The following is a 288,358-nucleotide window of genomic DNA, read 5'->3' as shown; positions in this document are numbered from 1 at the left end:
CAAAGCAATGGATCCGATTATGTCCTAGGGTCCTGTCTGCTTCAATCTTCTTCTCTGGGGACATCCATCTATGGAAAGAGTGGAGGTAGTTGCTCAGCTGGTGTCAGACCGCCCTTGTTTGTGCCGGGCGACCTACACTATTGGGATGGCCTCAGGGACTTTGGAGGGTTCTCCTAATTTGTACGGTTTGGGACAATGGAATGGGGAGAATTCCCAGGGATTGGGTAGGCGCAGTACTAATGTGTGACTCCAGGGGACCCAGCCTGGAGGGTGTGTGGCCCAGAACTTTGAGGACAGAAGTCTAAAAACACAAACTCAGCTTAGGTTTGGGGATGTAGGTATGGCAGACCCAATCGACAAACCATGAGAAGAACTCTTCAGGATATGAAGAAACAGTGAGTCTGAGGCTTTTGCTCAAGCTTTTGTCTCGGGATTTTGTATCAGCGATGGCCGATGAATGTCGGGGAGACCTCATGGGCCATGGACGAATCTTCCTCTCTGTGGATTTAGCCCGATCCCAATTGCTTTTCGTCAATCTGTGGGATGGGAGGGCTCCTTTCAGGTTTGTTACCTCAGGTGTCCCACCAAAAGAGGAGTTCCAAAGCAGCGCCCTAGGGACGAGTGAAGGGACAAAGCGAACTATGGTTAAAAATTGGGGCCAGGGGCATGGCAGGCCCCATATGCGGGCTCAGGGTCAAGCCACTGAGAGGCCTTACTTGAGGACTGGGCTCAGGCTGAGGGTCTCAATGTGTGTTTGTGACCAATGTGGCCCGCGAGCATGGGCGGGGCCTCATGGGCCACACTGGTTTCAACTACACGGAACGTTGGACAACATGGCAACCACAAGGTTTCTTGCCATGGGGATGGAGATCTGATTTCTGCATCATTTGCAACCCTGGGCATTGGTTTGAGATAAGTTATAGGATCTGAAGCCTGAAAATCGAGGTTGAGAAGAGATGACGACCTAAGGCCATGGCGGGTCCGATGTGCTCAGAGTGAGGCCAGCTGTCTGGTGGGGCCAGGAGGTCCAGGCTCAGGTTGTGTCTGCAAGGGCATCAGTGCCCAGGTCAGCCTATATATTTGGGGTACAGCCAAGTGGCGTGCAGGTTGATCCTCATTTGGGGTTTCTGGGTAGCCCCAGAGGGCAATGTTTTTCTTCTGGAGGGCAGGCAGAGCGTTGCATTGTAGTTCTGGATTGCCAAACTGGAGGGCTTGTGGGCCCGTAGTCTGAGGACGGAAGTCTGAGAACACAAGCTAGGCTTAGGTTTCTGGGTGAGGACATGGCAGGCACAATCTACAGACCTGACTCGTGATCCCGTGGATCTGAAGTCAGGGCGAGGATCAGACGATCGCTCAGGTTGTGGTTCTGTCCCTGATGGACACTTCATGAAGGGGGGGGGGATCACGAGGCCATGGGGGTTTTCCCACGATGGGAGTTGTGAGAAGCTCCAAACTGCAAAGATTCTTGCAGGACAATTGAGACCTGTTTGTTGGCTCCAGGCCAACGATAAAGAGCAGGGTTCTAAGGATGGATGGCTGGGTAGCCCACCTCGCATTCCAATTGTCTCCTAGCAACAAGACATGTTAGATCTGCTGGATCTGGGGGAGCAACCGAGGAGGCTGAGTTGAAATGGACTCTCCTGTGGATGGGTCCTAAAGTGTTTTTGTGTCTATGGAGACCTTGGAATGAAGCGGTGGCACTGGGGCCCTGAAGGGTTCTCCTAAACAGAAGCTTTGACAAAGCACCAAAGTGCAAGTTTCCCATGTGTAGAGGAGATTGGTTCTGATGGGTGAGTCAAGAAACAGCCATATTCTGGTATTGAAATCCAGGCCTCTGAGGAGAGATGCCTGGAAACCAAAGCAATATATCCGATTAGTGCCTAGGGGTCTCTTCGTTTCTTTTTGCCTCTGCGGACACCAGTCTACGGGTCTGGGTGCAAGTAGGCCCTCAGATGGGCTCAGATTGCCCCTGTTTGTTCTGGGAAGCCACCACTATTGAGATGGCCTCAGGGACTTTGGAGGTTTATCCTCTTAGGAGGGTTGTGCCCATTGGAATGGGCACACAGAAATCCCTTGGAGAGGGCAAGTACAGTCCTCAGGTTTGGCTCCAGGGTCCTGAGCCTGTACGGTGTGTAGGCCAGGGCTGTTTGGACCGTTGTCTGAAAACACAAACTCGGCTTATGTTTCGGGTCAAAGGTATGGCAGGACTGATCTACAGACCATGAGGAGAACTCTTCGGGATATGGAAAAAGGGCGAGTGTGAGTCTCTTGTTCCAGTTTTTGTCTCTGGATATCGTGTCACCCATGTTCATGAAATTTCCGGGTGACTTCATGGAAAATGGACGAGTCTTACTCTCTGGAGGTGTGGCCCCGTCCAAAGAGTTTGGGGTCCTTCTGTGGGATGGAATAAGTCTGTTTTGTTGTTGTTGTTGTTTTGTTTTGTTTTGTTTTGTTTTTTAACCTCAGGTGTCCCACCAAATGAGGGGACTCCAGAGTAGAGCCCTGGGGAGGGGCGACTGCACAACCAGAAATCTGGTTAAATATTGGGGCCTAGGGACATGTCAAGCCCATTAGGACATCTAATGGTCCAGTCACTAAGAGGACTTACTAGAGGACAGGACTCACGCTGAGGGTTACAAGGCATGTTTATGCCCTCGTTGCACTCAAGAATGGGCGGGGACTCAGGGTGAATGCTGGTTTCTCCTACACTGAACGTTGGACAAAATGCCAACCACAAGGTTTCTTGCCATAGGTAGCAGGAGTTCTGATTTCTGCATCACACTCACCCCTGGGCAGGGATTGGAGATAAGGTCTAGGTTCTGAAGCCTGAAAACTGAGGTCGGGAAGAGATGATGACCTAAGGCCATGGCGGGTCTGATGTGCTCAGTGTGCGGTCAGCTCTCTGGGTGTTGGTCAGGAGGACCGGGCTCAGGTTGTGTCAGAAAGTGGTTTAGTGCCCTGGTTAGACTATATAATTGGGGTACATTCGTGTGCCGTGTAGGTTGATCCTCATTTAAGCTGCATGGGCAGCTCATTAGGCAATTTTATTTTTTTTTTCTAGAGGGCAGGTAGAGTGCTGCATTGTGGGTCCGGAATTACCAAACTTGAGGGTTTTGGGGTCAGGAGGGTGAGGACGGAAGTCTGAGAACACAAGCTAGATTTGGGTTTCAGGGCGAGGGCACGGCAGGTACCCACTTCACATCAGAACCAGGATGTCATGCATCTGAAGTCAGGGCGAGGATCAGACGTTGGCTCAGGTTGGAGTTTCTGTGCATGACGGCCCCTTCATGAAGGGAGCGGAATCTCGAGGCCATGGAGGTATTCCCACGTTGGGAGTTGTGGGATGCCCCCTTCAAGGATTCCTTCTGCGGGACAATTGAGACCTGTTGGAGAGGTCCAGGACATCCCATAAGGAATGACTCTAGTGCACCGTTCGAGGATGGATGCCTGGACGTGCGCTCGCATTCCAATTGTCTCCTAGCAACAAGGCAGTTTAGATCTGATGGCTCTGCGGGAGAAACCTGGGTGGCTGAGTTGAAATGGACTTTCCTGAGGATGGGTCCTAATGTTTGTTTGTGTACATGAGGGCCTTGAAATGAGGCCGTGGCACCGGGACCCTGAAGTATTCTCCTAAGCTTTTGACATAGCTCCCATGCACAAGTTTCTTGTGGAGACGAGAATTTTTCTGATGGGTGCTTCAGGAAAACCCCTATGGTCGAATTGGAATCCAGGCTTTTGAGGAGACATGCCTGTGAACCAAAGCAATGGATCCGATTATGTCCTAGGGTCCTGTCTGCTTCAATCTTCTTCTCTGGGGACATCCATCTATGGAAAGAGTGGAGGTAGTTGCTCAGCTGGTGTCAGACCGCCCTTGTTTGTGCCGGGCGACCTACACTATTGGGATGGCCTCAGGGACTTTGGAGGGTTCTCCTAATTTGTACGGTTTGGGACAATGGAATGGGGAGAATTCCCAGGGATTGGGTAGGCGCAGTACTAATGTGTGACTCCAGGGGACCCAGCCTGGAGGGTGTGTGGCCCAGAACTTTGAGGACAGAAGTCTAAAAACACAAACTCAGCTTAGGTTTGGGGATGTAGGTATGGCAGACCCAATCGACAAACCATGAGAAGAACTCTTCAGGATATGAAGAAACAGTGAGTCTGAGGCTTTTGCTCAAGCTTTTGTCTCGGGATTTTGTATCAGCGATGGCCGATGAATGTCGGGGAGACCTCATGGGCCATGGACGAATCTTCCTCTCTGTGGATTTAGCCCGATCCCAATTGCTTTTCGTCAATCTGTGGGATGGGAGGGCTCCTTTCAGGTTTGTTACCTCAGGTGTCCCACCAAAAGAGGAGTTCCAAAGCAGCGCCCTAGGGACGAGTGAAGGGACAAAGCGAACTATGGTTAAAAATTGGGGCCAGGGGCATGGCAGGCCCCATATGCGGGCTCAGGGTCAAGCCACTGAGAGGCCTTACTTGAGGACTGGGCTCAGGCTGAGGGTCTCAATGTGTGTTTGTGACCAATGTGGCCCGCGAGCATGGGCGGGGCCTCATGGGCCACACTGGTTTCAACTACACGGAACGTTGGACAACATGGCAACCACAAGGTTTCTTGCCATGGGGATGGAGATCTGATTTCTGCATCATTTGCAACCCTGGGCATTGGTTTGAGATAAGTTATAGGATCTGAAGCCTGAAAATCGAGGTTGAGAAGAGATGACGACCTAAGGCCATGGCGGGTCCGATGTGCTCAGAGTGAGGCCAGCTGTCTGGTGGGGCCAGGAGGTCCAGGCTCAGGTTGTGTCTGCAAGGGCATCAGTGCCCAGGTCAGCCTATATATTTGGGGTACAGCCAAGTGGCGTGCAGGTTGATCCTCATTTGGGGTTTCTGGGTAGCCCCAGAGGGCAATGTTTTTCTTCTGGAGGGCAGGCAGAGCGTTGCATTGTAGTTCTGGATTGCCAAACTGGAGGGCTTGTGGGCCCGTAGTCTGAGGACGGAAGTCTGAGAACACAAGCTAGGCTTAGGTTTCTGGGTGAGGACATGGCAGGCACAATCTACAGACCTGACTCGAGATCCCGTGTATCTGAAGTCAGGGCGAGGATCAGACGATCGCTCAGGTTTAGGTTCTGTCCCTGATGGACCCTTCATGAAGGGGGGGTGGGGATCACGAGTCCATGGGGGTTTTCCCACGATGGGAGTTGTGAGAAGCTCCAAACTGCAAAGATTCCTGCAGGACAATTGAGACCTGTTGGTTGGCTCCAGGCCAACGATAAAGAGCAGGGTTCTAAGGATGGATGGCTGGGTAGCCCACCTCGCATTCCAATTGTCTCCTAGCAACAAGACATGTTAGATCTGCTGGATCTGGGGGAGCAACCGAGGAGGCTGAGTTGAAATGGACTCTCCTGTGGATGGGTCCTAAAGTGTTTTTGTGTCTATGGAGACCTTGGAATGAAGCGGTGGCACTGGGGCCCTGAAGGGTTCTCCTAAACAGAAGCTTTGACAAAGCACCAAAGTGCAAGTTTCCCATGTGTAGAGGAGATTGGTTCTGATGGGTGAGTCAAGAAACAGCCATATTCTGGTATTGAAATCCAGGCCTCTGAGGAGAGATGCCTGGAAACCAAAGCAATATATCCGATTAGTGCCTAGGGGTCTCTTCGTTCCTTTTTGCCTCTGCGGACACCAGTCTACGGGTCTGAGTGCAAGTAGGCCCTCAGATGGGCTCAGATTGCCCCTGTTTGTTCTGGGAAGCCACCACTATTGAGATGGCCTCAGGGACTTTGGAGGTTTATCATCTTAGGAGGGTTGTGCCCATTGGAATGGGCACACAGAAATCCCTTGGAGAGGGCAAGTACAGTCCTCAGGTTTGGCTCCAGGGTCCTGAGCCTGTACGGTGTGTAGGCCAGGGCTGTTTGGACCGTTGTCTGAAAACACAAACTCGGCTTATGTTTCGGGTCAAAGGTATGGCAGGACTGATCTACAGACCATGAGGAGAACTCTTCGGGATATGGAAAAAGGGCGAGTGTGAGTCTCTTGTTCCAGTTTTTGTCTCTGGATATCGTGTCACCCATGTTCATGAAATTTCCGGGTGACTTCATGGAAAATGGACGAGTCTTACTCTCTGGAGGTGTGGCCCCGTCCAAAGAGTTTGGGGTGCTTCTGTGGGATGGAATAAGTCTGTTTTGTTGTTGTTGTTGTTTTGTTTTGTTTTGTTTTGTTTTTTAACCTCAGGTGTCCCACCAAATGAGGGACTCCAGAGTAGAGCCCTGGGGAGGGGCGACTGCACAACCAGAAATCTGGTTAAATATTGGGGCCTAGGGACATGTCAAGCCCATTAGGACATCTAATGGTCCAGTCACTAAGAGGACTTACTAGAGGACAGGACTCACGCTGAGGGTTACAAGGCATGTTTATGCCCTCGTTGCACTCAAGAATGGGCGGGGACTCAGGGTGAATGCTGGTTTCTCCTACACTGAACGTTGGACAACATGCCAACCACAAGGTTTCTTGCCATAGGTAGGAGGAGTTCTGATTTCTGCATCACACTCACCCCTGGGCAGGGATTGGAGATAAGGTCTAGGTTCTGAAACCTGAAAACTGAGGTCGGGAAGAGATGATGACCTAAGGCCATGACGGGTCTGATGTGCTCAGTGTGCGGTCAGCTCTCTGGGTGTTGGTCAGGAGGACCGGGCTCAGGTTGTATCAGAAAGTGGTTTAGTGCCCAGGTTAGACTATATAATTGGGGTACATTCGAGTGCCGTGTAGGTTGATCCTCATTTCAGCTGCCTGGGCAGCTCATTAGGCAATTTTTTTTTTTTTCTAGAGGGCAGGTAGAGTGCTGCATTGTGGGTCCGGAATTACCAAACTTGAGGGTTTTGGGGTCAGGAGGGTGAGGACGGAAGTCTGAGAACACAAGCTAGATTTGGGTTTCAGGGCGACGGCACGGCAGGTACCCACTTCACATCAGAACCAAGATGTCATGCATCTGAAGTCAGGGCGAGGATCAGACGTTGGCTCAGGTTGGAGTTTCTGTGCATGACGGCCCCTTCATGAAGGGAGCGGAATCTCGAGGCCATGGAGGTATTCCCACGTTGGGAGTTGTGGGATGCCCCCTTCAAGGATTCCTTCTGCGGGACAATTGAGACCTGTTGGAGAGGTCCAGGACATCCCATAAGGAATGACTCCAGTGCACCGTTCGAGGATGGATGCCTGGACGTGCGCTCGCATTCCAATTGTCTCCTAGCAACAAGGCAGTTTAGATCTGATGGCTCTGCGGGAGAAACCTGGGTGGCTGAGTTGAAATGGACTTTCCTGAGGATGGGTCCTAATGTTTGTTTGTGTACATGAGGGCCTTGAAATGAGGCCGTGGCACCGGGACCCTGAAGTATTCTCCTAAGCTTTTGACATAGCTCCCATGCACAAGTTTCTTGTGGAGACGAGAATTTTTCTGATGGGTGCTTCAGGAAAACCCCTATGGTCGTATTGGAATCCAGGCTTTTGAGGAGACATGCCTGTGAACCAAAGCAATGGATCCGATTATGTCCTAGGGTCCTGTCTGGTTCAATCTTCTTCTCTGGGGACATCCATCTATGGAAAGAGTGGAGGTAGTTGCTCAGCTGGTGTCAGACCGCCCTTGTTTGTGCCGGGCGACCTACACTATTGGGATGGCCTCAGGGACTTTGGAGGGTTCTCCTAATTTGTACGGTTTGGGACAATGGAATGGGGAGAATTCCCAGGGATTGGGTAGGCGCAGTACTAATGTGTGACTCCAGGGGACCCAGCCTGGAGGGTGTGTGGCCCAGGACTTTGAGGACAGAAGTCTAAAAACACAAACTCAGCTTAGGTTTGGGGATGTAGGTATGGCAGACCCAATCGACAAACCATGAGAAGAACTCTTCAGGATATGAAGAAACAGCGAGTCTGAGGCTTTTGCTCAAGCTTTTGTCTCGGGATTTTGTATCAGCGATGGCCGATGAATGTCGGGGAGACCTCATGGGCCATGGACGAATCTTCCTCTCTGTGGATTTAGCCCGATCCCAATTGCTTTTCGTCAATCTGTGGGATGGGAGGGCTCCTTTCAGGTTTGTTACCTCAGGTGTCCCACCAAAAGAGGAGTTCCAAAGCAGCGCCCTAGGGACGAGTGAAGGGACAAAGCGAACTATGGTTAAAAATTGGGGCCAGGGGCATGGCAGGCCCCATATGCGGGCTCAGGGTCAAGCCACTGAGAGGCCTTACTTGAGGACTGGGCTCAGGCTGAGGGTCTCAATGTGTGTTTGTGACCAATGTGGCCCGCGAGCATGGGCGGGGCCTCATGGGCCACACTGGTTTCAACTACACGGAACGTTGGACAACATGGCAACCACAAGGTTTCTTGCCATGGGGATGGAGATCTGATTTCTGCATCATTTGCAACCCTGGGCATTGGTTTGAGATAAGTTATAGGATCTGAAGCCTGAAAATCGAGGTTGAGAAGAGATGACGACCTAAGGCCATGGCGGGTCCGATGTGCTCAGAGTGAGGCCAGCTGTCTGGTGGGGCCAGGAGGTCCAGGCTCAGGTTGTGTCTGCAAGGGCATCAGTGCCCAGGTCAGCCTATATATTTGGGGTACAGCCAAGTGGCGTGCAGGTTGATCCTCATTTGGGGTTTCTGGGTAGCCCCAGAGGGCAATGTTTTTCTTCTGGAGGGCAGGCAGAGCGTTGCATTGTAGTTCTGGATTGCCAAACTGGAGGGCTTGTGGGCCCGTAGTCTGAGGACGGAAGTCTGAGAACACAAGCTAGGCTTAGGTTTCTGGGTGAGGACATGGCAGGCACAATCTACAGACCTGACTCGAGATCCCGTGTATCTGAAGTCAGGGCGAGGATCAGACGATCGCTCAGGTTTTGGTTCTGTCCCTGATGGACACTTCATGAAGGGGGGGTGGGGATGACGAGTCCATGGGGGTTTTCCCACGATGGGAAATGTGAGAAGCTCCAAACTGCAAAGATTCCTGCAGGACAATTGAGACCTGTTGGTTGGCTCCAGGCCAACGATAAAGAGCAGGGTTCTAAGGATGGATGGCTGGGTAGCCCACCTCGCATTCCAATTGTCTCCTAGCAACAAGACATGTTAGATCTGCTGGATCTGGGGGAGCAACCGAGGAGGCTGAGTTGAAATGGACTCTACTGTGGATGGGTCCTAAAGTGTTTTTGTGTCTATGGAGACCTTGGAATGAAGCGGTGGCACTGGGGCCCTGAAGGGTTCTCCTAAACAGAAGCTTTGACAAAGCACCAAAGTGCAAGTTTCCCATGTGTAGAGGAGATTGGTTCTGATGGGTGAGTCAAGAAACAGCCATATTCTGGTATTGAAATCCAGGCCTCTGAGGAGAGATGCCTGGAATCCAAAGCAATATATCCGATTAGTGCCTAGGGGTCTCTTCGTTCCTTTTTGCCTCTGCGGACACCAGTCTACGGGTCTGAGTGCAAGTAGGCCCTCAGATGGGCTCAGATTGCCCCTGTTTGTTCTGGGAAGCCACCACTATTGAGATGGCCTCAGGGACTTTGGAGGTTTATCATCTTAGGAGGGTTGTGCCCATTGGAATGGGCACACAGAAATCCCTTGGAGAGGGCAAGTACAGTCCTCAGGTTTGGCTCCAGGGTCCTGAGCCTGTACGGTGTGTAGGCCAGGGCTGTTTGGACCGTTGTCTGAAAACACAAACTCGGCTTATGTTTCGGGTCAAAGGTATGGCAGGACTGATCTACAGACCATGAGGAGAACTCTTCGGGATATGGAAAAAGGGCGAGTGTGAGTCTCTTGTTCCAGTTTTTGTCTCTGGATATCGTGTCACCCATGTTCATGAAATTTCCGGGTGACTTCATGGAAAATGGACGAGTCTTACTCTCTGGAGGTGTGGCCCCGTCCAAAGAGTTTGGGGTGCTTCTGTGGGATGGAATAAGTCTGTTTTGTTGTTGTTGTTGTTTTGTTTTGTTTTGTTTTGTTTTTTAACCTCAGGTGTCCCACCAAATGAGGGACTCCAGAGTAGAGCCCTGGGGAGGGGCGACTGCACAACCAGAAATCTGGTTAAATATTGGGGCCTAGGGACATGTCAAGCCCATTAGGACATCTAATGGTCCAGTCACTAAGAGGACTTACTAGAGGACAGGACTCACGCTGAGGGTTACAAGGCATGTTTATGCCCTCGTTGCACTCAAGAATGGGCGGGGACTCAGGGTGAATGCTGGTTTCTCCTACACTGAACGTTGGACAACATGCCAACCACAAGGTTTCTTGCCATAGGTAGGAGGAGTTCTGATTTCTGCATCACACTCACCCCTGGGCAGGGATTGGAGATAAGGTCTAGGTTCTGAAGCCTGAAAACTGAGGTCGGGAAGAGATGATGACCTAAGGCCATGACGGGTCTGATGTGCTCAGTGTGCGGTCAGCTCTCTGGGTGTTGGTCAGGAGGACCGGGCTCAGGTTGTATCAGAAAGTGGTTTAGTGCCCAGGTTAGACTATATAATTGGGGTACATTCGAGTGCCGTGTAGGTTGATCCTCATTTAAGCTGCCTGGGCAGCTCATTAGGCAATTTTTTTTTTTTTTTTTCTAGAGGGCAGGTAGAGTGCTGCATTGTGGGTCCGGAATTACCAAACTTGAGGGTTTTGGGGTCAGGAGGGTGAGGACGGAAGTCTGAGAACACAAGCTAGATTTGGGTTTCAGGGCGACGGCACGGCAGGTACCCACTTCACATCAGAACCAAGATGTCATGCATCTGAAGTCAGGGCGAGGATCAGACGTTGGCTCAGGTTGGAGTTTCTGTGCATGACGGCCCCTTCATGAAGGGAGCGGAATCTCGAGGCCATGGAGGTATTCCCACGTTGGGAGTTGTGGGATGCCCCCTTCAAGGATTCCTTCTGCGGGACAATTGAGACCTGTTGGAGAGGTCCAGGACATCCCATAAGGAATGACTCCAGTGCACCGTTCGAGGATGGATGCCTGGACGTGCGCTCGCATTCCAATTGTCTCCTAGCAACAAGGCAGTTTAGATCTGATGGCTCTGCGGGAGAAACCTGGGTGGCTGAGTTGAAATGGACTTTCCTGAGGATGGGTCCTAATGTTTGTTTGTGTACATGAGGGCCTTGAAATGAGGCCGTGGCACCGGGACCCTGAAGTATTCTCCTAAGCTTTTGACATAGCTCCCATGCACAAGTTTCTTGTGGAGACGAGAATTTTTCTGATGGGTGCTTCAGGAAAACCCCTATGGTCGTATTGGAATCCAGGCTTTTGAGGAGACATGCCTGTGAACCAAAGCAATGGATCCGATTATGTCCTAGGGTCCTGTCTGGTTCAATCTTCTTCTCTGGGGACATCCATCTATGGAAAGAGTGGAGGTAGTTGCTCAGCTGGTGTCAGACCGCCCTTGTTTGTGCCGGGCGACCTACACTATTGGGATGGCCTCAGGGACTTTGGAGGGTTCTCCTAATTTGTACGGTTTGGGACAATGGAATGGGGAGAATTCCCAGGGATTGGGTAGGCGCAGTACTAATGTCTGACTCCAGGGGATCCAGCCTGGAGGGTGTGTGGCCCAGGACTTTGAGGACAGAAGTCTAAAAACACAAACTCAGCTTAGGTTTGGGGATGTAGGTATGGCAGACCCAATCGAAAAACCATGAGAAGAACTCTTCAGGATATGAAGAAACAGCGAGTCTGAGGCTTTTGCTCAAGCTTTTGTCTCGGGATTTTGTATCAGCGATGGCCGATGAATGTCGGGGAGACCTCATGGGCCATGGACGAATCTTCCTCTCTGTGGATTTAGCCCGATCCCAATTGCTTTTCGTCAATCTGTGGGATGGGAGGGCTCCTTTCAGGTTTGTTACCTCAGGTGACCCACCAAAAGAGGAGTTCCAAAGCAGAGCCCTAGGGACGAGTGAAGGGACAAAGCGAACTATGGTTAAAAATTGGGGCCAGGGGCATGGCAGGCCCCATATGCGGGCTCAGGGTCAAGCCACTGAGAGGCCTTACTTGAGGACTGGGCTCAGGCTGAGGGTCTCAATGTGTGTTTGTGACCAATGTGGCCCGCGAGCATGGGCGGGGCCTCATGGGCCACACTGGTTTCAACTACACGGAACGTTGGACAACATGGCAACCACAAGGTTTCTTGCCATGGGGATGGAGATCTGATTTCTGCATCATTTGCAACCCTGGGCATTGGTTTGAGATAAGTTATAGGATCTGAAGCCTGAAAATCGAGGTTGAGAAGAGATGACGACCTAAGGCCATGGCGGGTCCGATGTGCTCAGAGTGAGGCCAGCTGTCTGGTGGGGCCAGGAGGTCCAGGCTCAGGTTGTGTCTGCAAGGGCATCAGTGCCCAGGTCAGCCTATATATTTGGGGTACAGCCAAGTGGCGTGCAGGTTGATCCTCATTTGGGGTTTCTGGGTAGCCCCAGAGGGCAATGTTTTTCTTCTGGAGGGCAGGCAGAGCGTTGCATTGTAGTTCTGGATTGCCAAACTGGAGGGCTTGTGGGCCCGTAGTCTGAGGACGGAAGTCTGAGAACACAAGCTAGGCTTAGGTTTCTGGGTGAGGACATGGCAGGCACAATCTACAGACCTGACTCGTGATCCCGTGGATCTGAAGTCAGGGCGAGGATCAGACGATCGCTCAGGTTGTGGTTCTGTCCCTGATGGACACTTCATGAAGGGGGGGGGGATCACGAGGCCATGGGGGTTTTCCCACGATGGGAGTTGTGAGAAGCTCCAAACTGCAAAGATTCTTGCAGGACAATTGAGACCTGTTTGTTGGCTCCAGGCCAACGATAAAGAGCAGGGTTCTAAGGATGGATGGCTGGGTAGCCCACCTCGCATTCCAATTGTCTCCTAGCAACAAGACATGTTAGATCTGCTGGATCTGGGGGAGCAACCGAGGAGGCTGAGTTGAAATGGACTCTCCTGTGGATGGGTCCTAAAGTGTTTTTGTGTCTATGGAGACCTTGGAATGAAGCGGTGGCACTGGGGCCCTGAAGGGTTCTCCTAAACAGAAGCTTTGACAAAGCACCAAAGTGCAAGTTTCCCATGTGTAGAGGAGATTGGTTCTGATGGGTGAGTCAAGAAACAGCCATATTCTGGTATTGAAATCCAGGCCTCTGAGGAGAGATGCCTGGAAACCAAAGCAATATATCCGATTAGTGCCTAGGGGTCTCTTCGTTCCTTTTTGCTCTGCGGACACCAGTCTACGGGTCTGAGTGCAAGTAGGCCCTCAGATGGGCTCAGATTGCCCCTGTTTGTTCTGGGAAGCCACCACTATTGAGATGGCCTCAGGGACTTTGGAGGTTTATCCTCTTAGGAGGGTTGTGCCCATTGGAATGGGCACACAGAAATCCCTTGGAGAGGGCAAGTACAGTCCTCAGGTTTGGCTCCAGGGTCCTGAGCCTGTACGGTGTGTAGGCCAGGGCTGTTTGGACCGTTGTCTGAAAACACAAACTCGGCTTATGTTTCGGGTCAAAGGTATGGCAGGACTGATCTACAGACCATGAGGAGAACTCTTCGGGATATGGAAAAAGGGCGAGTGTGAGTCTCTTGTTCCAGTTTTTGTCTCTGGATATCGTGTCACCCATGTTCATGAAATTTCCGGGTGACTTCATGGAAAATGGACGAGTCTTACTCTCTGGAGGTGTGGCCCCGTCCAAAGAGTTTGGGGTGCTTCTGTGGGATGGAATAAGTCTGTTTTGTTGTTGTTGTTGTTTTGTTTTGTTTTGTTTTGTTTTTTAACCTCAGGTGTCCCACCAAATGAGGGACTCCAGAGTAGAGCCCTGGGGAGGGGCGACTGCACAACCAGAAATCTGGTTAAATATTGGGGCCTAGGGACATGTCAAGCCCATTAGGACATCTAATGGTCCAGTCACTAAGAGGACTTACTAGAGGACAGGACTCACGCTGAGGTTTACAAGGCATGTTTATGCCCTCGTTGCACTCAAGAATGGGCGGGGACTCAGGGTGAATGCTGGTTTCTCCTACACTGAACGTTGGACAACATGCCAACCACAAGGTTTCTTGCCATAGGTAGGAGGAGTTCTGATTTCTGCATGACACTCACCCCTGGGCAGGGATTGGAGATAAGGTCTAGGTTCTGAAGCCTGAAAACTGAGGTCGGGAAGAGATGATGACCTAAGGCCATGACGGGTCTGATGTGCTCAGTGTGCGGTCAGCTCTCTGGGTGTTGGTCAGGAGGACCGGGCTCAGGTTGTATCAGAAAGTGGTTTAGTGCCCAGGTTAGACTATATAATTGGGGTACATTCGAGTGCCGTGTAGGTTGATCCTCATTTCAGCTGCCTGGGCAGCTCATTAGGCAATTTTTTTTTTTTTTTTTCTAGAGGGCAGGTAGAGTGCTGCATTGTGGGTCCGGAATTACCAAACTTGAGGGTTTTGGGGTCAGGAGGGTGAGGACGGAAGTCTGAGAACACAAGCTAGATTTGGGTTTCAGGGCGACGGCACGGCAGGTACCCACTTCACATCAGAACCAAGATGTCATGCATCTGAAGTCAGGGCGAGGATCAGACGTTGGCTCAGGTTGGAGTTTCTGTGCATGACGGCCCCTTCATGAAGGGAGCGGAATCTCGAGGCCATGGAGCTATTCCCACGTTGGGAGTTGTGGGATGCCCCCTTCAAGGATTCCTTCTGCGGGACAATTGAGACCTGTTGGAGAGGTCCAGGACATCCCATAAGGAATGACTCCAGTGCACCGTTCGAGGATGGATGCCTGGACGTGCGCTCGCATTCCAATTGTCTCCTAGCAACAAGGCAGTTTAGATCTGATGGCTCTGCGGGAGAAACCTGGGTGGCTGAGTTGAAATGGACTTTCCTGAGGATGGGTCCTAATGTTTGTTTGTGTACATGAGGGCCTTGAAATGAGGCCGTGGCACGGGGACCCTGAAGTATTCTCCTAAGCTTTTGACATAGCTCCCATGCACAAGTTTCTTGTGGAGACGAGAATTTTTCTGATGGGTGCTTCAGGAAAACCCCTATGGTCGTATTGGAATCCAGGCTTTTGAGGAGACATGCCTGTGAACCAAAGCAATGGATCCGATTATGTCCTAGGGTCCTGTCTGGTTCAATCTTCTTCTCTGGGGACATCCATCTATGGAAAGAGTGGAGGTAGTTGCTCAGCTGGTGTCAGACCGCCCTTGTTTGTGCCGGGCGACCTACACTATTGGGATGGCCTCAGGGACTTTGGAGGGTTCTCCTAATTTGTTCGGTTTGGGACAATGGAATGGGGAGAATTCCCAGGGATTGGGTAGGCGCAGTACTAATGTCTGACTCCAGGGGATCCAGCCTGGAGGGTGTGTGGCCCAGGACTTTGAGGACAGAAGTCTAAAAACACAAACTCAGCTTAGGTTTGGGGATGTAGGTATGGCAGACCCAATCGAAAAACCATGAGAAGAACTCTTCAGGATATGAAGAAACAGCGAGTCTGAGGCTTTTGCTCAAGCTTTTGTCTCGGGATTTTGTATCAGCGATGGCCGATGAATGTCGGGGAGACCTCATGGGCCATGGACGAATCTTCCTCTCTGTGGATTTAGCCCGATCCCAATTGCTTTTCGTCAATCTGTGGGATGGGAGGGCTCCTTTCAGGTTTGTTACCTCAGGTGACCCACCAAAAGAGGAGTTCCAAAGCAGAGCCCTAGGGACGAGTGAAGGGACAAAGCGAACTATGGTTAAAAATTGGGGCCAGGGGCATGGCAGGCCCCATATGCGGGCTCAGGGTCAAGCCACTGAGAGGCCTTACTTGAGGACTGGGCTCAGGCTGAGGGTCTCAATGTGTGTTTGTGACCAATGTGGCCCGCGAGCATGGGCGGGGCCTCATGGGCCACACTGGTTTCAACTACACGGAACGTTGGACAACATGGCAACCACAAGGTTTCTTGCCATGGGGATGGAGATCTGATTTCTGCATCATTTGCAACCCTGGGCATTGGTTTGAGATAAGTTATAGGATCTGAAGCCTGAAAATCGAGGTTGAGAAGAGATGACGACCTAAGGCCATGGCGGGTCCGATGTGCTCAGAGTGAGGCCAGCTGTCTGGTGGGGCCAGGAGGTCCAGGCTCAGGTTGTGTCTGCAAGGGCATCAGTGCCCAGGTCAGCCTATATATTTGGGGTACAGCCAAGTGGCGTGCAGGTTGATCCTCATTTGGGGTTTCTGGGTAGCCCCAGAGGGCAATGTTTTTCTTCTGGAGGGCAGGCAGAGCGTTGCATTGTAGTTCTGGATTGCCAAACTGGAGGGCTTGTGGGCCCGTAGTCTGAGGACGGAAGTCTGAGAACACAAGCTAGGCTTAGGTTTCTGGGTGAGGACATGGCAGGCACAATCTACAGACCTGACTCGAGATCCCGTGGATCTGAAGTCAGGGCGAGGATCAGACGATCGCTCAGGTTGTGGTTCTGTCCCTGATGGACACTTCATGAAGGGGGGGGGGGATCACGAGGCCATGGGGGTTTTCCCACGATGGGAGTTGTGAGAAGCTCCAAACTGCAAAGATTCTTGCAGGACAATTGAGACCTGTTGGTTGGCTCCAGGCCAACGATAAAGAGCAGGGTTCTAAGGATGGATGGCTGGGTAGCCCACCTCGCATTCCAATTGTCTCCTAGCAACAAGACATGTTAGATCTGCTGGATCTGGGGGAGCAACCGAGGAGGCTGAGTTGAAATGGACTCTCCTGTGGATGGGTCCTAAAGTGTTTTTGTGTCTATGGAGACCTTGGAATGAAGCGGTGGCACTGGGGCCCTGAAGGGTTCTCCTAAACAGAAGCTTTGACAAAGCACCAAAGTGCAAGTTTCCCATGTGTAGAGGAGATTGGTTCTGATGGGTGAGTCAAGAAACAGCCATATTCTGGTATTGAAATCCAGGCCTCTGAGGAGAGATGCCTGGAAACCAAAGCAATATATCCGATTAGTGCCTAGGGGTCTCTTCGTTCCTTTTTGCCTCTGCGGACACCAGTCTACGGGTCTGAGTGCAAGTAGGCCCTCAGATGGGCTCAGATTGCCCCTGTTTGTTCTGGGAAGCCACCACTATTGAGATGGCCTCAGGGACTTTGGAGGTTTATCATCTTAGGAGGGTTGTGCCCATTGGAATGGGCACACAGAAATCCCTTGGAGAGGGCAAGTACAGTCCTCAGGTTTGGCTCCAGGGTCCTGAGCCTGTACGGTGTGTAGGCCAGGGCTGTTTGGACCGTTGTCTGAAAACACAAACTCGGCTTATGTTTCGGGTCAAAGGTATGGCAGGACTGATCTACAGACCATGAGGAGAACTCTTCGGGATATGGAAAAAGGGCGAGTGTGAGTCTCTTGTTCCAGTTTTTGTCTCTGGATATCGTGTCACCCATGTTCATGAAATTTCCGGGTGACTTCATGGAAAATGGACGAGTCTTACTCTCTGGAGGTGTGGCCCCGTCCAAAGAGTTTGGGGTCCTTCTGTGGGATGGAATAAGTCTGTTTTGTTGTTGTTGTTGTTTTGTTTTGTTTTGTTTTTTAACCTCAGGTGTCCCACCAAATGAGGGACTCCAGAGTAGAGCCCTGGGGAGGGGCGACTGCACAACCAGAAATCTGGTTAAATATTGGGGCCTAGGGACATGTCAAGCCCATTAGGACATCTAATGGTCCAGTCACTAAGAGGACTTACTAGAGGACAGGACTCACGCTGAGGGTTACAAGGCATGTTTATGCCCTCGTTGCACTCAAGAATGGGCGGGGACTCAGGGTGAATGCTGGTTTCTCCTACACTGAACGTTGGACAACATGCCAACCACAAGGTTTCTTGCCATAGGTAGGAGGAGTTCTGATTTCTGCATCACACTCACCCCTGGGCAGGGATTGGAGATAAGGTCTAGGTTCTGAAGCCTGAAAACTGAGGTCGGGAAGAGATGATGACCTAAGGCCATGGCAGGTCTGATGTGCTCAGTGTGCGGTCAGCTCTCTGGGTGTTGGTCAGGAGGTCCGGGCTCAGGTTGTGTCAGAAAGTGGTTTAGTGCCCAGCTTAGACTATATAATTGGGGTACATTCGAGTGCCGTGTAGGTTGATCCTCATTTGAGCTGCCTGGGCAGCTCATTAGGCAATTTTTTTTTTTTTCTAGAGGGCAGGCAGAGTCCTGCATTGTGGGTCCGGAATTACCAAACGTGAGGGTTTTGGGGCCAGGAGTGTGAGGACGGAAGTCTGAGAACACAAGCTAGATTTGGGTTTCAGGGCGAGGGCACGGCAGGTACCCACTTCACATCAGAACCAAGATGTCATGCATCTGAAGTCAGGGCGAGGATCAGACGTTGGCTCAGGTTGGAGTTTCTGTGCATGACGGCCCCTTCATGAAGGGAGTGGAATCTCGAGGCCATGGAGCTATTCCCACGTTGGGAGTTGTGGGATGCCCCCTTCAAGGATTCCTTCTGCGGGACAATTGAGACCTGTTGGAGAGGTCCAGGACATCCCATAAGGAATGACTCCAGTGCACCGTTCGAGGATGGATGCCTGGACGTGCGCTCGCATTCCAATTGTCTCCTAGCAACAAGGCAGTTTAGATCTGATGGCTCTGCGGGAGAAACCTGGGTGGCTGAGTTGAAATGGACTTTCCAGAGGATGGGTCCTAATGTTTGTTTGTGTACATGAGGGCCTTGAAATGAGGCCGTGGCACCGGGACCCTGAAGTATTCTCCTAAGCTTTTGACATAGCTCCCATGCACAAGTTTCTTGTGGAGACGAGAATTTTTCTGATGGGTGCTTCAGGAAAACCCCTATGGTCGTATTGGAATCCAGGCTTTTGAGGAGACATGCCTGTGAACCAAAGCAATGGATCCGATTATGTCCTAGGGTCCTGTCTGGTTCAATCTTCTTCTCTGGGGACATCCATCTATGGAAAGAGTGGAGGTAGTTGCTCAGCTGGTGTCAGACCGCCCTTGTTTGTGCCGGGCGACCTACACTATTGGGATGGCCTCAGGGACTTTGGAGGGTTCTCCTAATTTGTACGGTTTGGGACAATGGAATGGGGAGAATTCCCAGGGATTGGGTAGGCGCAGTACTAATGTGTGACTCCAGGGGATCCAGCCTGGAGGGTGTGTGGCCCAGGACTTTGAGGACAGAAGTCTAAAAACACAAACTCAGCTTAGGTTTGGGGATGTAGGTATGGCAGACCCAATCGACAAACCATGAGAAGAACTCTTCAGGATATGAAGAAACAGCGAGTCTGAGGCTTTTGCTCAAGCTTTTGTCTCGGGATTTTGTATCAGCGATGGCCGATGAATGTCGGGGAGACCTCATGGGCCATGGACGAATCTTCCTCTCTGTGGATTTAGCCCGATCCCAATTGCTTTTCGTCAATCTGTGGGATGGGAAGGCTCCTTTCAGGTTTGTTACCTCAGGTGACCCACCAAAAGAGGAGTTCCAAAGCAGAGCCCTAGGGACGAGTGAAGGGACAAAGCGAACTATGGTTAAAAATTGGGGCCAGGGGCATGGCAGGCCCCATATGCGGGCTCAGGGTCAAGCCACTGAGAGGCCTTACTTGAGGACTGGGCTCAGGCTGAGGGTCTCAATGTGTGTTTGTGACCAATGTGGCCCGCGAGCATGGGCGGGGCCTCATGGGCCACACTGGTTTCAACTACACGGAACGTTGGACAACATGGCAACCACAAGGTTTCTTGCCATGGGGATGGAGATCTGATTTCTGCATCATTTGCAACCCTGGGCATTGGTTTGAGATAAGTTATAGGATCTGAAGCCTTAAAATCGAGGTTGAGAAGAGATGACGACCTAAGGCCATGGCGGGTCCGATGTGCTCAGAGTGAGGCCAGCTGTCTGGTGGGGCCAGGAGGTCCAGGCTCAGGTTGTGTCTGCAAGGGCATCAGTGCCCAGGTCAGCCTATATATTTGGGGTACAGCCAAGTGGCGTGCAGGTTGATCCTCATTTGGGGTTTCTGGGTAGCCCCAGAGGGCAATGTTTTTCTTCTGGAGGGCAGGCAGAGCATTGCATTGTAGTTCTGGATTGCCAAACTGGAGGGCTTGTGGGCCCGTAGTCTGAGGACGGAAGTCTGAGAACACAAGCTAGGCTTAGGTTTCTGGGTGAGGACATGGCAGGCACAATCTACAGACCTGACTCGAGATCCCGTGGATCTGAAGTCAGGGCGAGGATCAGACGATCGCTCAGGTTGTGGTTCTGTCCCTGATGGACACTTCATGAAGGGGGGGGGGGATCACGAGGCCATGGGGGTTTTCCCACGATGGGAGTTGTGAGAAGCTCCAAACTGCAAAGATTCTTGCAGGACAATTGAGACCTGTTGGTTGGCTCCAGGCCAACGATAAAGAGCAGGGTTCTAAGGATGGATGGCTGGGTAGCCCACCTCGCATTCCAATTGTCTCCTAGCAACAAGACATGTTAGATCTGCTGGATCTGGGGGAGCAACCGAGGAGGCTGAGTTGAAATGGACTCTCCTGTGGATGGGTCCTAAAGTGTTTTTGTGTCTATGGAGACCTTGGAATGAAGCGGTGGCACTGGGGCCCTGAAGGGTTCTCCTAAACAGAAGCTTTGACAAAGCACCAAAGTGCAAGTTTCCCATGTGTAGAGGAGATTGGTTCTGATGGGTGAGTCAAGAAACAGCCATATTCTGGTATTGAAATCCAGGCCTCTGAGGAGAGATGCCTGGAAACCAAAGCAATATATCCGATTAGTGCCTAGGGGTCTCTTCGTTCCTTTTTGCCTCTGCGGACACCAGTCTACGGGTCTGGGTGCAAGTAGGCCCTCAGATGGGCTCAGATTGCCCCTGTTTGTTCTGGGAAGCCACCACTATTGAGATGGCCTCAGGGACTTTGGAGGTTTATCCTCTTAGGAGGGTTGTGCCCATTGGAATGGGCACACAGAAATCCCTTGGAGAGGGCAAGTACAGTCCTCAGGTTTGGCTCCAGGGTCCTGAGCCTGTACGGTGTGTAGGCCAGGGCTGTTTGGACCGTTGTCTGAAAACACAAACTCGGCTTATGTTTCGGGTCAAAGGTATGGCAGGACTGATCTACAGACCATGAGGAGAACTCTTCGGGATATGGAAAAAGGGCGAGTGTGAGTCTCTTGTTCCAGTTTTTGTCTCTGGATATCGTGTCACCCATGTTCATGAAATTTCCGGGTGACTTCATGGAAAATGGACGAGTCTTACTCTCTGGAGGTGTGGCCCCGTCCAAAGAGTTTGGGGTCCTTCTGTGGGATGGAATAAGTCTGTTTTGTTGTTGTTGTTGTTTTGTTTTGTTTTGTTTTGTTTTTTAACCTCAGGTGTCCCACCAAATGAGGGACTCCAGAGTAGAGCCCTGGGGAGGGGCGACTGCACAACCAGAAATCTGGTTAAATATTGGGGCCTAGGGACATGTCAAGCCCATTAGGACATCTAATGGTCCAGTCACTAAGAGGACTTACTAGAGGACAGGACTGACGCTGAGGGTTACAAGGCATGTTTATGCCATCGTTGCACTCAAGAATGGGCGGGGACTCAGGGTGAATGCTGGTTTCTCCTACACTGAACGTTGGACAACATGCCAACCACAAGGTTTCTTGCCATAGGTAGGAGGAGTTCTGATTTCTGCATCACACTCACCCCTGGGCAGGGATTGGAGATAAGGTCTAGGTTCTGAAGCCTGAAAACTGAGGTCGGGAAGAGATGATGACCTAAGGCCATGGCGGGTCTGATGTGCTCAGTGTGCGGTCAGCTCTCTGGGTGTTGGTCAGGAGGTCCGGGCTCAGGTTGTGTCAGAAAGTGGTTTAGTGCCCAGGTCAGACTATATAATTGGGGTACATTCGAGTGCCGTGTAGGTTGATCCTCATTTAAGCTGCCTGGGCAGCTCATTATGCAATTTTTTTTTTTTTTTCTAGAGGGCAGGCAGAGTCCTGCATTGTGGGTCCGGAATTACCAAACTTGAGGGTTTTGGGGCCAGGAGTGTGAGGACGGAAGTCTGAGAACACAAGCTAGATTTGGGTTTCAGGGCGAGGGCACAGCAGGTACCCACTTCACATCAGAACCAAGATGTCATGCATCTGAAGTCAGGGCAGGATCAGACGTTGGCTCAGGTTGGAGTTTCTGTGCATGACGGCCCCTTCATGAAGGGAGCGGAATCTCGAGGCCATGGAGGTATTCCCACGTTGGGAGTTGTGGGATGCCCCCTTCAAGGATTCCTTCTGCGGGACAATTGAGACCTGTTGGAGAGGTCCAGGACATCCCATAAGGAATGACTCCAGTTCACCGTTCGAGGATGGATGCCTGGACGTGCGCTCGCATTCCAATTGTCTCCTAGCAACAAGGCAGTTTAGATCTGATGGCTCTGCGGGAGAAACCTGGGTGGCTGAGTTGAAATGGACTTTCCTGAGGATGGGTCCTAATGTTTGTTTGTGTACATGAGGGCCTTGAAATGAGGCCGTGGCACCGGGACCCTGAAGTATTCTCCTAAGATTTTGACATAGCTCCCATGCACAAGTTTCTTGTGGAGACGAGAATTTTTCTGATGGGTGCTTCAGAAAAACCCCTATGGTCGTATTGGAATCCAGGCTTTTGAGGAGACATGCCTGTGAACCAAAGCAATGGATCCGATTATGTCCTAGGGTCCTGTCTGGTTCAATCTTCTTCTCTGGGGACATCCATCTATGGAATGAGTGGAGGTAGTTGCTCAGCTGGTGTCAGACCGCCCTTGTTTGTGCCGGGCGACCTACACTATTGGGATGGCCTCAGGGACTTTGGAGGGTTCTCCTAATTTGTACGGTTTGGGACAATGGAATGGGGAGAATTCCCAGGGATTGGGTAGGCGCAGTACTAATGTGTGACTCCAGGGGACCCAGCCTGGAGGGTGTGTGGCCCAGGACTTTGAGGACAGAAGTCTAAAAACACAAACACAGCTTAGGTTTGGGGATGTAGGTATGGCAGACCCAATCGACAAACCATGAGAAGAACTCTTCAGGATATGAAGAAACAGCGAGTCTGAGGCTTTTGCTCAAGCTTTTGTCTCGGGATTTTGTATCAGCGATGGCCGATGAATGTCGGGGAGACCTCATGGGCCATGGACGAATCTTCCTCTCTGTGGATTTAGCCCGATCCCAATTGCTTTTCGTCAATCTGTGGGATGGGAGGGCTCCTTTCAGGTTTGTTACCTCAGGTGTCCCACCAAAAGAGGAGTTCCAAAGCAGCGCCCTAGGGACGAGTGAAGGGACAAAGCGAACTATGGTTAAAAATTGGGGCCAGGGGCATGGCAGGCCCCATATGCGGGCTCAGGGTCAAGCCACTGAGAGGCCTTACTTGAGGACTGGGCTCAGGCTGAGGGTCTCAATGTGTGTTTGTGACCAATGTGGCCCGCGAGCATTGGCGGGGCCTCATGGGCCACACTGGTTTCAACTACACGGAACGTTGGACAACATGGCAACCACAAGGTTTCTTGCCATGGGGATGGAGATCTGATTTCTGCATCATTTGCAACCCTGGGCATTGGTTTGAGATAAGTTATAGGATCTGAAGCCTGAAAATCGAGGTTGAGAAGAGATGACGACCTAAGGCCATGGCGGCTCCGATGTGCTCAGAGTGAGGCCAGCTGTCTGGTGGGGCCAGGAGGTCCAGGCTCAGGTTGTGTCTGCAAGGGCATCAGTGCCCAGGTCAGCCTATATATTTGGGGTACAGCCAAGTGGCGTGCAGGTTGATCCTCATTGGGGGTTTCTGGGTAGCCCCAGAGGGCAATGTTTTTCTTCTGGAGGGCAGGCAGAGTGTTGCATTGTAGTTCTGGATTGCCAAACTGGAGGGCTTGTGGGCCCGTAGTCTGAGGACGGAAGTCTGAGAACACAAGCTAGGCTTAGGTTTCTGGGTGAGGACATGGCAGGCACAATCTACAGACCTGACTCGAGATCCCGTGGATCTGAAGTCAGGGCGAGGATCAGACGATCGCTCAGGTTGTGGGTCTGTCCCTGATGGACACTTCATGAAGGGGGGGGGGGATCACGAGGCCATGGGGGTTTTCCCACGATGGGAGTTGTGAGAAGCTCCAAACTGCAAAGATTCTTGCAGGACAATTGAGACCTGTTTGTTGGCTCCAGGCCAACGATAAAGAGCAGGGTTCTAAGGATGGATGGCTGGGTAGCCCACCTCGCATTCCAATTGTCTCCTAGCAACAAGACATGTTAGATCTGCTGGATCTGGGGGAGCAACCGAGGAGGCTGAGTTGAAATGGACTCTCCTGTGGATGGGTCCTAAAGTGTTTTTGTGTCTATGGAGACCTTGGAATGAAGCGGTGGCACTGGGGCCCTGAAGGGTTCTCCTAAACAGAAGCTTTGACAAAGCACCAAAGTGCAAGTTTCCCATGTGTAGAGGAGATTGGTTCTGATGGGTGAGTCAAGAAACAGCCATATTCTGGTATTGAAATCCAGGCCTCTGAGGAGAGATGCCTGGAAACCAAAGCAATATATCCGATTAGTGCCTAGGGGTCTCTTCGTTCCTTTTTGCCTCTGCGGACACCAGTCTACGGGTCTGAGTGCAAGTAGGCCCTCAGATGGGCTCAGATTGCCCCTGTTTGTTCTGGGAAGCCACCACTATTGAGATGGCCTCAGGGACTTTGGAGGTTTATCATCTTAGGAGGGTTGTGCCCATTGGAATGGGCACACAGAAATCCCTTGGAGAGGGCAAGTACAGTCCTCAGGTTTGGCTCCAGGGTCCTGAGCCTGTACGGTGTGTAGGCCAGGGCTGTTTGGACCGTTGTCTGAAAACACAAACTCGGCTTATGTTTCGGGTCAAAGGTATGGCAGGACTGATCTACAGACCATGAGGAGAACTCTTCGGGATATGGAAAAAGGGCGAGTGTGAGTCTCTTGTTCCAGTTTTTGTCTCTGGATATCGTGTCACCCATGTTCATGAAATTTCCGGGTGACTTCATGGAAAATGGACGAGTCTTACTCTCTGGAGGTGTGGCCCCGTCCAAAGAGTTTGGGGTCCTTCTGTGGGATGGAATAAGTCTGTTTTGTTGTTGTTGTTGTTTTGTTTTGTTTTGTTTTTTAACCTCAGGTGTCCCACCAAATGAGGGACTCCAGAGTAGAGCCCTGGGGAGGGGCGACTGCACAACCAGAAATCTGGTTAAATATTGGGGCCTAGGGACATGTCAAGCCCATTAGGACATCTAATGGTCCAGTCACTAAGAGGACTTACTAGAGGACAGGACTCACGCTGAGGGTTACAAGGCATGTTTATGCCCTCGTTGCACTCAAGAATGGGCGGGGACTCAGGGTGAATGCTGGTTTCTCCTACACTGAACGTTGGACAACATGCCAACCACAAGGTTTCTTGCCATAGGTAGGAGGAGTTCTGATTTCTGCATCACACTCACCCCTGGGCAGGGATTGGAGATAAGGTCTAGGTTCTGAAGCCTGAAAACTGAGGTCGGGAAGAGATGATGACCTAAGGCCATGACGGGTCTGATGTGCTCAGTGTGCGGTCAGCTCTCTGGGTGTTGGTCAGGAGGACCGGGCTCAGGTTGTATCAGAAAGTGGTTTAGTGCCCAGGTTAGACTATATAATTGGGGTACATTCGAGTGCCGTGTAGGTTGATCCTCATTTAAGCTGCCTGGGCAGCTCATTAGGCAATTTTTTTTTTTTTTTTTCTAGAGGGCAGGTAGAGTGCTGCATTGTGGGTCCGGAATTACCAAACTTGAGGGTTTTGGGGTCAGGAGGGTGAGGACGGAAGTCTGAGAACACAAGCTAGATTTGGGTTTCAGGGCGACGGCACGGCAGGTACCCACTTCACATCAGAACCAAGATGTCATGCATCTGAAGTCAGGGCGAGGATCAGACGTTGGCTCAGGTTGGAGTTTCTGTGCATGACGGCCCCTTCATGAAGGGAGCGGAATCTCGAGGCCATGGAGGTATTCCCACGTTGGGAGTTGTGGGATGCCCCCTTCAAGGATTCCTTCTGCGGGACAATTGAGACCTGTTGGAGAGGTCCAGGACATCCCATAAGGAATGACTCCAGTGCACCGTTCGAGGATGGATGCCTGGACGTGCGCTCGCATTCCAATTGTCTCCTAGCAACAAGGCAGTTTAGATCTGATGGCTCTGCGGGAGAAACCTGGGTGGCTGAGTTGAAATGGACTTTCCTGAGGATGGGTCCTAATGTTTGTTTGTGTACATGAGGGCCTTGAAATGAGGCCGTGGCACCGGGACCCTGAAGTATTCTCCTAAGCTTTTGACATAGCTCCCATGCACAAGTTTCTTGTGGAGACGAGAATTTTTCTGATGGGTGCTTCAGAAAAACCCCTATGGTCGTATTGGAATCCAGGCTTTTGAGGAGACATGCCTGTGAACCAAAGCAATGGATCCGATTATCTCCTAGGGTCCTGTCTGGTTCAATCTTCTTCTCTGGGGACATCCATCTATGGAATGAGTGGAGGTAGTTGCTCAGCTGGTGTCAGACCGCCCTTGTTTGTGCCGGGCGACCTACACTATTGGGATGGCCTCAGGGACTTTGGAGGGTTCTCCTAATTTGTACGGTTTGGGACAATGGAATGGGGAGAATTCCCAGGGATTGGGTAGGCGCAGTACTAATGTGTGACTCCAGGGGACCCAGCCTGGAGGGTGTGTGGCCCAGGACTTTGAGGACAGAAGTCTAAAAACACAAACACAGCTTAGGTTTGGGGATGTAGGTATGGCAGACCCAATCGACAAACCATGAGAAGAACTCTTCAGGATATGAAGAAACAGCGAGTCTGAGGCTTTTGCTCAAGCTTTTGTCTCGGGATTTTGTATCAGCGATGGCCGATGAATGTCGGGGAGACCTCATGGGCCATGGACGAATCTTCCTCTCTGTGGATTTAGCCCGATCCCAATTGCTTTTCGTCAATCTGTGGGATGGGAGGGCTCCTTTCAGGTTTGTTACCTCAGGTGTCCCACCAAAAGAGGAGTTCCAAAGCAGCGCCCTAGGGACGAGTGAAGGGACAAAGCGAACTATGGTTAAAAATTGGGGCCAGGGGCATGGCAGGCCCCATATGCGGGCTCAGGGTCAAGCCACTGAGAGGCCTTACTTGAGGACTGGGCTCAGGCTGAGGGTCTCAATGTGTGTTTGTGACCAATGTGGCCCGCGAGCATTGGCGGGGCCTCATGGGCCACACTGGTTTCAACTACACGGAACGTTGGACAACATGGCAACCACAAGGTTTCTTGCCATGGGGATGGAGATCTGATTTCTGCATCATTTGCAACCCTGGGCATTGGTTTGAGATAAGTTATAGGATCTGAAGCCTGAAAATCGAGGTTGAGAAGAGATGACGACCTAAGGCCATGGCGGGTCCGATGTGCTCAGAGTGAGGCCAGCTGTCTGGTGGGGCCAGGAGGTCCAGGCTCAGGTTGTGTCTGCAAGGGCATCAGTGCCCAGGTCAGCCTATATATTTGGGGTACAGCCAAGTGGCGTGCAGGTTGATCCTCATTGGGGGTTTCTGGGTAGCCCCAGAGGGCAATGTTTTTCTTCTGGAGGGCAGGCAGAGTGTTGCATTGTAGTTCTGGATTGCCAAACTGGAGGGCTTGTGGGCCCGTAGTCTGAGGACGGAAGTCTGAGAACACAAGCTAGGCTTAGGTTTCTGGGTGAGGACATGGCAGGCACAATCTACAGACCTGACTCGAGATCCCGTGGATCTGAAGTCAGGGCGAGGATCAGACGATCGCTCAGGTTGTGGGTCTGTCCCTGATGGACACTTCATGAAGGGGGGGGGGGATCACGAGGCCATGGGGGTTTTCCCACGATGGGAGTTGTGAGAAGCTCCAAACTGCAAAGATTCTTGCAGGACAATTGAGACCTGTTTGTTGGCTCCAGGCCAACGATAAAGAGCAGGGTTCTAAGGATGGATGGCTGGGTAGCCCACCTCGCATTCCAATTGTCTCCTAGCAACAAGACATGTTAGATCTGCTGGATCTGGGGGAGCAACCGAGGAGGCTGAGTTGAAATGGACTCTCCTGTGGATGGGTCCTAAAGTGTTTTTGTGTCTATGGAGACCTTGGAATGAAGCGGTGGCACTGGGGCCCTGAAGGGTTCTCCTAAACAGAAGCTTTGACAAAGCACCAAAGTGCAAGTTTCCCATGTGTAGAGGAGATTGGTTCTGATGGGTGAGTCAAGAAACAGCCATATTCTGGTATTGAAATCCAGGCCTCTGAGGAGAGATGCCTGGAAACCAAAGCAATATATCCGATTAGTGCCTAGGGGTCTCTTCGTTCCTTTTTGCCTCTGCGGACACCAGTCTACGGGTCTGAGTGCAAGTAGGCCCTCAGATGGGCTCAGATTGCCCCTGTTTGTTCTGGGAAGCCACCACTATTGAGATGGCCTCAGGGACTTTGGAGGTTTATCATCTTAGGAGGGTTGTGCCCATTGGAATGGGCACACAGAAATCCCTTGGAGAGGGCAAGTACAGTCCTCAGGTTTGGCTCCAGGGTCCTGAGCCTGTACGGTGTGTAGGCCAGGGCTGTTTGGACCGTTGTCTGAAAACACAAACTCGGCTTATGTTTCGGGTCAAAGGTATGGCAGGACTGATCTACAGACCATGAGGAGAACTCTTCGGGATATGGAAAAAGGGCGAGTGTGAGTCTCTTGTTCCAGTTTTTGTCTCTGGATATCGTGTCACCCATGTTCATGAAATTTCCGGGTGACTTCATGGAAAATGGACGAGTCTTACTCTCTGGAGGTGTGGCCCCGTCCAAAGAGTTTGGGGTCCTTCTGTGGGATGGAATAAGTCTGTTTTGTTGTTGTTGTTGTTTTGTTTTGTTTTGTTTTTTAACCTCAGGTGTCCCACCAAATGAGGGACTCCAGAGTAGAGCCCTGGGGAGGGGCGACTGCACAACCAGAAATCTGGTTAAATATTGGGGCCTAGGGACATGTCAAGCCCATTAGGACATCTAATGGTCCAGTCACTAAGAGGACTTACTAGAGGACAGGACTCACGCTGAGGGTTACAAGGCATGTTTATGCCCTCGTTGCACTCAAGAATGGGCGGGGACTCAGGGTGAATGCTGGTTTCTCCTACACTGAACGTTGGACAACATGCCAACCACAAGGTTTCTTGCCATAGGTAGGAGGAGTTCTGATTTCTGCATCACACTCACCCCTGGGCAGGGATTGGAGATAAGGTCTAGGTTCTGAAGCCTGAAAACTGAGGTCGGGAAGAGATGATGACCTAAGGCCATGACGGGTCTGATGTGCTCAGTGTGCGGTCAGCTCTCTGGGTGTTGGTCAGGAGGACCGGGCTCAGGTTGTATCAGAAAGTGGTTTAGTGCCCAGGTTAGACTATATAATTGGGGTACATTCGAGTGCCGTGTAGGTTGATCCTCATTTAAGCTGCCTGGGCAGCTCATTAGGCAATTTTTTTTTTTTTTTTTCTAGAGGGCAGGTAGAGTGCTGCATTGTGGGTCCGGAATTACCAAACTTGAGGGTTTTGGGGTCAGGAGGGTGAGGACGGAAGTCTGAGAACACAAGCTAGATTTGGGTTTCAGGGCGACGGCACGGCAGGTACCCACTTCACATCAGAACCAAGATGTCATGCATCTGAAGTCAGGGCGAGGATCAGACGTTGGCTCAGGTTGGAGTTTCTGTGCATGACGGCCCCTTCATGAAGGGAGCGGAATCTCGAGGCCATGGAGGTATTCCCACGTTGGGAGTTGTGGGATGCCCCCTTCAAGGATTCCTTCTGCGGGACAATTGAGACCTGTTGGAGAGGTCCAGGACATCCCATAAGGAATGACTCCAGTGCACCGTTCGAGGATGGATGCCTGGACGTGCGCTCGCATTCCAATTGTCTCCTAGCAACAAGGCAGTTTAGATCTGATGGCTCTGCGGGAGAAACCTGGGTGGCTGAGTTGAAATGGACTTTCCTGAGGATGGGTCCTAATGTTTGTTTGTGTACATGAGGGCCTTGAAATGAGGCCGTGGCACCGGGACCCTGAAGTATTCTCCTAAGCTTTTGACATAGCTCCCATGCACAAGTTTCTTGTGGAGACGAGAATTTTTCTGATGGGTGCTTCAGAAAAACCCCTATGGTCGTATTGGAATCCAGGCTTTTGAGGAGACATGCCTGTGAACCAAAGCAATGGATCCGATTATCTCCTAGGGTCCTGTCTGGTTCAATCTTCTTCTCTGGGGACATCCATCTATGGAATGAGTGGAGGTAGTTGCTCAGCTGGTGTCAGACCGCCCTTGTTTGTGCCGGGCGACCTACACTATTGGGATGGCCTCAGGGACTTTGGAGGGTTCTCCTAATTTGTACGGTTTGGGACAATGGAATGGGGAGAATTCCCAGGGATTGGGTAGGCGCAGTACTAATGTGTGACTCCAGGGGACCCAGCCTGGAGGGTGTGTGGCCCAGGACTTTGAGGACAGAAGTCTAAAAACACAAACACAGCTTAGGTTTGGGGATGTAGGTATGGCAGACCCAATCGACAAACCATGAGAAGAACTCTTCAGGATATGAAGAAACAGCGAGTCTGAGGCTTTTGCTCAAGCTTTTGTCTCGGGATTTTGTATCAGCGATGGCCGATGAATGTCGGGGAGACCTCATGGGCCATGGACGAATCTTCCTCTCTGTGGATTTAGCCCGATCCCAATTGCTTTTCGTCAATCTGTGGGATGGGAGGGCTCCTTTCAGGTTTGTTACCTCAGGTGTCCCACCAAAAGAGGAGTTCCAAAGCAGCGCCCTAGGGACGAGTGAAGGGACAAAGCGAACTATGGTTAAAAATTGGGGCCAGGGGCATGGCAGGCCCCATATGCGGGCTCAGGGTCAAGCCACTGAGAGGCCTTACTTGAGGACTGGGCTCAGGCTGAGGGTCTCAATGTGTGTTTGTGACCAATGTGACCCGCAAGCATGGGCGGGGCCTCATGGGCCACACTGCTTTCAACTACACGGAACGTTGGACAACATGGCAACCACAAGGTTTCTTGCCATGGGGATGGAGATCTGATTTCTGCATCATTTGCAACCCTGGGCATTGGTTTGAGATAAGTTATAGGATCTGAAGCCTGAAAATCGAGGTTGAGAAGAGATGACGACCTAAGGCCATGGCGGGTCCGATGTGCTCAGAGTGAGGCCAGCTGTCTGGTGGGGCCAGGAGGTCCAGGCTCAGGTTGTGTCTGCAAGGGCATCAGTGCCCAGGTCAGCCTATATATTTGGGGTACAGCCAAGTGGCGTGCAGGTTGATCCTCATTTGGGGTTTCTGGGTAGCCCCAGAGGGCAATGTTTTTCTTCTGGAAGGCAGGCAGAGCGTTGCATTGTAGTTCTGGATTGCCAAACTGGAGGGCTTGTGGGCCCGTAGTCTGAGGACGGAAGTCTGAGAACACAAGCTAGGCTTAGGTTTCTGGGTGAGGACATGGCAGGCACAATCTACAGACCTGACTCGAGATCCCGTGGATCTGAAGTCAGGGCGAGGATCAGACGATCGCTCAGGTTGTGGTTCTGTCCCTGATGGACACTTCATGAAGGGGGGGGGGGAATCACGAGGCCATGGGGGTTTTCCCACAATGGGAGTTGTGAGAAGCTCCAAACTGCAAAGATTCTTGCAGGACAATTGAGGCCTGTTGGTTGGCTCCAGGCCAATGATAAAGAGCAGGGTTCTAAGGATGGATGGCTGGGTAGCCCACCTCGCATTCCAATTGTCTCCTGGCAACAAGACATGTTAGATCTGCTGGATCTGGGGGAGCAACCGAGGAGGCTGAGTTGAAATGGACTCTCCTGTGGATGGGTCCTAAAGTGTTTTTGTGTCTATGGAGACCTTGGAATGAAGAGGTGGCACTGGGGCCCTGAAGGGTTCTCCTAAACAGAAGCTTTGACAAAGCACCAAAGTGCAAGTTTCCCATGTTTAGAGGAGATTGGTTCTGATGGGTGAGTCAAGAAACAGCCATATTCTGGTATTGAAATCCAGGCCTCTGAGGAGAGATGCCTGGAAACCAAAGCAATATATCCGATTAGTGCCTGGGGTCTCTTCGTTCCTTTTTGCCTCTGCGGACACCAGTCTACGGGTCTGAGTGCAAGTAGGCCCTCAGATGGGCTCAGATTGCCCCTGTTTGTTCTGGGAAGCCACCACTATTGAGATGGCCTCAGGGACTTTGGAGGTTTATCCTCTTAGGAGGGTTGTGCCCATTGGAATGGGCACACAGAAATCCCTTGGAGAGGGCAAGTACAGTCCTCAGGTTTGGCTCCAGGGTCCTGAGCCTGTACGGTGTGTAGGCCAGGGCTGTTTGGACCGTTGTCTGAAAACACAAACTCGGCTTATGTTTCGGGTCAAAGGTATGGCAGGACTGATCTACAGACCATGAGGAGAACTCTTCGGGATATGGAAAAAGGGCGAGTGTGAGTCTCTTGTTCCAGTTTTTGTCTCTGGATATCGTGTCACCCATGTTCATGAAATTTCCGGGTGACTTCATGGAAAATGGACGAGTCTTACTCTCTGGAGGTGTGGCCCCGTCCAAAGAGTTTGGGGTGCTTCTGTGGGATGGAATAAGTATGTTTTGTTGTTGTTGTTGTTTTGTTTTGTTTTGTTTTTTAACCTCAGGTGTCCCACCAAATGAGGGACTCCAGAGTAGAGCCCTGGGGAGGGGCGCCTGCACAACCAGAAATCTGGTTAAATATTGGGGCCTAGGGACATGTCAAGCCCATTAGGACATCTAATGGTCCAGTCACTAAGAGGACTTACTAGAGGACAGGACTCACGCTGAGGGTTACAAGGCATGTTTATGCCCTCGTTGCACTCAAGAATGGGCGGGGACTCAGGGTGAATGCTGGTTTCTCCTACACTGAACGTTGGACAACATGCCAACCACAAGGTTTCTTGCCATAGGTAGGAGGAGTTCTGATTTCTGCATCACAATCACCCCTGGGCAGGGATTGGAGATAAGGTCTAGGTTCTGAAGCCTGAAAACTGAGGTCGGGAAGAGATGATGACCTAAGGCCATGGCGGGTCTGATGTGCTCAGTGTGCGGTCAGCTCTCTGGGTGTTGGTCAGGAGGTCCGGGCTCAGGTTGTGTCAGAAAGTGGTTTAGTGCCCAGGTTAGACTATATAATTGGGGTACATTCGAGTGCCGTGTAGGTTGATCCTCATTTGAGCTGCCTGGGCAGCTCATTAGGCAATTTTTTTTTTTTTCTAGAGGGCAGGCAGAGTGCTGCATTGTGGGTCCGGAATTACCAAACTTGAGGGTTTTGGGGCCAGGAGTGTGAGGACGGAAGTCTGAGAACACAAGCTAGATTTGGGTTTCAGGGCGAGGGCACGGCAGGTACCCACTTCACATCAGAACCAAGATGTCATGCATCTGAAGTCAGGGCGAGGATCAGACGTTGGCTCAGGTTGGAGTTTCTGTGCATGACGGCCCCTTCATGAAGGGAGCGGAATCTCGAGGCCATGGAGGTATTCCCACGTTGGGAGTTGTGGGATGCCCCCTTCAAGGATTCCTTCTGCGGGACAATTGAGACCTGTTGGAGAGGTCCAGGACATCCCATAAGGAATGACTCCAGTTCACCGTTCGAGGATGGATGCCTGGACGTGGGCTCGCATTCCAATTGTCTCCTAGCAACAAGGCAGTTTAGATCTGATGGCTCTGCGGGAGAAACCTGGGTGGCTGAGTTGAAATGGACTTTCCTGAGGATGGGTCCTAATGTTTGTTTGTGTACATGAGGGCCTTGAAATGAGGCCGTGGCACCGGGACCCTGAAGTATTCTCCTAAGCTTTTGACATAGCTCCCATGCACAAGTTTCTTGTGGAGACGAGAATTTTTCTGATGGGTGCTTCAGAAAAACCCCTATGGTCGTATTTGAATCCAGGCTTTTGAGGAGACATGCCTGTGAACCAAAGCAATGGATCCGATTATCTCCTAGGGTCCTGTCTGGTTCAATCTTCTTCTCTGGGGACATCCATCTATGGAATGAGTGGAGGTAGTTGCTCAGCTGGTGTCAGACCGCCCTTGTTTGTGCCGGCCGACCTACACTATTGGGATGGCCTCAGGGACTTTGGAGGGTTCTCCTAATATGTACGGTTTGGGACAATGGAATGGGGAGAATTCCCAGGGATTGGGTAGGCGCAGTACTAATGTGTGACTCCAGGGGACCCAGCCTGGAGGGTGTGTGGCCCAGGACTTTGAGGACAGAAGTCTAAAAACACAAACTCAGCTTAGGTTTGGGGATGTAGGTATGGCAGACCCAATCGACAAACCATGAGAAGAACTCTTCAGGATATGAAGAAACAGCGAGTCTGAGGCTTTTGCTCAAGCTTTTGTCTCGGGATTTTGTATCAGCGATGGCCGATGAATGTCGGGGAGACCTCATGGGCCATGGACGAATCTTCCTCTCTGTGGATTTAGCCCGATCCCAATTGCTTTTCGTCAATCTGTGGGATGGGAGGGCTCCTTTCAGGTTTGTTACCTCAGGTGTCCCACCAAAAGAGGAGTTCCAAAGCAGCGCCCTAGGGACGAGTGAAGGGACAAAGCGAACTATGGTTAAAAATTGGGGCCAGGGGCATGGCAGGCCCCATATGCGGGCTCAGGGTCAAGCCACTGAGAGGCCTTACTTGAGGACTGGGCTCAGGCTGAGGGTCTCAATGTGTGTTTGTGACCAATGTGGCCCGCGAGCATGGGCGGGGCCTCATGGGCCACACTGGTTTCAACTACACGGAACGTTGGACAACATGGCAACCACAAGGTTTCTTGCCATGGGGATGGAGATCTGATTTCTGCATCATTTGCAACCCTGGGCATTGGTTTGAGATAAGTTATAGGATCTGAAGCCTGAAAATCGAGGTTGAGAAGAGATGACGACCTAAGGCCATGGCGGGTCCGATGTGCTCAGAGTGAGGCCAGCTGTCTGGTGGGGCCAGGAGGTCCAGGCTCAGGTTGTGTCTGCAAGGGCATCAGTGCCCAGGTCAGCCTATATATTTGGGGTACAGCCAAGTGGCGTGCAGGTTGATCCTCATTTGGGGTTTCTGGGTAGCCCCAGAGGGCAATGTTTTTCTTCTGGATGGCAGGCAGAGCGTTGCATTGTAGTTCTGGATTGCCAAACTGGAGGGCTTGTGGGCCCGTAGTCTGAGGACGGAAGTCTGAGAACACAAGCTAGGCTTAGGTTTCTGGGTGAGGACATGGCAGGCACAATCTACAGACCTGACTCGTGATCCCGTGGATCTGAAGTCAGGGCGAGGATCAGACGATCGCTCAGGTTGTGGTTCTGTCCCTGATGGACACTTCATGAAGGGGGGGGGGGATCACGAGGCCATGGGGGTTTTCCCACGATGGGAGTTGTGAGAAGCTCCAAACTGCAAAGATTCTTGCAGGACAATTGAGACCTGTTTGTTGGCTCCAGGCCAACGATAAAGAGCAGGGTTCTAAGGATGGATGGCTGGGTAGCCCACCTCGCATTCCAATTGTCTCCTAGCAACAAGACATGTTAGATCTGCTGGATCTGGGGGAGCAACCGAGGAGGCTGAGTTGAAATGGACTCTCCTGTGGATGGGTCCTAAAGTGTTTTTGTGTCTATGGAGACCTTGGAATGAAGCGGTGGCACTGGGGCCCTGAAGGGTTCTCCTAAACAGAAGCTTTGACAAAGCACCAAAGTGCAAGTTTCCCATGTGTAGAGGAGATTGGTTCTGATGGGTGAGTCAAGAAACAGCCATATTCTGGTATTGAAATCCAGGCCTCTGAGGAGAGATGCCTGGAAACCAAAGCAATATATCCGATTAGTGCCTAGGGGTCTCTTCGTTCCTTTTTGCCTCTGCGGACACCAGTCTACGGGTCTGGGTGCAAGTAGGCCCTCAGATGGGCTCAGATTGCCCCTGTTTGTTCTGGGAAGCCACGACTATTGAGATGGCCTCAGGGACTTTGGAGGTTTATCCTCTTAGGAGGGTTGTGCCCATTGGAATGGGCACACAGAAATCCCTTGGAGAGGGCAAGTACAGTCCTCAGGTTTGGCTCCAGGGTCCTGAGCCTGTACGTTGTGTAGGCCAGGGCTGTTTGGACCGTTGTCTGAAAACACAAACACGGCTTATGTTTCGGGTCAAAGGTATGGCAGGACTGATCTACAGACCATGAGGAGAACTCTTCGGGATATGGAAAAAGGGCGAGTGTGAGTCTCTTGTTCCAGTTTTTGTCTCTGGATATCGTGTCACCCATGTTCATGAAATTTCCGGGTGACTTCATGGAAAATGGACGAGTCTTACTCTCTGGAGGTGTGGCCCCGTCCAAAGAGTTTGGGGTCCTTCTGTGGGATGGAATAAGTCTGTTTTGTTGTTGTTGTTGTTTTGTTTTGTTTTGTTTTGTTTTTTAACCTCAGGTGTCCCACCAAATGAGGGACTCCAGAGTAGAGCCCTGGGGAGGGGCGACTGCACAACCAGAAATCTGGTTAAATATTGGGGCCTAGGGACATGTCAAGCCCATTAGGACATCTAATGGTCCAGTCACTAAGAGGACTTACTAGAGGACAGGACTCACGCTGAGGGTTACAAGGCATGTTTATGCCCTCGTTGCACTCAAGAATGGGCGGGGACTCAGGGTGAATGCTGGTTTCTCCTACACTGAACGTTGGACAACATGCCAACCACAAGGTTTCTTGCCATAGGTAGGAGGAGTTCTGATTTCTGCATCACACTCACCCCTGGGCAGGGATTGGAGATAAGGTCTAGGTTCTGAAGCCTGAAAACTGAGGTCGGGAAGAGATGATGACCTAAGGCCATGGCGGGTCTGATGTGCTCAGTGTGCGGTCAGCTCTCTGGGTGTTGGTCAGGAGGACCGGGCTCAGGTTGTGTCAGAAAGTGGTTTAGTGCCCAGGTTAGACTATATAATTGGGGTACATTCGAGTGCCGTGTAGGTTGATCCTCATTTAAGCTGCCTGGGCAGCTCATTAGGCAATTTTTTTTTTTTCTAGAGGGCAGGCAGAGTGCTGCATTGTGGGTCCGGAATTACCAAACTTGAGGGTTTTGGGGCCAGGAGTGTGAGGACGGAAGTCTGAGAACACAAGCTAGATTTGGGTTTCAGGGCGAGGGCACGGCAGGTACCCACTTCACATCAGAACCAAGATGTCATGCATCTGAAGTCAGGGCGAGGATCAGACGTTGGCTCAGGTTGGAGTTTCTGTGCATGACGGCCCCTTCATGAAGGGAGCGGAATCTCGAGGCCATGGAGGTATTCCCACGTTGGGAGTTGTGGGATGCCCCCTTCAAGGATTCCTTCTGCGGGACAATTGAGGCCTGTTGGAGAGGTCCAGGACATCCCATAAGGAATGACTCCAGTGCACCGTTCGAGGATGAATGCCTGGACGTGCGCTCGCATTCCAATTGTCTCCTAGCAACAAGGCAGTTTAGATCTGATGGCTCTGCGGGAGAAACCTGGGTGGCTGAGTTGAAATGGACTTTCCTGAGGATGGGTCCTAATGTTTGTTTGTGTACATGAGGGCCTTGAAATGAGGCCGTGGCACCGGGACCCTGAAGTATTCTCCTAAGCTTTTGACATAGCTCCCATGCACAAGTTTCTTGTGGAGACGAGAATTTTTCTGATGGGTGCTTCAGGAAAACCCCTATGGTCGTATTGGAATCCAGGCTTTTGAGGAGACATGCCTGTGAACCAAAGCAATGGATCCGATTATCTCCTAGGGTCCTGTCTGGTTCAATCTTCTTCTCTGGGGACATCCATCTATGGAATGAGTGGAGGTAGTTGCTCAGCTGGTGTCAGACCGCCCTTGTTTGTGCCGGGCGACCTACACTATTGGGATGGCCTCAGGGACTTTGGAGGGTTCTCCTAATTTGTACGGTTTGGGACAATGGAATGGGGAGAATTCCCAGGGATTGGGTAGGCGCAGTACTAATGTGTGACTCCAGGGGACCCAGCCTGGAGGGTGTGTGGCCCAGGACTTTGAGGACAGAAGTCTAAAAACACAAACTCAGCTTAGGTTTGGGGATGTAGGTATGGCAGACCCAATCGACAAACCATGAGAAGAACTCTTCAGGATATGAAGAAACAGCGAGTCTGAGGCTTTTGCTCAAGCTTTTGTCTCGGGATTTTGTATCAGCGATGGCCGATGAATGTCGGGGAGACCTCATGGGCCATGGACGAATCTTCCTCTCTGTGGATTTAGCCCGATCCCAATTTCTTTTCGTCAATCTGTGGGATGGGAGGGCTCCTTTCAGGTTTGTTACCTCAGGTGTCCCACCAAAAGAGGAGTTCCAAAGCAGCGCCCTAGGGACGAGTGAAGGGACAAAGCAAACTATGGTTAAAAATTGGGGCCAGGGGCATGGCAGGCCCCATATGCGGGCTCAGGGTCAAGCCACTGAGAGGCCTTACTTGAGGACTGGGCTCAGGCTGAGGGTCTCAATGTGTGTTTGTGACCAATGTGGCCCGCGAGCATGGGTGGGGCCTCATGGGCCACACTGGTTTCAACTACACGGAACGTTGGACAACATGGCAACCACAAGGTTTCTTGCCATGGGGATGGAGATCTGATTTCTGCATCATTTGCAACCCTGGGCATTGGTTTGAGATAAGTTATAGGATCTGAAGCCTGAAAATCGAGGTTGAGAAGAGATGACGACCTAAGGCCATGGCGGGTGCGATGTGCTCAGAGTGAGGCCAGCTGTCTGGTGGGGCCAGGATTTCCAGGCTCAGGTTGTGTCTGCAAGGGCATCAGTGCCCAGGTCAGCCTATATATTTGGGGTACAGCCAAGTGGCGTGCAGGTTGATCCTCATTTGGGGTTTCTGGGTAGCCCCAGAGGGCAATGTTTTTCTTCTGGAGGGCAGGCAGAGCGTTGCATTGTAGTTCTGGATTGCCAAACTGGAGGGCTTGTGGGCCCGTAGTCTGAGGACGGAAGTCTGAGAACACAAGCTAGGCTTAGGTTTCTGGGTGAGGACATGGCAGGCACAATCTACAGACCTGACTCGTGATCCCGTGGATCTGAAGTCAGGGCGAGGATCAGACGATCGCTCAGGTTGTGGTTCTGTCCCTGATGGACACTTCATGAAGGGGGGGGGGGGATCACGAGGCCATGGGGGTTTTCCCACGATGGGAGTTGTGAGAAGCTCCAAACTGCAAAGATTCTTGCAGGACAATTGAGACCTGTTTGTTGGCTCCAGGCCAACGATAAAGAGCAGGGTTCTAAGGATGGATGGCTGGGTAGCCCACCTCACATTCCAATTGTCTCCTAGCAACAAGACATGTTAGATCTGCTGGATCTGGGGGAGCAACCGAGGAGGCTGAGTTGAAATGGACTCTCCTGTGGATGGGTCCTAAAGTGTTTTTGTGTCTATGGAGACCTTGGAATGAAGCGGTGGCACTGGGGCCCTGAAGGGTTCTCCTAAACAGAAGCTTTGACAAAGCACCAAAGTGCAAGTTTCCCATGTGTAGAGGAGATTGGTTCTGATGGGTGAGTCAAGAAACAGCCATATTCTGGTATTGAAATCCAGGCCTCTGAGGAGAGATGCCTGGAAACCAAAGCAATATATCCGATTAGTGCCTAGGGGTCTCTTCGTTCCTTTTTGCCTCTGCGGACACCAGTCTACGGGTCTGGGTGCAAGTAGGCCCTCAGATGGGCTCAGATTGCCCCTGTTTGTTCTGGGAAGCCACGACTATTGAGATGGCCTCAGGGACTTTGGAGGTTTATCCTCTTAGGAGGGTTGTGCCCATTGGAATGGGCACACAGAAATCCCTTGGAGAGGGCAAGTACAGTCCTCAGGTTTGGCTCCAGGGTCCTGAGCCTGTACGTTGTGTAGGCCAGGGCTGTTTGGACCGTTGTCTGAAAACACAAACACGGCTTATGTTTCGGGTCAAAGGTATGGCAGGACTGATCTACAGACCATGAGGAGAACTCTTCGGGATATGGAAAAAGGGCGAGTGTGAGTCTCTTGTTCCAGTTTTTGTCTCTGGATATCGTGTCACCCATGTTCATGAAATTTCCGGGTGACTTCATGGAAAATGGACGAGTCTTACTCTCTGGAGGTGTGGCCCCGTCCAAAGAGTTTGGGGTCCTTCTGTGGGATGGAATAAGTCTGTTTTGTTGTTGTTGTTGTTTTGTTTTGTTTTGTTTTGTTTTTTAACCTCAGGTGTCCCACCAAATGAGGGACTCCAGAGTAGAGCCCTGGGGAGGGGCGACTGCACAACCAGAAATCTGGTTAAATATTGGGGCCTAGGGACATGTCAAGCCCATTAGGACATCTAATGGTCCAGTCACTAAGAGGACTTACTAGAGGACAGGACTCACGCTGAGGGTTACAAGGCATGTTTATGCCCTCGTTGCACTCAAGAATGGGCGGGGACTCAGGGTGAATGCTGGTTTCTCCTACACTGAACGTTGGACAACATGCCAACCACAAGGTTTCTTGCCATAGGTAGGAGGAGTTCTGATTTCTGCATCACACTCACCCCTGGGCAGGGATTGGAGATAAGGTCTAGGTTCTGAAGCCTGAAAACTGAGGTCGGGAAGAGATGATGACCTAAGGCCATGGCGGGTCTGATGTGCTCAGTGTGCGGTCAGCTCTCTGGGTGTTGGTCAGGAGGACCGGGCTCAGGTTGTGTCAGAAAGTGGTTTAGTGCCCAGGTTAGACTATATAATTGGGGTACATTCGAGTGCCGTGTAGGTTGATCCTCATTTAAGCTGCCTGGGCAGCTCATTAGGCAATTTTTTTTTTTTCTAGAGGGCAGGCAGAGTGCTGCATTGTGGGTCCGGAATTACCAAACTTGAGGGTTTTGGGGCCAGGAGTGTGAGGACGGAAGTCTGAGAACACAAGCTAGATTTGGGTTTCAGGGCGAGGGCACGGCAGGTACCCACTTCACATCAGAACCAAGATGTCATGCATCTGAAGTCAGGGCGAGGATCAGACGTTGGCTCAGGTTGGAGTTTCTGTGCATGACGGCCCCTTCATGAAGGGAGCGGAATCTCGAGGCCATGGAGGTATTCCCACGTTGGGAGTTGTGGGATGCCCCCTTCAAGGATTCCTTCTGCGGGACAATTGAGGCCTGTTGGAGAGGTCCAGGACATCCCATAAGGAATGACTCCAGTGCACCGTTCGAGGATGAATGCCTGGACGTGCGCTCGCATTCCAATTGTCTCCTAGCAACAAGGCAGTTTAGATCTGATGGCTCTGCGGGAGAAACCTGGGTGGCTGAGTTGAAATGGACTTTCCTGAGGATGGGTCCTAATGTTTGTTTGTGTACATGAGGGCCTTGAAATGAGGCCGTGGCACCGGGACCCTGAAGTATTCTCCTAAGCTTTTGACATAGCTCCCATGCACAAGTTTCTTGTGGAGACGAGAATTTTTCTGATGGGTGCTTCAGGAAAACCCCTATGGTCGTATTGGAATCCAGGCTTTTGAGGAGACATGCCTGTGAACCAAAGCAATGGATCCGATTATCTCCTAGGGTCCTGTCTGGTTCAATCTTCTTCTCTGGGGACATCCATCTATGGAATGAGTGGAGGTAGTTGCTCAGCTGGTGTCAGACCGCCCTTGTTTGTGCCGGGCGACCTACACTATTGGGATGGCCTCAGGGACTTTGGAGGGTTCTCCTAATTTGTACGGTTTGGGACAATGGAATGGGGAGAATTTCCAGGGATTGGGTAGGCGCAGTACTAATGTGTGACTCCAGGGGACCCAGCCTGGAGGGTGTGTGGCCCAGGACTTTGAGGACAGAAGTCTAAAAACACAAACTCAGCTTAGGTTTGGGGATGTAGGTATGGCAGACCCAATCGACAAACCATGAGAAGAACTCTTCAGGATATGAAGAAACAGCGAGTCTGAGGCTTTTGCTCAAGCTTTTGTCTCGGGATTTTGTATCAGCGATGGCCGATGAATGTCGGGGAGACCTCATGGGCCATGGACGAATCTTCCTCTCTGTGGATTTAGCCCGATCCCAATTTCTTTTCGTCAATCTGTGGGATGGGAGGGCTCCTTTCAGGTTTGTTACCTCAGGTGTCCCACCAAAAGAGGAGTTCCAAAGCAGCGCCCTAGGGACGAGTGAAGGGACAAAGCAAACTATGGTTAAAAATTGGGGCCAGGGGCATGGCAGGCCCCATATGCGGGCTCAGGGTCAAGCCACTGAGAGGCCTTACTTGAGGACTGGGCTCAGGCTGAGGGTCTCAATGTGTGTTTGTGACCAATGTGGCCCGCGAGCATGGGTGGGGCCTCATGGGCCACACTGGTTTCAACTACACGGAACGTTGGACAACATGGCAACCACAAGGTTTCTTGCCATGGGGATGGAGATCTGATTTCTGCATCATTTGCAACCCTGGGCATTGGTTTGAGATAAGTTATAGGATCTGAAGCCTGAAAATCGAGGTTGAGAAGAGATGACGACCTAAGGCCATGGCGGGTGCGATGTGCTCAGAGTGAGGCCAGCTGTCTGGTGGGGCCAGGATTTCCAGGCTCACGTTGTGTCTGCAAGGGCATCAGTGCCCAGGTCAGCCTATATATTTGGGGTACAGCCAAGTGGCGTGCAGGTTGATCCTCATTTGGGGTTTCTGGGTAGCCCCAGAGGGCAATGTTTTTCTTCTGGAGGGCAGGCAGAGCGTTGCATTGTAGTTCTGGATTGCCAAACTGGAGGGCTTGTGGGCCCGTAGTCTGAGGACGGAAGTCTGAGAACACAAGCTAGGCTTAGGTTTCTGGGTGAGGACATGGCAGGCACAATCTACAGACCTGACTCGAGATCCCGTGGATCTGAAGTCAGGGCGAGGATCAGACGATCGCTCAGGTTGTGGTTCTGTCCCTGATGGACACTTCATGAAGGGGGGGGGGGAATCACGAGGCCATGGGGGTTTTCCCACGATGGGAGTTGTGAGAAGCTCCAAACTGCAAAAATTCTTGCAGGACAATTGAGGCCTGTTGGTTGGCTCCAGGCCAACGATAAAGAGCAGGGTTCTAAGGATGGATGGCTGGGTAGCCCACCTCGCATTCCAATTGTCTCCTGGCAACAAGACATGTTAGATCTGCTGGATCTTGGGGAGCAACCGAGGAGGCTGAGTTGAAATGGACTCTCCTGTGGATGGGTCCTAAAGTGTTTTTGTGCCTATGGAGACCTTGGAATGAAGAGGTGGCACTGGGGCCCTGAAGGGTTCTCCTAAACAGAAGCTTTGACAAAGCACCAAAGTGCAAGTTTCCCATGTGTAGAGGAGATTGGTTCTGATGGGTGAGTCAAGAAACAGCCATATTCTGGTATTGAAATCCAGGCCTCTGAGGAGAGATGCCTGGAAACCAAAGCAATATATCCGATTAGTGCCTAGGGGTCTCTTCGTTCCTTTTTGCCTCTGCGGACACCAGTCTACGGGTCTGAGTGCAAGTAGGCCCTCAGATGGGCTCAGATTGCCCCTGTTTGTTCTGGGAAGCCACCACTATTGAGATGGCCTCAGGGACTTTGGAGGTTTATCCTCTTAGGAGGGTTGTGCCCATTGGAATGGGCACACAGAAATCCCTTGGAGAGGGCAAGTACAGTCCTCAGGTTTGGCTCCAGGGTCCTGAGCCTGTACGGTGTGTAGGCCAGGGCTGTTTGGACCGTTGTCTGAAAACACAAACTCGGCTTATGTTTCGGGTCAAAGGTATGGCAGGACTGATCTACAGACCATGAGGAGAACTCTTCGGGATATGGAAAAAGGGCGAGTGTGAGTCTCTTGTTCCAGTTTTTGTCTCTGGATATCGTGTCACCCATGTTCATGAAATTTCCGGGTGACTTCATGGAAAATGGACGAGTCTTACTCTCTGGAGGTGTGGCCCCGTCCAAAGAGTTTGGGGTCCTTCTGTGGGATGGAATAAGTCTGTTTTGTTGTTGTTGTTGTTTTGTTTTGTTTTGTTTTTTAACCTCAGGTGTCCCACCAAATGAGGGACTCCAGAGTAGAGCCCTGGGGAGGGGCGACTGCACAACCAGAAATCTGGTTAAATATTGGGGCCTAGGGACATGTCAAGCCCATTAGGACATCTAATGGTCCAGTCACTAAGAGGACTTACTAGAGCACAGGACTCACGCTGAGGGTTACAATGCATGTTTATGCCCTCGTTGCACTCAAGAATGGGCGGGGACTCAGGGTGAATGCTGGTTTCTCCTACACTGAACGTTGGACAACATGCCAACCACAAGGTTTCTTGCCATAGGTAGGAGGAGTTCTGATTTCTGCATCACACTCACCCCTGGGCAGGGATTGGAGATAAGGTCTAGGTTCTGAAGCCTGAAAACTGAGGTCGGGAAGAGATGATGACCTAAGGCCATGGCGGGTCTGATGTGCTCAGTGTGCGGTCAGCTCTCTGGGTGTTGGTCAGGAGGTCCGGGCTCAGGTTGTGTCAGAAAGTGGTTTAGTGCCCAGCTTAGACTATATAATTGGGGTACATTCGAGTGCCGTGTAGGTTGATCCTCATTTGAGCTGCCTGGGCAGCTCATTAGGCAATTTTTTTTTTTTTTCTAGAGGGCAGGCAGAGTGCTGCATTGTGGGTCCGGAATTACCAAACTTGAGGGTTTTGGGGCCAGGAGTGTGAGGACGGAAGTCTGAGAACACAAGCTAGATTTGGGTTTCAGGGCGAGGGCACGGCAGGTACCCACTTCACATCAGAACCAAGATGTCATGCATCTGAAGTCAGGGCGAGGATCAGACGTTGGCTCAGGTTGGAGTTTCTGTGCATGACGGCCCCTTCATGAAGGGAGCGGAATCTCGAGGCCATGGAGGTATTCCCACGTTGGGAGTTGTGGGATGCCCCCTTCAAGGATTCCTTCTGCGGGACAATTGAGACCTGTTGGAGAGGTCCAGGACATCCCATAAGGAATGACTCCAGTTCACCGTTCGAGGATGGATGCCTGGACGTGCGCTCGCATTCCAATTGTCTCCTAGCAACAAGGCAGTTTAGATCTGATGGCTCTGCGGGAGAAACCTGGGTGGCTGATTTGAAATGGACTTTCCTGAGGATGGGTCCTAATGTTTGTTTGTGTACATGAGGGCCTTGAAATGAGGCCGTGGCACCGGGACCCTGAAGTATTCTCCTAAGCTTTTGACATAGCTCCCATGCACAAGTTTCTTGTGGAGACGAGAATTTTTCTGATGGGTGCTTCAGGAAAACCCCTATGGTCGTATTGGAATCCAGGCTTTTGAGGAGACATGCCTGCAAACCAAAGCAATGGATCCGATTATCTCCTAGGGTCCTGTCTGGTTCAATCTTCTTCTCTGGGGACATCCATCTATGGAATGAGTGGTGGTAGTTGCTCAGCTGGTGTCAGACCGCCCTTGTTTGTGCCGGGCGACCTACACTATTGGGATGGCCTCAGGGACTTTGGAGGGTTCTCCTAATTTGTACGGTTTGGGACAATGGAATGGGGAGAATTCCCAGGGATTGGGTAGGCGCAGTACTAATGTGTGACTCCAGGGGACCCAGCCTGGAGGGTGTGTGGCCCAGGACTTTGAGGACAGAAGTCTAAAAACACAAACTCAGCTTAGGTTTGGGGATGTAGGTATGGCAGACCCAATCGACAAACCATGAGAAGAACTCTTCAGGATATGAAGAAACACCGAGTCTGAGGCTTTTGCTCAAGCTTTTGTCTCGGGATTTTGTATCAGCGATGGCCGATGAATGTCGGGGAGACCTCATGGGCCATGGACGAATCTTCCTCTCTGTGGATTTAGCCCGATCCCAATTGCTTTTCGTCAATCTGTGGGATGGGAGGGCTCCTTTCAGGTTTGTTACCTCAGGTGTCCCACCAAAAGAGGAGTTCCAAAGCAGCGCCCTAGGGACGAGGGAAGGGACAAAGCGAACTATGGTTAAAAATTGGGGCCAGGGGCATGGCAGGCCCCATATGCGGGCTCAGGGTCAAGCCACTGAGAGGCCTTACTTGAGGACTGGGCTCAGGCTGAGGGTCTCAATGTGTGTTTGTGACCAATGTGGCCCGCGAGCATGGGCGGGGCCTCATGGGCCACACTGGTTTCAACTACACGGAACGTTGGACAACATGGCAACCACAAGGTTTCTTGCCATGGGGATGGAGATCTGATTTCTGCATCATTTGCAACCCTGGGCATTGGTTTGAGATAAGTTATAGGATCTGAAGCCTGAAAATCGAGGTTGAGAAGAGATGACGACCTAAGGCCATGGCGGGTCCGATGTGCTCAGAGTGAGGCCAGCTGTCTGGTGGGGCCAGGAGGTCCAGGCTCAGGTTGTGTCTGCAAGGGCATCAGTGCCCAGGTCAGCCTATATATTTGGGGTACAGCCAAGTGGCGTGCAGGTTGATCCTCATTTGGGGTTTCTGGGTAGCCCCAGAGGGCAATGTTTTTCTTCTGGATGGCAGGCAGAGCGTTGCATTGTAGTTCTGGATTGCCAAACTGGAGGGCTTGTGGGCCCGTAGTCTGAGGACGGAAGTCTGAGAACACAAGCTAGGCTTAGGTTTCTGGGTGAGGACATGGCAGGCACAATCTACAGACCTGACTCGTGATCCCGTGGATCTGAAGTCAGGGCGAGGATCAGACGATCGCTCAGGTTGTGGTTCTGTCCCTGATGGACACTTCATGAAGGGGGGGGGGGATCACGAGGCCATGGGGGTTTTCCCACGATGGGAGTTGTGAGAAGCTCCAAACTGCAAAGATTCTTGCAGGACAATTGAGACCTGTTTGTTGGCTCCAGGCCAACGATAAAGAGCAGGGTTCTAAGGATGGATGGCTGGGTAGCCCACCTCGCATTCCAATTGTCTCCTAGCAACAAGACATGTTAGATCTGCTGGATCTGGGGGAGCAACCGAGGAGGCTGAGTTGAAATGGACTCTCCTGTGGATGGGTCCTAAAGTGTTTTTGTGTCTATGGAGACCTTGGAATGAAGCGGTGGCACTGGGGCCCTGAAGGGTTCTCCTAAACAGAAGCTTTGACAAAGCACCAAAGTGCAAGTTTCCCATGTGTAGAGGAGATTGGTTCTGATGGGTGAGTCAAGAAACAGCCATATTCTGGTATTGAAATCCAGGCCTCTGAGGAGAGATGCCTGGAAACCAAAGCAATATATCCGATTAGTGCCTAGGGGTCTCTTCGTTCCTTTTTGCCTCTGCGGACACCAGTCTACGGGTCTGAGTGCAAGTAGGCCCTCAGATGGGCTCAGATTGCCCCTGTTTGTTCTGGGAAGCCACCACTATTGAGATGGCCTCAGGGACTTTGGAGGTTTATCCTCTTAGGAGGGTTGTGCCCATTGGAATGGGCACACAGAAATCCCTTGGAGAGGGCAAGTACAGTCCTCAGGTTTGGCTCCAGGGTCCTGAGCCTGTACGGTGTGTAGGCCAGGGCTGTTTGGACCGTTGTCTGAAAACACAAACTCGGCTTATGTTTCGGGTCAAAGGTATGGCAGGACTGATCTACAGACCATGAGGAGAACTCTTCGGGATATGGAAAAAGGGCGAGTGTGAGTCTCTTGTTCCAGTTTTTGTCTCTGGATATCGTGTCACCCATGTTCATGAAATTTCCGGGTGACTTCATGGAAAATGGACGAGTCTTACTCTCTGGAGGTGTGGCCCCGTCCAAAGAGTTTGGGGTCCTTCTGTGGGATGGAATAAGTCTGTTTTGTTGTTGTTGTTGTTTTGTTTTGTTTTGTTTTTTAACCTCAGGTGTCCCACCAAATGAGGGACTCCAGAGTAGAGCCCTGGGGAGGGGCGACTGCACAACCAGAAATCTGGTTAAATATTGGGGCCTAGGGACATGTCAAGCCCATTAGGACATCTAATGGTCCAGTCACTAAGAGGACTTACTAGAGGACAGGACTCACGCTGAGGGTTACAAGGCATGTTTATGCCCTCGTTGCACTCAAGAATGGGCGGGGACTCAGGGTGAATGCTGGTTTCTCCTACACTGAACGTTGGACAACATGCCAACCACAAGGTTTCTTGCCATAGGTAGGAGGAGTTCTGATTTCTGCATCACACTCACCCCTGGGCAGGGATTGGAGATAAGGTCTAGGTTCTGAAGCCTGAAAACTGAGGTCGGGAAGAGATGATGACCTAAGGCCATGGCGGGTCTGATGTGCTCAGTGTGCGGTCAGCTCTCTGGGTGTTGGTCAGGAGGTCCGGGCTCAGGTTGTGTCAGAAAGTGGTTTAGTGCCCAGCTTAGACTATATAATTGGGGTACATTCGAGTGCCGTGTAGGTTGATCCTCATTTAAGCTGCCTGGGCAGCTCATTAGGCAATTTTTTTTTTTTTTCTAGAGGGCAGGCAGAGTGCTGCATTGTGGGTCCGGAATTACCAAACTTGAGGGTTTTGGGGCCAGGAGTGTGAGGACGGAAGTCTGAGAACACAAGCTAGATTTGGGTTTCAGGGCGAGGGCACGGCAGGTACCCACTTCACATCAGAACCAAGATGTCATGCATCTGAAGTCAGGGCGAGGATCAGACGTTGGCTCAGGTTGGAGTTTCTGTGCATGACGGCCCCTTCATGAAGGGAGCGGAATCTCGAGGCCATGGAGGTATTCCCACGTTGGGAGTTGTGGGATGCCCCCTTCAAGGATTCCTTCTGCGGGACAATTGAGACCTGTTGGAGAGGTCCAGGACATCCCATAAGGAATGACTCTAGTGCACAGTTCGAGCATGGATGCCTGGACGTGCGCTCGCATTCCAATTGTCTCCTAGCAACAAGGCAGTTTAGATCTGATGGCTCTGCGGGAGAAACCTGGGTGGCTGATTTGAAATGGACTTTCCTGAGGATGGGTCCTAATGTTTGTTTGTGTACATGAGGGCCTTGAAATGAGGCCGTGGCACCGGGACCCTGAAGTATTCTCCTAAGCTTTTGACATAGCTCCCATGCACAAGTTTCTTGTGGAGACGAGAATTTTTCTGATGGGTGCTTCAGGAAAACCCCTATGGTCGTATTGGAATCCAGGCTTTTGAGGAGACATGCCTGTGAACCAAAGCAATGGATCCGATTATCTCCTAGGGTCCTGTCTGGTTCAATCTTCTTCTCTGGGGACATCCATCTATGGAATGAGTGGAGGTAGTTGCTCAGCTGGTGTCAGACCGCCCTTGTTTGTGCCGGGCGACCTACACTATTGGGATGGCCTCAGGGACTTTGGAGGGTTCTCCTAATTTGTACGGTTTGGGACAATGGAATGGGGAGAATTCCCAGGGATTGGGTAGGCGCAGTACTAATGTGTGACTCCAGGGGACCCAGCCTGGAGGGTGTGTGGCCCAGGACTTTGAGGACAGAAGTCTAAAAACACAAACTCAGCTTAGGTTTGGGGATGTAGGTATGGCAGACCCAATCGACAAACCATGAGAAGAACTCTTCAGGATATGAAGAAACAGCGAGTCTGAGGCTTTTGCTCAAGCTTTTGTCTCGGGATTTTGTATCAGCGATGGCCGATGAATGTCGGGGAGACCTCATGGGCCATGGACGAATCTTCCTCTCTGTGGATTTAGCCCGATCCCAATTGCTTTTCGTCAATCTGTGGGATGGGAGGGCTCCTTTCAGGTTTGTTACCTCAGGTGTCCCACCAAAAGAGGAGTTCCAAAGCAGAGCCCTAGGGACGAGTGAAGGGACAAAGCGAACTATGGTTAAAAATTGGGGCCAGGGGCATGGCAGGCCCCATATGCGGGCTCAGGGTCAAGCCACTGAGAGGCCTTACTTGAGGACTGGGCTCAGGCTGAGGGTATCAATGTGTGTTTGTGACCAATGTGGCCCGCGAGCATGGGCGGGGCCTCATGGGCCACACTGGTTTCAACTACACGGAACGTTGGACAACATGGCAACCACAAGGTTTCTTGCCATGGGGATGGAGATCTGATTTCTGCATCATTTGCAACCCTGGGCATTGGTTTGAGATAAGTTATAGGATCTGAAGCCTGAAAATCGAGGTTGAGAAGAGATGACGACCTAAGGCCATGGCGGGTCCGATGTGCTCAGAGTGAGGCCAGCTGTCTGGTGGGGCCAGGAGGTCCAGGCTCAGGTTGTGTCTGCAAGGGCATCAGTGCCCAGGTCAGCCTATATATTTGGGGTACAGCCAAGTGGCGTGCAGGTTGATCCTCATTTGGGGTTTCTGGGTAGCCCCAGAGGGCAATGTTTTTCTTCTGGAGGGCAGGCAGAGCGTTGCATTGTAGTTCTGGATTGCCAAACTGGAGGGCTTGTGGGCCCGTAGTCTGAGGACGGAAGTCTGAGAACACAAGCTAGGCTTAGGTTTCTGGGTGAGGACATGGCAGGCACAATCTACAGACCTGACTCGAGATCCCGTGGATCTGAAGTCAGGGCGAGGATCAGACGATCGCTCAGGTTGTGGTTCTGTCCCTGATGGACACTTCATGAAGGGGGGGGGGGATCACGAGGCCATGGGGGTTTTCCCACGATGGGAGTTGTGAGAAGCTCCAAACTGCAAAGATTCTTGCAGGACAATTGAGACCTGTTGGTTGGCTCCAGGCCAACGATAAAGAGCAGGGTTCTAAGGATGGATGGCTGGGTAGCCCACCTCGCATTCCAATTGTCTCCTAGCAACAAGACATGTTAGATCTGCTGGATCTGGGGGAGCAAACGAGGAGGCTGAGTTGAAATGGACTCTCCTGTGGATGGGTCCTAAAGTGTTTTTGTGTCTATGGAGACCTTGGAATGAAGCGGTGGCACTGGGGCCCTGAAGGGTTCTCCTAAACAGAAGCTTTGACAAAGCACCAAAGTGCAAGTTTCCCATGTGTAGAGGAGATTGGTTCTGATGGGTGAGTCAAGAAACAGCCATATTCTGGTATTGAAATCCAGGCCTCTGAGGAGAGATGCCTGGAAACCAAAGCAATATATCCGATTAGTGCCTAGGGGTCTCTTCGTTCCTTTTTGCCTCTGCGGACACCAGTCTACGGGTCTGAGTGCAAGTAGGCCCTCAGATGGGCTCAGATTGCCCCTGTTTGTTCTGGGAAGCCACCACTATTGAGATGGCCTCAGGGACTTTGGAGGTTTATCCTCTTAGGAGGGTTGTGCCCATTGGAATGGGCACACAGAAATCCCTTGGAGAGGGCAAGTACAGTCCTCAGGTTTGGCTCCAGGGTCCTGAGCCTGTACGGTGTGTAGGCCAGGGCTGTTTGGACCGTTGTCTGAAAACACAAACTCGGCTTATGTTTCAGGTCAAAGGTATGGCAGGACTGATCTACAGACCATGAGGAGAACTCTTCGGGATATGGAAAAAGGGCAAGTGTGAGTCTCTTGTTCCAGTTTTTGTCTCTGGATATCGTGTCACCCATGTTCATGAAATTTCCGGGTGACTTCATGGAAAATGGACGAGTCTTACTCTCTGGAGGTGTGGCCCCGTCCAAAGAGTTTGGGGTCCTTCTGTGGGATGGAATAAGTCTGTTTTGTTGTTGTTGTTGTTTTGTTTTGTTTTGTTTTTTAACCTCAGGTGTCCCACCAAATGAGGGACTCCAGAGTAGAGCCCTGGGGAGGGGCGACTGCACAACCAGAAATCTGGTTAAATATTGGGGCCTAGGGACATGTCAAGCCCATTAGGACATCTAATGGTCCAGTCACTAAGAGGACTTACTAGAGGACAGGACTCACGCTGAGGGTTACAAGGCATGTTTATGCCCTCGTTGCACTCAAGAATGGGCGGGGACTCAGGGTGAATGCTGGTTTCTCCTACACTGAACGTTGGACAATATGCCAACCACAAGGTTTCTTGCCATAGGTAGGAGGAGTTCTGATTTCTGCATCACACTCACCCCTGGGCAGGGATTGGAGATAAGGTCTAGGTTCTGAAGCCTGAAAACTGAGGTCGGGAAGAGATGATGACCTAAGGCCATGGCGGGTCTGATGTGCTCAGTGTGCGGTCAGCTCTCTGGGTGTTGGTCAGGAGGTCCGGGCTCAGGTTGTGTCAGAAAGTGGTTTAGTGCCCAGGTTAGACTATATAATTGGGGTACATTCGAGTGCCGTGTAGGTTGATCCTCATTTAAGCTGCCTGGGCAGCTCATTAGGCAATTTTTTTTTTTCTAGAGGGCAGGTAGAGTGCTGCATTGTGGGTCCGGAATTACCAAACTTGAGGGTTTTGGGGCCAGGAGTGTGAGGACGGAAGTCTGAGAACACAAGCTAGATTTGGGTCTCAGGGCGAGGGCTCGGCAGGTACCTCCTTCACATCAGAACAAAGATGTCATGCATCTGAAGTCAGGGCGAGGATCAGACTTTGGCTCAGGATGGAGTTTCTATGCATGACGGTCCCTTCATGAAGGGAGCGGAATCTCGAGGCCATGGAGGTTTTCCCACGTTGGGATTTGTGGGATGCCCCCTTCAAGGATTCCTTCTGCGGACAATTGAGACCTGTAGGACAGATCCAGGACATCCCATATGGAATGACCCCAGGGCACCTTTCGAGGATGGATGCCTGGGACACGAGCCTCGCATTCCCATTGTCTCATAGCAACAAGGCAGTTTATATCTGATGGCTCTGCGGGAGAAACCTGGGTGGCTGAGTTAAAATGGACTTTTCTGAGGATGGGCCCTAATGTGTGTTTGTGTCCATGAGGGCCTTGGAATGAGGCGGTGGCACCGGGACCCAGAAGTATTCTCCTAAGCTTTGGACATGGCTTCCATGCACAAGTTTCTTGTGGAGACGAGATTTGTTCTGATGGGTGCTTCAGGAAAACCCTTATGGTAGTATTGGAATCCAGGTTTTTGAGGAGACATGCCTGCAAACCAAAGCAATGGATATGATTATGGCCTGGGTCCTGTCTGGTTCAATCTTCGTCTCTGGGGACATCCATCTATGGAATGAGTGGAGGTAGTTGCTCAGCTGGTGTCAGACCGCCCTTGTTTGTGCCGGGCGACCTACACTATTGGGATGGCCTCAGGGACTTTGGAGGGTTCTCCTAATTTGTACGGTTTGGGACAATGGAATGGGCAGAATTCCCATGGATAGGGTAGGCGGTTCCTAATTTGTGACTCCAGGGGACCCAGCCTGGATAGTGTGTGGCCCATGACTTTGAGGACAGAAGTCTTAAAACACAAACTCAACTTCGGTTTGGGGATGTAGGTATGGCAGACCCTATCGACAAACCATGAGAATAACTCTTCAGGATATGAAGAAGCAGCGAGTCTGAGGCGCTTGCTCATGCTTTTGTCTCTGGATTTTGTGTCAGCGATGGCCTCGGAATGTCGGGGAGACCTCATGGGCCATGGACGAATCTTCCACTCCTTGGATTTGGCCCGATTCCAATTGTTTTTCGTCAATCTGTCGGATGGGAGGACTCCTTTCAGGTTTGTTACCTCAGGTGTCCCACCAAAAGAGGAATTCCAAAGCAGAGCCCTAGGGAAGAGTGAAGGGACAAAGCGAACTATCGTTAAAAATTGGGGCCAGGGGCATGGCAGGCCCCATATGCGGGCTCAGGGTCCAGCCAATGAGAGGCCTTACTTGAGGACTGGGCTCAGGCTGAGGGTCACAATGTGTGTTTGTGACCAATGTGGCCCGCGAGAATGGGCGGGGCCTCATGGGCCACACTGGTCAACTACACTGAACGTTGGACAACATGGCAACCACAAGGTTTCTTGCCATGGGGTTGGAGTTCTGATTTCTGCATCATTTTCAACCATGGTCAGTGTTTTGAGCTAAGTTATAGGAACTGAAGCCTGAAAATCGAGGTTGAGAAGAGATGCAGACCTAAGGCCATGGCGGGTCCGATGTGCTCAGAGTGCGGCCAGCTGTCTGGGTGGGGCCAGGAGGTCCAGGCTCAGGTTGTGTCTGCAAGGGCATCAGTGCCCAGGTCAGCCTATATATTTGGGGTACAGCCAAGTGGCGTGCAGGTTGATCCTCATTTGGGGTTTCTGGGTAGCCCCAAAGGGCAATGTTTTTCTTCTGGAGGGCAGGCAGAGTGTTGCATTATAGTTCTGGATTGCCAAACTGGAGGGATTGAGGGCCCGTAGTCTGAGGAAGGAAGTCTGAGAACACAGGCTAGGCTCCGGTTTCTGGGTGAGGACATGGCAGGCATAATCTACAGACCTGACTCGAGATCTCGTGGATCTGAAGTCAGGGCGAGGATCAGACGATCGCTCACGTTGGAGTTTCTGTCCCTGATGGCCCCTTCATGAAGGGGGGGGATCACGAGGACGTTGGAGTTTTCCCACGATGGGAGTTGTGAGAAGCTCCAAACTGCCAAGATTCTTCTGTAGGACAATTGAGACCTGTTGGTTGGCTCCAGGCCAACGATTCTGAGCAGGTTTCTAAGGATGGATGCCTGGGTAGCCACCTCGCATTCCAATTGTCTCCTAGAAACAAGACAATGTAAATCTGCTGGATCTGGGGGAGCAACCGCAGAGGCTGAGTTGAAATGGACTCTCCTGTGGATGGGTCCTAATTTGTTTTTGTGTCTATGAAGACCTTGGACTGAAGGGGTGGCACTGGAGCTCTGAAGGGTTCTTCTAAACAGAAGCTTTGACCAAGCTCCAGCGTGCCAGTTTCCCATGTGTAGAAGAGATTTGTTCTGAAGGGTGAGTCAGGCAACAGCCATATGCTGGTATTGAAATGCAGGCCTCTCAGAGGAGATGCCCAGAAACCAAAGCAATGGATCCGATTTGTGGCTAGGGGCCTCTCTGTTCCTTTTTACCTCTGGGGATATCTGTCTACGTGTCTGAGTGCAGTAGGTGCTCAGAAGAGATCAGATGGCACCTGTTTGTCCTGGGAAGCCACTAATATTGGCTTATGCAAATTAAAACAGAACTTGTGTGAAATTAAAAACAGAACTTCCCTATGACCCTTCAATTGCACTCCTGTGTATTTCCCGAAAGATACAGGTGGAGTGAAAAGAAGGGCCATCTCTACCCCAAAGTTTATAGCAGCAATGGCCATGGTCGTCAAACTGTGGAAAGAACCAAGATGCCTTTCAATGGACGAATGGATCAGGAAGATGTGGTCCATATACTCTATGGGGTATTATGCCTCCATCAGAAAGGATGAATACCCAACTTTTGGAGCAACAGGGATGGGACTGGAAGAGATTCTCCTTAGTGAAATAAGTCAAGTAGAGAGAGTCAATGATCATATGGTTTCAATTATTTGTGAAGCATAACAAATAGCATGGAAGACATGGGAAGATAGAAGGGAGAAAGAGTTGGGGGAAATTGGAAGGAGAGGTGAACTATTAGAGACTATGGACTCTGAAAAACCATCTGAGTGTTTGGAAGGGGCAGGGGGTGGGAGGTCGGGGTACCAGGTGGTGAGTATTACAGAGGGCATGGATTGCATGGAGCACTGGGTGTGGTGCAAAATAATGGGTACTGTTATGCTGGAAATAAATAAAAAATAAATTTAAAAAAAAAAAAAGAAAAAGAAAATTGGGAGCATCACTTTGCCAAATTTCAAAGGTAACTACAAAGCTGTTATCACCAAGACAGAATGGTACTGGTATAAAAACAGACACATAGACATGTGGTATAGAGTAGAGAGCTCATATATTGACCATCAACTCTATGGTCAAATAATCTTCAACAAAGCGGTAAAATATACAGTGGAAAAAATTCAGTCTCTTCAATAAATGGTGCTGGGAAAATAGGGCCAGCTCTGTGTAGATGAATGAAACTCGACCCTTCTCTTCCACCATACACAGAGAAATTCGAAATGGATAAAAGAGCTCAACATTGTGGGGAGGGGACAAGATGGCAGGCAAGTAGGAGGAGGCGACTTTTCAACCTGTTCCCTAAAGTTAGCTGATTACCAACCAAAGAACTACAATCACCCATGAAATCAGCCTGAGGTCAGAATTATACACGTCTGGATCTCTATAATGGCAGAAGACGCCGGTGGGCAGGTAAATTGCGGTGGGAAATGCAGACTGATATTGGAAGATAAACAAAAGGGGGAGGGAGCCACCAGAGGCGACTGGTTCGAAATTAATACCCCCAATATGAGCGAGAGTGCCCTGAGTCTGGGGACCAGCATTAACTGGAGACTGTTGAAAGCACTCCAAAAGTGCAAAGTATCATGGTGGGGGGAAACTGTAGGAATTTGGGGCGGCGAGGGACAGGGGCTTAAGTCCCCGGTCCCAGGACAGCCTCCCCTGGCACTGAGCCAGATGGAGTGCGGTTGAGAAACCAGGTCTTGGCACCTGAGCCACCATCATGCCAGATTGCCTGGGGTCTGGCTCCTGGGAGGGGCCAGGAGTCACATCATAGGACAGAATGCTCGAGCCCTGCTACGGAGCCTGAGATGCACGCACCCCACATCCTCCCCTGAGAGATGTACACAAAAGCCCAGCTGGCGCTCTTTGACCCGCGCCATTGTTTCAGAGCCTAAGACGTGCGCACCAAACTCTCCTGTGAGAGAGGTGCGTGAAGGGCCAGGCTGGTGCTCTCGGACCTGCGCCCCTTCTCAGAGCCTGAGACATGTGCAGGACCCACAGCCCTCCTGAGAGAGTCCTGCACAAGCCTGGCGCTCTTAGACCCAGAAAGACCAGGCACTCCCAGCCCCGGCCAGTGGGAAAATCTCAGTGTGCGATCGCTGCTTGGAACCTCTCTGGAGGTCTGGAGCTGTCCAGACAGCCACCACTGCCATGGTTTGTGGTACAAGCAGAAGATCCTGCGTCTCCAGGGACCGTGACTCAAAACCTGCTCTGCAGGCGGCCAAGGGGGATCTCATCTGGGCTCTGCAGCCAGACTGAGGCTTCTCTCTGAGAGGGAGGTTAGGGTGCATTCTGTTTTCCTCTAAAACTGCAAAAACCATCAAAAGTGGTCAGGGCGAGAGGGAAAAAAAAAAAAGTGAACAAACATAAAAACCTCCAGAGAACAAAAGTCTGAAAAAAAAAAAAAAAAAACGGTTTCCTCAGAGCCCACCCCCTTGAGGGGGACTGGAGGACTTAACGCAGGGAACACCATTGACTGAAAACCCACGTGGCAGGCCCCTCCCCCAGAAAACCAACTAGGAAAGATGTTCACCATCGACCATCAACAGGAAAATCCAAATAAAATATCTCCATGAGATATTAACTCACACTATCAGATTGGCTAACAGCACCAGCACAAGAAAACAGATGTTGGGAGGATGTGGATAAAAGGCGACCCTCCTGCACTGTTGGGGAATGCAAGCTGCTGAACCCACTGTAGAAAAGAGTATGACTGTTCCTCAAAGCGTTAAATATAGAACTACATTATGATCCAGCAATCACACTACCGTGTGTTTACCCAATGAACATGAGAACAATAACTCAAAAGGATACATGTGCCCCTATGTTTTTTGCAACATTATTTACAGTATTACAATATGGAGGCAATCCAAGGATCTCTTGATAAATGAGATGATACATGCACACACACACACAGTGGGAAATTACTCAACCATAAAAAAATGAAATCTTGCCATTTGCAGACCCTTGGATGGAGCTAGAGAGTACTGACCTAAGTGAAATCCATCAGTCGGAGAAAGACAAATGCCTTGTGATGTCATTCTTACATGGAATTAAAGAAACGAACATACATAAATAAAGGAAAAAGAAGATACAAAGCAAAATGCTGAATCTGTGGTTACCATAGTGGAAGTGGATGGAGTGATGAGTGAAATGGATGATGGGGACTAAGAGTACACTTTTCTTGATGACAGCTGAGTATACATAGAATCACTGAATCACTACATTGTACACCTGAAACTAATATACCACTGTATGTTAACTCTACCTGAATTAAAATAAACAATAAAAAAGTTTTTCTTTCAGTAAACTATTTGAAAAATCTTTTGCTGTGCAATGTTCATAAGACATACTTGTGAGAGTATAACTGTACAATAATTATACACTCTATGCTTGGAATTCAAATTTCACTGAATTCTTATACTTTTCCTGTTAACTGTAACAGGGTGAGAACCTATGCTTTCAAGAGTGTAAGTAGAGATGGATGTCACTTCACTGTCCAGAAAGCTATTATTGTTTCTGTTTTCATGTGAGATTGTCATACAGTATGAGACAAATTTCAGAGCAGGTTTGTTATGCATCCTGGATCTCTAATTCAGTGGTCATTACCTAGATCTGTTTGGATGGTAAGTTCCTATGGATGGGCTTGCTTCCAAGCACATACCTGGAAGACAAATGTGGGTGGGCTGGGTGTGGGACAGGAAGAGTACCAAGTACATAAAAGGGTTGGATCCCTCCCCTGATCTAGGAATGGCCATGGGAGTGGGTATGGGAGGCAGAAGCAACAGGAAACCGCTAAGGTCACCAGCTGAAAGCAGGGTGTCTGGGTCAAGTGATCTTGAGATGCAGGGCTTGAAGTCTGTTCTGAGCTACCTCTGGGTGGAAAAGGAGGAAGGAAAAAGAAGGAGAAATTGTCTGCACCTGGCCCATACCAGCTTCCCACCACTACTGGTACACATCAGTCTACACAGCTGACACCGCCTGGGGTAAAGATGGGCTGTCAGAGGGACAGATGGCTCCAGGGCTCAGGGACATGCTGAGGGAGATGGGAACGAAGGCAGCCTCTCCCAGGTCATCCCCTCCATGAGCAGGCAGACCTCCAGGACTGCTAAAAACCCACTGGCAGTTTTTTTAAAGATTTTATTTATTTATTTGGCAGACAGAAATCACAAGTAGGCAGATAGGCAGGAAGAGAGAGATAGGAGGAAGGAGGCTCCACACTGAGCTTGGAGCCTAATGCAGGGTTTGAGCCAAGGACCCTGGCTTCAACCCACTGAGCCACCCAGGTGCCTCCCCACTGGCAGTTTTGAAAGACATGCCATAAATGAACTAAGGCATTGAAAAATATAAAACAATATTCGTTTTTAAGTTCAGAGCTGTCAGCTCATGAAGTGAGAAGATATTCCCTGAGGAATACTGAGGGAAGGGCAGGTCAGGTTGCAAAGAGAGATGTGAATTTCTTGATTGGGGACCTCTAGCCCCCTTCCAGGACAAGGTATTGTCCTCACTTCACAGAGGAACCATAAAAGTTAGGGTTAGGGTTAAAGTTAGGGTTAGGGAAGCCTTCAAACAAGAGATACATTCTCATTCATTCCCCCACAGAGGCCAGACCCATCCCTGGGCTCCCCAGCCTCCCGAAAATTTGGAGGAAGATGAACGGCTACTACCCACCCCTCAACTCTGCTCCTGGAAAGCTCCCCTTCACCAGGGCCCCCGGGTGTTCCGCATCGTCTTGACGCATATTCCAGGCGGCCGGGACATTCCCCAAGCAAGAAAGGGCCCTCAGCCACGGGTAACAGGGTGGTCCCCAGGGCTGCCCAATGCTGGCCAATTCTCACGATCGTTCTGCCCAACTCAGTATTGATTTGGCCGGTAAAAGCCTGGCGAACTCGCTTCGGGTGCCGACAAAGGGCCCTCAGCATGGAGGACATAGCATCCACAGGGCTGCCCAATGCCGGCCTATTCTGATGAGCATTCTGCTCAAATAGATAACAATATGGGCAAAATGCTTGTGAGAATTGGCGGCCCTATTGGCTAACTCACTTTGGGCGCACCAGTTCTACAGGGTTGATCCTAACCCTCAACTAAGGCTTCCGTGTGGGTCACCACAGTGTCGGCATATAGGTGCTGCCCTGCCCCTACCACCTAACCCTAACCCTAGTTTGGGTGTTCAAGCTTCCATCCCCAGAGCCTGGCTCCCTAGACTTTGAGACTAGGGACCCCATATTCCCAACACAGGACTCTGGCTGCCACCCATGAGGAAACTGGACCCCATGGCCCTGTGCAAAACCCTCCTGGCTAGAGAAACTTCCATGCCTCTTAAAGACACCCACAACTTAAAAGGACCCACACACCACAATCCTGGAGCCTGATGGGCCACCAGAAAAATGCCCTCTACTCAGCCATCTGGAGATCCTGGGTCTGCACTGGCATATCCGGCCTGCCATTCTCCAAGGACCAAACCCTAACCCTACATCAGTGTTCAGGCTCTGGAGCCCAGAGGTCTAAAACCCAATCCCTCCCATCGATGGGAGGATCAGATTTATGGCCTTAATCAGACTCTTAGTCAGGAGGAGACCATTTCATTTTGTGCTCTCTAACACCCTCAGAGCCCTAGAACTCGGCATGCTCCCCTGAGGCCATTTCTTCCATCTTTGATCCTCCAGACCAAAGACTGAAGAGCCTCCTGATGCCCGCCCTCAACTATGCCCTTGGATGTGTCGATACCTGTGCTGGCAGATCCGACCTGCCTTGTCTCTAAGACATAACAATAACCCTATCCCTAAGCCAAACCCTAATACTAACACTAGCCCAGGTTGTGTGTTCCACTGTCAATCCTCTGATACCTGGTCCCCAAAGCCCCGAGATGGGGGACCCCTGAGCTGCACACCATCATTGCACCTGATCCCAGGAGGACACACTGCCATTTGGAAATGTACTGAACCCACGGAGCAGAAGAAACCTGCATGCCTTCTTGAGGCCATCCCCACTTCTGGCGGCCCCAAGGACAAGGAACCGAGTCTCACGGTCCTGTAGACATGCGCCCCCAACTCAGGCATTGAGCTGGGTCACCACAGCACTGGCAGGTAGGGGATGACATGCCTCTATGACTTAACCCTAAGCTTCCTTTGCGTATTCTGGCTTCCCACGCCCAGAGGTCTGGCTCCCTACCCCTCCAGACTGGGGACCCCATATTCCCAATGCAGGATCTGGCTGCCAACCCCGAGGAAACTGGACCCCATGGCCCTGTGCAGTACCTCCTGTGCTGGAGAAAACTCCAGGCCCCTAAAAGATTCCCACCTTCCGAGGACCCTCACACCACAATCCCAGAGCCTGATGGACAGCCAGACCAATGCCCTCAACTCTGCCCTCCAGAGAGCCTAAGTCTGCACTGGCACATCAGGCCTGCTGTTCTCCCAGGACCAAACCCTAACCCTAGGTTGGGTGCTAAGGACCAGGACCCCGAGACATGACACCCAATCCCTTCCATGGATGGGAGCATCAGACTGATACCCATATTCAGAGTCTCAGACAGAAGGAGACGATTTCATTTGGTGCTCTCTAACACCCTCAGAGCCCTAGAAACCAGCATGCTCCCCTGATGCCATTCCCGCCATTATTGCCCCTCCAAGCGAAAAACCCATGGCCTGAGGAGCCTCATGGGTCCCGTCCTCAACTCAGTGCTTGTGTGAGCCTATATCTGTGTTTCCAGATCCGACATGCCTTGTCCCTAAGACATAGTCCTAACCCTAAGCCTAACTGTAACCCTAATCCCTAACTCTAACCTTAATCTTAAACCCTAACCCCACCCTATCCCTAACTCTGACTCTAAACCTAACCTTTTTCCCTAAGACATAACCCTAATTCTTGTCCCTAAGACATAACAATAACCCTAACCCCTAACCCTAACCCTATCCCTAACCTATATCCCTAACTCTAACCCTCCAGACAGGGGATTCAACATCCACACCAGGAGACTCTGCCTGCCCTCCAGAAAGAAAGATGCATGAGCACCTACACACACTCGCATCATCTGCAGCACCCCGGACATAATGCCGGATTCTGCCACAAGCCAGATGCATGTCCACTAAGCCCCGAGGGAGCCCACCTCAATACCAGCATATCAGAGCTTCCATGCCACTAGTCCTTAACCCTAACCCTAGGTTGTATGTACAGGCTTCTGTAGCCTTAGGTCTAGCCCCCAAACTGGCCAGATTGGAGATGCCTGAGACTCACTCTGGCAGTCTGCCAGCTGCCTATGTTGTTATGGAGCCATTTGTAGCTAGTCAGACCTCAGAGCAGGGAATAACTTCGTGTCCCCTAAGGCAAGCCTCGGCATCTGAGCCCCTCCTGAACAAAAACCCAGATTCACACGAGCCACCTATTACCCGCCCTCAACTCAGCCCTCCATGGAGCCCGCCTCCGCACTGGCAGATCAGACCTGGCATGCCCCTGGGCCATAACCCTAACCTTAGTTTGGGTTTTCAGGCTTCCATTCTGAGATTCCAGGCAACAAACCCCCTGGATTAAGGAACCTTGACATACACCCTAGGACTCCGCTCGCCATACAGTAGAAACCTATGCCATTTGGAGATGTGCTGAACCGTCAGAGGGGGAGAAACCTACCCCTATAATGACACTCCCACCATCTGTGGCCCCCCGGTCGTAAAATCGGATTCTGCTGAGCTGCTGGACACACGCCCTCAACTCAGCCCTGAGGGGACCCCAACTCAACATCAGCAGATTGGGTCACCATGTCCCTAGGCCCTTACTATTACCCCTGTTTGGGTTTTCAGGCTTCCATCCCCAAATCCCCTAGATTAAGGACTACTGAGCGACACCACAGGACTCCACCTCCCACACGGGAGGAAACCTTGTGGTTTGGAGCTGCACCGAACCTTCAGACCAGGAGAAACCTGTAAACCCCCCTAACGCCATCCCTACCATGAGTCACCCCCATGGCCATAAAACCGGATTCTGCTGTGATACCATATCTCTGCCCTCAACTCAGCCCTTAGAGGAGCCCACATCAGCACCAGCACATTGGGCCTGCCATGTCCTTAGCCCTTAACCCTAACCCTAGGTAGGGTGTACAGGCTTTCATGCTCAGATGCCTGTCCCCCAAGCCCACCAGATTGGCCACTTCTGAGATTCATGCCGGTATAGATTAAGGATGCCTCAGTGACACCCCAGGATTGCGTCCGCCACACAGGAGGAAACCATGCCATTTGGAGCTCTGCAGAACCCTCAGGGTGGGAGAAAATTCCATGCAACCCTGAGTTCACCCCCAGAGCACAAAGTTGGAGTCTGACATGCCCCCTGATACCCACCCTGAAGTCATCCCACCAGGGAGCTCATCTCAGCAACAGCAGATTGAGCATGCCATGCCCCTAGGACCTTAGCATAACTCTAGTTTCTGAATTCAGGCTTCCTGAATACATGCTCCCCCCAAGAGGCCTGGTCCCTAAACTCCCCAGATTCAGGACCCCTCTGTAACAAGCCAGAATCCTGACTGCCATGCAGGGGGAAGCCATGTCATTTGGAGCTCCACAGTTCCCTCAGAGAGGGAGAAACCAGCATGCCCCTCTAAAGCCACCCCCACCATCAGCCATCCCTCTGGCCAGAAACCCTGACTCTTCTACGTTGCAGGACACATAGCCTCAATTCAATCCCGAGGGTATCCCACCTCAGTGTCAGCAGATCAGGCCTGCCATGCCCCAAGGCCATGACCCTAACTCTTGGTTGCATTTTCAGGCTTCCTTCCCCAGAGGCCTGTCCCCTAAGCCCTCTAGATTAGTAACCTTGGACCCACACTGTAGGAGTTCACCTGCCACCCAGCAGGAAACTAGTCCCTTTGGATCTGTGCAGAACCCTCAGAGCCAGAGAAACCTGCATGCCCCCATCAGGACCCCTGCATGTTCTGCAGCCCCCTTGCTACAAACCCAAAGCCTGATGCACCACCCGACCCCCATCATCAACTCAGCTCCTTGGGGAACTCACCTCAGCACCAACAGTTCGGGCCCACCATTCCACTAGCTCAGCTCTCCTCAAAGACCCCGGTCAGCTCTAGGCAGACCTGGAACTCCCCTGTCTGCGGCAAAGCTCTGGGATCCCCCCTCTTCCTTCTCAATTTACACTGTCCCAGGCATTCATGAGAAAGGGGAAAGATACCTCCTGAAGGCTTAATACCTCCTTTCCTCTTCTGCCATATTTTTCTCCAATTACCTTTGTACCTGGGCAGACTGGAAGGAACATATCTATGGAACATGAACATGCTCTGACATCTGAATCTTCCTGGAAGCTTTTTGAGGGCTCCTTATGCAAACAGAAACTAGTGTATCATACAACAGTGTGTTGGAAAGTGATCATTGACAAAACAGTAGAGCAAAAATCCCTCCATTTTTACCTCACTCCTCATGAAGTAGAACATGGTGTTCTTCATTCCTTCCTTGACTTCCATTCCAATTTGTTTCCTTGCAGTGTTCATTCCTTTGCTTCAAGGGTAGGATTTTGTGATTCCCCACCTGCATAGAACACCCAGAGCTCATCACAGCAAGTACTCTCCCTAATAGTTGTCACCCATTTAACCCTTCCACCCACACTCCTGTCCTCTAGCAACGATCAGTTTGTGCTCTAAGTTTGAGTGTGTTTCTTCATTGGCCTTCTCCCCTCACTATGTTCATCTGTTTTCATTCTGAAAATCTACAGAATCCAAGTTACAGGCTATTGGTCTTTTCTTACTGATTTTACTTAGCTAAATCCACTGTAGATCCATCCACATCCTTACAGATGATAAGATTTCATCCTTTTTGAAACTTGCTCTTATTCCATTAAGAAGATGTGGGAGACAATGTTTGTAGCAGCAATGGCCATGGTCGCCTAACTGTGGAAAGAACCAAGATGCCCTTCAACAGACGAATGGATAAGGAAGATGTGGTCCATATACACTATGGAGTATTATGCCTCCATCAGAAAGGATGAATACCCAACTTTTGTAGCAGCATGGACGGGACGGGAAGAGATTATGCTGAATGAAGTAAGTCAGGTAGAGAGAGTCAACTATCATAAGGTTTCACTTATTTGTGGATCATAACAAATAGCATGGAGGACAAGGAGAGTTAGAGAGGAGAAGGGAGTTGGGGGAAATTGGAAGGGGAGGTGAACCATGAGAGACTATGGACTCTGAAAAACAATCTGAGGGTTTTGAAGGGGCGGGGTGGGAGTTTGTGGGAACCAGGTGGTGGGTATTGGAGAGGGCACGGATTGCATGGAGCAATGGGTGTGGTGCAAAAACAATAAATACTGTTATTCTATAAAAAATTAATTAATTAAAAAAAGAAGAAGATGATGTGGGTGAATGAATACACACACACACATACACACACACACATATATATATATAATCACTCATCATTGAATGGACATTTGGACTCCCTCCATTGTTTTACTATGGTTGATAATGTGCTGTGGTTGATAATGTTACGATCGTTGATAATGCTGCTGTAAATATCACGGTGCTTGTACCACACAGAATGTACATTTTTGTGCCCTTTAAGCAAATACCTAGGAGGACAATTGCTGGATCCTAGTGTTGTTCTGTTCTTAGGTTTTGGAGGACACACCATTTTCTTTTCCAGAGTGGCTGCAACAACCCACATGCCCACCAACAGTGTAGGAGCGTTCCATTTTAGGGTGTTTTTTTAAAGATTTTATTTATTTATTTGACAGAGAGATCAGAAGTAGGCAGAGAAGCAGGCAGAGAGAGAGAGCGTGAAGCAGGCTCCCTGCTGAGCAGAGAGATTATGGCAGGGTTCCATCAGAGGAACCTAGGATCATGACCTGATCCAAAGGGAGGTGCTTAACCCACTGAGCCACCCAGGTGCTACTGAGGGTTCCACTTTAAGCAGAACATTCCCTGCCAGCCATTTCCTATGGAGGAAATGTAAAACCTGAGGGATAACCTGACTCACTGAGCATCAGGCAAGCAGCCACAGAAATTCACCCCAGGGTTCCTGATGCCAAGTCCCTTGAAACCACCAGAATGCCTTTATCCAGGGAAATTCCCAGACACTCTCCTTCACCACCCACAGAACCCACCAACTGCACAGAAAATAGAGAATGCCCAACCATATATAGCTGTTTGAGTGAACGTAGGAAGACAAGCATCCCTTTTAAATTGTCCAAGGCTCCTTGGAATCATTTTGAATTTTCCCTCAGCCCTCATTGGAACTCTTTGGATGCAAAGACCAATCCATTAGGATACATCACCTTGGACAAAGGAGAAGCCATCATCCAAGTCTCTATCTGACCCAAACATCCACCTCACTCTAGATGCCGGCCACAGCCTAGGCCCAGTGGAATAAACACTGCTAGATGAAGGAATACTTTCTATATTCAAAACGCACACCAGTCAATCTCATCTTCCCTTTCGAATCCAAGGGATTACCTAGGAAAGATATGGTCCAAATCCCTTTGTAATCCAGAAATAAACAGAGAAAATGATATCCCTGCCAGATGTTCCCTGCAGAGAAACTCGGGAACTCTAGCACCCACACTAGATTGCTTACAGCTGGTCCAGTGTGCCAATTGTGAACTCCACCAGAGACAAGAGAAAAGCCCAGGAGGTTTGGGGTGAAAGAGAAGTTTTACCTCCTGTCCTGGCATGGATGTGACATTGTGCCCCACCGGCCTGCTGTTTTGTCTGAATGCTGACGTCCTGGGACAAGCTGCATGTCTAACTCAGATGCTGATTTTCAAAGTTCAGGTCTTGTGGAGCCAGAGTGAAGAAGGGTTGTCAGGTGTGGATAAGCAGGCGTCTCCCACCTAGTCTTCACACCTGCTCCAATTCCTGGGAGAAGGAGAGACATATGCTTATTTCTTAAGTGGTCATCCACTTCCTTCTCAAGCCGACCAATGCCCTTATCCTTTTTAAAGAAACAAACATACTCTTCCAAACAAACATTCAACTCCTCAGTTCCAAATGCACCATGAGTCAGGTTTGGTTTCCCCCGGCTCCAGAGCCCAGTTGAGAGGACCCTCCTGAGCCATCCTGACAGCAGACTACCAGCAAACCTGGGGAAACAGGGCACAATGCTGAGTGGGGGCCCGGCTCCAGTGTTTCTTATGACCACTCTTAAGCCTGGAGAAACAGAGACTATACAGCTCACCACTCCGTCCTGCAGAAACAATCTGTAGTTCCTCAGGATTCAGGGTCTCTCACCCAGCACCTCCCCACTGCCCTCAGAGCCAGCAGGCAGCACTGACTCTTCTTCAGGTGGGTTTCCCATGGCAGCTCACCACAGCCTCCAGTGGTCGCAAGCAGCATTGCCACCCCTACCGTGCTCTCTCACACCACAGCTCACCCACCACCTCCAGTGGCATGAACTGGCACTGTTGGGCTTTCCACAGACTCCTAAAGCAGCCCCCAAACCCTCCACAGGTGTAAAACCACACTGGCACTGTCCCTCCAGATTGGGGTCCTCTGGGCCACACCCCAGATGTCCACCTGCCACCCAGGAGGAAACTGTACCATTCGAAGCTGAGCAAAACCCTCAGAATGGAACAAACCCACATGACTCCCTAAGGACACCCCCAACTTCGATGGTCCCCGCAGTCACAAACTCATTCTGATGTGCTTCCTGACCCCCATGTTTGACTCAGCCCCTGGGGATCCAGCCTCAGCACCAGGAGGTAGGGTCAGAATACCCTTAAGCCCTAACCCAAACCCTAGGTTGTGTTTTCAGGCTTCCATGCCCAGAGACATGGCCAAAAATCCCTCCAGATTGGGAACCCCTGAGCCACAACCAAGGACTCCGCCTACCATCCATGTTCTCCTGGGTGCCCTTAGGAGCTACCCAGAAACCTCAGACCAGGAGAAGCCCACATGCCTTCCGGAGGCCGCCATCACCTCTGATGGCCCACATGGAAACAAAACCCAGAGATTAACATACTACTTGACCCCCATCCTTGACTCAGCCCATGGGAGATCCCGCCTCAGCACTGACAGTTTGGGCCTGCCATGGCCCTAGGCCCTAACCCTAATCGTACGTTGGCTTTTCAGGCTTCTGTCCCCAGAGACCTGTCCCCCAATCTCTCCAGATTGGGGTCCCCAGGGCCACACCCCAGGAGTTCGCCTGCCACTCAGGAGGAAACCACACCCATGCAGAACCCCCAGAACAGAACAAACCCGCATGATTCCCTCAGACCACCCCCACCTACAGCAGCCCACCCGGGCACAAAACCAAGCCCCTGATGCACTACTGGACCCCTGTCCTCAACTCAACCCCCTGGGGATCTGCTTCAATATGGGCATATTGGACCTGTCATACTCCTAGGCCCTAATAGTAACCCTAGGGTAGTTTCTCAGGCTTCTGTCCCCATAGAACTAGCCACCAATCCCTCCAGATTATGGACCCCTGAGCCACAGCCCAGGACTCCGCCTGCCACCCAGGAGGAAACCGTGCTGCTTGGAGCTGTGCAAAACCCTCAGAGTGGGAGAAACCTGCATACCCTCCTTGAGACCCACCCCCACTTTTGGCTCCCCACCAGACCACAAACATGCAGACTGGTGCTCAGCTGGATCCCCCTCCCTCAACTCTGCCTGTGGGGCCCTCTCCCTTCCTGGGGGCCCTCAGGGGAGCCGCATGGGCCCGACCCATGTTCCCGGATGGCCACGTCAACAACGAGTGAGAAAGAGCTCTAGATTGCATATGCCAGCATGGCCTGAATCACTGCCCAATGCTGGCCAATTCTCACAGCTTTCTGCCCAAATCGATATCAATTTGGGCAGAAAAACATCAGATTTAGCCAGAAAAACCCAGCGAACTTGCATTTATCTGCATGGGCTGTCAGGTCCACTGCCTGAGCCTGGCCTGGGGCCCCAATATTTGCAATCCAAGCCCTGCAAAAAAGCCCTCTGTGAGGCAGGTGCACGTGATGCCAACCACTCCTGCTCCCTTTGAGGTGCGGGCCCTGGCACTGGCAGATCACACCTGCGATGCCCCTAGGCCCTTGCCCTAAACCTAGATTGGGTTTTCAGGTTTCCATCTCCAGTGGCCAGTAGCCTGAGTCCTCCACACCAGGGGCCCCAGAGCCACACTGCAGGAGTACACCTGCCCCCAGGAGGAAACCGAGTCGTTAGGAGCTGTGGGAGTGGGAGAAGGTGAGAAACCTGCATGCCCTCCCAGTCCACCCCCACCCTTGACTCACCACTGGGCTGCAAAAACGGAGGCTGAGTAGCTATTCAGGCTTCTGTCCCCAGAGACCTGGCCCATGAGCCCTCCAGATTGCAGACCCCTGAGCCACACCCCAAGACTCTGCCTGCCACCCAGGAGGAAACTGTACCTTTTGGAGCCTCCCAAAACCCTCAGAGCGGGAGAAATCTTCATGTCCCCCCAAGGCCACCCCAACCTTCGGCGCCCAGCTGAGCCACAAACATGGAGTCTGATGCTCAGCCAGAACCCCTGCCTCAACTCTGTCCACAGAAAACCCTCTATGTGGGGGCCCTCGAGGGAGTCTCATGGTCCTGGCCCATGTTTCCAAGATGTCCACTATAAGCACCTAGTGAGAAATTGCTCTAGACTGCGGGTGCCAGTGTGGCCTGAATTGCCACCCAACAACAACCATTTCCCATGATCTCTCTGCCAAATTGATATCGACTTGAACAGAAAGCTTGTGAGAATTGGCTGGAAAACCCCCAGCAAACTTGCTGCCAGTGACTTGGAGCCAGAGGGCAACCGCCTGGGCCTGGCATGGGGTCTGGAGTAGTGCAACCCGAACCCCGCAAGAAAGCCATCTACGAGCCAGGTGCACATATGCCCAACCCTTCTGGCTACTCAGTCCCCTGGTGTGCTCACCCTGGTGCTGGCAGATCAGGCCTGCCATGCCCCCAGACCCTCAACCTAATGCTCAATTGGGTTTTCAGGCTTCCATCCCCAGGGGCCTGTCCCCTGAGCCTTCCAGATTAGGGATACCAAAAACACACCCCAAGAGACCGCCTGCCACCCAGAAGGACAGCCGGGCCTTTTGGAGCTGTGCAGAACACTCAGACAGGGAGAAACCTGCATTCCAACCTGAGGAAAGACCCACCTGTGGCAGCCCCCTGGCCACAAAACCCGGCGCCTGAAATACCGCCTAACCACCATCCTCAATTCACCCTCTAGAGAGTCTCACCATAGCTTGGTTTTTCAGGCTTCTGTTCCCAGAGACCTGGGCCCCCATGCCCTCCAGATTCCGGACCCCTGAACCACACCCCAGGACTCCACTGCCACCCAGGATAAAACTGCTGTTCAGAGCTGCCCAAAACCCTCAGAGTGAGAGAAAACCTGCATGCCCTTCTAAGGCCACGCACATCCATTGCCCCAACAGGCCACAAACAAAGAGGGTGATGCTCAGCCTTACCCCTCCCTCAACTCTGCTCCTGGGATGCTCCCCTGGTGGGGCTACTCGGTGGAGCCACGTGGGACCAGCTCGTGTTCCCGCATGGCTGTGAAATGCACCTAGTGAGAAAGTGCTCTAGACCAAGCCACACGTGCAGCCCATAAAGCCGCCCATGCTGGCCAATTCTCATAAGCTTTATGCCCAAATCAATATCAATTTGGGCAGAAAAATTGTCATAATTGTCAGGAAAATGCCAAGAGACCTTGTTTGGGCAACTAGGCTGTGGCCTAGGCCTGGGCCAGAGTCCCAATTGGTTGCAGACCAAACCCTGAGAAAAAGCTCTCTGCAAGGCAGGTGCATGTGGGTCAACCGCTCCTGCTACTCAGCCCCCTGGGATGCCCACGGTGGCACTGGCAGATCAGATCTGTCATGCCCTTAGGCCCTGGACCCATAGCTTAGTTTGGTTTTCAGACTTTCATCCCCAGGAGCCTGTCCCCTGAGCCCTCAAGATTGGAGACCCCAGAGCCACATCCCAGGAGTACACCTGCCATCCAGGAAGAAACCATGCCATTAATAGCTGTGCAAAACCCTCAGAGCAGGAGATACCTGCATTTCCCCCTGAAACCACCCTCACCATCAGCATCCCAATGGGCAACAAACACAGAGGGTGACACTCAGCCAGACACCCTCCCTCAGCTCTACCCCTGGAAAGCTCCGGTGCACGGGGGCCCTCAGGGGAACCGGGTGGGCCTGACCCATGTTCCTGGATGGCCGAGACACCCACCTAGCTAGAAAGAGCTGTAGAGTGGGTGCCACCATGGCCCAACTCGCTGCCCAACCACAATATCAACTTGGGCAGAAAGCTTATAAGAATTGGACACAAAAAACCCAGGAGCTCGCTTCTGGTGTCATGGGCCCACAGAGCTGTGCCTGGGCCTGGTCCAGGGTCCCGAATGTCGCAGCCTGAACCCTGAGAGATAGCCCCCTTCGAGCCCGGCATATGGGTGGCCAATCCCTCCTGCTAGTCACTTCTCTGGGGTGCCTACCCTGGCGCTGGCAGTTCGGGCCTGCCAGGCCCCTAAGCCCTCGTACTAACCCTCAGTTTGCTTTTGACACTTCCATCTCTAGGGGCCTGTCCCCCAAGCCCTCAAGATGGGGGATATCTGAGCCACACTGCAGAAGTCTACCTGGCACCCAGGAAGAAACCATGCTATTCAGAGTTGCTCAAAACCCTCAGACTGGGGTAAAACCACATGCTTCCCTGAGTCTACCCCTACATCTGGGGACCCCTCAGTCACAAAACCCAGAGCTTGACAGAACGCTGGTCACCCATCCTTGATTCAGCCAATTGGGGTTCCTGCCTCAGTGCCAAAAGATCGGGCCTGTCATGCTCCTAGGCCCTAACCCTAACCCTCGTTTGGCTTTTTAGGCTTCCATCCCCAGAGACCTGGCCCCCAAGCCCCCCAGATTGGGAAGTACTGAGCCACAACCCAGGGCTCCTCCTGCCACCGAGGAGGAAACTGTGCTATTCAGAGCTGCACAAAACCCACAGAGCAGAAGAAACCTGAATGACTCCCTGAGGCCACCCCAACATTCATTGCCCCACGGGGCCACAAACATGGAGGCTGATGTTCAGCAAGACACCCTGACTCAGCAAAGCCCCCAGAAAGCTCCACTTGATGAGGGCCCTTGGGGGAGCCACGTGGGCCCAGCCAGTGCTCCCGGATGGCCAGGACACTCACCTAGGGAGAAACTGCCCTAGACCATGGGCGCCAGCACAGCCCAAATCGCCACCCAACACTGGACAACTCTCATAAGCTTTCTACTCAGATCAATATTGATTTAGGCAGAAAACCCATGAGAATTGTTCAGAAAAACCCCAGTGAACTATCCGGCAGCGCCGCAGGCCACTGCCTGTGCCTGCCCTTGAATCCCGAGTGGTCGTGACACAAACCCTGTGATATAGCCCTCTATGAGCCAGGGCCATGCACAGCCTACTACTCCTGTTATTCAGTCCTGTGGGGTGCCTGCCCCAGGGCTGTTGGATTGGGCCTGCCAGGGCCCCAGGCCCTCACCTTAAGCCTCCTTTGGATTTTTAGGCTTCGGACCCTGGGATCTCTCCCCTGAGCACTCCAGATTGGGGGCCCCGGAGCCACACTGTAGGAGTCCACCTGACACCCTGAAGGATACCGTGGCCTTCAGAGCTGTGCAGAACCCTCAGACTGGGAGAAACTTGCATGCACCCCTGAGGCCACCCTTAGCTTTGGTGGCCCGCCCCATCCATAAAATCTGGAGTCTGACACGCCGCGTTACCCTCATCCTCAACACACACCCCCCTCTGGGGATCCCGACTCAGAGTTGGCTGATCAGGCCTGTCATTCTCCTAGGCCCTAACGGTAACCATAAGGTGAGCTCTCAGGCTTCTGTCCCCTAGAACTGACCCCCAATCCCTCCAGATTAAGGACCCCTGAGCCACACCCCAGGCCTCCGCCTGCCACCAGGAGGAAACCATGCAATTACAACCTGACCAAAAGCCTCAGAGAAGGAGAAACCTGCATGCCCCACCCACGAGGCCATCCCCCACTTTCAGCACTCGAGTGGGTCACAAACATGGTGGCTGACCCTCTGCCGGACCCCTTCCCTCAAGCTAGACTCTGACTCCCTGCCTGACCCTTTTCTTTGTTTCAGCCCCCCAGTGATCCCGCCTCAGTGCCAGAAGATTGGGCCTGCCATTCCCCCTGGCCCTAACCCTAACCCTAGTTTGCGTTTTCATGCTTCCAACCAAAAATTCCTGGCCCCGACGCCCCACAGATTAAGGACACCTGAGTGACACCTCAGGACTGCACCAACCACGCGGAAGGAAGCCATGCCATTGTAGCTTCGCATTACCCTCAGACAAGGAGAAACCTGCATGTCACCCTGAGGCTATCCCAGCTTCTACAGCCCCTGGACACAAACCCAGGCTCTGTCATGCTGCCTGATGCCCGCCCCCAAGTCAGCCCAGCTGACTTGAGAGCCTACCTCCTCATCAGATCATCAGGCCTTCCATGCCACAGGGCCCTAAACCGAACCCTAGGTATGGTGTATAGGTTTCCATGCCCAGAGGCCTGGCCCCTCGGCCCACCAGATTGGGGACCCTTGAGACTCAACCCGAGGACTCCACCAGCTGCCCAGAGAAAAACGTGTCCCTTTGGAGTTGTCCAGAACCCTCAGAGCAGGAGAAACCTGCATGTCGCCCGAGGCACCCTCAGCTTCTGCGGCACCCCTGGACACAAACCCAGAGTCTGACATGTCACCTGATGCCCACCATCAACTCAGCCCACCATGGAGCCTGCCTCAACACTGGCAGATCAGATTTGCCATACCCCTAGGCCCTAAACCTAACTCTATGTTGCATTTTCAGGCTTCCGTTCCCAGGGGTCTTTCCCCCAAGACCTCTAGATTGGGAGCCCTGGAGCTACACTGTAGGTGTCTGCTTGCCACCCAGCAGGAAACCAGTCTGTTTGGAGCTGTGCAGAACCCTCAGAGCTGGAGAAACCTGCATGCCCACATGAGAACTCCCCCACATTGTGCAGCTCCCTAGTTACAAACCCGGAGCCTGATGTACGGCCTGACCCCCATCATCGATTCAGCCCCTCGGGGAACTCACCTCAGCACCAGCAGTTCTGGCCTGCCATGCTAATAGCTTGTCTCTCCTCGGTAAACCCGTCAGCTCTAGGCATAGTTAGAATTCCCCTGTCTGCGGCAAAGCTCAGGGATCCCCCATCCTTCTTCTTAATTTACACTCGTCCAGGCATTCATGAGAAAGGGGAAGGCTACCTCCTGAATGCTTAACACCTCCTTACCTCTTCTGCCATATTTGTTTCCATTTACCTTTGTACCTGGGCAGACTGGAAGGGACATATCAATGGATCATGGATATGCTCTGACATCTGAATCTTCCTGCAAGCTTTCTGAGGGTTCCTTATGCAAACAGAAACTAGTGTATTGTACCATACCATGTTTGGAAATGATCATTAGTAGAACAGGACAGCGATAACCCCTCCATTTTTGCCCCACTCCTCATGAAGTAGAACATGGTCTTCTTCTTTCCTTCCTTGACTTCCATTCCAATTCGTTTCCATGCACTGTTCATTCTTTTGCCTCAGAAGTTCGGATTTTGTGATTTCTCACCTGCATAGAACACCCAGAGCTCATCACAACAAGTACTCTCCCTAATAGCCGTCACCCATTTAACCCTTCCTGCCAACACCCCTGCCCTCTAGCAACCCTCAGTTTGTGCTCTAAGGCTGATACTGCTCCCTCATTGTCCTATCTTTCTCCCCTCACTATGTTCATCTGTTTTCTTTCTGAAATTCCATAGGAGTCAAATCATAGGCCATTGTTCTTTTCTTACTGGTTTTGCTTACTTTAATCCACGCTAGATCCTTCCACATTCTTGCTGATGGCAAGATTTCATTATTTTTGAGGCTAGGTCCTATGCTATTGGATAGATAGATAGATAGATAGATAGATCAATCTCTCACATCTTCTTTCTCCATTCATCAGAAAATGGACAGAGGGACTCCCTCCTTTGTTTTCCTATTGTTGATAATACTGCTATAAACATCATGGTGCTTGTACCCCATTGAATGTGCACTTTTGTGTCCTTTGGATAAATACTTAGGAGTACAATTTCTAGGTCCTAGTGTTGTTCAGATTTTAGCTTTTGGAGAAAACTCCATATTCTTTTCCAAAGAGGCTGCAAAAATCTGCATGCCCACTGACAGTGCGGGAGGGTTCTGCTTTAAGCAGAACGTTACCTTCCTGCAATTCCCTAGGAGGGAATGAAAAACCTGTGGGGTAACCTGACTCAGCAAGTATCAGGCAAGCAGCCCCAGATATTCACCCCAGGGTTCCTGATGCCAAGCCCCTTGAAGCCACCAGGATGCCTCTATCTGGGGGAATTCCCAAAGATTCTCCTTCTGACTTCACCACCCATGAACTGCAGAGAAAATACAGCTGTCCAAGTATCTATTTAGTAAAACTAGAAGGTCATGTTTCCCTTTTAAATCATCCGAGCCTCCTTGGAATCATTTTGAATGTGCCCTCTGCCCTCACTGGAACTCTTTGGATGGAAAGATGAATCCATAAGTTTACATCACCTTTGACAAAGGAAAAGACATCATACAAGTCACTATCTGACCTCAAACAGCCACATAACTCTAGATACCTGCCATTCCCCCACCGTGTAGGCCCAATGGGATAAACACTGTTAGATGAAGGAACACATTCTATGTTCAAAACAAACACCAAGTCAATCTCATCTGTGATTCACGAACTGGCACGAGTCTCCTAATCCAGCTCACAACGCCTCACAGGTCTCAAGCCACAATGGCACTGTCCCTCCAGACTGGGGGCCCCTGAGACAGACCACAGAACTGCACTTCTGCACTTGCCACCCAGGATGAGACTGTGACTTTTGGAGATGTGCAAAACCTTCAGAGCAGGAAAAAACTGTATGCCTCCTGAGGTGACCACCACAATCAGAGCCTGCAGAGGCCAAAAAACCAGTGCCTGGTGTTCACTCTGACCCCCATACTCAATTCTGCCCTCATCAGTGTGAGTTCTCAGGGACCTGTGCAGGCCCAGCCCATGGTCACGGGTGGCTGCTACGTGAACCTAGCGACAAAGCAATCCAGACGTTAGGAGCACACGTGACCAAAATCACTCCACAATGCCGGCCAATTCCCACAAAAATTCTGCCCAAATCAATATCGATTTGGGAAGAAATCTCATGTGAAATGGCCAGAAACCTCCTTTGAAATTGCATCCAGAGGTGGGAGCCCTCAGAGAAGCTGCCTGGATCTGGACCATTTTCCTGAGGGTTCGCAGCCCAAACCATGCCAGAAAGAGCTCTAAACTCCAGAGGCACACATGCTCGGAGTTGCCCCAGAATGCTGGCAGTCCTGGCCTCTACTCAGTCCCCTGGGAGGCCAGCCTCAGCACTGGCAGAATGGGTGTGCATGCCCCTAGGACCTAAACCTAGGCCTAGGTTGGGGGTTCAGGCTTACATTCCCAGAGACCTGGTCCCCAAGCCCTCCAGATTGGAAACCCCAGAGCTGCACCCCAGGACTCCACTGCCACAAAGCAGGAAACATTACTGTTTAGAGCTGCAGAAAACCCCTCAGATGGGGAGAAACCTTCATACCCTCCTGAGGCCACCCCCACCTTCAGCACCCAAAGGAACCACAAACATGAAGCCTCATTCTCAGCCCGAGACCCTCCCACAACTCTACCTCCGGAAATCTCCCATCAGCTGGGGACCGCAGGGGAGCCCCGTGGGACCAGTCCAAGTTCCTGGATGGTCATAATGAGCATCTAGGAAAAAAGCACTCTAAACAATGGGTGTGAGTGCATCCCAAATTGCCTCCCAATGCCGGCCAATTCTCATGAGCTTCTCGCTCATGATAATTATCCAGAAAATCCCCCACTGAAATGGCTTTTGGCAGCACGGACATGCAGGGCGGCCACCTGGGCCTGGCCCATGATCTCAAGTGGTCACGGTCCAAACCCCATGAGAAAGCAGTTTAAAATCCTGGTGCATATATGGCCATACCCTCACTCTACTCATACCCCTGGAGTGCCAGTCCCAGCGATTTCAGATCAGGCCTGCCATGCCCCAGACCCTAAACCTAACACTAGGTTGGGTTTTCAGGCTTCCATCTACAGATTGAGGACTCCAGAGCCACACCCCAGGATCCACCTGCTACCCAGATGGAAACTGTGACATTAGAGCTGTGCCCAACCCTCAGAGCAGAAGAAATCTCCATGCCTCCCTGAGGCCACGCCCACTTTCGGTGGCACCCATGGTCACCAACCCAGAGACTGAGGCCCTGCATGATGCCTTCCCTCAACTCAGCCCACCAGAGAGCCCGCCTCAGCACCAGTAGATCTGGCCTGCCATGCCCTTAGGCCCTAACCCTAACGTAGTTTGGGTTTTCAGGATTCCACCCTCAAGGCCTGGATCCAAAGCCCCCCAGATTAAGAACCCCAATTAACACCCCAGAATTCAGTCCACAATGTGGATGCAAACCAGACGATTTCGAGCTGTGCCAAACTCTCAGAGTGGGAGAAACCTGCACTCCCTCGTAAAGCCAGCACCAACTTCGGTGGCCCCCCGGCCACAAAAACGGACTCTGATGCAATGAATGACAAATCCTCAACTTGGCCCTGAGCAGATCATGCCTCAGAAATGGCAGATCAGGCCTGCCATGCCCCGAGGCCCTAAGCCTAAACCTAGGTGAGGTGCACAGGTTATCATTCTCAGAGACCTGGACCACAACCCAGACAGACGGGGGACCCCTGAGACTCACACCAGGATTATGCCTCCCACTGAGGGCACAACTCTGCTGCTTGGAGCTGCACAGAACCCTCAGAATGGGAGATACCTCTATGAACCCATGAGGCCACCCCAGGTTCTGTGGAACCCCTTGACACAAACCTGGAATCTGATGCACCTCCAGACATGTGCCCTCAACTCAGCCCACCAGAGAACCTGCCATGGTCCTAGGCCCTAACCCTAATCCTAGTTTGGGTTTTCTGGCTTCCATCCCAAAAGACCTGGCCCCCAAACCAGCCTCATTAAGGACCCCTGAGTGTTATCCCAGAATTCAGCCTCCCATGTCCTAGGAAGATGTGCCATATGAAGCTTCACAGAAACCTCAGAGAGGGAGAAACCCGCATATCCCACTAAAGTGACCCCCCACACACACCATCTGCAGCCCCCCTGGCCACAAACCCGGATTCTGAGGCACCGCCTGACATATGCCCTCAACTCAGCCCCAAGGGGATCGTGTCTCAGTGCTGACAGATCGGGCCTGCCATGTCCCTAGGTCCTAATCCTAATCCTAGGTGGGGTGTACAGGCTTCTGCACCCAGAGGCCTGGTCCTTAAGTCCAGATTAAGGATGCCTGATACTCATGCTGGGACTCTGCCTGCCACGCAGGGCACAGCTGTGCTGTTTGGAGCTGCGCTGAACCCTCAGAGCTGGAGAAACTTCCATGGAGCCCTGAAGTCACTCCCAGGTTATGTGAATGCCTGGACACAAACCCAGAGTGTAACGTACTGTCTGACTCAAATTCAAGTCAGCGCACCAGGGCACCTGCCTCAGCACTGGCATATAAGGTCTGCCATGCCCCTAGGCCTTAAACCTATCCCTAATTTGGGTTTTCAGGCTTCCATCCCAAGAGGCCTGACCCCAAGCCCCCAATATTAAAGACCCCTGGTGACACCCCAGGACTCTGCCCACCATGCAGGAGGAAACCATGCTGTTTGGAGCTGTGCCAAATCCTCAGAGCGGGAGAAACCTGCATGCCCCACCTGAGGCCATCCCCACCTTCTGCACACCATTGGCAACAAATGCGGGGGCTGACACTCAGCCTGACACCCAGGAGGAAACCGTGCCAATTGAAGCTGAGTAGAACCCTCAGAGTGGGAGAAACTGCATGTTCCCCTGAGCACACCCTCCTCCACTGTGGTCAGCTGTCCCCTGACCACAAACCTGGACCCTGTCATGCCACCAGACCCCTGCCCTCAATTCAGCCCCCTGGGATCCCTCCTCAGTGCCAGCAAATTAGGTCTTCCATGCTCCTGGCCCTAAACTTAACGCTAGGTTGGGTTTTCAGTCTTCCTCCCCAGAGGCTGGGCCCCCATTTCCTCCATATTTGGACCCCTGATCCCCAAACCAGGACTCCGTCTGCCACCCAGGAGGAAACTGTTCTGTTTGGAGCTGCACAGAACCCTCAGAATGGGAGAAACCTGAACAGCCCATGAAGCAACCTCCACCATCGGCCACCCCTCAGGCACAAACCCAGAGTGTAATGCACCACTTGACCATGAGCCTCAACTCATTGCCCTAGGCATCCCGCCTCAGCACCAGCAGATCAGGCCAGCCATGCCCCTGTGCTCTATCCCTAGCCCTAGGCTATACTTTCAGTCTTCTGTCCTCTGAGGATCCACACCAAAGCCCCACTGATGGGTTACACCTGAACTATACCAGAATATTTCGTGGCCCCGTGAGACTATCCCACTCTCAGCAACCCCCTATTCACTACCTGGATCCTAACACTCACACTGACCTACGTCCTCAACTCTGCTCCCCAGGTCGCTCCTCTCAGGGTGGCAGTTTGAGCCTGACATGTCCTGAGCATTCCATTCCTAGGGGCCTGGCCCCCTGCCCCAGGCACTGGGGTCACCTTAGCCATACAACAGGACTCAGCCTAACACACAGGAGGAAAGTGTGCCATGTAGACTTCTAGAAATATTCAAATCAGGAGAAAATGCCTGCCCATCTGAGCCCATCCCAGCAAACCACCACTTTCAGTGGCCTCTAGGCTAAAAACCCTGTGCCTGACCTGAACGGGAACACTCATCTTTCATTTCTTAATTCCACACACACTGCCAGCTCTTTGGCCCTGCAATGCCCCTTGACCCTAACTCTATCCCTATGTTGGGCTCTCAGGTAACTGTCTCTTAAGGGAGGGCTCCAAAGCCCCAGGATTTGGGGATGGCTGAGCAATACCAGAGGACTCAGCCTCCCACCCAGAAGGAAATCTTTCCATAATGGACTCCAATAAGTATAGAGGTCAGTAGAAATATGAAGGCCCATCTCTTTCCATCCCACTGAACTCCCACTTTCAATGGCTCATGGATTGAAACCCTGAGCCGCACACTCACCTTAACCCATGCCCTCAACTCAGCCCTCCAGGACACTCACCACATGGTTGGCAGTTCGGACCTTCCATGCTCCTATGTCCTAACCATAACCCTAGTTGGAGTTCTGAGAGCACCATCTGTAGAGGCCTGGCTCCCAAGCACCGGGTATTGGGAACACTTGAACAACACCAGAGGATCAGCCTGCCACACAAAAGGAAATTCCCTTTTTCACTCCAGACTGGATTCAGAGCATGAGAAATCTGAATGCAAACCTGAGACAATGTCAGTGAACCTACACTTTCATGCACACTCTGAACACAATCCCTGAGCTTCATATACACCCTAAAACTCCATTTTAACTCAGACCTTGTGAAGATCTCCACAGTTCTGGATGATTGTATCTTCCAGGCTTCAGGGCCTTAACCCAATGTAAGGTCTAGATATAGGTGAAAATATGAACAGACATTTCTCCAATGACGACACACATGTGACCAACAGATATATGCATAAATGTTCCACATCACATGGCTTCTGGGAAACGCAAATCTAAACCACATTAAGGTGTCCTATCACACAAGGAAGAACGTCTAAAATTAACAAGACATGAAACCACAAGTGTTGGTGATGATACAGAAAATGGGGAAGCTTCCTACACTCCTGGTGGGAATGCATACTGTTACATCCGGTCTGGAAAACAGTACAGGGTTTCTTCAAGAAGTTAAAAGTAAAGTTACCCTAAAACACAGCAATTGCACCACAGGGCTTTTACTACAAAAATAGAGATGTAATGAAAAGAACTGACACCTGCACCCCAGTGTTCATTGCAACAATATCCACTATACCTAAACTATGGAAAGAACCCAGATACCTTTGGACAGAGGGATGGATAAAGAAGATGTGGTTTATATATTCAATGGAATATTACTCAGCCATCAGAAAGGATGATTATTTATCATCACATCAACCTGGATGGGTGTGGAAGATATTATGCTGAGTAAAATACGGCAATGAAAGAAGCACAACTCTCATATGGTTTCACTCATTTGTCAAATATCAGAAATAGGGCAGAGAACCATAGAAAAAGGAAAGGGAAACAGAATGAGAAGTCATCAGAGATGGGAAAAAAACATAATAGTAACTAACTGTAGTAACAAACTGAGGGTTGCTGGATGGGGGCAGGGGGTACCTGGGTGATGGGCACTAAGGTGGGCACATGATGCAATGAGCACTTGGTGTTATACACATCTGATATATTATTTAACACTACATCTGAACCTAATGATGTATTATAAGTTGGCTAATTGAATTTAAATTTTTTAAAAAATGAAAGAACTCAAAGAAACTACCTTAAAAATTTCTATGAAATCACAAAAGATACTGAAGCACCAACACAATGTTATGATTGAAAACAAAGCTTGAGGCGTCACAATTCCATATTTCAAATTATAGTACAAAGCTTCAGGCATCCTAACAGTATGGGACTGGTGCAGAAATATACACAGTGACCAAGGGAACAGAATAGAAGCTCAGACATAAACCCACAATCACGTGCCCAAGTAGTCATCTGAAAAACAGGCAAAAGTATTAAAAGGGAAAAGAACAGGCTCTACAACAAATGGTTTTGGGAAAACTGGACCGCTATGCACAAAAAGAATGAAATTAATCTGGTTTATTACACCAGATGGACAAATTAACTCAAAACAGGTTCAATACTTCAATGTGAGACCTGAAATCATAAAAATCCTACAAGAGGGCACAGAAAGCAACTTCTCTGCCATGAACCATACATTTTCTAGGCATGCCTCCTAAGGAAAAGGAAGCAAAAGCAAAAATAAACTACTGGAACTACATCAATATGAAAGCTTACCACACAGCAGAAGAACAATGAAAATGTAATAAATAGAAGACAGCCTACTTAATGGGAGAAGATGTTTGCGAATACCATATGCAATAATGGGGTAGTGTCAAAATATGTAGAATTGATACAACGCAACGCCCAAAATACAAATAATCCAGTTAAAAAAATAGAAGACATGAATAGACATTTCTCCAAAGAAGAAATACAGATGTCAACAGTCACATGAAAATATGTTCACCATCACCCATCAACAGGAAAATCCAAATGAAAAGTTCCATGAGATACTACCTCACACTATCAGAATGGCTGACAGCACCAGCAGAAGAAAACAGATGTTGGGAAGATGTGGATAAAAGGGGACCCTCTTACATTGTTGGTGAGAATGCAAGCTGCTGCAGCCACTTTAGAAAACAGTATGACTGTTCCTCAAAACGTTAAATATAGAACTTCATTGTAATCCAGCAATCACGCTACCGGGTGTTTACCCGAAGAATATGAGAACAATAACTCAAAAGGATACATGAGCCCCTATATTTCTTGCAACATTATTTACAATATTACAATATGGAAGCAATCCAAGTATTTCTTGATAATTTGATTAATGAGATGATATATGTACACACACACACACACACACACACACACACAGTGGGAAATTACTCAGCCATAAAAAGAATGAGATCTTGCCATTTGCAGACGCATGGATGGAGCTAGAGATACTGTCATAAGTGAAACCCATCAGTTGGAGCAAGACAAATGCCTTTCAATGTCACTCTTACATGGAATTTAAGAAACGAAAATACATAAATAAAGGAGAAAGAAGATACAAAGCAAAATACCGACTCTGTGGTTACCAGAGTGGAAGTGGATGGAGGGATGAGTGAAATGGATGACGGGGACTAAGAGTACACTTTTCTTGATATCCGTTGAGTAATACATAGAATCACTGAATCACTACATTGTACACCTGAAACTAATATACCACTGTATGTTAACTCTACCTGAATTAAAATAAACAATAAAAAAGTTTTTTCCTTTCAGTAAACTATTTGGATGTAAACTTTTGATATGCAATGTTCAAAAGACTTACTTGTGAGAGTATTTACTGTACAATAATTATTCACTCTATGCTTGGAATTCAAATTTCACTGAATTCTTATACTTCTCCTGTTAATGGTAGCCCACAGGAGCCACGGTCCCTTTCCATCCAGGGTCAGCACCTATGCTTTCAAGAGTGTAAGTAGAGACGGATGTCACTTCACTGTCCAGAAAGCTATTATTGTTTCTGTTTTCGTGTGAGATTGTCATAGAGTATGGGACAGCTTCCAGAGCAGGTTTGATATGCACCCTGGATCTCTAATTCAGTGGTCATTACCTGGTTCTGTTGGCTGATAAGTTCCTGTTGATGGGCTTGCTTCCAAGCACATACCTGGAAGACAAATGTGGGTGGGCTGGGTGTGGGACAGGAGGAAGACCAAGTACAGTCAAGGGTTGGATCCCTCCCCTGATCTAGGAATGGCCATGGGAGTGGGTATGGGAGGCAGAAGCGACAGGAAACCACTAAGGTCACCAGCTGAAAGCAGGGAGCCTGGGTCATGGGATCTTGAGATATAGGCCTTGAAGACTGTTCTGAGCTACCTCTGTGTGGGAAGGGAAGAAGGAAAAAGAAGGAGAAATTGTCTGCACCTGGCCCATGCCAGCTTCCCACCACTACTAATATACATCAGTCTACGCAGCTGACCCAACCTGGGCTCAAGATGGGCTGTCTTGGGTCCCTCAACCCTCAGTGGGACAGATGGCTCCAGGGATCAGGGACATGCTGAGGAAGATGGGAAGGAAGGCTGTCACTCCCAGGTCATCCCCTCCTTGAGCAGGCAGACCTCCAGGACTGCTAAAAACCCACTGGCAGTTTTGAAAGTCATGCCATGGATGAACTAAGGCATTGAGGAATATAAAACGATATTCGTTTTTAAGTTCAGAGCTTTCAGCTCATGAAGTGAGAAGACCTTCCCTGAGGAAGACTGAGGGGAGGGGAGGTCAGGCTGAAAAGAGAAATGTGGCTTTCTTGACTGGGGACCTGCAACCCCCTTCCAGGGCAAGGTATCGTCCTCACCTCACAGAGGATCCATGGAAGTGTCCCATCAAGGGACTGACTGAGCTGCCTCTTGAGAAGGTACCCTGGCATCAGGTTACACAGGGCAGAGGAGAGGGCCAGATGGAGGGAGGGCAATGCCCTGGAGGCCATGGGGCAAAAGCAGAGGCTCATGTCCATAAAGATGATGAAAAATAGGAGGCAGCAGCATCAGAGCTGGCACAGTGCTCACAGCTACAGTGACTGGATGCATTCTGTGCCAGGTATGGTTGACTTCAGTGGGCTCCAAACTAGTCTTGACCACAACCCTAGGAAGTGTGCACCACTACCGACCTCCTTTCCCCATGCTGCTGCTAAGAATCATGGTCACAGACCCTGGTCTATTTTTATGGAAACGGAGTGCTCCCCGGGCACACTGCCCCTCTGGTGGTGGTCCAGTGCAACCCTTGTGCTTGACCAGATATTGCTGTCTACCTGTATCCACACAACTCAACAGACAGGAGGGTGTCCCTGAGTTCCACAGGACCTTATGAGACAGATTAACAGACCCCACTACCCCACCCACCACCAACACCCAGTGGGTCACTCAGGACCTCGGCTATTGTCATGGAGCTCACCATGATGTGTTTCTATCACTTTCAAAGACAGTTCTGTTCCCGTACAATACCATACATCCAAGCTGCTGACCTGGGGCCATGCCATGAACCCACATGGCACCTTTCTATTAGAGAAGGTCAACCCTGCACCTCATAGAAAATATTCCTAATTGGGGCGCCTGGGTGGCTCAGTGGGTTAAACCTCTGCCTTCATCTCAGGTCATGATCTCAGGAGCCTGGGATCGAGCCCCACATTGGGCTCTCTGCTCAGCAGGGGGCCTGCTTCCCCTTCTCTCTCTACCTGCCTCTCTGCCTACTTGTGATCTCTCTCTCTGTCAAAAAAATGGATGAAATCTTATAAAAAAAAAAGAAAAGAAAATGTTTCTAATGAAGTGAAAATCCATCAGGAATAAGGTGTAAACAGTGGTACACTGCCTTCATGGTAGTCATTAATTCTAACAAGGGTTGACCACTCCCCACCATCTCGCAAAACATTCTGTAAGGTTTTATAGGCGAGATAAACACGCCAGGCAAAGTGGGTGCAAGGCAAGATTTATTAAAGGCACTCTCCTGCGAAGTTTCAGGGCTCAAGAGAAGGGGAGCCAGGAAAGTTGCTCTGGGAGGAGGTGGGCACCCTCAGTAGAGGTTCCTTGACTCTGGAAAGGGAGAGGGGGAAGTCACACTGGGAGGGAGTTGGTGGGGGTCTTTTATCGGTTTCCTGCATATGTATCAGGTTACCTATGGAGATGTGACCTGCGCATACATCCTTTTGGTGGGAGAGTCAAGGGTGAAGGAAAAGGGGGGGCTGGAAGACGGCGGGATCCGGCAGCAGTCACTTCCATTGTTCCTCCTGCACTCCTGGAGCCCCTGAAGCCGGTGGTCATTTCTATTGTTCCTCCTGCACTCCCGGAGCCTGCCAACCCAACATTCCGACCTTTTTGGTGTAATGGGGGCAGCGACTCAGATCTGGCTACCTCCTGCTGGTAAAGGGGCGACATCATAGGGTCCTTTGTATGTGGATAGGCAGGTATAGGGATCCAGGAGGAGTTGGTTGACAGTGACCCTGGAAACCTCACGTATGCGTTCCTGAATGAAGCAAAGAACACAGGGGGTGATAAGTCCTAATAGGCGGAAGAGAATAATGGGACTTAGGATTGGAAGGAGGCAGGTCGTTAAGGGGGAGAACCACCATTGAGAGGGTTTTATTACAGGGTGATGCTGGCCACCAAGGGAGTCGCAGATTTTTGTCAGGGCACTGATATTGGTTTCAACTACACTGGATTCGTTGATATAATAGCAGCATTCTTCATTGAGGAATAAACAGGTTCCTCCCTTGTCTGCAGGGAGTAGGTCCAGGGCTCGCTGGTTCTGTAGGGCTACCTGGGCCACTGAAATAATCTGTCATTGTAGAGATGCAAAGGACTCAGCTGAGACTTCCATGGCTGTTCAGAGCTGTTCAGATAAATCTCAGGTAGCACCTGTGGAGTGAGCTATTGCCCCGGTGCCCAGCCAGGTGGCCACTAGGGAAGACACCAAGGAGAACCCCATAACAAGAGGAAGAAACACAGCCCTTTTTTGTCACAGGAGGGGGGTGGAGAGGATGGCCATTTCCGCTTGGGCTGGCACCCTCCAGACTGGTAATCTGTGGTGACCAGCTGACTAGACCGTGTGGTGCCCAAGTTTCCACTAGGAAGAAGTACCACCTGAATTCAGGGTCACCTGAGGGACAGCTATGGGGGGTGTAGAAGGAGGAGTGTGAGAAGAAGTGGTGCGGGAAATTTGCAACCACGTGGGCCCCAGGGTTTGGGAAGTCCAGCCATCCTGTTGTAGGGCTGGTTTTAGAGAGGAGATGTGTACCCATGGGTGGTGTCCTAGGAATTTTGCCCCTGTGGGAGTTGTAAGAATAACAGTATGGGGGCCAGTCCACCTGGGCTGTAAGGACTTTGGGTGAAGTTCTCCTAGGAGAACTTGGTCCCCAGCATTTAGGGCCTGGGGGAAGTCTCCACTCGGGCTGTCAGGGGCGAGGATGGTTGAACCTGCATGAGCCCATAGGAGTGCTTGTAAGAGGGTCTGATAGGGCAGATAGGATAGGAGGGGTGGAGAAGAGGCAGGCATGTTGTGATTGAGTAGAAAGGGCCTGCTGTACAGGAGCTCAAAGGGACTGAGACCTGATGGGTGGCTAGGGGAGGCCCTAAGGCAGGTGAGTGCTAGTGAGAAAAGGGTTGGCCAAGACAGTCAGGTTTCAAGAGTGCGTTTGGTGATTTGTTCCTTGAGGAGGCCATTGGCCCTCTTGACCTTACCCGACGATTGGGGATGGTAGGGGTTATGGAGTTTCCAGGTGATGTTGAGGCTCTCAGAGATCTGTTGTGTGATGCTGGAGATGAAGGCCGGTCCGTTGTCTGATTGTACGGTTCGAGGGAGTCCAAACCTCGGAATGATGTGCTTAATGAGAACAGCGGCAACCACCTCTGCTGTTTCCCTAGTGGTGGGGAATGCCTCGATCCAGCCTGTGAAGGTGTCCACAAGAGTTAGTAGATATCTAAAGGTTTTGTGTCGAGGCATGTGATTGAAGTCAAGTTGCCAGACCTTGCCTGGCTGATGTCCTTGGAGCTGGTGGGTGGGTCCTGGTCTGAGGAGGCCGCCCTGGGCATTGACCACAGGACAGGTTCTACAGGCCTTGTGTCCCTCCTTAATAGTCTTTTGGAGGAGGGGGTGGTGAAAGAGAGGTTGGAGAAGTTGGTATAGGGCCTTTGGACTGGTGTGGAGAGACTGGTGAATGTCAGTAAAGAGGGTGTGGATTAGGCTGTTTGGGAGGGCAATTTTGTCCTGGACAAAATACCATCCCTTGTCATCCAACCTGCCACCTAATGTTATAGGGGCCCGAGTCTCCTCATCAGTGTACAGGGACTGTGAAGAGTGTTGAGAAACAGGAGAGGGGCTAGAGAGGTGTTTAAGGCCATCTGTAAGGCAACAGAGTCAGCCTTGTTGTTCCCCAAAGAGATGGGGTCTTTGGAGTCCTGACGGCCATGGCAGTGGACAATAGCCACCTCAGTAGGGTACTTGAGAGCGTCAAGGAGTTTGGCAATAAGAGGCCCTTTGACGATGGGGGTTCCCTTGGTTGTGAGAAATCCCCTTTCTCGCCAGAGGACAGAGTGAGTGTGGGTAATAAGGAGAGCATATTTGGAGTCAGTATAAAGAGTGACCCGTTGGCCCTCAGATAAGTGAAGGGCCTTGGTAAGAGCCAGGAGTTCTGCCTTTTGAGAAGTAGTCCCAATGGGAAGGGGGGTTGCTTATAGGACTGCATCCAGGGTGACCACTGCATAGGTCACACATCGCCGTCCATATGGAGCTATGAGGGAGCTCACATCCATGAACAGAGTGCGATCAGGTTCAGTCATCGGCTTGTCCCAAAGTCCTGGATGGGAGGGAGAGAGTTCTTCCAGGTGTTGAGCACAGGAGTGGAGAGGAGTGGGGGTAGATGAAGGTGTCGGCAAGAGAGGGGTGGGATTTAGGCGAAGGGAGACAGAGTGTGACCTGGGGATTTTCTATGAACAGCAGGTGGTAGACTTGGAGATGGGAAGGAGTGATCTGTGCCAAGTATTTTTGGCTGATTCAGTCCATCAGTCTATGGGGGGAGAAGACCATGATGGGCTGTCCTAAGGTACGTTTGAGGGCCTCCTTTGTCAGAGAAGTGGCTGCCGCTAGGGCCTTGAGGCAGGGCTGCCATCCCTGGACAATGACATCTAGTTCCTTGGAGAGTTAATGCGAATAAGGAGACCCTGCTGCCAAAGGCGGTCACTGATGAACTTGAGTCCTCACTGGTGGGTTGCTACTACAGGTCTGGAAATGTCCCATATCTGTGGGTCTACAGAGGGGAGACAGTCTGGGATAGAGGACGAGTCATAGGGAAGTAGAGGAAGGATGAGGTGAACAGAAGTCAAGGGAGAGGGAAAGAGACAAATGGTGGCCTGAAGTTTGTGGAGAATGTCCCTGCCTAGTAAGGGAACAGGGAAGTAAGGGATAATGAGGAAGAAGTGTGAGAAGGGGAACCCATACAGGCTGCAGGTAAGGGGTTGGCTGGCCTTTGGAGTGGAGGAAGTACCATCAATTCGCATAACTGCAACTGAGGAGGGATGAGTAGGAGCTGAGTACAAAGGCAGGACAGCATGTGCCATGTCCAATAGAAAGGAAAGGGACTTACCCACTACCTGGAGCATGACCCTGGGCTCGGCATGGGTGAGAGGGGTGTCCGATACTGGGCTCCATCAGTCATCCAATAGGAGAAGTTGGAAGACAGAACTTACCGTCTCAGAGTCTCCCCCACGTGGAGGCGCCGCAATACCCTGAGGCTGGGGCAGTCCAATTTCCAGTGGCCCATCATGCGGCATTGAGGGCACGGCCTAGTAGGCGTTTTTGGATTGGGGCATTGACGGGCCCAGTATCCCTTGGCTCCACACGTGAAACAGGCCCCCAGGAGGGACGCAGTTAGGTGCTCCCTTCTGTTGACCCCCAGAACCTGCCGGCCTTAGAGCTGCTACCAGGGCTTGGGTCCGCAGTTGGACCTTCGGTTGGAGTCTGGCTTGGTGCTTAAGTTCTGCCTCCTCTTGGGAGTTAAAGACTTTAAATGCCATTTTCACCAGATCAAAAATGGGAGTTTGAGGGTCCTCCTCCACTTTCTTTAATTTTTGCCGAATGTCGGCGGCTGACTGAGAAATAAAGTGAGTAGCTAAAACAGTCGCCCCTGCTGGAGAGGCCAGGTCTAGGTAAGTGTATTGAGTCAGCGCCTCAGTAAGTTGGTTAAGAAACATGGCCGGGTTTTCCTTGGGTTCCTGAATGATTTCCCTTCACAAACCTTCTACAACTTTCCTTTGCATTCAGGTTTTGTCTCAAAAAGCCATCTCACTTAGGACAAAATTATCTCCTTTCACTTTCAATAAAATATACTCTCATTCCTTAAATCTTTCTCATATATCTTCTACTTTCCTACATACAGAGTTGCTTCCTTTATTTAGCAGAATTTTGTACTCTTAGAAACACCTTTAGTTATTAACCTCTAGTCAGTTATTAATCATGAACGGCTAGAACAGAATTCTTTAGATGCCAATTTATGAATCAGTTAAGCACAAACCATGCTTACTAACAGATTTAAATATTCTTATTTTCTTTGCTGTAACAAGTCAAAAGCACAAAGCTATGTTCAGTAATAAATGACTTGGAATTTTATCCCTTTGGAAAAGACCTAAATATCCAACAGATTTAATCCCATTTGTCATCCAAGCAAAACATAAACCTTCAGGTTACCAAAGACTTTGAAAGCTATCTCAGCAATCACCCATTAAAACTTTGAGACAGACAATTAACCATCCATTTAGTCATTTCTTTGGTAACAGATATTAACAAATAACAAGAGCTTCAGTAAACTGATTAAAGTTTCATATTTACTGTGGATAAATTTGTCAGGAGTTCGGATAGGAGTGGGGAGAGGGACGGGTAAACAAGGGCGCTGGTTCAGAAATCCTGAACTTAAGGGACCTTGGCCCATCTGCCTTGGTGTCTATTGAGGTTATTTAGGTCCATGAAAATCTGATAATTATACGTGACTTCTGGAGACCATTGGGACTGACTGTCTAATCAGTATTGTGGCCAAGCTACAGTATAGTAACGTCATTTTTGCAGGTCCTGGTCCAGTTCCAGGGTTTTAAGATTGTCCATCAGGCCTAAAACACCCCCGGGATGTTTTAGGGTTGAATTTAGATTGGGAGGTCCCCAAGACTCCTTGTCAGACAACCCGATGGCAGGAGGAAGGCATCCCCTCATCCACCACTGGGTTGCAGAAAAACTGTGTCAAATACCCTAGAGGTTAGGATGTCTCCCAGCTTCTCAGAGTCACGGAGGTCACCTGGTGACCAGTGGGGTCCGCCCTGACGTGGGCGCGATTAGGGCAGGGCTTTCCAGACAGAGGCGCGGAATCCGGGGAAACTCACCATGGCTTCAGAAGTGGCGTTGGGAAAGGCAGGTCCAGGTCTGGCTAGGGAGAGGAGAGAGCCTCCTCACCAGGGTGGGAGGCTCTCAAAACCCTCCGGGGTTTTGGGCTCCAAATGTAAGGTTTTATAGGCGAGATAAACACGCCAGGCGAAGTGGGTGCAAGGCAAGATTTATTAAAGGCACTCTCCTGCAAAGTTTCAGGACTCAAGAGAAGGGGAACCAGGAAAGTTGCTCCGGGAGGAGGTGGGTACTCTCTGTCAAGGTTCCTTGACTCCGGAAAGAGAGTAGGGGAAGTCACACTGGGAGGGAGTTGGCAGGGGTCTTTCATCTGTTTCCCTCATAGGTATCAGGTTACCTATGGGGACATGACCTGGGCATACATCCTTTTGGCGGGAGAGTCAAGGGTGAAGGAAACTGGGGGTGGAGGCTGGAAGACGGCGGGACCCGGCGGCGGTCATTTCCATTGTTACTCCTGCACTCCTGGAACTTGCCAATCCAACACCTTCCACTGTATGGAGCTAATTCTCTGCCCTCAGAAAAAAAGCCCAGTAAACAAAAATTTATCCTGAATGTTACCCTCACTTTCTGATTCAAATATTGTTCAACCACAATGATATGAAACTAGAAATCAATCACAAGAAGAAAATGCGAGAGTCAAATTTATGTAGAGATTTAACAACATGGTAATAAACTACCAACAGTCAAATAAGAAATCAAGAAATTTTAAAAGTACCTCGAGACAAAAAGAAAAACCTACAAAAATGTAAGGGATACAGCAAAATTAGTTCTAAGGGGGAAGTTCACAGAAATTGGTCGCCGTCAGTCCACAAGATAGCTCTCCTACAAACATTGTAATTTTACATGATAAAGAAGTATTAAAAAAAAAGGAAATCCCCAAATCAGTAGGAATAAGGAAATAACAAAACGGAATGTGAAAATGAATAATGATGACTAAAAAGACAAAAGATCAATGAAAATAAGAATTGCCTTTGTTGGAAAGATAAACAAAACTAAGAAACCCTTAGCTAGAGTCACCAAGATGGAGAGAGGTCTCAAATACAATCAGGAAAGAAAGATGATTAATTCCTGTCTCACACCAAAATCCTAGAGAACACTGGCAGCAACCTCTTCGATTTCCAAAACAGCAACTACTTTCAAGACAAGTCTCTAAAGACAAGGGAAACAGAAGCAAAAATAAACTTTCAGTACTTCATCAAGATGAAAAGCTTGGAAACAATCAGCAAACTAAATGGCAACCTGTAAAATGGGAGTAGATACTTGCAAATGCTATTACAGTTAAAGGTCTGGTATCCAAGATTTACACAATATTTCTCAAACTCAACACCCAAAAAACAAAGAGTCCACTCAAGAAATGGTCAGAAGACCTAAAAAGACACACCCAAAAAACAAAGAGTCCACTCAAGAAATGGTCAGAAGACCTAAAAAGACACTTCTCCACAAAGACATACAGATGACTAACAGACACATGAAATCATTCTCCACATGACTTGCCATCCGGGAAATAAATATCAAAACCACAATGAGACACCACCTTACACCTGTTAGAATGGCAAAAATTAAAAGACAGGGAACAACAAATGTTGATGAGGATGTGAAACATATTACACAACATTTCCCTCTTACACTGTTGGTTGGAAAGCAAGCTGGTACACTCACTCTGAAAAACAGCATGGAGTTTCCTCAAGACATTAAAAATAAAGCTACCCTATGACCCACCAATTGCACTCCTGGGTATCTACCATATGGATTTGGTAAAATGAAGAGGCACATGCACCCCAGTTTTCCTAGCATCAATGTCCACAATAGCCAAACTGTGGAAGGAGCAGAGATGTCCTTCAACAGATTAATGTATAAAGAAGATGTGGTTCAGGGGCCCCTGGGTGACTCAGTGTGTTAAGCCTCTGCCTGTGGCTCAGGTCAAGATCTCAGGTTCCTGGGATCGAGCATGCATAGGGCTTTCTACACAGTGGGGAGCTGCTTCCCCTGCTATCCCTGCCTGCCTCTCTGCCTATTTGTGATAGTTGTCTCTCTCTCTCTGTGTCAAATAAATAAACAAAATCCTTTAAAAAAAGAAGAAGAATATGTGGTTCATATATACAATGGAATATAACTCAGCCATCAGAAATGATGAATACTTACCACTTGCATTGACATGGCTGGAACTTGAGGAGATTATGCTAAGTGAAATACGTCAAGCAGAGAAAGACAGTTATCATATGGTTTCACTCATATGTGGAATATAAGGAACAACACAGAGGATCATAGGGACAGGGTGGGAAACCGGAATTGGAAGATAGTTGAGAAGGAGAAAAAACATATTAGACTCTTGACTCTGGGAAACAAATTGAGCAGCACAAGCAGGCTGCCCAGATTTGGCCTCAGTCTTGCACATCAGGACTCAAGCACAACTAGAGCATCATGGAGAATGGAGTACTGTGTGGCCTTGGAATCTAATAGCAGGATCTGAGATTTCAGTTCCAAATGAAAACTGGCCTCTTCCACACAGCACAGGAAAGTGGAGGATTTCTCAGGGGTGTGGCTCTGGAAGAAGTGCTTCTGATGGTTGAATTAATAGACACCATGTAGAGAATACCTGCTGTGCCTCATCTGAGGAAGCAAGGGGCACCTGGGCAAGAATCAATAAGGTTGCCTGTGGGTGGCTTCCCACCAACCGCCCTGCTGAGACAAGAGCATGAGAACCGAAGAGAAAATAACTTTCGTGGTACATCTGCAGTAGTAGGGCTGACCAGGTAGTAGAGCCCTATCCCTGGAGCAGTATGGCCTTCCCTCAAGAGTAATGGTCCACCACCATGGCCTCACCATCTCCCAGCTCTCTGATCTGACAATGCATTCCGGCTCAGACCTGCTCACACGATGAGTCCTAAGATCCAGAGACTGCTTTCCGCCCAAGCTCAATGCTACTCACAGAGAAGAAAACTCCAGCCTCAGAAATGTATTCATCATTAGCTCTGGAATTCCCTTAGTTTGTCTACACTGGCCCACCCAGGTGTCTCTTCCAAATCATTCCTCAAGTGCCCTAGGGTTCCAAGCCACTTTCAAGCTCCCCTTAGGAAGGCAGTAACTGGTCCGAGTAGGAAGACCAGCCAAGTGACTCTACATGCTGGAAACTTGGACATCATCTTCCCAGAACACCAACACCTCCAAGTCCAAGATTCAAACCTTTCCTCACTGTGCACTGAGGACCATGTCAGCATGAACACTATTTTTTCAAATCTCTTATATCCCATTCCTTCAAATCAGAAACCAGGCTCCAGTCACCACTTCCTTTTCCCTCAGAGAAGTAAGGAAAATGATATAATAAAACACTACATGTGTTGGGCACCTGGGTGTCTCAGTGGGTTAAGCCTCTGCCTTCAGATTAGGTCATGATCTCAGCATCCTGGGGTTGAGCCCCGTATCAGACTCTGCTCAGCAGGGAACCTGCTTCCTCCTCTCTGTGCCTGCTGCTCTGCCTACTTGTGATGTCTCTCCCTCTGTGTCAAATAAAATCTTTAAACACACACACACACACACGCACACACACACACACACACACACGCAAGATGGTGGAGAAGCAGCTGGTTAAGACAACATCAGGTAGCAGGAGATGGGCTACATAGCTGGTCAAAGCATTGTGAACACCTACAAACCCAACAGGAGATTAAATAGAAGAAGAGAAACAATTCTAGAAACAGAGAATCAACCACTTTCTGAAAGGTTGGACCAGCAGAGAAGTGAATCCAAAGTGACAGCAAGATAGACTTGTGGTGGGAGGAGCCAGCTCCTGGCAAGTGGCAGAACAACAGAGCACAAAATCAGGACATTTAAAAGTCTGTTCCACTGAGGGACATTGCTCCAGAGGCTAAACTGGGATGAAGTCCATGCGGGGTCTGCTTGGCCCCAGAAGGATCGGTCACAGATCCTTCTGGTCACAGGAGGATCCGGGGTGTCTGATTATGAAAGAGCTCGCAGGTATTAGAGTGGGGAAGCCGGCTACAGAGACAGAGCAGAGAAGTGAGCTCTCAACTCGGGGTTACGTTGAACCGGGCACAGGCTGGGTGAGTTCCAAGTGTGGCTGGAGACCAGGGAGACGGGAGTAATTGAGCACTTTTCTCTGAGGGCGCACTGAGGAGTGGGGCCCCAAGCTCTCGTCTACTCTGGGCTGCAGAGACTGGGAGGCCGGCATTTTCATTCCCGTCCTCCAGAACTCTAAAGAAAGTGTTCAGGGAAGAAAAGCTCCCGAAGATTACTTAGTCTACCCCTGCTAAAAGCGGTGTAATTCCACCTCCGGCAAGGCACTTGAGAATCACTACAAGAGGCCCCTCCCTCGGCAGATCAACAAGAAATCCAGCCAAGACCAAATTCATTTACCAAGGATAACAGCAAAATTCCAGAGGAGGAGAAAGCAAAGCATAGAATTCATGGCTTTTCCCCCATGATTCTTTAGTCTTGCAGTTAATGATTTTTTTTTTAATTTTCTTTTTTCTCTTCTGCAATTGTTTTTTAACTTTTACCCTTTCTTCTTTTAATGTTAACTAGTTTATCTTAACAATGCCTTTCATTGAAAAATAATCTTTTTTAACCTTCATTATTATAGTCATATTTTATCCTTCATTGTATCTAACATTATTTTTGTATACACATGGGGTTTTTTGTTCTAAAAAAATTTGGTGTACAATTTCTTCTAATAGATCAAAATACACTCTAAATCTATCTTGGGCTTTTTCTCGTCTCCAGCCCAAGCAAATTCTCCCCACTTTCTTTTTCTTTTTTCTCCCAACCAACTTACTTTATCAACTCCTTTTTTTAGAAAATTTTTTTCATCTTTATAGCTATATTCCATCCCTTCATTGTGTTTACCATTAAATATGTTCTTCATTCTTTAAGATTTTGGGAGGTAGTTTCTTCTAAGAGACCAAAATACTCCCAAAATTAAGTAATTAAGTGGGTGACCCTGTTCTAGTCACCAGTCTAATATATATTATATATATATATCTCCCTTCCACGATTTGGGGTCTCTTCTTATTTAGTTAAAGCACATTTTCCTGGGGTCTTTGCCACCCTTTGCCACCCTTCTTGAGATCAACCATCTCAAGAAGTGATTGAGACTTTCCTTATCTGGAGAAAATGACAAGGCAGAAAAACTCATCACAAAAAAAAGAACAAGGGCAGTACTAAAGGCTGGGGAACTAATCAATACAGATATTGGTAATATGTCTGATCTAGAGTTCAGAATGACAACTTTCAAGGTTCTAGCTGTGCTCGAAAAAGGCATGGAAGATATTAGAGAAACCCTCTCTGGAGAGATAAAAGTCCTTTCTGGAGAAATGACATAACTAAAATCTAACCAAGTTGAAAACAAAAAAGCTATTAAGGAAGTGCAATCAAAAATTGAGGCTCTTACTGCTAGGATAAATGAGGCAGAAGAAAAAATAGTGATATAGTAGACCAACTGACAGAGAAAAAAGAAGCTGAGCAAAAGAGAGACAAACAAATACTGGACCATGAGCAGAGAATTTGTGAGTTAAGTGACACCATAAGATGAAATTATTAGAATAATTGGGATTCCAGAAGAAGAAGAAAGAGAGAGGGGAGCAGAAAGTATATTAGGGGGAATTATTATAGAGAATTTCCCTAATATGGCAAAGGGAACAAGCATCAAGAGATTCCCCCCTCAAAATCAATAAGAATAGGTCCACACCCTGTCACCTAATAGTAAAATTTACAAATCTTAGCAACAAAGAGAAAATCCTGAAAGCCGCCCAGGAAAAGAAGTCTGTAACATACAATGGTAAAAATATTAGATTGGCAGTGGACTTACCCACAGAGACCAGGCAGGCCAGAAAGAACTTCAAAGCACTAAACGAGAAAAACATGCAGCCACGAATACTATATCCAGCTAGGCTATCATTGAAAATAGAAGGAAAGATAAAAATCTTCCAGGTCAAACAAAAACTGAATATGCTAAGAATTTGCAAACACCTAATCAGCTGTGCGGGATATATTGAAAGGGGTCCTCTAATCAAAGAGAGAACCTAAAAGTACTAGATCAGAAAGGATCAGAGACAATACACAGGAACAGTCACCTTACAGGCAATACAATGGCACAAAATTCTTATCTCTCAATAGTTAACCTGAATCTAAATGGGCTAAATGCCCCAATCAAAAGACACAGGGTATCAGAATGGATAAAAAAACAAAACCCATCAATATGCTGTCTACAAGAAACTCAATTTAGACCCAAAGACATCTCCAGATTTAAAATGAGGAGGTGGAAAACAATTTACCATGCTAATGAACATCAGAAGAAAGCTGGGGTGGCAATCCTTATAGGATATCAATTAGATTTTAAGCCAAAGACTATAATAAGAGACGAGGAAGGACACTATGTCATACTCAAAGGGTCTGTCCAACAAGAAGATCTAGCAATTCTAAATATCTATGCCCCTAACTTGGGAACAGCCAACTACATAAACCAATTAATAGTAACAAAATCAAAGAAACAAATTGACAATGATACAATAATAGTAGGGGACGTTAACACCCCCCTCACTGAAATGGAAAGATCTTCCAGCAAAAGATCAACAAGGAAATAAAAGCCTTAAATGACACACTGGACCAAATGGAAATAACAGATCTCTTCAGAACATTTCATCCCAAAGCAACAGAATACACATTCTTCTTTAGCACACATGGAACAGTCTCCAGAATGGATCAATCCTGGGTCATAAATCATGTCTCGACTAGTATCAAAAGATTGGGATCGGGGCGGCTGGGTGGCTCAGTGGGCTAAGGCCTCTGCCTTCGGCTCAGGTCATGATCCCAGAGTCCTGGGATCGAAACACTCATCAGGCTCTCTGCTCAGTGGGGAGCCTGCTTCCTCCTCTCTCTCTGCCTGCCTCTCTGCCTACTTGTGATCTCTGTCTGTCAAATAAATAAATAAATAAACTTAAAAAAATTGGGATTATTCCCTGCATATTCTCAGACCACAATGCTCTGAAGCTAGAACTCAATCACAAGAGGAAATTTGGAAAGAACACAAATACATGGAGACTAAACAGCATCCTTCTAAGGAATGAATGGGCCAACCAGGAAATTAAAGAAGAATTGAAAAAATTCATGGAAACAAATGATAATGAAAACACAACAGTTCAAAATCTGTGGGACACAGCAAGGAAGTCCTGAGAGGAAAATATATAGTGATATACGCCTTTCTCAAGAAACAAGAAAGGTCTGAAATACAGAAAATAACCCTACACCTAAAGGAGCTGGAGAAAGAACAACAAAGGAAGCCTAAACCCAGCTTTTCTGCTAAGGTCCGGAACACATCAGCGATGTCCATAATCACCACTGCTATTCAACATAGTACTAGAAGTCCTAGCCTCAGCAATCAGACAACAAAAAGAAATTAAAGGCATCCAAATCAACAAAGAAGACAAACTATTACTCTTTGCAGATATATGACACTCTGTGTGGAAAATGCAAAAGGCTCCACTCCAAAAATGCTAGAACTTGTACAGGAGTTCTGTAAAGTGTCAGGATATAAAATCAATGCACAGAGATCAGTTGTATTTCTTTACAACAACAGCAAGACAGAAGAAAGAGAAACTAAGAAGTCAATCCCATTTACAATTGCACCCCAAACCGTAAAATACCTAGGAATAAACCTAACCAAAGAGGCAAAGAATCTATACTCAGAAAACTATAAAGTACTCATGAATGAAATTAAGGAAGACACAAAGGAATGGAAAAATGTTCTATGCTCCTGGATTGGAAGAACAATTATTTTGAAAATGTCTATTATACCTAAAGCAATCTGCACATTTAATGCCATGCTTACCAAATCCCATCCATTTCTTCAAAGAAATGGAAGAAATAATACTAAAATTTATATGGAACCAGAAAAGACCTCGAATAGCCAAAGGAATATTGAAAACGAAAGCCAAAGTTGGTGGCATCACCATTCCGGACTTCAAGCTCTATTACAAAGCTGTCATCATCAAGACAGTATGGTACTGACACAAAAACAGACATACAGATCAAAGGAATAGAAGAGAGAGCCCAGAAGTAGACTTCCGCTCTATAGTCAACTAATCTTCAACAAAGCAGGAAAGAATGTCCAATGGAAAAAAAGACAGCCTCTTCAACAAATGGTGTTGGGAAAATTGGACAGTCACAAGTAGAAAAATGAAATTGGACCATTTCCTTGCACCACACATGAAAATAGACTCAAAATGGATGAAGGACCGCAAGGTAAGAAAGGAATCCATCAAAGTCCTTGAGGAGAACACAGGCAAAAACCTCTTCAACCTCAGCTGCAGAAACTTCTTCCTAGGAACATCACCAAAGGCAAGGGAACCAAGGGCAAAGATGAACTATAGGGATTTCATCAAGTGAAAAAGCTTTATCACAGCAAAAGAAACAGTTAACAAAACCAAAAGACAACTGACAGAATGGGAGAAGATATTTGCGAACCGCATGTGAAATAAAAGGCTAGTATCCAAAATCTATAAAGAGCTTAGCAAACTCAACACCCAAAGAACAAATAATCCAATCAAGAAATGGGCAGAGGACATGAACAGACATTTCTGCAATAAAGCCATCCAGATGGCCAACGGACACATGAAGAAATGCTCCAAATCACTCGGCATCAGGGAATTACAAATCAAAACCACAATGAGATTCCACCTCACACCAGTCAGAATGGCTAAAATCAACAAGCCAGGAAGTGACATATGCTGGCAAGGATGCAAAGAAAGGGGAACCCTCCTACACTGTTGGTGTGATGCAAGCTGGTGCAACGACTCTGGAAAACATCATGGAATTTCCTCAAAAAGTTGAAAATAGAACTGCCCTATGACCCAACTTTTGCACTACAGGGTATTCACTATAAAGATACAAGTCTAGTGATCCAAATGGGCATGTGCACCCGAATGTTTTTAGCAGCAATGTCCACAATAGCCAAACTATGGAAATAACCTAGATGCCCATCAACAGATGAATGGATAAAGAAGATGTGGCACACACACACACACACACACACACACACACACACACACACTGGAATAATATGCAGCCATTAAAAGAAATGAAATCTTGCCATTTGTGACAACATGGATGGAACTAGAGAGTATTATGCTTAGTGAAATAAGTGAATCAGAGAAAGACAGCTATCATATGATATCCCTGACATGAGGAAGTGGAGATGCAACGTGGGGGTGCTTCGGTGTTAGGAAAATAATAAATGTAACATGATGGGATCGGGAGGGAGACAAACCATAAGTGACTCTTAATCTCACAAAATAAACAGGGTTTCTAGGGGGTGTCAGGAGATGGTGGTGGGGTTATGGACATCAGAGAGGGTATGTGGTATGGTGAGTGCTGTGAAGTGTGTAAACGTGGTGATTCCCAGATCTGTACCCCTTGGGCTAAACTTACCTTTTATGTTTATATAAAAATTTTTAAACATTTAAAAAAATTAAAAAATAAAACAAAATAAATAAAAAATCCACACATACACTACACTTGCAGAGCACACTTCGATCAAAATATAATTCCTTGGCCTTTCTCATATGGGCAGCCCTAAGCTACTCTTACTAATGAGAGATAACACAAGTTTAGTCATTATAAATAAATATATATATATATATATATATATATATATATATATATATATAGCCTTTTGTTTTTCCTTTTGACATTTGTATCTTGAAGACAGTGCCTACATTGCTTCCTTAAAATAACAATAATAATAATTCCATGGTCACATAAAAGTCTGGATCTTGGTAACCAGACAACATGGTTCTGGTTCAGATAAGGATGAAGACACAACCTCTTCCCAGGGAGCAAAGCCCACACCCTCAGGGATCCTGACATGTCTCATGGGTGATGAGTTCCTTTGCTCCATGGAATTGTCTGAGTGCAAAGGATATAGGCACCCTTCAGGGTTCATTCTGTTTTCTTCATAAATTCCCCAGTTCAAGTCAATAGTGATTCACTGGGTCAGGTTTCAGAGACCAGGATGGTCCACCAGGTGAGCAGCAACCCCTATCTTCCCCACCCACTGTCAAGGAAGGCTAACAGGGGCTTATGTTCCAGTGGGAGCATAATGAGCCACCCCCCAAGCTCCTAAACAACCTACACTCCTCCTCTGTTTCTCCCCCTCACAAAGGGCACAGCACCCTGTTACAGCTCTGAGTCTGAGCTTTAATTTAAAAAAAAAAATTCCTATCAGAAAGTGGTTCACAGAAGAGAAAAACATGAGTCCCCATGAAGGGTTTTTTAATTCCTCAAAAGATTGTTTTCCCATTGTTTAATTTAAACAGGAAATAAAAACACACAGATCACCCCTTCCACTAGCAGGTATGATTCACTGTGGTGAATTAAAAAGCAGGAAATAAGAATAATAGCCATTCTGATGACCCGCCATTTCCATAATCAAAGTTTGTTTTTTTAAGATTTTATTTATTTTTCAGAGAGAGAGAGGAGCGAGAGTGAGCACAAGTAGACAGAGAGGCAGGCAGAGGCAGAGGGAGAAGCAGGCTCCCTGCTGAGAAAGGATCCCGATGTGGAACTCGATCCCAGGATGCTGGAATCATGACCTGAGCCGAAGGCAGCTGCTTAACGAACTGAGCCACCCAGGCGTCCCTTCCATAATCAAAGTTTTGAAACTTCACTGACATGCAAAGAAAGGAGCACAAACCAACATCTCATCCTGGCAGCACAGAGCAGTCAGAATTGGAGTGACAGGGACAGACAATGAGGTTGTGTGTGTTGGGTGAGGCTGGTGGCACAGAAGAAGGTGTTCTGCCAGTTCTCCGCCTGTGGCTCACTTGTCCTCATCCAGGAAACTGCTCACAGCTCTGACCTGTCACAACCGTCACACGGGAGACACACCACCCCCTGGAGCCAGTCCTGCCCACAACCTCTTGCAGAATGCACTCAGCTCTACTCTGGGACCCCTGTCAGCTCTACTCAGACCTGGAATTCCCCTGTCTGCCAGAAAGCTCCAGGATTCCTTCTCCTTCTTCCAAAATTACACTGGCCCAAGGCTTTCATGAGAAATGCAGAATGCTACGTAATGAATGGTTAACACCTACTTTTGCCTTCTGTCATATTTCTCTCCCCTTACCTCCTACCTGGGAAATGGTCACTAACCTACCAATGGAACCTGAATGTGCTCTGTGATCTGACACTTTCATTATAGCCTTCTGAGGACTCCTTGTGCAATAAAATACCATATCTCATGACAGGAGGGTTTAAAACTATTTCTGTAAAGATTTTATTTATTTATTTAAACAGAGATCACAAGCAGGCAGAGAGAGAGAGAAAGGGAAGCAGGCTCTGATGTGGGGCTCAATTCCAGGACCCTGAGATCATGATCTGATCTCTACAGAAGGCAGAGGCTTTAACCCACTGAGCCACCCAGGCATCCTGTCGGGGGCAAGGATTAAAACTATTATTTACAGAACAATACAGCCAAATCATCTGATTTTAATTTGCTCTTCAATATACATTACAGTTTCTGTGTAAAAAGCCTTTCCATAGATATTACCTGCCAGCAGATTCATAAGGAGGAAACAGAAACTCTGTGGTATAACCTGACTCACCTAAGGTCAGGGAAGCAGTTGCAGAACTCACCCCAGGGCTCCTGAAACCAAGCTCCTTGGAGCCAACAGCATGCATCTATCCATAAGAATTTCCAAAGTCTCTCCTTCTGACTCTACCATCAAAGAAACTGCAGAAAAAATACAGCACGGCAAAGTATCTAGATGATGCATTTAGTTAAATTAGAAAACCAAGGTCAACTTTTAAACAGTAAATGGCTACCTTGAATAACTTTGAATTTTCCCTATACGTTAATTATAACTCTTCTGATGAAAAGACTGATAAATTAGGAAACATCACCTTTGACAAATGACAAGACATCATCCAAGTCTGTATCTGATGACAAAAAGCCACCCAACTCTAGATGTTGGCCACCTAACTATACCCTAGGCCCAATGGTATAAACCTTGTTAGATAAGGGATGAAATTGTATGTTAAAAACACACAAAGAGCTGGGGCGCCTGGGTGGCTCAGTGTGTTAAAGGCTCTGCCTTTGGCTCAGGTCATGATCCCAGGGTCCTGGGATTGAGCCCCGCATGGGGCTCTCTGCTCTGCGGGGAGCCTGCTAACTCCTCTCTCTCTCTCTGCCTGCCTCTCTGCCTACTTGTGATCTCTGTCTGTCAAATAAATAAATAAAATCTTTAAACACACACACACACACGCACAAGGGGTAAATCTTATCACTCCTTTCCAATAAGTGATTTCCTCAGAAACAGATGTTCAGATGATATTTTGTAAGCAAAAAATCAACAGATAAAAGGGTATTCCCTGAAATGGTCTACCTGCAGGGAAAGTGAGTAACTCTTGAACCAAATCCAGAATGCTGACAATGACTTAAGTTTTACTTTGTGGCTCAACTAGAGGAAAGAGAAAAGTTCAGGAGATTTTGAGTTAATGAGAAGTTTTACCTCTACTCCTGACATGGATGTGACATTGCGCCCACTGTATCTGCTGCTTTCTCTGAACATAAATGTCCTGTGACAAGTTGCATCACTGACCCAGATGCTGGTGTTCAAAACTTCAGGTTTTCTGGAGCCAGAGCAGAGAAATGCTGTCAGGTGGGCACAAATAGGCATCTGCAATCTATGGCCTGCACATCTGTTTCAGTTCCTGGGAGAAGGGGAAACACACACTTGTTTCTTTTTTTTTAAGATTTTATTTATTTATTTGACAGAGAGATTACAAGCAGTCCGGGAGGCAGACAAAGAGAGAAGAGGAAGCAGGCTCCCTGCTAATCAGAGAGCCCAATTTGAGGCTCGATCCCAGGACCGTGGGATCACAACCTCAGCGGAAGTCAGAAGCTTAACCCACTGAGCCACCCAGGTGCCCCACACACATTTTTTCCTTAAGTAGTAATTATGTTCATCAAAAGTAGACTGATGACTCTGTCTTTGTTGGAAAAGTGAGATTACTCTTCCAAATGAACACCTCAACTCACCTGTTCCTTGTGCAACTTGAGTGGGGTCTGGTTTACTCCAGCTTCCAGGCCCCCAACTGGAGGATTCTCCTGCAGGATCCAGCAGCCTATGACCACCAACCCCAGGGCACGAGGCACAGTGTTGAAGATGGGGTACTACTCTAAGGTTTGTTGCCACCACACCTGTGCCTGGGAGAACAGGGACTTGGAGGACTCTCCTGCACAATCCTGACAGCCTATCGCCACCATCCATGAGGGACACAGGGCACAATGATAAAATGGGTGGATGCCTCTGGGGCTGTTACCACCACACCTGTGCCTGGGGCCAGTGAAAGGAACTTGGAGGACCCACCTGCATGATCCTGACAGGACATTACCATCATCTCCTAGGGACGCAGGGAACAATGCTGAAGTTGGGGGGTGCCTCTGAGGTTGGTGCTGCCACACTTGTGCCTGAACAGGGGGACCCTGCTGAACTGGAGGTGCTGCTCAAGGTCCATTACCTGCACTGTGTCAGAGACCGGGGTGCAACTCAATGACGTGGGGACTGTGTGCCATCCTTACATCCACTTTTCCTGGAGAACACTGGGAAACCTGAAATGTCCACAACTCACCCCACAAAACCTGGAGTGAGTGGGCACCCTAGAGTTCAGGGATCTTGGGGATACGGCCAATTAACGGATATATGGCAGAAGAGACTTTCAAGGGAAAAAGGAGAACTCATTTGAGCTCCCAGGATTAGCTCATTCCATGCCCCCTTCCCATATCCCAACCTCCCACGTGGGGCTTAACCTACCCCCCAGGTCCCTACCCTGGTCCACAGTGTCTATTCACACACGAGGGTACCCCCACAGGTCAATCTTGCCTTCTCCTACCTCACTGCTGCATCCTGGGCAGCTGGGGGCCTACCCACAGAAAGGTAGTTTCACCCCCACAGGATGATTGGTAAGGGAGGGTGGTGCCCCAAGCCCATTGGTTGCTGTGACTGCCTGCATCCAGCCACTGGAACTTATACTGGTGCCTTCCTGTATATGCAGGTGGTCCTAGAGTCCCTTCCCACGTGTACAGCTGACTAGGACACACAGGCATGGGAGGAGTTTGGAGCAGGGCCCCCTCACACAGGGCCCATTCCCCACATCCCTCTAGCTGCAGACCACCCTCAGAGCCTTGCCCCTTCCATTCATGCACCAACACTACCTGAGGAGCTGTGCCTGGCTCCTGAACAGGTCAGCTGTTCTCAGACCTTCTGAGGCTTGGGCTTCAGGAAATGCAATGGTTTCCGACATTTCCAAGACAATTTTAAGACCCAAATAGTAATGCTCCAAGTGGGAAGAACTCTCACCCCTAGAGTGGGCAGTACTTCTTAGACCTTCAATGCACCCTCTAGGATGAGCCATTTGTGCTGCAATATATATACATGTGCTTGCTTCTGCAGGGAAGCTCCAGGATGAATGAGAACAACCGCCCTTCTGTGCTGTTGGAGTTGTAAACCAGGAATACTCTTCACTTAAAAATAAAACATATTGCTATTATTCACACTAAATGACAAACCCTTTTAAACATTTTAGAGAGAAAGGAAGACAGTTTTATTCAAACCCAAGTCAAGACAGCTGCCTGGGAGACACAATCTTCACAAAAAAGGGAGAGCCCATGGCACCTGGGTGGCTCAGCTTTTAGGTGTCTGCCTTCAGCTCAGGTCATGATCCCAGGGTCCTGGAATCAAGCCCTGCATTGTGCTCCACATCAGGCTCCCTGCTCAGTGGTAACCTGATTCTCCCTCTCCCTTGGCTTGTGTGCACTCTCTCTCTCTCTCTCTCTTAAATAAATAAATAAAATCTTAAAGAAAAGGAGGACTCCAGGGAAGGGGCATTTGGGGAAAATTTCTATATTCTGTTTTGTTTGTACACATCATCATGAGGAAGAACATTCCAGAACTTTTTCATATGTTTTCAGTTTGTGCAAATCAGTATGACTTTAATCTTATGGGAGCAGGAGAGGTTCTTCTGTTTTTTCTTATCTTTATGTTTGCAATGGCAGTCTTTGGTGATCTTTTTCTGCTCAAAGCAGATGTGAAACATGTGCTTAGGACAGAAATAGGGCCTATGCACTGAGGTTTTTCCCCATCATTTTGAGCTTGGTAAAATGTTAAGGGATAGCTTCCCTGGGAGCCCAGGATCTGGCCCCTTGGATGGTCAAAGATAAAAATTCCCTTTATCATTCTTTTTTTTTTTTTTAAAGATTTTTATTTATTTATTTGACAGAGAGAAATCACAAGTAGGCAGAGAGGCAGGTAGAGAGAGAGAGGAGGAAGCAGGCTCCCTGCTGAGCAGAGAGCCCGATGCGGGACTCGATCCCAGGACCCTGAGATCATGACCTGAGCCGAAGGCAGCGGCTTAACCACTGAGCCACCCAGGCGCCCTCCCTTTATCATTCTAAGTACTTCTGAAGGGAAGTACTTGAGACAAAAGCATCTTTAACAATAGTACCAAGAAATCAAAATGATGTCTACAGAAGTTTACCTGTTCCATGGTCAACACAGATAACAGAAATGTTCACAGACGCTGGGCTCCTACCCTTCTCCTGCCCAAATCTCTGAAGCACACAGATAATTTGAAGTCAGAATTTTAAGCTGTCTGGTACCATTCCCTTGTACTATAGAACAAAACAGCATAGCTCATTGTCACAACACTAGTATTAACATGAAGTGTCCCTGAAGTTGGGTACAATGTCTATGTTCTTTCCTTGCAGATTTTGACTAATGTAAGTCATAGTCATACCATATAAACACTATGGTGGTTGGTAATAAGTAACCGTAGGTAAAGGAATAGTTCAGCAATGTTTACAAGCATTGTCTCCCTTTGTAGAAGAGGGTGAGCTGAGTGTTTTTAAATACTATCTCTGATCTGTCTTATAGAACATTCTGAACATACCAGAGTGTTAATTAATTTTAAAAAGGTAATTTCAGTTACTTTAATATCAGAAAAGTATTATAATGTCTGTATTCTTAAAGATCTTTGAGTATCTTACTGGAGGTCCTCCACTGAGATAATTATCTTAATGATCATGATGGGCAGACGTTAAAAGCCAGATGGATCTGTTCCAGTTGGCCACGAAAGAAAACCCTGAGACTTGAGATGTTTTCAGATTATGAAGACCACAGGGATAGGAGGGAAATAGTACCCTGTATGGAATAACAAGGGATTTTGAATCAGTTTGGGGATGCCATTTAGGTTTCTGACACTAAAATTCACTCTTACTGGAGTCATCTCTAAGCCCCTATCTAACCACCTAGAAAATGTGCCTACTAAAATACCTACATCACAGTTTAGAAGTTTATGAGGGACAATTCCACAAAGAGCCACTGTTATGGCTCTCAAGAGCAGGTGCTCAGGAAGCCCTGATTACTATTTGGGTTTCTTTCTTTCTTTCTTTCTTTTTTCTTTCTTTCCTTCTTTTTTCAGAAAAAGAAGACATGTTGAAATCATATTTCTAATAGATGACTCAAGATGATTTTCAAATCTTAAGAAGGTCAAGAAGCTGCTATTTATTTCACTCAGAAATCATGTTGTTGGACTGGTGAGAACAATACAATAGCGCCATCATCAATAGGGGTGTGAAGCTTCCCATCTCCATATGACCATGCGGTCCCCACTAGCTCAGGGCCACCAGAAAGGGCATCTTGGGAGGGGGGCACAGGCCAAGGCTGCCAGGTATGGCTGAAGCAGGAAGAACTCTGACTTAAGGCTCAAATCCTGCCTACCTTATTTATACTGCTCTTCAGAGATAGAGTGTCATTGTGAGCTCTGATGTAAGAATGGTTGAGAATCTCCATTGTGATTCCCTCTCTGACCCTTAGGATCTGTAGTAAAGTCACATTTAATTTTTTTTAATTTTACTTTTTGAGTGTTCCAAGATTCATTGTTTATGCACCATACCTAGTGCTCCATGTAATACATGCCCTCCTTAATACCCACTACCAGGCTCACCCATCCCCCCACTCCCTTCCCCTCCAAAACCCTAAGTTTATTTCTCAGAGTCCACAGTCTCTCATGGTTCATCTCCCCGTCCGATTTATCCCAATTCACATTTCCTTTCCTTCTCCGAATGTCCTCCGTGATATTCCTTATGTTACACAAGTAAGTGAAACCATATGATAATTGACTTTCTCTGCTTGACTTATTTCACTCAGCTTAATCTCCTCCTGTCCCATCTATGTTAATATAAAAGTTGGGTATTCAGAGGGACAAGATGGCAGGGAAGTAAGAGGAGGCGCCTTTTCAGCCCTTACACCAAAGTGAGCTGATTACCCACCAAAGAACTCCGATCACCCATGAAATCAGCCTGAGATCAGAATTATACACGTTGGATCTCTACTGGGGCAGAAGGCACCAGTGGGCAAGTAAAGCAGAGTGGGAATGGCGACTGATATCGGAAGATAAACAAAAGGGGGAGGGAGCCACCAAAGGTGATTGGTTGGAAAGTAATACCCCAATACGAGCAAGAGTGCCCTGCTTCTGGGGACCAGCATTAACTTGGAGACTGGTTGAAAGCACTCCAAAAGAGCAAGGGATCGTGGGGGGAAATTGTGGGAATCGGGGCAGCTAGGGACAGGGGCTTAAGTCCCAAGTCCCAGGAGAGCCTCCCTGATCACCATGACAGCATGGGACTGGCATAAAAACAGACCCATAAACCAGTGGAACACAGTAGACAGCTCAGATATGGACCATCAATTCCATGGCCAAATAATCTTCAAGAAAGCAGGAAAAAATATACAGTGGAAAAAAGACAGTCTCTTCAATAAATGTTGCAGGGGAAACTAGGCAGCTCTATTTAGAAGAATGAAAATCGACCAGCCTCTTACACCATACACAAAGATAAACTCATAATGGATATGTGAGACAGGAATCCATCAGAATCCTAGAGGAGAACATAGGCAGCATCTCTTCAATATCAGCCGCAGTGACTTCTTTCAAGACATGCCTCCAAACCAAAGGAAAAGAAAAAGCCAAAATAAACTTTGGGAACTCACCAAAATCAAAAGATTCTGCACTGCATAGGAAACAATAAAGAAAGAAACGTGGCAACTCATGGAATAAGATAAGATATTGGCAAATGACAGGACAGACAAAGGTTGATATCAAGGATCTATGAAGAACTCCTCAAACTCAACACAAACAAAACAGATAATCATATCAAAAAATGGGCAGAACACTTGAAAAGACACTTCTTCAATGAAGACATAAAAATGGCTACCAGACACCTGAAAAAATGTCCGTCATCACTAGGTATCAGGGAGATTCAAATGAAAACCACATTAAGATGTCACTTTACACCAGTTGGAATGGCCTAAATTAGCAAGACGGGAAACAACATGTGTTGGAGAGGATGTGGAGAAAGGGGAATCCTCTTACACTGTAGGTGGGAATGCCAGTTGGTGCAGTCTCTTTGGAGAACAGTGTAGAGATTCCTCCAATGGTAAAAGATCCCAGCCTTTGCTTTGAAATCAGGAACATGACAAGGACACCCACTCTCACAACCCTTGTTCAACATAGGCTGTGAAGTTCGGCAACAGCAATCAGACAACAAAGAGAAATAAAAGGTATCCAAGTTGGCAACGAAGAAATCAAACTTTCTCTCCTCAAGCATGACATAATCGTTATGGAAATCCCAAAAGACCCCGCCCCCAATCTATCAGACCTCAAATAGCAATTCAAGAATGTGGCAGGATACAAAATCATGATACAGAAATCAGTGGCTTTCTTCTACATTATCAATGAAAATACAGAAAGGGAAATTAGAGAATCAATGCCATTTACTACAGCACCCGAACCATAAGATACCTGGGAATAAACCAAACCAAAGAGGTAAAGGATTTATACTCGAGGAACTAGAGAACACTCATGACAGAAGTGCAAGAAAACCAATGAGACGGAAAACCATTGATTTCTCATGGATCAGAAGAATAAACATTCTTAAAATGTGTATACTGCTTAGAGCAATTGATCCATTTAATGCCATTGCAATAAAAATTCCACCGATATCTTTCAAAGAGATGGACCAAGCACACGCCTAAAATTTGTGGGGAATAGAAGCGACCCCGTATTGCTAAGAATTGCTGAAAAGAGAAACAAAACGGGAGCACCACGTTGCCTGATTTAAAGGGTTACTATGAAGCTGTGATCACCAAGACAGCATGGGACTGGCATAAAAACAGACCCCTAAACTAGTGGAACACAATAGAGAGCTCAGATATGGACTATCAACTCTATGGACAAATAATCTTCAAGAAAGCAGGAAAAAATATACATTGGGAAAAAGGCAGTCTCTTCAATAAATGGTGCAGGGAATTGGGCAGCTCTATGTAGAAGAATGAAACTCGACCATCCTCTTACACTATACACAAAGAGGAAATCATAATGGATAAAAAGATTCCTGTCTAAGGTGAGACAGGAATCCATCAGAATCCTAGAGGAGAACATAGGCAGTAATCTTTTGATATCAACCACAGCGAATTCTTTCAAGATATGTCTTCAAAGGCAAATGAAACAAAAGCCAAAATAAACTTCGGGGACTTCGTCAAAATCAGATATTTACAAATGACAGTACAGACAACAGGTTGGTATACAGGATCTATGAAAAACTCCTCAAAATAAACACACACAAAACAGATAATTATATCAAAAAAATAGGCAGAAGTTATGAACAGATACTTCTCCAATGAAGACATACAAATGGCTATCAGACACTTGAAAAAAAATGTTCATCGTCACTAGGCATCAGTGAGATTTAACTTAAGATCATATTAAGATGTCACTTTACACCAGTTAGAATGGCCTAAATTAGCAAGACGAGAAACAATATGTGTTAGAGAGGATGTGGAGAAAGGGGAATCCTCTTATACTGTGGGTGGGAATGCAAGGGGTGCAGCCTCCTTAGAGAACGGTGTGGAGATTCCTCAAGAAATTAAAAATGGAACTTCCCTATAATCCTGCAATTACACTCCTAGGTATTTAACCCAAAGATACAGATGGTGTGAAAAGAAGAGCCATCTAACCCAAATTTATAGCAGAAATGGCCACGCTTGCCAAACTGTGGGAAGAACCAAGATGCCCTTAGAAGAATGGATAAGGAAGATGTGGTCCATATACACTATGAAGGACTATGCTTCCATTCAGAAAGGATGAATACCCAACTTTTGCAGCAACCTGGACGGGACTGGAAGAGATTCTGCTGAGTGAAATAAATCCATCAGAGAGAGTCAACTATCATAGGGTTTCACTTATGTGTGGAGTATAACAAATAGCATGGAGGACAAGGGGAGATGGAGAGGAGAAGGGAGTGGAGGGAAATTGGAAGGGGAGGGGAACCATGAGAGACTATGGACTCTGAAAAAGAATCTAAGAGGGCATTGAAAGAGCAGGGGTGGGAGGTTGGGGAAATACTTGGTGGGTAATAGAGAGGGGATGGATTGCATGCAGCACTGGGTGTGGTGCTAAAACAATGAATATGGTTAAACTGAAAAGAAATTGGGAAAAAAGTATATGAAATAAGCTAAGCAACCTAGGTGAAATGGATGCATTCCTAGAAAACTGTTAAATCCCAAAATTGAACAAGGAAGAAATGTTCAACCCGAATAGACCGTTATCCAGTAACGGGTTTAAACAGTGATCAAAAGCCTACCAAAAGACAAGACCCCAGGTCCTGACGGATGCCCTAGCGAATTGCACGAAACTTTAAAAAAAGAACTAACACCTCTTCTCCTGAAGCTCTTTCCAAAATTTGAAATAGAAGGAATACTTCCAGACAGTTTTTTTGAAGCCAGCGTTACCCTGATCCACACACCAGGCAAAGTCCTCATCAAGAAGGAGAATTTCAAACCAATATAATTGATGAATATGGATGCTACTATTCTCAGCAAGATCCTAGCTAATAGAATCCAACAGTACATTAAAAAGATTATCTGCCATGATCGGGTGAGATCTATGCCTAGGTTGCAAGGGTGGTTCAACATTTGCAAATCAATGTCATAGAACAAATTAATAAGAGAGGTGAGGGAACCACATGGTCCTCTCAATTGATGACGAAAAAGCATTTGGCAGCATCCGTTCCTGAGTAAAACGCTTCGAAGTATAGGGATAGAGGAAATATTTGTCAACCTCTTAAAATGTTTATATGAAAAATTCACAGTAAATATCCTCCTCAATGGGTAAAAGCTGACAGCCTTCCCTTTGAGATCAGGAACATGAGAAGGATGCCCACTCTCACCACTCTTGTTCAACATATTATTTCAAGTCCTCACATCAGCAAACAGACAATAAAAAGAAATAAAATGTATCCAAATTGGCAATGAAGTCAATCTCTCTCTTCACATTTGATATACTTTATACGGAATACCCAAAAGTCTCCACCCCCAAACTAATAGAACGCATTCAGCAATCCAATGATGTGGCAGGATACAAAATCATGCTACAGGACTCATTGGCTTTCTTACATTACCAATGAAAATACAGAAAGGGAAATTAGAGAATTGATTCCGTTAACTACAACACCCAAACAATAACATACCTGGGAATAAACAAAACCAAAGAGGTAAATGATCTGTAAGTGAGGAACTATCCAACACTCATGAAAGAAATTGAAGAAAACAAAAATGACAGAAGCCCATTTCATGCTTATGGATCAGAAGCATAAACATTGCTAATAGGTCTAGACATTTAATGTTAAGGGACTGCCTAGAGCAATTGATCCTTTTAATGCCATTCCAAAAAAAAAAAAATTCCACCGGTATGTTTTAAAGTGCTGGAGCCAACACAAGCCTAAAATTTGTGTAGAATCAGAGAGACACTGTATTGCTAAGGAAATGACGAAAAGAAAAACAAAACTGGGAGCATCACGTTGTCTGATTTCCAGTGTTATACAAAGCTCTGATCAACAATACAGCATGGGACTCACATAAAAACAGAACCATAGACCAGTGGAACTGAGTAGAGAGCTCAGATATGGCCAATAAACTCTACAGTCAAATAATCTTCAACAAAGTAGGAAAAATATACAGTGGAATAAAGGCAGTCTCTTCAATAAATGGTGCTGGGAAAATTGGGACAGCTATGTGTAGATGAATGAAACTCGACCAATCTCTTACACCAAACACAGAGAACTCGAAATAGATAAAAGACCTAAACTTGAGGTAGGAATCCATGAGAATCATAGAGGGGAACATAGGCAGTAACCTCTTCAACACTGGCCACAACAACTTCTTTCAAGATATGTCTCCAAAAACAAAGCGAAGAAAAGCAAAGGTGAATTTTTGGGACTTCATCAATTCAAAAGCTTCTGCACAGCAAAGGAAAGAGTCAACAAAACACAGATGCAATCCAGGGAATGGGAGAAGATATTTGCAAATGATAGTACAGACAACATGCTGATATCCAGGATCTATAAAGAACTCCTCAAACTCAACACACACAAAGCAGACAATCATATAAAAACATGGGCAGAATATAGGAACAGACATTTCTCCAATGAAGACATACAAATGGCTATCAGACTTATGAAAAAATGTTCATCATCACTAGCCCTCATGGAGACTCAAATTAAAACACATTGAGATAGCACCTGACACCAGTTAGAACGGCCCAAATCAGCAAGATAGGAATCAACATGTGTTGGAGAGGATGTGGAGAAAGGGGAACCCGTATCTCAACTCTGCTCCAAGAATGCTCCTCTGCACTGGTGCCCCCATGTGGGTCACGTCATTTGTCACATTTTCCAGGTGTCCGTGACAAGTCTCAAGCAAGTAAGGACCCAGGGTAACGGGGAGCAGGGTGAACCCCAAGGCTGCCCAACGCCGGCCAATTCTCAGGAGCGTTCTGCCCAACCAATCCCGGTTTGGGCAGAACGCTCCTGAGAATAGGCCGGAAAATGCCCGGCGAATTTGCTTCGGGTGCCGCACATCTGAAGGGCCCCCCCCCCCCACAGCCTGGCCCAGCATCGCGAGGGCTCCCGCCCGAACACGGTCAGGAAGCCCTCTGCGAGGCAGACTGTGTTGAGGCCGACTACTCCTGCTTCATGGCCTGCAGGGGTCCCCTTCCTGGCGCTGTCCCATGGGGCCGGGCCCAGCACCAAGCCCGTGCTCGAACCATCACCTGCATCCCCAATCTTCTGCTTCCAGGGTCCTATCCATCGTGGCCTCCATATCGGGAACCCTGTGTCCCGCAGCCACGCATCTCCCTACCACACCGGCGCCAACGGTGCCTTACAGCACTTCGGACAACCCTCGGAGCGAGATAACCTGCCTGCCCACAATGAGGTCAGCTCCATCCTTGGGCGCCCCATCAGCCCGAAAAGACGGAGGCGAACGCCAGGCCGCCACCTGTCCTTCAAATTTGCTCTGGGAACGCTCCCCTGCACCAGGGCCCCCGGGTGGGCCACGTCATTTCCACGGTTTTTCCTGGCGGCCGCCCCATGCAACGGGCGAGAAAGGGCCCTGGGCCATGGAGAGCAGGGTGGTCCGCAGGGCCGCCCAATGCCGGCCAATTCTCATGAGTGTTCTGCCCAGACCAATCCCGGTTTGGGCAGAACTCTCGGGAGAATTGGTCGGACAACACCCAGCGAACTCGCTTCGGGTGTAGCATGTCTGCAGCCTTCCCCCACCGGCCCTGGCCTGGCATCGCGAGCACTCGCGCCGGAAACCCGCCAGGAAGCCCTCCGTGAGGCAGGATGTGGCGAGGCCGACGCCTGCTGATCCTCGGCCTGCGGTGGTTCCATCCCTGGTGCTGTCCCATGGGGCCGGGCGTGGCACGAAGCCCGGACTCCAACCCTCGCCTGCTTCCCGAGCCTTCCGCTTCTGGTGTCCTACCTTCGTGGCCTCAGTATGGGAAACCCTGAGTCCCGCGGCCACTCATCTCCCTACCAACCAGCGCCAAAGGTGCCTTTCGGTGCTTCGGACAAGCCTCGGAGTGAGAGAAACCTGCATGCCCCAACTGATGTCAGACCCAATCTTGGGCGCCCCATCCGCCTGAAAGATGTAGGTGCACGCCCTGCCGCCACCGGTCCTTCAACTCTGCTCTGGAAACGCTCCCATGCCCCGGGTCCCCTCATGGGCCATGTCCTTTCCATGCTTTTTCTGGGTGGCTGCCCCATGCCCCGGCATGAAAGGGCCCTGGGCCACGGAGAGCAGGGTGGTCCGCAGGGCTGCCCAATGCCGGCCAATTCTCACGAGCGTTCTGCCCAAACTGATCCCAGTTTGGGCAGAACGGTCGTGAGAACTGGCCGGAAAACGTCCAGCGAACTCGCTTCGGGTGTCGCACTTCTGTACAGCCGCCCCCATGGGCCTGGCCCGGCTTTTCGAGCAATTGCGCCCGATCACTGCCAGGAAGCCCTACGCGGGGCAGGCTGCGGCGAGGCCGATGCCTCCTGCTCCTTGGCCTCTGAGGGTCCCCTCCTTGGAACTGTCCCATGGGGCCAGGGATGCCCTGAGACTCGGGCTCGAAATTTCACCTGCTTCCCAGCCTTCCCCTTCTGCTGTCCCTCCGTACCACCATTTGGGGAAACCTGAGTGCCCCGGCTACTCCTCCCCTTTCCACCCTGGCGCCAACGGTGCATTTCGGTGCTTCGGGCAAGCCTAAGAGCGAGAGAAATCTCCATGCCCCATCTGAGGAAGCCCCATCCTTGGGCGCCCCATCCGACCAAAAAGATGGAGGCGCACGCCCTGCCGGCACTCGTTCTTCAACTCTGCTCCGGGACCGGTCCCCTGCACCGGAGCCCCGCGTGGGCCACATTGTTTCCGCACCTTTTCCCGGCTGCTGTCCCATGCCCCGGGCGAGAAAGGGCCGTGGGTCACGGAGAACAGGGCTGTCCCCAGGGCTTCCCAACGCCGGCCAATTCTCACGAGCGTTCTTCCCAAACCAATTCCGGTTTGGACAGAACGCTCGTGAGAATTGGCTAGAAAACGTCCAGCAAACCCGCTTCGGGTGTCACACGTCTGCACGGACGCCCCATTGGGCCTGGCCCGGCTTTTCGAGCAATTGCCCTCCGAACACCGCCAGGAAGCCCTACGTGGGACAGGCTGCGGCGAGGCCGACGCCTCCGGCTCCTCAGCATGCGGAAAACACCCGGCGAACTCGCTTTGGGCGCCGCTCCTCTGCAGGGCCGCCCCCCCGGGCCTGGGCGGCATCACAAGCACTCGAGAACGAACCTCCCCAGGAAGCCCTCGCGACGCAGGCTGCAGGGAGGCCGACGCCTCCTGCTCTTTGGCATGCGGGGGTCCCCTCCTTGGCACTGTCCCATGGGTCCAGGGCTGCCCCGAGACTCAGGCTCGAAATTTCGCCTGCTTTCAAGCATTCCGCTTCCAGGGTCCTGTCCCTCCGTGCCTCCATCTGAGGAAACCGGAGTCCCGCGGCCATGCCTCCCCCTCCAACCCGATACCAACGGTGCACTTCACCTTTCGGACAAGGCTCCGAGTGAGAGAAACGTGCATGACCCAACTGAGGACAGCCCATCCTTGGGCGTCCTTTCAGCCCGAAAAGACCGAGGCGCACACCCTGCCACCACCCGTCCTTCAACTCTCCTCTGGGAACACTCCCCTGTGCCGGGGGCCCCGCGTGGGCCACGCCGCTTCCTGCCCCTTTTCCAGGCAGCCGCTCCATGCCCCGGGCGAAAAAGGGCCCTGGGCCACGGAGAGCAGGGCGGTGCGCAGGGCTGCCCAACGCTGGCCAATTCTCATGAGCTTTCTGCCCAAACCGATCCCAGTATGCCCAGCCACCACCCGTCCTTCAACTCTGCACCGGGAATGCTTCCCTGGCCAGGGCCTCCGGGTGGGCCTGGAGGAAACTCGGTTCGTTTCCATGTGTTTTCCAGAAAGCCGACCCTTGCTCTGGTCGAGAAAGGGGCCTGTGTAATGGAGAGCAGGGTGCCGCGCAGGGCTGCCCATCGCCGCCAATTCTCCCGATCCCAGTTTGGGCAGAACCCTCGTGAGAATAGGCTGGAAAACGCCTGGCGAACTCGCTTTGGGTGCTGCACGTCTGCAGGGCCGCCCCACCTGGAATGGCCGGCATCGTGAGCGCTTGAGCACGCACATCGCCACGAAGCCCTCCCCGAGCAGGCTGCAGTGAGGCCAACCTCACTGCTAAGAATCGACCAGTGGGGTCCCTTCCCTGGCGCTGTCCCATGGGGCCAGGCCTGCCATGAATCCCAGGCTCGAAATTTTGCCTGCTTCCCAGCCTTCTGCTTCCGGGGTCCTGTCCCTCGGTGCCTCCATCTGCGGATCCCTGAGTTCCACGGCCACGCCTCCCCCTCCCACACCGTCACCAAAGCTGCCTTTGGGTGCTTTGGACAGTCCTCAGAGAGAGAGAAATTTGCATGCCCCAACTGAAGTCAGCCCCATTCTTGGGCGCCCCATCCGCCCTAAAGATGAAGACGTTCGCCCGGCCGCCTCCTGTCCTTCAACTCTGTTCCGGGAACACACCCCTGCGCCAGGGCCTCCAGGTGGGCCACGTCATTTCTGTGTGTTTTCCGGGCAAGAAAGAGCCCTGGTCCACGGAGAGCAGGGCGGTCGGCAGGGCTGCCAAACACCGGCCAATTCTCATGGACACTCTGCCCAAAACGATCCCGGGTTGGGCAGAACTCTCATGAGAATTGGTTGGAAAATGCCCGGCAAACATGCTTCGGGTGCCGCACGTCTGCAAGGCTGCCCCTCCCCACCCCCGGGGCTTGGCACGGCATTGCGAGCAATCCAGTAGGAACCCCGCCAGGAAGCCTTCTGCGAGGCAGGCTACAGCGAGGCCGACACCTCCTGCTAATCCTGGGCCTGCGGGGAGTCGCATCCCTGGCGCTATACCATGGGGCCGGGCCCGTCACGAAGCCCGGGCTCAAACTATCGCCTGCTTCCCCAGCCTTCTGCTTCTGGCGTCCTGTCCCTCATGGCCTCCATATCAGGAACCCTGAGTCCTGCGGCCACGCATCTCCCTACCACGCCAGCGCCAATGGTGCCTTTTGGCATTTCGGACAACCATGGGAGCGAGAAAACCTGCATGCCCACAAAGAGGTCAGCCGCATCCTTAGGCACCTCATCTGCCCGAAAGACGGAGGCGCACACCTGGCCGCCACCCTTCCTTCAACTCTACTCCGGGAACATCCCCTGGGCCAGAGGCCCCGCGTGGGCCACGTCGTTTCCGTGCGTTTTCCAGGCAGCTGCCCCATGCTCCGGGCGAGAAAGGGCCCTGGGCCACGAAGAGCAGGGCAGTACACAGGGCTGCCCAACGCCAACCAATTCTCACGAGCGCTCTGCCTAAACCGATCCTGGTTTGGGCAGAACGCTCGTGAGAATTGGCCCCAGTGCATAGGAGCGTTCCCAGAGCAGAGTTGAAGGACCGGTGGCGGCCGGGCTTCCGCCTCCGTCTTTAGGGCGGATGGGGCACCCAAGGATGGGGCTGACCTCAGTTGGGGCATGCAGGTTTCTCTCGCTCCGAGTCTTGTCCGAAGCACCCAAAGGCACCGTTGGCGCTGGGGTGGGAGGGGGAGGCGTGGCTGCGGGACCCAGGGTTCCCCAGTTGGAGGCACCGAGGGACAGGACCCCGGAAGAAGAAGGCTGTGAAGCAGGCGAAATTTTGAGCCCAGTCTTCTTGGTGGGCCCGGCCCCATGGGACAGCACCAGGGAGGGAACCCTCGCAGGTCAAGGATTAGCAGGAGGCGTCGGCCTCACTGCAGCCTGCCTCACGGAGGGCTTCCTGGTGAGGTGCATGCTCGAGCGCTCGCGATGCCGGCCATGCGCGGTGGGGCTGCCCTTCAGACGCGTGGCGCCCGAAGAGAGTTTGCCGGGCGTTTTCCGGGCTCAGGGACACGTTGTATCATAAGATGGTATTCCAGAACAGAACCCTGAGGACAGATGCCTGAAAACCTAATCAAGTGTTCCAATGAGGTCCAATGGCATGTGAGGTTCAATCTTCTGACTCAGGACCATTGACGTGGCTGTCCATCTGAATGTAGCTAATCTGGGTGTTTCATACAGTGCATTTGCATCCAGACAGCCGCCAAAATTGGAGTGGGCTCAGGGGCCTTGCAGGTTTCTCTTAATCTGGAAGGTTTGGGCAACTGTGATAGGCACAGTTTCCTTGGGGAATTCAGCCACAGTCCTTTGGTGCACCTCGAGTGACCCCATCCAGGAGGGCATGTGAGCCATGGTTTTGGGAAAGAAGTCTGCAAACACAAATTCAGGTTCGGATTAGTCGCGAGGTGATCACAGGCCAAATGCATAGACCTGGGGATCAGCTCATCAGCAACTGTAATTAGGATGACTAGAAGACAGTAGCACAGACTTTTCCATCTGGATTGTGTGTCCAGAATGACCTCAGAATGTAGGTGAGGTCTCATGCATCCATGGGACACTTTTTGTCCCTAAGGATCCTGGCGGCTCCCCTTAGCTTGGTGGCTTTTTCGGGGAAAATAAGAGTGCTGTTTTCCATCTTAGAGGTGCCCCAAAACAGGGATTTTAGATATGGGTTCTAAGTCTGGGCGCCTGGAAAATCCCACCAAGGGTTAGAATTTGGGGTTAGGGGAGTACCAGGCCTGCAATGCAGGAACCTTGTGGTGGAACTGAGAGAGTTTGTTTGAAAGCATACTTGGGTGAGGGTCACAATGCCTGTTTGTGCCCTGGGGAGCCATCAGGAGTTGGCGTGTTCACATTGGCCTTGTACCTTGCTCCCACTTTGAGAGCTGGATACCCATTTCAACACCCAGGTGTCCTTCCATGGAAAAGGAGTAGAACTCTATAGTGTTTCAGGTTCCCCCATTGGAAGGATTTCAGCAAAATCTGGGGAAAGGTGCGAGAATACCAAGTATGGGTAGAGATGACAGACTTGGGCCATGGCCAGTCCCACATGCTAAATATGGGACCTGCACTCCCTGTGACTGACTCTAGGTCGGGACACAGGCTCTGTAAGACACAACACTAGTGGCCAGGGAAGTCTATAAACCGGGGTTCCCTCCAGGTCCAAGCAGACTGATCCTAATGTGGAGATTCTGGGCAGACTAACCAGGCACTTCTTCCTATGAGGGAGGCAGAATGCTGCATTGCGGCTCCAGAATTCAATATCAAGAGGCCTTGGGGAGCAGTAGGGTGAGGATGGAATTGTAGACACAAGCTACTGTACAATTCAGTGCCAAGCGGAACGCAGTTCCAGTGTGAAGCGTCTTTTTTGATATATCCAGCACCTGAGTAAGGACGGATGTCAGATGTTTGCTCACACTAGAGTTTGTGTCTACAAAGACCAATAAATGGAGGGGTGGCATCAAGAGCCCATGGAGGATTTCCCACTCTGAGACTTGTGAGATGCTCCAAACAGCAAGGTTTCCTTCTACTGGACAGGTGGAGTCTGGTTTGTTTGCTCCACAGTACCCCATGCTTGGGTAGCAGAGCTCTTCGGCATGGATACCTGGAAAGCACACCTCCATTGACCATTGGAGCTGAGGAATATGGCAGTTTCGTTCTGATGACTCTGGGGCGAAGTACCAAGGCCTTGAGTTGACATGGAATATCTTGCACATGGGTCACAATGCTGGTTTGTTACCAGGGAGATCTTACAATGCACTGTTGGCAAAGGGGCCTTGCAGGATTCTCCTACCCTGAGAGTTTGACATATGTTCAAGAGCACGGTTTCCTTCTGGGGACAAGAGTTGTTCGGTTGTGTGGCTCAGGGACCACATGTTGTATCATAAGTTTTTATTTCGGAATAGGCCTCTGAGGACAGATGCCTTAAAAACTAATGGGGGGTTCCAATGAGGTCCTGGTTCAATGTCTGGTTCAATATTCTGACTCAGGACCATTGACTTGGGTGTCTGACTGGATGTAGGGAATCAGGGTGTTTCAGAGTGTGCATTTGCATGCAGAGTGTCCTACAATATTGGGGTGGGCTCAGGGACCTTGCAGGTTTCTCCTAATCTAGAGGTTTGGGGCAACTATGATGGGCGAAGTTTCCTTGGGAATGACAGGCACAGTCCTGTGGTGTGTCTCCAAAGACGAGATCCTGGAGGGCATGTGAGCTATGGTTTGGGAGAGACGTCTGCAAAGAAAAACGTGGGTTAGAGTTAGTGTCAAGGCGATCGCAGGCCCAATGCGTAGACCTGGAGAGCAGCTCATCAGGAACTGTAAAGAGGGTGATACGAATGCGGTAGTACATGCTATTATATCTGGATTGTGTGTCCCGGATGGCCTCAGAATGCAGATGTGTTCTCATGGATACATGGGAAACTTTTCCTCTCTAAGGATTCTAGCGGCTCCCAATAGTTTGGTGGCCTTTTCGCGGAAGGGAATAGGGCTGTTTTCCATATTAGGGGTGCCTCAAAACAGGGATTCAAGAGACGGGCTCTGGGCCTGGGTGCCTGGAATATCCTGCCAAGTGTTAGTATTTGGAACTAGGGGAGTACCAGGCCTGCAATGCGGTATCCTGGTGGTGCAACTGAGAGGGCATATTTGAATGCATGCTCAGGCCTAGGGGCACAGTGCCTGTTTTGTCCAGGGTGGCACCCATGAGTGACAGTGGTCTCATGGGCCCCACTCTGAAGGTTGGACACCCATCTCAACAGCCAGGTTTCCTGCCCTCAGGAATGAGGAGTTCGCCTGTGCTTCAGGTCCCCATAGGCAGGGATTTGAGCTACGGTCTAGGAAAGATGCCTGAATACTCATGTTGGATAGAGATTATGGTTTTGGGCTATGACATGTCCCACATAGAGGATATGGGGCCCACTGTCTGCGTGGCTGTCTGGAGGTCATGGCTCAAACTGTGTCAGACAGAGCCTGAGTGCCCATAGTGGCCTATGATATTAAGGTGCCGTCAAGGCCCAGGCAGGTGGATCCTCATGTGGGGTTTCAGGCAGACTCTACAGGCACGTCTTCTTTCTTGGTGGTAGGCAGAATGCATCATTGTGGCTCCAAAGTTCTCTATCAAGAGGGTTTGGCGACGAGGAAGGTGAAGATGGACTTGTAAACATAATCTATGGTTCAATTCAGTGCCAAGCGAAAGACAGTTCCAGTGTGCAGCGGCTGATGTGAGGTACCCAGGACCTGAGTAAGGGCAGATGTCAGATGCTTGCTCACACTGGAGTTTGTGTCTACAATGACCGCCAAATGGAGGGGTGGTGTCACGAGGCCATGGAGAATTTCCCACCCTGAGGCTTCTGAGATGCTCCAAATAGGAAGGTTTCCTTCTACTGGACAGGGTGAGTCTGGTTTGCTTGCTCCAGTGTCCCCCATATGGAAAGTTTGGGTGCAGAGCTCTCCCGCATGGATGCCTGAAAAGCACAACTCCATTGACCACTGCAGGCAAGGAACATGGCAGTTTCGATCTGGTGGCTCTGGGGTGAAGTTCCAAGCGGCCTGAGTTGACATGGAGTTTCATGCTGTTGGATCATAATGCTGGTTTGTATCCAGGGAGATGTTAGAATGTTGGGGTGGTCAGAGGCCATGCAGGATTCTCCTACACTGAGACATGGACACAGCTACCAAGAGCAAGGTATCCTTTTGGGGAAAGAAGCGGTTCTGTTGTGTGGCTCAAGTAACACATATTGGAATATAAGTCAGTATTGGAGAACAGGCCTCTGGGAACAGGTGCCTAAAAATCTAAACTGGGGTATCAATGAAGTCCTATAGTCATGGCAGGTTCAAACTTCTGACTCAGGCCCTTGGATTTGGATGTCTGCCTGGAGGCAGTGGCTCATTGTGTGTCAGAATGTGCATTTGGGTCCAGAGCCTTCTTAGAAATTGAGGTGTGCTCAGGGGATTTTACTTTGCTCCTAATCTTCGGGGTTTGGGCAACCGTGAAGGGCTGAGTTTCCTTTGGGAGTGTAAGGACAGTCATCTGGTGTGGCACCATAGGCCCCATCCTGGGGGGGCATGTGGGCCAGTGCTTTGGGGAGAGATATCTGCAAAAGCAAACTAGGGTTAGATTGAGGGCCAAGGTGATCACAGGTACGATGTTCAGGCCCAGAGGGCAGCTCCTAGTGTACTGAAATTAAGGTGTCATAGTGCAGGTTCTTCTGTCGGGTGTGTGTCCGGGATGGTCGCAAAAGGTAGGAGTGGCTTCATGAGTCCATGAGAAATTCTTCATCTCTGGGGATTCTGCTCAGCTCCCAAGAGTTTGGTGTCTCTGAGGGAAGGGAAGACTGTTGTTTCACGTCTCAGAGGACACCCAAATAGGGATTCCAGAGACAGGTTCGGGGTATGCGTGACTTGAAAACATTAACAAGTGTGAGTATTTGCCCTTAGGGTCCTGGAAGTCCCACTCTGTGGGCTCCTGATCCAGCTACTGTGGGGTGTTGTTTGAAAGCAGGCTCATTCTGCCTGTTTGTATCCAGGGAGACTTCCATGTGTGACCGTGGTCTCGTGGGCCATGCAGCTGGTTGCCACTCAGAGAGTTGGGAAGGAGGAGTACTCTTGTGTGTCAGGTTCACCCATAGGCATGGATATGAACTACGGGCTGGGACAGAAGGCTGAATATCCAGGTTGAGTAGAGATGTTGGTTTCACGCCACAGGAAGTCACACCTTCAGGAAATGGGGCCCATCTCTGGGTGGCTGACTGGAGGTCGTGGCTCAGTCTGTGTCAGATAGAGCCTTGTGCCCATGGAAACCTAAGGACGGAAGTCTGAGAACACAAGCTAGGCTTAGGTTTCTGGGTGAGGAGATGGCAGGCACAATCTACAGACCTGAATCGAGATCTCGTGCATCTGAAGTCAGGGCGAGGATCAGACGATCACTCAGGTTGGACTTTCTGTCCCAGATGGCCTCTTCATGAAGGGGGGCAGGATCACGAGGCCATTGGGGGTTTTCCCACGATGGGAGTTGTGAAAGCTCCAAACTGCAAAGATTCTTCTGCAGGACAATTGAGACCTGTTGGTTGGTGCCAGGCCAACGATTCCGAGCAGGGTTCTAAGGATGGATGGCTGGGTAGCCCACCTCGCATTCCAATTGTCTCCTAGCAACAAGACAGGTTAGATCTGCTGGATCTTGGGGAGCAACCGAGGAGGCTGAGTTCAAATGGAGTTTCCTGTGGATGGGTCTTAATGTGTTTTTGTGTCTATGGAGACCTTGGAATGAAGCGGTGGCACTGGGGGCCTGAATGGATCTCTTAAACAGAGGCTTTGACACAGCTCCAACGTGCAAGTTTCCCATGTGTAGATGAGAATTGTTCTGATAGGTGAGTGAAGAAACAGCCTTATGCTGGTATTGAAATCCAGGATTCTGAGGAGAGATGAATGGAAACCAAAGCAATGGATTCGATTAGTGCCTAGGGGTCTGTTCATTCATTTTTACCTCTGGGGACATCTGTCTATGGGTCTGAGTTCAGGTAGGTGCTCAGATGGGCTAAGATTGCCCCTGTTTGTCATGGGAAGCCACCACTATTGGGATGGCCTCAGGGACTTTGGAGGTTTATCCTATTAGTAGGTTTGTGGCCATTGGAAAGGGCACACACAATTCCCTTGGAGAGGGCAAGTACAGTCCTCAGGTTTGGCACCAGGGCCCTGAGCATGTAGGGTGTGTAGGCCAGGGCTGTTTGGACAGTTGTCTGAATACACAAACTCGGCTTATGTTTCGGGTCATAGGGATGGCAGGACAGATGTACAGACCATGAGGAGAACCCTTCGGGATATGAAAAAAGGGGGAGTGTGAGGCTCATGCTCAAGTTTTTGTCTCTGCATATCGTGTCACTCATGGTCGTATAATTTCCGGGTGACTTTATGGGAAATGGATGAATCCTACTCTCTGGGGGTTTGGCCCCGTCCAAAGAGTTTGGGGTCATTCTGTGGGATGGAAGAAGCCCGTTTTTTTTTTTTTTTTCTGTTGTTGTTGTTGTTGGTGTTGTTTTGTTTTGTTTTTCAACCTCAGGTGTCCCACCAAATGAGGGATTCCAGAGTAGAGCCCTGGGGAGGGGCGACTGGACAACCAGAAATCTGGTTAAGGAGGAGTCAAGATGGCGGAGAAGTAGCAGGCTGAGACTACTTCAGCTAGCCGGAGATCAGCTAGATAGCTTATCTAAAGATTGCAAACACCTGAAAATCCATCGGCAGATCGAACACAAGAAGAACAGCAATTCTGGAAACAGAAAAACAATCACTTTCTGAAAGATAGGACCGGCGGAGAAGTGAATCCAAAGCGACGGGAAGACAGACCCCGGGGGGAGGGGCCGGCTCCCGGCAAGAGGCGGAGCAACGGCGCACAAAATCAGGACTTTAAAAGTCTGTTCCGCTGAGGGACATTGCTCCAAAGGCTAAACCGGAGTGAAGCCCACGCGGGGTCAGCGTGGCCTCAGGTCCCGCAGGGTCACAGACGGATCGGGGGTGTCTGAGTGTCGCAGAGCTTGCAGGTATTAGAACGGGAAAGCCGGCTACAGAGACAGAGCCAACAGTAAGCTCGCAGCTCGGTGTTACCTTGAACAGGTTGCAGGTTCGGTGAGCTCATGGCGCGGCCAGAAGTCAGGCAGACGGGAGTAACTGTGCGCTGTTCTCTGAGGGCGCACTGAGGAGTGCGGCCCTGGGCTCTCGGCTCCTCCGGGCCAGAGACCAGGAGGCCGCCATTTGTATTCCTGTCCTCCGGAACTCTACGGAAAGCGCTCAGGGAACAAAAGCTCCTGAAAGCAAACCCGAGCGGATTACTCACCCCGGGCCCCGGGTAAGGGCGGTGTAATTCCGCCTGGGGCAGACACTTGAGAATCACTACAACAGGCCCCTCCCCCAGAAGATCAAGAAGATATCCAGCCGAGACCAAGTTCACCTACCAAGGAGTGAGGTTTCAATACCAAGGAGAGCAGCAGAATTCTAGAGGAGGAGAAAGCCAAGCACAGAACTCATAGCTTTTTACCTGTGATTTTTTTTTAGTCTTGCAGTTAATTTAATTTTTTTTCTTTTTCATTTTTTTTTCTCGCCTTTGGGGAAATTTTTTTTTAACTGTTACCTTTTTCTTTTTTAATGATTTTTTACTAGTTTATCTAATATATATATTTTTTCTTTTTTACATTTTTCTTAGGTGTTTTCTTTTTTTAATTCTTTTCTTTTCTTTTTTTTTTCTTTTTTCTTTTTTTTTTTCTTTCTTCCTTTTTGAACCTCTTTTTATCCCCTTTCTCCCCCCTCACAATATTGGGTCTCTTCTAATTTGGTTAAAGTTTATTTTCCTGGGGTTGTTGCCAACCTTTTAGTATTTTACTTGCCCCTTCATATACCCTTATCTGGACAAAATGACAAGACGGAAAAATTCAACACAAAAAAAAGAACAAGAGGCAGTACTGAAGGCTAGGGACCTAATCAATACAGACATTGGTAATATGTCAGATCTAGAGTTCAGAATGACAATTCTCAAGGTTCTAGACGGGCTCGAAAAAGGAATGGAAGATATTAGAGAAACCCTCTCGAGAGATATAAAAGCCCTTTCTGGAGAAATAAAAGAACTAAAATCTAACCAAGTTGAAATCAAAAAAGCTATTAATGAGGTGCAATAAAAAATGGAGGCTCTCACTGCTAGGATAAATGAGGCAGAAGAAAGAATTAGTGATATAGAAGACCAAATGACAGAGAATAAAGAAGCTGAGCAAAAGAGGGACAAACAGCTACTGGACCACGAGGGGAGAATTCGAGAGATATGTGACACCATAAGACGAAACAACATTAGAATAATTGGGATTCCAGAAGAAGAAGAAAGAGAGAGGAGAGCAGAAGGTATACTGGAGAAAATTATTGGGGAGAATTTCCCCAATATGGCAAAGGGAACGAGCATCAAAATTCAGGAGATTCAGAGAATGCCCCTCAAAATCAATAAGAATAGGCCCACACCCCGTCACCTATTAGTAAAATTTACAAGTCTCAGTGACAAAGAGAAAATCCTGAGAGCAGCCTGGGAAAAGAAGTCTGTAACATACAATGGTAAAAATATTAGATTGACAGCTGACTTATCCACAGAGACCTGGCAGGCCAGAAAGAGCTGGCATGATATTTTCAGAGCACTAAACAAGAAAAACATGCAGCCAAGAATACTATATCCAGCTAGGCTATCATTGGAAATAGAAGGAGAGATTAAAAGCTTCCAGGACAAACAAAAACTGAAAGAATTTGCAAACACCAAACCAGCTCTACAGGAAATATTGAAAGGGGTCCTCTAAGCAAAGAGAGAGCCTACAAGTGGTAGATCAGAAAGGAACAGAGACCATATACAGTGACAGTCACATTACAGGCAATACAATGGCACTACATTCATATCTCTCAATAGTTACCCTGAATGTTAATGGGCTAAATGCCCCTGTCAAAAGACAAAGGGTATCAGAATGGATAAAAAAACAAAACCCATCTATATGTTGCCTCCAAGAAACTCATTTTAAGCCCGAAGACACCTCCAGATTTAAAGTGAGGGGGTGGAAAAGAATTTACCATGCTAATGGACATCAGAAGAAAGCAGGAGTGGCAAACCTTATATCAGATCAATTAGATTTTAAGCCAAAGACTATAATAAGAGATGAGGAAGGACACTATATCATACTCAAAGGGTCTGTCCAACAAGAAGATTTAACAATTTTAAATATCTATGCCCCCAACGTGGGAGCAGCCAACTATATAAACCAATTAATAACAAAATCAAAGAAACACATCAACAATAATACAATAATAGTAGGGGAATTTAACACTCCCCTCACTGAAATGGACAGATCATCCAAGCAAAAGATCAGCAAGGATATAAAGGCCTTAAATGACACACTGGACAAGATGGACATCACAGATATATTCAGACTATTTCATCCCCAAGCAACAGAATACACATTCTTCTCTAGTGCACATGGAACATTCTCCAGAATAGATCACATCCTCGGTCCTAAATCAGGACTCAACCGGTAACAAAAGATTGGGATCATTCCCTGCATATGTTCAGACCACAATGCTCTAAAGCTAGAACTCAACCACAAAAGGAAGTTTGGAAAGAACCCAAATACATGGAGACTAAACAGCATCCTTCTAAAGAATGAATGGGTCAACCGGGAAATTAAAGAAGAATTGAAAAAAAATCATGGAAACAAATGATAATGAAAATACAACGATTCAAAATCTGTGGGACACAACAAAGGCAGTCCTGAGAGGAAAATATATAGCAGTACAAGCCTTTCTCAAGAAACAAGAAAGGTCTCAGGTACACAACCTAACCCTACACCTAAAAGAGCTGGAGAAAGAACAAGAAAGAAACCCTAAGCCCAGCAGGAGAGGAGAAATCATAAAGATCAGAGCAGAAATCAATGAAATAGAAACCAAAAAAAAAAAAAAAAACAATAGAACAAATCAACGAAACTAGGAGGAGGTTCTTTGAAAGAATTAATAAAATTGATAAACCCCTGGCCCGACTTTTCAAAAGGAAAAGAGAAAGGACCCAAATAAATAAAATCATGAATGAAAGAGGAGAGATCACAACTAACACCAAAGAAATACAAACTATTATAAGAACATACTATGAGCAACTCTACGCCAATAAATTTGACAATCTGGAAGAAATGGATGCATTCCTAGAAACATATAAACTACCACAACTGAACCAGGAAGAAATACAAAGCCTGAACAGACCCATAACCAGTAAGGAGATTGAAACAGTCATTAAAAATCTCCAAACAAACAAAAGCCCAATGCCAGACGGCTTCCCGGGGGAATTCTACCAAACATTTAAAGAAGAACTAATTCCTATTCTCAGAAACTGTTCCAAAAAATAGAAATGGAAGGAAAACTTCCAAACTCATTTTATGAGGCCAGCATCACCTTGATCCCAAAACCAGACAAGGATCCCATCAAAAAAGAGAGCTATAGACCAATATCCTTGCTGACCACAGATGCGAAAATACTCAACAAAATACTAGCCAATAGGATTCAACAGCACATTAAAAGGATTATTCACCACGACCAAGTGGGATTTATTCCAGGGCTGCAAGGTTGATTCAACATCCGCAAATCAGTCAATGTGATACAACACATCAATAAAAGAAAGAACAAGAACCATAGGATACTCTCAATAGATGCTGAAAAAGCATTTGACAAAGTACAGCATCCCTCCCTGTTCAAAACTCTTCAAAGTGTAGGGATAGAGGGCACATACCTCAATATCATCAAAGCCATCTATGAAAAACCCACCGTAAATATCATTCTCAATGAAGAAAAACTGAAAGCTTTTCCACTAAGGTCAGGAACACGGCAGGGATGTCCAGTATCACCACTGCTATTCAACATAGTACTAGAGGTCATAGCCTCAGCAATCAGACAACAAAAGGAAATTAAAGGCATCCAAATCAGCAAAGAAGAAGTCAAACTATCACTCTTCATAGATGATATGATACTATATGTGGAAAACCCAAAAGACTCCACTCCAAAACTGCTAGAACTTATACAAGAATTCAGTAAAGTGTCAGGGTATAAAATCAATGCACAGAAATCAGTTGCATTTCTCTACACCAACAGCAAGACAGAAGAAAGAGAAATTAAGGAGTCAATCCCATTTACAATTGCATCCAAAACCATAAGATACCTAGGAATAAACCTAACCAAAGAGACACAGAATCTATACTCAGAAAACTATAAAGTACTCATGAAAGAAATTGAGGAAGACACAAAGAAATGGAAAAATGTTCCATGCTCCTGGATTGGAAGAATAAATATTGTGAAAATGTCTATGCTACCTAAAGCAATCTACACATTTAACGCAATTCCTATCAAAGTACCATCCATCTTTTTCAAAGAAATGGAACAAATAATGCTAAAATTTATATGGAACCAGAAAAGACCTCGAATAGCCAAAGGGATATTGAAAAAGAAAGCCAACGTTGGTGGCATCACAATTCCGGACTTCAAGCTCTATTACAAAGCTGTCATCATCAAGACAGCATGGTACTGGCACAAAAACAGACACATAGATCAATGGAACAGAATAGAGAGCCCAGAAATAGACCCTCAACTCTACAGTCAACTAATCTTCGACAAAGCAGGAAAGAATGTCCAATGGAAAAAAGACAGCCTCTTCAATGAATGGTGCTGGGAAAATTGGACAGCCACATGCAGAAAAATGAAATTGGACCATTTTCTTACACCACACACAAAAATAGACTCAAAATGGATGAAGGACCTCAATGTGCGAAAGGAATCCATCAAAATCCTTGAGGAGAACACAGGCAGCAACCTCTTCGACCTCTGCCGCAGCAACATCTTCCTTGGAACAACGCAAAAGGCAAGGGAAGCAAGGGAAAAAAATGAACTATTGGGACTTCATCAAGATCAAAAGCTTTTGCACAGCAAAGGAAACAGTTAACAAAATCAAAAGACAACTGACAGAATGGGAGAAGATATTTACAAACGACATATCAGATAAAGGACTAGTGTTCAGAATCTATAAAGAACTTAGCAAACTCAACACCCAGAGAACAAATAATCCAATCAAGAAATGGGCAGAGGACATGAGCAGACATTTCTGCAAAGAAGACATCCAGATGGCCAACAGACACATGAAAAAGTGCTCCATATCACTCGGCATCAGGGAAATACAAATCAAAACCACAATGAGATATCACCTCACACCAGTCAGAATGGCTAAAATCAACAAGTCAGGAAATGACAGATGCTGGCGAGGATGCGGAGAAAGGGGAACCCTCTTACACTCTTGGTGGGAATTCAAGCTGGTGCAGCCACTCTGGAAAGCAGCATGGAGGTTCCTCAAAATGTTGAAATTAGAACTGCCCTATGACCCAGCAATTGCACTATTGGGTTTTTACCCTAAAGATACAAATGTAGTGATCCAAAGGGGCACGTGCACCCGAATGTTTATAGCAGCAATGTCCACAATAGCCAAACTATGGAAAGAACCTAGATGTCTATTAACAGATGAATGGATCAGGAAGATGTGGTATATATACACAATGGAATACTATGCAGCCATCAAAAGAAATGAAATCTTGCCATTTGCGACAACATGGATGGAACTAGAGCGTATCATGCTTAACGAAATAAGTCAAGCAGAGAAAGACAACTATCATATGATCTCCCTGATATGAGGAAGTGGTGATGCAACATGGGGGCTTAAGTGGGTAGGAGAAGAAAAATGAAACAAGATGGGATTGGGAGGATGACAAACCATAAGTGACTCTTAATCTCACAAAACAAACTGAGGGTTGCTGGAGGGAGGGGGTTTGGGAGAAGGGGGTGGGATTATGAACATTGGGGAGGGTATGTGCTTTGGTGAGTGCTGTGAAGTGTGTAAACCTGGTGATTCACAGACCTGTACCCCTGGGGATAAAGATATATGTTTATAAAAAATAAAACTTAAAAAAAAAAAAAAAGAAAGAAATCTGGTTAAATATTAGGGCCTCAGGGACTTTGGAGGTTTATCCTATTAGTAGGGTTCTGGCCATTTGAATGGGCACATATAATTCCCTTGGAGAGGGCAAGCACAGTCCTCAGGTTTGGCTTCAGGGCCTGAGCCTGTAAAGTGTGTAGGCCAGAGCTGTTTAGACAGTTGTCTAAAAACACAAACTCGGCTTTGTTTCGGGTCATAGGTATGGCAGGACTGATCTACAGAAAATGAGGAGAACTCTTTGGGATATGAAAAAAGGGCGAGTTTGAGGCTCTTGCTCAAGTTTTTGTCTCTGATATCGTGTCACTCATGGTCGTGAAATTTCCGGGTGACTTCATGGGATGGACGAGTCTTACTCTCTGGGGGTTTGACCCCGTCCAAAGATTTTGGGGACATTCTGTGGGATGGAAGAGGTCCGTTTTTTTGTTGTTGTTGATTTCTTTTGTTTTGTTTTTCAACATCAGGTGTCCCACCAAATGAGGGATTCCAGAGTAGAGCCCTGGGGAGGGGCGACTGGACAACCAGAAATCTGATTAAAATTTGCGGCCTAGGGACATGTCAAGCCCATTATGACATCTAATGGTCCAGCCATTGAGAGGACTTACTAGAGGACAGGACTCACGTTGAGGTTCACAATGCGTTTTTAAGCCGCCGTCGCACACAAGAATGGGCGGGGCCACAGGGTGAATGCTGGTTTCTCCTACACTGAACGTTGGACAACATGCCAACCACAAGGTTTCTTGCCATGGGTAAGGAAGAGTTCTGAGTTCTGCATCACAGTCACCCCTGGGCAGTGATTGGAGATAAGGTCTAGGTTCTGAAGCCTGAAAACTGAGGTCGGGAATAGATGATGACCTAAGGCCATGGCGGGTCTGATGTGCTCAGTGTGCAGCTGTCTGGGTGTTGGTCAGGAGGTCCGGGCTCAGGTTGTGTCAGAAAGTGCATTAGTGCCCAGGGTAGACTACATAATTTGGGTATATTCGAGTGCCGTGTAGGTTTATCCTCATTTAAGCGGCCTGGGCAGCTCTGTAGGCAATATATTTTTTCTAGAGGGCAGGCAGAGTGCTTCATTGTCGGTCCAGAATTGCCAAACTTGAGGGCTTCGGGGCCAGGTGTGTGAGGACGGAAGTCTGAGAACACAAACTAGACTTCGGTTTCAGGGTGAGGGCACGACAGGTACCCCCTGCAGATCTGAACCAATATCTCATGCATCTGATGTCAGAGTGAGGATCAGTCGTTGGCTCAGGTTGAAGTTTCTAGGCCTGACGGCCCCTTCATGAAGGGAGCGGAAACTCGAGGCCGAGGAGGTTTTCACACGTTGGGAGTTGTGGGATGCCCCCTTCAAGTATTCCTTCTGCGGGACAATAGAGACCTGTTGGACAGCTCCAGGACATCCCATATGGAATGACTCCGGAGCACCATTCGAGGATGGATGCCTAGGAAGCCCGCCTCGCATTCCAATTTTCTCCTAGCAACAAGACAGTTTAGATCTAATGGCTCTGCCAGAGCAACCGGGCTGGCTGAGTTGAAATGGACTTTCCTGAGGATGGGTCCTAATGTGTGTTTGTGTCCATTAGGGCCTTGGAATGAGGCGGTGGCACCGGGACCCTGAAGTATTCTCCTAAGCTTTTGCCATAGCTCCCATGCACAAGTTTCCTTGTGGAGACGAGTTTTGTTCTGATGGGTGCCTCAGGAAAACCCCTATGCTAGTATTGGAATCCAGGCTTTTGTGGAGACATGCCTGTAAACCAAAGCAATGGATCCGATAATGGCCTAGGGTCCTGTCTGTTTCAATCTTCTTCTCTGGGGACATCCATGTATGGTATGAGTGGAGGTAAATGCTCAGCTGGTGTCAGACCGCCCTTGTTTGTCCCGGGCGACTTACACTTTTGGGATGGCCTCAGGGACTTTGGAAGTTTCTCCTAATTTATACGATTTTGGACAATGGAATGGGCAGAATTCCCATGGATTGGGTAGGCACAGTCCTGATGTGTGGCTCCACGGACCCCTGCCTGGAGGGTGTGTGGCCCTGGACTTTGAGGACAGAATTCTGAAAACACAAACTCAGCCTAGGTTTGGGGACGTAGGTATGACAGGCCCGATCTACAAACCATGAGAAGAACTCGTCAGGATATGAAGAAAGAGCGAGTCAGAGGCTTTTGCTCAAGCTTTTGTCTCTGGATATTGTATCCGTGATGGCCGTGGAATGTCGGGGAGGCCTCAAGGGCCATGGACGAATCTTCCTCTCTGTGGATCTGGTCTGTTCCTAATTGTTTTTCGTCAATCTGTGGGTTGGTAGGACTCCTTTCAGGTTTGTTACCTCAGGTGTCCCACCAAAAGAGGAATTCCAAAGCAGAGCCTTGGGGAAGAGTGAAGGGACAACATGGACTATGGTTTAAAATTGGGGCCTAGGCGCATGGCAAGCCCAATATGCTGTTTCTTCAGGCCTTACCTGAGGACCAGGCTCAGGCTGAGGGTCACAATGTGTGTTTTTCACCAATGTGGCCCGCAAGCATGGACGGGGCTTCATGTGCAGCACTCGTTTCAACTACACTGAACGTTAGACAACATGCCAACCACAAGGTTTCCTGCCATGAATATGGAGTTCTGATTTCTGCATCATTTTCAAACCTGGGCAGTGATTGGAGATAATGTCTAGGTTCTGAAGCCTGAACACCGAAGTTGGGAAGAGATGACGACCTAAGGCTATGGCGGGTCCAATGTGCTCAGTGTGTGGCCAGCTGTCTGGGTGGGGCCAGGAGGTCCAGACTCAGGCTGTGTCAGAAAGGGCATTAGTGCCCAGGTCAGCCTATATATTTGTTGTACTGCCAAGCGGCGTGGAGGTTGATCCTCTTTTGTGGTTTCTGGGTAGCCCCAGAGTGCAATGTTTTTCTTCTGGAGGGCAGGCAAAGTGCTGCATTGTAGTTCTGGATTGCTAAACTGGAGGGCTTGTGGGCCAGTAGTCTAAGGATGAAAGTCAGAGAATAAAATCTAGGCTTAGGATTCTGGCTGAGGACATGGAAGGCACAATCTACAGACCTGAATCGAGTTCTCGTACATCTGAATTCAGGTCGAAGATCAGATGATCGCTCAGGCTGAACTTTCTGTCCCTGATGGCCCCTTCATGAAGGGGGGGTGATCACGAGGCCATGGGGGTTCTCCCACGTTGGTAGTTGTGAGAACCTACAATCTGCAAAGAATCTTCTGCAGGACAATTGAGACCTGTTCGTTGGCTCCAGGCCGCCGATTCCGAGCAGGGTTCTAAGGATGGATGGCTGGCTAGCCCTCCAGGCAATCCAATTGTCTCCTAGCAACAGGACAGGTAAGATCTGCTGGATCTGGGGGAATAACCAAGGAGGCTGAGTTGAAATGGACTCTCCTGTGGATGGGTCCTAATGTGTTTTTGTGTCTATGGAGACCTTGGAAAGAAGCGATGGCACTGGGGCCCTGAAGGGTTCTCCTAAACAGAGGCTTTGACACAGCTCCAACGTGTAATTTTCCCATGTGTAGATGAGATTTGTTCTGAAGGGTGAGACAAGAAACAGCCATATTCTGGTATTGAAATCCAGGCCTCTGAGGCGAGATGCCTCCAAACCAAAGCAATGGATCCGATTAGTGCCTAGGGGCCTGTTCGTTCCTTTTTACGTCTGGAGACTACAGTCTATGGGTCTGAGTGCAGGTAGGTGCTCAGATGGGATCAGATTGCCCCTGGTTGACCTGGGAAGCCACAACTATTGGGATAGCCTCAGGGACTTTGGAGGTTTATCCTATTAGTAGGTTTGTGGCCATTGGAATGGGCACATACAATTCCCTTGGAGAGGGCAAGTACAGTCCTCAGGTTTGGCTCCAGGGGCCTGAGCCTGTAGGGTGTGTAGGCCAGGGCTGTTTGGACAGTCGTCTGAAAACACAAACACGTCTTATGTTTCGGGTCATAGGTATGGCAGGACTGATCTACTGGCCATGAGGAGAACTCAGGGATATGAAAAAATGGTGAGTTTGAGGCTCTTGCTCAAGTTTTTGTCTTTGGATATCATGTCACTCATGGACGTGAATTTTCCGGTTGACTTCATGGGAAATGGACGAGTCTTACTCTCTGGGGGTTTGGCCCCGTCCAAAGAGTTTGGGGTCTTTCTGTGGGATGGAAGAAGTCCGTTTTGTTGTTGTTGTTGTTGTTTTGTTTTTCAACCTCAGGTGTCCCACCAAATGAGGGATTCCAGAGTAGAGCCCTGGGGAGGGGCGACTGGACAACCAGAAATCTGGTTAAAAATTGGGGCCTAGGGACATGTCAAGCCCATTATGACATCTAAGGGTCCATCCACTGAGAGGACTTACTAGAAGACAGGACTCACGCTGAGGGTCACAATGCGTGTTTATTCTCTCGTCGCACTCAAGAATGGGCGGGGCCTCAGGGTGAATGCTGGTTTCTCCTACACTGAACGTTGGACAACATGCCAACCACAAGGTTTCTTGCCATGGGTAAGGAGGAGTTCTGATTTCTTCATCACATTCAACCCTTGTCAGTGCTTGGAGTTAAAGTCTAAGTTCTGAAGCCTAAAAAGTTAGGTCGGGAAGAGATAACGAGCTAAGTCCATGGCGGGTCTGATGTTCTCAGTGTGCGGTCAGCTGTCTCGGTGTTGGTCAGGAGGTCAGGGCTCACTCTGTATCAGACAGTGTATTAGTGGCCAGGTTAGACTATCTAATTTGGGTACATTCGAGTGCAGTGTATGTCTATCTTCATTTGGGTTTTGTGAGAAACTCCATAGGGCAATTTTTTCTTCTGGAAGGCAGGCAGAATGCTGCATTTTGTGTCCCGAATTCCCAAATGTGAGGGCTTGGGGGCCAGGAGTGTGAGGACGGAAGTCTGAGAACACAAGCCAGACATAGGTTTCAGGGCGAGAGCAAGGAAATCACACTCTGCAGAGCTGCATCGAGATCTCGTGCATCTGAATTCAGCGTGAAGATCAGACGTTGGCTTAGGTTGGAGTTCCTGTCCATGATTTCCCCTTCATAAATGGGGGAGGGGGGCATCACAAAGCCATCTATATTTCCAATGTTGGTTGTTGTCAGATGTTCCAAAACTCAAAGATTCCTTCTGCTGGACATTTGAGACCTGTTCGATGGCTCCAGGACATCCCATACGGAATGACGCCAGATCTGAGCTCTAAGGATGGATGGTTGGGCAGCCCGCCTTGCATTCCAATTGTCTCCTAGTAAAAAGACAGGTTCAGTCTGCTCGCTCTGGGGGAGCAACCAAGGGAGCTGAGTTGAAATGGAATTTCCTGCAGATGGGTTCTAATGCAGATTTCTGTCCATGGAGACCTTGTAATGGGGCAGTGGCACACAGGCCCTGAAGGATTCTCCTAACTGGAGGTTTTGAGACATCTTCAAAGGGTAATTTTCCCATGTGGAGACGAGATTTGTTCTGATTGGTGCCTCATGAAATCCCCATATGCTAATATTGGAAACCAGGCCTCTGAGGAGAGATACCTGTAAACTAAAGCAATGAATCTGATTCAGGTCTAGGGGCCTGTCTGATTCAATCTTCTTCTCTGGGGACATCCATCTACGCTGAGTAGAGGTAGATGCTCAGCTGGTTTCAGATGACCCTTGTTTGTCCTCGGCAGCCTACATTATTGGGATGTCCTTGGGGACTCTGGCGGTTTTTAATAATTTGTACGATTGTGGACAATGAAATGGGCAGAATTCCCGTGGTATGGACAGGCACAGTCCTGATGTGTGGCTCCAGGGTCCCCAGCCTGAAGGGTCTGTGGGCCAGGAATGTGGGGACAGAAGTCTGAAAACACAAACTCGGCTTAGGATTGGGACGTAGGTATGGCAGGCCCGATCTACAGACCGTGAGGAGAACTCTTCAGGATACGACAAAAGAGCGAGTGTGAGGCGCTTGCTCAGGCTTTTGTCTCTGGATTTGTTGTCAACGATGGCTGTGGAATCTCGGGGAGGCCTCATGGGCCATGGACGAGACTTCTTCTCTGTGAATTTGGTCCAATCCCAATTGTTTTGGGTCAATCTGAAGGATGGGAGAAGTCCTTTTAGTTTTGTTTCCTCAGGAGTCCCACCAAAAGGGATTCCAAAGCAGAGCTCTGGGGAGGGATGAATGGACAACCCGAACAATCCAATTGGGGTGAGGTCGAGAACCGAGCAGGTTGATCCTCATTTGGGGTTTATGGAGATCCCCATAGAGCAACGTTTTTCTTCTGGACAGCCAGCATAGGGCTGCATTGTGGTTCCAGAATTCCAAGTCTTGAGGGCATGTTTGCCAGGAGTGTGAGGAAGGAAGTCTGAAAACAGAAGCTAGCACGAGGTTTGGGGCCAAGAGCATGGCAGGTCCACTGTGCAGAGGCTGAATTGAGATCTTCTGCATCTGAGGTCAGGGCGAGTATCAGATGTTGCCTCAAGCTGGAGTTTGTGTCCATGATGGCCCCTTCCTGAAGGGGGTGGGGGCGTCATGAGGCCAGGGAGGTTTCCCTACACTGGGAGTTGTGAGCTGCTCCAAACTTCAAAGTTTCCTTCTTCAGGACAGTCGAGTACTATTGGATGGTTCCAGGATGCCCCATACAGAAAGACTCGAGAGCAGGGGCCTAAGCATGGATGCCGAGAAACGCCAACTCACGTTCCCATTGCCTGGTCAAGAAAAGGCACGCTCAGTCTGCGGGCTCTTGGGTGAGCTACCCAGAAGGCTGAGTTTAAATGGACTCTCCTGAGGATAAGTCATAATGTGCGTTGGTGGCCATGGAGACCTTGGAATGTGGCAGTAGCTAAGGGACTCTGCAGGATTCTCCAACCCGAAGGTTTTGACACAACTCCAACAAGGAAGCTTCCCATGTGGAGATGAGAGGTGTTCCGTCTGGTGCCTCAGGAAAGCCCCATATGCTGGTCTTCGAACCCAGGCCTCTGAGGAGTGATACCTGGACACCAAAGCAAGAGTTCATAATAGGGCCTAGGGGCCTGTCTGGTTCAATCTTCTGTCTCTGCGGATATCTGTCTGTGTGTCTGCATGGACGTAGTAGTTGCTCAGATTGTGTCCTAATGCCCCTGTTTGTCAAGTGTGGCTTGCGGTAGTGGGATGTCCTTGGGGACCTTGAGGTTTCTACTATTTTGTAGAGTTGTGGCCAATGGAACGGGCAGTTTCTTAGCAGAGAGCAGGCACAGTTCTGTGGTGTGGCTCCAGATACCCCAGCCTGGAGGCTGTGTGGGCCACGGCTGTGCAGACAGACATCCAAAAACCCAAACTCAGCTCAGGTTTGGGGCCGAGGTTATGGCAGGCCTGATGTACAGTCCGTGAGGGGAGCTCCTCTGGATATGAAAGAAGGGTGAGAGGGAGGCAGTCGCTCAGTCTCTGGATGTTTTGTCCACAATGGCTGTTTAATGTAGGAGTTGCCTCATGGGTTGTAGATGTCTCCCTCTCTGGTAGTTTGTCCAGCCCCCAAGAGTTTGGGGTCATTCTGTGGGAAGGGAAGAGTCCTGTTTTCTGCTTCATGTGTCCCCCCAGTAGAGGGCTTCTAGAGCATAGGAGTGGGTACTGACAACTGGAATACTCTCCCTCTGGTTAAGCCTGGGGGCCTATGGATATGACAAGCCCCATATGCGGGATTTTGGTCCAGCCACTGAGAGGCGTTACTTTAATACGGGACTCACGCTGCAGGTCACAATGCATGTCTGTGCCCTAGGCGGTCCTCAAGCACTGGCGTGGCCTTTCGGACAATGCAGGTTTTCCCACATTGAACGTTGGACAACATGCCAACCACAAGGTTTCTGGCCATGGGGAAGGAGGAATTCTAATTTCTGCATCATGTTCACCCCTGGGCAGAGATTGGAGATGAGGTCTAGGTTCTGAAGCCTGAAAACCGAGGTTGGGAAGAGATGACGACCTACGGCCATAGCGGGTCCTATGTGTCCAGGTTGCGGCCAGCTGTCTGGGTGTCGTTTGAGATGTCTGGTCTCAGGCTGTGCCAGACAGGGCATTAGTATACAGGGTAGGCTGCATAATTGCTTTACAGTCGAGTGGCATGCATTAGATAATCATTTGGGGATTCTTATTAGCAGCATAGGGCAAAGTTTTTCTTCTGGAGGGCAGGCAAAGTGCTGCATTGTGGCTTCGGAATTCCCAACCTGGAGGGCTTGTGGGCCAGGAGAGTGAGGACGGAAGTCTGAGAACACAAGCTAGGCTTAGGTTTCGGGGCAAGGACATGGCAGGCACACTCTGCAGAGCTGAATTGAGATCTCATGCGTCTGAAGTCAGGTCAAGGATCAGACTTTGGCTCAGGTTGGAGTTACTGTCCATGTTGGCCCCTTCATGAAGGGGGGCGCATTATGAGGCCATGGGGGTTTTCCCCACTATTGGAGTTGTGAGTTGCTCCAAACCGCAAGGATTCCTTCTGTGGGACAATTAAGATTTGTTGGATGGCTCCAGGACGTCTCATAAGGTATTTTTCCAGAACAGGGTTCTAAGTATGGATGCCTGGGCAGGCAGCCTCACATTCCAATTGTCTTCTAGCAACAAGAAACGTTTGATCTGCTGGCTTGGGGTAGCAACAGAGGGGGCTGAGTTGAAATGGACTTTCCTGAGGATGGTCTTAATGTTGGTTTGAGTCCATGGAGACCTTGGTATGGGGCAGTGGCACCAGGGCCCTGAAGGATTCTCCTAACCAGAGGTTATGACAAAGCTCCAATGAGCAAGTTTTCCATGGGGAGACGAGATTTGTTCTTATTGGTGCCTCAGGAAACCACCATATGCTGGTATTGGAAACCAGGCCTCTGAGGAGAGATGCCTGGAAACCAAAGCAATGGATCATATTAGGGCCTAGGGGCCTGTCCGGTTCAATATTCTTCTCTGGAAACATCTGTTGTCTGAGTGAAGGTAGTTGCTCAGCTGGTTTGAGATCACACCTGTTTGTCCTGGGCGGCCTACACTATAGGGATGGCCTCGGTGACTTTGGAGGTTTTTCCTAATTTGCAAGGTTGTGGCCAATGGAATGGGAAGAATTCCCTTGAAAGGGAAGTAAAGTCCTGAGGTGTGGCTCCAGGGACCCAAGTGTGGAAAGTGTGTGGTCCAGGGCTATTTGGACAAAAGTCTGAAAACAAAAACTCCACTTAGGTTTGGGTCTGTAGGTATGGCCGGCCCGATATATAGACCGTGAGGAGAACTCTTCGGGCTATGAACAAAGGGCGAATGTGAGGTGCTTGCTCATGCTTTTTTTTTCTGGATATGTGCCACCGATTGCCATGGAATGTCGGGGTGTCCTCATGGGCCATCGAAGAGGCTCCCTTTCTGGGGATTTGACCCGATCCCAAGAGTTTGGGGTCATTCTGTGGGAATGGAGGAGGCCTTTCTGTTTTGGTTTTGGTTTTGTTTTTTTTTTTGTTTTTTTTTTTTTTACCTCAGGTAGACCACCAAAAGAGGGATTCTAGAGCAGAGTCCTGGGGAGGGGCGACTGGACAACCAGACCTCTGGTTAACATTGGGACCTAAGAACATGGAAGCCCCATATGTGGGCTCTTGGTCCAGACACTGAGAGGCCTTCCTTGAGGATAGGGCTCACACTGAGTTTAACAATGTGATTTTGTGCCCAAGGAGCCCCTCAAGTCAGGGCGTGGCCTAATGTACCATGTTGGTTTCTCCTACACTGAATATTTCACAATATGGCAACCACAAGTTTTCTGGCCATGGGGAAGAAGGAGTTCTAATTACTGCAACACTTTCACTCCTGGACTGTGATTGGATTTAAGGTCTAGGTTCTGAAGCCTGAAAACTGAGGTTGGAAAGAGATGAAGACCTAAGGCCATGGTGTGTCTGATGTGCTCAGTGTTCGGCCAGCTGTTGAGTGTGGGTTGGGAGGTGCAGGCTCAGGCTGTGGCAGACAGGGAATTAGTGCCCAGGCTAGACTGTATCATTGGGGTGCAGTCGAGTTTCGTGCAGGTTGGTACTCATTTGTGGTTACTGGGTAGCCCCAGAGGGCAACGTTTCTCTTCTGGAGGGAAGACACAGTGCCACATAGTGGCTCCAGAATTCCCAAACTGGAAGGCTTGTGGGCCAAGAGTGTGAGGAAAAAATTCTGAGAACACAAGCCAGACTTAGATTTCTGGGTGAGGGGACGGCAGGCACTCTCTTCAGAGATGATTCGAGATCCCGTGTACCTGAAGACAGAGCTGGCATCAGACGTTGGCTCAGGTTGGAGTTTCTGTCCATGACGGCCCCTTCATGAAGGGTAGGGTGTCACGAGGCCATGGAGGTTTTCCCACGATGGGAATTGTGAGATGCTCCAAACCGCAATGATTCCTTCTGTGGGACAGTCGAGACCTGTTGGATGGCTCCAGGACATCCCATAAGGAAGTTATCCAGAGCAGGGTTCTAAGGATGGATGCCAGGGCAGCCTGCCTCCCATTCCAGGTGTCTCATATTGCCAAGGCAAGATCGATTTGCTGGATCTAGGGGAGAAAACAAGGCGGGTGTGTTGAAATGGGTGAGTTGAGGATGGGTCATAATGTGCATTTGTGTCCATGGAGACGTTGGAATGGGGTGCTTGATCCGGGGCCCTGAGGGATGTTCATAACCGGAGGTTTTGATGGAGCTCTAAAGAGTACGTTTCCTATGTGGAGAAGAGAATTGTTTTGATGAGTGCCTAAGGAATCTCCCATATGCTGGTATTGGAATCCAGGCATCTGAGGAGAGATGCCTGGAAACAAAAGCAATGGATATGATTAGGGCCTAGGTGCCTGTCCGGTTCAATCTCTTTCCTGGGGATACGTGTCTATGGATCTGAGGGGAGGTAGTTGCTCGGCTTGTGTCAGATCGCCCCTGTTTTTCCTGGGCAGCCTATAATTTTGGGATGGCCTCGGGACTTTGGAGTTTCTCCTAATCTATAGGGCTGTGGCCAATGGAATGGGCAGAAATCCCCTGGAGAGGGCAGGCACAGTTCTGAGTTTGGCTCTAGAGGCCCAGCCTTGAGGGTGTGTGGGCCAGGCCTGTGGGGACAAAAGTCTGAAAACACAAACTCCGCTTAGGATTGGGGACATAGGTATGGCACGCACAATCTACAGACCGTGATAACACTTCGGGATATGAAAAAGGGTGAGTTTGAGGTGCTTGCTCAGGTTTTGTCTCTGGATTTGTGTCAATAATGTGGGTGGAATGCTGGCGTGGCATCATGGTTGTGGACGGCTTTCCTTCTCTGAAGATTTGACCCAATCCCAAGAGTTTGGGTACATTCTGTGGGATGGGAGGAGTCCTTTCTGGTTTTTATTTTATTTTATTTTACTTTATTTTATTTTATTTTATGTACCTCATGTGTGCCAATAAAAGAGGGATTCCAGAGCAGAGTCCTTGGGAGGGACAACTGGATAACCCCAGCTCTGTTTATGTTTGGGGACCTAGGGGAATGGCAAGTCCAATATGTGGGCTCTTGATTCAGACACTGAGAGGCCTTCCTTGAGGACAGGGCTCATGCTGAGGGTCACAATGCCTATTTGTGCCCAACAAGGCCCTCAAGCATGGGAAGGGCCTCATGGGCCACGCTGGATTCTCCTACACTGAACGTTGGAGAATATGCCAACCACAAGGTTTCGGGCCATGGTGAAGGATGAGTTGTGATTTCTGCATCACGTTCATCCCTGGACAGTGATTGGAGTTTAGGTTTAGGTTCTGAAACCCGAAAACCGAGGTTGGGAAGAGATGAAGACCTAAGGACCTGACGGGTCCAATGAGCTCAGTGTGCGGCCAGCCGTTGAGCGTAGGTCTGGAGGTGTGGGCTCATGCTGTGTCAGACAGGGCATTAGAGAGGGTAGACTGTATATTTGGGGTGCAGTCGAGTGGCGTTCAGTTGATCCTCATTCGGGCTTCTAGGTAGCTCCATAAGGCAACGTTTTTCTTCTGGAGGGCAGGCAGAGTGCTGCATTGTGGCCCCAGTATTGCCAAACTGTAGGGCTTTTGGGCCAGGGGTGTGAGGACGGTAGTCTGAGAACACAAGCTAGGCTTAGTTTTTGGGGTGAGGGCACAGAAGGCACACTCTGCAGAGCTGAATTAAGATCTCATGCAGCTGAAGCCAGGGCGAATATCAGACGTTTGCTCAGGTTGGAGATTCTGTCCATGATGGCCTCTTTATAAAGTGGAGCTTCTCAAGAGGCCATGTAGATTTTCCCACAATTGGAGTTGTGTGATGCACCAGACTGCAAAGATTCCTTCTGTGGGACACTTGAGACCTGGTGGATGGCTCTAGGATGTCCCATATGGAACGATTCCAGAGTAGGGTTCTAAGGATGGATGCCTGGACAGCCCACCTCCCATTCTAGTTGTCTCCTAGCAACAAGGCAGGTTTGATCTGCAGGCCCTGCAGGAGAAACCAAGGGGGTTGAGTTGACATGGACTCTCCCGAGGATAGATCATAATGTGGGTTTAAGTCCATGGAGACTTTGGAATGGGGCGCTTGATCCGGGGCCCTGAAAGATTCTCCTAAACAGAGGTTTTTATAGAGCTCCAAAGAGTACATTTCCTATGTGGAGACGTGATTTTTCTGATGAGTGCCTCAGTAATCACCCATATGCTGGTATTGGAAACCAGGCCTCTGAGGAGAGATTACTGGAAACAAAAGCAATGGATCTGATTAGGGCCTAAGTGCCTGTCCAGTTCAATCTTATTCTATGGGGATATCTGTCTCTGGGTCTGAGTGGAGGTAGTTTCCTAACTTGTGAAAGATCATCCCTGTTTGTCCTGGGCAGCCAACACTATTGGGATGGCCTCAGGGAGTTTGGAGGTTTCTCCTAATCTATAGGGTTGTGGCCAATGGAAATGGCAGAATTCCCCTGGAGAGGGAAGCCACAGTCCTGAGGTGTGGCTCCAGGGGCCCCAGCTTGGATGGTGTGTGGGCCAGGACTGTGGGGACAGAAGTCTGAAAACACAAACTCAGCTTAGGTTTGGGGATGTATGTATGAAGGCTCGATTTACAGACCATGAGAATTTTCCGGGCTATGAACAAAGGGCGAGTATGTGGCGCTTGCTCAGGCTTTTGTCTCTGGATTTTGTGTCAACGGTGGCCGTGGAATGTCGGGGTGTCCTCTAGGGCCATGGACAAGTCTTTCTCTGGTGACTTGGCCTGATCCCAAGTGGTTGGGATCATTCTGTGAATGGGAAGACTCCTTTCTGTATTTTTTTTTTTTTACCTCAGGTGTCCCACCAAAGAGGGATTCCAGAGCAGAGCCCTGAGTAGGGGTGACTAGACATCTCGAACTCTGGTTGAGATTGGGGGACTAGGGGCTTGGCAAGCCCCATATGTGGGCTGTTGTTCCAGTCACTAAGAGGCTTTACATGAGGATAGGGCTAACGCTGAGGGTCACAATGTGTGTTTGTGCAAATTGTGTCCCTCAGGGATAGGTGGGGCCTCATAGTCCATGCTGCTTTCTCCTACAATGAACGTTGGACAACATGCCAACCACAAGCTTTCTTGCCATGGCGAAGGAGAAGTTCTGATTCTTGCATCACGTTCACTCCTGAGCAGTGAGTGGAGATAAGGTCTAGGTTCTGAAGGTGAAAACTGAGGTTGGGTAGAGATGATGGCCTAAAGCCATTGTGGGTGTGATATGCTCAGTGTACGGCCAGCTGTCTGGGTGTTAGACTGGAGGTCTGCCCTCAGGCTGTGTCAGACAGGGCTTTAGTGCACAGGCTAGACTGTATAATTGGGGTATGGTCGAGTGGCATGCAGGTTGTTACTCATTTGGCATCTCTGGTTAGCCCTATAGGGCAATATTTTTCTTCTGGAGGGCAGGCAGAGTGCTGCATTGTGTCTCCAGAATTGCCAACCTGGAGGGGTGTGGCCAGGATTGTGAGGACGGAAGTCTGAGAACACAAGTTAGGCTTAGGTTTTGGGGCGAGGGCACAGCAGGCACACTCTCAAGTGCTAAATCGAGATCTCGTGTTTCTGAATTCAGGGCGAGGATCAGACTTTGTCTTAGGATGGAGTTTCTGTCCATGATGGCCCATTTATGAAGGTGTGGGGCATCATGAGGAAATGGAGGTTTTCTCACAGTGGGATTGTGTGATGCTTCAAACCATAAGGATTCATTCTGCGAGACATTCAAGACAGGTTGGTTGGATTCAAGACGTCCCATAAAGAAGTTCTCCAGAGCAGGGTTCTAAGGATGGATTCCTGGCAGCCCACCTCGCATTCCAACTGTCTCCTAGTGACAAGGCAGGTTTGATCTGCTGGCTCCGGGTGAGCAGCCGAGGGGGCTGATTTGAAATGGACTCTCCTGAGGATGGATCCTAATGTAAGTTTGTGTCCTTGGAGACCTTGGAATTGGGACATGGTGCCAGCACCCTGAAGGATCCCCCTAACCTGAGTTATTGACACAGCTCCAAAGAGCAAGTTTCCCATGTGGAGATGAGATCTGTTCTGATTGTTTCCTTAGGAAACCCCCATATTCTGATATTGGAAACCAGGCCTCTGAGGAGAGATACATAGAAACCAAAGCAATGGATCAGAAGTTGGCTCAGTTTGGAGTTTCTGTCCATGATGGCCCCTTTATAAATGGGAGCACCTCATGAGGCCATGTAGGTTTTCCCACGATAGGAGTTGTGAGATGCTCCAATCTGCAAGGATTCCTTCTGCGGGACAGTCAAGACCTGTTGGAAGGCTCCCAGGACATCCCATATGGAACGGCGCCAGAGCAGGATTCCAACGATGGATGCCTAGAGAGTCTGCTTTGCATTCCAGTTGTCTCCTAGCGACAAGGCAGGTTTGATATTCTGGCTCTGGGGGAGTAATTGACGGGGCTGAGTTGAAATGTACTCTCCTGCCGAATGGTCATAATGCGGGTTTGTGTCCATGGAGACCTTGGAATAGGGCGGTGGCTCCGGTTACCTGAAGCTTTCTCCTAACTGGAGGTTTTTACAGAGCTCCAAAGGATAAGTTTCCCATGTGGAGACAAGATTTGTTCTGATTGGTATCTCTGGAATCCCCCATATGCTGGTATTGGAAAACAGGCCTCTGAGGAGAGATGCTTAGAAACAAAAGCAATGGAACCAATTACGTTCTAGGGGCCTGTCCAGTTTAATCTTCTTCTCTTGGGATATCTGTCTACGGGTGAGTTGAGGTCGTTGCTCAGCTTGTGACAGATCACCCCTCTTTGTCCTGGGCGGCCTACACTATTGGAATGGCCTCTGGGACTTTGGAGGTTTCTCCTAATCTGTAGGGTTGTGGCCAATGGAATGGGAAGAATTTCCTTGGAGAGGGCAGGCACAGTCCTGAGGTGTGGCTCCAGGGGCCTCAGCCTGGAGGGTGTGTGGGACAGGGATGTCAAGATAGAAGTCTGAAAACACAAACTCGGCTTAGGTTTGGGGACGTAGGTATGGCAGGCCCGATCTACAGACTATGAGGAGAATTTTTTGGGCTATGACCTAAGATGTGAGTGTGATGCGCTTGCTGAGGCTTATGTCTCTGGATTTTGTGTCAATAGTGGCCTTGGAAAGTCAGGCTGGCCTCATGGGCCATGGACGAGTCTTTCTCTCTGGGGATGGCCCGATCCCAAGTGATTGGGTCATTCTGTGAGTGGGAGGAGTCCTTTCTGTGTTTATTTACCTCAAATGTCCCACCAGAGAGGGATTCCAGAGCAGAGCCCTGAGTAGGGGTGACTAGATGTCTCTACCTCTGGTTAAGATTGGGTGACTTGGGGCATGGCAGGCCCCATATGAGGGCTCATGGTCCAGCTTCTGAGAGGCTTTACTTGAGGACAGGGCTCAAACTGAGGGTCCCAATGTGTGTTTGTGCCCTCCGCAGCTCTTAAGCATGGGCAGGGCCTCAGGGACCCTACACTACCCTCAGGGGCCCTACTACTACCCCTGTAGGCCCTACAGGGGTCCTACACTGAACATTGGACAAGATGCCAACCACAAGATTCTGGCGAGAGGGAAGGAGGAGTTCTTAATTCTGCATCACGTTTACACATGGGAAGTGAGTAGAGATAAGGTCTAGGTTTCTGTAGCCTGAAAACCAGGTTGGAAAGAAATGGCCACCTAAGGCCATGGCGGTTCAGATGTTCTCAGTGTACGGCAAGCTGTCTGGGTGTCGGTTGGGAATTCAGGCCTCAGGTTGTGTCAGACAGGGCATTAGTGCACAGGCAAGACTATATAATTGGTGTACAGTTGAGTGGCGTGCAGGTTTATCCTCATTTGAGGTTTCTGGGTAGACCCATAGGGCAACGTTTTTCTTCTAGAGGGCAGGCAGAGTGCAGCACTGTGTCATCGGAAATCCCAAAATGGAGGGCGTGTGGTCCAGGAGAGTGAGGACGGAATTCTGAGAACACTAGCTATGCTTAGGTTTTGGGGTGAGGGCACAGCAGGTACACTCTGAAGAGCTTAATCAAGATCTCGTGCATCTGAAGTCAAGGCGAAGATCAGCCGTTGGCTCAGGTTGGAGTTTCTTTCCATAATCCGACTTCATGAAGATTGGGGGCATCATGTGTCCTTGGAAGCTTTCCATGATATGAGTTGTGAGGTGGTCCATGCACAAGTACTCCTGTGGGACAGTCGAGACCTGTTGGATGGCTCAAGGATGTCCCATAAGGAACGACGCAAGAGCAGGGTTCTAAGGATGGATGCCTGAAGAGCCCAACTCGCATTTCAATTGTCTCCTAGCGACAAGGCAGGTTCAATCTGCTGGCTCTGGGGTAGCAACCAAGGGGGTTTAGTTGAAATGGACTCTCCTGAGGATGGGTCATAATGTGGGATTGTGTCCATGGAGATATTCGAATGGGGCAGTGGCTCCGGTGACCTGAAGTTTTCTCCTAACTGGAGGTTATGACACAGCTCCATAGAGCAAGATTCCCATGTGGAGACGAGATTTTTTCTGATTGGTAGCTCCGGAAATCCCTTATGCTGGTATTGGAATCCAGGCCTCTGAGGAGAGATGCCTGAAAACAAAAGCAATGGATCCAATTAGGGCCTAGGTGCCTGTCTTGTTCAATATTCTTTTCTATGGATATCTGTCTAAGGGTCTGATTGGATGTAGTGGCTCAGCTTGTGCCAGATGGTCCCTGTATGTCCAGGACATCCTACACTATTAGGATGGCCTCAGAGATTTTGGATGTTTCTCCTAATCTGTCAGGTTGTGCCAAAGGAATGAGCAGAATTCCCTTGGAGAGGGCAGGCACAGTCCTGAGGTGTGGCTCCATGGGGCTCAGCCTTTAGGGTGTGTGGGCGAGGACAATGGAGACAGAAGTCTGAAAACACAAACTCGGCTTAGGTTTGGGGACATAGGTATGGCAGGCCCGATCTACAGACCTTGAGAATTTTGGGGGCTCTGAACAAAGGGCAAGTGTGTGGTGCTTTTTCAGGTTTTTGTCTCCGGATTTTGTGTCAATGGTGGCCGTGGAATGTCAGGCTGGCCTCATCGACCATGGACGAGTATTTCTCTCTGTGGATTTGGCCAAATTCCAAGTGTTTGGGGTCATTCTTTGGATGGTAGGAGTTCTTTCTTTTTTTTTTTTCTTTTTCTTTTTTTCTTTTTTTCTTTCTTTTTTTTTTTTTTTTTTTTTTTACCTCATTTGTCCCACCAAAGAGGGATTCCAGAAAAGAGCTCTGAATAAGGTTGACTAGACTTCTCAAGCTCTGGCTAGGATTGGGGGAGTAGGGGCATGGCAAGCTCCATATGCAGGCTCTTGGTCCTGCCCCGGAGAGGCTTTACTTGAGGCCAGGGTTCATGCTTAGGGTCCTAATGTGTGTTTGTGCCCATCGCAGCCCTCAAGCATGTCTGAGGCCTCATGGGCCATGCTGGTTCTCATAAACTGAACGTTGGACAACATGCCAACCACAAGTTTTCTGGTCATGGGGAAGGTGAAGTTCTGATTTCTGCATCACATACACCGCTTAGTTGTGAGTGGAGATAAGGTCTAGGTTCTGAAGCCTGAAGACCAAGGTTGGGAAGAGATGATGACCTAAGGCCATGGCATGTCCTATGTGTTCAGTGTGTGGCCAGGTGTCTGGGTGTCGGTCACGAGGTCTGGGGTCAGGCTGTGTCAGACAGGGCATTAGTGCCCAGGCTAGACTGTATAATTGGGGTACAGTCTAGAGAATTGCAGGTTGATCCTCATTTGATGTTTCTGGGTAGACCCCTAGGGCAAAGTCTCTCTTCTGGAGGGCAGGCAGAGTGCTGCATTCTGTCTCCAGAATTCCCAAAGTGGAAGGCTTGTGAGCCAGGAGTGTGAGGACGGAAGTCTGAGAACACGAGCTGGCTTAGGTTTTGGGGCGAGGGCAAGGCAGGCACACTCTGCAGAGCTGAATTGAGATCTCATGCATCTGAAGTCAGGGCGAGGTTCAGACGTTGGCTCAGGTGGGAGTTTCTGTCCACGATGTCCTCTAACTGAAGGTGGAGGCATCACGAGGCCATGGAGGTTTTCCCACGGTGCAAGTGTGTGATGCTGCAAACCACAAGGATTCCTTCTGCAGGACAGTTGAGACCTGTTGAATGGATCAAGGACACCCCAGTAGGAATTTCTCCAGAGCAGAGTTCTAACAACAGATACCTGGGCAGCGAACTCGCATTCCAATTGTCTCCTAGTGACAAAGCAGGTTTGATCTGCTGGCACTGGGTGAGCAACCGCCAGGTTTGAGTTGAAATGAACTCTCCTGAGGATGGGTCATAATGTGGGATTGTGTCCATTGAGACATTGGAATGGGGCGGTGGCTCCAGTGACGTGAAATTTTCTCCTAACTGGAGGTTTTGACACAGTTCCATATAGCATGATTCCCATGTGGCATGCGATTTGTTCTGATTGGTAGCTCCAGAAACCCCCATGTGCTGGTATTAGAATCCAGGCCTCTGAGGAGAGATACCTGAAAACAAAAGCAATGGATCCGATTAGGGCCTAGGTGCCTGTCCTGTTCAATCTTCTTTTCTATGCATATCTAACTACAGGTCTGATTGGAGGTAGTGGCTCAGCTTGTTCCAGATGGCCCCTGTATGTCCCGGACATCCTACAATATTGGGTGGCCTCGGGGAATTCGGATGTTTCTCCTAATCTGTCGGGTTGTGCCAAAGGAATGAGCAGAATTCCCTTGGAGAGGGCAGGCACAGTCCTGAGCTATGGCTCCATGGGGCCCAGCCTTGAGGGTGTGTGGGCCAGGACAATGGAGACAGAAGTCTGAAAACACAAACTCGGCTTAGGTTTGGGGACATAGGTATGGCAGGCCCGATCTACAGACCGTGAGAATTTTACAGGCTCTGAACAAAGGGAGAGTGTGTGGCGCTTTTTCAGGCTTTTGTCTCTGGACTTTGTGTCAATGGTGGCCATGGAATGTCAGGATGGCCTCATCGGCCATGGACGAGTATTTCTCTCTGTGAATTTGGCCCAATTCCAACTGTTTGGGGTCATTCTTTGGACGGTAGGAGTCCTTTCTCTATTTTTTTTTTTTTAACCTCATGTGTCCCACCAAGGAGGGATTCTAGAGAAGAGATCTGAGTAGGGTTGACTAGACTTCTTGAGCACTGGTTAAGGTTTGGGGAGTAGGGGCATGGCAATCTCCATATGCGGGCTCTTGTTCCTGCCCCGGAGAGGCTTTACTTGAGGCCACAGTTCATGCTTAGGGTCCTAATGTGTGTTTGTGCCCATCGCAGCCCTCAAGCATGTCTGAGTCCTCATGGGCCATGCTGGTTTCTCCTACACTGCACGTTGGACAACATGCCAACCACAGGGTTTCTGGTCATGGGGAAGGAGGTGTTCTGATTTCTGCATCACGTACACGGCATGGCAGTGAGTAGAGATAAGGTCTAGATTCTGAAGCCAGAAAACCGAGGTTGGGAAGAGATGATGACATAAGGCCATGGCGGGTCCAATGCACTTAGTGTGCGGCCAGATGTCTGTGTGTCCATCATGAGGTCCGGGCTCAGGCTGTGTCAGGCAGGGCATTAGTGCCCAGGCTAGACTGTATAATTGGGGTACAGTCGACTAGACTGTATAATTGGGGTACAGTCGAGGGATGTGTAGGTTGGTCCTCATTTGGGGTTTCTGGTTAGCCCCATACGGCAACGTTTTTCATCTGGAGGGCAGACAGAGTGCTGCATTCTGGCTCCAGAATTGCCAACTTCAGGGCTTGTGGGCCAGGTGTTTTAGGACAGAAGTCTGAGAACACAACTTCAGCTTTGAATTCACAGCGGTGACTTGGCAGGCACACTCTACAGACCTGAATTGAGATCTCGTGCATCTGAAGTCAGGGTGAGGATCAGATGTTGGCTTAGTTTGGAGTTTCTGTACATGATGTCCCCTTCATGAAGGTGGGTGGGCATCAGGAAACCATGGAAGTTTTCCCACTTTGTGAGTGTGTGATGCTCCAAACCACAAGGATTCTGTCAGTGGGACAGTCACGACCTTTTGGATGGATCAAGGACGTCCCATAAGAATTGCTCCAAAGCACAGTTCTAATGATGGATGCCTCGGCAGTCCAACTTGCACTCCAGTTGTGTCCTAGTGAAAAGGAGGATTCAATCTGCTGTCACTGGGGGAACAACCGAGGGGGCTGAATTGAAATGGACTCTCCTGAGGATCAGTCATGATGTGGATTTGTGTCCATGGAGCCCTTGGAATGAGGCCGTGGCTCTGTTGCCCTGAAGAATTCTCCTAACCTGAGGTTTTGATGCAGAACCAAAGAGCAAGTTTCCCATGTAGCGACGAGATTTGTTCTGAAACCCCCACAACCTGGTATTGGAAACCAAGCATCTGGGGAACAATGCCTGGAATCCAAAGCGATGGATCTGATTAGGGTCTAGGGGCCTGTCCTCTTCAATATTCTCCTCTGAGTGTCTCTGTCTAAGATTCAGAATGGAGGTCACTGCTCAGCTTGTGTCAGATCGCCCATGTTTGTTGGGGGAGGCCAACAGTATTGGGCTGGTCTTTGGGATTGGAGGTTTCTCCTAATCTGTAAGGTTGTGGCAAATGAAACGGGCAGAGTTACCTTGGAGAGCACTGGCACAGTCCTTAGGTGTGACACCACCTTTCTGGGTGTCGTCCAGGAGGTCCAGGCTCACGCTGTGTCAGACAGGGCATTAGTGCCAAGCGTAGACTGTATAAATGGAGTACAGTTGAGTGGCATGCAGGTTGATCCTCATTTGGCGTTTCTGGGTAACCCCAGGGGCAACGTTTTTCTTCTGGAGGGAAGGCAGAGTGCTGCATTGTGGCTACGGAATTCTCACACTGGAGGGCTTGTGGGCCAGAATTGTGAGGAAGGAAGTGTGAGAACACAAGCTAGGCTTAGGTTTTGGGTCAAGATCATGGCAGGCACACTCTGTAGAGCTAAATCTAAATCTCATGCATCTGAAGTCAGGGCGAGGATCAGATAGAGGCTCAGGTTGAAGTTTCTGTTCAGGATGGCCCCTTCATGATGGTGGGGGGCATCATGGGGCTATGGAGACTTTCCCACGATGGGCATTGTAAGTTGCTCCAATCGGCAAGGATTCCTTCTACGGGACAGTCGAGACCGGTCAGATTGCTCCAGGACGTCCCATGCGGAACAACGGCAGAGCAGGGTTCTAAGGATGGATTCCTGGAATGCCCGCCTCACATTCCTATTGTCTCCTAGTGACAAGGCAGGTTCGATCTGCTTCTTTTGTGGAGCAACCAAAGGGGATGTGTTGAAATGGACTCTCCTGAGGATGGGTCATAATGTGGGTTTGTGCCCATGGAGACCTTGGAATGGGGTGTTGGCTGCTGGGACCTGAAGGTTTCCCTTAACTGGAGGTTTTGACACAGCTCCAAAAAGCATGTTTCCCACGTGTAAATGAGATTTGTTCAGACTGGTACCTCCAGAAGAACACATATGCTGGTATTGGAAACCAGGCCTCTGAGGAGAGATGCCTGGAATCAAAAGCAATGGATCTGATTAGGGCCTAGGTGCCTGTCTGGTTCAATCTTCTTCTCTGGGGTTATCTGTAATGGGTCTGCGTTGAGGTAGTTGCTCATCTTGGGACAGATCGCCCTGTTTGCCCTGAGTAGCCAACACTATTGGGATGGCCTCAGGGACTTTGGAGTGTTCTCCTAATCTTTAGGGTTGTGGCCAATGGAATTGGCAGAATTCACTTGGAGAAGGCAGGCACAGTCCTGAGGCTTGGCTCCAGGGGCCCCAGCCTGGAGGGTGCATGGGCCAGGACAGTGGGGACAGAAATCTGAAAACCCAAAATCAGCTTAGGTTTGGGGACGTGGGTATGACAGGCCTGATCTATAGACCGTGAGGAGAATTTTTCAGGCTATGAACAAAGGGCAAGTGTGAGGCATATCCCCAGGCTTTTGTCTCTGGATTTTGTGTCAACGGTGGCCATGGAATGTCGGGATGGCCTCTTTGTCCATGGACGATTCTTTCTCTTTTAAGATTTGGTCAGATACCAAGTTTTGGGGCTCATTCGGGGGATGGGAGGAGTCCCTTCGATATTTTTTTCCTCAGGGGTTCCAGAGCAGAGACCTGAATAGGGGTGACTAGACCTCTCAACCTCTCATTAATATTGGGGGACTAAGGGATGGCAATGCGGGTTCTTGTCCCAGCCCCTGAGAGGCTTTACTTGAGGACAGGGCTCGCACTGAGGGTCCCAATGTGTTTGTGCCCATTGCGGTTCTCAAGCATGGGCAGGGACTCATGGGCTACACTGGATTCTCCTACACTGAACGTTGTAAAACATGCCAACCACAAGGTTTCTTGCCTTGAGGAAGAAGGAGTTTCATTTCTGCATCACGTTCACCCCTGGGTAGTGAGTATAGATAAGGTCTAGGTTCTGAAGCCTGAAAACCAAGGTTGGGAAGAGATGATGACCTAAAGCCATGGCGGGTCTGATGTGCTCAGTGTACAGCCAGCTGTCTGGGTGTAGGTTGGGAATTCAAGCCTCTGGCTGTGAAAGACAGGGCATTAGCGCCCAAGCGAAACTGTATAATTGGGGTAGAGTCAAGTGGCATGCAGGTTGATCCTCATTTGGCGTTTCTGGTTAGGCCCATAGGGCAACTTTCCTCTTCTGGAGGGCAGTCAGAGTGCTGGATTGTGTCTCTCCAGAATTCCCAAACTGGAGGGCTGGTGGGCTCGGAGTGTGAGGACGAAGTCTGAGAACAATAGCTAGGTTTTACTGCAGGGCGGGGTTTTGGCAGGCACACTCTGTAGAGTTGAATCAAGATTTCGTGCATCTGAAGTCAGGGCGAGGATTAGACGTTGGCTCAGGTTGGAGTTTCTATCCAAGATGGCTCTTTCATGAAGGGGACGGTGCACTACGAGGCCACAGAGCTTTTCCCATGATGGGAGTGGTTAGGTGCTCCAAAGCACAAGGATTCCTACTGCAGGACAGCTGTGACCAGTTGGATGGCTCCAAGACGTCCCATATGGAATTACTTCAGAGTAGTTTTCTACAGATGGATGCCTAGCCAGCCCGCCTCACATTCCAATTGTCTCCTAGTGACAAGATAGTTTCGATCTGCTGGCTCTAGGGGAGCACCCAAGGGCACTGAGTTGAAACAGACTCTCCTGCTGATGGGTCCTAATGTGGGATTGTGTCCATGGAGACCTTGGAATGAAGTGGTGGCACCGGGGCCCTGAAGGATTCTCCTAACCGGAGGTTTTGACACAGCTTGAAAGAGCACGTTTCCCATGTGGAGAAGATATTTGTTCTGATTGATGCCTCAGGAAACCCCCATATGGTGGTATTGGAAACCAGGCCTCTGAGGTTCTGACATAGCTCCATGAGCAAGTTTCCAATGTGCAGACAAGACTTGCTCTGATGGGTGCCTCTGGAAACCCCATAGGCTGGTATTGGAAACCAGGCCTCTGAGGACAGATGCCTGGAAACCAAAGCAATGGATCTGATTAGGGCCTAGGGGCCTGTCCAGTTCAATGTTCTTCTCTGGGGACATCTGTCTCTGAGTCTGTGTGGAACTAGGTGCTCTGCTAGTGTCAGATCACCCCTGTTTGTTCCGGGCGGCCTACAATATTGGGATGGTCCCAGGGACATTGGAGATTTCTCCTGATTTATATGGTTGTCGCCAATGGAATATGAAGAATTCCCTTTGAGAGGGCAGGCAGAATCCTGAGGTGTGGCTCCAGGGGCCCTAGCCTGGAGGGTGTGTGGGCCAGGGCCGTGGGGACAAAAGTCTAAAAACAGCAACTCAGCTTAGGTTTGAGGATGTAGGTATGGCAGGACCACCTACAGATCATTAGAACTCTTTGGGATATGAACAAAGGGCGAGAGTGAGGCGCTTGCTCAGGCTTTTGTCTGGATTTTGTGTCAACGATGGTCGTGGAATGTCGGGGTTGCACCAGTCAGAACAAATTAGGAGAAAGCTCCAGAGTCCCCAAGGCATTCCTAAGTGTGTAGGCTACCCAGGACAAACAGGGGCTATCTGCCACCAGTTGAGATACTACCTGCACTCAGACCTGGAGACAGATGTCCACAGAGAAGAAAATTGAACTGGACAGGCCCCTAGGACTTCAACAGATCCATTGCTTTGGTTTCCAGCCATCTCTCCTCAGAGGCCTGGTTTCCAATAGCAGCATATGAGGCTTTCCTGAGGCACCCACCAGAACAAATCTCGTCTCCATATGGGAAACTTGTACGTGGGAACTGTGTCAAAACGTCTGATTAGTAGAAAACTTCATGACCCTGGTGTCACCACCCCATTCCAAGGTCCCCATGGGCACAAACCCACATTATGACACATGCGCAGGAGAGTCCATTTCAACTCAGCGCCCTCGGTTGCTCCACCAGAGACAGAAGATTCAACATGTTTTATCGCAATGAGACTATTGGAATGCGAGGTGGGAAACCCAGGCATCCATCTTTAGAACCCTGCTCTTGAGTCGTCCCTATGGGATGTCCTGGAGCCATCCAACAGGTATCAATTGTCCCGCAGAAGGAATCGTTGCTGTTTGGAGCATCTCACAACTCCCAACATGGGAAAACCTCTATGGCCCTGCCCCCACTTCATGTAGGGGCCATTTTGGACAGATTCTCAAAACTGAGCCATCGTCTGATCTTCTCCCTGACTACAGAAGCACGAGATAGCAGAGTGAGCCTGCCTTGCCCTCACCCTGAAACCTAAGTCTAGCCTGTGTTCTCAGACTTCTGTCCTCACATCCCGGCCCCCAAGCCCTCACGTTTGGCAATTACAGACCCACAATACAGCACTCTGCCTTCCCTCCAGAAGAAAAATGTTGCCCTATGGAGCTTTTGAAACACCCCAAATGAGGATAAACCTACATGGCACTCGACTGTACATAAATAGTATAGTCTAACCTGGGCACTCAAGTTTGGCAATTCCGGACCCACAATGCAGCACTCTGCCTGCCCTCTAGAAAAAAAAGAAAATATTGCCTAATGAGCTGCCCAGGCAGCTTAAATGAGGATAAACCTACACGGCACTCGAATGTGCCCAAATTATATAGTCTAACCTGGGCACTAATGCACTTTCTGACACAACCTGAGCCCGGACCTCCTGACCAACACCCAGACAGCTGACCGCACACTGAGCATATCAGACCTGCCATGGCCTTAGGTCATCCTCTCTTCCCTACGCCAGTTTTCAGGCTTCAGAACCTAGACCTTATCTCCAATCCCTGCCCAGGGGTGAGTGTGATGCAGAAATCAGAACTCCTCCTTACCCATGGCAAGAAACCTTGAGGTTGGCATGTTGTCCAATGTTAAGTGTAGGAGAAACCAGAATTCACCCTGTGGCCCCGCCCATTCTTTAGTGCGACGAGCGCATAAACATGCATTGTGACCCTCAGCGCGGGTCCTGTCCTCTAGTAAGTCCTCTTAGTGACCGGATCATTAGATATCATAATGGGCTTGACATGTCCCTAGGCCACAATATTTAACCAGATTTCTGGTTGTCCAGTCGCCCCTCCCCAGGGCTCTACTCTGGAATTACTCAATTGGTGGGACACCTGAGGTTAAAAAACAAAACAAAACAAACCAACAACAACAAAAAAACGGACTTATTCCATCCCACAGAATGACCCCAAACTCTTTGGACGGGGCCACACCTCCAGAGGGTAAGACTCGTCCATTTCCGATGAAGTCACCCGGAAATTTCATGAACATGTTGTGACACGATATCCAGAGACAAAAACTTGAACAAGAGACTCACACTCGCCCTCGTTCCATATCCCGAAGACTTCTCCTCATGGTCTGTAGATCAGTCCTGCCATACCTATGACCCGAAACATAAGCCGAGTTTGTGTTTTCAGACAACGGTCGAAACAGCTCTGGCCTAAACACCGTACAGGCTCAGGCCCCTGGAGCCAAACCTGAGGACTGTACTTGCCCTCTCCAAGGGATTTCTGTATGCCCATTCCAAAGGCCACAACCCTACTAATAGGATAAACCTCCAACGTCCCTGAGGCCATCTCAATAGTGGTGGCTTCCCAGGACCACCAGAGGCAATCTGAGCCCATCTGAGAACCTACCTGCACTCAGACGCATAGACTGATGTCCCCAGAGGGAAAAAGGAACCAACAGACCCCTAGGCACTAAAGGGATCCATTGCTTTGGCATCCAAGCATCTCCTCTCAGAGGGCTGGATTTCAATACCAGAATATGGCTGTTTCTTGAATCACCCATCAGAACAAATCTCCTCTACGCATGGGAAACTTGCACGTTGGAGCTTGGTCAAAGCTTCTGTTTAGGAGAACCCTTCAGGGACCCAGTGCCACCGCTTCATTCCAAGGTCTCCATAGACACAAAAACACATTAGGACCCATCCAAAGGAGAGTCCATTTCAACTCAGCCTCCTCGGTTGCTCCCCCAGATCCAGCAGATCTAACATGTCTTGTTGCTAGGAGACAATTGGAATGCGAGGTGGGCTACACAGCCATCCATCCTTAGAACCCTCCTCGGAATCGTTGGCCTGGAGCCAACCACAGGTCTCAATTGTCCTGCAGAAGAATCTTTGCACTTTGGAGCTTCTCACAACTCCCATCGTGGGAAAACCCCCATGGAATCCTGACCCCCCCCCCCCCGTCATGAAGGGGCCACCAGGGACAGAAACTCCAAGCTGAGCGATCGTCTGATCCTCGCCCTGACTTCAGATCCACGAGATCTCGAGTCAGGTCTGTAGATTGTGCCCGCCAAGTCCTAACCCAGAAAACTAAGCAGAGCTTGTGTTCTCAGACTTCCGTCCTCAGACTATGGGCCAACAAGCTCTCCAGTTTAGCAATCCAGAACAACAATGCAACACTCTGCCTGCCCTCCAGAAGAAAACCATTGCCCTCTGGGGCTACCCAGAAACCCCAAATGAGGAACAATGTGCACGCAACTTGACTGTACCCCAAATATATAGGCTGACCGGGGCACTGAAGCCCTTTCAGACACAAACTGAGCCTGGACCTCCTGGCCCCCCCAGATAGCTGGCCGCACTCTGAGCACATCGGACCCGCCATGGCCTTAGGGCGTCATTTCTTCTCAACCTCAATTTTCAGGCTTCAGAACCCTTAACTTATCTCAATCCACTGCCCACGGTTGAAAATGGTGCAGAAATCAGAACTCCATCCCCATGGCAAGAAACCTTGTGGTTGCCATGTTGTCCAACGTTCAGTGTAGTTGAAACCAGTGTGGCCCATGAGGCCCCGCCCATGCTCGCGGGCAACATTGGTCAGAGTGTGTGTTTGTGGTCACAAACACACAGTGTGACACTCAGCCTGAGCCCAGTCCTCAAGTAAGGCCTCTCAGTGGTTGGACCCTGAGCCCGCATATGGGGCCTGCCATGCCCCTGGCCCCAATTTTTAACCATAGTTCGCTTTGTCCCTTCACTCTTCCCTAGGAATCTGCTTTAGAATTCCGCTTTTGGTGGGACAGGGGCCACTGAGAGGCCTTACTTGAGGACTGGGCTCAGGCTGAGGATCACAATGTGTGTTTGGGACCAATATGGCCCGTGAGAAAGGGCGGGGCCTCATGGGCACACTGGTTTCAACTACACTGAACGTTGGACAACATGGCAACCACAAGGTTTCTTGCCATGGGGCTGGAGTTCTGATTTCTGAATCATTTTCAACCGTGGGCAGTGGTTTGAGATAAGTTATAGGTTCTGAAGCCAGAAAATCGAGGTTGAGAAGAGATGTCGACCTAATGCCATGGCGGGCCCGATGTGCTCAGAGTGGGGCCAGCTGTCTAAGTGGGGCCAGGTGGTCCAGGATCAGGTTGTGTCTGAAAGGGCATCAGTGCACAGTACAGCCTATATATTTGGGGTACAGCCAAGGGGCAGCAGGTTGATCCTCATTTGGGGTTTCTGAGTAGCCCCAGAGGGCAATGTTTTTCTTCTGGAGGGCAGGCAGAGTGTTGCATTGTAGTTCTGGATTACCAAACTGGAGGGCTTGTCAGACGTAGTCTGAGGAAGGAAGTCTGAGAACACAAGCTCGGCTTAGGTTTCTGGGTGAGGACATGGCGGGCACAATCTACAGACCTGACTCGAGATCTCGTGGATCTGACATCAGGGCGTGGATCAGACGATCGCTCAGGTTGGAGGTTCTGTCCCTGATGGCCCCTTCATGAATGGGGGGGATCAAGATTCCATGGGGGTTTTCCCACGAAGGGAGTTGTGAGAAGCTCCAAAGTGCAAAGATTCTTCTGCAGGACAATTGAGACCTGTGGTTGGCTCCAGGCCAACGATTCCGAGCAGGGTTCTAAGGATGGATGGCTGTGTAGCCCACCTCGCATTCCAATTGTCTCCTAGCAACAAGACTTGTTAGATCTGCTGGATTTGGTGGAGCAACCGAGGAGGCTGAGTTGAAATGGACTCTCCTGTGGATGGGTCCTAATGTGTTTTTGTATCTATGGAGACCTTGGAATGAAGCGGTGGCACTGGGGCCCTGAAGGGTTCTCCTAAAGAGAAGCTTTGACAAAGCACCAACGTGCAAGTTTCCCATGTATAGAGGAGATTGGTTCTGATGGGTGATTCAAGAAACAGCCATATTCTGGTATTGAAATCCAGGCGTCTGAGGACAGATGCCTGGAGAACAAAGCAATGGATCCGATTAGTGTCTACGGGTCTGTTCGTTCCTTTTTCTCTCTGGGTACATCAGTCTACGGGTCTGAGTGCAGGTAGGCGCTCAGATGGGCTCAGATTGCCCCTGTTTGTCCTGGGCAGCCACCACTATTGAGATGGCCTCAGGGTCTTTGGATTTTTATCCTATTAGTAGGGTTGTGGCCATTGGAATGGGCACACAGAAATCCCTTGGAGAGGGCAAGTGACAATCCTCAGGTTTGGCTCCAGGGGCCTGAGCATGTACGGTGTGTAGGCCAGGGCTCTTTGGACCGTTTTCTGAAAACACAAACTCGGCTTATGTTTCGGGTCATAGGTATGGCAGGACTGATCGACAGACCATGAGGAGAAATCTTCGGGATATGGAAAAAGGGCGAGTGTGAGTCTGTTGTTCAAGTTTTTGTCTCTGGATATCGTGTCACCCATGTTCATGAAATTTCCGGGTGACTTCATGGGAAATGGACGAGTCTTACTCTCTGGAGGTGTGGCCCCGACCAAAGAGTTTGGGGTCATTCTGTGGGATAGAATAAGTCTGTTTTTTTGTTGTTGTTGTTTTGTTTTTTAACCTCAGGTGTCCCTCCAAATGAGGGAATCCAGAGTAGAGCCCTGGGGAGGGGCGACTGGACAACCAGAAATCTGGTTAAATATTGGGGCCTACGGAAATGTCAAGCCCATTATGAATTCTCATGGTCCAGTCACTAAGAGGACTTACAAGAGGACAGGACTCACGCTGAGGGTCACAATGCATGTTTATGCCCTCGTAGCACTCAAGAATGGGCGGGGATTCAGGGTGTTTGCTGGTTTCTCCTACACTGAACGTTGGACAACATGCCAACCACAAGGTTTCTGGCCATAGGTAAGGAGGAGTTCTGATTTCTGCATCACACTCACCCCTGGGCAGGGATTGGAGATAAGGCCTAGGTTCTGAAGCCTGAAAACTGAGGTCGGGAAGAGATGATGACCTAAGGCCATGGCGGGTCTGATGTGCTCAGTGTGCGGTCACCTGTCTGGGTGTTGGTCAGAAGGTCCGGGCTCACGTTGTGTCAGAAAGTGCATTAGTGCCCAGGTTAGACTATATAATTTGGGTACATTCGAGTGCCGTGTAGGTTGATCCTCATTTAAGCTGCCTGGGCAGCTCATTAGGCAATATTTTGGTTTTTTTCTAGAGGGCAGGCAGAGTGCTGCATTGTTAGTCTGGAATTGCCAAACTTGAGGGCTTCGGAGCCAGTAGTGTGAGGACGGAAGTCTGAGAACACAAGCTAGATTTGGGTTTCAGGGCGAGGGCACGGCAGGTACACCCTTCACATCAGAAGCAAGATGTCTTGCATCTGAAATCACGGCGAGGATCAGACGTTGGCTCAGGTTGGAGTTTCTGTGCATGACGTCCCCTTCATGAAGGGAGCGGAATCTCGAGGCCATGGAGTTTTTCCCACGTTGGGAGTTGTGGGATTCCCCCTTCAAGGATTCCTTCTGCGGGACAATTGAGACCTGTTGGAGAGTTCCAGGACATCCCATATGGAATGACTCCAGGGCACCAATTGAGATTGGATGCCTGGGACAGGTGCCTCGCTTTCCAATTGTCTCCTAGCAACAAGGCAGTTTAGATCTGATGGCTCTGTGGGAGAAACCTGGGTGGCTGAGTTGAAATGGACTTTCCTGAGAATAGGTCCTAATGTGTGTTTGTGTCCATGAGGGCCTTGGAATGAGGCGGTGGCACCGGGACCCTGACGTATTCTCCTAAGCTTTTGAATAGTTCCCATGCAAAAGAATCCTTGTGGAGACGAGATTTGTTCTGATGGGTGCCTCAGGAAAACCCCTATGCTAGTATTGGAATCCAGGATTTTGAGGAGAGATGCCTCTGAACCAAAGCAATGGATCCGATTATGGCCTAGGGTCCTGTCTGTTTCATTCTTCTTCTCTGGGGACATCCATCTATGGAATGAGTGGGGGTAGTTGCTCAGCTGGTGTCAGACCGCCCTTGTTTGTGCCGGGAGACCTACACTATTGGGGTGGCCTCAGGGACTTTGGAGGGTTCTTCTAATTTGTACGGTTTGGGACAATGGAATGGGCAGAATTCCCATGGATTGGGTAGGCGCAGTCCTAATGTGTGATTCCAGGGGACCCAGCCTGGAGTGTGTGTGGCCCAGGACTTTGAGGACAGAAGTCTAAAAACACAACCTCAGCTTAGGTTTGGGGATGTAGGTATGGCAGACCCGATCGACAAACCATGAGATATGGTTTTTCATGGGCCTACATTTCCATAGGCCCCAATTTCTTCTTCAGGATATGAAGAAACAGCGAGTCTGAGGCGCTTGCTCAGGCTTTTGTCTCTGGATTTTGTATCAGCGATGGCCGTGGAATGTCGGGGAGTCTTCATGGGCCATGGACGAATCTTCCTCTCTGTGGATTAGGCCCAATCCCAATTGTTTTTCGTGAATCTGTGGGATGGGAGGACTCCTTTCAGGTTTGTTACCTCAGGTGTCCCACGAAAAGAGGAAATCCAAAGCAGAGCACTAGGGAAGAGTGAAGGGACAAAGCGAACTATTGTTGAATTTGGATCCAGGGGCATGGCAGGACCCATATGCGGGCTCAGGGTCCAGCCACTGAGAGGCCTTACTTGAGGACTGGGCTCAGGCTGAGGGTCACAATGTGGGTTTGTGACCAGTGTGGCCCGCGAGCACAGGCGGGGCCTCATGGGCCACACTGGATTCAACTACACTGAACGTTGGACAACATGGTAACCACAAGGTTTCTTTCCATGGGGATGGAGTTCTGATTTCTGCCTCATTTTCAACACTGGGCAGTGGTTTGAGATAAGTTATAGGATCTGAAGCCTGAAAATCGAGGTTGAGAAGAGATGACGACCTAAGGCCATAGCGGGTCCGATGTGCTCAGAGTGCGGCCAGCTGTCTGGGTAGGGCCAGGAGGTCCAGGATCTGGGTGTGTCTGCAAGGGCATCAGTGCCAAGGTCAGCCTCTATATTTGGGGTACAGCCAAGTGGCGTGCAGGTTGATCCTCATTTGGGGTTTCTGGGTAGCCCCAGAGGGCAATGTTTTTCTTCTGGAGGGCAGGCAGAGTGTTGCATTGTAGTTCTGGATTGCCAAACTGGAGGGTTTGTGGGCCCGTAGTCTGAGGACTGAAGTCAGAGAACACAAGCTAGGCTTAGGTTTCTGGGTGAGGACATGGCAGGCACAATCTACAGACCTGACTCGAGATCTCGTGGATCTGAAGTCAGAGCGAGGATCAGACGATCGCTCATGTTGGTGGTTCTGTCCCTGATGGACCCTTCATGAAGGGGAGGGATCACGAGGCCATGGGGGTTTTCCCACGATGGGAGTTGTGAGAAGCTCCAAAGTGCAAAGATTCTTCTGCAGGACAAATGAGACCTGTTGGTTGGCTCCAGGCCAACGATTCCAAGCAGGGTTCTAAGGATGGATGTCTGCGTAGCCCACCTCGCATTCCAATTGTCTCCTAGCAACAAGACATGTTAGATCTGCTGGATCTGGGGGAGCAACCTAGGAGGCTGAGTTGAAATGGACTCTCCTGTGGATGGGTCCTAATGTGTTTTTGTGTCTATGGAGACCTTGGAATGAAGCGGTGGCACTGGGGCCCTGAAGGGTTCTCCTAAACAGAAGCTTTGACCAAGCTCCAACGTGCGAGTTTCCCATGTGTAGAGGAGATTGGTTCTGATGGGTGAGTCAGAAACAGCCATATTCTGGTATTGAAATCCAGGCCTCTGAAGAGAGATGCCTGGAAACCAAAGCAATGGATTCGATTAGTGGCTAGGTGTCTGTTCGTTCCTTTTTCCCTCTGGGGACATCAGTCTACGGGTCTGAATGCAGGTAGGCGCTCAGATGGGCTCAGATTGCCCTGTTTGTCCTGGGAAGCCACCACTATTGAGATGGCCTCAGGGAGTTTGGAGGTTTATCCTATTAGTAGGGTTGTGGCCATTGGAATGGGCACACAGAAATCCCTTGGAGAGGGCAAGAACAGTCCTCAGGTTTGGCTCCAGGGGCCTGAGTCTGTACGGTGTGTAGGCCAGGGCTGTTTGGACCGTTGTCTGAAAACACAAACTCGGCTTATGTTTCGGGTCATAGGTATGGCAGGACTGATCTACAGACCATGAGGAGAACTCTTTGGGATATGGAAAAAGGGCGAGTGTGAGTCTCTTGTTCAAGTTTTTGTCTCTGGATATCGTGTCACCCATGTTCATGAAATTTCCGGGTGACTTCATGGGAAATGGACGAGTCTTACTCACTGGAGGTGTGGCCCCGTCCAAAGAGTTTGGGGTCATTCTGTGGGATGGAATAAGTCTGTTTCTTTGTTGTTGTGTTTTGTTTTTTAACCTCAGGTGTCCCACCAAATGAGGGACTCCGGAGTAGAGCCCTGGGGAGGGTCGACTGGACAACCAGAAATCTGGTTAAATATTGGGGCCTAGGGACATGTCAAGCCCATTATGACATCTAATGGTCCAGTCACTAAGAGGACTTACTAGAGGACAGGACTCACGCTGAGGGTCACAATGCATGTTTATGCCCTCGTCGCACTCAAGAATTGGCGGGCACTCAGGTTGAATGCTGGTTTCTCTTACACTGAACGTTGGACAACATGCCAACCACAAGGTTTCTGGCCATAGGTAAGGAGGAGTTCTGATTTCTGCATCACACTCACCCCTGGGCAGAAATTGGAGATAAGGTCTAGGTTCTGAATCCTCAAAACTGAGGTCGGGAAGAGATGATGACCTAAGGCCATGGCGGCTCTGATGTGTTCAGTGTGCGGTCAGCTGTCTGGGTGTTGGTCAGGAGGTCCGGGCTCACGTTGTGTCAGAAACTTCATTAGTGCCCAGGTTACACTATATAATTTGGGTACATTCGAGTGCCGTGTAGGTTGATCCTCATTTAAGCTGCCTGGGCAGCTCATTAGGCTATTTTTTGGTTTTTTTCTAGAGGGCAGGCAGAGTGCTGCATTGTGGGTCCGGAATTGCCAAACTTGAGGGTTTCGGGGCAGGAGTGTGAGGACGGAAGTCTGAGATCACAAGCTAGATTTGGGTTTCAGGGCGAGGGCACGGCAGGTACCTCCTTCACATCAGAAACAAGATGTCATGCATCTGAAATCAGGGCGAGGATCAGACGTAGGCTAAGGTTGGAGTTTCTGTGCATGACGGCCCCTTCATGAAGGGAGCGGAATCTCGAGGCCATGGAGTCTTTCCCACGTTGGGAGTTGTGGGATGCCCCCTTCAAGGATTCCTTCTGCGGGACAATTGAGACCTGTTGAGAGGTCTAGGACATCCCATATGGAATGTCTCCAGGGCACCGTTCGAGATTGGATGCCTGGGACGCGCGTCTCGCTTTCCAATTGCCTCCTAGCAACATGGCAGTTTAGATCTGATGGCTCTGTGGGAGAAACCTGGGTGGCTGAGTTGAAATGGACTTTCCTGAGGATGGGTCCTAATGTGTGTTTGTGTCCATGAGGGCCTTGGAATGAGGCGGTGGCACCGGGACCCGTTCTCCTAAGCTTTTGACATAGCTCCCATGCACAAGTTTCCTTGTGGAGATGAGATTTGTTCTGATGGGTGCTTCAGGAAAACCCCTATGCTAGTATTGGAATCCAGGCTTTTGAGGAGACATGCCTGTAAACCAAAGCAATGGATCCGATTATGGCCTAGGGTCCTGTCTGGTTCAATCTTCTTCTCTGGGGACATCCATCTATGGAATGAGTGGAGGTAGTTGCTCAGCTGGTATCAGACGGCCCTTGATTGTGCCGGGCGACCTACACTATTGGGATGGCCTCAGGGACTTTGGAGGGTTCTCCTAATTTGTACGGTTTGGGACAATGGAATGGGCAGAATTCCCATGGATTGGGTAGGCGCAGTCCTAATGTGTGACTCGAGGGGCCCCAGCCTGGAGGGTGTGTGGCACAGGATTTTGAGGACAGAACTCTAAAAACACAAACTCAGCTTAGGTTTGGATGTAGGTATGGCAGACCCGATCGACAAACCATGAGAAGAACTCTTCAGGATATGAAGAAACAGCGAGTCTGAGGCGCTTGCTCAGGCTTTTGTCTCTGGATTTTGTATCAGCGATGGCCGTGGTATGTCGCGGAGACCTCACGGGCCATGGACGAATCTTCCTCTCTGTGGATTAGGCCCGATCCCAAGTGTTTTTCGTCAATCTGTGGGATGGGAGGTCTCCTTTCAGGTTTGTTACCTCAGGGGTCCCACCAAAAGCGGAATTCCAAAGCAGAGCCCTAGGGAAGAGTGAAGGGACAAAGCGAACTATGGTTAAAAATTGGGGCCAGGGGAATGGCAGGCCCCATATACGGGCTCATGGTCCAGCCACTGAGAGGCCTTTCTTGAGGACTGGGCGCAGGCTGAGGGTCACAATGTGTGTTTGTGACCAATGTGGCCCGCGAGCATGGGCGGGGCCTCATGGGCCTCACTGGTTTCAACTACACTGAACGTTGGACAGACAACATGTCAAACAAGGTTTCTTGCCATGGGGATGGAGTTCTGATTTCTGCATCATTTTCAACCCTGGTCAGTGGTTTTAGATAAGTTATAGGATCTGAAGCCTGAAAATCAAGGTTGAGAAGAGATGACCTAAGGCCATGGCGGGTCCGATGCGCTCAGAGTACGTCCAGCTGTCTGGGTGGGGCCAGAAGTTCCAGGCTCAGGTTGTGTCTGCAAGGGCATCAGTGCCCAAGTCAGTCTATATATTTGGGGTACAGCCAAGGGGCGTGCAGGTTGATCCTCATTTAGGGCTTCTGGGTACCCCCAGAGGGCAATGTTTTTTTCTGGAGGGTAGGCAGAGTGTTGCATTGTAGTTCTGGATTGCCAAACTGGAGGGCTTGTGGGCCCGTAGTCTGATGACGGAAGTCTGAGAACACAAGCTAGGCTTAGGTTTCTGGGTGAGGACATGGCAGGCACAATCTACAGACCTGACTCGAGATCTCGTGGATCTGAAGTCAGGGCGAGGATCAGACGATCGCTCAGGTTGGAGGTTCTGACCCTGATGGACCCTTCATGAAGGGGGGGGATCACGAGGCCATGGTGGTTTTCCCACGATGGGAGTTGTGAGAAGCTCCAAAGTGCAAAGATTCTTCTGCAGGACAATTGAGACCTGTTGGTTGGCTCCAGGCCAACGATTCTGAGCAGGGTTCTAAGGATGGATGTCTGGGTAGCCTACCTCGCATTCCAATTGTCTCCTAGCAACAAGACATGTTAGATCTGCTGGATCTGGGGGAGCAACCGAGGAGGCTGAGTTGAAATGGACTCTCCTGTGGATGGGTCCTAATGTGTTTTTGTGTCTATGGAGACCTTGGAATGAAGCGGTGGCACTGGGGCCCTGAAGGGTTCTCCTAAACAGAAGCTTTGACAAAGCACCAACGTGCAAGTTTCCCATGTGTAGAGGAGATTGGTTCTGATGGGTGAGTCAAGAAACAGCCATATTCTGGTATTGAAATCCAGGCCTCTGAGGAGAGATCCCTGGAAACCAAAGCAATGGATCTGATTAGTGGCTAGGTGTCTGTTCGTTCCTATTTCCCTCTGGGGACATCAGTCTACGGGTCTGAATGCAGGTAGGCGCTCAGGTGGGCTCAGATTGCCCCTGTTTGTCCTGGGAACCCACCATTATTGAGATGGCCTCAGGGAATTTGGAGGTTTATCCTATTAGTTGGGTTGTCGCCATTGGAATGAGCACACAGAAATCCCTTGGAGAGGGCAAGTACAGTCCTCAGATTTGGCTCCAGGGGCCTGAGCCTGTACGGTGTGTAGGCCAGGGCTGTTTGGATCGTTGTCTGAAAACACAAACTCGGCTTATGTTTCAGGTCATAGGTATGGCAGGACTGATCTACAGACCATGAGGAGAAGTCTTCGGGATATGGAAAAAGGGCGAGTGTGAGTCTGTTGTTCAAGTTTTTGTCTCTGGATATCGTGTCACCCATGTTCATGGAATTTCCGGGTGACTTCATGGGAAATGGACGAGTCTTACTCTCTGGAGGTGTGGCCCCGTCCAAAGAGTTTGGGGTCATTCTGTGGGATGGAATAATTCTGTTTTGTTTTTGTTGTTGTTTTGTTTTGTTTTGTTTTTTAACCTCAGGTGTCCCACCAAATGAGGGACTCCAGAGTAGAGCCCTGGGGAAGGGCGACTGGACAACCAGAAATCTGGTTAAATATTGGGGCCTAGGGACATGTCAAGCCCATTATGAAATCTAATGGTGCAGTCACTAAGAGGACTTAATAGAGGACACGACTCACGCTGAGGGTCACAATGCATGTTTATGCCCTCCTAGCACTCAAGAATGGGCGTGGACTCAGGGTGAATGCTGGTTTCTCCTACACTGAACGTTGGACAACATGCCAACCACAAGGTTTCTTGTCATAGGTAAGGAGGAGTTCTGATTTCTGCATCACACTCACCCCTGGGCAGGGATTGGAGATAAGGGCTAGGTTCTGAAGCCTGAAAACAGAGGTCGGGAAGAGATGATGACCCAAGGACATGGCGGGTCTGATGTGCTCATTGTGCAGTCAGCTGTCTGGGTGTTGGTCAGGAGGTCCGGGCTCACGTTGTGTCAGAAAGTGCATTAGTGCCCAGGTTACACTATATAATTTGGGTACATTCGAGTGCCGTGTAGGTTGATCCTCATTTAAGCTGCCTGGGCAGCTCATTAGGCTATTTTTTGGTTTTTTTCTAGAGGGCAGGCAGAGTGCTGCATTGTGGGTCCGGAATTGCCAAACTTGAGGGTTTCGGGGCAGGAGTGTGAGGACGGAAGTCTGAGATCACAAGCTAGATTTGGGTTTCAGGGCGAGGGCACGGCAGGTACCTCCTTCACATCAGAAACAAGATGTCATGCATCTGAAATCAGGGCGAGGATCAGACGTAGGCTAAGGTTGGAGTTTCTGTGCATGACGGCCCCTTCATGAAGGGAGCGGAATCTCGAGACCATGGAGGTTTTCCCACGTTGGGAGTTCTGGGATGCCCCCTTCAAGGATTCCTTCTGCGGGACAATTGAGACCTGTTGGAGAGGTCCAGGATATCCCATATAGAATGACTCCAGGGCACCGTTCGAGATTGGATGCCTGGGATGCGCGCCTCGCTTTCCAATTGCCTCCTAGCAACATGGCAGTTTAGATCTGATGGCTCTGTGTGAGAAACCTGGGTCGCTGAGTTGAAATGGACTTTCCTGAGGATGGGTCCTAATGTGTGTTTGTGTCCATGAGGGCCTTGGAATGAGGCGGTGGCACCGGGACCCGTTCTCCTAAGCTTTTGACATAGCTCCCATGCACAAGTTTCCTTGTGGAGACGAGATTTGTTCTGATGGGTGCTTCAGGAAAACCCCTATGCTAGTATTGGAATCCAGGCTTTTGAGGAGACATGCCTGTAAACCAAAGCAATGGATCCGATTATGTCCTAGGGTCCTGTCTGGTTCAATCTTCTTCTCTGGGGACATCCATCTATGGAATGAGTGGAGGTAGTTGCTCAGCTGGTATCAGACCGCCCTTGATTGTGCCGTGCGACCTACACTATTGGGATGGCCTCAGGGACTTTGGAGGGTTCTCCTAATTTGTACGGTTTGGGACAATGGAATGGGCAGAATTCCCATGGATTGGGTAGGCGCAGTCCTAATGTGTGACTCGAGGGGACCAAGCCTGGAGGGTGTGTGGCCCAGGATTTTTGAGGACAGAACTCTAAAAACAGAAACTCAGCTTAGGTTTGGATGTAGGTATGGCAGACCCGATCGACAAACCATGAGAAGAACTCTTCAGGATATGAAGAAACAGCGAGTCTGAGGCGCTTGCTCAGGCTTTTGTCTCTGGATTTTGTATCAGCGATGGCCGTGGTATGTCGGGGAGACCTCACGGGCCATGGACGAATCTTCCTCTCTGTGGATTAGGCCCGATCCCAAGTGTTTTTCGTCAATCTGTGGGATGGGAGGTCTCCTTTCAGGTTTGTTACCTCAGGTGTCCCACCAAAAGAGGAATTCCAAAGCAGAGCCCTAGGGAAGAGTGAAGGGACAAAGCGAACTATGGTTAAAAATTGGGGCCAGGGGAATGGCAGGCCCCATATGCGGGCTCATGGTCCAGCCACTGAGAGGCCTTTCTTGTGGACTGGGCTCAGGCTGAGGGTCACAATGTGTGTTTGTGACCAATGTGGCCCGTGAGCATGGGCGGGGCCTCATGGGCCTCACTGGTTTCAACTACACTGAACGTTAGACAGACAACATGTCAACCACAAGGTTTCTTGCCATGGGGATGGAGTTCAGATTTCTGCATCATTTTCAACGCTGGGCAGTGGTTTGAGATAAGTTATAGAAACTGAAGCCTAAAAATCAATGTTGAGAAGAGATGACGACCTAAGGCCATGGCGGGTCCGATGCGCTCAGAGTGTGTCCAGCTGACTGGGTGGGGCCAGAAGTTCCAGGCTCAGGTTGTGTCTGCAAGGGCATCAGTGCCCAAGTCAGTCTATATAATTGGGGTACAGCCAAGGGGCGTTCAGGTTGATCCTCATTTGGGGCTTCTGGGTACACCCAGAGGGCAATGTTTTTTTCTGGAGGGTAGGCAGAGTGTTGCATTGTAGTTCTGGATTGCCAAACTGGAGGGCTTGTGGGCCCGTAGTCTGATGACGGAAGTCTGAGAACACAAGCTAGGCTTAGGTTTCTGGGTGAGGACATGGCAGGCACAATCTACAGACCTGACTCGAGATCTCGTGGATCTGAAGTCAGGGCGAGGATCAGACGATCGCTCAGGTTGGAGGTTCTGACCCTGATGGACCCTTCATGAGGGGTGGGATCACGAGGCTATGGTTGTTTTCCCACGATGGGAGTTGTGAGAAGCTCCAAAGTGCAAAGATTCTTCTGCAGGACAATTGAGACCTGTTGGTTGGCTCCAGGCCAACGATTCCGAGCAGGGTTCTAAGGATGGATGTCTGGGTAGCCCACCTCACATTCCAATCGTCTCCTAGCAACAAGACATGTTAGATCTGCTGGATCTGGGGGAGCAACCGAGGAGGCTGAGTTGAAATGGACTCTCCTGTGGATGGGTCCTAATGTGTTTTTGTGTCTATGGAGACCTTGGAATGAAGCGGTGGCACTGGGGCCCTGAAGGGTTCTCCTAAACAGAAGCTTTGACAAAGCACCAACGTGCAAGTTTCCCATGTGTAGAGGAGATTGGTTCTGATGGGTGAGTCAAGAAACAGCCATATTCTGGTATTAAAATCCAGGCCTCTGAGAAGAGATGCCTGGAAACCAAAGCAATGGATCCGATTAGTGACTAGGTGTCTGTTCGTTCCTATTTCACTCTGGGGACATCAGTCTACGGGTCTGAATGCAGGTAGGTGCTCAGGTGGGCTCAGATTGCCCCTGTTTGTCCTGGGAAACCACCACTATTGAGACTGCCTCAGGGACTTTGGAGGTTTATCCTATTAGTTGGGTTGTTGCCATTGGAATGGGCACACAGAAATCCCTTGGAGAGGGCAAGTACAGTCCTCAGGTTTGGCTCCAGGGGCCTGAGCCTGTACGGTGTGTAGGCCAGGGCTGTTTGGATCGTTGTCTGAAAACACAAACTCGGCTTATGTTTCGGGTCATAGGTATGGCAGGACTGATCTACAGACCATGAGGAGAAGTCTTCGGGATATGGAAAAAGGGCGAGTGTGAGTCTGTTGTTCAAGTTTTTGTCTCTGGATATCGTGTCACCCATGTTCATGAAATTTCCTGGTGACTTCATGGGAAATGGACGAGTCTTACTCTCTGGAGGTGTGGCCCCTTCCAAAGAGTTTAGGGTCATTCTGTGGGATGGAATAATTCTGTTTTGTTTTTGTTGTTGTTTTGTTTTGTTTTGTTTTTTAACCTCAGGTGTCCCACCAAATGAGGGACTCCAGAGTAGAGCCCTGGGGAAGGGCGACTGGACAACCAGAAATCTGGTTAAATATTGGGGCCTAGGGACATGTCAAGCCCATTATGACATCTAATGGTGCAGTCACTAAGAGGACTTACTAGAGGACACGACTCACGCTGAGGGTCACAATGCATGTTTATGCCCTCGTCGCACTCGAGAATGGGCGTGGACTCAGGGTGAATGCTGGTTTCTCCTACACTGAACGTTGGACAACATGCCAACCACAAGGTTTCTTGTCATAGGTAAGGAGGAGTTCTGATTTCTGCATCACACTCACCCCTGGGCAGAAATTGGAGATAAGGTCTAGGTTCTGAAGCCTGAAAACAGAGGTCGGGAAGAGATGATGACCCAAGGCCATGGCGGTTCTGATGTGCTCATTGTGCGGTCAGCTGTCTGGGTGTTGGTCAGGAGGTCCGGGCTCACGTTGTGTCAGAAAGTGCATTAGTGCCCAGGTTACACTATATAATTTGGGTACATTCGAGTGCCGTGTAGGTTGATCCTCATTTAAGCTGCCTGGGCAGCTCATTAGGCTATTTTTTGGTTTTTTTCTAGAGGGCAGGCAGAGTGCTGCATTGTGGGTCCGGAATTGCCAAACTTGAGGGTTTCGGGGCAGGAGTGTGAGGACGGAAGTCTGAGATAACAAGCTAGATTTGGGTTTCAGGGCGAGGGCACGGCAGGTACCCCCTTCACATCAGAACCAAGATGTCATGCATCTGAAATCAGGGCGAGGATCAGACGTAGGCTAAGGTTGGAGTTTCTGTGCATGACGGCCCCTTCATGAAGGGAGCGGAATCTCGAGGCCATGGAGGTTTTCCCACGTTGGGAGTTGTGGGATGCCCCTTCAAGGATTCCTTCTGAGGGACAATTGAGACCTGTTGGAGAGGTCCAGCATATCCCATATGGAATGACTCCAGGGCACCGTTCGAGATATGATGCCTGGGATGTGCGACTCGCTTTCCAATTGCCTCCTAGCAACAAGGCAGTTTAGATCTGATGGCTCTGTGGAAGAAACCTGGGTGGCTGAGTTGAAATGGACTTTCCTGAGGATGGGTCCTAATGTGTGTTTGTGTCCATGAGGGCCTTGGAATGAGGCGGTGGCACCGGGACCCGTTCTCCTAAGCTTTTGACATAGCTCCCATGCACAAGTTTCCTTGTGGAGACGAGATTTGTTCTGATGGGTGCTTCAGGAAAACCCCTATGCTAGTATTGGAATCCAGGCTTTTGAGGAGACATGCCTGTAAACCAAAGCAATGGATCCGATTATGTCCTAGGGTCCTGTCTGGTTCAATCTTCTTCTCTGGGGACATCCATCTATGGATTGAGTGGAGGTAGTTGCTCAGCTGGTATCAGACCGCCCTTGATTGTGCCGTGCGACCAACACTATTGGGATGGCCTCAGAGACTTTGGAGGGTTCTCCTAATTTGTACGGTTTGGGACAATGGAATGGGCAGAATTCCCATGGATTGGGTAGGCGCAGTCCTAATGTGTGACTCGAGGGGACCCAGCCTGGAGGGTGTGTGGCCCAGGATTTTGAGGACAGAACTCTAAAAACACAAACTCAGCTTAGGTTTGGATGTAGGTATGGCAGACCCGATCGACAAACCATGAGAAGAACTCTTCAGGATATGAAGAAACAGCGAGTCTGAGGCGCTTGCTCAGGCTTTTGTCTCTGGATTTTGTATCAGCGATGGCCGTGGTATGTCGGGGAGACCTCACGGGCCATGGACGAATCTTCCTCTCTGTGGATTAGGCCCGATCCCAAGTGTTTTTCGTCAATCTGTGGGATGGGAGGACTCCTTTCAGGTTTGTTACCTCAGGTGTCCCACCAAAAGAGGAATTCCAAAGCAGAGCCCTAGGGAAGAGTGAAGGGACAAAGCGAACTATGGTTAAAAATTGGGGCCAGGGGAATGGCAGGCCCCATATGCGGGCTCATGGTCCAGCCACTGAGAGGCCTTTCTTGAGGACTGGGCTCAGGCTGAGGGTCACAATATGTGTTTGTGACCAATGTGGCCCGTGAGCATGGGCGGGGCCTCATGGGCCTCACTGGTTTCAACTACACTGAACATTGGACAGACAACATGTCAACCACAAGGTTTCTTGCCATGGGGATGGAGTTCTGGTTTCTGCATCATTTTCAACCCTGGGCAGTGGTTTGAGATAAGTTATAGGATCTGAAGCCTGAAAATCAAGGTTGAGAAGATATGACGACCTAAGGCCATGGCAGGTCCGATGCGCTCAGAGTGCGTCCAGCTGTCTGTGTGGGAGCAGAAGTTCCAGGCTCAGGTTGTGTCTAAAGGGCTTCTGTGCCCAAGTCAGTCTATATATTTGGGTACAGCCAAGTGGCGTGCAGGTTGATCCTCATTTGGGGCTTCTGGGTACCCCCAGATGGCAATGTTTTTTTCTGGAGGGTAGGCAGAGTGTTGCATTGTAGTTCTGGATTGCCAAACTGGAGGGATTGTGGGCCCGTAGTCTGAGGACGGAAGTCTGAGTACACAAGCTAGGATTAGGTTTCTGGGTGAGGACATGGCAGGCACAATCTACAGACCTGACTCGAGATCTCGTGGATCTGAAGTCAGGGCGAGGATCAGACGATCGCTCAGGTTGGAGGTTCTGTCCCTGATGGACCCTTCATGAAGGGGGGGGATCACGAGGCCATGGTGGTTTTCCCACGATGGGAGTTGTGAGAAGCTCCAAAGTGCAAAGATTCTTCTGCAGGACAATTGAGACCTGTTGGTTGGCTCCAGGCCAACGATTCCGAGCAGGGTTCTATGGATGGATGGCTGGGTAGCCCACCTCGCATTCCAATTGACTCCGAGCAACAAGACATGTTAGATCTGCTGGATCTGGGGGATCAACGGAGGAGGCTGAGTTGTAATGGACTCTCCTGTGGATGGGTCCTAATGTGTTTTTGTGTCTATGGAGACCTTGGAATGAAGCGGTGGCACTGGGGCCCTGAAGGGTTCTCGTAAACAGAAGCTTTGACAAAGCACCAACGAGCAAGTTTCCCAAGTGTAGAGGAGATTGGTTCTGATGGGTGAGTCAAGAAACAGGCATATTCTGGTATTGAAATCCAGGCCTCTGAGAAGAGATGCCTGGAAACCAAAGCAATGGATCCGATTAGTGCCTAGGTGTCTCTTCGTTCCTTTATCCCTCTGGGGACATCAGTCTACGGGTCTGATTGCAGGTAGGCTCTCAGGTGGGCTCAGATTGCCCCTGTTTGTCCTGGGAAGCCACTACTATTGAGATGGCCTCAGGGACTTTGGAGGTTTATCCTATTAGTAGGGTTTTTGCCATTGGAATGGGCACACAAAAATCCCTTGGAGAGGGCAAGTACAGTCCTCAGGTTTGGCTCCAGGGGCCTGAGCCTGTACGGTGTGTAGTCCAGGGCTGTTTGGACCGTTGTCTGTAAACACAAACTCGGCTTATGTTTCGGGTCATAGGTATGGCAGGACTGATCTACAGACCATGAGGAGAAGTCTTCGGGATATGGAAAAAGGGCGAGTGTGAGTCTGTTGTTCAAGTTTTTGTCTCTGGATATCGTGTCACCCATGTTCATGAAATTTCCGGGTGACTTCATGGGAAATGGACGAGTCTTACTCTCTGGAGGTGTGGCCCCGTCCAATCAGTTTGGGGTCATTCTGTGGGATGGAATAATTCTGTTTTGTTTTTGTTGTTGTTTTGTTTTGTTTTTTAACCTCAGGTGTCCCACCAAATGAGGGACTCCAGAGTATAGTCCTGGGGAAGGATGACTGGACTACCAGAAATCTGGTTAAATATTGGGGCCTAGGGACATGTCAAGCCCATTATGACATCTAATCGTGCAGTCACTAAGAGGAATTTCTAGAGGACACGACTCATGCTGAGGGTCACAATGCATGTGTATGCCCCCGTCGCACTCAAGAATGGGCGGGGACTCAGGGTGAATGCTGGTTTCTCCTACACTGAACGTTGGACAACATGCCAACCACAAGGTTTCTTGTCATAGGTAAGGAGGAGTTCTGATTTCTGCATCACACTCACCCCTGGGCAGAAATTGGAGACAAGGTCTACGTTCTGAAACCTGAAAACTGAGATCGGGAAGAGATGATGACCTAAGGCCATGGCGGCTCTGAATTGCTCAGTGTGCGGTCAGCTGTCTGGGTGTTGGTCAGGAGGTTCGGGCTCACGTTGTGTCAGAAAGTGCATTAGTGCCCAGGTTACACTATATAATTTGGGTATATTCGCGTGCCGTGTAGGTTGATCCTCATTTAAGCTGCCTGGGCAGCTCATTAGGCAATATTTTGGTTTTTTTCTAGAGGGCAGGCAGAGTGCTGCATTGTGGATCCGGAATTGCCAAACTTGAGGGTTTCGGGGCAGGAGTGTGAGGACGGAAGTCTGAGATCACAAGCTAGATTTGGGTTTCAGGGCGAGGGCACGGCAGGTACCCCCTTCACATCAGAACCAAGATGTCATGCATCTGAAATCAGGGCGAGGATCAGACGTAGGCTAAGGTTGGAGTTTCTGTGCATGACGGCCCCTTCATGAAGGGAGCGGAATCTCGAGGCCATGGAGGTTGTCCCACGTTGGGAGTTGTGGGATGCCCCCTTCAAGGATTCCTTCTGCGGGACAATTGAGACCTGTTGGAGAGGTCCAGGATATCCCATATGGAATGACTCCAGGGCACCGTTCGAGATTGGAAGCCTGGGATGCGCGCCTCGCTTTCCAATTGCCTCCTAGCAACAAGGCAGTTTAGATCTGATGGCTCTGTGGGAGAAACCTGGGTGGCTGAGTTGAAATGGACTTTCCTGAGGATGGGTCCTAATGTGTGTTTGTGTCCATGAGGGCCTTGGAATGAGGCGGTGGCACCGGGACCCGTTCTCCTAAGCTTTTGACATAGCTCCCATGCACAAGTTTCCTTGTGGAGACGAGATTTGTTCTGATGGGTGCTTCAGGAAAACCCCTATGCTAGGATTGGAATCCAGGCTTTTGAGGAGACATGCCTGTAAACCAAAGCAATGGATCCGATTATGGCCTAGGGTCCTGTCTGGTTCAATCTTCTTCTCTGGGGACATCCATCTATGGAATGAGTGGAGGTAGTTGATCAGCTTGTATCAGACCGCCCTTGATTGTGCCGGGAGACCTACACTATGGGGATGGCCTCAGGGACTTTGGAGGGTTCTCCTAATTTGTACGGTTTGGGACAATGGAATGGGCAGAATTCCCATGGATTGGGTAGGCGCAGTCCTAATGTGTGACTCGAGGGGACCCAGCCTGGAGGGTGTGTGGCCCAGGATTTTGAGGACAGAACTCTAAAAACACAAACTCAGCTTAGGTTTGGATGTAGGTATGGCAGACCCGATCGACAAACCATGAGAAGAACTCTTCAGGATATGAAGAAACAGCGAGTCTGAGGCGCTTGCTCAGGCTTTTGTCTCTGGAGTTTGTATCAGCGATGGCCGTGGTATGTCGGGGAGACCTCACGGGCCATGGACGAATCTTCCTCTCTGTGGATTAGGCCCGATCCCAAGTGTTTTTCGTCAATCTGTGGGATGGGAGGTCTCCTTTCAGGTTTGTTACCTCAGGTGTCCCACCAAAAGAGGAATTCCAAAGCAGAGCCCTAGGGAAGAGTGAAGGGACAAAGCGAACTATGGTTAAAAATTGGGGCCAGGGCAATGGCAGGCCCCATATGCGGGCTCATGGTCCAGCCACTGAGAGGCCTTTTTTGAGAACTGGGCTCAGGCTGAGGGTCACAATGTGTGTTTGTGACCAATGTGGCCCGCGACCATGGGCGAGGCCTCATGGGCCTCACTGTTTTCAACTACACTGAACGTTGGACAGACAACATGTCAACCACAAGGTTTCTTGCCATGGGGATGGAGTTCTGATTTCTGCATCATTTTCAACCCTGGGCAGTGGTTTGAGATAAGTTATAGAAACTGAAGCCTAAAAATCAATGTTGAGAAGAGATGACGACCTAAGGCCATGGCGGGTCCGATGCGCTCAGAGTGCGTCCAGCCGTCTGGGTGGGGCCAGAAGTTCCAGGCTCAGGTTGTGTCTGCAAGGGCATCAGTGCCCAAGTCAGTCTATATATTTGGGGTACAGCCAAGTGGCGTGCAGGTTGATCCTCATTTGGGGCTTCTGGGTACCCCCAGAGGGCAATGTTTTTTTCTGGAGGGTAGGCAGAGTGTTGCATTGTAGTTCTGGATTGCCAAACTGGAGGGCTTGTGGGCCCGTAGTCTGATGACGGAAGTCTGAGAACACAAGCTAGGCTTAGGTTTCTGGGTGAGGACATGGCAGGCACAATCTACAGACCTGACTCGAGATCTCGTGGATCTGAAGTCAGGGCGAGGATCAGACGATCGCTCAGGTTGGAGGTTCTGTCACTGATGGACCCTTCATGAAGGGGTGGGATCACGAGGCCATGGTGGTTTTCCCACGATGGGAGTTGTGAGAAGCTCCAAAGTGCAAAGATTCTTTTGCAGGACAATTGAGACCTGTTGGTTGGCTCCAGGCCAACGATTCCGAGCAGGGTTCTAAGGATGGATGGCTGGGTAGCCCACCTCGCATTCCAATTGACTCCTAGCAACAAGACATGTTAGATATTCTGGATCTGCGGGAGCAACCGAGGAGGCTGAGTTGAAATGGACTCTCCTTTGGATGGGTCCTAATGTGTTTTTGTGTCTATGGAGACCTTGGAATGAAGCAGTGGCACTGGGGCCCTGAAGGGTTCTCCTAAACGGAAGCTTTGACAAAGCACCAACGTGCAAGTTTCCCATGTGTAGAGGAGATTGGTTCTGATGGGTGAGTCAAGAAACAGCCATATTCTGGTATTGAAATCCAGGCCTCTGAGGAGAGATGCCTGGAAACCAAAGCAATGGATCCGATTAGCGCCTAGGTGTCAGTTCATACCTCTTTCCCTATGGGGACATCAGTCTACGGGTCTGAATGCAGGTAGGCGCTCCGATGGGCTCAGATTGCCCCTGTTTGTCCTGGGAAGCCACAAATATTGGGATGGCCTCAGGGACTTTGGAGGTTTATCCTATTAGTAGGGTTGTTGCCATTGGAATGGGCACACAGAAATCCCTTGGAGAGGGCAAGTACAGTCCTCAGGTTTGGCTCCAGGGGCCTGAGCCTGTACGGTGTGTAGGCCAGGGCTGTTTGGACCGTTGTCTGAAAACACAAACTCGGCTTATGTTTCGGGTCATAGGTATGGCAGGACTGATCTACAGACCATGAGGAGAAGTCTTCAGGATATGGAAAAAGGGCGAGTGTGAGTCTGTTGTTCAAGTTTTTGTCTCTGGATATCGTGTCACCCATGTTCATGAAATTCCCGGGTGACTTCATGGGAAATGGACGAGTCTTACTCTCTGGAGTTGTGGCCCAGTCCAAAGAGTTTGGGGTCATTCTGTGGGATGGAATAATTCTGTTTTGTTTTTGTTGTTGTTTTTTTTTTTGTTTTGTTTTTTAACCTCAGGTGCCCCTCCAAATGAGGGACTCCAGAGTAGAGCCCTGGGGAAGGGCAACTGGACAACCAGAAAACTGGTTAAATATTGGGGCCTAGGGACATGTCAAGCCCATTATGACATCTAATGGTGCAGTCACTAAGAGGACTTACTAGAGGACACGACTCAGGCTGAGGGTCACAATGCATGTTTATGCCCTCGTAGCACTCGAGAATGGGCGTGGACTCAGGGTGAATGCTGGTTTCTCCTACACTGAACGTTGGACAACATGCCAACCACAAGGTTTCTTGTCATAGGTAAGGAGGAGTTCTGATTTCTGCATCACACTCACCCCTGGGCAGGGATTGGAGATAAGGTCTAGGTTCTGAAGCCTGAAAACAGAGGTCGGGAAGAGATGATGACCCAAGGCCATGGCGGCTCTGATGTGCTCATTGTGCGGTCAGCTGTCTGAGTGTTGGTCAAGATTCCGGGCTCACGTTGTGTCAGAAAGTGCATTAGAGCCCAGGTTAGACTATATAATTTGGGTACATTCGCGTGCCGTGTAGGTTGATCCTCATTTAAGCTCTCTGGGCAGCTCATTAGGCAATATTTTGTTTTTTTTCTAGAGGGCAGGCAGAGTGCTGCATTGTGGATCCGGAATTGCCAAACTTGAGGGTTTCGGGGCCAGGAGTGTGAGGACGGAAGTCTGGGATCACAAGCTAGATTTGGGTTTCAGGGCGAGGGCCCGGCAGGTACCCCCTTCACATCAGAACCAATATGTCATGCGTCTGAAGTTAGGGCGAGGATCAGATGTTTGCTCAGGTGGGAGTTTCTGTGCATGACGGCCCCTTCATGAAGGGAGCCGAATCTCGAGGCCATGGAGGTTTTCCCACGTTGGGAGTTGTGGGATGCCCCCTTCAAGGATTCCTTCTGCGGGACAATTGAGACCTGTTGGAGAGGTCCAGGATATCCCATATGGAATGACTCCAGGGCACCGTTCGAGATTGGATGCCTGGGATGCGCGCCTCGCTTTCCAATTGCCTCCTAGCAACAAGGCAGTTTAGATCTCATGGCTCTGTGGGAGAAACCTGGGTGGCTGAGTTGAAATGGACTTTCCTGAGCATGGGTCCTAATGTGTGTTTGTGTCCATGAGGGCCTTGGAATGAGGCGGTGGCACCGGGACCCTGAAGTATTCTCCTAAGCTTTTGACATAGCTCCCATGCACTTGTGTCCTTGTGGAGACGAGATTTGTTCTGATGGGTGCTTCAGGAAAACCCCTATGCTAGTATTGGAATCCAGGCTTTTGAGGAGAGATGCCTGTAAACCAAAGCAATGGATGCGATTATGGCCTAAGGTCCTGTCTGGTTCAATCTTCCTCTCTGGGGACATCCATCTATGGAATGAGTGGAGGTAGTTGCTCAACTGTTGTCAGACCGCCCTTGTTTGTTCCGGGCGACCTACACTATTGGGTTGGCCTCAGGGACTTTGGAGGGTTCTCCTAATATGTACGGTTTCGGACAATGGAATGGGCAGAATTTCCATGGATTGGGTAGACGCAGTCCTAATGTGTGACTCCAGGGGACCCAGCCTGGAGGGTGTGTGGCCCAGGACTTTGAAGACAGAAGTCTGAAAACACAAACTCAGCTTATGTTTGGGGACGTAGGTATGGCAGACCCGATCGACAAACCATGAGAAGAACTCTTCAGGATATGAAGAAACAGCGAGTCTAAGGTGCCTGCTCAGGCTTTTGTCTCTGGAGTTTGTATCAGCGATGGCCGTGGAATGTCGGGGAGACCCCATGGGCCATGGACGAATATTCCTCTCTTTGGATTAGGCCTGATCCCAACTGTTTTCCGTCAATCTGTGGGATGGGAGGACTCCTTTCTGGTTTGTTACCTCATGTGATCCACCAAAAGAGGAATTCCAAAGCAGAGCCCTAGGGAAGAGTGAAGGGACAAAGCAAACTATGGTTAAAATTGGGGCCAGGGGCATGGCAGGCCCCATATGCGGGCTCAGGGTCCAGCCACTGAGAGGCCTTACTTGAGGACTGGGCTCAGGCTGAGGGTCACAATGTGTGTTTGTGACCAATGTGGCCCGTGAGCATGGGCGGGGCCTCATGGGCCACACTTGTTTCAACTACACTGAACATTTGACAGACAACATGGCAACCACAAGGTTTCTTGCCATGGGGATGGAGTTCTGATTTCTGCACCATTTTCAACCCTGGGCAGTGGTTTGAGTTAAGTTATAGGATCTGAAGCCTGAAAATGAGGTTGAGAAGAGATGGCGACCTAAGGCCATGGCGGGTCCGATGTGCTCAGAGTGCGGCCAGCTGTCTGGGTGGGGCCAGGAGGTCCAGGCTCAGGTTGTGTCTGAAAGGGCTTCAGGGCCCAGGTCAGCCTATATATTTGGGGTAGAGCCAAGTGGCGTGCAGGTTGATCCTCATTTGGGGTTTCTGGGTAGCCCCAGAGAGCAATGTTTTTCTTCTGGAGGGCAGGCAGAGTGTTGCATTGTAGTTCTGGATTGCCAAACTGGAGGGCTTGTGGGACCGTAGTCTGAGGACGGAAGTCTGAGAAAACAAGCTAGGCTTAGGTTTCTGGGTGAGGACATGGCAGGCACAATCTACAGACCTGACTCGAGATCTCGTGGATCTGAAGTCAGGGCGAGGATCAGACGATCGCTCAGGTTGGAGTTTCTGTCCCTGATGGACCCTTCATGAAGGGGGGGGGATCACGAGGCCATGGGGTTTTCCCACGATGGGAGTTGTGAGAAGATCCAAAGTGCAAAGATTCTTCTGCAGGACAATTGAGACCTTTTGGTTGGCTCCAGGCCAACGATTCCGAGCAGGGTTCTAAGGATGGATGTCTGGGTAGCCCACCTCGCATTCCAATTGTTCCTAGCAACAAGACATGTTAGATCTGCTGGATCTGGGGGAGCAACCGAGGAGGCTGAGTTGAAATGGACTCTCCTGTGGATGGGTCCTAATGTGTTTTAGTGTCTATGAAGACCTTGGAATGAAGCGGTTGCACTGGGGCCCTGAAGGGTTCTCCTAAACAGAAGCTTTGACAAAGCACAAACGTGCAAGATTCCCATGTGTAGAGGAGATTGGTTCTGATGGGTGAGTCAAGAAACAGCCATATTCTGGTATTGAAATCCAGGCCTCTGAGGAGAGATGCATTGAAACCAAAGCAATGGATCCGATTATGGCCTAGGGTCCTGTCTGGTTCAATCTTCTTCTTTGTGTACATCCATCTATGGAATGAGTGGAGGTAGTTGCTCAGCTCGTGTCAGACCGCCCTTGTTTGTACCGGGCGACCTTTACTATTGGGGTAGCCTCAGGGACCTTGGAGGTTTCTTCTAATTTGTACGGTTTGGACCAATGAAATGGGCAGAATTCCCATGGATTGGGTAGGTGCAGTCCTAATGTGTGACTCCAGGGGACCCAGCCTGGAGGGTGTGTGGCCCAGGACTTTGAGGACAGAAGTCGAAAAACACAAATTCAGCTTAGGTTTGGGGATGTAGGTATGGCGGACCCAGCCTGGAGGGTGTGTGGCCCAGGATTTTGAGGACAAAAGTCGAAAAACACAAACTCAGCTTAGGTTTGGGGATGTAGGTATGGCAGACTCAATCGACAAACCATGAGAAGAACTCTTCAGGATATGAAGAAACAGCGAGTCTGAGGCGCTTGCTCAGGCTTTTGTCTCTGGATTTTGTATCAGCGATGGCCGTGGAATGTCATGGAGACCTCATGGGCCATGGACGAATCTTCCTCTCTGTGGATTTGGCCCGACCCAATTGTTTTTCGTCAATCTGTGGTATGGGAGGACTCCTTTCAGGTTTGTTACCTCAGGTGTCCCACCAAAAGAGGAATTCCAAATCAGAGCCCTAGGGAAGAGTGAAGGGACAAAGCGAACTATGGTTAAAATTGGGGTCAGGGGCATGGCAGGCCCCTTATGCGGGCTTAGGGTCAAGCCACTGAGAGGCCTTACTTGAGGACTGGGCTCAGGCTGAGGGTCACAATGTGTGTTTGTGACCAATGTGGCCCGCGAGCATGGGCGGGGCCTCTTGGGCCACACTGGTTTCAACTACACTGAACGTTGGACAGACAACATGGCATCCACAATGTTTCCTGCCATGCGGTTGGACTTTTGATTTCTGCATCATTTTCAACCCTGGGCAGTGGTTTGAGATAAGTTATAGGAACTGAAGCCTGAAAATCGAGGTTGAGAAGAGATGACGATCTAAGGCCATGGCGAGTCTGATGATCTCAGAGTGCAGCCAGCTGTCTGGGTGGGCCAGGAGGTCCAGGCTTACGTTGTGTCTGCAAGGGCATCAGTGCCCAGGTCAGCCTATATATTTGGGTACAGCCAAGTGGCGTGCAGGTTGATCCTCATTTAGGATTTCTGGGTAGCCCCAGATGGCAATGTTTTTCTTCTGGAGGGCAGGCAGAGTGTTGCATTGTAGTTCTGGATTGCCAAACTGGAGGGCTTGTGGGCCCGTAGTCTGAGGACGGAAGTCTGAGAACACAAGCTAGGCTTAGGTTTCTGGGTGAGGACATGGCCGGCACAATCTACAGATCATACTCGAGATCTCATGGATCTGAATTCAGGGCGAGGATCAGACGATCGCTCAGTTTGGAGGTTCTTTCCCTGATGGAGCCTTCATGAAGTGGGGGGATCACGAGTCCATGGGGGCTTTCCCACGATGGGAGTTGTGAGAAGCTCCAAACTGCAAAGATTCCTCTGCAGGACAATTGAGACCTGTTGGTTGGCTCCAGGCCAACGATTCCGAGCAGGGTTCTAAGGATGGATGGCTGGGTAGTCCACACCCTTGCAGACACAACCTGAGCCTAGACCTCCTGGCCCCACCCAGACAGCTGGCCGCACTCTGAGCACATCGGACCAGCCAGGCATCCATCCTCGAACGGTGTCCTGGAGTGTAGGTCGCCCGGCGCAAACAAGGGCGGTCTGACACCAGCTGAGCAACTACCTCCACTCATTCCATAGATGGATGTCCCCAGAGAAGAAGATTGAACCAGACAGGACCCTAGGCCATAATCGTGTCAATTGCTTTGCTTCACAGGCATGTCCTCTCAAAAGCCTATATTCCAATACTAGCATAGAGGTTTTCCTGTAGCACCCATCAGAACAAATCTCGTCTCCACAAGGAAACTTGTGCATGGGAATGTCAGAAGCTTAGGAGAATACTTCAGGGTCCCGGTGCCACCGCCTCATTCCAAGGCCCTCATGGACACAAACACACATTAGGACCCATTCTCAGGAAAGTCCATTTCAACTGAGACACACAGGTTTCTCCCGCAGAGCCATCAGATCTAAACTGCCTTGTTGCTAGGAGACAATTGGAATGCGAGGCGCGCGTCCAGGCATCCATCCTCGAACCGTGCCCTGGAGTCATTCCATATGGGATGTCATGGACCTCTACAACAGGTCTCAATTGTCCCGCAGAAGGAATCCTTGAAGGGGGCATCCCACAACTCCCAACGTGGGAAAACATCCATGGCCTCGAGATTCCGCTCCCTTCATGAAGGGGACGTCATTCACAGAAACTCCAACCTGAGCCAAAGTTTGATGCTCGCCCTGATTTCAGTTGCATGACATCTTGGTTCTGATGTGAAGGGGTACCTGCCGTGCCCTCGCCCTGAAACCGAAATCTAGCTTGTGTTCTGATACTTCCGTCCCCACACTCCTGGCCCCGAAACCATCAAGTTTGGCAATTCCGGATCCACAATGCAGCACTCTGCCTGCCCTCTAGAAAATAAAAAAAAATATTGCCTAATGAGCTGCCCAGGCAGCTTAAATGAGGATCAAACTACACGGCACTCGAATGTACCCAAATTATATAGTCTAACCTGGGCAAGAAGGCACTTTCTGACACAAGCTGAGCCCGGAACTATTGACCAACACCCAGAGAGCTGACCGCACACTGAGCACATCAGACGCGCCATGGCCTTAGTTCATCATCTCTTCCCGACCTCAGTTTTCAGGCTTCAGAACCTAGACCTTATCTCCAATCACTGCCCAGGGGTGAGTGTGATGCAGAAATCAGAACTCCTCCTTACCTATGGCAAGAAACCTTGTGGTTGGCATGTTGTCCAACGTTCAGTGTAGGAGAAACCAGCCTTCACCCTGAGTCCCCGCCCATTCTTGAGTGCGACGAGGGCATAAACATGCATTGAGACCCTCAGCGTGAGTCGTGTCCTCTAGTAAGTCCTCTTAGTGACTGGACCATTAGATGTCATAATGGGTTTGACATGTCCCTAGGCCCCAATATTTAACCAGATTTCTGGTTCTCCAGTCGCCCCTCCCCAGGGCTCTACTCTGGAGTCCCTCATTTTGTCGGACACCTGAGGTTAAAAAACAAAACAAAACAACAACAAAAACAAAACAGACTTATTCCATCCCGCAGAATACCCCAAACTCTTTGGACGGGGCCACACCTCCAGAGAGTAAGACTTGTCCATTTCCCATGAAGTCACCCGGAAATTTCATGAACATGTGTGACACGATATCCAGAGACAAAAACTTCAACAAGAGACTCACACTCGCCCTTTTTCCATATCCCGAAGAGTTCTCCTCATGGTCTGTAGATCAGTCCTGCCATACCTATGATCCGAAACATAAGCCGATTTTGTGTTTTCAGACAACGGTCCAAACAGCCCTGGCCTACACACCGTACAGGCTCAGGCCCTGGAGCCAAACCTGAGGACTGTACTTGCCCTCTCCAAGGGATTTCTGTGTGCCCATTCAAATGGCCACAACCATACTAATAGGATAAACCTCCAAAGTCCCTGAGGCCCTCTCAATAGTGGTGGCTTCCCACGACAAACAGGGGCAATCTGAGCCCATCTGAGCGCCTACCTGCACTCAGACCCGTAGACTGGTGTCCCCAGAGGGAAAAAGGAACGAACAGACCCCTAGGCACTAATTGGATCCATTGCTTTGGTTTCCATGCATCTCTCCTCAGAGGCCTGGATTTCAATACCAGAATATGGCTATTTCTTGACTCACCCATCAGAACCAATCTCCTCTACACATGGGAAACTTGCACGTTGGTGCTTTGTCAAAGCTTCTGTTTAGGAGAACCCTTCAGGGCCCCAGTGCCACCGCTTCATTCCAAGGTCTCCATAGTCACAAAAACACATTAGGACCCATCCACAGGAGAGTCCATTTCAACTCGGCTTCCTCGGTTGCTCCCCCAGATCCAGCAGATCTAAACTGTCTTGTTGCTAAGAGACAATTGGAATGCGAGGTGGCTACCCATCCATCCATCTATAGAACCCTGCTCGGAATCGTTGGCCTGGAGCCAACCAACAGGTCTCAATTGTCCTGCAGAAGAAACTTTGCACTTTGGAGCTTCTCACAACTTCCATCGTGGGAAAACCCCCATGGCCTCGTGATCCCCCACCCTTCATGAAGGGTCCATCAGGGACAGAACCTCCAACCTGAGCGATCGTCTGATCCTCGCCCTGACTTCAGATCCACGAGATCTTGAGTCAGGTCTGTTGATTGTGCCTGCCATGTCCTCACCCAGAAACCTAAGCCTAGCTTGTGTTCTCAGACTTCCGTCCTCAGACTACGGGCCCACAAGCCCTCCAGTTTGGCAAACAGAACTACAATGCAACACTCTGCCTGCCCTCCAGAAGAAAACCATTGCCCTCTGGGGCTACCCAGAAACCCCAAATGAGGATCAACCTGCACGCCACATGGCTGTACCCCAAATATATTGGCTGACCTGGGCACTGAAGCCCTTTCAGACATAACCTGAGCCTGGACCTCCTGGCCCCACCCAGACAGCTGGCCGCACTCTGAGCACATCGGACCCGCCATGGCCTTAGGTCGCCATCTCTTCTCAACCTCGATTTTCAGGCTTCAGAACCTATAACTTATCTCAAACCACTGCCCACGGTTGAAAATGATGCGAAATCAGAACTCCAAACCCAAGGCAAGAAACCTTGTGGTTGCCATGTTGTCCAACGTTCAGTGTAGTTGAAACCAGTGTGGCCCAAGAGGCCCCGCCCATGCTCCCAGGCCACATTGGTCACAAACACACATTGTGACCCTCAGCCTGAGCCCAGTCCTCAAGTAAGGCCTCTCAGTTGCTGGTCCCTGAGCACGCATATGGGGCCTGCCATGCATCGGGCCCCAATTTTTAACCATATTTCGCTTTGTCCCTTCACTCTTCCCTAGGGCTCTGCTTTGGAATTCCTCTTTTGGTGGGACACCTGAGGTAACAAACCTGAAAGGGGTCCTCCCATCCCACAGATTGACGAAAAACACTTGGGATCGGGCCAAATCCACAGAGATGAAGATTCGTCCATGGCCCATGAGGCCTCCCCGACATTCCGCGGCCATGATGATACAAAATCCAGAGACAAACGCCTGAGCAAGCGCCTCAGACTCGCTGTTTCTTCATATCCTGAAGAGTTCTTCTCATGGTTTGTCGATCGGGACTGCTATACCTACATCCCCAAACCTAAGCTGAGTTTGTGTTTTTAGACTTCTGCCCTCAAAGTCCTAGGCCACACACCCTCCAGGCTGGGGCCCCTAGAGTCACACATTAGGACTGCACCTACCCAATACATGGGAATTCTGCCCATTCCATTGTCCCAAACCGTACAAATAGGAGAACTCTCCAAAGTCCCTGAGGCCATCCCAATAGTGTAGGTCTCCCGGCACAAACAAGGGCCGTCTGATACCAGCTGAGCATCTACCTCCACTCATTCCATACATGGATGTCCCCAGAGAAGAAGATTGAACCAGACAGGACCCTAGGCCATAATCGTGTCAATTGCTTTGCTTCACAGGCATGTCTCCTCAAAAGCCTGGATTCCAATACTAGCATAGGTGTTTTCCTGAAGCACCCATTACAACAAATCTCGTCTCCACAAGGAAACTTGTGCATGGGAGCTATGTCAAAAGCTTAGGAGAATACTTCAGGGTCCCGGTGCCACCGCCTCATTCCAAGGCCGTCATGGACACAAACACACATTAGGACCCATCCTCAGGAAAGTCCATTTCAACTCAGCCACTCAGGTTTCTCCCACAGAGCCATCAGATCTAAACTGCCTTGTTGCTAGGAGACAATTGGAAAGCAAGGCGCGCGTCCCAGGCATCCAATCTCGAATGGTGCCCTGGAGACATTCCATATGGGATGTCCTAGACCTCTCAACAGGTCTCAATTGTCCCGCAGAAGGAATCCTTGAAGGGGGCATCCCACAACTCCCAACGTGGGAAAACCTCCATGGCCTCAGATTCCACTCTCTTCATGAAGGGGCCGTCATGCACAGAAACTCCAAACTGAGCCAAAGTCTGATCCTCGCACTGATTTCAGATGCATGACATCTTGGTTCTGATGTGAAGGGGGTACATGCCGTGCCCTCGCCCTGAAACCCAAATCTAGCTTGTGATCTCAGACTTCCGTCCTCACACTCCTGGCCCCGAAGCCCTCAAGTTTGGCAATTCCGGACCCACCATGCAGCACTCTGCCTGTCCTCTAGAAAAAAAAAATATTGCCTAATGAGCTGCCCAGGCAGCTTAAATGAGGATCAACCTACACGGCACTCGAATGTACCCTAATTATATAGTCTAACCTGGGCACTAATGCACTTTCTGAGACAACCTGAGACTGGACCTCCTGACCAACACCCAGACAGCTGACCGCACACTGAGCACATCAGTCCCGCCATGGCCTTAGGTCATCACCTCTTCCCGACCTCTGTTTTCAGGCTTCAGAACCTAGACCTTATCTCCAATCCCTGCCCAGGGGTGAGTGTGATGCAGAAATCAGAACTCCTCCTTACCTATGGCAAGAAACCTTGTGGTTGGCATGTTGTCCAACGTTCAGTGTAGGAGAAACCAGCATTCACCCTGAGTACCCGCCCATTCTTGAGTGCTACGAGGGCATAAACATGCATTGTGACCCTCAGCGTGAGTCCTGTCCTCTAGTAAGTCCTCTTAGTGACTGGACAATTAGATGTCCTAATGGGCTTGACATGTCCCTAGGCCCCAATATTTAACCAGATTTCTGGTTGTCCAGTCGCCACTCCCCAGGGCTCTACTCTGGAGTCCCTCATTTGGTGGGACACCTGAGGTTAAAAAACAAAACAAAACAAAACAACAACAACAAAAAAACAGTCTTATTCCATCCCACAGAATGACCCCAATCTCTGGACTGGGCCACACCTCTAGAGAGTAAGACTCGTCCATTTCCCATGATGTCACCCGGAAATTTCATGACCATGGGTGACACGATATCCAGAGACAAAAACTTGAACAAGAGACTCACACTCGCCCTTTTTCCATATCCCGAAGAGTTCTCGTCATGGTCTGTAGATTAGTCCTGCCATACCTATGACCCGAAACATAAGCCGAATTTTTGTTTTCAGACAACGGTCCAAACAGCCCTGGCCTGCACACCATACATGCTCAGGCCCTTGGAGCCGAACCTGAGGACTGTATTTGCCCTCCCCAAGGGATTTCTGTTTGCACATTCCAATGGCCACAATGCTATTAATAGGATAAACCTCCAAAGTCCCTGAGGCCCTCTCAATAGTGGTGGCTTCCCAGGACAAACAGGGGCAATCTGAGCCCATCTGAGCGCCTACCTGCACTCAGACCCGTAGACTGATGTCCCCAGAGGGAAAAAGGAACGAATAGACCTGTAGGCACTAATCGGATCCATTGCTTTGGTTTCCAGGCATCTCTCCTCAGAGGCCTGGATATCAATACCAGAATATGGCTGTTTCTTGACTCACCCATCAGAACCAATCTCCTCTACACATGGGAAACTTGCACTTTGGTGCTTTGTCAAAGCTTCTGTTTAGGAGAACCCTTCAGGGCCCCAGTGCCACCGCTTCATTCCAAGGTCTTCATAGACACTAAAACACATTAGGGCCCATCTACAAGAGAGTCCATTTCAACTCAGCCTCCTCGGTTGCTCCTCCAAATCCAACAGATCTCACATGTCTTCTTGCTAGGAGAGAATTGGAATGCGTGGTGGCAACAGTGCCGCATATGTGGGCTCAGGGTCCAGCCCCTGAGACGTCTTAGTTGAGGATTGGTCTCAGGCTGAGGGTCACAATGTGTGTTTGTGACCAATGTGGCCCGTGAGCATGGACGGGGCCTCATGGGCCACACTGTTTTCAACTACACTGAACGTTGGACAGACAACATGGCAACCACAAGGTTTCTTGCCATGGGGATGGAGTTCTGATTTCTGCATCATTTACAACCCTGGGCAGTGGTTTGATATAAGTTATAGGATCTGAAGCCTGAAAATTGAGTTTGAGAAGAGATGACGTCCTAAGGCCATGGTGGGTCCGATGTGCTCAGAGTGCGGCCAGCTGTCTGGGTGTGGCCAGGAGGTCCAGGCTCAGTTTTTGTCTGCAACGGCATCTGTGCCCCGGTCAGCCTATATATTTGGGGTACAGCCCAGTGGCGTGCAGGTGGATCCTCATTTAGGGTTTCTGGGTAGCCCCAGAGGGCAATGATTTTCTTCTGGAAGGCAGGGAGTGTGTTGCATTGTAGTTCTGGATTGCCAAACTAGATGGCTTGTGGGCTCGTAGTTTGAGGACGGAAGTCTGAGAACACAAGCTAGGCTTAGGTTTCTGGGTGAGGACATGGAAGGAACAATCTACAGACCTGACTCGAGATCTCCTGGATCTGAAGTCAGGGCGAGGATCAGACGATCGCTCAGGTTGGAGGTTCTGTCCCTGATGGCCCCTTAATGAAGGGGGGGGGATCACGAGGCCATGGTGGTTTTCCCACGATGGGAGTTGTGAGAAGCTGCAAACTGCAAAGTCTCCTCTGCAGGACAATTGAGACCTGTTGGTTGGCTCCAGACCAATGATTCCAGGCAGGGTTCTAAGGATGGATGGCTGGGTAGCCCACCTCGCATTCCAATTGTCTCCTAGCAACAAGACATGTTAGATCTGCTGGATCTGGGGGAGCAACCGAGGAGGCTGAGTTGACATGGACTCTCCTTTGGATGGGACCTAATGTGTTTTTGTGTCTATGGAGACCTTGGAATGAAGCGGTTGCACTGGGGCCCTGAAGGGTTCTCCTAAACAGAAGCTTTGACAAAGCACCAACGTGCAAGTTTCCCATGTGTAGAGGAGATTGGTTCTGATTGTTGAGTCAAGAAACAGCCATATGCTGTTACTGAAATCCAGGCCTCTGAGGAGAGATGCCTGGAAACCAAAGCAATGGATCCGATTAGTGCGTACGGGTCTGTTCGTTCCTTTTTCCCTCTGGGGATATCAGTCTACTGGTCTGAGTGCATGAAGGCGATCAGATGGGCTCAGATTGCTCCGGTTTATCCTGGGAAGCCACCACTATTGAGATGGCCTCAGAGACTTTGGAGGTTTATTCTATTAGTAGGGTTGTGGCCATTGGAATGGGCACACAGAAATCCGTTGGAGATGGCAGTACAGTCCTCAGGTTTGACTCCAGGGGCCTGAGCATGTATGGTGTGCAGGCCAGGGCTGTTTGGACAGTTGTGTGAAAACACAAACTCGGCTTATGTTTCGGGTCATAGGTATGGCAGGACTGATCTATAGGCCATGACGAGAACTCTTCGGGATATGGAAAAAGGGCGAGTGTGAGTCTCTTGTTGAAGTTTTTGTCTCTGGATATCGTGTCATCCATGTTCATGAAATTTCCGGGTGACTTCATGGGAAATGTACGAGTCTTACTCTCTGGAGGTGTGGCCCCGTCCAAAGAGTTTGGGGTCATTCTGTGGGAGGTATAAGTCTGTTTTTTTGTTGTTGTTGTTGTTTTGTTTTGTTTTGTTTTTTAACCTCAGGTGTCCTTCCGACTGGACAACCAGAAATCTGGTTAAATATTGGGGCCTAGGGACATGTCAAGCCCATTATGACATCTAATGGTCCAGTCACTAAGAGGACTTACTAGAGGACAGGACTCACGCTGAGGATCACATTAGTGCCCAGGTTAGACTATATATTTTGGGTACATTCGAGTGCTGTGTAGGTTGATCCTCATTTAAGCTGCCTGGGCAGCTCATTAGGCAATATATATATATTTTTTTCTAGAGGGCCGGCAGAGTGCTGCATTGTGGGTCCGGAATTGCCAAACTTGAGGGCTTCGGGGCCAGGATTGTGAGGACGGAAGTCTGAGAACACAAGCTAGATTTGGGTTTCAGGGCGAGGGCACAGCAGGTACCCCCTGCACATCGGAACCAAGATGTCATTCATCTGAAGTCAGGGCGAGGATCAGACGTTGGCTCAGATTGGAGTTTCTGTGTATGACGGCCCCTTCATGAAGGGAGCGGAATCTCGAGGCCATGGAGGTTTTTCAACGTTGGGAGTTGTGGGATGCCCACTTCAAGGATTCCTTACGCGGGACAATTGAGACCAGTTGGAGAGGTCCAGGACATCCCATATGGAATGACTCCAGGGCACCCTTCCAGGATGGATGCCTGGGACACGCGCCTCGCATGCCAATTGTCTCCTAGCAACAAGGCAGTTTAGATCTGAGGGCTCTGCGGGAGAAACCTGGGTGGCAGAGTTGAAATGGACTTTCCTGAGGATGGGTCCTAATGTGTGTTTGTGTCCATGAGGGCCTTGGAATGAGGCGGTGGCACCGGGACCCTGAAGTATTCTCCTAAGCTTTTGAAAGAGCTCCCATGCACAAGTTTTCTTGTGGAGACGAGATTTGTTCTGATGGGTGCTTCAGGAAAACCACTATGCTAGTATTGGAATCCAGGCTTTGGAGGAGACATGCCTGTAAACCAAAGCAATGGATCCGATTATGGCCTAGGGTCCTGTCTGGTTCAATCTTCTTCTCTGGGGACATCCGTCTATGGAATGAGTGGAGGTAGTTGCTCAGCTGGTGTCAGACCGCCCTTGTTTGTGCCGGGCGACCTACAATATTGGTATGGCCTCAGGGACTTTGGAGGGTTCTCCTAATTTCTACGGTTTGGGACAATGGAATGGGCAGAATTCCCATGGATTGGGTAGGCGCAGTCCTAATGTGTGACTCCAGGTGACCCAGCCTGGAGGGTGTGTGGCCCAGGACTTTGAGGGCAGAAGTCTAAAAACACAAACTCAGCTTAGGTTTGGGGATGTAGGTATGGCAGACCCGATCGACAAACCATGAGAAGAACTCTACTGGATATGAAGAAACAGTGAGTCTGGGGCACTTGCTCAGGCTTTTGTCTCGGGGAGGCCTCATGGGTCATGGCCGAATCTTCCTCTCTGTGGATTTTGCCCGATCCCAATTGTTTTTCGTCAATCTGTGGGATGGGAGGACTCCTTTCAGGTTTGTTACCACAGGTGTCCCACCAAAAGAGGAATTCCAAAGCAGAGCCCTAGGGAAGAGTGAAGGGACAAAGGGACCTATGGTTAAAAATTGGGGCCAGAGACATGGCAGGCCCCATATGCGGGCTCAGGGTCCAACCACTGAGAGGCCTTACTTGAGGACTGGGCTCAGGCTGAGGGTCACACGGTGTGTTTGTGACCACAAACACACATTGTGACCAATGTTGCCCGCGAGCATGGGCGGGGCCTCATGGGCCACACTGGTTTCAACTACACTGAACGTTGGACAACATGGCAACCAAAAGGTTTCTTGCCATTAGGATGGAGTTCGGATTTCTGCGTCATTTTCAACCGTGGGCAGTGGTTTGAGATAAGTTATAGGTTCTAAAGCCTGAAAATCAAGGTTCAGAAGAATTTCGCCCTAAGGCCATGGCGGGTCTGATATTTTCAGAGTGCAGCCAGCTCTCTGGGTGGGACTAGGATGTCCAGGCTCAGGTTGTGTCTGAAAGGGCTTCAGTGCCCAGGTCAGCCTATATATTTGGGGTACAGCCAAGTGGCGTGCAGGTTGATCCTCATTTGGGGTTTCTGGGTAGCCCCAGAGGGCAATGGTTTTCTTCTGGAGGGCAGGCAGAGTGTTGCATTCTTGTTCTGGATTGCCAAACTGGAGGGCTTGTGGGCCCGTAGTCTGAGGACGGAAGTCTGAGAACACAAGCTCGGCTTAGTTTTCTGGGTTAGGACATGGCGGGCACAATATAAAGACCTGACTCGAGATCTCGTGGATCTGAAGTCAGGGCGAGATTCAGACGATCGCTCAGCTTGGAGGTTCTGTCCCTGATGGCCCCTTCATGAAGTTGGGGGGATCACGATTCCATGGGGGTTTTCAAAGGATGGGAATTGTGAGAAGCTCCAAACTGCAAAGATTCTTCTGCAGGACAATTGAGTCCTGTTGGTTGGCTCTAGGCCAACGATTCCGAGCAGGGTTCTAAGGATGGATGGCTGGGTAGCCCACCTCACATTCCAATTGTCTCCTAGCAACAAGACAGGTTAGATCTGCTCGATCTGGGGAAGCAACCGAGGGGGCTGAGTTGAAATGGACTCTCCTGTGGATGGGTCCTAAAGTGTTTTTGTGTCTATGGATACCTTGGAATGAAGCGGTGGCACTGGGGCTCTGAAGGGTTCTCCTAAACAGAAACTTTGACCAAGCTCCAACGTGCAAGTTTCCCATGTGTAGAGGAGATTTGTTCTGATGGGTGAGTCAAGAAACAGCCATATTCTGGTATTGAAATCCAGGCCTCTGAGGAGAGATGTCTGGAAACCAAAGCAATGGATTCCATTAGTGCGTAGGGGTCTGTTGGTTCCTTTTTCCCTCTGGGGACATCAGTCTACGGGTCTGAGTGCAGGTAGGTGCGCAGATGGGCTCAGATTGCCCCTGTTTATCCTGGGAAGCCACCAATATTGAGATGGCCTCAGGGATTTGGAGGTTTATCCTCTTAGTGGTGTTGTGGCCATTGGAATGGGAACAAAGAAATCCCTTGGAGAGGGCAAGTACAGTCCTCAGTTTGGCTCCAGGGGCCTGAGCCTGTAGGGTGTATAGGCCAGAGCTGTTTGGACCGTTGTCTGAAAACACAAACTCGGCTTATGTTTCGGGTCATAGGTATGGCAGGACTGATTTACAGACCATGAGGAGAACTCTTTGGGATACGAAAAAAGGGCCAGTGTGAGGCTCTTGCTCAAGTTTTTGTCTCTGGATATCGTGTCACAACATGTTCATGAAATTTTCGGGTGACTTCATGGGAAATGGACGAGTCTTACTCTCTGGAGGTGTGGCCCCGTCCAAAGAGTTTGCGGTCATTCTGTGGGATGGAATAAATCCGTCTTTTTGTTGTTGTTGGTTTGTTTTGTTTTGTTTTTTAACCTCAGGTGTCCCACCAAATGAGGGATTCCAGAGTAGAGCCCTGGGGCGGGGCAACTGGACAACCAGAAATCTGGTTAAATATTGTGGCCTAGGGACATGTCAAGCCCATTATGACATCTAATGTTCCAGTCCCTAAGAGGACTTACTAGAGGACAGGACTCACGCTGAGGGTCACAATGCATGTTTATGTGCTCTCCGCACTCAAGAATGGGCGGGGCCTCAGGGTGAATGCTGGTTTCTCCTACACTTAACGTCGGACAACATGCTAACCACAAGTTTTCTTGCCATGGGTAAGGAGGAGTTCTGATTTCTGCATCACACTCACCCATGGGCAGGGATTGGAGATAAGGTCTAGGTTCTGAAGCCTGAAAACTGGGGTAGGGAAGAGATGATGACCTAAGGCCATGGCGGGTCTGATGTGCTCAGTGTGCGGTCAGCTGTCTGGTTGTTGGTCAGGAGGTCCGGTCTCAGGTTGTGTCAGAAAGTGCAATAGTGCCCTGGTTAGACTATATAATTAGGGTACATTCGAGTGCCGTGTAGGTTTATCCTCATTTAAGCTGCCTGGGCAGCTCATTAGGCAATATTTTTTTTTTTTTTTCTAGAGTGCAGGCAGAGTGCTGCATTCTGGGTCCGAAATTTACAAACTTGAGGACTTCGGTGCCAGGAGTGTGAGGACGGAAGTCTGAGAACACAAGCTAGACTTGGGTTTCAGGGCGAGGGCTCGGCAGGTAACCTCTGCACATCGGAACCAAGATGTCATGCGTCTGAAGTCAGGGCGAGGATCAGACGTTGGCTCAGGTTGGAGTTTCTGTGCATGACGGCCCCTTCATGAAGGGATCGGAATCTCGAGGCCATGGAGGTTTACCCACGTTGGGTGTTGTGGGATGCTCCCTTCAAGGATTCCTTCTGCGGGACAATTGAGACCTGTTGGAGAGGTCCAGGACATCCCATATGGAATGACTCCAGGGCACCGTTCCAGGATGGATGCCTGGGAAGTGCGCCTCACATTCCAATTTTCTGCTAGCAACAAGACAGTTTAGATCTGATGGCTCTGCGGGAGCAACCTGGGTGGCTGAGTTGAAATGGACTTTCCTGAGGATCGGTCCTAATGTGTGTGTGTCCATGAGGGCCTTGGAATGAAGCAGTGGCACCGGGACTCTGAAGTATTCTCCTAAGCTTTTGACATAGCTCCCATGCACAAGTTTCCTTGTGGAGACGAGATTTGATCTGATGGGTAACTCCGGAAAACCCCTATGCTAGTATTGTAATCCAGGCTTTTGAGGAGACATGCCTGTAAACCAAAGCAATGGATCCGATTATGGCCTAGGGTCCTGTCTGGTTCAATCTTCTTCTCTGGGAACATCCATCTATGGAATGATTGGAGGTAGATTCTCAGCTGGAGTCAGACCGTCCTTGTTTGTGCTGGGCGACCTACATTATTGGGATGGCCTCAGGGACTTTGGAGGGTTCTCCTAAATTGTACGGTTTGGGACAATGGAATGGGCAGCATTCCCATGGATTGGGTAGGCGCAGTCCTAATGTGTGACTCCACGCGACCCAGACTGGAGGGAGTGTGGACCACGACTTTGAGGACAGAAGTCTAAAAACACAAACTCAACTTAGGTTTGGGATGTAGGTATGGCAGATCCGATCGACAAACCATGAGAAGAACTCTTCAGGATATGAAGAAACAGCGAGTCTGAGGCACTTGTCAGGCTTTTGTCTCTGGATTTTGTATCAGTGATGGCCTCATGGGCCATGGACGAATCTTGCTCTCTGTGGATTTGGCCCGATCCCAAGTGTTTTTCGTCAATCTGTGGGATGGGAGGACTCCTTTCAGGTTTGTTACCTCAGGTGTACCACCAAAAGAGGAATTCCAAAGCAGAGCCCTAGGGAAGAGTGAAAGGACAAAGCGAACTATGGTTAAAAATTGGGGCCAGGGGCATGGCAGGCCCCATATGCGTGCTTATGGTCCAGCCACTGAGAGGCCTTACTTGAGGACTGGGCTCTTGCTGAGGGTCACACTTTGTGTTTGTGACCACAAACACACTTTGTGACCAATGTTGCCCGCGAGCATGGGCGAGGCCTCATGGGCCACACTGGTTTCAACTACACTAAACGTTGGACAACATGGCAACCACAAGGTTTCTTGCCATGGGGATGGAGTTCTGATTTCTGCATCCTTTTCAGCCCAGGGCAGTGGTTTGAGATAAGTTATAGGTTCTGAAACCTGAAAATCGAGGTTGAGAAGAGATGACGCCCTAAGGCCATGGTGGGTCCGATGTGCTCAGAATGTGGCCAGCTGTCTGGGTGGGGCCAGGAGGTCCAGGCTCAGGTTGTGTCTGAAAGGGCTTCAGTGCCCAGGTCAGCCTATATATTTGGGGTAGAGCCAAGTGGCGTGCAGGTTGATCCTCATTTGGGGTTTCTGGGTAGCCCCAGAGGGCAATGGTTTTCTTCTGGAGGGCAGGCAGAGTGTTGCATTGTTGTTCTGGATTGCCAATCTGGAGGGCTTGTGGGCCCGTAGTCTGAGGACGGAAGTCTGAGAACACAAGCTCGGCTTAGTTTTCTGGGTTAGGACATGGCGGGCACAATCTACAGACCTGTCTCGAGATCTCGTGGATCTGAAGTCAGGGCGAGGATCAGACGATCGCTCAGCTTGGAGGTTCTGTTCCTGATGGACCCTTCATGAAGGGGGGGGATCACGATTCCATGGGGGTTTTCAAAGGATGGGAATTGTGAGAAGCTCCAAACTGCAAAGATTCTTCTGCAAGACAATTGAGACCTGTTGGTTGGCTCCAGGCCAACGATTCCGAGCAGGGTTCTATGGATGGATGGCTGGGTAGCCCACCTCGCATTCCAATTGTCTCCTAGCAACAAGACATGTTAGATCTGCTGGATCTGGGGGAGCAACCGAGGAGACTGAGTTGAAATGGACTCTCCTTTGGATGGGTCCTAATGTGAATTTGTGTCTATGGAGACCTTTGAATGAAGCGGTGGCACTGGGGCCCTGAAGGGTTCTCCTAAACAGAAGCTTTGACCAAGCTCCAACGTGCAAGTTTCCCATGTGTAGAGGAGATTTGTTCTAATGGGTGAGTCAAGAAACAGCCATATTCTGGTATTGAAATCCAGGCCTCTGAGGAGAGATGCCTGGAAACCAAAGCAATGGATCCGATTAGTGCCTAGGGTTCTGTTGGTTCCTTTTTCCCTCTTGGGACATCAGTCTATGGTTCTGAGTGCAGGTACGTGCTCAGATGGGCTCAGATTGTCCCTGTTTGTCCTGGGAAGCCACCATTATTGAGATGGCCTCAGGGACTTTGGAGGTTTATCCTATTAGTAGGTTTGTGGCCATTGGAATGGGCACACAGTAATCCCTTGGAGAGGACAAGTACAGTCCTCAGTTTGGCTCCAGGGGCCTGAGCCTGTAGGGTGTGTAGGCCAATGCTGTTTGGACAGTTGTCTGAAAACACAAACTCGGCTTATGTTTCGGGTCATAGGTATGGCAGGACAGATCTACAGACCATGAGGAGAACTCTTCGGGATATGAAAAAAGGGCGAGTATTAGGCTCTTGCTCAAGTTTTTGTCTCTGGATATCGTGTCACAACATGTTCATGAAATTTCCGGGTGACTTCATGGGAAATGGACGAGTCTTACTCGCTGGAGGTGTGGCCCCGTCCAAAGAGTTTGGGGTCATTCTGTGGCATGGAATACGTCCGTTTTTTTTGTTGTTGTTGGTTTGGTTTGTTTTGTTTTTTAACCTCATGTGTCCCACCAAATGAGGGACTCTAGAGTAGATCCCTGGGGAGGGGCGACTGCACAACCAGAAATCTGGTTAAATATTGGGGCCTAGGGACATGTCAAGCCCATTAGGACATCTAATGGTCCAGTCACTAAGAGAACTTACTAGAGTACAGGACTCACGCTGAGGGTCACAATGCATGTTTATGCGCTCTTCGCACTCAAGAATGGGCGGGGCCTCAGGGTGAATGCTGGTTTCTCCTACACTGAACGTTGGACAACATGCCAACCTCAAGGTTTCTTGCCATGGGTAAGGAGGAGTTCTGATTTCTGCATTACACTCACCCCTGGGCAGGGATTGGAGATAAGGTCTAGGTTCTGAAGCCTGAAAACTGGGGTCGGGAAGAGATGATGACCTAAGGCCATGGCGGGTCTGATGTGCTCTGTGTGCGGTCAGCTGTCTGGGTGTTGGTCAGGAGGTCCGGTCTCAGGTTGTGTCAGACAGTGCATTAGTGCCCAGGTTAGACTATATAATTTGGGTACATTCGAGTGCCGTGTAGGTTTATCCTCATTTAAGCTGCCTGGGCAGCTCATTAGGCAATATTTTTTTTTCTAGAGGGCAGGCAGAGTGCTGCTTTGTGGGTCCGGAATTGCCAAACTTGAGTGCCCAGGTTTGACTATACAATTTAGGTACAGTAGAGTGCCGTGTAGGTTTATCCTCATTTGGGGTGTTTCGAAAGATCCATAGGGCAACATTTTTCTTCTGGAGGGAAGGCAGAGTGCTGTATTGTGGGTCTGTAATTGCCAAACGTGAGGGCTTGGGGGCCGGGATGTGAGGACAGAAGTCTGAGAACACAGGCTAGACTTAGGTTTCAGGGTGAGGGCAAGGCAGGCTCACTCTGCTATCTCGTGCTTCTGTAGTCAGGGAGAAGATCAGACGATGGCTCAGTTTTGAGAATCTGTCCAAAATGGCCCCTACATGAAGTGGGGGCAGGGCCATAGAGGTTTTCCCATGTTGGGAGTTGTGAGATGCTCCAAACAGCAACGATTCCTTCTGCGGGACAATTGATACCTGTTGGATGGCTCCAGGACATCCCATAGGGACGACTCAAGAGCAGGGTTCTAAAGATGGATGCCTGGGTTTCCCACCTCGCATTCCAATAGTCTCATTGCGATAAAACATGTTGAATCTTCTGTCTCTGGTGGAGCAACCGAGGGCGCTGAGTTGAAATGGACTCTCCTGCGCATGTGTCATAATGTGGGTTTGTGCCCATGGGGACCTTGGAATGGGGTGGTGACACCAGGGTCATGAAATTTTCTACTAATCAGACGTTTTGACACAGTTCTCACGTACAAGTTTCCCATATGGAGACGAGATTTGTTCTGGTGGGTGCCTCAGGAAAGCCTCATATGCTGCTATTGGAAACCAGGCCTCTGAGGAGAGATGGCTGGAAACCAAAGCAATGGATCTGTTGAAGTCCTAGGGGCCTGTCCAGTTCAATTTTCTTCTCTGTGGACATCTGTCTCCAGGTCTGAGTGCAGGTAGTATCTCAACTGGTGGCAGATAGCCCCTGTTTGTCCTGGGTAGCCTACACACTTAGGAATGCCTTGGGGACTCTGGAGCTTTCTCCTAATTTGTTCTGACTGGTGCAACCCCGACATTCCACGACCATCGTTGACACAAAATCCAGACAAAAGCCTGAGCAAGCGCCTCACTCTCGCCCTTTGTTCATATCCCAAAGAGTTCTAATGATCTGTAGGTGGGCCTGCCATACCTACATCCTCAAACCTAAGCTGAGTTGCTGTTTTTAGACTTTTGTCCCCACGGCCCTGGCGCACACACCCTCCAGGCTAGGGCCCCTGGAGCCACACCTCAGGATTCTGCCTGCCCTCTCAAAGGGAATTCTTCATATTCCATTGGCGACAACCATATAAATCAGGAGAAATCTCCAATGTCCCTGGGACCATCCCAATATTGTAGGCCGCCCGGAACAAACAGGGGTGATCTGACACTAGCTGAGCACCTAGTTCCACACAGACTCAGAGACAGATGTCCCCAGAGAAGAACATTGAACTGGACAGGCCCCTAGGCCCTAATCAGATCCATTGCTTTGGTTTCCAGGCATCTGTCCTCAGAGGCCTGGTTTCCAATACCAGCCTATGGGGTTTCCAGAGGCACCCATCAGAGCAAATCTTGTCTGCACATTGGAAACTTGCTCATGGAGCTATGTCAGAACCTCAGAGGCCTGGTTTCCAATACCACCATATGGGGGTTTCCTGAGGCATCAATCAGAACAAATATCTTCTCCACATGGGAAACGTGCTCTTTCAAGCTGTGTCAAAACCTCCGGTTAGGAGAATCCTTCAGGGCCCCGGTGCCACCACCTCATTCCAAGGTCTCCATGGACACAATCCCACATTAGGACCCATCAGCAGGAGAGTCTGTTTCAACTCAGTGCCCTTGGGTGCTCCCCTAGAGCCAGCAGATCGAACCTATCTTGTCACTAGGAGACAATTGGAATGTGAGGCGGGCTGGCTAGGCATCCATCTGTAGAAAACTACTCTGAAGTAATTCCATATGGGACGTCTTGGAGCCATCCAACAGGTCACAGCTGTCCTGCAGTAGGAATCCTTGTGCTTTGGAGCACCTAACCACTCCCATCATGGGAAAAGCTCTGTGGCCTCGTAGTGCACCGTCCCCTTCATGAAAGAGCCATCTTGGATAGAAACTCCAACCTGAGCCAACGTCTAATCCTCGCCCTGACTTCAGATGCACGAAATCTTGATTCAACTCTACAGAGTGTGCCTGCCAAAACCCCGCCCTGCAGTAAAACCTAGCTATTGTTCTCAGACTTCGTCCTCACACTCCAAGCCCACCAGCCCTCCAGTTTGGGAATTCTGGAGAGACACAATCCAGCACTCTGACTGCCCTCCAGAAGAGGAAAGTTGCCCTATGGGCCTAACCAGAAACGCCAAATGAGGATCAACCTGCATGCCACTTGACTCTACCCCAATTATACCGTTTCGCTTGGGCGCTAATGCCCTGTCTTTCACAGCCAGAGGCTTGAATTCCCAACCTACACCCAGACAGCTGGCTGTACACTGAGCACATCAGACCCGCCATGGCTTTAGGTCATCATCTCTTCCCAACCTTGGTTTTCAGGCTTCAGAACCTAGACCTTATCTATACTCACTACCCAGGGGTGAACATGATGCAGAAATGAAACTCCTTCTTCCTCAAGGCAAGAATCCTTGTGGTTGGCATGTTTTACAACGTTCAGTGTAGGAGAATCCAGTGTAGCCCATGAGTCCCTGCCCATGCTTGAGAACCGCAATGGGCACAAACACATTGGGACCCTCAGTGTGAGCCCTGTCCTCAAGTAAAGCCTCTCAGGGGCTGGGACAAGAACCCGCATTGCCATCCCTTAGTCCCCCAATATTAATGAGAGGTTGAGAGGTCTAGTCACCCCTATTCAGGTCTCTGCTCTGGAACCCCTGAGGAAAAAAATATCGAAGGGACTCCTCCCATCCCCCGAATGAGCCCCAAAACTTGGTATCTGACCAAATCTTAAAAGAGAAAGAATCGTCCATGGACAAAGAGGCCATCCCGACATTCCATGGCCACCGTTGACACAAAATCCAGAGACAAAAGCCTGGGGATATGCCTCACACTTGCCCTTTGTTCATAGCCTGAAAAATTCTCCTCACGGTCTATAGATCAGGCCTGTCATACCCACGTCCCCAAACCTAAGCTGATTTTGGGTTTTCAGATTTCTGTCCCCACTGTCCTGGCCCATGCACCCTCCAGGCTGGGGCCCCTGGAGCCAAGCCTCAGGACTGTGCCTGCCTTCTCCAAGTGAATTCTGCCAATTCCATTGGCCACAACCCTAAAGATTAGGAGAACACTCCAAAGTCCCTGAGGCCATCCCAATAGTGTTGGCTACTCAGGGCAAACAGGGCGATCTGTCCCAAGATGAGCAACTACCTCAACGCAGACCCATTACAGATAACCCCAGAGAAGAAGATTGAACCAGACAGGCACCTAGGCCCTAATCAGATCCATTGCTTTTGATTCCAGGCATCTCTCCTCAGAGGCCTGGTTTCCAATACCAGCATATGTGTTCTTCTGGAGGTACCAGTCTGAACAAATCTCATTTACACGTGGGAAACATGCTTTTTGGAGCTGTGTCAAAACCTCCAGTTAAGGGAAACCTTCAGGTCCCAGCAGCCAACACCCCATTCCAAGGTCTCCATGGGCACAAACCCACATTATGACCCATCCTCAGGAGAGTCCATTTCAACACATCCCCTTTGGTTGCTCCACAAAAGAAGCAGATCGAACCTGCCTTGTCACTAGGAGACAATAGGAATGTGAGGCGGGCATTCCAGGAATCCATCCTTAGAACCCTGCTCTGCCGTTGTTCCGCATGGGACGTCCTGGAGCAATCTGACCGGTCTCGACTGTCCCGTAGAAGGAATCCTTGCCGATTGGAGCAACTTACAATGCCCATCGTGGGAAAGTCTCCATAGCCCCATGATGCCCCCCACCATCATGAAGGGGCCATCCTGAACAGAAACTTCAACCTGAGCCTCTATCTGATCCTCGCCCTGACTTCAGATGCATGAGATTTAGATTTAGCTCTACAGAGTGTGCCTGCCATGATCTTGACCCAAAACCTAAGCCTAGCTTGTGTTCTCACACTTCCTTCCTCACAATTCTGGCCCACAAGCCCTCCAGTGTGAGAATTCCGTAGCCACAATGCAGCACTCTGCCTTCCCTCCAGAAGAAAAACGTTGCCCCTGGGGTTACCCAGAAACGCCAAATGAGGATCAACCTGCATGCCACTCAACTGTACTCCATTTATACAGTCTACGCTTGGCACTAATGCCCTGTCTGACACAGCGTGAGCCTGGACCTCCTGGACGACACCCAGAAAGGTGGTGTCACACCTAAGGACTGTGCCAGTGCTCTCCAAGGTAACTCTGCCCGTTTCATTTGCCACAACCTTACAGATTAGGAGAAACCTCCAATCCCAAAGACCAGCCCAATACTGTTGGCCTCCCCCAACAAACATGGGCGATCTGACACAAGCTGAGCAGTGACCTCCATTCTGAATCTTAGACAGAGACACTCAGAGGAGAATATTGAAGAGGACAGGCCCCTAGACCCTAATCAGATCCATCGCTTTGGATTCCAGGCATTGTTCCCCAGATGCTTGGTTTCCAATACCAGGTTGTGGGGGTTTCAGAACAAATCTCGTCGCTACATGGGAAACTTGCTCTTTGGTTCTGCATCAAAACCTCAGGTTAGGAGAATTCTTCAGGGCAACAGAGCCACGGCCTCATTCCAAGGGCTCCATGGACACAAATCCACATCATGACTGATCCTCAGGAGAGTCCATTTCAATTCAGCCCCCTCGGTTGTTCCCCCAGTGACAGCAGATTGAATCCTCCTTTTCACTAGGACACAACTGGAGTGCAAGTTGGACTGCCGAGGCATCCATCATTAGAACTGTGCTTTGGAGCAATTCTTATGGGACGTCCTTGATCCATCCAAAAGGTCGTGACTGTCCCACTGACAGAATCCTTGTGGTTTGGAGCATCACACACTCACAAAGTGGGAAAACTTCCATGGTTTCCTGATGCCCACCCACCTTCATGAAGGGGACATCATGTACAGAAACTCCAAACTAAGCCAACATCTGATCCTCACCCTGACTTCAGATGCACGAGATCTCAATTCAGGTCTGTAGAGTGTGCCTGCCAAGTCACCGCTGTGAATTCAAAGCTGAAGTTGTGTTCTCAGACTTCTGTCCTAAAACACCTGGCCCACAAGCCCTGAAGTTGGCAATTCTGGAGCCAGAATGCAGCACTCTGTCTGCCCTCCAGATGAAAAACGTTGCCGTATGGGGCTAACCAGAAACCCCAAATGAGGACCAACCTACACATCCCTCGACTGTACCCCAATTATACAGTCTAGTCGACTGTACCCCAATTATACAGTCTAGCCTGGGCACTAATGCCCTGCCTGACACAGCCTGAGCCCGGACCTCATGATGGACACACAGACATCTGGCCGCACACTAAGTGCATTGGACCCGCCATGGCCTTATGTCATCATCTCTTCCCAACCTCGGTTTTCTGGCTTCAGAATCTAGACCTTATCTCTACTCACTGCCATGCCGTGTACGTGATGCAGAAATCAGAACACCTCCTTCCCCATGACCAGAAACCCTGTGGTTGGCATGTTGTCCAACGTGCAGTGTAGGAGAAACCAGCATGGCCCATGAGGACTCAGACATGCTTGAGGGCTGCGATGGGCACAAACACACATTAGGACCCTAAGCATGAACTGTGGCCTCAAGTAAAGCCTCTCCGGGGCAGGAACAAGAGCCCGCATATGGAGATTGCCATGCCCCTACTCCCCAAACCTTAACCAGTGCTCAAGAAGTCTAGTCAACCCTACTCAGATCTCTTCTCTAGAATCCCTCCTTGGTGGGACACATGAGGTTAAAAAAAAAAAAAATAGAGAAAGGACTCCTACCGTCCAAAGAATGACCCCAAACAGTTGGAATTGGGCCAAATTCACAGAGAGAAATACTCGTCCATGGCCGATGAGGCCATCCTGACATTCCATGGCCACCATTGACACAAAGTCCAGAGACAAAAGCCTGAAAAAGCGCCACACACTCTCCCTTTGTTCAGAGCCTGTAAAATTCTCACGGTCTGTAGATCGGGCCTGCCATACCTATGTCCCCAAACCTAAGCCGAGTTTGTGTTTTCAGACTTCTGTCTCCATTGTCCTGGCCCACACACCCTCAAGGCTGGGCCCCATGGAGCCATAGCTCAGGACTGTGCCTGCCCTCTCCAAGGGAATTCTGCTCATTCCTTTGGCACAACCCGACAGATTAGGAGAAACATCCGAATTCCCCGAGGCCACCCAATATTGTAGGATGTCCGGGACATACAGGGGCCATCTGGAACAAGCTGAGCCACTACCTCCAATCAGACCTGTAGTTAGATATGCATAGAAAAGAAGATTGAACAGGACAGGCACCTAGGCCCTAATCGGATCCATTGCTTTTGTTTTCAGGTATCTCTCCTCAGAGGCCTGGATTCTAATACCAGCACATGGGGGTTTCTGGAGCTACCAATCAGAACAAATCGCATGCCACATGGGAATCATGCTATATGGAACTGTGTCAAAACCTCCAGTTAGGAGAAAATTTCACGTCACTGGAGCCACCGCCCCATTCCAATGTCTCAATGGACACAATCCCACATTATGACCCATCCTCAGGAGAGTTCATTTCAACTCAAACCTGGCGGTTGCTCACCCAGTGCCAGCAGATCAAACCTGCTTTGTCACTAGGAGACAATTGGAATGCGAGTTCGCTGCCCAGGTATCTGTTGTTAGAACTCTGCTCTGGAGAAATTCCTACTGGGGTGTCCTTGATCCATTCAACAGGTCTCAACTGTCCTGCAGAAGGAATCCTTGTGGTTTGCAGCATCACACACTTGCACCGTGGGAAAACCTCCATGGCCTCGTGATGCCTCCACCTTCAGTTAGAGGACATCGTGGACAGAAACTCCCACCTGAGCCAACGTCTGAACCTCGCCCTGACTTCAGATGCATGAGATCTCAATTCAGCTCTGCAGAGTGTGCCTGCCTTGCCCTCGCCCCAAAACCTAAGCCAGCTCGTGTTCTCAGACTTCCGTCCTCACACTCCTGGCTCACAAGCCTTCCACTTTGGGAATTCTGGAGACAGAATGCAGCACTCTGCCTGCCCTCCAGAAGAGAGACTTTGCCCTAGGGGTCTACCCAGAAACATCAAATGAGGATCAACCTGCAATTCTCTAGACTGTACCCCAATTATACAGTCTAGCCTGGGCACTAATGCCCTGTCTGACACAGCCTGACCCCAGACCTCGTGACCGACACCCAGACACCTGGCCACACACTGAACACATAGGACATGCCATGGCCTTAGGTCATCATCTCTTCCCAACCTTGGTCTTCAGGCTTCAGAACCTAGACCTTATCTCCACTCACAACTAAGCGGTGTATGTGATGCAGAAATCAGAACTTCACCTTCCCCATGACCAGAAAACTTGTGGTTGGCATGTTGTCCAACGTTCAGTTTATGAGAACCAGCATGGCCCATGAGGCCTCAGACATGCTTGAGGGCTGCGATGGGCACAAACACACATTAGGACCCTAAGCATGAACCCTGGCCTCAAGTAAAGCCTCTCCGGGGCAGGACCAAGAGCCTGCATATGGAGCTTGCCATGCCCCTACTCCCCCAATCCTAGCCAGAGCTTGAGAAGTCTAGTCAACCTTATTCAGAGCTCTTTTCTGGAATCCCTCTTTGGTGGGACAAATGAGGTAAAAAAAAAAAAAAAAAAAAAAAGAAAGAAAAAAAGAAAAAAAGAAAAAGAAAAAAAAAAAAGAAAGAACTCCTACCATCCAAAGAATGACCCCAAACACTTGGAATTTGGCCAAATCCACAGAGAGAAATACTCGTCCATGGTCGATGAGGCCAGCGTGACATTCCACGGCCACCATTGACACAAAATCCGGAGACAAAAACCTGAAAAAGCACCACACACTTGCCCTTTGTTCAGAGCCCCCAAAATTCTCAAGGTCTGTAGATCGGGCCTGCCATACCTATGTCCCCAAACCTAAGCCGAGTTTGTGTTTTCAGACTTCTGTCTCCATTGTCCTCGCCCACACACCCTAAAGGCTGAGCCCCATGGAGCCACACCTCAGGACTGTGCCTGCCCTCTCCAAGGGAATTCTGCTCATTCCTTTGGCACAACCTGACAGATTAGGAGAAACATCCAAAATCTCTGAGGCCATCCTAATAGTGTAGGATGTCCTGGACATACAGGGACCATCTGGCACAAGCTGAGCCACTACATCCAATCAGACCCTTAGACAGATATCCATAGAAAAGAATATTGAACAAGACAGGCACCTAGGCCCTAATTGGATCCATTGCTTTTGTTTTCAGGCATCTCTCCTCATAGGCCTGGATTCCAATACCAGCATAAGGGATTTCCGGAGCTACCAATCAGAAAAAATCTCGTCTCCACATGGGAATCTTGCTCTATGGAGCTGTGTCATAACCTCCAGTTAGGAGAAAACTTCAGGTCACCGGAGCCACTGCCCCATTCGAATATCTCCATGGACACAATCCCACATTATGACCCATCCTCAGGAGAGTCCATTTCAACTAAACCCCCTTGGTTGCTACCCCAGAGCCAGCAGATTGAACCTGCCTTGTCGCTAGGAGACAATTGAAATGCGAGTTGGGCTCTTCAGGCATCCATCCTTAGAACCCTGCTCTTGCGTCGTTCCTTATGGGACATCCTTGAGCCATCCAACAGGTCTCGACTGTCCCACAGGAGTACTTGTGCATGGACCACCTCACAACTCATATCATGGAAAGCTTCCAAGGACACATGATGCCCCCAATCTTCATGAAGTCGGATTATGGAAAGAAACTCCAACCTGAGCCAACGGCTGATCTTCGCCTTGACTTCAGATGCACGAGATCTTGATTAAGCTCTTCAGAGTGTACCTGCTGTGCCCTCACCCCAAAACCTAAGCATAGCTAGTGTTCTCAGAATTCCGTCCTCACTCTCCTGGACCACACGCCCTCCATTTTGGGATTTCCGATGACACAGTGCTGCACTCTGCCTGCCCTCTAGAAGAAAAACGTTGCCCTATGGGTCTACCCAGAAACCTCAAATGAGGATAAACCTGCACGCCACTCAACTGTACACCAATTATATAGTCTTGCCTGTGCACTAATGCCCTGTCTGACACAACCTGAGGCCTGAATTCCCAACCGACACCCAGACAGCTTGCCGTACACTGAGAACATCTGAACCGCCATGGCCTTAGGTGGCCATTTCTTTCCAACCTGGTTTTCAGGCTACAGAAACCTAGACCTTATCTCTACTCACTTCCCATGTGTAAACGTGATGCAGAATTAAGAACTCCTCCTTCCCTCTCGCCAGAATCTTGTGGTTGGCATCTTGTCCAATGTTCAGTGTAGGACCCCTGTAGGGCCTACAGGGGTAGTAGTAGGGCCCCTGAGGGTAGTGTAGGGTCCCTGAGGCCCTGCCCATGCTTAAGAGCTGCGGAGGGCACAAACACACATTGGGACCCTCAGTTTGAGCCCTGTCCTCAAGTAAAGCCTCTCAGTGGCTGGACCATGAGCCCTCATATGGGGCCTGCCATGCCCCAAGTCACCCAATCTTAACCAGAGGTAGAGACATCTAGTCACCCCTACTCAGGGCTCTGCTCTGGAATCCCTCTCTGGTGGGACATTTGAGGTAAATAAACACAGAAAGGACTCCTCCCACTCACAGAATGACCCAATCACTTGGGATCGGGCCATCCCCAGAGAGAAAGACTCGTCCATGGCCCATGAGGCCAGCCTGACTTTCCAAGGCCACTATTGACACAAAATCCAGAGACATAAGCCTCAGCAAGCGCATCACACTCACATCTTAGGTCATAGTCCAAAAAATTCTCCTCATAGTCTGTAGATCGGGCCTGCCATACCTACGTCCCCAAACCTAAGCCGAGTTTGTGTTTTCAGACTTCTATCTTGACATCCCTGTCCCACACACCCTCCAGGCTGAGGCCCCTGGAGCCACACCTCAGGACTGTGCCTGCCCTCTCCAAGGAAATTCTTCCCATTCCATTGGCCACAACCCTACAGATTAGGAGAAACCTCCAAAGTCCCAGAGGCCATTCCAATAGTGTAGGCCGCCCAGGACAAAGAGGGGTGATCTGTCACAAGCTGAGCAACGACCTCAACTCACCCGTAGACAGATATCCCAAGAGAAGAAGATTAAACTGGACAGGCCCCTAGAACGTAATTGGTTCCATTGCTTTTGTTTCTAAGCATCTCTCCTCAGAGGCCTGTTTTCCAATACCAGCATATGGGGGATTCCAGAGATACCAATCAGAACAAATCTTGTCTCCACATGGGAAACTTATCCTTTGGAGCTCTGTAAAAACCTCCAGTTAGGAGAAAGCTTCAGGTAACCGGAGCCACCGCCCTATTCCAAGGTCTCCATGGACACAAACCCGCATTATGACCATTCGGCAGGAGAGTACATTTCAACTCAGCCCCGTCAATTACTCCCCCAGAGCCAGAATATCAAACCTGCCTTGTCGCTAGGAGACAACTGGAATGCAAAGCAGACTCTCTAGGCATCCATCGTTGGAATCCTGCTCTGGCGCCGTTCCATATGGGATGTCCTGGAGCCTTCCAACAGGTCTTGACTGTCCCGTAGAAGGAATCCTTGCAGATTGGAGCATCTCACAACTCTTATCGTGGGAAAACCTACATGGCCTCATGAGGTGCTCCCATTTATAAAGGGGCCATCATGGACAGAAACTCCAACCTGAGCCAACTTCTGATCCATTGCTTTGGTTTCTATGTATCTCTCCTCAGAGGCCTGGTTTCCAATATCAGAATATGGGGGTTTCCTAAGGAAACAATCAGAACAGATCTCATCTCCACATGGGAAACTTGCTCTTTGGAGCTGTGTCAATAACTCAGGTTAGGGGGATCCTTCAGGGTGCTGGCACCATGTCCCAATTTCAAGGTCTCCAAGGACACAAACTTACATTAGGATCCATCCTCAGGAGAGTCCATTTCAAATCAGCCCCCTCGGCTGCTCACCCGGAGCCAGCAGATCAAACCTGCCTTGTCACTAGGAGACAGTTGGAATGCGAGGTGGGCTGCCAGGAATCCATCCTTAGAACCCTGCTCTGGAGAACTTCTTTATGGGACGTCTTGAATCCAACCAACCTGTCTTGAATGTCTCGCAGAATGAATCCTTATGGTTTGAAGCATCACACAATCCCACTGTGAGAAAACCTCCATTTCCTCATGATGCCCCACACCTTCATAAATGGGCCATCATGGACAGAAACTCCATCCTAAGACAATGTCTGATCCTCGCCCTGAATTCAGAAACACGAGATCTCGATTTAGCACTTGAGAGTGTGCCTGCTGTGCCCTCGCCCCAAAACCTAAGCCTAACTTGTGTTCTCAGACTTCCGTCCTCACAATCCTGGCCACACCCCTCCAGGTTGGCAATTCTGGAGACACAATGCAGCACTCTGCCTGCCCTCCAGAAGAAAAATATTGCCCTATAGGGCTAACCAGAGATGCCAAATGAGTAACAACCTGCATGCCACCTGACCATACCCCAATTATACAGTCTAGCCTGTGCACTAAAGCCCTGTCTGACACAGCCTGAGGGCAGACCTCCAGTCTAACACCCAGACAGCTGGCCTTACACTGAGCATATCACACCCACAATGGCTTTAGGCCATCATCTCTACCCAACCTCAGTTTTCACCTTCAGAACCTAGACCTTATCTCCACTCACTGCTCAGGAGTGAACGTGATGCAAGAATCAGAACTTCTCCTTCGCCATGGCAAGAAACCTTGTGGTTGGCATGTTGTCCAACGTTCATTGTAGGAGAAAGCAGCATGGACTATGAGGCCCCACCTATCCCTGAGGGACACAATTTGCACAAACACACATTGTGACCCTCAGCGTTAGCCCTATCCTCATGTAAAGCCTCTTAGTGACTGGAACAACAGCCCACATATGGGGCTTGCCAAGCCCCTAGTCCCCCAATCTCAACCAGAGTTCGAGATGTCTAGTCACCCCTACTCAGGGCTCTGCTCTGGAATCCCTCTTTGGTGGGACACCTGAGGTAAAAAAAAAAAAAAATACAGAAAGGAGTCTTCCCATTCACAGAATGATCCCAACCACTTGGGATCAGGCCAAGTCACCAGAGAAAGACTTGTCCATGGCCCTAGAGGACACCCCGACATTCCACGGCCACCGTTGACACAAAATCCAGAGACAAAAGCCTGAGCAAGCGCCACATACTCGCCCTTTGTTCATAGCCCGGAAAATTCTCATGGTCTGTAAATCGAGCCTTCATACATACATTCCCAAACCTAAGCTGAGTTTGTGTTTTCAGACTTCTGTCCCCACAGTCCTGGCCCACACACCATCCAAGCTGGGGCCCCTGGAGCCACACCTCAGGACTGTGGCTTCCCTCTCCAGGGGAATTCTGCCATTTCCATTGGCCACAACCCTATAGATTAGGAGAAACCTCCAAACTCCCTGAGGCCATCCCAATAGTGTTGGCTGCCCAGGACAAACAGGGATGATCTTTCACAAGTTAGGAAACTACCTCCACTCAGACCCAGAGACAGATATCCCCATAGAATAAGATTGAACTGGACAGGCACTTAGGCCCTAATCAGATCCATTGCTTTTGTTTCCAGTAATCTCTCCTCAGAGGCCTGGTTTCCAATACCAGCATATGGGGTATTACTGAGGCACTCATCAGAAAAATCACGTCTCCACATAGGAAATGTACTCTTTGGAGCTCTATAAAAACCTCTGTTTAGGAGAATCTTTCAGGGCCCCGGATCAAGCGCCCCATTCCAAGGTCTCCATGGACTTAAACCCACATTATGATCTATCCTCGGGAGAGTCCATGTCAACTCAACCCCCTTGGTTTCTCCCGCAGGGCCTGCAGATCAAACCTGCCTTGTTGCTAGGAGACAACTAGAATGGGAGGTGGGCTGTCCAGGCATCCATCCTTAGAACCCTACTCTGGAATCGTTCCATATGGGACATCCTAGAGCCATCCACCAGGTCTCAAGTGTCCCACAGAAGGAATCTTTGCAGTCTGGTGCATCACACAACTCCAATTGTGGGAAAATCTACATGGCCTCTTGAGAAGCTCCACTTTATAAAGAGGCCATCATGGACAGAATCTCCAACCTGAGCAAACGTCTGATATTCGCCCTGGCTTCAGCTGCATGAGATCTTGATTCAGCTCTGCAGAGTGTGCCTTCTGTGCCCTCACCCCAAAAACTAAGCCTAGCTTGTGTTCTCAGACTACCGTCCTCACACCCCTGGCCCAAAAGCCCTACAGTTTGGCAATACTGGGGCCACAATGCAGCACTCTGCCTGCCCTCCAGAAGAAAAACGTTGCCTTATGGAGCTACCTAGAAGCCCGAATGAGGATCAACTGAACGCCACTCGACTGCACCCCAAATATACAGTCTACCCTCTCTAATGCCCTGTCTGACACAGCATGAGCCCACACCTCCAGACCTACGCTCAACGGCTGGCCGCACACTGAGCTCATTGGACCCGTCAGGTCCTTAGGTCTTCATCTCTTCCCAACCTCGGTTTTCGGGTTTCAGAACCTAAACCTAAACTCCAATCACTGTCCAGGGATGAACGTGATGCAGAAATCACAACTCATCCTTCACCATGGCCCGAAACCTTGTGGTTGGCATATTCTCCAACGTTCAGTGTAGGAGAATCCAGCGTGGCCCATGAGGCCCTTCCCATGCTTGAGGGCCTTGTTGGGCACAAATAGGCATTGTGACCCTCAGCATGAGCCCTGTCCTCAAGGAAGGCCTCTCAGTGTCTGAATCAAGAGCCCACATATTGGACTTGCCATTCCCCTAGGTCCCCAAACATAAACAGAGCTGGGGTTATCCAGTTGTCCCTCCCAAGGACTCTGCTCTGGAATCCCTCTTTTATTGGCACACATGAGGTACATAAAATAAAATAAAATAAAGTAAAATAAAATAAAATAAAAACCAGAAAGGACTCCTCCCATCCCACAGAATGTACCCAAACTCTTGGGATTGGGTCAAATCTTCAGAGAAGGAAAGCCGTCCACAACCATGATGCCACGCCAGCATTCCACCCACATTATTGACACAAATCCAGAGACAAAACCTGAGCAAGCACCTCAAACTCACCCTTTTTCATATCCCGAAGTGTTATCACGGTCTGTAGATTGGGCGTGCCATACCTATGTCCCCAATCCTAAGCGGAGTTTGTGTTTTCAGACTTTTGTCCCCACAGGCCTGGCCCACACACCCTCAAGGCTGGGCCTCTAGAGCCAAACTCAGAACTGTGCCTGCCCTCTCCAGGGGATTTCTGCCCATTCCATTGGCCACAGCCCTATAGATTAGGAGAAACTCCAAAGTCCCGAGGCCATCCCAAAATTATAGGCTGCCCAGGAAAAACAGGGGCGATCTGACACAAGCCGAGCAACTACCTCCCCTCAGATCCATAGACACGTATCCCCAGGAAAGAGATTGAACCGGACAGGCACCTAGGCCCTAATCATATCCATTGCTTTTGTTTCCAGGCATCTCTCCTCAGATGCCTGGATTCCAATACCAGCATATGGGAGATTCCTTAGGCACTCATCAAAACAATTCTCTTCTCCACATAGGAAACGTACTCTTTAGAGCTCCATCAAAACCTCCGGTTATGAACATCCCTCAGGGCCCCGGATCAAGCACCCCATTCCAACGTCTCCATGGACACAAATGCACATTATGACCCATCCTCAACTCACCCATTTCAACACACCCGCCTTGTTTTCTCCCCTAGATCCAGCAAATCGATCTTGCCTTGGCAATATGAGACACCTGGAATGGGAGGCAGGCTGCCCTGGCATCCATCCTTAGAACCCTGCTCTGGATAACTTCCTTATGGGATGTCCTGGAGCCATCCAACAGGTCTCGACTGTCCCACAGAAGGAATCATTGCGGTTTGGAGCATCTCACAATTCCCATCGTGGGAAAACCTCCATGGCCTCGTGACACCCTACCCTTCATGAAGGGGCCGTCATGGACAGAAACTCCAACCTGAGCCAACGTCTGATGCCAGCTCTGTCTTCAGGTACACGGGATCTCGAATCATCTCTGAAGAGAGTGCCTGCCGTCCCCTCACCCAGAAATCTAAGTCTGGCTTGTGTTCTCAGAATTTTTTCCTCACACTCTTGGCCCACAAGCCTTCCAGTTTGGGAATTCTGGAGCCACTATGTGGCACTGTGTCTTCCCTCCAGAAGAGAAACGTTGCCCTCTGGGGCTACCCAGTAACCACAAATGAGTACCAACCTGCACGAAACTCGACTGCACCCCAATGATACAGTCTAGCCTGGGCACTAATTCCCTGTCTGCCACAGCCTGAGCCTGCACCTCCCAACCCACACTCAACAGCTGGCCGAACACTGAGCACATCAGACACACCATGGCCTTAGGTCTTCATCTCTTTCCAACCTCTGTTTTCAGGCTTCAGAACCTAGACCTTAAATCCAATCACAGTCCAGGAGTGAAAGTGTTGCAGAAATTAGAACTCCTTCTTCCCCATGGCCAGAAAACTTGTGGTTGCCATATTGTGAAACGTTCAGTGTAGGAGAAACCAACATGGTACATTAGGCCACGCCCTGACTTGAGGGGCTCCTTGGGCACAAAATCACATTGTGAAACTCCGTGTGAGCCCTATCCTCAAGGAAGGCCTCTCAGTGTCTGGACCAAGAGCCCACATATGGGGATTACAATGTTCTTAGCTCCCAATGTTAACCAAAGGTCTGGTTGTCCAGTCGCCCCTCCCCAGGACTCTGCTCTGGAATCCCTCTTTTGGTGGTCTACCTGAGGTAAAAAAAAAAAAAAAAAAAAACAGAAAGGCCTCCTCCATTCCCACAGAATGACCCCAAACTCTTGGGATCGGGTCAAATCCCCAGAAAGGGAGCCTCATCGATGGCCCATGAGGACACCCGGACATTCCATGGCAATCGGTGACACATATCCAGAAAAAAATAAGCATGAGCAAGCACCTCACATTCGCCCTTTGTTCATAGCCCGAAGAGTACTCCTCACGGTCTATATATCGGGCCGGCCATACCTACATTCCCAAACCTAAGTGGAGTTTTTGTTTTCAGACTTTTGTCCAAATAGCCCTGGACCACACATGCTCCACCCTTGGGTCCCTGGAGCCACAACTCAGGACTTTGCTTCCCTTTCAAGGGAATTCTTCCCATTCCATTGGCCACAACCTTGCAAATTAGGAAAAACCTCCAAACTCACCGAGGCCATCCCTATAGTGTAGGCCGCCCAGGACAAACAGGTGTGATCTCAAACCAGCTGAGCAACTACCTCCACTCAGACAACAGGTGTTTCCAGAGAAGAATATTGAACCGGACAGGCCCCTCGGCCCTAATCAGATCCATTGCTTTGGTTTCCAGGCATCTCTCCTCAGAGGCCTGGTTTCCAATACCAGCATATGGTGGTTTCCTGAGGCACCAATAAGAACAAATCTCGTCTCCCCATGGAAAACTTGCTCATTGGAGCTTTGTCATAACCTCTGGTTAGGAGAATCCTTCAGGGCCCTGGTGCCACTGCCCCATACCAAGGTCTCCATGGACTCAAACCAACATTAAGACCATCCTCAGGAAAGTCCATTCCAACTCAGCCCCCTCTGTTGCTACCCCAAGCCAGCAGATCAAACGTTTCTTGTTGCTAGGAGACAATTGGAATGTGAGGCTGGCTGCCCAGGCATCCATACTTAGAACCCTGTTCTGGAAAAATACCTTATGAGACGTCCTGGAGCCATCCAACAAATCTTAATTGTCCCACAGAAGGAATCCTTGCGGTTTGGAGCATCTCACAACTCTAATAGTGGGAAAACCCCCATGGCCTCATAATGCCCCCCACCTTCATGAAGGGGCCAACATGGACAGAAACTCCAACCTGAGCCAAAGTCTGATCCTCGACCTGACTTCAGACGCATGAGATCTCAATTCAGCTCTGCAGAGTGTGCCTGCCATGTCCTTGCCCCGAAACCTAAGCCTAGCTTGTGTTCTCAGACTTCCGTCCTCACTCTCCCGGCCCACAAGCCCTCCAGTTTGGGAATTCCGAAGCCACAATGCAGCACTTTGCCTGCCCTCCAGAAGAAAAACTTTGCCCTATGCTGCTAATAAGAAACCCCAAATGATTATCGAATGCATGCCACTCGACTGTAAAGCAATTATACAGCCTACCCTGTATACTAATGCCCTGTCTGGCACAGCCTGAGACCAGACATCTCAAACGACACCCAGACAGCTGGCCGCAACCTGGACACATAGGACCCGCTATGGCCGTAGGTCGTCATCTCTTCCCAACCTCGGTTTTCAGGCTTCAGAACCTAGACCTCATCTCCAATCTCTGCCCAGGGGTGAACGTGAGGAAGAAATTAGAATTCCTCCTTCCCCATGGCCAGAAACCTTGTGGTTGGCATGTTGTCCAACGTTCAATGTGGGAAAACCTGCATTGTCGGAAAGGCCACGCCAGTGCTTGAGGGCCGCCTAGGGCACAGACATGCATTGTGACCTGCAGCGTGAGTCCTGTATTAAAGTAACGCCTCTCAGTGGCTGGACCAAGATCCTGCATATGGGGCTTGTCATATCCATAGGCCCCCAGGCTTAACCAGAGGGCGAGTATTCCAGTTGTCAGTACCCACTGCTATGCTCTAGAATCCCTCTACTGGGGGGACACATGAAGCAGAAAACAGGACTCTTCCCTTCCCACAGAATGACCCCAAACTCTTGGGGGCTGGACAAACTACCAGAGAGGGAGACATCTACAACCCATGAGGCAACTCCTACATTAAACAGCCATTGTGGACAAAACATCCAGAGACTGAGCGACTGCCTCCCTCTCACCCTTCTTTCATATCCAGAGAAGCTCCCCTCAAGGACTGTACATCAGGCCTGCCATAACCTCGGCCCCAAACCTGAGCTGAGTTTGGGTTTTTGGATGTCTGTCTGCACAGCCGTGGCCCACACAGCCTCCAGGCTGGGGTATCTGGAGCCACACCACAGAACTGTGCCTGCTCTCCCCTAAGAAACTGCCCGTTCCATTGGCCACAACTCTACAAAATAGTAGAAACCTCAAGGTCCCCAAGGACATCCCACTACCGCAAGCCACACTTGACAAACAGGGGCATTAGGACACAATCTGAGCAACTACTACGTCCATGCAGACACACAGACAGATATCCGCAGAGACAGAAGATTGAACCAGACAGGCCCCTAGGCCCTATTATGAACTCTTGCTTTGGTGTCCAGGTATCACTCCTCAGAGGCCTGGGTTCGAAGAGCAGCATATGGGGCTTTCCTGAGGCACCAGACAGAACACCTCTCATCTCCACATGGGAAGCTTCCTTGTTGGAGTTGTGTCAAAACCTTCGGGTTGGAGAATCCTGCAGAGTCCCTTAGCTACTGCCACATTCCAAGGTCTCCATGGACACCAACCCACATTATGACTCATCCTCAGGAGAGTCCATTTAAACTCAGCCTTCTGGGTAGCTCACCCTAGAGCCCGCAGACTGAGCGTGCCTTGTCTCGACCAGGCAATGGGAACGTGAGTTGGCGTTTCTCGGCATCCATGCTTAGGCCCCTGCTCTCGAGTCTTTCTGTATGGGGCATCCTGGAACCATCCAATAGTACTCGACTGTCCTGAAGAAGGAAACTTTGAAGTTTGGAGCAGCTCACAACTCCCAGTGTAGGGAAACCTCCCTGGCCTCATGACGCCCCCACCCCCTTCAGGAAGGGGCCATCATGGACACAAACTCCAGCTTGAGGCAACGTCTGATACTCGCCCTGACCTCAGATGCAGAAGATCTCAATTCAGCCTCTGCACAGTGGGCCTGCCATGCTCTTGGCCCCAAACCTCGTGCTAGCTTCTGTTTTCAGACTTCCTTCCTCACACTCCTGGCAAACATGCCCTCAAGACTTGGAATTCTGGAACCAGAATGCAGCCCTATGGGGATCTCCATAAACCCCAAATGAGGATCAACCTGCTCGGTTCTCGACCTCACCGCAATTGGATTGTTCGGGTTGTCCATTCATCCCTCCCCAGAGCTCTGCTTTGGAATCCTTTTTGGTGGGACTCCTGAGGAAACAAAACTAAAAGGACTTCTCCCATCCTTCAGATTGACCCAAAACAATTGGGATTGGACCAAATTCACAGAGAAGATGTCTCGTCCATGGCCCATGAGGCTTCCCCGAGATTCCACAGCCATCGTTGACAACAAATCCAGAGACAAAAGCCTGAGCAAGCGCCTCACACTCGCTCTTTTGTCGTATCCCGAAGAGTTCTCCTCACGGTCTGTAGATCGGGCCTGCCATACCTACTTCCCAATCCTAAGCCGAGTTTGTGTTTTCAGACTTCTGTCCCCACATTCCTGGCCCACAGACCCTTCAGGCTGGGCACCCTGGAGCCACACATCAGGACTGTGCCTGTCCATACCACAGGAATTCTGCCCATTTCATTGTCCACAATCGTACAAATTATTAAAAACCTCCAGAGTCCCCAAGGACATCCCAATAATGTAGTCTGCCGAGGACAAACAAGGGTCATCTGAAACCAGCTGAGCATCTACCTCTACTCAGCGTAGATGGATGTCCCCAGAGAAGAAGATTGAATCAGACAGGCCCCTAGACCTGAATCAGATTCATTGCTTTAGTTTACAGGTATCTCTCCTCAGAGGCCTGGTTTCCAGTATTAGCATATGGGGATTTTATGAGGCAGCAATCAGAACAAATCTCGTCTCCACATGGGAAAATTATCCTTTGAAGATGTCTCAAAACCTCCAGTTAGGAGAATCCTTCAGGGCCTGTGTGCCACTGCCCCATTACAAGGTCTCCATGGACAGAAATCTGCATTAGAACCCATCTGCAGGAAATTCCATTTCAACTCAGCTCCCTTGGTTGCTCCCCCAGAGCGAGCAGACTGAACCTGTCTTTTTACTAGGAGACAATTGGAATGCAAGGCGGGCAGCCCAACCATCCATCCTTAGAGCTCAGCTCTGGCGTCATTCTGTATGGGATGTCCTGGAGCCATCAAACAGGTCTCAAATGTCCAGCAGAAGGAATCCTTGAGTTTTGGAACATCTGACAACAACCAACATTGGAAATATAGATGGCTTTGTGATGCCCCCCTCCCCCATTTATGAAGGGGAAATCATGGACAGGAACTCCAACCTAAGCCAACGTCTGATCTTCACCCTGAATTCAGATGCACGAGATCTCGATGCAGCTCTGCAGAGTGTGCTTTCCTTGCTCTCGCCCTGAAACCTATGTCTGGCTTGTGTTCTCAGACTTCCGTCCTCACACTCCTGGCCCCCAAGCCCTCACATTTGGGAATTCGGGACACAAAATGCAGCATTCTGCCTGCCTTCCAGAAGAAAAATTTTGCCCTATGGAGTTTCTCACAAAACCCAAATGAGGATACACATACACGGCACTCGAATGTACCCAAATTAGATAGTCTAACCTGGCCACTAATACACTGTCTGATACAGAGTGAGCCCTGACCTCCTGACCAACACTGAGACAGCTGACCGCACAATGAGCACATCAGACCCGCCATGGACTTAGCTCGTTATCTCTTCCTGACCTAACTTTTTAGGCTTCAGAACGTAGACCTTAACTCCAAGCCCTGACAAGGGTTGAATGTGATGCAGAAATCAGAACTCCTCCTTACCCATGGCAAGAAACCTTGTGGTTGGCATGTTGTCCAACGTTCAGTGTAGGAGAAACCAGCATTCACCCTGAGGCCCCGCCCATTCTTGAGTGCGACGAGAAAATAAACACGCATTGTGACGCTCAGCATGAGTCCTGTCTTCTAGTAAGTCCTCTCAGTGGATGGACCCTTAGATGTCATAATGGGCTTGACATGTCCCTACGTCCCAATTTTTAACCAGATTTCTGGTTGTCCAGTCGCCCCTCCCCAGGGCTCTACTCTGGAATCCCTCATTTGGTTGGACACCTGAGGTTATAAAACAAAACAACAACAACAACAACAAAACGGACTTCTTCCATCCCACAGAAAGACCCCAAACTCTTTGGACGGGGCCAATCCCCCAGAGAGTAAGACTCGTCCATTTCCCTTGAAGTCAACCGGATAATTCACGTCCATGTGTGACATGATATCCAAAGACAAAAACGTGAGCAAGAGCCTCACACTCGCCATTTTTTCATATCCCTAAGAGTTCTCCTCATGGCCAGTCGATCAGTCCTGCCATACCTATGACCCGAAACATAAGCTGAGTTTGTGTTTTCAGACGACTGTCCAATCAGCTCTGGCCTACACACCCTACAGGCTCAGGCCCCTGGAGCCAAACCTGAGGACTGTACTTGCCCTCTCCAAGGGAATTGTATGTGCCCATTCCAATGGCCACAAACCTACTAATAGGATAAACCTCCAATGTCCCTGAGGCCATCCCAATAGTTGTGGCTTCCCAGGTCAACCAGGGGCAATCTGAGCCCATCTGAGCACCTACCTGCACTCAGACCCATAGACTGATGTCTCCAGAGGTAAAAAGGAACGAACAGGCCCCTAGGCAAAAATCGGATCCATTGCTTTGGTTTGGAGGCATCTCGCCTCAGACGCCTGGATTTCAATACCAGAATATGGCTGTTTCTTGACTCACCCATCAGAACAAATGTCATCTACACATGGGAAACGTACACGTTGGAGCTGTGTCAAAGCCTCTGTTTAGGAGAACCCTTCAGGGACCCAGTGCCATCGCTTCTTTCCAAGGTCTCCATAGACACAAAAACACTTAAGACCCATCCACAGGAGAGACCATTTCAACTCAGCCTCCTTGGTTACTCCCCAAGATCCAGCAGATCTTACCTATCCTGTTGCTAGGAGACAATTGGATTGCCTGGAGGGCTACCCAGCCATCCTTCCTTAGAACCCTGCTCTGAATCGGTGGCCTGGAGCCAACGAACAGGTCTCAATTGTCCTGCAGAAGAATCATTGCAGATTGTAGGTTCTCACAACTACCAACGTGGGAGAACCCCCATGGCCTCGTGATCACCCCCCCTTCATGAAGGGTCCATCAGGGACAGAAAGTCCAACCTGAGCGATCATCTGATCTTCGACCTGACTTCAGATGTACAAGAACTCGATTCAGGTCTGTAGATTGTGCCTTCCATGTCCTCAGCCAGAATCCTAAGCCTAGATTTTATTCTCTGACTTTCATCCTTAGACTACTGGCCCACAAGCCCTCCAGTTTAGCAATCCAGAACTACAATGCAGCACTTTGCCTGCCCTCCAGAAGAAAAACATTGCCCTCTGGGGCTACCCAGAAACCACAAAAGAGGATCAACCGGCACGCCGCTTGGCAGTACAACAAATATATAGGCTGACCTGGGCACTAATGCCCTTCTGACACAGACTGAGTCTGGACTTCCTGGCCCCACCCAGACAGCTGGCCGCACACTGAGCACATTGGACCCGCTATAGCCTTAGGTCGTCATCTCTTCCCAAATTCGGTTTTCAGGCTTCAGAACCTAGACATTATCTCCAATAACTGCCCAGGTTTGAAAATGATGCAGAAATCAGAACTCCATATTCATGGCAGGAAACCTTGTGGTTGCCATGTTGTCTAACGTTCAGTGTAGTTGAAACGAGTGTTGGACATGAAGCCCCGCCCATGCTCGCGGGCAACATTGGTCAAAAACACACATTGTGACCCTCAGCCTGAGCCCGGTCCTCAGGTAAGGCCTCTCAGTGGCTGGATGAAGAAACAGCATATTGGGCTTGCCATGCCCCTAGGCCCCAATTTTAAACCATAGTCCGGGTTGTCCCTTCACTCTTCACCAAGGCTCTGCTTTGGAATTCCTCTTTTGGTGGGACACCTGAGGTAACAAACATGAAAGGAGTCCTACCAACCCACAGACTGACGAAAAACAATTGGGAACAGACCAGATCCACAGAGAGGAAGATTCGTCCATGGCCCATGAGGCCTCCACAACATTCCACGGCCATCACGGATACAATATCCAGAGACAAAAGCTTGAGCAAAAGCCTCAGACTCGCTCTTTCTTCATATCCTGATGAGTTCTTCTCATGGTTTGTAGATCGGGCCTGTCATACCTACGTCCCCAAACCTAGGCTGAGTTTGTGTTTTCAGAATTCTGTCCTCAAAGTCCTGGGCAACACACCCTCCAGGCTGGGGTCCGTGGAGCCACATATCAGGACTGTGTCTACCCAATCCATGGGAATTCTGCCCATTCCATTGTCCAAAATCGTACAAATTAGGAGAAACCTCCAAAGTCCCTGAGGCCATCCCAAAAGTGTAAGTCGCCCGGGAAAAACAAGGGCGGTCTGACACCAGCTGAGCATCTAACACCACTCATACCATACATGGATGTCCCCAGAGAAGAAGATTGAACCAGACAGGACCCTAGACCATTATCGGATCCATTGCTTTGGTTTACAGGCATGTCTCCTCAAAAGCCTGGATTCCAATACTAGCATAGGGGTTTACCTGAGGCACCCATCAGAACAAAACTCGTCTCCACAAGGAAACTTGTGCATGGGAGCTATGTCAAAAGCTTAGTAGAATACTTCAGGGTCCCGGTGCCACCGCCTCATTCCAAGGCCCTCATGGACACAAACACACATTAGGACCCATCCTCAGGAAAGTCCATTTCAACTCAGCCAGCCCGGTTGCTCTGGCAGAGCCATTAGATCTAAACTGTCTTGTTGCTAGGAGAAAATTGGAATGCGAGGCGGGATTCCCAGGCATCCATCCTCGAATGTTGCTCCGGAGTCATTCCATATGGGATGTCCTGGAGCTGTCCAAAAGGTCTCAATTGTCCCGCAGAGGGAATACTTGAAGGGGGCATCCCACAACTCCCAACGTGTGAAAACCTCCTCGGCCTCGAGATTCCGCTCCCTTCATGAAGGGGCCGTCAGGCACAGAAACTCCAACCTGAGCCAACGACTGATCCTCACCCTGACATCAGATGCATGAGATATTGGTTCAGATCTGCAGGGGGTACCTGTCGTGCCCTCACCCTGAAACCGAAGTCTAGTTTGTGTTCTCAGACTTCCGTCCTCACACTCCTGGCCCCGAAGCCCTCAAGTTTGGCAATTCTGGACCAACAGTGAAGCACTCTGCCTGCCCTCTAGAAAAAATATATTGCCTACTGTGCTGCCCAGGCGCTTAAATGAGGATAAACCTGCACGGCACTCGAATGTACCCAAATTATATAGTCTAACCTGGGCACTAATGCACTGTCTGACACAACCTGAGCCCGGACCTCCTGACCAACACCCAGACAGCTGACCGCACACTGAGCACATCAGACCCGCCATGGCCTTAGGTCATCATCTATTCCCGACCTCAGTTTTCAGGCTTCAGAACCTACACCTTATCTCCAATCACTGCCCAGGGGTGACTGTGATGCAGAACTCAGAACTCTTCCTTACCCATGGCAAGAAACCTTGTGGTTGGCATGTTGTCCAACGTTCAGTGTAGGAGAAACAAGCATTCACCTTGAGGCCCCGCCCATTTTTGTGTGCAACGGGGGCTTAAAAACGCACTGTAAACCTCAGCGTGAGTCCTGTCCTCTCGTAAGTCCTCTCAGTGGCTGGACCATTAGATGTCATAATGGGCTTGACATGTCCCTAGGCCGCAAATTTTAACCAGATTTCTGGTTGTCCAGTCGCCCCTCCCCAGGGCTCTACTCTGGAATCCCTCATTTGGTGGGACACCTTAGGTTGAAAAACAAAACAAAACAAATCAACAACAACAAAAAAACGGACCTCTTCCATCCCACAGAATGTCCCCAAACTCTTTGGACGGGGCCAAACCCCCAGAGAGTAAGACTCGTCCATTTCCCATGAAGTCACCCGGAAATTTCACGACCATGAGTGACATGATATCCAGAGACAAAAACTTGAGCAAGAGCCTCAAACTCGCCCTTTTTTCATATCCCAAAGATTTCTCCTCATTTTCTGTAGATCAGTCCTGCCATACCTATGACCCGAAACAAATCTGAGTTTGTGTTTTTAGACAACTGTCTAAACAGCTCTGGCCTACACACTCTACAGGCTCAGCCCCTGAAGCCAAACCTGAGGACTGTCCTTGCCCTCTCCAAGGGAATTGTATGTGCCCATTCAAATGGCCACAACCCTACTAATAGGATAAACCTCCAAAGTCCCTGAGGCCCTAATATTTAACCAGATTTCTTTCTTTTTTTTTTTAAAGTTTTTATTTTTTATAAACATATATTTTTATCCCCAGGGGTACAGGTCTGTGTATCACCAGGTTTACACACTTCACAGCACACACCAAAGAACATACACTCCCCAATGTTCATAATCCCACCCCCTTCTCCCAAACCCCCTCCCCCCAGCAACCCTCAGTTTGTTTTGTGAGATTAAGAGCCACTTATGGTTTGTCACCCTCCCAATCCCATCTTGTTTCATTGATTCTTCTCTTACCCACTTAAGCCCCCATGTTGCATCACCACTTCCTCATATCAGGGAGATCATATGATAGTTGTCTTTCTCTGCTTGACCTATTTCGCTAAGCATGATACGCTCTAGTTCCATCCATGTTGTCGCAAATGGCAAGATTTCATTTCTTTTGATGGCTGCATAGTATTCCATTGTGTATATATACCACATCTTCCTGATCCATTCATCTGTTAATAGACATCTAGGTTATTTCCATAGTTTGGCTATTGTGGACATTGCTGCTATAAACATTCGGGTGCACGTGCCCCTTTGGATCACTACATTTGTATCTTTAGGGTAAAAACCCAATAGTGCAATTGCTGGGTCATAGGGCAGTTCTAATTTCAACATTTTGAGGAACCTCCATGCTGCTTTCCAGAGTGGCTGCACCAGCTTGCATTCCCACCAAGAGTGTAAGAGGGTTCCCCTTTCTCCGCATCCTCGCCAGCATCTGTCATTTCCTGACTTGTTGATTTTAGCCATTCTGACTGGTGTGAGGTGATATCTCATTGTGGTTTTGATTTGTATTTCCCTGATGCCGAGTGATATGGAGCACGTTTTCATGTGTCTGTTGGCCATCTGGATGTCTTCTTTGCAGAAATGTCTGCTCATGTCCTCTGCCCATTTCTTGATTGGATTATTTGTTCTCTGGGTGTTGAGTTTGCTAAGTTCTTTATAGATTCTGGACACTAGTCCTTTATCTGATATGTCGTTTGTAAATATCTTCTCCCATTCTGTCAGATGTCTTTTGATTTTGTTAACTGTTTCCTTTGCTGTGCAAAAGCTTTTGATCTTGATGAAGTCCCAATAGTTCATTTTTTTCCCTTGCTTCCCTTGCCTTTTGCGTTGTTCCAAGGAAGATGTTGCTGCGGCAGAGGTCGAAGAGGTTGCTGCCTGTGTTCTCCTCAAGGATTTTGATGGATTCCTTTCGCACATTGAGGTCCTTCATCCATTTTGAGTCTATTTTTGTGTGTGGTGTAAGGAAATGGTCCAATTTCATTTTTCTGCATGTGGCTGTCCAATTTTCCCAGCACCATTCATTGAAGAGGCTGTCTTTTTTCCATTGGACATTCTTTCCTGCTTTGTCGAAGATTAGTTGACTGTAGAGTTGAGGGTCTATTTCTGGGCTCTCTATTCTGTTCCATTGATCTATGTGTCTGTTTTTGTGCCAGTACCATGCTGTCTTGATGATGACAGCTTTGTAATAGAGCTTGAAGTCCGGAATTGTGATGCCACCAACGTTGGCTTTCTTTTTCAATATCTCTTTGGCTATTCGAGGTCTTTTCTGGTTCCATATAAATTTTAGCATTATTTGTTCCATTTCTTTGAAAAAGATGGATGGTACTTTGATAGGAATTGCGTTAAATGTGTAGATTGCTTTAGGTAGCATAGACATTTTCACAATATTTATTCTTCCAATCCAGGAGCATGGAACATTTTTCCATTTCTTTGTGTCTTCCTCAATTTCTTTCATGAGTACTTTATAGTTTTCTGAGTATAGATTCTGTGTCTCTTTGGTTAGGTTTATTCCTAGGTATCTTATGGTTTTGGATGCAATTGTAAATGGGATTGACTCCTTAATTTCTCTTTCTTCTGTCTTGCTGTTGGTGTAGAGAAATGCAACTGATTTCTGTGCATTGATTTTATACCCTGACACTTTACTGAATTCTTGTATAAGTTCTAGCAGTTTTGGAGTGGAGTCTTTTGGGTTTTCCACATATAGTATCATATCATCTATGAAGAGTGATAGTTTGACTTCTTCTTTGCTGATTTGGATGCCTTTAATTTCCTTTTGTTGTCTGATTGCTGAGGCTATGACCTCTAGTACTATGTTGAATAGCAGTGGTGATACTGGACATCCCTGCCGTGTTCCTGACCTTAGTGGAAAAGCTTTCAGTTTTTCTTCATTGAGAATGATATTTACGGTGGGTTTTTCATAGATGGCTTTGATGATATTGAGGTATGTGCCCTCTATCCCTACACTTTGAAGAGTTTTGAACAGGGAGGGATGCTGTACTTTGTCAAATGCTTTTTCAGCATCTATTGAGAGTATCCTATGGTTCTTGTTCTTTCTTTTATTGATGTGTTGTATCACATTGACTGATTTGCGGATGTTGAATCAACCTTGCAGCCCTGGAATAAATCCCACTTGGTCGTGGTGAATAATCCTTTTAATGTACTGTTGAATCCTATTGGCTAGTATTTTGTTGAGTATTTTCGCATCTGTGTTCATCAAGGATATTGGTCTATAGCTCTCTTTTTTGATGGGATCCTTGTCTGGTTTTGGGATCAAGGTGATGCTGGCCTCATAAAATGAGTTTGGAAGTTTTCCTTCCATTTCTATTTTTTGGAACAGTTTCTGAGAATAGGAATTAGTTCTTCTTTAAATGTTTGGTAGAATTCCCCCGGGAAGCCGTCTGGCATTGGGCTTTTGTTTGTTTGGAGATTTTTAATGACTGTTTCAATCTCCTTACTGGTTATGGGTCTGTTCAGGCTTTGTATTTCTTCCTGGTTCAGTTGTGGTAGTTTATATGTTTCTAGGAATGCATCCATTTCTTCCAGATTGTCAAATTTATTGGCGTAGAGTTGCTCATAGTATGTTCTTATAATAGTTTGTATTTCTTTGGTGTTAGTTGTGATCTCTCCTCTTTCATTCATGATTTTATTTATTTGGGTCCTTTCTCTTTTCCTTTTGAAAAGTCGGGCCAGGGGTTTATCAATTTTATTAATTCTTTCAAAGAACCTCCTCCTAGTTTCGTTGATTTGTTCTATTGTTTTTTTTTTTTTTTGGTTTCTATTTCATTGATTTCTGCTCTGATCTTTATGATTTCTCCTCTCCTGCTGGGCTTAGGGTTTCTTTCTTGTTCTTTCTCCAGCTCTTTTAGGTGAAGGGTTAGGTTGTGTACCTGAGACCTTTCTTGTTTCTTGAGAAAGGCTTGTACTGCTATATATTTTCCTCTCAGGACTGCCTTTGTTGTGTCCCACAGATTTTGAATCGTTGTATTTTCATTATCATTTGTTTCCATGATTTTTTTTCAATTCTTCTTTAATTTCCCGGTTGACCCATTCATTCTTTAGAAGGATGCTGTTTAGTCTCCATGTATTTGGGTTCTTTCCAAACTTCCTTTTGTGGTTGAGTTCTAGCTTTAGAGCATTGTGGTCTGAACATATGCAGGGAATGATCCCAATCTTTTGTTACCGGTTGAGTCCTGATTTAGGACCGAGGATGTGATCTATTCTGGAGAATGTTCCATGTGCACTAGAGAAGAATGTGTATTCTGTTGCTTGGGGATGAAATAGTCTGAATATATCTGTGATGTCCATCTTGTCCAGTGTGTCATTTAAGGCCTTTATATCCTTGCTGATCTTTTGCTTGGATGATCTGTCCATTTCAGTGAGGGGAGTGTTAAATTCCCCTACTATTATTGTATTATTGTTGATGTGTTTCTTTGATTTTGTTATTAATTGGTTTATATAGTTGGCTGCTCCCACGTTGGGGGCATAGATATTTAAAATTGTTAAATCTTCTTGTTGGACAGACCCTTTGAGTATGATATAGTGTCCTTCCTCATCTCTTATTATAGTCTTTGGCTTAAAATCTAATTGATCTGATATAAGGTTTGCCACTCCTGCTTTCTTCTGATGTCCATTAGCATGGTAAATTCTTTTCCTCCCCCTCACTTTAAATCTGGAGGTGTCTTCGGGCATAAAATGAGTTTCTTGGAGGCAACATATAGATGGGTTTTGTTTTTTTATCCATTCTGATACCCTTTGTCTTTTGACAGGGGCATTTAGCCCATTAACATTCAGGGTAACTATTGAGAGATATGAATTTAGTGCCATTGTATTGCCTGTAATGTGACTGTCACTGTATATGGTCTCTGTTCCTTTCTGATCTACCACTTGTAGGCTCTCTCTTTGCTTAGAGGACCCCTTTCAATATTTCCTGTAGAGCTGGTTTGGTGTTTGCAAATTCTTTCAGTTTTTGTTTGTCCTGGAAGATTTAATCTCTCCTTCTATTTTCAATGATAGCCTAGCTGGACATAGTATTCTTGGCTGCATGTTTTTCTTGTTTAGTGCTCTGAAAATATCATGCCAGCTCTTTCTGGCCTGCCAGGTCTCTGTGGATAAGTCAGCTGCCAATCTAATATTTTTACCATTGTATGTTACAGACTTCTTTTCCCAGGCTGCTCTCAGGATTTTCTCTTTGTCACTGAGACTTGTAAATTTTACTATTAGGTGATGGGGTGTGGGCCTATTCTTATTGATTTTGAGGGGCGTTCTCTGAATCTCCTGAATTTTGATGCTCATTCCCTTTGCCATATTGGGGAAATTCTCCCCAATAATTTTCTCCAGTATACCTTCTGCTCTCCTCTCTCTTTCTTCTTCTTCTGGAATCCCAATTATTCTAATGTTGTTTCGTCTTATGGTGTCACATATCTCTCGAATTCTCCCCTCGTGGTCCAGTAGCTGTTTGTCCCTCTTTTGCTCAGCTTCTTTATTCTCTGTCATTTGGTCTTCTATATCACTAATTCTTTCTTCTGCCTCATTTATCCTAGCAGTGAGAGCCTCCATTTTTTATTGCACCTCATTAATAGCTTTTTTGATTTCAACTTGGTTAGATTTTAGTTCTTTTATTTCTCCAGAAAGGGCTTTTATATCTCTCAAGAGGGTTTCACTAATATATTCCATGCCTTTTTCGAGCCCGGCTAGAAAATTGAGAATTGTCATTCTGAACTCTAGATCTGACATATTACCAATGTCTGTATTGATTAGGTCCCTAGCCTTCAGTACTGCCTCTTGTTCTTTTTTTTTTTGTGTGTGTTGAATTTTTCTGTCTTGTCATTTTGTCCAGATAAGGGTATATGAAGGGGCAAGTAAAATACTAAAATGTTGGCAACAACCCCAGGAAAATATGCTTTAACCAAATTAGAAGAGACCCAATATCGTGAGGGGGGAGAAAGGGGATAAAAAGAGGTTCAAAAAGGAAGAAAGAAAAAAAAAAGAAAAAAGAAAAAAAAAAGAAAAGAAAAGAATTAAAAAAAAACACCTAAGAAAAATGTAAAAAAGAAAAAATATATATATATTAGATAAACTAGTAAAAAATCATTAAAAAAGAAAAAGGTAAGAGTTAAAAAATAAAAATTTACCCGAAGGCGAGAAAAAAAAATGAAAAAGAAAAAAAATTAAATTAACTGCAAGACTAAAAAAAAATCACAGGTAAAAAGCCATGAGTTCCGTGCTTGGCTTTCTCCTCCTCTGGAATTCTGCTGCTCTCCTTGGTATTTAAACCTCACTCCTTGGTAGGTGAACTTGGTCTCGGCTGGATTTCTTCTTGATCTTCTGGGGGAGGGGCCTGTTGTAGTGATTCTCAAGTGTCTGCCCCAGGCGGAATTACATTGCCCTTACCCGGGGCCCAGGGTGAGTAATCCGCTCGGGTTTGCTTTCAGGAGCTTTTGTTCCCTGAGCGCTTTCAAAGAGTTCCGGAGGACGGGAATACAAATGGCGGACTCCTGGTCTCCGGCCCGGAGGAGCCGAGAGCCCAGGGCCGCACTCCTCAGTGCGCCCTCAGAGAACAGCGCCCAGTTACTCCCGTCTGCCTGACCTCCAGCCGTGCCCTGAGATCACTGAACCTGCAACCGGTTCAAGGTAACACCAAGCTGCGAGCTTACTGTTGGCTCTGTCTCTGTAGCCGGCTTTCCCGTTCCAATACCTGCAACCTCTGCGACACTCAGACACCCCCGATCCTTCTGTGACCCTGCGGGACCTGAGGCCACGCTGACCCCGCGTGGGCTTCACTCCGGTTTAGCCTTTGGAGCAATGTCCCTCAGCGGAACAGACTTTTAAAGTCCTGATTTTGTGCGCCATTGCTCCGCCGCTTGCCGGGAGCCGGCCCCTCCCCCCGGGGTCTGTCTTCCCGTCGCTTTGGATTCACTTCTCCGCCAGTCCTACCTTTCAGAAAGTGATTGTTTTTCTGTTTCCAGAATTGCTGTTCTTCTTGTGTTCGATCTGCCGATGGATTTTCAGGTGTTTGCAATCTTTAGATAAGCTATCTAGCTGATCTCCGGCTAGCTGAAGTAGTCTCAGCCTGCTACTTCTCCGCCATCTTGACTCCTCCTTAACCAGATTTCTGGTTGTCCAGTCGCCGCTCCCCAGGGCTCTACTCTGGAATCCCTCATTTGGTGGGACACCTGAGGTTGAAAAACAAAACAAAACAACAACAACAACAACAAGAAAAAAAAAAAACGGACTTCTTCCATCCCACAGAATGACCCCAAACTCTTTGGATGGGGCCAAACCCCCAGAGAGTAGGATTCATCCATTTCCCATAAAGTCACCCGGAAATTTCACGACCATGAGTGACACGATATCCAGAGACAAAAACTTGAGCAAGAGCCTCACACTCCCCCTTTTTTCATATCCCGAAGGGTTCTCCTCATGGTCTGTACATCTGTCCTGCCATCCCTATGACCTGAAACATAAGCCGAGTTTGTGTATTCAGACAACTGTCCAAACAGCCCTGGCCTACACACCCTACATGCTCAGGGCCCTGGTGCCAAACCTGAGGACTGTACTTGCCCTCTCCAAGGGAATTGTGTGTGCCCTTTCCAATGGCCACAACCCTACTAATAGGATAAACCTCCAAAGTCCCTGAGGCCATCCCAATAGTGGTGGCTTCCCATGACAAACAGGGGCAATCTTAGCCCATCTGAGCACCTACATGCACTCAGACCCATAGACAGATGTCCCCAGAGGTAATAATGAATGAACAGACCCCTAGGCACTAATCGGATCCATTGCTTTGGTTTCCAGTCATCTCTCCTCAGAATCCTGGATTTCAATACCAGCATAAGGCTGTTTCTTCACTCAACCATCAGAACAATTCTCATCTACACATGGGAAACTTGCACGTTGGAGCTGTGTCAAAGCCTCTGTTTAGGAGATCCATTCAGGCCCCCAGTGCCACCGCTTCATTCCAAGGTCTCCATAGACACAAAAACACATTAAGACCCATCCACAGGAAAGTCCATTTGAACTCAGCCTCCTCGGTTGCTCCCCCAGATCCAGCAGATCTAACCTGTCTTGTTGCTAGGAGACAATTGGAATGCGAGGTGGGCTACCCAGCCATCCATCCTTAGAACCCTGCTCGGAATCATTGGCCTGGCACCAACCAACTGGTCCTGCAGAAGAATCTTTGCAGTTTGGAGCTTTCACAACTCCCATCGTGGGAAAACCCCCAATGGCCTCGTGATCCCCCCCCCCCTTCATGAAGAGGCCATCAGGGACAGAAAGTCCAACCTGAGTGATCGTCTGATCCTCGCCCTGACTTCAGATGCACGAGATCTCGATTCAGGTCTGTAGATTGTGCCTGCCATCTCCTCACCCAGAAACCTAAGCCTAGCTTGTGTTCTCAGACTTCCGTCCTTAGGTTTCCATGGGCACAAGGCTCTGTCTGACACAGACTGAGCCACGACCTCCAGTCAGTCACCCAGAGATGGGCCCCATTTCCTGAAGGTGTGACTTCCTGTGGCGTGAAACCAACATCTCTACTCAACCTGGATATTCAGCCTTCTGTCCCAGACCGTAGCTCATATCCATGCCTATGGGTGAACCTGACACACAAGAGTACTCCTCCTTCCCAACTCTCTGAGTGGCAACCAGCTGCATGGCCCACGAGACCACGGTCACACATGGAAGTCTCCCTGGATACAAACAGGCAGCATGAGCCTGCTTTCAAACAAAACCCCGCAGTAGCTGGATCAGGAGCCCACAGAGTGGGAATTCCAGGTCCCTAAGGCCAAATCCTCACCCTTGTTCATGTTTTCAAGGCACCCAGACCCAGAACCTGTCTCTGGAATCCCTATTTGGGTGTCCTCTGAGACGGAAAACAACAGTCTTCCCTTCCCTCAGAGACACCAAACTCTTGGGAGCTGAGCAGAATCCCCAGAGATGAAGAATTTCTCATGGACTCATGAAGCCACTCCTACCTTTTGCGACCATCCCGGACACACACCTGACAGAAGAACCTGCACTATGACACCTTAATTTCAGTACACTAGGAGCTGCCCTCTGGGCCTGAACATCGTACCTGTGATCACCTTGGCCCTCAATCTAACCCTAGTTTGCTTTTGCAGATATCTCTCCCCAAAGCACTGGCCCACATGCCCCCCCAGGATGGGGCCTATGGTGCCACACCAGATGACTGTCCTTACACTCCCAAAGGAAACTCAGCCCTTCACGGTTGCCCAAACCCCGAAGATTAGGAGCAAAGTAAAATCCCCTGAGCACACCTCAATTTCTAAGAAGGCTCTGGACCCAAATGCACATTCTGACACACAATGAGCCACTGCCTCCAGGCAGACATCCAAATCCAAGGGCCTGAGTCAGAAGTTTGAACCTGCCATGACTATAGGACTTCATTGATACCCCAGTTTAGATTTTTAGGCACCTGTTCCCAGAGGCCTGTTCTCCAATACTGACTTATATTCCAATATGTGTTACTTGAGCCACACAACAGAACCGCTTCTTTCCCCAAAAGGATACCTTGCTCTTGGTAGCTGTGTCCATGTCTCAGTGTAGGAGAATCCTGCATGGCCTCTGACCACCCCAACATTCTAACGTCTCCCTGGATACAAACCAGCATTATGATCCAACAGCATGAAACTCCATGTCAACTCAGGCCGCTTGGAACTTCACCCCAGAGCCACCAGATCGAAACTGCCATGTTCCTTGCCTGCAGTGGTCAATGGAGTTGTGCTTTTCAGGCATCCATGCGGGAGAGCTCTGCACCCAAACTTTCCATATGGGGGACACTGGAGCAAGCAAACCAGACTCACCCTGTCCAGTAGAAGGAAACCTTCCTATTTGGAGCATCTCAGAAGCCTCAGGGTGGGAAATTCTCCATGGCCTCGTGACACCACCCCTCCATTTGGCGGTCATTGTAGACACAAACTCCAGTGTGAGCAAGCATCTGACATCTGCCCTTACTCAGGTCCTGGGTACCTCACATCAGCCGCTGCACACTGGAACTGTCTTTCGCTTGGCACTGAATTGAACCATAGATTATGTTTACAAGTCCATCTTCACCTTCCTCGTCGCCAAACCCTCTTGATAGAGAACTTTGGAGCCACAATGATGCATTCTGCCTACCACCAAGAAAGAAGACGTGCCTGTAGAGTCTGCCTGAAACCCCACATGAGGATCCACCTGCCTGGGCCTTGACGGCACCTTAATATCATAGGCCACTATGGGCACTCAGGCTCTGTCTGACACAGTTTGAGCCATGACCTCCAAACAGCCACGCAGACAGTGGGCCCCATATCCTCTATGTGGGACATGTCATAGCCCAAAACCATAACCTCTATCCAACATGAGTATTCAGGCATAATTCCTAAACTGTAGCTCAAATCCCTGCCTATGGGGACCTGAAGCACAGGAGAACTCCTCATTCCTGAGGGCAGGAAACCTGGCTGTTGAGATGGGAGTCCAACCTTCAGAGTGGGGCCCATGGGACCACTGTCACTCATGGGTGCCACCCTGGACACAAACAGGCATTGTGCCCCTAAGCCTGAGCATGCATTCAAATATGCCCTCTCAGTTGCACCACCAGGATACCGCATTGCAGGCCTGGTACTCCCCTAGTTCCAAACACTAACACTTGGCGGGATATTCCAGGCACCCAGGCCCAGAGCCCGTCTCTTGAATCCCTGTTTTGAGGCACCCCTAATATGGAAAACAGCCCTATTCCCTTCCGCGAAAAGGCCACCAAACTATTGGGAGCCGCTAGAATCCTTAGAGAGGAAAAGTTTCCCATGCCCTACCCTGACTGTAAACCTAACTCTGACCCAATCCGTGAGCCTGAACAGATTAGTAACCCTAAAGCTAACCCTGATCCTGAACCTACTCATAAAACAGAACCTAAACATAAAGCTGACCTTACCATAACCATAAACCTAATCCTGACCCTGACCCTAACCCTGACACTAAACTAGTCCCAAACCTAACCCTGACCCTGACATGAACCTTGCCACCAAAACAAAACTTGAACCTGACCCTAAATCTGACCATGACCCTGAACCTGACCCTTAACCTAACAGTCACCCTAACACTGACCCTGACCCTGACTCTGACAGTAATGGTAACCCTGACCCTATTGTGAGCCTGACCCTAAACCTAACCATGAACCTAACCCTAACCCTGACCCCTACCTTAACCCTAACACTAACCCTGACCCCAACGATATCTCACCCTAACCCTAACCCTAAGTCTCTCGCTAACACTAACCCTAACCCTAACCCTAACCCTAACCTTAACTCGGTCTGAACCCATCTCTGTTCCCAGAAGCGGGGACAATAGTTGCATCCAGGACTCCCAGGGGCTGGGATTGGCTGTGTGGGGGTCACTGGATGAACAGGGCATGGAGTGGTGGGTGAGCCTTGAGCAGCTAGGGGATGGGCACGCTCAGGGTGCTCTGGTGGGAGCAGAAAGTTTGGTAAGGAGCCCCCATTCAATGGTGACCTCACTTCCCTGACGACAGAGCCCAACGGAATTAGAATCCACGTATCCAGGCACCCCATTACAGAGAAAACCCCCCTGCCCAGCTCATTTCTAGGCACATCCTAAAGGAAGCGACATGTTCTTCTGCTGTACTGAAGCCCTGAGGATGCAGGGAGAAGAGAGCTCACCCACCATACACGTCCCCTCACTGGCAGGTCATATCAGGCTTCCCCAACGCCTCAGGCCCTTTGGCAAATAAAATCAAAAGGTGACACCAGGGGGCTCAGAGTCAGAGAGTCCCACACCTTTTAATTGAGCGGTATAGCTCTAAGTCTCCTCCGTGTGTGTGTGTGTGTGTGTGTGTGTGTGTGTGTGCCTCTGGGTGTCTGTGGATCTGTGTGTAAAGAGGACCTGGCCATGCCATCGTGGGTGAAGATGTCCCAAGCAGGAGCAGGCTGATGAGGGGTTAGATGCCTGGTGGGCAGGTCATGTTTACATCCCAGTGTAATGCTGGCTAAGTGGGATCGGGTGTGGGGTCTACAGCCTTCTGCCCAGGGTTTTTCCTGAGAACCTAAAGGGAGGGGACAATGAACCAGGAGCGGGGAGAACCCTAACAGTAACCACTGACCCTGACCCTGAACTGTGAGCCTGCCCCAAACCCTAACCCGAGCCCTGACCCTGACCCTGACCCTAACCCTGACCGTGATCCTGACCTGAACCCTAAACCTAAACCTAAGCCTGATGCTGACCCTGATCCGGACCCTGAACCTAAACCTAAGTCTGAGATAACCTAACTATGACTCATCACTAAACAGGACCCTGACCTGACCCTAATCCTAATCCTGACGCTGACCTAACCCTGACCCTAACCCTAACCCTGACCCTGACTGTGCCTGACCCTAAACCTAAACCTAAAGGTAACCCTAACCCTGACCCTAATATGGACCCTGTACCCAAACCGAACACTGACCCTGACCCTAACACTAACCCCTACCCTAAACCAAACCCTCACCCTGACCTTACCCTGTCTAACCCTAACCCTCACGATAACACTACTTCTAACTCTAACCCTAACCCCATCCCAAACTTTTCCCCTAAACCTAACTGTGAACCTGAACCGAACATAAAGCAAAGACTGAACCTAAACCTGACCCTGGCCCTGACCTTCACCTGACTCTGACCCTGACCCTAATCCTAACCATGACCTTAACACTGACCACTACATAACCCTGTCCCTGACCCGAATGTGGACTTTAACCAATACCTGATCCTGACACTAAACCTGACACTGGCCCTAAACTTCACCATGACCCTGACCCAGGCCATGACCATCAACCTAACCCTGACCCTAACAGTGACCCTGATCCAAACCTAACACTAACCCTGAGACTGAATGTGAGCCTGACCCTAACTCTACCCCTAAACGTAACCTTAACCCTGACACTACCACGGGTCCTCCGCTGATCCTATCGCTGAACCTAACCCTAACACTATACTCTAACCCTTTCTCGAACACTGACCCTAAACATGTCTAACCCTAACCCTCAACCTAACTCTAACCCTAACACTAACCCTAAACTTTAACAATAACCCTTACCCTATACCTGCCTATGATCGTAACCCTAACCCTGAACTTTGCCTCTACCAGACCCTGACCCTAAACCTGGCCCTGGCCCTGACCCTAAACCTAACCATGACACTAACACTGACCACTACATAACCTTGTCCCTAACCCAAATGTGGACTTTGAACCAATACCTGATCCTGACCCTAAACCTGACACTGGCTCTAAACTTCACCCTGACCCTGACCCAGGCCATGATCATAACCCTAACCCTGAGCCTAATAGTGATCCCGACCCTGACCTGAACACTAAACCTGAGCCTGGCTGTTAGCCTACCCTACTCTAACCGTAAATGTAACACTGACCCTGACACTAACGCGGGCCCTACCCCGAATCCTATTGCTGAAACTAACCCTAACACTAACCCCTTACCTACCACGGACCCTGACCCTAACAAGTTCTAACCCTAACCGTCAAACTAACGCTAAACATAAAACTAACCCTAAACTTTAACAATAACCCTGACCCTATACCTGACTAAGATCATAACCCTAACCCTGAACTTTGCCTATACCAGACCCTGACCCTAAACCGGACACTGGCCCTGACACTTAACCTAACCATGAACCTAACAATGACCACTACCTAACCCTGTCCCTGACCCGAATGTGTACTTTAAACCAATACCTGATCCTGACCGTAAACCTGACACTGTTCCTAGACTTCACCCTTTCCCCGACCCAGGCAAAGACCAGAAACCTAAGTCTGACCCTAACAGTGACCCTGACCCTCACCCTAACACTAAACCTGACACTGAATGTGAGCCTGAACTTATCTCTAACCTTAAACGTAACCGTGACCCTGACACTAACACGGGCCCTGACCCGAAACCTAACGCTGAACCTAACCCTAAAAAAACCCCTAACATTATCCCTGACACTGACCCTAACCCAGTCTAACCTAACTCTCAACCTACCCCTAAGCCTTACTCTAACCCCACTTTAACAATTATCATGACCCTCTCCCTGAACCTGATAATAACCCTAACTCTGAACATTGCCTATGTCAGAACTTATCCTTAAAACTGACCCTGGCCTTGACCTTAACACTGACCCTAACCCTGACTCTAAACCTAACTCTGACCCAATCCGTGAGCCTGAACAGATTAGTAACCCTAAAGCTAACCCTGATCCTGAATCTACTCATAAAACAGAACCTAAACATAAAGCTGACCTTACCATAACCATGAACCTAACCCTGACCCTGACCCTAACCCTGACACTAAACCTGTCCCAAACCTAACCCTGACCTGACATGACCTTGCCCCCAAACCAAAACTTGAACCTGACCCGAAAACTGACCATGACCCTGAATCGTACCCTAAACGTAACCGTGAGCCTAACACTGACCCTGAGCGTGACTCTGACCGTAACGCTAATCCTGAACCTACTGTGAGCCAGACCCTAAACCTAACCATGAACCTAACCCTAACCCTGACCCCTACCCTAAGCCTTATGCTAACCCTGACACCAAAGACGTCTAACCCCAACCCTGACCCTAATTCTTTCTTAACCCTAACCCTAACACTAACCTGGTCTAAATCCAGCTCTTTTCCATCCAGTGGGGAAAACAGCTGCACACAGGCCTCCCAGGGGCTGTGGGGAGGCTGTATGGGGGTCACAGGATGGGCACTGCATTGAGTGGAGTGTGAGCCTTGAGCAGCGTGGGGACCGGCGGCTCAGGGAGCTCTGGTGGAGCAGGAAGTTCTGTAAGGAACCCCCAGGCAGTGGTGACCTCACTTCCTTGATGAAGGGCCCAACGGTATTGGAACCCACGTATCCAGGCATCCATTACAGAGAAACGCCCTCCCCAGCTCTATCTAGGCACATCCTAAAGGAAGCGACATGTTCTTCTGCTGTACTGAAGCCGAGAGGATGCAGGGAGAAGAGACCTGGCCCGTCTGACACGTCCCCTCCCTGGCAGGTCATATCAGGTTTCCCCAATGCCTCAGGCCCTTTGGCTAAAAAATCAAAAGGTGACACCAGGGGGCTCAGATCAGAGAGTCCCACACCTTCTGATCCACTCGTATAGGCTTAGGTCTCCTCCCCGCTCTGTGTGGGTGTGTGTGTGGGGGGGGGTGCCTCTGTGTGTCTGTGTGTAAAGAGGTCCTGGCTATGCCATCGAGGGTGGAGATGCCCCAAGCAGGATCAGGCTGATGAGGGCTTAGATATCTGGTGGTCAAGTCATGTTCACACCCCAGTTTAAGGCTGGTTAAGAGGGATCGGGTGTAGGGTCTACACCCTTCTGCCCAGGGTTTATCCTGAGACCATGAACGGATGGGTCCATGACTCAGGATCAGGGCTAACCCTAACAGTAACCACTAACCCTGACCCTGACCCTGACTGACTGTGAGACTGCCCCAAACCCTAACCCAAGCCCTGACCCTGACCCTGACCCTGACCCTGACCCTAAATGTGATCCTGACCTGAACCCTAAACATAAACCTAAGCCTGACACTGACGCCTATGTGGACCCTGAACCTTAGCCTAACTCTGACATTACCGTAACCATGACTCAAACCTAACCAGGACCCTGACCCTGACTCTAATCCTAACCCTGACGCTGACCTAACCCGGACCCTAAACCTAATCCTGACCGTGACTTGTGCTTGACCTTAACCCTAAACCTAATGGTAACTCTAACCATGACCCTAACAAGGACCCTGAACCTACACATCATGCTGACCCTGACCTTAACACTAACCCCTAACCTAAACAAAACCCTGACCTTACGATATCTATCCCTAATCCTAAACATAACCCTACTTCTAACTCTAACCCTAACCCCAATCCCAAACCCTACCGCCAAAACCTAACTGTGACAGTGAACCGAACATTGACCCTATACGAAAGCCTGACCCTCAACCTGACCCTGGCCCTGACATTTACCGGACCCTGACTCTGACCCTAATCCTAACCTTGACACTAACTCTGACAACTACATAAACCTGTCCCAGACCCGAATGTTGACTTTAAACCAATACCTGAACCTGACCCAAAACAGGACACTGGTGCTAATCTTCACCCTGACCCTGACCCAGACCATGACGATAACCTAACCCTGACCCTTACAGTGACCGCGAAATCAACTGAACACTAAACCTGACCCTGACTGTGAGACTGAAACTAACTCTGACCCTAAATATAACCCTGACCCTGACACTAACATGGGCCCTCCCCTGAAACGTATCTCTGAACCTAACCCTAACACAAACCCCTAACCCTACCACGGACCCTGACCCCAACAAGTTCTAACTCTAACCGTCAACCTAACGCTAAATGTAGAACTATCCCTAAACATTAACAATAACCCTGACCCTATACCTGACTCTGATCATAACCCTAAACCTGAAATTTGCCTATACCAGACCCTGACCCTAAACCGGACACTGGACCTGACCCTTAACCTAACCATGAACCTAACAATGACCACTACATAACCCTGTCCCTGACACGAATGTGGACTTTAAACTAATACCTGATCCTGACCGTAAACCTGACACTGGCCCTAGACTTCACCCTGACCCCGACTCAGGCAAAGACCAGAAACCTAAGCCTGACCCTAACAGTGACCCTGACCCTCACCCTAACAATAAACCTGACACTGAAAGTAAGCCTGAACCTATCTCTAACCCTAAATGAAACCCTGACCCTGACACTAACACGGGCCCTGACCGGAAACCTAACGCTGAACCTAACCCTAAACCTAACCCCTAACATTATCCCTGACACTGACCCTAACCCGGTCTAACCCTAACATGCAACCTACCTCTAACCCTAAACCTAACCACAATTTAACAATAATCCTGACCCTCTCCCTGAACCTGATCATAACCCTAACTCTGTACTTTGCCTATGTCAGACCTTAACCTTAAAACAGACCCTGGCCTTGACCTTAATATTGACCCTAAACCTGACTTTTAACCTAACTCTGACTCAATCCGTGATCCTGAACAGATTAGTAACCCTAAAGCTAACCCTGATCCTGAACCTACTCTTGAAACAGAACCTAAAAATAAAGCTGACCTTACCATAACCATGAACCTAAACCTGACCCTGACCCTAAGCCTGACACTGAACCTGTCCAAAACCTAACCCTGACCTGACATGACCTTGCCCCCAAACCAAAACTTGGACCGGACCGTAAATCTGATCATGACCCTGCCTGGACATAAACCTAACTGTCAGCCTAACACTGACCCTGACCCTGACTCTGACCGTAAGGCTAAACCTGAACCTACTGTGATCATGACACTAAACCTAACCATGAACCTAATCCTAACCCTGACCCCTACCCTAAGCCTTACGCTAACCCTGACTCCAAAGACGTCTACCCCTAACTCTGACCCAACGTCATCTCTTCCCAATTCGGTTTTCAGGCTTCAAAACCTAGACGTTTTCTCCAATCACTGCCTAGGGTTGAATATGAGGCAGAAATCTGAAATCCTTCCCCATGGCAAGAAATCTTGTGGTTGGCGTGTTGCCCTACGTTCAGTATAGTTGAATGCAGTGTGGCCCTTTGACCCCGCCATGCTTGAGGGCCGCGTTGGTCACAAATACGCATTGTGACCTTCAGCGTAAGCCCAGTCTCCAAGTAAGGTCTCTCAGTGCCTGGACCAAGAGACGGCATATTGGGCTTGCATTGCCCCTAGGCCCCAACTTTTAACCATAGTTCGTGTTGTCCATTCGCCCCTCTCCAGTGCTCTGCTTTAGAATGAGGTAATCAAACTGAAAGGACTCCTCCCATCCCACAGATTGACCCCCAAATTGGGATCGGGCCAAATCCACAGAGAGGAAGACTCATCCATGGCCCATGAGGCCTCCCCGACATTCCACGCCCATCGTTGACACTAAATCCAGAGACAAAAGCCTGAATAAGCGCCTCACACTCGCTCTTTCTTCATATCCCAAAGAGATCCCCTCACGATCTGTAGATCGGGACTGCCATACATACGTCAACAAAACAAGCCGAGTGTGTGTTTTCAGACTTCTATCCCCACATTCCTGGCTTCCACACCCTCCAGCCTGGGGACCATGGAGCCACACATCAGATCTGTGCCTCTCAACTCCACAGGAATTCTGCCCCTTCCATTAACCACAATCATAAAAACTCGGAGAAACCTCCAAAGTCCCTAAGGCCATCCCCATAGTATAGAACGCCCAGGACAAACAAGGGCTGCCTGGAACCAGCTGAGCATCCATGTCCACTCATACTGTAGATGGATGTCTCCAGAGAAGGAGATTGAATGGGTCAGGGCCCTAGGCCCTAATGGGGTCCATTGTTTTGGTTTCCTGCTATCTCTCATCAGAGGCCTGGTTTCCAATATCAGCATGTGGGGCTTTCCTGAGGCACCAATCAGATCAAATCTAGTCTCCACATGGGAAACTTGTCTTTTGGAGATGACGCAAAACCTCTGCTTAGGAGAAGCATTCAGGGTCCGTGTGTCACAGCTCCGTGCCAGGGTCTCTATGCACACAAATCCACAATAGGACCCATCTGCAGGAGAGTCCATTTTAACTCAGCCCCCTCCATTGCTCCCCTAGAGCTAGCATATCAAAACTGTCTATTAACTAGGAGACAGTTAGAATCGAGGCAGTCTGCCCAGGGTTCCATCCTTCGATCCCTGCTTTGCTGTCGTTCCGTATGAAACATCCTGGAGCGATCCAACAGATCTCAATTGTTGATCAGAAAAAATCCTTGTGGCTTGGAGCATATCCCAACTCCCCTCTTGGGTAAACCTCCATGGCCTCGAGATGCTGCCCCCTTCAAGAAAGGACCATAATGGACAGAAACTCCAACCTGAGCCTAGGTCTGAACTCTCCCTGACTTCAGATGCACGAAGTCCCGATTCAGATGTGCAGATAGTGCCTGCCGTGCCCTCGCCCCGAAACCTACGCCTAACTTGTGTTCTCATTCTTCCGTCCTCACACTCCTTGCCCAAAGGTTATCCAGTTTGGGAATTCCGGAGCCACAAAGCAGCACTCTGCCTGCCCTCCAGAAGAAAAACGTTGCCCTTGGGGCTACCCAGAAACGCTAAATGAGGATCAAGCTGCACGGCACTCGACTCTCCCCCAATTATAAAATATACCCTGAAAACTAATGCCTGGTCTGACGCAGCCTAGGCCTGAACCTTCCGACCAACACTCAGCGACCTGGCTCCACACTGAGCACCTCGGACCTGTCATGGACTTAAGTCGTCATCTCTTCCCAAGCTCGGTTTTCAGACTACACAACCTAGACCTTAACTCCAATCACATCCCAGCGGTGAAAGAGATGAAAAAAATCAGAACTACTACTTCCCCATGGCAAGAATAGATGTGGTTGGCATGGAGCCCAACGTTCAGTGTAGGAGCAACAGTGTGGACCATGATTCCCGCCCATGCTTGAGCGCCTAGAAAGCATAAACACACATTGTGACCCTCAGCGTGAGTTCTGTCCTCAAGGAAGGCCTCTCAGTGGCTGGAACTAACCATAGTTCGGTTTGTCCATTCGCCCCTTCCCAGGGCTCTGCTTTGAAATCCCTCTTTTGGTGGGACACCTGAGGTAACCAAACTGAAAGGACTCCTCCCATCCCCAAGATGGACCCAAAACAATTGGGTTCGTGCCAAATCCACAGAGAGGAAGACTTGTCCATGGCCCATGAGGCCTCCTCGTCATTCCATGGCCATTGTTGACACAAAATCCAGAGACAAAAGCCTGAATAAATGCGTCACACTCACTCTTTCTTCATATCCCGAAGAGTTCTCCTCACGGTCTGTAGATCGGGCCTGCCATACTTATGTCCCCAAATGTAAGCCACGTTAGTGATTTCAGACTTCTATCCCCACGCACCTGGCCCACACACCCTCCAGGCTGGGGCCCCTGGAACCACACATCAGGTCTGTGCCTGCCCACTCCACTGGAATTCTGCCCATTCACTTGACCACACGCCTCCAAATTAGGAGAAACCTCCACAGTCCCTGAAGCCATCCCAATTTTGTAGGCCGCCCGGGACAAACAAGGGCGTCTGACAACAGCTGAGCATCTACCTCCACTCATACCGTAGTTGGATGTCACCAGGGTAGTAGATTGAAACTCACAGGTCCCTAGGCCGTAATCGGATCCATTGCTTTGTTTTCCAGGCATCTCTCCTCAGAGGCTTGTTTTCAAATACCAGCATGCGGGGGTTTCCGGAGGCAAATCTTGTCTCGACATGGGAAAATAGCAGGCTGGAACTGTGTCAAAACTTCCGATTAGGAGAATCCTTCAGGGCCCGGTGCCACCACACCTTTCCAAGGTCTCCATGGACACAAACCCACATTAGGATCCATCCTCAGGAGAGTCCATTTCAACTCTGGCTTCTCGGTTGCTCCGCCAGAGCCAGCAGATAGAACCTGTCTTGTCGCTAGGAGACGATTGAGATGCGAGGCGGCTTGCCCAGGGCTCCGCCCTTAGAACCCTGCTCTGGCGTCGTTCCAAATGGAACGTCCTGGACCCATCCAAAAGGTCTCAAATGTCCTGCAGAAGGAATCCTTGCGTTTTGGAGCATCTCACAACTCCCAACGTGCGAATACCGTGATGGCTTTCTGAAGACCCCACCCCCTTTCTGAAGGGGAAATCATGGACAGGAACTCCAACCTGAGCCTAGGTCTGATCCTTGCACTGAATTCAGATGCACGACATCTCGATGCAGCTCTGCAGAGTGTGCCGGCCTTGCCCTCGCCCTTAAACCTATGTGAAACTTCTGTTCTCCAATGTCCGTCCTCACAGTCCTGGCCCCCAAGACCTCACGTTTGGCAATTCTGGACCCACAAGGCAGCACTCTGCCTGCCCTCCAGATAAAAAGCAAAATGTTGCCCTATGGAGCTTCCCAGACACCCGAAATGAGGATAGACCTACACGGCACCCTTCTGTACACAAATTATATCGACAAATCTGGGCACTAATACACTGTCTGACACAGCCTGAGCCCGGACTTCCTGACCAACACCCAGACAGCTGACCGCACACTGAGCACAACAGACCCACCATGGCCTTAGCTCGTCATCTATTCCCAACCTAGCTTCTCAGGCTTCAGGATATAGACCTTAACTCCACACCCCGCCAAGGGGTGAATGTGATGCAGAAATCAGAACTCCTCCTTCCCTATGGCAAGAAACCTTGTGGTTGGCATGTTGTCCCACGTTCAGTGTAGGAGAAACCAGCGTTCACCATTCGGCCCCGCACATGCTTGAGTACGAAGAGGCCATAAACAAGCATTGTGACCCTCAGTGTGAGTCCTGTCCTCTAGTAAGTCCTCTCAGTGGCTGGACCATTAGACGTCATAATGGGCTTGCCATGCCCCTAGGCCCCAAGTTTTAACCAACTTTCTGGTTGTCCAGTCGCCCCTCCCCAGGGCTCTGCTCTGGAAATTCTCTTTTGGTTGGACACCTGAGGTGAAAACAAAACAAAACAGACTCCTCCCATCTCAAAGAATAACCCCAAACTCTTGGGACCGGGCCAAATGCCCAGAGAGGAAGACTCTTCTATGGCCCATGAGGCCACCCGGACATTCCACGGCCATCAGTGACACAATATCCAGAGACAAAGTCTTGAGCAAGCGTCTCACACTCGCCCCCTTGTTCATATCCTGAAGAGTTCTCCTCACGGTCTGTAGATCAGTCCTGCAATACCTACGACCCGAAACGTAAGCTGGTTTTGTGTTTTTAGACAAGTGTCCCCACAGCCCTGGCCCACAAAACCTACAGGCACAGGTTCTTGGAGCCAACCTGAGGACTGTACCTGGGAATTCTGCCCATTCCATTGGCCACATACCAGAAATAGGATGATAAACCTCCAAAGTGCCCGGGGCCATCCCAATAGTGTTGACTGCCCAGGAAAACAAGGGCGGTCTGACACCAGCTGAGCATCTACCTGCACTTAGACCCGTGGACAGATGTCCCCAGAGGTAAATTGGAATGAGCAGGCCCTTAGATCCTGATCGGATCCATTGCTTTGTTGTCCAGGCATCTCTCCTCAGAGGCCTGGATTCCAATAGCAGCATATGGCTGTTTCTTGAGGCACCCATCAGAACAAATCTCGTCTCCACGTGGGAATCATGCACGTTGGAGCTGTGTCAAAGCCTCTGGTTAGGAGAACCCTTCAGGGACCCTGTGCCACTGCCTCATTCCAAGTTCTCCATGGACACAAACCCACATTAGGACCCATCCACAAGAGAGTCCATTTCAGCTCAACCCTCTCAGTTTCTCCCCCAGATCCAGCAGATCTAACCTGTCTTGTCACTAGGACACAGGAGGAATGAGAGTCGGGCTTCCCAGCCATCCATCCTTAGAACCCTACTCGGAATCGATCCGTATGGGAAGTCCTGGAGCCAACCAACAGGTCTCAATCGCCCTGCAGAAGAATCTTTACGGTTTGGAGCATCTCACAACTCCCATCGTGGGAAAAATTCCATGGCCTCGTGATCCACCACCTCTTCATGAAGAGGGCCATAAGGGACAGAAACTCCAACCTGAGCGTTCATCAGATCCTCACCTGATTTCAGATGCACGAGATCTCGTTTCAGCTCTGCAGAGCGTACCTGCCATGCTCTCGCCCAGAAACCTAAGGTTGCTTGTGTTCTCAGATTTCTGTCCTCAACTCCTGGCCCACAAGCCCTCCACTTTGGCAATTCCGGAACTACAATGCAGCCCTCTGCCTGCCGTCCAGAAGAAAAAACATTGCCCTCTGGGGCTAACCAGAAACCCCAAATGAGGATCAACCTGCACGCCATTCGGCTCTACCCCAAATATATAGGCTGACCTGGGCACTAAAGCCCTTTCTGACACTCCCTGAGCATGGACCTCCTGGCCCCACCCAGACAGCTGGCCGCACACTGAGCACATCAGACCCGTCATGGTCTTACGTCGTCATCTCTTCTCAACCTCGGTTTTCAAGCTCAGAACCTAGACCTTATCCCCAGTAAAGGCCCGGGATTGAAAATGATGCAGAAATCAGAACTCTTTCCCCATGGCAAGAAACCTTGTGGTTGGCATGTTATCCAAGGTTCAGTGTAGTTGAAACCAGTGTGGCCCATGAGGCCCCGCCCATGCTTGCAGGCCACATTGGTCACAAACACACATTGTGACCCTCAGCCTAAGCCCAGTCCTCAGGTAAAGTCTCTTAGTGGCTGGATGGAGAGAGAGCATATTGGGCTTGCCATGCACCTAGGCCCCAATTTTTAACCATAGTTCAGGTTGTCCCTTCACTCTTCCCCAGGGCTCTGCTTTGGAATTCCTCTTCTGGTCGGACACCTGAGGTAAAAAAACCTGAAGAAAGGATTCCTCCCATCCCACAGATTGACGAAAAACAATTGGGATCGTGCCAATCCACAGAGAGCAAGATTCGTCCATGGCCCATGAGGCCTCCAAAACATTCCACGGCCATCGCTGATACAAAATCCAGAGACAAAAGCGTGAGCACGCACCTCAGACTCGCTCATTCTTCATATCCTGAGGAGTTCTTCAGATAAGAACCTACACGGAACTCGAAGGCACCCAAAATATATAGTCTAACCTGGGCACTAATGCAGTGACTGACAAACTGAGCCTGGACCTAGTGACCATCACCCAGACAGCTGACCGCACACTGAGCACATTAGACCCGCCATGGCCTTAGGTTATCATCTCTTCCCTACCTCAGTTTTCAGGCTTCAGAACCTAGACCTTATCTCCAATCACTGCCCAGGGGTGACTGTGATGCAGAAATCAGAACTCTTCCTTACCCATGGCAAGAAACCTTGTGGTTGGCATGTTGTCCAACGTTCAGTGTAGGAGAAACCAGCATTCATCCTGAGGCCCCGCCGATTCTTGAGTACGACGAGGGTATAAACACGCATTGTGACCCTCAGCGTGAGTCCTGTCTTCTAGTACGTCCTCTCAGTGGCTGGACCATTAGATGTCATAATGGGCTTGACATGTCCCTAGGCTCCAATTTTTAACCAGATTTCTGGTTGTCCAGTCGCCCCTCCCCAGGGCTCTACTCTGGAATCCCTCATTTGGTGGGACTCCTGAGGTTGAAAATCAAAACAAAACAAATGAACAACAACAGAACAACGGACTTCTACCATCCCACAAAATGACTCCAAACTCTTTGGACGGGGCCAAACCCCCAGAGAGTAAGACTCGTCCATTTCCCATGCGGGCACCCAGAAATTTCACTAACATGAGTGACACGGTATCCAGAGACAAAATCTTGAGCAACAGCCTCACACTCGCCCTTTTTCATATACCGACGAGTTCTCCTCATGGTCTGTAGAGCAGTCCTGCCATACCTATGAACCGAAACATAAGCCGAGTTTGTGTTTTCAGACAACTGTCCAAACAGCCCTGGCCTACACACCCTACAGGCTCAGGACCCTGGAGCCAAACCTGACGACTGTGCTTGCCCTCACCAAGGGTATTGTATGTGCCCATTCCAATGGCCACAACCCTAGCAAGAGGATGAACCTCCAAAGTCCCTGAGGCCATCCCAATACTTGTGGCATCCCAGGACAAACAGGGGCAATCTGGGCCCATCTGAGCACCTACTGCACTCAGACCCGTAGACTGATGTCCCCTGAGGTAAAAAGGAACGAACAGGCCCCTAGGCACCTATCAGATCCATTGCTTTGGTTTCCAGGCATCTATCCTCAGAGGCATGGATTTCAATAACAGCATATGGCTGTTTCTTGACTCACCCAACAGAACAAATCTCATATACACATGGGAAACTTGCACGATGGAGCTGTGTGAAAGCCTCTCTTTAGGAGAACCCTTCAGGACCCCACTGCCACGGCTTCATTCCAAGGTCTCCATAGACACAAAATCATATTAGGACACATCCACGGGAGAGTCCATTTCAACTCAGCCTCCTCGGTTGCTCCCCCAGATCCAGCAGATTTAACCTGTCTTCTTGCTTGGAGACAATTGGAATGCGAGGTGGGCTACCCAGCCATCCATCCTTAGAACCCTGCTCGGAATCGTTGTCCTGGAGCCAACCAACAGGTCTCAATTTCCTGCAGAAGAATCTTTGCAGTTGGGATCTTCTCACAACTCCCATCGAGGGAGTTGTGAGAAGGGGCCATCAGAGACAAAATGTCAAACCTGAGCGATTCTCTGATCCTCGCCCAGACTTCAGATGCACGAGATCTCGATTCAGGTCTGTAGATTCTGCCTGCCATATCCTCACCCAGAAAACTAGGCCTTGCTTGGGTTCTCAGACTTCCGTCTCAGACTACTGGCCCACAAGCCCTCCAGTTTGGCAATCCAGAACTACAATGCAGCACTCTGCCGGTCCTCCAGAATAAAAACATTGCCCTCTGGGGCTTACCAGAAACCCCAAATGAGGATCAACCTGCACGGCATTCGGCTATAACCCAAAAATATATGTTGACCAGGGCACTAATGCTCTTTCTGACGCAGACTGAGCCTGGAGCTCCTGGCCCCACCCAGAAAGCTGGCCGCACACTGAGCACATCGGACCGACCATGGCCTTAGGTCGTCATCAAGAGATGATGGTCAGGCTTCAGAACCTTGACCTTATCTCCAATCACGGCCCGGGTTTGAAAATGATGCAGAAATCAGAACTCTTTCCCCATGGAAAGAAACCTTGTGGTTGGCTTTTTGTCCATGGTTCAGTGTAGTTGAAACCAGTGTGGCCCATGAGGCCCCGCCCATGCTTGCGGGCCACATTGGTCACAAACACACATTGTGACCCGCAGCCTGAGCCCAGTCCTCAGGTAAGGCCTCTCAGCGGCTGGATGGAGAGACAGCATATTGGGCTTGCCATGCCCCTAGGCCCCAATTTTTAACCATAGTTCGGGTTGTCCCTTCAGTCTTCCCCAGGGCTCTGCTTTGGAATTCCTCTTTTGGTGGGACACCTGAGGTAACAAACCTGAAAGGAGTCCTCCCATCCCACAGATTGACGAAAGACAATTGGGATCGGGCCAAATCCACAGGGAGCAAGATTTGTCCATGGCTCATGAGGCCTCCCCAACATTCCACGGCCATCGCTGATACAAAATCCCGATTCAAAGCCTGAGCACGCGCCTCAGACTCGCTCATTCTTCATATCCTGAAGAGTTCTTCAGATAAGAACCGACACGGCACTCGAATGCACCCAAAATATATAGTCTAACCTGGGAACTAATGCACTGTCTGACAACCTGAGCCCGGACCTCGTGACCAACACCCAGAGAGCTGACCGCACACTGAGCTCATCAGACCCGCCATGGCCTTAGGTCATCATCTCTTCCCTACCTCAGTTTTCAGGCTTCAGAACCTAGACCTTATCTCCAATCACTGCCCAGGGGTGGAGTGACTGTGATACAGAAATCAGAACTCATCCTTACCCATGGCAAGAAACCTTGTGGTTGGCATGTTTTCCAACGTTCAGTGTAGGAGAAACCAGCATTAACCCTGAGCCCCCGCCAATTCTTGAGTGCGACGAGGGCATAAACACGCATTGTGACCCTCAGCGTGAGTCCTGTCCTCAAGTACGTCCTTTAAGTGGCTGGACCATTAGATGTCATAATGGGCTTGACATGACCCTAGGCCCCAATTTTTAACCAGATTTCTTGTTGTCCAGTCATCACTCCCCAGTGCTCTACTCTGGAATCCCTCATTTGGTGGGACACCTGAGGTTGAAAAACAAAAGAAAACAAATCAACAACAACAGAGCAACGGTTTCTTCCATCCCACGGAGTGACCCCAAACTCCTTGGACGCGGCCAAACCGCCAGAGAGTAAGACTCGTCCATTTCCCATGAAGTCACCCGGAAATTTCACGACCATGAGTGACATGATATCTAGAGACAAAAACGTGAGCAAGAGCCTCACACTCGCCCTTTTTTCATATCCCGAAGAGTTCTCAAAATGGTCTGTAGATCTGTTCTGCCATACCTATGACCTGAAACATAAGCCGAGTGTGTGTTTTCAGACAACTGTCCCAACAGCTCTGGCCTACACACCCTACAGGCTCAGGCCCCTGATGCCAAACCTGACAACTGTGCTTGCCCTCCCCAAGGGAATTGTATGTGCCCATTCCAATGGCCACAACCCTACTAATAGGATAAACCTCCAAAATTCCTGAGGCCTTCCCAATAGTTGCAGCTTCCCAGGGCAAACAGGGGCAATCTGAGCCCATCTGAGCACCTACCTGCACTCAGACCCGTAGACTGATATCCCCAGAGGTAATAAGGAACGAACAGGCCCCTAGGCACCTATCGGATCCATTGCTTTGGTTTCCAGGCATCTCTCCTCAGAGGCCTGGATTTCAATAACAGCATATGGCTGTTTCTTGACTCACCCATCAGAAAAAATCTCATCTACACATGGGAAACTTGCACGATGGAGCTGTGTGAAAGCCTCTCTTTAGGAGAACCCTTCTGGGCCCCAGTGCCACCGCTTCATTCCAAGGTCTCTGTAGACACAAAATCATATTAGGACACATCCACGGGAGAGTCCATTTCAACTCAGGCACCTCGGTTGCTCCCCCAGATCCAGCAGATCTAACCTGTATTGTTTCATGGAGACAACTGGAATGGGAGGTGGGCTACGCAGCCATCCATCCTTAGAACCCTGCTCGAAATCATTGTCCTGGAGCCAACCAACAGGTCTCAGTTGTCCTGCAGAAGAATCTTTGCAGTTGGGAGCTTCTCATAACTCCCATCGTGAGAAAACCTCCGTGGCCTCGTGATCCACCTCCCCTTCAAGAAGGGGCCATCAGGGCCAGAATGCCCAACCTGAGCGATCGTCTGATCCTCACCCTGACTTCAGATGCACGAGATCTCCATTCAGGTCTGTAGATTGTGCCTGCCATATCCTCACCCAGAAACCTAGGTCTAGCTTGGGTTCCTAGACTTCCGTCCTCAGACAACTGGCCCACAAGCCCTCCAGTTTGGCAATCCAGAACTACATGCAGCACTCTGCCTGCCCTCCAGAAGAAAAACATTGCCCCCTGGGGCTACCCATAAACCCCAAATGAGGAGCAACGGGGCACGCCATTCGGCTGTACCCCAAATATATAGGCTGACAAGGGCACTAATGCCCTTTCTGACACAGCCTGATCCTGGACCTCCTGACACACCCAGACAGCTGACCGCATTCTGAGCACATCTGACCCCTAATGGCCTTAGGTCATCATCTCTTCTCAACCTCGGTTTTCAGGCTTCAGAACCTAGACCTTATCTCCAATCACGGCCCGGGTTTGAAAATGATGCAGAAATCAGAAGTCTTAACCCATGGCAAGAAACCTTGTGGTTGGCATGTTGTCCAAGATTTAGTGTAGTTTAAACCAGTGTGGCCCATGAGGCCCCGCCCATGCTTGCGGGCCACATTGGTCACAAACACACATTGTGACCCTCAGCCTGAGCCCAGTCCTCAGGTAAGGCCTCTCAGTGGCTGGATGGAGAGACAGCATATTGGGCTTGCCATGCCCCTAGGCCCCAATTTTTAACCATAGTTGGGGTTGTCCCTTCAGTCTTCCCCAGGGCTCTGCTTTGGAATTCCTCTTTTGGTGGGACACCTGAGGTAACAAACCTGAAAGGGTCCTCCCATACCACAGATTGACAAAAAACAATTGGGATCGGGCCAAATCCACAGAGAGCAAGATTTGTCCATGGCCCATGAGGCCTCCCCAACATTCCACGGCCATCGCTGATACAAAATCCCGATTCAAAGCCTGAGCACGCGCCTCAGACTCGCTCATTCTTCATATCCTGAAGAGTTCTTCAGATAAGAACCGACACGGCACTCGAATGCACCCAAAATATATAGTCTAACCTGGGAACTAATGCACTGCCTGACAACCTGAGTCCGGACCTCGTGACCAACACCCAGACAGCTGACCGCACACTGAGCACATCAGACCCGCCATGGCCGTAGGTCATCATCTCTTCCCTACCACAGTTTTCAGGCTTCAGAACCTAGACCTTATATCCAATCACTGCCCAGGGGTGACTGTAATGCAGAAATCAGAACTCTTCCTTACCTATGTTAAGAAAACTTGTGGTTGGCATGTTGTCCAACGTTCAGTGTAGGAGAAACCAGCATTCACCCTGTGCTCCCGCCCATTCTTGAGTGCGACTAGGGCATAAACACGCTTTGTGACCCTCAGCGTGTGTCCTGTCCTCTAGTACGTCCTCTCAGTGGCTGGACCATTAGATGTCATAATGGGCTTCACATGTCCCTCGGCCCCAAATTTTAACCAGATTTCTGGTTGTCCAGCCGCCCCTCCCCAGGGCTCTACTCTGGAATCCCTCATTTGGTGGGACACCTGAGGTTGAAAAACAAAAGAAAACAAATCAACAACATCAGAACAACGGACTTCTTCAATCCCACAGAATGACCCCAAGCTCTTTGGACAGGGTCAAACCCCCAGAGAGTAAGACTCGTCCATTTCCCATGAAGTCACCCGAAAATTTCACGACCATGAGTGACACGATATCCAGAGACAAAAACTTGAGCAAGACCCTCACAATTGCCCTTTTTTCATATCCCGAAGTGTTCTCCTCATGGTCTGTAGATCAGTCCTGCCATACCTATGACCCGAAACATAAGCCGAGTTAGTGTTTTCAGACAACTGTCCAAACAGCCCTGGCCTACACACCCTACAGGCTCAGGCCCCTGGAGCCAAACCTGACGACTGTGCTTGCCCTCTCCAAGGGAATTGTATGTGCCCACTCCAATGGCCACAACCCTACTATTAGGATAAACCTTCAAAGTCCCTGATGCCATCCCAATATTTGTGGATTCCCAGGACAAACAGGGGCAATCTGGACCCATCTGAGCACCTACCGGCACTCAGACCCGTAGATTGATGTCCCCAGAGGTAAAAAGGAACGAACAGGCCCCTAGGCACCTATCAGATCCATTGCTTTGGTTAATAAGCATCTCTCCTCAGAGGTCTGGAATTCAATAACAGCATATGCCTGTTTCTTGACTCAACCATCAGAACACATTTCATCTACACATGGAAAACATGCACGATGGAGTTGTGTGAAAGCCTCTCTTTAGGAGAACCCTTCAGGGCCCCAGTGCCAACGCTTCATTCCAAGGTCTCCATAGACACAAAATCATATTAGGACACATCCACGGGAGAGTCCATTTCAACTCAGCCTCCTCGGTTGCTCCCCCAGATTCAGCAGATCTAACCTGTTTTGTTGCTTGGAGACAATTGGAATGGAAGGTGGGCTACCCAGCCATCCTTCCTTGAACGCTGCTCAGAACCGTTGTCCTGGAGCCAACCAACAGGTCTCAATCATCCTGCAGAAGAATCTTTGCGGTTGGGAGCTTCTCACAATCCCATCGTGGGAAAACCCCCATGGCCTCGTGAACTACCCCCCTTTCAAGTAGGGTCCATCAGGGACAGAATGTCCAACCTGAACGATCGTCTGATCCTCACCCTGACTTCAGATGCACGAGATCTCGATTCAGGTCTGTAGATTGTGCCTGCCATATCCTCACCCAGAAACTGAGGCCTAGCTTGGGTTCTCAGACTTCCGTCCTCAGACTACTGGCTCACAAGCCCTCCAGTTTGGCAGTCCAGAACTACAATGCAGTACTCTGCCTGCCCTCCAGAAGAAAACCATTGCCCTCTGGGGCTACCCAGAAACCCCAAATGCGGATCAACAGGGCACACCATTCGGCTGTACCCCAAATATTTAGGCTGACCACGGCACTAATGCCCTTTCTGACACAGCCTGTTCCTGGAACTCCTGGCCCCACCCAGAAGCTGGCCGCACACGGAGCACATCGGACCCCTCATGGACTTAGGTGTCATCTCTTCTCAACCTCGGTTTTCAGGCTTCAGAACCTAGACCTTATCATCAATCACGGCCCGTGTTTGAAAATGATGCAGAAATCAGAAATCTTTCCCCATGGCTAGAAACCAGGTGGTTGGCATGTTGTCCAATATTCAGTGTAGTTGAAACTAGTGTGGCCCATGAGGCCCCGCCCATGCTTGCGGGTCACATTGGTCACAAACAAACATTGTGACCCTCACCTTAGCCCAGTCCTCACGTAAGGCCTCTCAGTGGCTGGATGGAGAAACAGCTTATTGGGCTTGCCATGCCCGTAGGCCTCAATTTTTAAACATCGTTCGGGTTGTCCCTTCACTCTTCCCCAGGACTCTGCTTTGGAATTCCTCTTTTGGTGGGACACCTGAGGTAACAAACCTGAAAGGAGTCCTCACATCCCACAGATTGACGAAAAACAATTGGGATCGGGACAAGTCCACAGATAGCAAGATTCGTCCATGGCCTATGAGGCCTCCCCAACATTCCACGGCCATCGCTGATACAAAATCCAGAGACAAAAGCCTGAGCACGCGCCTCAGATTCGCTCATTCTTCATATCCTGAAGAGTTCTTCAGATAAGAACCTACACGGCACTCGAATGCACCCAAAATATATAGTCTAACCTGGACACTAATGCACTGTCTGACAACCTGAACCCGGACCTCGTGACCAATACTCAGACAGCTGACCGCACACTGAGCACATCAGACCCGCCATGACCTTAGGTCATCATCTCTTCCCTACCACAGTTTTCAGGCTTCAGAACCTAGACCTTATCTCCAATCACTGCCCAGCGGTGACTGTGATGCTGAAATCAGAACTCTTCCTTACCCATGGCAAGAAACCTTGTGGTTGGCATGTTGTCCAACGTTCAGTGTAAGAGAAACCAGCATTCAACCTGAGGCCCCGCCCATTCTTGAGTGCGACGAGGGCATAAACACACATTGTGACCCTCAGCGTGAGTCCTGTCCTCTAGTACGTCCTCTCATTGGCTGGATAATTAGATGTCATAATGGGCTTGACATGTCCCTAGGCCCCAATTTTTAACCAAGTTTCTGGTTTTCCAGTCGCCCCACCCAGGGCTCTACTCTGGAATCCCTCATTTAGTGGGACACCTGAGGTTGAAAAACAAAACAAAATAAATCAACAACAACAGAGCAACGGACTTCTTCCATCCCACAAAATGACCACAAACGCCTTTTATGGGCCAAACCCCCAGAGACAGTCAACTGTCCAAACAGCCCTGGCCTACACCCCCTACAGGCTCCGGCCCCTGGAGCCAAATCTGACGACTGTGATTGCCCTCTCCAAGTGAATTGTATGTGACCATTCCAATGGCCACAACCCTACTAAAAGTATAAACCTAAAAAGTCCCTGAGGCCATCCCAATATTTGTGGCTTCCCAGGACCATTGGGTTATCTGGCCCATCTGAGCACCTACCGGCACTCAGACCCGTAGACTGATGTCCCCAGAGGTAAAAAGGAACGAACAGGCCCCTAGGCACCTATCGGATCCATTGGTTTGGCTTCCAGGCATCTCTCCTTAGAGGCCTGGATTTCAATAACAGCATATGGCTGTTTCTTGACTCACCCATCAGAACAAATCTCATCTACACATGGGAAACTTGCACGATGGAGCTGTGTGAAAGCCTCTCTTTAGGAGAACCCTTCAGGGCCCCAGTGCCACCACTTCATCCGAAGGTCTCCAAAGACACAAAATCATATTAGGACACATCCACGGGAGAGTCCATTTCAACTCAGCCTCCTCGGTTGCTCCCCCAGATCCAGCAGATCTAACCTGTCTTGTTGCTTGGAGACAATTGGAATGCGAGGTGTGCTACCCAGCCATCCATCCTTAGAACCCTGCTCGGAAACGTTGTCCTGGAGCCAACCAACAGGTCTCAATTTTCCTGCAGAAGAATCTTTGCAGTTAGGAGCTTCTCACAACTCCCATCGTGAGAAAACCTCCGTGGCCTCGTGATCCACACACCTTCAAGAAGGGGCCATCAGGGACAGACTGTCCAACCTGAGCGATCATCTGATCCTTGCCCTGACTTCAGATGCACTATATCTTGATTCATGTCTGTAGATTGTGCCTGCCATATCCTCACCAGAATCCTAGGCCTAGCTTGGGTTCTCAGACTTCCGTCCTCAGACTACTGGCCCACAAGCCCTCCAGTTTGGCAATCCAGAACTACAATGCAGCACTCTGCCTGTCCTCCAGAAGAAAAACATTGCCCTCTGGGGCTACCCAGAAACCCCAAATGAGGAGCAACGGGGCACGCCATTCGGCTGTACCCCCAAATATATAGGCTGACAAGGGCACTAATGCCCCTTCTGACACAGCCTGATCCTGGACCTCCTGACACACCCAGACAGCTGACCGCATTCTGAGCACATCGGACCCCTCATGGCCTTAGGTCATCATCTGTTCTCAACCTCGGTTTTCAAGCTTCAGAACCTAGACCTTATCTCCAATCACGGCCTTGATTGGAAAATGCTGCAGAAATCTGAAATCTTAACCCATGGCAAGAAACCTTGTCGTTGGCATGTTGTCCAAGATTCAGTGTAGTTTAAACCAGTGTGGCCCATGAGGCCCCGCCCATGCTTGCGGGCCACATTGGTCACAAACACACATTGTGACCCTCAGCCTGAGCCCAGTCCTCAGGTAAGGCCTCTCAGTGGCTGGATGGTGAGACAGCATATTGGGCTTGCCATGCCCCTAGGCCCCAATTTTTAACCATAGTTCGGGTTGTCCCTTCAGTCTTCCCCAGGGCTTTGCTTTGGAATTCCTCTTTTGGTGGGACACCTGAGGTAACAAACCTGAAAGGAGTCCTCCCATCCCACAGATTGACGAAAAAAAATTGGGATCGGGCAAAGTCCACAGAGAGCAAGATTCGTCCATGGCCCTTGAGGCCTCCCCAACATTCCACGGCTATTGCTGATACAAAATCCAGAGACAAAAGCCTGAGCACGTGCCTCAGACTCCCTCATTCTTCATATCCTGAAGAGTTCTTCAGATAAGAACATAGACGACACTCGAATGCACCGAAAATATATAGTCTAACCTGGGCACTAATGCACTGTCTGACAACCTGAACCCGGACCTCGTGACCAACACCCAGACAGCTGACCGCACACTTAGCACATCAGACCCGCCATGGCCTTAGGTCATCATCTCTTCCCTACCTCAGTTTTCAGGCTTCAGAACCTAGACCTTATCTCCAATCACTGCCCAGGAGTGACTGTGATGCAGAAATCAGAACTCTTCCTTACCCATGGCAAGAAACCTTGTGGTTGGCATGTTGTCCAACTTTCAGTGTAGGAGAAACCAGCATTCACCCTGAGGCCCCGCCCATTCTTGAGTGCGACTAGGGCATAAACATGCTTTGTGACCCTCAGCGTGAGTCCTGTCCTCTAGTACGTCCTCTCAGTGGCTGGACCATTAGATGTCATAATGGTCTTCACATGTCCCACGGCCCCAATATTTAACCAGATTTCTGGTTGTCAAGTCGCCCCTACCCAGGGCTCTACTCTGGAATCCCTCATTTGGTGGGACACCTGAGGTTGAAAAACAAAACAAAACAAATGAACAACAACAGAACAACGGACTTCTTCCATCCCACAGAATGACCCCAAGCTCTTTGGACAGGGTCAATTCCCCAGAGAGTAAGACTCGTCCAATTCCCATGAAGTCACCCGGAAATTTCACGACCATGAGTGACACTGTAACAAGAGACAAAAACTTGAGCAAGAGTCTCACACTCGCGCTTTTTTCATATCAGGAAGAGTTCTACTCATGGTCTGTAGATCAGTCCTGCCATACCTATGAACAGAAACATAAGCCGAGTTTGTGTTTTCAGACAACTGTCCAAACAGCCCTGGCCTACACACCCTGCAGGCTCAGGCCCCTGGAGCCAAACCTGACGACTATGCTTGCCCTCTCCAAGGGATTTGTATGTGCCCATTCCAATGTCCACAACCATACTAAGAGTATAAACCTCCAAAGTCCCTGAGGCCATCCCAATATTTCTGGCTTCCCAGGACATCAGGGGCAATCTGGGCCCATCTGAGAACCTACCGGCACTCAGACCCATAGACTGTTGTCCCCAATGGTAAAAAGGAACGAACAGGACCCTAGGCACCTATCAGATCCATTGCTTTGTTTTCCAGGAATCTCTCCTCAGAGGCCTGGATTTCAAAAAGAGCATATGGCTGTTTCTTGACTCACCCATCAGAACAAATCTCATCTACACATGGGAAACATGCACAATGGAGCTGTGTGAAAGCCTCTTTTTAGGAGAACACTTCAGGGCCCCAGTGCCACCGCATCATACCAAGGTCTCCATAGACACAAAATCATATTAGGATACATCCACGGGAGAGTCAATTTCAACTCAGCCTCCTCGGTTGCTCCCCCAGATCCAGCAGATCTAACCTGTCATGGTGCTTGGAGACAATTGGAATGCGAGGTGGTCTACCCAGCCATCCATCCTTAGAACCCTGCTCAGAATCGTTGTCCTGGAGCCAACCAACAGGTCTCAATATTCCTGCAGAAGAATCTTTACAGTTGGGAGCTTCTCACAAATCCCATCGTGGGAAAACACCCATGGCCTCGTGATCCATCCCCCCTTCAAGAAGGGGCCATCAGGGACAGAATGTCCAACCTGAGCGATCGTCTGATCCTCGTCCTGACTTCAGATGCACGAGATCTTGATTCAGGCTATAGATTGTGCCTGTCATATACTCACCCAGAATCCTAGACCTAGCTTGGGATCAGACTTCCTTCCTCAGAATACTGGCCCACAAGCCCTCCAGTTTGGTAATCTAGAATTACAATGCAGCACTCTGCCTGCCCTCAAGAAGAAAAACATTGCCCTCTGGGGCTACACAGAAACCCCAAATGAGGAGCAACGGGGCACGCCATTCGGCTGTACCCCAAATATATAGGCTGACCTGGGCACTAATGCCCTTTCTGACACAGCCTGATCCTGGACCTCCTGGCCCCACCCAGACAGCTGGCCGCACACTGAGCACATCGGACCCCTCATGGCCTTAGGTCGTCACCTCTTCTCAACCTCGGTTTTCAGGCTTCAGAACCTAGACCTTATCTCCAATCTCGTCCCGGGCTTATAAATGATGCAGAAATCAAAAGTCTCTTCCCATGGCAAGAAACCTTGTGGTAGGCATGTTGTCCAAGGTTCAGTGTAGTTGAAACCAGTGTGGCCCATGAGGCCAAGCCCATGCTTGCGGGCCACATTGGTCACAAACACACATTGTGACCCTCAGCCTGAGCCCAGTCCTCAGGTAAGGCCTCTCAGTGGCTGGATGGAGAGACAGCATATTGGGCTGCCATGCCCCTAGGCCCCAATTTTTAAACGTAGTTCGGGTTGTCCCTTCACTCTTCCCCAGGGCTGTGCTTTGGAATTCCTCTTTTGGTGGGACACCTGAGGTACAAACCTAAAAGGAGTCCTCCCATCGCACAGATTGACGTAAAACATTTTGGATCGGGCAAAGTCCACAGAGAGCAAGATTCGTCCATGGCCCATGAGGCCTCCCCAACATTCCACGGCCATCGCTGATACAAAATCCAGACACAAAAGCCTAAGCACACTCCTCAGACTCGCTCATTCTTCATATCCTGAAGAGTTCTTCAGATAAGAACCTACACGGCACTCGAATGCACCCAAAATATATAGTGTAACCTGGGCACTAATGCACTGTCTGACAACCTGAGCCCGGACCACGTGACCAACACCCAGACAGCTGACCGCACACTGAGCACATCAGACCCGCCATGGCCTTAGGTCATCATCTCTTCCCTACCTCAGTATTCAGGCTTCAGAACCTAGACCTTATCTCCAATCACTGCCCAGGGGTGACTGTGATGCAGAAATCAGAACTCTTCCTTACCCTTGGCAAGAAACCTTGTGTTTGGCATGTTGTCCAAAGTTCAGTGTAGGATAATCCAGCATTCACCCTGAGTCCCCGCCCATTCTTGAGTGCGACGAGGGCATAAACACGCATTGTGACCCTCAGCGTGAGTCCTGTCCTCTAGTACGTCCTCTCAATGGCTGGACTTTTAGATGTCATAATGGGCTTGATATGTCCCTAGGCCCCAATTTTAAACCGGAATTCTGGTTGTCCAGTCGCCCCTCCCCAGGGCTCTACTCTGGAATCCCTCATTTGGTGGGACAACTGAGGTTGAAAAACAAAACAAAAAAAAAATCAACAACAACAGAACAATGGACTTCTTCCATCCCACACAATGACCCAAAACTCTTTGGACGGGGCCAACCCCTAGAGAGTAAGACTCGTCCATTTCCCATGAAGTCACCCGGAAATTTCACGACCATGAGTGACACGATATCCAGAGACAAAAACTTGAGCAAGATCCTCACAATTGCCCTTTTTTCATATCCCGAAATGTTCTCCTCTTGTTCTGTAGATCAGTCCTGCCATAACTATGACCCGAAACATAAGCCGAGTTAGTGTTTTCAGACAACTGTCCAAACAGCCCTGGCCTACACACCCTACAGGCTCAGGCCCCTGGAGCCAAACCTGACGACTGTGCTTGCCCTCTCCAAAGGAATTGTATGTGCCCACTCCAATGGCCACAACCCTACTATTAGGATAAACCTCCAAAGTCCCTGATGCCATCCCAATATTTGTGGATTCCCAGGACAAACAGGGGCAATCTGGGCCCATCTAAGCACCTACCGGCACTCAGACCCGTAGACTGATGTCCCCAGAGGTAAAAATGAACGAACAGGCCCCTAGGCACCTTTCAGATCCATTGCTTTGTTTAATAGGCATCTCTCCTCAGAGGCCTGGATTTCAATAACAGCATATGGCTGTTTCTTGACTCACCCATCAGAACAAATCTCATCTTCACATGGGAAACATGCACGATGAAGAATGAGCGAGTCTGAGGCGCGTGATCAGGATTTTGTTTCTGGATTTTGTATCAGCGAAGGCCGTTGAATGTTGGGGAGGCCTCATGGGCCATGGACGAATCTTGCTCTCTGTGGATTTGGCTAGATCCCAATTGTTTTTCTTCAATCTGTGGGATGGGAGGACTCCTTTCAGGTTTGTTACCTCAGGTGTCCCACTAAAAGAGGAATTCCAAAGCAGAGCCCTGGGGAAGAGTGAAGGGACAACCCGAAAATGGTTAAATATTTGGGTCTAGGGGCATGGCAAGCCCAATATGCTGTCTCTCCATCCAGCCACTGAGAGGCCTTACCTGAGGACTGGCCTCAGGCTGAGGGTCACAATGTGTGTTTGTGACCAATGTGGCCCGCAAGCATGGGCGGGGCCTCATGGGCCACACTGGTTTCAACTACACTGAAAATTGGACAACATGCCAACCACAAGGTATCTTGCCATGGGGAAAGAGTTCTTATATCTGCATCATTTTCAAATCCGGGACGAGATTGGAGATAAGGTCTAGGTTCTGAAGCCTGAAAACCGAGGTTGAGAAGAGATGACGACCTAAGGCCATGGCGAATCCGATGTGCTCAGTGTGCGGCAAGCTGTCTGGGTGGGGCCAGGAGGTCCAGGATCAGGCTGTGTCAGAAAGGGCATTAGTGCTCAGGTCAGCCTATATATTTGGGGTACAGCCGAATGGCATGCCCCGTTGATCCTCATTTGGGGTTTCTGGGTAGCCCCAGAGGGCAATGTTTTTCTTCTGTAGGGCAGGCAGAGTGCTGCATTGTAGTTCTGGATTGCCAAACTGGAGGGATGTGGGCCAGTAGTCTGAGGACGGAAGTCTGAGAACCCAAGCTAGCCTAGGTTTCTGAATGAGGATATGGCAGGCACAATCTACAGACCTGAATCAAGATCTCGTGCATCTGAAGTCAGGGCGAGGATCAGACTGTCCCTCAAGTTGGACATTCTGTCCCTAATGGCCCCTTCTTCAAGGGGGGGTGGATCACGAGGCCATGGGGGTTTTCCCACGATGGGAGTAGTGAGAAGCTCCCAACTGCAATGATTCTTCTGCAGAACAATTGAGACCTGTTGTTTGGCTCCAGGACAGCGAATCCGAGCAGGGTTCTAAGGATGGATGGCTGGGTAGCCCAACTCGCATTCCAATTGTCTACAAGCAACAAGACAGGTTAGATCTGCTGGATCTGGGGGAGCAACCGAGGAGGCTGAGTTGAAATGGACTCTCCCGTGGATGTGTCCTAATATGCTTTTGTGTCTATGGAGACCTTGGAATGAAGCGGTGGCACTGGGGCCCTGAAGGGTTCTCCTAAAGAGAGGTTTTCACACAGCTCCATCGTGCAAGTTTCCCATGTGTAGATGAGATTTGTTCTGATGGGTGAGTCAAGAAACATCCATATGCTGTTATTGCAATCCTGGCCTCAGAGGAGAGATGCCCGGAAGCCAAACCAATGGATCCGATAGGTGCCTAGGGGCCTGTTCGTTCCCTTTTAGCTCTGGGGACATCATTCTACAGGTCTGAGTGCAGGTAGGTGCTCAGATGGGCCCCGATTGCCCCTGTTTGTCCTGGGAAGCCAGAAATATTGGGATGGCCTCAGGGACTTTGGAAGATTATACTCTTAGTAGAGTTGTGGCCATTTGAATGGGCACAAACCTTTCCCTTGGAGAGGTCAAGCACAGTAGTTAGGTTTGGCTCCAGGGGCCTGAGCCTGTAGGGTGTGAAGGCAAGGGCTGTTTGTACAGTTGTCTGAAAACACAAACTCGGCTTATGTTTCGGGTCAGAAGTATGGCAGGACTGATCTACAGACCATGAGGAGAACTCTTCGGGATATGAAAAAAGGGCGAGTGTGAGGCTCTTGCTCAAGTTTTTGTCTCTGGATATCGTGTCACTCATGGTCGTGAAATTTCCGGGTGACTTCATGGGAAATGGACGAGTCTTACTCTCTGGGGGTTTGGCAGCGTCCAAAGAACTTGGGGTCATTCTGTGGGATGGAAGAAGTCCGTTGTTCTGTTGTTGTTGATTTGTTTTGTTTTGTTTATCAACCTCAGGTGTCCCAACGAATGAGGGATTCCAGAGTAGAGCCCTGGGGAGGTCCTCTGGACCACCAGAAATCTGGTTAAAATTTGGGGCCGAGGGACATGTCAAGCCCATTATGACATCTAATGGTCCAGCCACTGAGAGGACGTACTAGAGGACCGGACTCACGCTGAGGCTCACGATGCGTGTTTATGCCCTAGTCGCACTCAAGAATGGGCGGGGCCTCAGGTTGAATGCTGGTTTCTCCTACACTGAACATTGGACAACATGCCAACCACAAGGTTTCTTGCCATGGGTAAGGAAGTGTTCTGATTCTGCATCACAGTCACCCCTGGGCAGTGATTGGAGATAAGGTCTAGGTTCTGAAGCCTGAAAACTGAGGTAGGGAAGAGATGATGACCTAAGACCTTGGCTGATCTGATGTGTTCAGTGTGCGGTCAGCTGTCTGGGTGTTGGTCACGAGGTCCGGGCTCAGGTTGTCAGAAAGTGCACTAGTGCCCAGGTTAGACTATATATTTTGGGTGCATTCGAGAGCCGTGTAGGTTCTTATCTGAAGAACTCTTCAGGATATGAAGAATGAGCCACTCTGAGGCGCGTGCTCATGCTTTTGTCTCTGGATTTTGTATCAGCGATTGCCGTGGAATGTTGCTGAGGCCTCATGGTCATGGACGAATCTTGCTCTCTGTGGATTTGGCCTGATCCCAATTGTTTTTCATCAATCTGTGGGATGGGAGGACTCCTTTCAGGTTTGTTACCTCAGGTGTCCCACCAAAAGAGGAATTCCAAAGCGGAGCCCTGGGGAAGAGTGAAGGGACAACCCGAACTATGGTGAAAAATTGGGGCCTAGATGCATGGCAAGCACAATATGCTGTCTCTAGATACAGCCACTGAGAGGCCTTACCTGAGGACTGGGATCAGGCTGAAGGTCACAATGTGTGTTTGTGACCAATGTGGCCCGCAAGCATGGGCGGGGCGTCATGGGCCACACTGGTTTCAACTACACTGAACCTGGGACAACATGCCAACCACAAGGTTTCTTGCCATGGCGAAAGAGTTCTGATTTCTGCATCATTTTCAAACCCGGGCAGTGATTGGAGATAAGGTCTAGGTTCTGAAGCCTGAAAACCGAGGTTGAGAAGAGATGACGACTTAAGTCCATGGCAGGTCCGATGTGCTCAGTGTGAGGCCAGCTGTCTCGTGGGGCCAGGAGGTCCAGGCTCAGGCTGTGTCAGAAAGGGCATTAGTGCCCAGGTCAGCCTATATATTAGTGGTACAGCCTAATGGTGTGCCCCATTGATCCTCATTTGGGGTTTCTGTGTAGCCCCAGAGGGCAATGTTTTTCTTCTGGAGGGCAGGCAGAGTGCTGCATTGTAGTTCTGGATTGCCAAACTGGATGGCTTGTGGGCCAGTAGTCTGAGGACGGAAGTCTGAGAACCCAAGCTAGGCCTAGGTTTCTGGGTGAGTATATGGCAGGCACAATCTACAGACCTGAATCGAGATCTCGTGCATGTGACGTCACGGCGAGGATCAGATGATCGCTCAGTTTGGACATTCTGTCCCTGATGGCCCCTTCTTTAAGGGGGGGGTGGATCACAAGCACATGGGGGTTTTCCGACGATGGGAGTTGTGAGAAGCTCCCAACTGCAAAGATTCTTCTGCAGGACAATTGAGACCTGTTGGTTGGCTCGAGGACAACGAATCCGAGCAAGGTTCTAAGGATGGATGGCTGGGTAGCCCACCTCGCATTCCAATAGTCTACAAGCAACAAGACAGATTAGATCTGCTGGATCTGGGGGAACAACCGAGGAGGCTGTGTTGAAATGGACTCTCTCGTGGATTTGTCCTAATATGATTTTGTGTCTATGGAGACCTTGGAATGAAGCGGTGGCACTGGGGCCCTGAAGGGTTCTCCTAAAGAGAGGTTTTCACACAGCTCCATCGTGCAAGTTTCCCATGTGTAGATGAGATTTGTTCTGATGGGTGAGTCAAGAAACATCCATATGCTGTTATTGAAATCCTGGCCTCAGAGGAGAGATGCCCGGAAGCCAAACCAATGGATCCGATAGGTGCCTAGGGGCCTGTTCGTTCCCTTTTAGCTCTGGGGACATCATTCTACAGGTCTGAGTGCAGGTAGGTGCTTAGATGGGCCCAGATTGCCCCTGTTTGTCCTGGGAAGCCACAAATATTGGGATGGCCTCAGGGTCTTTGGAGGATTATACTCTTATAAGGGTTGTGGCGATTTAATGGGCACATACAATTCCCTTGGAGAGGGAAAGCACAGTCCTCATGTTTGGCTCCAGGGGCCTGAGCCTGTAGGGTGTGTAGGCCAGGGCTGTTTGGACAGTTGTCTGAAAACACAAACTCGGCTTATGTTTCGGTTCATAGGAATGGAAGGACTGATCTACAGACCATGAGGAGAACTCTTCGGGATATGAAAAAATGGCGAGTTTGAGGCTCTTGCTCAAGTTTTTGTCTCTGGATATCGTGTCACTCATGGTCGTGAAATTTCCGGGTGACTTCATGGGAAATGGACGATTCTTACTCTCTGGGGGTTTGGCCCCGTCCAAAGAGGTGGGGTCATTCTGTGGGATGGAAGAAGTCCGTTGTTCTGTTGTTGTTGATTTGTTTTGTTTTGTTTTTCAATCAGGTGTCCCACCAAATGAGGGACTCCAGAGTCGAGCCCTGGGGAGGGGCGACTGGACAACCAGTAATCTGGTTAAAAAGTGGGGCCTAGGGACATGTCAAGCCCATTATGACATCTAATGATCCAGCCACTGAGAGGACGTACTAGAGGACAGGAATCACGCTGAGGGTCACAATGAGTGTTTATTCCCTCGTCGCACTCAAGAATGGGCGGGACCTCAGGGTGAATGCTGGTTTCTCTTACACTGAACGTAGGACAACATGGCAACCACAAAGTTTCTTGCCATGGGTAAGCAGGAGTTCTGATTTTTGCATCACAGTCACCCCTGGGCAGTGATTGGAGATAAGTCAAGGTTCTGAAGCCTGAAAACTGAGGTAGGGAAGAGATGATGACCTAAGGCCATGGCGGGTCTGATGTGCTCAGTGTGCGGTCTGCTGTCTGTGTGTTGCTCAGGAGGTCCCGGCTCATGTTGTGTCAGACAGTGTATTACTGCTCAGGTTAGACTATATAATTGGGTACATTCGAGTGCCGTGTAGGTTTATTGTCATTTAATGTGCGCGGGCAGCTCATTAGGCAATATATTTTTTCTAGAGGGCAGGCAGAGTGCTGCAATGATGGTCCGGAATTGCCAAACTTGTTGGCTTTGGGGCCAGGAGTGTGATGATGGAAGTCTGAGAACACAAGGTAGACTTGGGTTTCAGGGCCAGGGCACGGCATGCACCCCCTGAAGATCTGAAGCAATATCTCCTGCATCTGAAGTCAGAGCGAGGAGCAGACGTTGGCTCAGCTTGGATTTTCGGTTCATGATGGCCCCTTCATGAAGGGAGCGCATTCTCGAGAGCGTGGAGGTTTTCCCACGTTGGGAGTGGTGTGATGCCAAGGGATCCAAGGATTCCTTCTGTGGGACAATTGAGACCTGTTGGACAGCTCTGGGACATCCCATATGGATGAGTCCAGACCAACGTTCGAGGATGGATGCCTGGGAAGCCCGCCTCGCATTCCAATGGTCTCCTAGCGACAAGACAGTTTAGATCTGATGGCTCTGCGGGAGCAACCGGGGTGGCTGAGTTGAAATGGACTTTCCTGAGGATGGGTCTAATGTATGTTTGTGTCCATGAGGGCCTTGGAATGGGGCGGTGGCACCGGGACCCTGAAGTTTTCTCCTAAGCTTTTGACATAGCTCCCATGCACAAGTTTCCTTGTGGAGACGAGGTTTGTTCTGATGGGTGCCTCAGGAAATCCCCAATGCTGGTATTGGAATCCAGGGTTTTGAGGAGACATGCCTGTAAACCAAAGCAATGTATCCGATTTTGGCCTAGGGTCCTGTCTGGTTCAATCTTCTTCTCTGGGGACATCCATCTAGGGTATGAGTGGAGGTAGATGCTCAACTGGTGTCAGACTGCCCTTTTTTGTCCTGGGCGACCTATACTATTGGGATGGCCTCAGGGACTTTGGAGGGTTCTCCTAATTTGTACGATTTTGGACAATGGAATGGGCAGAATTCCCATGGATTAGGTAGGCACAGTCCTAATGTGTTGCTCCAGAGTCCCCAGCCTGGAGGGTGTGTGGCCCAGGACTTTGAGGACAGAAGTCTGAAAACACAAACTCAGCTTATGTTTGGGGACGTAGGTATGGCAGGCCCGATCTACAAACCATGAGAAGACATTTTCAGGATATGAAGATAGTGTGAGTCTGAGGCGCTTGCTCAGGCTTTTGTCTCTGGATTTTATTTCAGCGATGTCCGTGGAATGTTGTGGAGGCCTCATGGGCCATGGACGAATCTTCCTCTCTGAGGATTTGGCCCGATCCCAATTGTTTTCCGTCAATCTCTTGGATGGAGGACTCCTTTCAGGGTTGTTACATCAGGTGTCCCACCAAAAGAGGAATTCCAAAGCAGAGCCCTGGGGAAGAGTGAAGGGACAACCCGAACTATGGTTAAAAATTGGGGCCTATGGGCATGGCAAGCCCAATATGCTGTCTCTCCATCCAGCCACTGAGAGGCCTTACCTGAGGACTGGGCTAAGGCTGAGGGTCACAATATGAGTTTGCCACCTATGTGGCCCGCGAACAATGGCGGGGCCTCATCGGACACACAGGTTTCCACTACACTGAACGTTGGACAACAAGCCAACCACAAGGTTCTGGCCATTGGGAAGGAGTTCTGATTTCTGCATCATTTTCAAACCTGGGCAGTGATTGGAGATAAGGTCTAGGATCTGAATCCTGAAAACCGAGGTTGGGAAGATATAACGACCTAAGGCAATGGCTGGTCCAATGTGCTCAGTGAGCGGCAAGCTGTCTGAGTGGGGCCAGGAGTTACAGGCTCAGGCTCTGTCAGAAAGGGCATTATTGCCCAGGTCAGCCTATATATTTTGAATGCAGCCAAGTGGCGTGCAGGTTGATCTTCATTTGGGGTTTCTGGGTCGTGCCAGAGGGCAATGTTTTTCTTCTGTAGGGCAAGCTAAGTGCTGCATTGTAATTCTGGATTGCCAAACTGGAGGGCTTGTGGGCCATTAGTCTAAGGACAGAAGTCTGAGGACACAAGCTAGGCTTAGGTTTCTCGGTGAGGACATGGCAGGCACAATCTACAGACCTGAATCGAGATCTCGTGCATCTGAAGTCAGGGTGAGGATCAGACTATTTCTCAGGTTAGACCTTATGTCCCTGATGGCCCCTTCATGAAGGGGGGGGGATCACGAGGCCATGGGGGTTTCTCACCATGGGAGTTGTGAGAAGCTCACAACTGTAAAGATTCTTCTGCAGGACAATTGAGACCTGTTGGTTGGCTCCAGGCCAATGATTCCGAGCAGGGTTCTAAGGATGGATGGCGGGGTAGGCCACCTCACATTCCAATTGTCTCCGAGCAACAAGACAAGTTAGATGTGCTGGATCTCGTGGAGCAACCGAATATGCTGAGTTGTATTGGACTCTCCCGAGTAATTGTCCTAATATGATTTTGTGTCTATGGAGACCTTGGAATGAAGCAGTGTCACTGGGGCCCTGAAGGGTTCTCCTAAACAGAGGCTTTGACACACCTCCCACGTGCAAGTTTCTCATGTGTAGATGAGTTTTGTTCTGATGGGTGAGTCAAGAAACAGCCATATGCTGGTACTGAAATCCACGCCTCTGAAGAAGATGCCTGGAAACCAAAGCAATGGATCCGATTAGGGCCTAGGGGCCTGTTCGTTCCTTTTTACCTCTGGGGATATCAGTCTACGAGTCTGAGTGCAGGTAGGTTCTCAGATGGGCTCAGATTGCTCCTGTTTGTCCTGGGAAGCCACCACTATTGGGATGGCCTCAGGGACTTTGGAGGTTTATCCTATTAGTAGGGTTGTGGCCTTTGGAATGGGCACACAGTATTCCCATGGAGAGGGCAAGTACAGTCCTAGGTTTGGCTTCAGGGGTCTGAGCCTGTAGGGTGTGTAGGCCTGGGCTGTTTGGACAGTTGTCTGAAAACACAAACTCGGATTATGTTTCTGGTCATAGGTATGGCAGGACTGATCTACAGACCATGAGGAGAACTCTTCGGGATATGAAGAAAGGGCGAGTGTGAGGCTCTTGCTCAAGTTTTTGTCTCTGGATATCGTTCCATTCATGGTCATGAAATATCCGGGTGACTTCATGGGAAATGGGCGAGTCTTACTCTCTGGGGGTTTTGCTCTGTCCAAAGAGTTTGGGGTCATTCTGTGGGATGGAAGAAGTCCGTTTTTTTGTTGTTGTCGTTTTGTTTTTCAACCTCAGGTGTCCCACCAAATGAGGGATTCCAGAATAGAGCCCTGGGTAGGGGCGATTGGACAACCAGAAATCTGGTTTAAATTTGGGGCCTAGGGACATGTCAAGCCATTATGGCATCTAATGGTCTAGCCACTGAGAGGACTTACTAGAGGACAGGACTCATGCTGAGGGACACAATGTGTGTTTATGTCCTCGTCGCACTCAAGAATGGGCGTGACCTCAGGGTGAATGCTGGTTTCTCCTACACTGAACCTTGGACAACATGGCAACCACAAGGTTTCTTGCCGTGGATAAAGAGGAGTTCTGATTTCTGCATCACACTCACCCCTGGGCAGTGATTGGAGATAAGGTCTAGGTTCTGAAGCTGAAAACTTAGGTAGGGAAGAGATGATGACCTAAGGCCACAGCGGGTCTTATGGGCTCAGGGTGCGGTCAGCTGTCTGGGTGTTGCTCAGGAGGTTCTGGCTCAGGTTGTGTCAGACAGTGCATTACTGCCCAGGTTAGACTATATAATTTGGGTACATTCGAGTGCCATGTAGGTTTATTCTCATTTAATGTGCCCGGGCAGCTCATTAGGCAATATTTTGTTTCTAGAGGGCAGGCAGAGAGCTGCAATGATGGTCCGGAATTGCCAAACTTTTGGGCTTCGGGGCCAGGAGTGTGAGGACGGAAGTCTGAGAACACAAGCTAGACTTGGGATTCAGGGCGAGGTCACGGCATGTACCTCCTGAAGATCTGAAGCAACATCTCATGCATCTGAAGTCAGAGCGAGGAGCAGACGTTGGCTCAGCTTGGATTTTCTGTTCATAACGGCCCCTTCATGAAGGGAGCCGAATCTCGAGGCCGTGGAGGTTTTCCCACGTTTGGAGTGGTGGGATGCCCCCTCCTAGGATTCCTTCTGCGGGACAATTGAGACCTGTTGGACAGCTCCAGGACATCCCATATGGATGAGTCCAGACCAACGTTCGAGGATGGATGCCTGGGAAGCCCGCCTCGCATTCCAATGGTCTCCTAGCGACAAGACAGTTTAGATCTGATGGCTCTGCGAGAGCAACCGGGGTGGCTGAGTTGAAATGGACTTTCCTGAGGATGGGTCTAATGTATGCTTGTGTCCAGGAGGGCCTTGGAATGGGGCAGTGGCACCGGGACACTGAAGTATTCTCCTAAGCTTTTGACATAGCTCCCATGCACAAGTTTCCTTGTGGAGACGAGGTTTGTTCTGATGCGTGCCTCAGGAAAACCCCAATGCTGGTATTGGAATCCAGGGTTTTAAGGAGACATGCCTGTAAACCAAAGTAATGGATCCGATTTTGGCCTAGGGTCCTGTCTGGTTCAATCTTCTTCTCTGGGGACATCCATCTAGGGTATGAGTGGAGGTAGATGCTCAGCTGGTGACAGACTGCCCTTTTTTGTCCCGGGTGACCTATACTATTGGGATGGCCTCAGAGACTTTGGAGGGTTCTCCTAATTTGTACGATTTTGGACATTGGAATGGGCAGAATTCCCATGGATTCGGTAGGCACAGTCCTAATGTGTGGCTCCAGGGTCCCCAGCCTGGAGGGTGTGTGGCCCAGGACTTTGAGGACAGAATTCTGAAAACACAAACTCAGCTTATGTTTTGGGACGTAGGTATGGCAGGCCCGATCTGCAAACCATGAGAAGACATCTTCAAACCATGAGAAGACATCTTCAGGATATGAAGATAGTGCGAGTCTGAGGCGCTTGCTCAGGCTTTTGTCTCTGGATTTTGTTTCAGCGATGGCCGTGGAATGTTGAGGAGGCATCATGGGCAATGGACGAATCTTGCTCTCTGTGGATTTGGCCCGATTCCAATTGTTTTTCGTCAATCTGTTGGATGGAGTACACCTTTCAGGGTTGTTACCTCAGGTGTCCCACCAAAAGAGGAGTTCCAAAGCAGAGCCCTGGGGAAGAGTGAAGGGACAACCCGAACTATGGTTAAAAGTTGGGGCCTAGGGGCATGGTAAGCCCAATAAGCTGTCTCTTCTTCCAGCCACTGAGAGGCCTTACCTGAGGACTGGGCTAAGGCTGAGGGTCACAATGTGAGTTTGCCACCTATGTGGCCCGCGAGCAATGGCGGGGCCTCATCGGACACACAGGTATCCACTACACTGAACATTATACAACAAGCCTACCACAAGGTTTCTTGCCATCAGGAAGGAGTTCTGATTTCTGCATCATTTTCAAACATGGGCAGTGATTGGAGATAAGGTCTAGGTTCTAAATCCTGAAAACCGAGGCTGGTAAGAGATAACGACCTAAGGCAACGGCGGGTCCCATGTGCTCAGTGAGCGGCCAGCTGTATGGGTGGGGCCAGGAGGTCCAGGCTCAACCTCTGTCAGAAAGGGCATTATTGCGCAGGACAGCCTATATATTTTGGGTACAGCCAAGTGGCGTGCAGGTTGATCTTGATTTGGGGTTTCTGGGTAGCCCCAGAGGGCAATGTTTTTCTTCTGGAGGGCAGGCAGAGTGCTGCATTGTAGATCTGGATTGCCAAACTGGAGGGCTTGTGGGCCATTAGTCTGAGGATGGAAGTCTGAGGACACAAGCTAGGCTTAGGTTTCTGGGTGAGGACATGGCAGGCACAATCTACAGATCTGAACCGAGATCTCGTGCATCTGAAGTCAGGGTGAGGATCAGACGATCGCTCAGGTTGGACCTTATGTCCCTTAGGGCCACTTCATGAAGGGGGGTGGGATCACGAGGCCATGGGTGTTTTCTCACGATGGGAGTTGTGAGAAGCTCCCACTGCAAAGATTCTTCTGCAGGACAATTGAGACCTGTTGGTTGGCTCCAGGCCAACGATTCCGAGCAGGGTTCTAAGGATGGATGGCTGGGTAGCCCACTTCGCATTCCAATTGTCTCCTAGCAACAAGACAAGTTAGATCTGCTGGCTCTGCGGGAGCAACCAGGGTGGCTGAGTTGAAATGGACTTTCCTGAGGATGGGTCTAATGTGTGTTTGTGTCCATGAGGGCCTTGGAATGGGGCAGTGGCACCGGGACCCTGAAGTATTCTCCTAAGCTTTTGACATAGCTCCCATGCACAAGTTTCCTTGTGGAGACGAGGTTTGTTCTGATGGGTGCCTCAGGAAATCCCCAATGCTGGTATTGGAATCCAGGGTTTTGAGGAGACATGCCTGTAAACCAAAGCAATGGATCCGATTTTGGCGTAGGGTCCTGTCTGGTTCAATCTTCTTCTCTGGGGACAGCCTTCTAGGGTATGAGTGGAGTTAGATGCTCAGCTGGTGTCAGACTGCCCTTTTTTGTCCCGGGCGACCTCTACTATTGGGATGGCCTCAGGGACTTTGGAGGGTTCTCCTAATTTGTACGATTTTGGACAATGGAATGGGCAGAATTCCCATGGATTGGGTAGGAACAGTCCTAATGTGTGGCTCCAGGGTCCCCAGCCTGGATGGTGTGTGGCCCAGGACTTTGAGGACAGAAGTCTGAAAACACAAACTTAGCTTATGTTTGGGGACGTAGGTATGGCAGGCCCGATCTACAAACCATGAGAAGACATCTTCAGGATATGAAGGTAGTGCGAGTCTGAGGCGCTTGCTTAGGCTTTTGTCTCTGGATTTTGTTTCAGCGATGGCCGTGGAATGTCGTGGAGGCCTCATGGGCAATAAACGAAACTTCCTCTCTGTGGATTTGGCCCGATCCCAATTGTTTTTCGTCAATCTGTTGGATGGAGTACTCCTTTCAGGGTTGTTACATCAGGTGTCCCATCAAAAGAGGAATTCCAAAGCAGAGCCCTGGGGAAGAGTGAAGGGACAACACGAACTATGGTTAAAAATTGGGACCTATGGGCATGGCAAGCCCAATATGCTGTCTCTTCATCCAGCCACTGAGAGGCCTTACCTGAGGACTGGGCTAAGGCTGAGGGTCACAATGTGTGTTTGCTACCTATCTGGCCCGTGAGCAATGGCGGGGCCTCAAGGGACTCACTGGTTTCCACTACACTGAACGTTGGACAACAAGCCAACCACATGTTTTCGTGCCATTGGGAAGGAGTTCTGATTTCTGCATCATTTTCAAACCTGGGCAGTGATTGGAGATAAGGTCTAGGTTCTGAAGCCTGAAAACTGAGGTTGGGAAGGGATAACGACCTAAGGCCATGGAGGGTCTGATGTTCTCAGTTTGTAGCCAGCTGTCTGGGTGGGCCTAGGATGTCCAGGCTCAGGCTGTGTCAGAAAGGGCATTATTGCCCAGGTCATCTTATATTTTGGGTATATCCAAGTGACGTGCAGGTTGATCTTCATTTGGGGTTTCTAGGTAGCCCCAGATCGCAATGTATTTCTTCTGCAGTGCAGGTAGAGTGCTGCATTGTAGTTCTGGATTGCCAAACTGGAGGGCTTGTGAGCCAGTAGTCTGTGGACAAAAGTCTGAGGACACAAGCTAGGCTTAGGTTTCTGGGTGAGGACATGGCAGCCACAATCTACAGACCTGAATCGAGATCTCGTGCATCTGAAGTCAGGGTGAGGATCAGACGATCGCTCAGGTTGGACCTTATGTCCCTGATGGCCCCTTTATGAAGGGGGGGGGATGGTGAGGCCATGGGGGTTCTCTCACGATGGGAGTTCTGAGAAGCTCCCAACTGCAAAGATTCTTCTGCAGGACAATTGAGCCCTGTTGGTTGTCTCCAGTCCAACGATTCTGAGCAGGGTTTTAAGGATGGATGGCGGGGTAGGCCACCTCACATTCCAATTGTCTCCTAGCAACAAGACAAGTTAGATCTGCTGGATCTCGCGGAGGAACCGAATACGCTCAGTTGAAATGGACTCTCCTGTGGATGGGTCCTAATGTGTTTTTGTGTCTATGGAGACCTTGGAATGAAGCGGTGGCACTGGGGCCCTGAAGGGTTCTCCTAAACAGAGGCTTTGACACAGCTACCACGTGCAAGTTTCCCATGTGTAGATGAGATTTGTACTGATGTGTGAGTCAAGAAACAGCCATATGCTGGTATTGAAATCCAGGCCTCTGAGGAGAGATGCCTGGGAAACAAAGCAATATATCCGATTAGGGCCTAATGGCCTGTTCGTTTCTTTATACCTCTGGGGACATCAGTCTACGGGTCTGAGTGCAGGTAGGTTCTCAGGTAGGCTCAGATTACTCCTGTTTGTCCTGGGAAGCCACAAATATTGGGATGGCCTCAGGGACTTTGGAGGTTTATCCTCTTAGTAGGGTTGTGGCCATTGGAATGGGCACATACAATTCCCTTGGAGAGGGCAAGCACAGTCGTCAGATTTGGCTCCAGGGACCTGAGCCTGTAGGGTGTTTAGGCCAGGGCTGTTTGGACAGTTGTCTGAAAACACAAACTCGGCTTATGTTTCGGGTCATAGGTATGGCAGGACTGATCTACAGACCATGAGGAGAACTCTTCAGGTTATGAAAAAAGGGCGAGTGTGAGGCTCGCGCTCAAGTTTTTGTCTCTGGATATCGTGTCACTCATGGTCGTGAAATTCCCGGGTGACTTCATGGGAAATGGATCAGTCTTATTCTCTGGGGTTTGGCCTTGTCCAAAGAGTTTGAGGTCATTCTGTGGGATGGAAGAAGACCGTTTTTTTTTTTGTTGTTGTTGTAGTTTTGTTTTGTTTTTTAACCTCAGGTGTCCCACCAAATGAAGGATTCCAGAAAAAGCCCTGGGGAGTGGCGAATGGACAACCAGAAATCCGGTTAAAAATTGGGGCCTAGGGACATATCAAGCCCATTATGACATCTAATGGTCCAGCCACTGAGAGGACTTACTAGAGGACAGGACTCCCGCTGAGGGTCACAATGCGTTTTATGCCCTCGTCGCATTCAAGAATGGGCAGGGACTCAGGGTGAATGCTGGTTTCTCCTACTCTGATCGTTGGACAACTTTCCAACCACAAGGCTTCTTGCCTTGGGTAAGGAAGAGTTCTGATTTATGCATCACAGTCACCGCTGGGCAGTGATTGGAGATAAGGTCTAGGTTCTGAAGCCTGAAAACTGAGGTAGGGAAGAGATGATGACCTAAGGCCATGTCGGGTCTGATGTGCTCAGTGTGCGGTCAGCTGTCTGGATGTTGGTCACGAGTTCCGGGCTCTGGTTGTCAGACAGTTCATTAGTGCCCAGATTAGACTATATATTTTGTGTGTATTCGAGTTCCGTATAGGTTCTTATCTGAAGAACTCTTCAGGATATAAAGAATGAGCGAGTCTGAGGCGCGTGCTCAGGCTTTTGTCCCTGGATTTTGTATCAGGAATGGCCGAGGAATGTTGGGGAGGCCTCATGGGCCATGGACGAATCTTGCTATCTGTGGACTTGGCCCGATCCCAATTGTTTTTCGTCAATCTGTGGGATGGGAGGACTCCTTTCAGGTTTGATACCTCAGGTGTCCCACCAAAAGAGGAATTCCAAAGCAGAGCCCTGGGGAAGAGTGAAGGGACAACCCAAAGTTGGTTAAAAATTCAGGCCTAGGGGCATGGCAAGACCAATATGCTGTCTCTCCATCCAGCCACTGAGAGGCCTTACCTGAGGACTGGGCTCAGGCTGAGGGTCACAATATGGGTTTTTGATCAATGTGGCCCGCAAGCATGGGCGGGGCCTCCTAGGCCACACTGGTTTCAACTACAATGAATCTTGGACAACATGCCAACCACAAGGTTTCTTGCCATGGGGAAAGAGTTCTGATTTCTGCATCATTTTCAAACCCGGGCCGTGATTGATGATATATTCTAGGTTCTGAAGCCTGAAAACCGAGGTTGAGAAGAGATGACGACCTACGGCCATGGCGGGTCCGATGTGCTCAGTGTGCGGCCAGCTGTCTGGGTGGGGCCAGGAGGTCCAGGAGCAGGCTGTGTCAGAAAGGGCATTAGTGCCCATGTCAGCCTATATATTTGGGGTAGAGTCGAATGGCGTGCAGGTTGATCCTCATTTGGGGTTTCTGGGTAGCCCCAGAGGGCAATGTTTTTCTTCTGTAGGGCAGGCAGAGTGCTGCATTGTGGATCTGGATTGCCAAACTGGAGGGCTTGTGGGCCAGTAGTCTGAGGACGGATGTCTGAGAACCCAAGCTAGGCCTAGGTTTCTGGGTGAGGATATGGCAGGCAAAATCTACAGACCTGAATCGAGATTCATGCATCTGAAGTCATGGCGAGGATCAGACGATCGCTCAGGTTGGACAGTCTGTCCCTGCTTTCCCCTTCTTGAAGGGGGGGTTGATCACGAGGCCATGGGGGTTTTCCCACGATGGGAGTTGAGAGAAGCTCCCAACTGCAAAGAATCTTCTCCAGGACAATTGAGACCTGTTGGTTGGCTCCAGGACAACGATTCCGAGCAGGGTTCTAAGGATGGATGGCTGGGTAGCCCACCTCACATTCCAATTGTCTACAAGCAAAAAGACAGGTTAGATTTGCTGGATCTGGAGGAGCAACCGAGGAGGCTGAGTTGAAATGGACTCTCCCGTGGATGTGTCCTAATATGATTTTGTGTCTATGGAGACCTTGGAATGAAGTGGTGGCACTGGGGCCCTGAAGGGTTCTCCTAAAGAGAGGCTTTCCCATAGCTCCATCATGCAAGTTTCCCATGTGTAGATGAGATTTGTTCCTATGGGTGATTCAAGAAACAGCCATATGCTGTTATTGAAATCCAGGCCTCTGAGGAGAGATGCCTGGAAATCAAAGCAATGAATCCGATAGTGCCTAGGGGCCTGTTCTTTCCTTTTTACCTCTGGGCATATCAGTCTATGGGTCTGAGTGCCGGTAGGTGCTCAGATGGGCACAGATTGCCCCATTTGTCCTGGGAAGCCACAATTATTGGGATGGCCTCAGGGACTTTGGAGGTTTATACTCTTAGGAGGGTTGTGGACATTGGAATGGGCAGATACAATTCCCTTCGAGAGGGCAATCACAGTCGTCAGGTTTGGCTCCAGGGGGCGGAGCCTGTAGGGTGAGTAGGCCAGGGCTGTTTGGACAGTTGTCTGAAAACACAAACTCGGCTTATGTTTCGGGTCATAGGTATGGCAGGACTGATCTAAAGACCATGAGGAGAACTCTTCGGGATATGAAAAAAGGTCGAGTGTGAGGCTCTTGCTCAAGTTTTTGTCTCTGGATATCGTGTCACTCATGGTCGTGAAATTTCCGGGTGACTTCATTGGAAATGGATGAGTCTTACTCTGTGGGGGTTGGCCCCGTCCAAAGAGTTTGGGGTCATTCTGTGGTATGGAAGAAGTCCATTGTTCTGTTGCTGCTGATTTGTTTTTTTTTTTTGTTTTGTTTTTCAACCTCAGGTGTCCACCTAATGAGGGATTCCAGAGTAGAGCCCTGGGGAGCGGTGACTGGACAACCAGAAATCTGGTTAAAAATTGGGGCCTAGGGACATGTCAAGCCCATTATGACATCTAATGGTCCAGCCACTGAGAGGACGTACTAGAGGATAGGACTCACGCTGAGGGTCACAATGCGTGTTTATGCCCTCGTCGCACTCAAGAATGGGCGGGGCCTCAGGGTTAATGCTGGTTTCTCCTACACTGAACGTTGGACAACATGCCAACCACAAGGTTTCTTGCCATGGGTAAGGAAGAGTTCTGATTTCTGCATCACAGTCACCCCTGGGCAGTGATTGGAGATAAGGTCTAGGTTCTGAAGCCTGAAGACGGAGGTAGGGAAGAGATGATGGCCTAAGGCCATGGCGGTTCTGATGTGCTCACTGTGCGGTCAGCTGTCTGGGTGTTGGTCACGAGGTCCGGGCTCAGGTTGTCAGACAGTGCATTAGTGCCCAGGTTAGACTATATATTTTGGGTGCATTAGAGTGCCCTGTACGTTCTTATCTGAAGAACTCTTCAGGATACGAAGAATGAGCGAGTCTGAGGCGCGTGCTCAGGCTTTTGTCTCTGGATTTTGTATCAGCGATGGCCGTGGAATGTTGGGGAGGCCTCATGTGCCATGAACGAATCCTGCTCTCTGTGGACATGGCCCGATCCCAATTGTTTTCCGTCAATCTGTGGGATGGGAGGACTCCTTTCAGGTTTGTTACCTCAGTTGTCCAACCAAAAGTGGAATTCCAAAGCAGAGCCCTGGGGAATAGTCAAGGACAACCCGATATGGTTAAAAATTGGGGCCTATGGGCATGGCAAGCCCAATATGCTATCTCTCCATCCAGCCACTGAGAGGCCTTACTTGAGGACTGGGCTCAGGCTGAGGGTCACAATGTGTGTTTGTGACAAATGTGGCCCACAAGCATGGGCGGGGCCTCATGGGCCACACTGGTTTCAACGACACTTAACCTTGGACAACATACCAACCACAAGGTTTCTTGCCATGGGGAAAGAGTTCTGATTTCTGCATCATTGTCAAACCCGGGCCGTGATTGGAGATAAGGTCTAGGTTCTGAAGCCTGAAAACCGAGGTTGACAAGAGATGACAACCTAAGACCATGACGGGTCCGATGTGCTCAGTGTGCGGCCAGCTGTCTGGGTGGGGCCAGGAGGTCCAGTATCAAGCTGTGTCAGAAAGGGCATTAGTGCGCAGGTCAGCCTATATATTTGGGTTATAGCCAAATTGTGTGCCCCTTTGATCCTCATTTGAGGTTCCTTGGTAGCCCCAGAGGGCAATGTTTTTCTTCTGGAGGACAGGCAGAGTGCTGCATTGTAGTTCTGGATTGCCAAACTGGAGGGCATGTGGGCCAGTAGTCTGAGGACAGAAGTCTGAGAACCCAAGCTAGGCCAAGGGTGCTGGGTCAGGATATGGCAGGCACAATCTACAGACCTGAATGGAGATCTCGTGCATCTGAAGTCAGGTTGAGGATCAGACGATCGCTCAGGTTGGACATTCTGTCCCTGATGGCCCCTTCTTGAGGGGGGGTGGATCACGAGGCCATGGGGGTTTTCCCACAATGGGAGTTGTGAGAAGCTCCCAACTGCAAATTTCTTCTGCAGGACATTTGAGTCCTTTTCGTTGGCTCTAGGACAACGATTCCGAGCAAGGTTCTAAGGATGGATGGCTGGGTAGCCCACCTTGCATTCCAATTGTCTCCAAGCAACAAGACAGGTTAGATCTGCTGGATCTGGGGGAGCAACCGAGGAGGCTGAGTTGAAATGGACTCTCCCGTGGATGTGTCCTAATATGATTTTGTGTCTATGGAGACCTTGGAATGAAGCGGTGGCACTAGGACCCTGAAGGGTTCTCCTAAAGAGAGGCTTTCACACAGCTCCATCTTGCAAGTTTCCCATGTGTAGATGAGATTTGTTCTGGTGGGTGAGTCATGAAACAGCCATATGCTGTTATTGAAATCCAGGTCTCTGAGGAGAGATGCCTGGAAACCAAAGCAATGGGTCCGATATGTGCCTAGGGGCCTGTTCTTTCCTTATTACATCTGGGGACATCAGTTTACGGGTCTGAGCGCCGGTAGGTGATCAGATGGGCCCAGATCGCTCCTGTTTGTCCTGGGAAGAAACAAATATTGGGATGGCCTCAGGCACTTTGGAGGTTTATCTTCTTAGTAGGGTTGTGGCCATTGGAATGGGCACATACAATTCCCTTGGAAAGGGCAAGCACAGTTGTAAGGTTTGGCTCCAGGGAGCTGAGCCTCATGGTGTGTAGGCCAGGGCTGTTTGGACAGTTGTCTGAAAACACAAACTCGTCTTATGTTTCGGGTCATAGGTATGGCAGGTCTGATCTACACCATGAGGAGAACTCTTCGGGATATGATAAAAGGGCGAGTGTGAGGCTCTTGCTCAAGTTTTTGTCTCTGGATATCGTGTCACTCATGGTCGTGAAATTCCCGGGTGACTTCATGGGAAATGGACGATTCTTACTCTCTGGGGGTTTGGCCCCGTCCAAAGAGGTGGGGTCATTCTGTGGGATGGAAGAAGTCCGTTGCTCTGCTGTTGTTGATTTTTATTGTTTTTTTTTTCAACCTGAGGTGTCCGAACAAATGAGGGATTCCAGAGTAGAGCCCGGGGAGGGGCTACTGGACAACCAGAAATCTGGTTAAAAATTGGGGCCTAGGGACATGTCAAGCCCATTATGACATCTAATGGTCCAGCCACTGAGAGGATTTACCAGAGGACAGGATTCACGCTGAGTGTCACAATGCGTGTTTATGCCCTCGTCGCACTCAAGAATGGGCAGGGCCTCAGGGTGATTGCTGGTTTCTCCTACACTGATCGTTGGACAACTTTCCAACCACAAGGCTTCTTGCCTTGGGTAAGGAGGAGTTCTGATTTCTGCATCACATTCAACCCTTGTCAGGGCTTGGAGTTAAGGTCTAAGTTCTGAAGCCTGAAAAGATAGGTTGGGAAGAGATAACGAGCTAAGGCCATGGCGGGTGTGATGTTCTCAGTGTGCAGTCAGCTGTCTCGGTTTTGGTCAGGTGGTCCAGGATCACTTTGTATCAGACAGTGTATTAGTGACCAGGTTAGACTATCTAATTTGGGTACATTCGTGTGCCGTGTATGTCTATCCTCATTTGGGTTATGTGAGAAACTCCATAGGTCAAAATTTTTCTTCTGGAAGGCAGGCAGAATGCTTCATTTTGTGTCCCGAATTTCCAAATGTGAGGGCTTGGGGGCCAGGAGTGTGAGGACGGAAGTCTGAGAACACAAGCTAGTCATAGGTTTCAGGGCGAGGGCAAAGAAAGCACACTCTGCAGAGCTGAATCGAGATCCCGTGCATCTGAATTCAGGGTGAAGATCAGACGTTGTCCTAGGTTGGAGTTCCTGTCCATGATTTCCCCTTCATAAATGGGGGGGCATCAAAAAGCCATCTAGATTGTCCCAGGTTGGGAGTTGTGAGATGCTCCAAAACTCAAGGATTCCTTCTGCTGGACATTTGAGACCTGTTGGATGGCTCCAGGACATCCCATACGGAACGACGCCAGAGCAGAGCTCTAAGGATGGATGGTTGGGCAGCCCGCCTCGCATTCCAATTGTCTCCTAGTCAAGACAGGTTCAGTCTGCTCGCTCTGGGGGAGCAACCAAGGGAGCTGAGTTGAAATGGAATTTCCTGCGGATGGGTTCTAATGTGGATTTCTGTCAATGGAGACCTTGTAATGGGGCAGTGGCACACAGGCCCTGAAGGATTCTCCTAACTGGAGGTTTTGAGACATCTTCAAAGGATAATTTTCCCATGTGGAGACGAGATTTGTTCTGATTGCTGCCTCATGAAATCCCCATATGCTAATATTGGAAACCAGGCCTCTGAGGAGAGATACCTGTAACCGAAAGCAATGAATCTGATTCAGGCCTAGGGGCCTGTCTGATTCAATCTTCTTCTCTGGGGACATCCATCTACACTGAGTAGAGGTAGATGCTCAGCTGGTTTCAGATGACCCTTGTTTTTCCTGGGCGGCCTACATTATTGGGATGTCCTTGGGGACTCTGGAGGTTTTTAATAATTTGTACGATTGTGGACAATGAAATGGGCAGAATTCCTGTGGTATGGACAGGCACAGTCCTGATGTGTGGCTCCAGGGTGCCCAGCCTGAAGGGTCTGTGGGCCAGGAATGTGGGGACAGAAGTCTGAAAACACAAACTCGGCTTAGGATTGGGAAGTAGGTATGGCAGGCCCGATCTACAGACCGTGAGGAGAACTCTTCGGGATACGACAAAAGAGCGAGTGTGAGGCGCTTGCTCAGGCTTTTGTCTCTGGATTTGTTGTCAACGATGGCTGTGGAATCTCGGGGAAGCCTCATGGGCCATGGACGAGACATCTTCTCTGTGAATTTGGTCCAATCCCAATTGTTTTGGGTCAATCTGAAGGATGGGAGAAGTCCTTTTAGTTTTGTTTCCTCAGGAGTCCCACCAAAAAGGATTCCAAAGCAGAGCTCTGGGGAGGGATGAATGGACAACCCGAACAATCCAATTGCGGTGAGGTCGAGAACCGAGCAGGTTGATCCTCATTTGGGGTTTATGGAGATCCCCATAGGGCTGCATTCTGGTTCCAGAATTCCAAGTCTTGAGGGCATGTTTGCCAGGAGTGTGAGGAAGGAAGTCTGAAAACAGAAGCTAGCACGAGGTTTGGGGCCAAGAGCATGGCAGGCCCACTGTGCAGAGGCTGAATTGAGATCTTCTGCATCTGAGGTCAGGGCGAGTATCAGACGTTGCCTCAAGCTGGAGTTTGTGTCCATGATGGCCCCTTCCTGAAGGGGGTGGGGGCGTCATGAGGCCAGGGAGGTTTCCCTACACTGGGAGTTGTGAGCTGCTCCAAACTTCAAAGTTTCCTTCTTCAGGACAGTCGAGTACTATTGGATGGTTCCAGGATGCCCCATACAGAAAGACTCGAGAGCAGGGGCCTAAGCATGGATGCCGAGAAACGCCAACTCACGTTCCCATTGCCTGGTCGAGACAAGGCACGCTCAGTCTGCGGGCTCTAGGGTGAGCTACCCAGAAGGCTGAGTTTAAATGGACTCTCCTGAGGATGAGTCATAATGTGGGTTGGTGTCCATGGAGACCTTGGAATGTGGCAGTAGCTAAGGGACTCTGCAGGATTCTCCAACCCGAAGGTTTTGACACAACTCCAACAAGGAAGCTTCCCATGTGGAGATGAGAGGTGTTCTGTCTGGTGCCTCAGGAAAGCCCCATATGCTGCTCTTCGAACCCAGGCCTCTGAGGAGTGATACCTGGACACCAAAGCAAGAGTTCATAATAGGGCCTAGGGGCCTGTCTGGTTCAATCTTCTGTCTCTGCGGATATCTGTCTGTGTGTCTGCATGGACGTAGTAGTTGCTCAGATTGTGTCCTAATGCCCCTGTTTGTCAAGTGTGGCTTGCGGTAGTGGGATGTCCTTGGGGACCTTGAGGTTTCTACTATTTTGTAGAGTTGTGGCCAATGGAACGGGCAGTTTCTTAGGAGAGAGCAGGCACAGTTCTGTGGTGTGGCTCCAGATACCCCAGCCTGGAGGCTGTGTGGGCCACGGCTGTGCAGACAGACATCCAAAAACCCAAACTCAGCTCAGGTTTGGGGCCGAGGTTATGGCAGGCCTGATGTACAGTCCTTGAGGGGAGCTTCTCTGGATATGAAAGAAGGGTGAGAGGGAGGCAGTCGCTCAGTCTCTGGATGTTTTGTCCACAATGGCTGTTTAATGTAGGAGTTGCCTCATGGGTTGTAGATGTCTCCCTCTCTGGTAGTTTGTCCAGCCCCCAAGAGTTTGGGGTCATTCTGTGGGAAGGGAAGAGTCCTGTTTTCTGCTTCATGTGTCCCCCCAGTAGAGGGATTCTAGAGCATAGCAGTGGGTACTGACAACTGGAATACTCGCCCTCTGGTTAAGCCTGGGGGCCTATGGATATGACAAGCCCCATATGCAGGATCTTGGTCCAGCCACTGAGAGGCGTTACTTTAATACAGGACTCACGCTGCAGGTCACAATGCATGTCTGTGCCCTAGGCGGCCCTCAAGCACTGGCGTGGCCTTTCCGACAATGCAGGTTTTCCCACATTGAACGTTGGACAACATGCCAACCACAAGGTTTCTGGCCATGGGGAAGGAGGAATTCTAATTTCTTCCTCACGTTCACCCCTGGGCAGAGATTGGAGATGAGGTCTAGGTTCTGAAGCCTGAAAACCGAGGTTGGGAAGAGATGACGACCTACGGCCATAGCGGGTCCTATGTGTCCAGGTTGCGGCCAGCTGTCTGGGTGTCGTTTGAGATGTCTGGTCTCAGGCTGTGCCAGACAGGGCATTAGTATACAGGGTAGGCTGTATAATTGCTTTACAGTCGAGTGGCATGCATTCGATAATCATTTGGGGTTTCTTATTAGCAGCATAGGGCAAAGTTTTTCTTCTGGAGGGCAGGCAAAGTGCTGCATTGTGGCTTCGGAATTCCCAAACTGGAGGGCTTGTGGGCCAGGAGAGTGAGGACGGAAGTCTGAGAACACAAGCTAGGCTTAGGTTTCGGGGCAAGGACATGGCAGGCACACTCTGCAGAGCTGAATTGAGATCTCATGCGTCTGAAGTCAGGTCGAGGATCAGACTTTGGCTCAGGTTGGAGTTTCTGTCCATGTTGGCCCCTTCATGAAGGTGGGGGGCATTATGAGGCCATGGGGGTTTTCCCACTATTAGAGTTGTGAGATGCTCCAAACCGCAAGGATTCCTTCTGTGGGACAATTAAGATTTGTTGGATGGCTCCAGGACGTCTCATAAGGTATTTTTCCAGAACAGGGTTCTAAGTATGGATGCCTGGGCAGCCAGCCTCACATTCCAATTGTCTCCTAGCAACAAGAAACGTTTGATCTGCTGGCTTGGGGTAGCAACAGAGGGGGCTGAGTTGGAATGGACTTTCCTGAGGATGGTCTTAATGTTGGTTTGAGTCCATGGAGACCTTGGTATGGGGCAGTGGCACCAGGGCCCTGAAGGATTCTCCTAACCAGAGGTTATGACAAAGCTCCAATGAGCAAGTTTTCCATGGGGAGACGAGATTTGTTCTTATTGGTGCCTCAGGAAACCACCATATGCTGGTATTGGAAACCAGGCCTCTGAGGAGAGATGCCTGGAAACCAAAGCAATGGATCTGATTAGGGCCGAGGGGCCTGTCCGGTTCAATATTCTTCTCTGGAAACACCTGTTGTCTGAGTGGAGGTAGTTGCTCAGCTGGTTTGAGATCACACCTGTTTGTCCTGGGCGGCCTACACTATAGGGATGGCCTCGGTGAGTTTGGAGGTTTTTCCTAATTTGCAAGGTTGTGGCCAATGGAATGGGAAGAATTCCCTTGAAAGGGAAGCAAAGTCCTGAGTTGTGGCTCCAGGGACCCAAGGGTGGAGCATGTGTGGTCCAGGGCTATTTGGACAAAAGTCTGAAAACAAAAACTCCACTTAGGTTTGGGAATGTAGGTATGGCCGGCCCGATATATAGACCGTGAGGAGTACTCTTCGGGCTATGAACAAAGGGCGAATGTGAGGTGCTTGCTCATGCTTATTTTTTTCTGGATATGTGTCACCGATTGCCATGGAATGTCCGGGTGTCCTCATGGGCCATCGATGAGGCTCCCTTTCTGGGGATTTGACCCGATCCCAAGAGTTTGGGGTCATTCTGTGGGAATGGAGGAGGCCTTTCTGTTTTTTTTTTTTTTTTTTTTACCTCAGGTAGACCACCAAAAGAGGGATTCCAGAGCAGAGTCCTGGGGAGGGGCGACTGGACAACCAGACCTTTGGTTAACATTGGGAGCTAAGAACATTGTAATCCCCATATGTGGGCTCTTGGTCCAGACACTGAGAGGCCTTCCTTGAGGATAGGGCTCACACGGAGTTTCACAATGTGATTTTGTGCCCAAGGAGCCCCTCAAGTCAGGGCGTGGCCTAATGTACCATGTTGGTTTCTCCTACACTGAACGTTTCACAATATGGCAACCACAAGTTTTCTGGCCATGGGGAAGAAGGAGTTCTAATTTCTGCAACACTTTCACTCCTGGACTGTGATTGGATTTAAGGTCTAGGTTCTGAAGCCTGAAAACAGAGGTTGGAAAGAGATGAAGACCTAAGGCCATGGTGTGTCTGATGTGCTCAGTGTTCGGCCAGCTGTTGAGTGTGGGTTGGGAGGTGCAGGCTCAGGCTGTGGCAGACAGGGAATTAGTGCCCAGGCTAGACTGTATCATTGGGGTGCAGTCGAGTTTCGTGCAGGTTGGTACTCATTTGTGGTTACTGGGTAGCCCCAGAGGGCAACGTTTCTCTTCTGGAGGGAAGACACAGTGCCACATAGTGGCTCCAGAATTCCCAAACTGGAAGGCTTGTGGGACAAGAGTGTGAGGAAAAAATTCTGAGAACACAAGCCAGACTTAGATTTCGGGGTGAGGGGACGGCAGGCACCCTCTTCAGAGATGATTCGAGATCCCGTGTACCTGAAGACAGAGCTGGCATCAGACGTTGGGTCAGGTTGAAGTTTCTGTCCATGACGGCCCCTTCATGAAGGGTAGGGTGTCACGAGGCCATGGAGGTTTTCCCACGATGGGAATTGTGAGATGCTCCAAACCGCAATGATTCCTTCTGTGGGACAGTCGAGACCTGTTGGATGGCTCCAGGACATCCCATAAGGAAGTTATCCAGAGCAGGGTTCTAAGGATGGATGCCAGGGCAGCCTGCCTCCCATTCCAGGTGTCTCATATTGCCAAGGCAAGATCGATTTGCTGGATCTAGGGGAGAAAACAAGGCGGGTGTGTTGAAATGGGTGAGTTGAGGATGGGTCATAATGTGCATTTGTGTCCATGGAGACATTGGAATGGGGTGCTTGATCCGGGGCCCTGAGGGATGTTCATAACCGGAGGTTTTGATGGAGCTCTAAAGAGTACGTTTCCTATGTGGAGAAGAGAATTGTTTTGATGAGTGCCTAAGGAATCTCCCATATGCTGGTATTGGAATCCAGGCCTCTGAGGAGAGATGCCTGGAAACAAAAGCAATGGATATGATTAGGGCCTAGGTGCCTGTCCGGTTCAATCTCTTTCCTGGGGATACGTGTCTATGGATCTGAGGGGAGGTAGTTGCTCGGCTTGTGTCAGATCGCCCCTGTTTTTCCTGGGCAGCCTATAATTTTGGGATGGCCTCGGGACTTTGGAGTTTCTCCTAATCTATAGGGCTGTGGCCAATGGAATGGGCAGAAATCCCCTGGAGAGGGCAGGCACAGTTCTGAGTTTGGCTCTAGAGGCCCAGCCTTGAGGGTGTGTGGGCCAGGCCTGTGGGGACAAAAGTCTGAAAACACAAACTCCGCTTAGGATTGGGGACATAGGTATGGCACGCCCAATCTACAGACCGTGATAACACTTCGGGATATGAAAAAGGGTGAGTTTGAGGTGCTTGCTCAGGTTTTGTCTCTGGATTTGTGTCAATAATGTGGGTGGAATGCTGGCGTGGCATCATGGTTGTGGACGGCTTTCCTTCTCTGAAGATTTGACCCAATCCCAAGAGTTTGGGTACATTCTGTGGGATGGGAGGAGTCCTTTCTGGTTTTTATTTTATTTTATTTTATTTTACTTTATTTTATTTTATTTTATGTACCTCATGTGTGCCAATAAAAGAGGGATTCCAGAGCAGAGTCCTTGGGAGGGACAACTGGATAACCCCAGCTCTGTTTATGTTTGGGGACCTAGGGGAATGGCAAGTCCAATATGTGGGCTCTTGATTCAGACACTGAGAGGCCTTCCTTGAGGACAGGGCTCATGCTGAGGGTCACAATGCCTATTTGTGACCAACAAGGCCCTCAAGCATGGGAAGGGCCTCATGGGCCACGCTGGATTCTCCTACACTGAACGTTGGAGAATATGCCAACCACAAGGTTTCGGGCCATGGTGAAGGATGAGTTGTGATTTCTGCATCACGTTCATCCCTGGACAGTGATTGGAGTTTAGGTTTAGGTTCTGAAACCCGAAAACCGAGGTTGGGAAGAGATGAAGACCTAAGGACCTGACGGGTCCAATGAGCTCAGTGTGCGGCCAGCCGTTGAGCGT

This window comes from Mustela lutreola, chromosome 10, assembly GCF_030435805.1.
Source record: "Mustela lutreola isolate mMusLut2 chromosome 10, mMusLut2.pri, whole genome shotgun sequence".
NCBI lineage: Eukaryota > Metazoa > Chordata > Mammalia > Carnivora > Mustelidae > Mustela > Mustela lutreola.
Note: the sequence above shows the minus strand (reverse complement) of the source record.